At 47.0% G+C, this 265747-nt stretch overlaps 2 protein-coding genes and 2 long non-coding RNA genes across 6 annotated transcripts; 2 read left to right on the forward strand and 2 right to left on the reverse strand.

Moving 5' to 3' along the window:
• Positions 1-845: 845 nt before the first annotated feature.
• LOC137473303 (GDNF family receptor alpha-4) lies at positions 846-73247 on the forward strand. The gene is made up of 8 exons (XM_068189186.1): positions 846-898; positions 53252-53530; positions 57027-57107; positions 60440-60785; positions 64445-64554; positions 66537-66671; positions 66890-67047; positions 69227-73247. The coding sequence occupies exons 1-8, from the start codon at positions 859-861 to the stop codon at positions 69371-69373; spliced, it is 1296 nt and encodes a 431-aa protein (XP_068045287.1). The 5' UTR covers positions 846-858; the 3' UTR covers positions 69374-73247.
• LOC137473302 (uncharacterized) lies at positions 13081-20293 on the forward strand. Its single transcript, XR_010998685.1, has 3 exons — positions 13081-13573; positions 15758-15857; positions 19693-20293. It is a non-coding gene; the product is annotated as an uncharacterized lncRNA (long non-coding RNA).
• Positions 73248-81049: 7802 nt separating the features above from the next.
• Positions 81050-227702, reverse strand: ATRN (attractin). Of its 3 annotated transcripts, XM_068189187.1 has the most exons (29): positions 227349-227701; positions 192891-192974; positions 188495-188608; positions 179381-179509; positions 177265-177470; positions 175652-175820; positions 174120-174210; positions 172761-173004; positions 171111-171294; positions 168721-168875; positions 164278-164362; positions 162162-162382; positions 160893-161014; positions 160257-160395; positions 158147-158328; positions 155860-156076; positions 154544-154729; positions 153331-153564; positions 152534-152671; positions 146506-146599; positions 145157-145209; positions 143489-143583; positions 142515-142593; positions 141952-142109; positions 121364-121425; positions 111691-111769; positions 99124-99231; positions 85898-86012; positions 81050-84424 (listed from the first exon to the last, which is right to left on the reverse strand). In XM_068189187.1, exons 1-29 carry the CDS (start codon positions 227651-227653, stop codon positions 84300-84302), a joined length of 4173 nt encoding a protein of 1390 aa, XP_068045288.1. In that variant the 5' UTR covers positions 227654-227701; the 3' UTR covers positions 81050-84299. The 3 variants fall into 3 exon arrangements, with proteins under 3 accessions (XP_068045288.1, XP_068045289.1, XP_068045290.1); XM_068189188.1 differs by lacking the exons at positions 81050-84424; positions 85898-86012 and adding an exon at positions 87922-88189 and having other exon boundaries at positions 227349-227702; XM_068189189.1 differs by lacking the exons at positions 81050-84424; positions 85898-86012 and adding an exon at positions 92652-93031.
• A 22595-nt stretch (positions 227703-250297) lies between these two features.
• Positions 250298-252163, reverse strand: LOC137473306 (uncharacterized). Its single transcript, XR_010998686.1, has 2 exons — positions 251878-252163; positions 250298-250846 (listed from the first exon to the last, which is right to left on the reverse strand). It is a non-coding gene; the product is annotated as an uncharacterized lncRNA (long non-coding RNA).
• Between the last annotated feature and the right edge of the window lie 13584 nt (positions 252164-265747).

The following is a 265747-nucleotide window of genomic DNA, read 5'->3' on the forward strand; positions in this document are numbered from 1 at the left end:
TCACCTTGCAGGGGATTATGGAAGGTGCCGAGGCCGGGAGGGGGGCAGGACGTGGCCCAAGTTTTCAGTGCAGTGACACTGCCAACAACAGTCGGGAGTAGGATACATCTTCGAGGCGATGAGGCCGGTGCCTCCATCCGAATGGGAGGGTTGGGGAGGAGGGGAGAGATGCCGGGACCCTCCAGGAGGGCAGCGGGCGAGGAAGAAGCCAGCCTGGGGCTTGCAGGGTGAAAGGGGCCATGGCCAGGACACGGGAGCACGAGATGACAGAGAACCCCCGCCCCGGGGCCGGGGATGCGGAGCCGCGGAGGAGGAGGCGGGGGCCGGACCACCAAGCCCCTCCCCGAGGGCCGGGGCGGGGGCGGCCCGGGGAAGGCGGCGAGGCTGCCCCGGCGCTCGGGCACGGCGGAGCTGCGCCCGCCGCGAGTTCCGCTGCTGAGAGGGGAGGGAGAAAACAAAACATAAAAACATACCACAAGGAAAAAAAAAAAGAAAAAAAAAAAAAACCAAACACATTATAATAAGAAGAAAGGAAAATTGAATAATTAATAGGCATAAAATAATTGTAGCCAGCCCGGGAGCGGCCCCTCCGCGGAGGATGGGGCGGAGGGCGGCCGGCAGCCCGCGGTGCCCGGCGCGGCTGCGGGCATGACCCGGGCCCGGAGCGGGGCCGGGCCGGCCGGGGGAGCGCTCGGGCCGGGGGGGCCGGGCCGGGGCGCGGGGCCGCCTCCCTCCCTCCGCCCTGCCCAGCCCTCCGCGCATCCTCCGGCACCGCCGAGCCGCGCCGAGCCGCGCCGGGCCGGGCCGGGGGTCCGAGCCGAGCCCAGTCGGTGGGGCCGAGCCGTGCCGAGCGGGAGGATGAGGGGCGTCCTCTGCTTCTGCACCCTGATCCTCCTGGGTGAGTAGCGCGGCGCGGGGGGAGCGGGGGCACAACTTTCTGCCGGGCTCGCTTGCGGGGGTATTTCGGGCACCCCCGGGCAGGGGGGGTCTCCGCTCCCCAGCGCTTCGGGAGCGGCGGTGAGCCCGGGTGGCATCACCGAGGCCGGGCTGGACGGGCTTGGAGCCGCCCGGGCTCGTGGAAGGTGTCGCTGCCCGTGGCAGGGGGGTCGGAACGAGATGCTCGTGAAGGTCCTTTACAGCCCAAACCATTCCACGACTCCGTGCTCCTCAGCTTTCTGTTGCCTCCTCTGCTCTGCAGCCGAGCGCTGGGCTCTGCTGCTGTCATTTCGGGTCGTCCTGCTGGCCGCGGGGATGCCCAGATGTGCCCCGGAATTCAGGCACTTCTCGGGGCAGAGGGGCTCGGACGGGCAGTGCTGGGAGCGGGGAGGCAGATTAGCACAGTGCCGGGAATGCCCGGTGCCGAGGCCGGGAGATGCCGGGGTTCGGGGCAGGTGTGTGCGGGGTGGCAGCCCCCAGCTCTGTCACCGCTCTGTCACCGCTCTGTCGCCGCTCTGTCACAGCCCCGAGCGAGCCGCGCGTGTGGCGGGGTGCGCTCGGGGGACCCTGCTGCGGGTTCCCTCACACCCCCCGAACCCAGCTGTCCTCAGGGCTTTGTTCTTGCACCGAGAGCAGGGAGTGAGGACCCCAGACGTTCCCCCCATCCCTGTGGAGCGCTAAAGGCAGCCCTCGTCCCCTGGCGTGGCTGGGAGCCGCTGTCCCCGTGTCCGCGGGGATGTGTCTGCAGCTCCCGTGCTTTGAGCATCCCGCTCGCATCCTCCCTCTGCTCAGCTCGGAGCGGCCGCTTCTCCTGCGCGATTCCCGGGGCTCCCGCTTCCCCGGGAAGAGGGAAACGCGGGTGAAGGGGCTACAGCCCCCGGCAGCGGCTGGGGACGGCCTGGGTGCCACCCCGGCTCCTCCCCTTGGGGCATTTTGTCCCCTCCCTGTGCTCCGTTGAGGCAACAAACCCAACATTGAGCCTGTGCTTAAATGGACCTGGAAGGGTTGTGGGGAGGCTGAGAATAGGATGTGCCTGTTCTCTTCGGGTGCCACTGCAGGAGGAAAAGGTCTTGGGGTGACTGCAAGTGGCTGGGACATCGTGGGGCGCCCGGCACTCGCTCCCTGCACGGCTCTCCTCCCGCTGGAGCCCCGCTCCTGGGGAGAACCGAGCCCCTGGCAGGACCGAGCCCCGGGCAGGACCAAGCCCTTGGCAGGACCGAGCTCCGGGCAGGATCGAGCCCTTGGCAGGATCGAGATTTGGGCAGGACCGAGCCCCTGAGCAGGACCGAGCCCTTGGCAGGACCGAGCTCCTGGGCAGGACCGAGCCCCTGAGCAGGACCGAGCTCCTGGGCAGGACCGAGCTCCGGGCAGGACCGAGCCCTTGGCAGGACCGAGCCCTTGGCAGGACCGAGATCTGGGCAGGACCGAGCCCCTGAGCAGGACCGAGCTCCTGGGCAGGACCGAGCTCCGGGCAGGACCCGAGCCCCTGAGCAGGACCGAGCTCCTGGGCAGGACCGAGCTCCGGGCAGGACCGAGCCCTTGGCAGGACCGAGCTCCTGGGCAGGACCGAGCTCCTTGGCAGGACCGAGCTCTTGGGCAGGACCGAGTTCCGGGCAGGACCGAGCCCTTGGCAGGACCGAGATCTGGGCAGGACCGAGCTCCGGGCAGGACCGAGCCCTTGGCAGGACCGAGATCTGGGCAGGACCGAGCCCCTGGTCAGGACCGAGCCCTTGGCAGGACCGAGCTCCTGGGCAGGACGGAGCACCGGGCAGGACCGAGCGGGTTCTCCCGCGGTGGGGAGGCTCTGCCGGAGCTCCAGGTGACTCCCCGTGCCGGCTCTCCCTGTCACTAGATGTCAGCAGCAGCAACTCTTCCAAATCCCAAAGGCGGGGGGGAGGGCAAATTCGACCCCCCAGGAGGGACCGGCCATGCTCAGCCAGGGCCCGCTTTGCTCCGGGGGCTCGGAGCGCCCCGGAGCTGGGCACGGCCGGGCGGGGATGGCCGCTCCTCCGGTGGCAGGGGCTGTGCCCCGGGCTGGGCTGGGCTGGGCTCAGCCTCCCGCAGAGCTGCAGTTTTCCCCTAAGGCTCTCGGGGCTCGGGGCGCGAGTCCCGGTCCCTGCAGGATCCGTTTTCCAAGCGGTTCGGATTGGCTGGCTCATTGATTGACTGCTTGATTGACTGGTGGCCTCATCGATTTCTCTAGAGAAAGTGGACTAAGAGAAAAGAGCAAATGGCCAGTCCCATTGTCGGCAGTGCCATTGGGAATAGGGGACAGGTGTTAGGGCTACACTTGTCACCTCTGCTCCAAGCCAGAGCAAAGCCATCAGCTGCTATTCACCCTTTGCCCTTCGGGTCCTGGGGTCTCCAGAGGGACCTTTTCACCCCTGGACTGGCATTTGACCCCTGCAGGCACAGCACCACCCCAGCAGATGCTCCTGGACACCCTCAGCCTTTTCCCTAGGTATTTTTGGGATGTTTGTGTTATGGATGGACACAGAGATGTCCCTGCAGGGATCCAGGGTGCAGGGATGGAGAGGGCAGGCACGAGCCTGACGATTCCCAGCCTCATCCCCACTGGCTGTGCACCCTGGGGGCTGCAGTGCGAGCTCCTTGCTTTTGGTGTGTCCCTCTCTGGCATTTTTGGGATGATCTTGGCTGGGGGAGGCAGTTCTTGGTGAGATTAGGGCTCTCCTGATGGCAGTGTCACCATCAGCCAGGCTGGATGGAGATCCCAGGTTCCTGCTGGCACAAGCACACAGGGTGGCCCAGAGCAGGCAGCTTGCAGAACGGAACAATGTTTTTATTTTCCTCAGCTGCTGTTCAGCCAGATGAGCTCCCAGCGCTGTCTCCCCAGCAGCCACCCTGGTGGCAGTGCGAGGACAGGGAGGGAGCACAGCTCCACCCCTGAGGACGGGGGACATGGCTTTGGGAAGCTGGTGGCTGCTGTAGTGTCCCCTGATACTTACTTGAATTCGTGGCACTGGCTAGAAATCCCACTCACGGCGCACTGGTGAGGCTTTCAGGAAGACTTTATGGAAAATCAGGGCTGCAGGAAGCACTGATACAGTTAAATATAGAGTTAATTAATGTGACAAGGACACTGGGCTACACCCGGAAGCAGCTCCCAAGGAGCTGCCCAGATCCCAGAGGACACATCGGTCCCTGCACTACCAGAACTGCAGTGTGAGGTGAGGATGGAACGCTGGGCACAGCTGGAAGCAGCAGTTTGCTCCTGAACCCCCTGGCACCAGGAGTCAGCTCTGGCCCTGCTGGAGGGCAGGACCCCCAGGTGGCTGGTTCCTGCTGCAGCTTTTCCTGTGCTGGTCGCCTGCAGAATCCCTGGCCTTTGTTTGCCTCAGGCTCCTCACAGATGCAATCAAACACGAGATCGTCTGGTGGACTTTCACCTGGTTTGGGAACTCAGATCCCAGGGGAAAAGCAGAACAAAATCTCTTGAAAAATGCATCTGTGTGTGTGAGAGAGGGAAACTCTTTAAATTAGTGGCTTTGTCGGTTCTGACAGGAGCAATCCACTATTTGCATCATCAGGAATGTGACATTTATGTCTGTCCGTGTTGATGCAGAGGAGAAATAAAACTTCTCCCTCAACAGGCTGCCCACAAATGATGTGCAGATTCCTCTGCAAGGACCTTACCACACCCAGAAAATATTTTTTCCAGAGCTCTGGAGCCTTTAATAGTAATTATTGCTGGGTAAAAATTAGTACTCCTTAAGGCTAATAATTAGTATGAATTACTGTGAATAGCATTTTATTTTGCTTTTGGAGACAGAAATGTCTTCCCTGCTCTCCTGGCAATTTTCACAGATGATTTCTATTGTGCCTGAAATTCCCTTCATCATTTTCACACAAGACTTGTTCATTTTTATAACTTTCCACTTGGTCATTTTAAAACATGACTTCTAATGTCTCTAAAGTTTGCCACCTTTTGATAAAAATACCTTGCTTCCAAGATAGTCATGATTTCTTTTTCCCTCTAGTGGACTTTATATTCCTTTTGCTTCCTTAAAAAATATATAAATGACCTCTTTCTTCTCAACCCAAAAGTGAGAGAGGACAAATTGAAAGGTAGTTCTCCTGCTGGAAGAATTTTTTCAGAAGAGCACATTTCACTGAAAAAATAAAAAGCAACAAAACTATGAAAGGCTTGTTCCTGTCAATCTTCAGTTCAGTACAGCTCCCCAGTTTGAAAAAGCACCTGTGAGAATCCCCCGTGGTAGCCCCTCCTGGCAGAGACCTCCGTGCCTGCTGGGCTGAGGGAGGAGGGCAGGGCAGACCTCACCCACCGAGTCCCTGCCTTCACCCCTGTGCTCCAGCCCAGCTGGGGCTGTGGGGCTGCGCTCCTGGCAAAGCACACTGGAGCCTCTGGCTGAGAGGGTCTGACGAGGTGGATGGGGAGTGGAGCCACGGATGGATGATTCCTCCTGCAGACGGAGAGGGAGGAAAGCCAAGTCTGTGTGGCTGGGCAGGGCGGGTGTCCAGGAGGGGCTGTGTGGTGGAGGACAAGGACACAGGACTGCCCCACACAGGGCAAGGAGGGTTTCCAGAGGTGAAGCCACCATTTATCCTGGGCAAGGAGAACCTGGGAGTGCCCCAGGGAAGGAAAATGAGTCTGCAGGAAGGATCCCTCACATTTAAATCACCCGTGAGTCATCCAGGACCTGGGACTGATACCAGGGGATGCCACAGCTGGCTCTGGCTGAGCTGGGTGAGCTTGGTGGGTGTTGGGAGAGGTTGTGGTCCTCATGGACGTTGCCAGGCATCTCCCTGCATCTTACCAGAGAGGTGGTGGAGGCCCCACCTCTGGAAGCATTCAAGCTGAGGCTGGATGGGGCTGTGAGCAGCCTGGACTAGTGGGAGATGTCTCTGCTCTTGAAAAGTTCCTTCAACTCAAACCAGTCTGTGACTGGGATTTTTGATTAAATGAACTTTAAAGGGTCCCTTCCAAGCCAAACTCTTCTGTGGCTCTGTGGTGAGAAGTCCTGCCCCAGCTGCAGGTGTGCCTTGGGGCCCTTTAGTCCCTCAGCAATGACACATCTCTCCCTGCCCTTGGGGACTGGGGACGGGACCCTTGCTCAGCACCCAGCCGTGCTGTGCTCAGAGCCTGCTCATCCCCTGTGTCTCTGCCCCATGGGGGTTTAGCTGCCCGCTGCAGGTGGCTGGAAGGGATGGGTGACCCCAGAGAGACAAAATAAACCTCACTGTGCCCTGCCTCAGTGTCCTCATGGGGAAAAGCTCTTCCCTGTGTCCTGCAGTATTAGACAAATATTCTCCAGCTCAAAACTGCTCTGGCCGTATCCTGTCACTTCCCTTCGTGTCAATCCATCTCCTTCCTCCACAGGTGTCCCCTCCAAGCACAGGGGGACCTTGTGGCTCTGCACAGCTCCTGCCAGGAGGGGACAGCCGGGGGGGTCGGGCTGTGCTCCAGGGAACAGGGACAGGAGGAGAGGGAACGGCCTCAGGGGAGCCTCGGGGTGGGCACTGGGGACATTCCTCATGGGAAGGGCTGCCCAGCCCTGGCACAGCTGCCCAGGGCAGGGCTGGAGTCCCCAGCCCTGGGGGGATTTCAAGGCTGTGTTGATGTGGCACTCGGGGATATGGGCAGTGCTGGGGAATGGTGGGACTCTGGTCTTTTCCAATTTAGAGGGCTTTTCCAATTTAAATTACTCTGTGACTCACTGTTTCTCTTTCTATGCAAATCCATCGGGAAAGCAGTTTGCATGAAAGATGCAGTAAGAGCAGTTGTGCTGCGGCTCTGATTTATAGAATCCAAGTGGCAAAGCCTGTGTGTGATACCTGTCCCCAGCGAGGGCTCTGGCAGAGTTATTGCAGCACTCCCCCTCTGCTGATGACATATGGCTCAGAGGGCTGCTTTGACACACAAGAGCAGGCAGCTGGGCTTCGAGGGAAGAGGAATGGGACAGATTTCTTGGTGCTTCTTCCAAAAGGAGGATCAAATTGCTCATCTTTCAAACACCTCCAAACTCAGGCATCTCTTTGTTATCCCCAAGGGGTGGCAGTGCACTTTGGGATGGGAGTTTAAACAGCTCCAGATGCTAAAGGGCTTGAGAAACTGGAGGGTTTTCCCTCCTCACCTCCTGTCACTTGTGCAGTGAAAAGGAAGGCCAGGCACATAATTTGGGTTAGACCCCACCTGCAGTGCTGCTGCCCATGCTGCTCAGGGGGCCCAGCTCTCCTCTGCCTCCAGGGACCTGGGCCGCCCGTGGCTGCAAGCCCGGGAGGAGTGGAAGTGCCCAAGGAAGAGCTCAGCTCCAGACAGTCAGCAAGGAGGAGCTCGGAGAGCCCTGCGTGATCTGAGGTTTCTGGAGCCTCAGAGCTGAATTGGACCCAGCAAGTGCTCAGGACAGGTCCTGAGAGCTCCAGGGTGCCTTAAGAGGTGCTGAATTGAAGTCCATCTCTGCAAAATAATCAGGCTTTGCTTCGAGCTTTGCATCAAATGAGGCTGGCTGGTGCCTCCTGGGAAATCCCATCCTCCTCAATTAATCAGAGCAAAGGAAATACAGGGCAGCTACAGCCTCATGGGAAGGGAGCCTTCACTTGGAACATGGCTGTGAATTCTTGTTTTGAGCAAACACTGTGTCTGGACCACCACTCTGCAGAGTTCATGTGGTCCTGTCCGTGAGAATTTTACATAAACAGTCAAATCAATCATAAAGGGGATTGAATTTCTCCATTCATCTTCTTTTACTGTTGCGGTCTTTATTGAACACTTCGCTCTCTTTTTTTCCTTCCTGCTGCCCAAACTGGACCCCCCTAAGTGCCACCTCCACCTTACTTAACTGCTGCAGCCTTTATTGAACACTGTTTTATTTTTTCCTCCTGCTGCTCTAATTGGATCCCCCAAAGGCATCACCTTCACCGTGGTTACAACTCGAATGTCTTTCTGTGCCTTTCTCAGTCTGGGGAAGGTGTCCCTGCCCCTGGCAGGGGTGGAAGGGGATGAGCTGTAAGGTCCCTTCCAGACCAAACCGTCCCACGGTTCCATGGCTGTGTGCTCTGCGGCCCCATAGCTGCTGTCTGGAACCTGCACTCCAGCTCCAAAGTGCTGGCTGTAGAGGCAATGATTTGTCTTGCAGCCAACCCACCACCCCTCAAGGCTGCTCCAGTAAGGAAATGCGGGAGGAAGCTGACAGTTCCTCCTCAGTCACCTGTGTCTGGCTCTGGATAAACAGCTCTTGGAGTCAGAGCACCTGTTTCCCCCGGTGCTGTCGCTTCCCTGCGTGTGCAGAGCGATAAGCTGCCCGTGCCAGCCTGCCCAGGGAGCTCAGCTCTCCTGCCTCAGTCCTGCAGCCTGCAGGGAGGCAGCAGCTGGCTCCTGCAGCGCTTTGGTGTTGGTGTGAGCAGCACAGGCACCTTAAAGAGCTGTCACAGGGCTGGAGGTGACAGAAGCCCCTGGAACCTTCTGCAAGGAAGGCTGGAGGTGAGGATATCGTGTTAGTGCCTGTGAGTGGAGGGGAGAGCAGACCTGCATGCTGCATTCCCAGGGCTGGGAAGAACCAGAGGTGTCTGAGCTGTTTGTGTGAGCCCGGCCAAGGCTGAGCGTTCCCTGCCTGCTGAGGAGCTCACTCCTCCCTGCAAGGTTAGCTGATCTGACACGAGTCACAGCAATTTCACGGCACATTCTTCCCCCCTTCCAAGACATTTGTCTTGTTTCTTCCTCTTGGTGAGAGAACATAACCCAGCGAGGCTGCTTGGGAGACAAACTGCTCACCTTGGGTCGTGTCACAGCCGTGTCGTCCCTGGGGGAGCACAGGGCTTTCCTGCAGTGTGGGAAACATGCTCAGGGGGTGGTGGTGCTCAGAGCCCGGAAAAACCTTCAAAGTAACGTGACAGAGGTGTCTCCACAAGGAGCTGGAATGAGTAGGAGCTCGAGCTGTGTGTGAGGAATGTAATAGCTTCAGAACAGACGATGCTGTGGCTCTGACACCTCCTCCTGAGCACCCCAAATTTGGGCAAGACTGTGGGCTCGCACCTTTTGTCTGCTGCCTGGCAGGGAATTGCTGCAGGAGAACTGAAATGGTTGCACTCTGTGATCTCAGAGGTATTTTCTAGCCTGAAAGATTCCATGGTTCTATTAATAAAAGCTTCGAAGGGAGAAGAGGCAGTTTCCCCTTAGAGGGTTGATGGGATCACTGGAGGATTTGTCAGGCTTTGGAGAATTAGCAAACCTTAAAACAAAAGTGCTGCCCTGTGAAACTCCCCAAAAGTGCCTGGGTGCTCCATTCCCTGGGAATATGCTGATTTTCCCTATCCAGAGAGAAATCTTGTCTCCTTTTTGCGATCACTTGGAATGCTGAAAGGAAATGTCCTGAGATGAGAAACCTCCTGTACGACGGAGCTTTAGAGGCTCTCCTGCTGTTTTGGGAACTTTGCTGAACTTGCACTGCAGGAGTTCCCTGTCAGGGCCAGAGGTTTTGGGAAGGGCACAGTGGAGAAGGTTCTGAGCAGATTCTGCTCTGGAGGTGGGACGTGGAAGAGAAGAGGCTCCTGAGGTGTCATGCAGGAGATGCAGATGGAGCTTCCCACGGTAACGGAGTTCAGGAGCTGGGAGGAGGAGCGTGCAGGGCTGGGAAGGTCTGAGAGCCATTCGGGGTCCAGGGAGGCCCCAGGGGCTGGATTTTGCTTCTGCAGGAGGTGATGTGATTCCCTGCAGGTGAAGTGACAGCTCGGGAGCCTCTGTCAGTGTGGAGTGTGGACACATCCCGGGAAAGGCAGTGGCAGAGTTACCCCCTCCTGGGACTAGTGCAGGGAAATTTCTCTCCCTCTCCTGGTATTGCTTCGTGCCTCCTCCCGACAGAGCAGCCAGGGCAGCCCTTAATGTGTGCTGGAAAGCCTGTTAGTAATTAAGTACCTGACTCCAGGGGTCCAGCTCTCTAATTGAGTTCATTAGATGCTATTGCATTACCAGTAAGTTTTGATCATAATGGAAGGGCTGGAGCAAAAAATAAACTAACAAACAGGAATTAAGAAAAAAAAAAAAAAACCCAAATAGCAAGAAGAAATCCAGTGAGCTCCCCCAGAAGTGTTTAATCTGCAGGGATGAGGAATTGCAGCATCTCTGGGGCTCTCAGGTTTTGGATAATGATGCAAATTCACTGCATCACGGGATATTTTTAAAGTAGGGAAATTCCTGTGGGGCAGAACCAGGAGTGTTTGACCCAGGATATTTGTGTTTGTGGTCAGCAGCAAACTCCAAGCTGGGATCAGGAACAATGTGCCTTTCAGCAGCACCTGCCTGAGCACAGAACCCACTGAGCTCTTCCTCTGTGCTCAGGCAGGACCAAAGTCAAGAGAAGTGCTCTGAGAACCAGGGGGAGCAGGGATCCTGCCTTGCACTGGGATTGGGTGTGCTCTGCTGAGGGCTGCACTCAGCCACACAGGGAGAGCAGCCTCTGGCAGAAGGGCAAGCTGGAAAACACAAGCTCATTTCCCAGAAAAATATTGGGCTTTTGGTACAGTCTGACTTTGGAACAACAGTGACAGATCAGGAACAGTAAAATTTGAAATAAAAGCTAGCAAGTGGAAAATAAAATGCTTATTAAGTATAATTCCAGGGGAAGAAAAATGAGGACTAAAATGAAGCCGCAGATGTTTCTCTTCTGTTTTATCTGCTTTTATTAAGACAACAGAAAATGGTCTTCCCGGAGGGACCTTGGACAGGAAGAGAAATGGAGTCTGTCTCTCACTTGTCCCCTGCCCACACACCAGACAGGGATGGTCCCAGAGGCTGCAGGAAATGGGTTTCATCCCACCTGGTTTTCACCTGGTCTTCTGAGCTTCTCCTTTCAGTTGAGAGGAGAAGTTGGCAGGCCTGGAGGGACACTGCTCCTCCCTGCAGATTGCTGTTACCTCCAAGGACTACCAAGCCAATCCCAGTGACACTTTTGGCTCTTTCCTTGACCTGTGAGATGAACCCAGCTGAAGCCACCAAGTTCTCATGCCTTCCAGGGAGCAGCTGATGCTGGAGGGAGAAGTCAAGGACCCATCTTTTCAACCTATACAACTGAAAAAATGAAAGGTAAAGAATATGAGATTAAAACATTATTTAGCGTTTTGTTTTTCTACTTGCAAAGCCCAGATTTCCCCAGGGAACATATTTTTCCATGGTTAAAAGAGAAAGAAAGAAATAAATCCAATGAGAAATTTCTGTTTCACAGACCTGATGGCTCTAGTCCTAATGGTGGTTGGAACTACGTGGAGTTGGTGACTTCAGTTGGTCACAGAGGCCACCCAGAGCCCAGGAGCATTTGGAGCCATGGGAGTTTGCTTGTCCCTCCTGTCAAATCCCTGAAGAAGTTTTGGCCATGGCCAACCAGTCCTGTCCTGGGCACTGCTCCCAAGCCAAGGACCATTCCCAGCTGGCGTGCGAGGGCTTGCTCTGCTTTGCAGGGCAGGGGAGTTTACAGCCTGGCTGGGGCAGTTCTGGGCCCCTGGGACCTTGACTTTCCTGGATTCAGGAGCGAGGCAGGGCACTGAGACCTCCCTTCCCCTCCCTGCCCGTTCCCCAGGCAGCTCCCAGGTACTGCTGGACAAAGGTGTTCAGTTTGGTCTCCTCCAGCCCTGCGTGCCTTCCCTTCTGCTGCCTCCAGCCCCGAGGGCAGAGCGCTGGCCCTGACAGGAGCTGACGGGACACAGATGGTGGCCCTGGCTGATGGATGTACGGGGAGCAGACCAATCTGCCCAGGGGTGGTGTGTGAGCAAACCCAGAGCACCCGGAGCCAGCCCCAGGCCAGGCTGGTGCCTGCGAGGCCACCAGGAGCTCCCTGCAGAGCTCTGTGAGCCCTGCCCTGCCCTCTCCAGCAGGAAAAGCCTTGCTTGGCTTGCACTGCCCTGAGCCCGGCCTCAAAGAGGAAGAGAAGGCACGGGAGAGATGCCTGGGGGTGCCTGGTTTATCCACAGCTGACGAGGGAAGAAAGACACGGCAGAGAACATGATCACACTCTATAAATACCTCCAAGGTAACAGTGCCAGGGGAAGAAGAGGATTAGTCACACTCCTGTAAGACAGGGAGGGGAGGAGAGACAGCAGCAGCGTGAAGCAGTGAAGGAAAAAGTTTTGAGTATTAGGAGTGAAATGTTTAGGCTATTTTTCTTTCTCATTTATAAAGGAAAAATAAATTGCAGGGTCTCAGTGTGAGTTATCCTTGAGGCTTGATGAATTTCTTCAGGGGAGTTGTGAGTCATAGGCATGAGGAATAACCAGTGCATGGCTGTGTAGGGTCTGCAGGTCCTGGGTGCACCCAGGAGTCAAACAAGGGGCCAGAGTGGCCTTTGCGTCAGCAAGTGTCACCAGGCAGAGGGTCACCCTGCTGCCTGCAGCACTTGGAGTCCAGGGCTGGCCACAGCTCCTTCCTTTTCCCCCAGTACATCCCAAATTTGTGTGGAAGGTCCCGTGGGAAGGTGGTGCTGCTCGGTCCCAGTGCCACTGGATGCTGGAGCTGGGTCTGGGCAAGCCCTGAGCTCTGCCTTGGCTCCTGGGGCTGAGCTGGCTCCTCCTCTGCACTCGAGCGTGTGGTACCCCACCCCAGTGTCCCCCTCTGCACCTCCCAGGACAGAACAGCTCCTCTGTCACACCTGGCCCTGCTCTCCCTGGGATGGAGCTGGGCCAGGCAGGAGTTTGGAGGTTCCCTCCCCAGGGGCTGGCTCCAAGTCAAGCTTGGACAATCACTCCCATTGTCACCTTCCGTTATGCTGGGACTCAAAAGTAAGTGTTTTCAAAAAAATACAGGTTGCTGCTGCCAGGATTTTTCCCCCTCTCAAGTAAGGGCTAAGAACTCTGTCTTCTCATAACAAATCAGCTGGGCAAATATAGGTGTCCCTGGAGAAAACCCTGCAGGCTGGTAAGAATTAACACGTTGATTCAACTAAAGGTAAACAATTTAATTGTGTTGTTCTTCCAACTGTGTTTTCCTGAGAAAATGAATCTTGTGTATGTCAGTCTGTCCCCCCCCCCCCCCCAGTATTTTTGGGCCAATCAGACAGAATCACACCTTCATGGAGTGGTTTGGGTTGGAAGGGATCCAAAAGCTCATCTCCTTCCACCTCCTGCCACAGGCAGGGACACCTTCACTAGCCCAGATTGCTCCAAGCCCCATCCAGCCTTGTTTGATAAGAAGTTTCAGAAGAAGTTCAGATCCCACAAGCTTTGGAAATGGGAATGAGCTCCTCGTGCTCCCCACTGTGGGAAAAGTTAGCTCAGAGCAGAAAAGGTATGTGTGGAAGGAGATGTAGAAATCCAGCTGCTTTCCTAGTGCTGCCGGGTTTGTGCCAGGTTGCAGGCACACAGTTTGTGGTGATTGGGAGTGGGATGAGCCCCATCCCCAGGGGTGCAGCTGTGAGGAGCAGGTGAGCAGCACTGACAGCGATGGCACACGGAGTGCCCAGGTGTGCTGGGCAACCTCACAGGGCACAGAGGACACACAGGGCAGGGCGGGAACGGGAGGGGATGGAAGGCTGGGCTGGAGAACAGGAGGGGCAGATGCCTGCAGCCTTCTGAGGAGGTGTGGTGTTCCTCTGTGTGGGGTGAAGCGTTCTGAAACTGTGTGGTGATGCTCTGGGTATCGTGGCCATGTCAACTGCGACATGTGCTGCGACACCAGGTGAGCGGTTTTTCTTAGGAGTGTGGGTGGCTTGTTGCAGGAACTCCCCAGGTTGTATTTTCTTGCTGTGGTGTCACCTTGGACGTGTCAGGGGTGTGGGAGAGTGGCTTGGGGGCATCAGGAGACTGCTGGTGAGGAGAGGAACTGGGGAAAGAACAGGCTCAGGTAGAAACTCCCGGAGTTTGAGTCCCTCCTGGTGACAGAGCCTGGAGAGCAGGGAGCACTTGGCTGGACCAAGGCTTTTGTCAGCTCCAGCCCCAGGTCTGTGTGCCTCCCCAGGCTGCTGGCTCGGGGGGGACACAGCCCTGTCCAGCCCACACTGTGTGGGTGGCCGAGGGCAAGGCCAGGGCAGGAGTTGTGAGGAACTGGCTCCAGCAGCTCCTATGACCTTGCACAGGGAAGGGGCAGGGATTAGGTTAGAGAAACTGCCTGGTGCTTGCACAGGGAAGGGGCAGGGATTAGGGGAGCTGCCTGGTGCTTTCTCTGCTCCTGTGTGTTGGAATGGTGTGCTCCCATCTGAACCTCGCTGCCCCTTCCCTTCGTTCCTGGTCCTGCTGGCCCACAAATCCAGGGCAGCAGAGCTTCTGATCTGCCCCTCTGTGTGTTACACAGAAATCACAGGGTGATAGATCACAAGGAAAAAAGGGTGAAAGAGAAGGAGGGAAAAAGATGTTCCTTCATGGTGCTTTTGTTTTCTAACAATGCTGACATTATGTGGAGTAACCGAGTAGAAAATCTGCCTATCGTTTGAGAGCTGGTGTGCAGGGAAGATGTTATTATCCCAGCCTTTTATGCCTCTTTACCCTGTCTGGATCAGAGGAGATAAATGTGTAGATAGGAGCCTCAGCTCCTGTCTTTATTTAAGCTGTCAGGTACTGCTGTGTTATTTTATGATGATTGTTATAGAAAGCCTCCACAAAGAGATATATGTTTCTATATCCCCCCTTGTTTCCTATTTTAATCTATAATTTAAAAACAAGAGATGTATTTCCCTTTATTATTTTTATTTGTAGCGTTAGTGTTTCTTGTTCACTCTCATTTTTCAGATAAACATTCACAGTCACAAAGCACTAAAAATATGCACATGATCAATCTTCTCTGTTCACTTTTGGGCTCCCTTTTGACTGTTATTGCAGTCGTACTTTAATTTACACATTAATGCCAAAGCATCTTTAGTGCAGAGCGCGTTCCCGGCCGGGACACGCGGACACGTGGCCATCACCTCAGCCACACCCTCGTGGCTCAGGCCAGGCATACCTGCACGTGAAATGAGGCCAGAGCCACTTCTGTGGAGCTGACACAGCCCACGGAGCTAGGAGCAGTTTGGAACAGGGTGCCCAGAGAAGCTGTGGCTGCCCCATCCTAAAAATGTTCAAGGCCGGCTTGGACGGGGCTCTGACCAGCCTGATGGCCCTGCTCATCAAAGGAGGGGAGGACTAGATGACCTTTGAAGGTCCCTTCAACTCAGAGCATTCAATAATTCTGTGTTTCTCTCGCCCCAGAGGCAGAGATGCTGTCCGGGCTGGTTTTATGTGGGCATGCAGCTCAAACCCCAGAGCCTCAGCAGCACGGGGCTGAGCTCAGCCTCCAAAGAAACGCTTCCCACCGGGAGCTGGCCATTTCTCACTCTCTGCTCCTCAGCACCACGTTTCTCACTGCTTCTCAGCACCGCGTGCACACTCTGAGGCCGAGTTCCAACGGGACAGCAGCCAGCTAATGTGAACAGGAAATACAAGAGGCACGGAGCTTTGCTGGTACACCCATGTTCACCCTCCTGCTTCTTCACAAGCGTGGACAGGGACTTTCTCTTCCTTTTTTCTGGGTGAATTTCTACTGGTTTTACCTGTTCACGCCACAGGTAGCCAATGGCTGTGTGCTGGTGAAAGGGGTTGTGCTGGAAAAGCAAGTGATTGGCATATCTAAGGACAGAATGACAGACTGACAGACCGGTTTAGGTTGGAAGGGACCTGAAATCCCACCCAGTGCCACCCCTGGCAGGGACACCTCCCACTGTCCCAGGCTGCTCCAAGCCCAGTGTCCAGCCTGGCCTTGGGCACTGCCAGGGATCCAGGGGCAGCCACAGCTGCTCTGGGCACCTGTGCCAGGGCCTCGCACCCTGCCAAGGAACAATTCCTTGCCTTGTATAGTACCTTCCAGAATATTGAGGTATTTTCATTGTATCAGGGCACTGAGCTTCCCATGGGTTCCTGGGAGAGCTGGGTACCAGAGAAGGAGGTGAATCTGTGGGCCTGAACCAGATATCTACTGTACACCTAGATTTTGGGTGAGTTCGCATGAGCTGAGCTCATCACCATGATTCCTCTGGTTCTTGTTCTCCCCAAGTCCTGTGGCCTTCCCTGCTTGAAACATCTGTGTATTCTGCAGCCATGGTCTCCAGAAAGCACCACAGGAATGACCATGGCTGAGGCCAGCGCAGGGCTTGTGAGCTGGTGGTGTCCTGGGTTAAACAAAGGTCATTGAAAACATCTCATCCCACTTCTTCCTCTGCAAATATGTCTTTCGTCCTCTGCAGATACTTAGAATCCTTTGTCTTTTGGGGGAAAGTATCTGCCTTCTGTTTTGGTTTTATTTTTGGATTTAAAATTATGTCATGATATAGCCTTTACAGAGCTAAAAATGTTCCACAGGCAGAAACACGGCAGCCTGTCCATGCCTGGGATGGATGTGAGGAGGGGCCGTGTGACTGACCCATGTCCCCATGTCCATCCCTGGGATGTGTGTAAGGAGGGGCTGTGACTGACCCCTGTCCCCATGTCCATCCCTGGGATGTGTGTAAGGAGGGGCTGTGACTGACCCCTGTCCCCATGTCCATCCCTGGGATGTGTGTAAGGAGGGGCTGTGACTGACCCCTGTCCCCATGTCCATCCCTGGGATGTGTGTAAGGAGGGGCTGTGACTGACCCCTGTCCCCATGTCCATCCCTGGGATGTGTGTAAGGAGGCTGTGTGACTGACCCCTGTCCCCATGTCCATCCCTGGGATGTGTGTAAGGAGGCTGTGTGACTGACCCCTGTCCCCATGTCCATCCCTGGGATGTGTGTAAGGAGGGGCTGTGACTGACCCCTGTCCCCATGTCCATCCCTGGGATGTGTGTAAGGAGGGGCTGTGACTGACCCCTGTCCCCATGTCCATCCCTGGGATGTGTGTAAGGAGGCTGTGTGACTGACCCCTGTCCCCATGTCCATCCCTGGGATGTGTGTAAGGAGGGGCTGTGACTGACCCATGTCCCCATGTCCATGCCTGGGATGTGTGTAAGGAGGGGCTGTGACTGACCCCTGTCCCCATGTCCATCCCTGGGATGTGTGTAAGGAGGGGCTGTGACTGACCCATGTCCCCATGTCCATCCCTGGGATGTGTGTAAGGAGGGGCTGTGACTGAGCCCTGTCCCAGGTCTCGATGACCACGTGCTGTGCAAACGTCCTCCTGGGGAGCCTGGTAACGACAGCTGCTTGAACAATTTCCAAGCAGGAACTTGGCACCACGTCAGATTTAAAATACAGACAATTAGTGGAAGTGGTTTCAGTCTCGATTATTTCCCTCTTATGGCAGAAAAAGCATCTGTGGAAAGCTGGACAGTTTCTTTCCAAGAGTGTTGCAATCATGTCCAAAGGGAGCAGGAGGGAATCCCAGAACTGGCTCAACATCTCCTATTCCTGCACATCTGAACCCTGTGCCAGGCATTACCCACCTCTGTCCAACATTTTCTCAAGTCCTGGGTCTAGAAACTGTAATAGGAGTTACAGGAGTTGTCAGCAACATTTTTGCTCTGTTTAATTTAAATGCAGTCACTAACATCCAAATTAGAAAAAAAATTAGGAAGAGTGAACAGCTATAGAAAAGATTCCTTCTGCTCCCAGGCTGAAATTTCCAAGAGGAAAAATCACATGAGGAGAACCCTGGGGCACACAGACTCTAACACAGACATGTCTCTATTCCAGTGGGGATTTTTCTGTGGGGTAAGCTGATATTTCTGTGTTGGCACTTGGCTCGTGCCCTGCTGTCAGGTCACAGGGCTGCAGGATGTTTCTCCACATCCATCCCTTCTTGCAGGGGCAGTGGGAGGGTCCTTGGAGATGTTCAGGAATTCGGATCCATGGAGGGGGCTGAGGGCATAGAGCTGCTGCCCCCACAGCCCTCAAAGCAAGGAGCAAGTTTCTCTGGGGCCGGAGAGCAGAGCTGGAGAGCTCAGCTCTGTCCTCTCCCTGCCAGTCCTTAGCTGACCTTTAAACTGGAAAGGTGCACAGGGCACCTTTTCCAGCACACTTCCCAAGACTCAGGAAAAGTCTGTGCAAACTCTAGACGTGTGCTCCCTGCATCCCTGACCCATGGTGCTGCTCCCTGGGATGTGAGCCCCCAGGCTGGCACACCTGAGCTCTGCTTCTCCAAGGACAAGCTGCAGGGCAGGCTCCAGCAGGGGCTGAGGCATTTCCTTCCCCAGGGAGCTGCTCAGCAGCCAGGTCTGCAGTGTTCTGCAGGAGGTCCCTGTCTGAGGTGCCCTGCTGCAGTCCTGGTCCCCCCAGCCCAGCGATGCCCCTGCCCCCAGAGGGCTCCGTGTGGGGCACAGCACAGGCAGTGGGTGTGAAGGACTGGACTGGTCTTAGCCCTGCCAATGGCCTGAACCTCTGAGCAATGACACCCTTATTTTTTATTCCTACACGGGCAAGGAAAGAGCAGAGCTTCTGGCTTCATGTAGGAAATTAATCAAAAGCTTGTGTGAGGGAATGACCCCTCTTGGTCCCACTGCATAGCCTTGTCCTTCTCCACCCCTGGCCACCTTTCCTGGCGGTTTGTGACAACCAAATCCTACCTGTGGCTGTGCCACAGGCCCTGAAAACCTGCCCATCTCCCCAAAGCCTGCTCCACCAAAGCTCAGAGATCTGGTCTAGTCAGAAGGTTTGCAGGGAAAATTAGGATTTTTTCCTTCCTGGCTGGCTTCCATCAGCAGCAGCTCCCACTCTCCAAGGCACATCTCAATTAATTAATACAGTCAAACCTTATTAGAGACAATTGTTGGGCAGAAATTACCCAGTCCAGAGTTCTCTTTGCTGTTCTCCTTGTTACTTCTCACTGCTGCTTTCCTCCCTGGTGCCTTTCTCTCCAGTGAAGCCTCTCCTGCAAAGCCTGCTGTGGAGTGGGAGCCTTTTAGAGTGGAGAAGAGGCTCAGCCCTCCTCCCAGCCCAAAGCCCAGCTGCAGTCGGGGATCCTGAGTGAATCCCAGCCCAGCTGAACACATGACATGCCATCACCCCCGGCTGGGCAGCAGCAGGTTGTGGCGCTCAGGTGCCAGCAGCTCTTGTGTCACCTCAAATGTGGCGCTGTGGCAAGAGCAGCGAGTTGCTTTTCTGAGAAAAGCGAGAGATGACCCCCAAGGCCCCTGTGATGGGTGGCACTGGGAATGCTGAAAATCCTCCAGGCAGGCTGAGGTTTGACTTGAGAGACTCTGAGGATCCAAGGAAGGAAGGAAGGACAAAACCCAGAGCCAGCACACTCAAAACCAAAGCGCACATCAGCAAAAAGAAACAGAATCTGATTTTGTGTCAGCAGCCCCAGCAGCTGCAGAGTCCCTCAGCTGTTGTTGTGACACTGAAGTACCAAAGTGCAGCAGGCCAGGGCATGGTCTGCAGGGCAGGATGGGATGGAGGGAGGAAGGTCCAGGACAGGGCCACGAAGGTGGAGGCAGCAAGAGCCCCTGCCACCCTCCCTGGTGAGAGATGCTGCTGCCCTGGAGCCTGTGCTGGGGCTGGACTTTGCTCTGCACGAGGACCTGGGGTGCCCCAGCTCCAGGAATGTCCCCAGGCCTCAGCCCCTGCCCTACAGCTGGGCCGTGGCCACGACCCAGGGCTGTGGGACAGCGGGCACAGAGCTGGCAGCTGCCCCCGTGCCCCAGCCTGGGACAGGGGGATGCAGGTGGCTCAGAGGGATGGAGGCCATCCTCAGCAGGGAGCAGCCGTGTCCCAGAGCAGGCGGGTTCTCTGAAAGCAGTGCAGGCACAGCAGGAGCAGAGGCTGCTTTGTGTCTGTGGGTAAATGAGAGGCATTTTCCAGCGCTGTCAGGGCAGAGCTGACAGCCTCAAATTATTGTTATTATTTTCTTTTAACAGCAATGCAAATATGTCAGCCTTGCTAGGTGGCTTCATTAAGTACCCAGCACATCACTCAGAGCCTCACAATTCTTGTCAAGTAGCAACATCCCCATCCCGTGTTCGTTGCAGAGTCTGAATTCCTCTCACTCTGTCTCGTGATGACAAGCAGGTTCAGAATAGGATTAAAAAAATATCCAAAAGATAATAACAGTTGTTTTTCTTCCTTACAGCTGCTAAATAGCAGAGAAAATACGTGGCAGGGTCAGTGCAGCTCACAGCCGGGTAACTCAGTGCTGGGTCATTGTGATACAGATGAAGAATTAGGGATTTAATGGATTTGGGCTGAAACATGGGGCAATGCCTCATCCCCTCTGTGTGCAGGAAGGAGAAACTCCTCTTTCCCATTTTGCTTCTTGACTGAACAGGAGGGAACAAGAACAGTGCTGCAGGACCATTATTAAAGCTGATCAAACTGAGACAAAAATAAATTGACTAACAACAGAAAAATCCTTTTATTACATAAAGGTCTTGATTAGTCTGTTTACTTTTATAAATGCATTGAACTGTTCTTTGACCCTCAGTACATGACATTCCATTTCCTAGGAATTTTACCCACCTCCTCCCCCGGGTATCAAACAAGGGATGTCCATCGCTTTGCCATGCCACAGACCACCATGGTCAGAGACCCCACGGGTCTCACCCGTGTTTGCTGCACCCTTTGGGCTGCCCCAGCACCTCAGAACATTCCCTCTTCTCGAGTCTACCTCGACCCTTTCAAGGTCTGTCCAGGCTGGATTTCCTCTTCCACTGCAGCTCCCTCGTGTCTTGTAAGAAGCTCCTTCTCCTCTCAGGCTCATCCCACTGAGAACTCCTTCAGAGCCCCCAAGACATGGGACAGCTCAGTAAAATTCCTGAATAAGTGAAGCTTGGAGAGGTGCTTTCTACATCTCTGAGTATGGGGACCTCAGCTGGGAGATTTTGGAGCATAGAAGAAAACACAGTTAAACTCGGGGGGGTTTTAAGAAAGACAAGTCATGGCCAGTCACCCTGGCTCTGCTGCATTTCAAGATCAGTCACAAGAATGTGTTCAGTATTTGAGCAGAAGGGACAGCACATGGATTGGCACAGAGGGGGGATTGCTCCAGATGTGTGTGGAGAAGACTGTGCTGGCTGATGTGCAGGGAGAGGCAGTCAAGTGTATTTTAGCAGCACTATGTCTTAAATGCCTGAGCCTTGACCTCCAGCTGTACGAAAAAAAAAGAAAAAAAAAAGGTATTTCAGGCTCCAAAGTCTTTCAGACACTTTATTTTAATGAAGGATAAATACTCCAAAAAGTACAGACTGAACTGGCAAAAGAAACGAAGGAATCTGGAGGCACTAATTAAACCAGCACAGGCGCTGTTCTGTCACTCACGCAGCCATGAAAGCTGTGGGGAGCTCAAACCAAGCTTTGCATTTGATGATGCAGTAATATTTGATAGCTGAGCTAACTTTGGCTGGGCTGGTTTATTATCAGCCTCTGCAGACCCACACCTGGTTTCTGGGGGTTTCTGTGCCCCCCTGCTCTCAGGGGTGCAGGTCACTGCTGGGGGCCTTTGTCACATCAAAGCGGCTGTGGCACAGACCAGGGCTCGGGGTCTGAGAGCAAAGACACCTCTACAGAGCTGGCAGTGGAATTCTGAGTGCACCTGGAGCCATCAAAGTACTCTCTGATCCCCAGGGGTTCACCCAGGGGTGTCCCAGAACCACGGAATGCTGTTTGCCTGCCTTTCCAGCCTGAGGACTGGGCTTGGACTGGAGGAGAAATGGGCACTGGGAGGGCTTGGCTGTGCTCCCAGCAGTGCTGCCACTGCTGGGGGACAGGCACAGGAGGCTTCAGTGTCCTCTGCTCTGCTGCTGTGCTTTGCTTGGCAATTGTCCACACCTCAACACACCCTGGGCTCTTTACTCATTGTCTTTGCTTTTCTCAACAAAACATTGCTCACTTCCAGAAGTAGCCAGCTGTGTGCTTCTCCTCACCCCCCACCCCAATGATCTGCATGTGAATTGTCAGCATCAAATCTGACCAAGTCATAAATCCACCTTTGAAGCACACATTCCTTCTCACCAGAGCCCCCATGGCAGAGGAGACCTTGTGCATCCCTGCCTCCCCTGGCACAAGCCCCATCTGTGGGTTTAGCTCCTCTCTCTCCTCGTGCAGCACCCCAGCCTGGAGGCCTCGGCTGTGTGGGTCTTCTTTGCTCTCTAGACCTCAAAATGCAAATGGATTATTCTTTGGGTTCGGAGAGCTTTGCAGTGTTCTTTGTGTGGCCCCAAAACACTTTGCTTGAGCAATGCTCCAGGCACAGCTCCGTGCAGGATGCTGCTGAGGGGGTTTTTATCTGCTCTGTAGGCAGAGGTGGGAGCTCTGCTGTGCAGAGGTGGGAGCTCTGCTCGAGAGCCCGGGTGCTGCATGTGCAGCCTGGGCTCCAGCAGTGTCTGAGATGTTCCAGGGCTGCAGCAGGAGCAGCCCTTCATCGTGGGAGGGTCGGGCTGGGCAGAGGAGCAAATGAGTTGAAAACAAGGATTTTTAGCTCAGCAACTAAACGAAAATGAAAATCCATCTCAAGGTGGTAGTTAATGGGTAAAAATGGGCTGTGCAGGCTCCAGTGGCTCTTGGGGGAGACCCCTCTGCCAGCCTTTCCTTAGCGTCTGGGAAAGCACTCCCCCTCAACTGAGAAAACAAACTCCTCGCATTCCTTTAAGAGCAAGTAAATGCAGGGGAGAAGCTGCTGCTTGCAAGGTCCTACCTGGGGGTCCTGTCAGGGATTTTTAGTGCAGGTTTCTCAGCATCCCAAGACTAGAAACTTGATAAACTTGGAAAGGAAAAGTAGGATGTGTGCACCCCAGCAAAAGGACTCCCTGTTCAGTGCTGCAGTCCCCGTGCAGGGGGCCTGGGGCAGGGGAGTCCTGTTCTTTGGGATTCCTGACCCTGCTGGGGGCAGTGCAGAGGGGCTGCCCCGGGAGAAAGACTCTCACAGTCCTCCCTTCAGAGTCGGGGTCACAGACACGACACTGACAGCTTCCTGGGGTCTCTGAATCCGGGGTCTGCTTCTCCAGGTTGTTTTCTTGTCCCTTTGTCCCCGTGGGAACACTCTCCTCTCAAATCCAAATGCAAGCAGCTAAAAAGCCATCATGTATTTTACATATTTGCAATGGGTTTCCTCATACTGGCACTCTCATTTTCACTCTCTTTCCCTTCAAAGGTCTGACCTTAAGGCAGAGAGAGTGATTCTGGAAATTTTACTTATGGCTGCAGTTGTCCTGTGGCTCAGGGCTGTTGTTACATGGCCACTCCAAATATCGCTTGATATTTTCCTTTCTAACTTCATTTTTTCCTAATCCAAGAAAAGATCCAGGAACCAAAGCCAAGTAGTTAAATCATCCAACTCTATTTCCCCCACACACCCCCTCCCATTCCTCTTGTTTGCCCAGGACAAGTCTGTTGGCATCACAAAAGGTTATTTCTCTTTTTTTGCAGCCTTTCCATAATTTTTTCTTTATTTAAAATCTTGTAAGGAGGCTTTTACACTCTGCACTACACAGCCTTTTTTTTGCCCATGGTATCAAGCACCCATCTGTATCATATTTTTAGTGTTTAAAACATCAGGAGAACTTTTCTCCTCCTGAACAACCTTTCAGCAGGGACAGGCCTGGGATGGATGACTTTTTTTTTCTCTATATTTTGCCTCTACCCAGGAAGAAGGTTTAGAGGCTGGTAAGGCGCTTTTTGGGTTCTGGGTGTCATAGGAGCCAGAGGAGCCCCAGGTGAAGCCCTGCTGCAACAGCAGCACCAGCAGGCGCCCAGGGAGGAAGCTCCCTGATGGGAATTCCAACATGAAATATCTGTCAGAAGTAAGGCTGAAGAGATGGAATCCCCCTCCTGTGTCTCTGCTCTGTGCAGATCCTCCCTGTCACTCCAGGAAGGACCATTTTCTGAAAGTTCTGAGGTTCTCGGGAGTGGTTCCAAGGCTCTGGAGCGATTCAAGGGGCAGATGTCAGGTACAGAACCCGTGAGCCCCTCACAGCAGGGCACCGTGGCTGTTCACGTGGGAGAAGCTGGACATGTTCCCCAAAGAGAAGCCTCTGAGGGTCACTGATCTGCACAGAAACCACGTTTGCTCAGGGAGGGTGTCCCAGGCCAGGCTGGACAGGGCTTGGAGCCACGGCAGGGGGGACTGGAACTCCTTTAAAAGCCCCTTCCAACCCAAATCATTCTGGGGCTCCACATCCACGGAGTGGGAAGAGCTGGAGGCCGGAAAGGTACCAGCCACCCTCACCATCCCCACGCACCTCCCCTGGGTGAGCACAGCCCTGCTCCCGAGAGGAGCTCAGCCTCAGGAGGGGTTTGGAGCAGCAGCCTGGACTCTGCCAGGGTCCTGCAGGCTCCTCCAGCCCCGGGCGAGGAAGGGAAAACAGACAGAGATGGGCACAGCAGAGGTGCCCAGCTAGGACCCACTCGTGAGGTGACAGAACGGGGGAGATGGAGAGGGAGAGCAGGAAGAGAAGGTGCTCTGCAAAGTAACTGGGCACAAACAAAGTAAGTAAAGCTAGTTTGTGAGTGTGGAGTTTGGGCTGGCACAAAGAGCAGCAGAGCAGGACCCGTGAATGCTTGGCAACGGTAGGAGGAAGGAGTGCTTGTGTCCTGGGATTAATTTAAATCACAGAAATGTGATCCCAAGCAAATGAGCTGATTTCCAATGCCTAGGGCAAAAGGAAGGGGGAAAAAAAGTACACAAACCAAATTAAAGAGAATGGCAGTGATATCAAAACAAAGATGGGCATATCCACACCCAGCCCCCACATTCCCAGCGAAATTCTTAGCTTTTCATCCCCGTATTTATGAGGGATCTCTGCTGATTCAGGTGTGCTGGAGTTCTGGCTCGACAATTTCAAGTGACCAGCATTCCTTTAGAAGATAATTGGTGCCTGTGAAGGCTTTTCTTCCTCCTATCCACCTTCCCACCAGAATAAAAGATTCCCCCATAGTAATTGGCCAAAATGGAAATTGCCCACGTTTTTCCCTAAGGTTTGCACAGCCAAGCAGATGTGGTGTGGTCTCAGCTGGGAAGTTCGATTTTATTCTGCCATTCAGCCCAGGTGCTCAATAAAAAATGCAAGAGCGACAACAACAGCAACAACAAAATCAAAAATCAAAGGGCAAAGGAAGGGAATATTGCTGCCAGCTAAACAGCTCCTTTTAATCTGGGCTCCGTCCTCCTCCTTTTGAGGGGAATGGTGTTGCTATTAAAGTCAGATGAGAGGGAGAGCTGGGATCCCAGGTGAGCAGAGCTGGAGTGGTTTCGGGAGATAAGATTTGATGTTGAGAGGCAGAGCTGGAGCTTTGTTGTTGCAGAAGGAGGGCTGTGAGTGCTGGGGAGGCTGTGGGGGGGCACGAGGGGTGTTTGACTTTGCTGGGGTCAGTGCAGGGCAGCGGGGGCTGGGTGTGTGTGGGTGTCCAAGGGCAGACCCAGCTGGGAAAGGAAACATCTCCTGGGGGTGATTGGGTCTGGAAGCTTCCATCCCTTGTTGGAAAAAGCTGGGAGCTCCTTGTGATACAGCCCTGCCTTTCTGAAGGGGCCCAAAGGCACCCCTGGATGGGAATGTGGGGGCTGCCAGAGCCTGCACTGCTGCAGGGGGAGCTGGGGCAGCTTCAGAGACTGTCCTGCTCCTGCATCCCCCGGTGGCACTGAGCTCCACCCTCCCTTCCCAAACTGCTCCTGCAAGTCCCTTCCTGTCTGTGGCACTGGGGTTCCCCCCTCCTGGTCCCTGGTGGTGCCTGGAAGGACCTTCTGCTGCTGCTGAAAGTGCTCGAGGACATTTGGCCAGGGATGTTTTGGAGGAGGGTTGGAGATCCCGAGTGCAGTGCAAGTCCAGTTTTTCCAGACAGAGGAGCCCAGGTGGAATCCCTGGACACCAAAAACCAGCTCCATTTGGACAGGTGCTGACTCACCCTTCTGATGCCTTGGTTTTGGAGGAGCATGGACAGGGTTTGGCACCTCTGACAGGCAGACCACTGTCATGCCAGAGCAGCAGACACAAAGCAGAGGCAGAAGGGATCCAAGGCTCAGCAGGACTTCTCAGGTCAGGAGTGAATACAGACTGGAACCACAGGACTGCTGGGGAAGCTTGGGCTGTCTCTTCTCTGCCACAGATTTTTGGTGTTCCCTGGGAAATCCTCTCCACTCTGCCAAGCCCATGCCTGCCTTGTTTCTTTGCATGAAAAACCCACAGGGAGGGATGGATGGATGGATGGATGGATGGATGGATGGATGGATGGATGGATGCTGTTTTTATTATTTTGAGAAGGCTCTAGAGTACAATAACTGCCCTCAATGCAAGATATTCCACTTTTTAGCACTGAAATGGAGCAGAAGTTCAGCAGTAATCTCAGCTTGATGAGAACTAGGTGTTTTCCCATGATCCAAAATGTCCATTTCTTTTTGTCCCAAGGTCCTTATGTCTGCTGGGAAAAGAGGGGAGAGAAAAGGGGAAGATTTTCTTGCTCTGTGAAATTGTAGTAGTCTGTGCAGTAGTCTGCTAAGGAACAAAGGGTGAAAGCATCAGTCAGACATGGGTTTTACAAATTCCAGCTGAATTTGACACTAAGCCTGCTGTTGCAGTCCCTGCTGAAAGACCCAGCAGGGTTACGTTTGTGTCTCTTGCAGCTCACCCCAAATGCAGCCTCAGAAACGCAGTGCTTTGGGTAATGGTTTGAGTTATGCCTATGTATCCTCACTAGAACCTCTCAGAGAGCTGCTCCAGGTGCCTGTTGGGCAGAGGAAAGGACCCGTGTGTGTGTCCTGGCAGGAGGGGATGGAGGGCTTGTGCAGGGGCTCAGCATCAGGGGTTGGTACAGCACACTGCTGCTTCCCGTCCCCAGCTCTGTCCTGGGCCGTGCTGCTCTGAATTGCTGCAGGATGGGCACCAGAGACGTCCTGTCATCACCTGCTGTGGGCTGAGATCCCTTTAATGGGTTCCCAGAAAAGGCACACAATGCCCTCCCAGACAAGAACTGCGTGGGGCTGGTTTGAAGCTGAGAACCGTGCCTGGGGATCCCCACATCCCAACACCAGCTTCCCAATTATCCTTTTTTGTTTGGATCAGGGCTTTCTCTTTTGTCTTGAAAACGTTCATAGCAGGGACCATCTCTCTGTGATTTGGGACAGGCAGCCCAGAGCAGCTGTGGCTGCCCCTGGACCCCTGGAGCTGTCCCAGGCCAGGCTGGACACTGGGGCTTGGTTTGGTGGAAGGTCCCTGCCCGTGGCAGAGAGTGGATCTGGGTGATATTAAAGTATCACTAAGGATGATATTTAAGGAATCATTCCATGATTCCATGCTTTAAAGAGAGGTGGTGATGTGGAGGGGAACTTCACTCAGCCCCAGAATGAGCTAACAGAGAAGGGAAGTGACTTGTCCAGGGCTGTGCCACCAGCTTGTTTCAGGAGTGGGAACAGCCCTGAGGATTCCTGGTTGTGTTTGATGCTTATTAAGAGGCTGCCAGGCTTTTCAATGACGAACTCAACCTCAGTCCTCACTATCTTGATGAGCTTTTTTGTGTGTTAACCAGCTGCCAAACACTTGATCGGGTAAGTGTCTCTGAGCTGAACAGAGTGAGAAAACAAGCACACACTTCCACAAAAAGGCAGGGACTGAGCTCCCGCAGCAGACACTGGTGTGAGACAGTGAGAGCCCTCCAGATACTGAGTGTGTAACATCCAGACATCCTCCTGCATCCATAAAATTGGGGTCAATAACACCATTATTGATGCTAACTATGGCAGCCCCATTTCCCAGAGTGTCAGCTGTAATAAAACAGCTCCCCAAATGTCAGGCTGAGCATAAAGGATATTAGAAGCCTAATGGAGCACATTCATACTTCTAATTGAGAGTAAAATATCATCAAACAACCGAGTACTTTGACGGGGTTGTTTAATAATTAGGCCAGGATGCGAGAGAGAGAGAGAGAGTTCAGCTTGCTGCTGAAAATGAGGCAGGGCTTATGATGAGGGGAATAAAGACAGTCTTTTGCAAAAGCAATTTGAGAGGAAATGTTCCTGAAGAGTGCTGTAAAAAATGTCATGGATATGGTCTCAGCCTGCATAGTCCTGGGGAGGGAGAGTCCAGTGCACAGACTGCCCAGGGAGGTGAGTGCCAGAGCTAGATGCTGGTGAATAAGCTACGTTTAAAGAGCAACTTTGTCATGTTTGCTTTCATTTGGATTTTTACATCAAAGACCTCATTTATCCTCTCCTCCAAGCAAAGGCTGCAAGAGGCAGAGCCGCCCTTCTACCTGAGCAATAAAAAAACTCCAGAGGCTTTGAGCTAAAAACATGAAACACCATCTTTGTGACCCTGCTTTGACTTTGACAGTCTCTGGAGATCCTCCGAGTCCCTTGGTGACTGAACTTCTCCAAGTGACACCATCCCTCCTGGAGCTACATTCAAGTGGTAGGGAAATGTCTGGCACTGCAGAGATGGGAAGTTTTCCTTGTCCTACCTGGGGACACAGCACTTTGAGCACCTCCTCTAGCAGCAGCTGCTGCCTCCAGGGCTGCACCCCACACCAGCTCCATCAGCACCACCCCGGTGGGCAGAGTTTGGCCACACCTGGCCCAGAGGGTCTGCGGGGACAGGGGGGTTGTGAGCACACACGGGGAGTGAGAGAGGTAACCAGGCACTGCTGTGACAGAGGCTGTGACGGAGCCTGTGACACGGACAGGAGATGGTTGAGAAGTGCAGAGTGGTTTTAGGGTGCAGGTTTCCTGCCAGCACAGTGCTGACTTGGGTTTTAGGGTGCAGGTTTCCTGCCAGCATAGTGCTGGCTGGATTTCAGGAGAGGAGGACAAAGGGATGGAGCACTGGTCCCATAGGAAAAAGCTGAGAGACTTGGGGGTGTTCAGTCTGGAGAAGAGAAGGATTGGGGGGGAGCTTTAAATGCCTTCCTGTGCCCAAAGGGACTGAAAGAAGATGGGGACAAGTGTTTTAGCTGGACCTGCTGCTATTGTATGAGGGGTGATGGTTTTAAAATAGAAGAGGTTTGATTAGATTAGATTAGATATAAATAAAATGTTTTTAGGACAAGGGTGTGAGGCCCTGGCACAGGTGCCCAGAGCAGCTGTGGCTGCTCCTGGACCCCGGCAGTGCCCAAGGCCAGGCTGGACAGGGCTGGGAGCCCTGATCTAGTGGAAGGTGTCCCTGCCCATGGCAGGGGATTGGAAATGGTTGGGCTGGAGAGGCTCCTTCCAGCCCAAGGCATTCCCTGAAGAGGTGAAATGATCTTCTCTTGCCTCCACCAGCTGTGCTCACAGAACAGCTCCCGTGCACTTCTTCCAAGACCAGCAGTGGGATCTCTGGCACCCTGGCCCTGCTCCAGCAGTAATAATTCCGTCCTGCCTCCCCAAATTCCTCCTGTTCTCTCAGTTAGAAACAATTTTCTTCTTCACTTCATGACCCAAAGTGTTGCCTCAATTAGTTGCTCAGTGTTGATTAAACAAGCCAGTTCCTATAGATGGTTGGAAAGGAGTCTGTGGGGATTCGAGCACTAATGGAATGCACAATATTAACTGAAATCAATAGAATTAATGGGTTAATTCCATGCTAATACATAGTGCTGGAGGAGAAGTTAGGCTAATGAAAATGCATGTATTCCCTAAACTATTCCATGTGCATCAGATGATTCATCCATCCCTGCTTCTTTCAAAGACTAATGAGATTAAAAGCACATTTACTGAGTGTACATGCCCAGGCACAAGCTCTGCCTCACCAAGTTCTCTGGGTAGGGTGCTGTCTCTGTAGCTGTTTCTCTGCAGGTTAGCTGGGTGCAGACAGAACTGGGGATCTGAGCAGGGGATTCTGCTCTGAGGGCAAGCAGCTCTTTGGCTGCAGGATGATTTGGCATGGACCCGTCCCTAGGTCTGCCCTGGGCTTGTAAAGTGGTGGTGAGGAGTGAGAAAGGTGAAGCTGTGGCCATTCTGATGCCCAGCTAAGCCTTGCCTTGCGTCAGCTTTTGTTTTCTTATACTGCATAGACTCACTGGAAAACAAAACTTCTGGGTTTTTCTTCTTCTTGTGCTGATTTCTAATTGGAAATGGGTCTCAAAAATTGCAAATGTCTGGGTCTTCAGGAAGAAATGTACATTTCCATCAGAGTCATGGAATTATAGAATCCTTAAGGCTATCACTGGGCTCCAGCCCTTTTCAAGGGAGAACCAGAGGGGCAGTGGGATTCATTTGGTCTGAAGGTGTAGGGGGATGCAGCTGTGAGCAGCAGAGGAGGGGATCCACCCATTGCACACTTTTATAAAGGGCAAGTAGTCAATGGCTTATCATAAGCAAAGATTAGAAGTTTCTGAGCACTGGGAGGAGAAACACTGACTTTAAGATATCATGGAAGTGTGCCAGGTGCAAGTGAAGTGCACACCTGTCGGGGATGCATGTGGAGGGCTCAGAGAAGCCCAGGTACAAAACTGCCCAGTCAGTTTCTCAACCTTTTCTTGTCCTTGAAAACTCAAAAGATCCCCAAGGTGAGTCTTGATGGCCACAAACCCAGGTTTTCCTTCATAAGAAAGGAATGATAGAAACATCAAAGAATCACTTAGGTTGGAAAAGCCCTCTAAGACCATCAAGTGCAGCCATTCTCCAGCACTGCCAAGGCCACCCACATCCCCAGGAGCCACTCGCACACAATCCAGGGATTCCATAACCCAGTGGCACCTGAGTGAGCAGGCACTGCAGGCACTGATCACCCCTGGAGCTCTGTCCCACGTGCCAGTGGCACAAGCTCTGTTGTGCTGCACGTGGTGGGTAACGCATTGCATCGTTCCATGTGCGGGGCCAAAGAGCATTTTGGCTCTGTGTGGTGGGGCTCAACAAACAGCCCTTTGTGGGCTGCATCCCCTGGCCACCTAGGAGGATGTGACTCACCCCAAAACAAGGCCAGAGCCTGCTGTGGGGCCATTCTGACATGGCCCATGGGGCAGCCCCAGCCCAAAACCAACCCCAGGGAGCAGGTGTGGGCTTTAATTGAGAGTGGGCTGCAAAACCTTCGGAGTTTGACTCTGCTCTCTGGAAAATATTGACAAAATCAGGGCCAAGAAAGATGGTCCCAGCAACCTGATGAATTTTTGGCAAAAGAGAAAATGGTTTTGGCCAAAAAAGAGGTGGTTTGGCTCCTGAGCTGCATCTGTAGAGATGAGCTCCAGCTGCAAAACTCTGAGCAGAACTGACTGGATTGGAGTACGCCTGGTAGCAGCAGTTCAGAGGCCACATTTGCCTTAGTTTGGGGACATTTGGGTTTTCTATTTATAGGCAAAAATATGTCATCTTTTTGTCTGTGCACCTCCATTTTCTCTGTGGGTGGGTAAAAAGAAATGTTTGATCCCACAGCATTTTGGGAGACCTTTCTTGGAGAGATTATTTATTGGGAGTTGGAACTAGACAACCTTTAGGATCCCGTCTGACCTTTAATCTATTATTCTGTATAATAACTCATTCTATGATTCTATAAGAAATTTTCTTTTAAAAAATTTTATTTGGGACAATTTTTCCCTGAGAATAGGCCTTGCCCAAAATAAAATGTAGGGAAGAGTTTGTTTCAGTAGGGGAAGGGAAGGATTGGTTCCATAAGTTGAAGCAAACCCTTCCTTTTGGTTTCGGTGAAGTTTCTTACCACGTCTGCTTTGTGCAGTGACTACACAGCTGAGCTTGGGTCTAACCCTCCGATTCCACCACTCTGTGGTGGGAGCAGCCAGGTAACAGAGGGTCTCTCACCCTCCCCATGGGCAGCCACGAGACAGGGCTTTACCCAGCCAGCCACATGCAAGGTCGCTGCCGTATTTTTATTCATTTACAACAAGTGACATCGATTCCCACATGAAATCTGTCATTTCTCTGGACCTGAGCCCCACTGTGTTTTTCTCATGAGGAGCTCTGTATCCAGAAGCTCTGAGGGGAGGTGGGAGCCTCATTCCCAGAAGTGCTCTCTGGTTTTAGGAGCGCGTCCCTCACAGAACACAGTACCAGGGGAATCCCTGGTTGCTGTGCCCATTGCAGGGCCTTGGCCCTGGCCAGCCCTGCACCAGGCTCAGCTCTGCCTCTGCTTTGGCCTGTGTGTGGTATCCACAGGAAGGCAGCCAGGAGGCACAGACTGGAAGGACTCGGGGAGCATGCAAGGCTCATTTCTGTCAGTCTTCCTCTCCTGTGTTGTAATTGTAAAATCCCAGAATGGTTGGGTTGGAAGGGACCTGCAGGCTCATCCAGTTCCTGTCGTGGGCAGGGACGCGTTCCCCTGGAAGAAGCACGGGTTAGTTTGCTGTGTAAAGGTGGATGAATCTCCACTGGGGCTGCCTTGAGTGGCTGCTTGGCCAAGTGGTGGATGTGAACCACCATGGCACAGAGTCCCCCTGCTGTGGGGGCACAGCCAGGCCTTGTTCACTGTCGCCCTGATTTTTTGAGGTTTTCTAAAGCCTTCTGAGTTTACATTCTTGTAGAAAACTTTCTCACACACTTTCTGTAAACAACCTATTGTTTTGCATTCCTTCATAGAGGCGGGGGAATTTGATGTACTGGCAGTTTGTCCAGTGTTGTTGGAGAGGTGGCACGTTCACCCTCCAATCCACTGGCACCTTTTGAGAACTAGAAATTATTAGAGTCAGAGGAAATAAGTTAGTCTATCCATCGTGACCATAGCTGTGGTGTGTCGTTTTTCCTTGTGTCCTCTGGTGACAGTTCACACTCCAGCAAGAGGCAGCACAGGCATGAGGTGTCTCTACATTTCACCTGCACACGACAATGCAGACCCTTCCCCTATTTCCAGGCCAAAATGGGTGATCCCACCTGCTCCCAGGTGGCCTTGGGGACTCCAGGGAAGAGTCTGGGTTGCAGAGGGTGAGTCTCTTGTAAATGGTTCAGGAAAAGTGCCACAAGGCAAGGGATGGGACAGACACATCCATCACACAATTTTCTACTGCTAAGCATGGATTGGAGGACACTTCTCTGCTCTCAGGGCAGCTGAAGTCCTGCAGTGCTCAGCAGCAGTTTGGTTGTGATGCTCCGTTTGCTACAGTCCTGTATATGGCAAATGAAAACCAGCATTTGGATTTTCATTTCCTTCACTTCTGATTTTCACCACAAAGAGGATTTCACTGAGAATTAGGAAGAATTTCTATGCAGAAAGGGTGGTCAGGCCTTGGCAGAGGCTGCCCAGGGAGGTTTGGAGTGCCCATCCCTGGAGGTGTCCAAGGAATGCCTGGATGTGGCACTCGGTGCTCTGGGCTGGGGACAAGGTGGGGATCAGTCACAGGGTGGACTCGGTGGTCTTGGAGGTCTTTTCCAGCCTGAATGATCCCGTGGTTCTGTGATTCAGAGCAGAAACTCTGCAACAACCTTGCTGACCACTGGCAGGGCCAAGGCCTCCCCAGGACACATTTGTGTGTCCAGAAGAGGAAGCAGAGCTACCCAGTCACAGCAGTTCATGAATCTTGCCTTTGATCTCACACTTCTATACACCACTGACTTCAGTGAAGAACTGACACCATCAAAAATAAGATCAAAGCCTGTTCCTTGTGCACTAGAGGCATCTGTGATGTCAGCAAACACCCAGAGTCACCAAACTGAGCTCTGTGGAATTTCTGTGGTTTGAAAGTAGTGTAACTATGATTAAAACCTTGTCCTTACATTAATTCATATTTCAGAGGCCTGTTCTGGGATCTTTCGCATTGTGAGTCTGCTGGGGAAACTCCAGCTGTGCGTTCTAGATTCATGATCTCTGATTCTGTCATCTGTTCACTCTCTTGTTCCAGTGGCCGCTCAGTCAAAGACAGGGAGAAGCAGTGTGCCTTTCCCCCAGGCCGGTGTCGATCAGCATAGCATCAGAACAGTCTGAGTCAGCCCTGTCCTCACCCGGCTGTGCCAGCTTTAATTTCATGAAATGGGGGTTTCTCTGTGGAGAATGGCATTGCAGCGAGCTGGAATATGCAGCACAAGTGTAGTACAAAATTCCCAGCTCACAAAAGCAGACCAGAGAGGGACAGCCTGGAGGGGGTGGATGGACAGGGATGGTGCTGGCCCATGGTTCAGAGCCAAAGGACAATGGAGTTTGTGAGCAGCATCTGTTTGTGATGCAATCCCAGGTGCAGTTTGTGACTGCCAGGGAGACTGTGTGCTTCTATACCTGGCCCCCAACCATCAGCCCAGACTTGTAGTAGGTGTAGGAGGCTTGAGGATGCTTGCTGAACTCAGGGGAACTTCTCAGGTCAGAGTTCAACCCACCTCCATGTGTTTCCATGAAATCTGTCTCTGAAAATGCCCCATGAGAGCTCAAAGAAAACTGGAATTGGGAGCAGGATGAAATAGGCACTTCAGAGGGGATGTGGCCATTAGTGGTACAGAGGCACCTTGAAAGAGAGGGGATTCAGCTCCAGAAAACAAAGTTAGGCTGAAATGATTAAAACCCCTCCAGGATTTAGGAACGTCTTCCTTATTTAATCACACCCTTCTGAATTGGCCTCTGGCTCAGCACTGGAGGCTCCCTGTGTCCCATGGGCACTGAGGGCCATCGGTGGCCCTGCACTTTGGGATCTGCTCCCAGGCACAGCCGTGCCAGGAGCAAATGCCCTTGGCCAGCTGAGCCAGCCATGCACAGACACCACTGTGCTGTGCCTGCTCCCAGCTCTGCAGTGCTCCAGCTCCGCTCCAAAACCTACAGAAATAAATAAACACCTTGTGACTGTCACCTACTTGGCAGAACAGCCAGGCTCTCAAAGCTGTGTGCCAGCACCTCTACACTCACTGCCCAGCTGGAGAAGCCAGGGCATGGAGTGGTTGAGCAATTCCCATTGCTAGCAGCTAGGCCAGGAGCCCTCACCTGAGGAGCATCCCAGCATGCACACGTCCCAAAGCAGGCTGAGAGTCCTCCCCTGAGAACGTGGGGCTCACTGCTGGCCCCACGTGTGCTCTGCGGGTGCTGAGGGATCAGGGAGGGAGGAGGTTCAGCAAGGCAGGATGAGGTGCTGCTCTCTAAGGCAGCTTGAGAAGTGTTTATTGTTTATTCTGTGTTTATTCTGGATTCCTGAGGACAGTGGGAGGTCAGCACAGGTACATTACACCCACTAGTATCTTGTGAGGGAGGATGGTGTGATATTATCAGAGAAGGTTGAGGCAGGAAAGCCAAGCAGTCAGGAGACAGGCGGTGACAGATCCAAGGCTGTCTGTGCCGTGTAATTCCTTTCCTCCCGTGTGTTTCCATTCTGATATGGTCTTTAACTGCATGATTAAAAATATTGATACTCTTCTAGGACAAGATAAAAATCTGCAGTGTGGAGGTATTGAATAACTGAAGACACAAATCCTCATCTTTGGCAGACAAGCGAGGCAGATGCTGTGAGTGTTTGCTTTAGCTGAGTGCAGGCTCCGGGTTTCCAGGATGGAGGAAAACACAATCCCTCATGACAGCATGGTGATATTTCAGCAGAGAGAGGAGTCAGGGGCCATGGCAGACAGGCAGTGCTGATGATTTGCTGAGATGTTGTGTGCAGTACTCAAACCCTTCAGGCACACAGATGAAAATTCCACACTGGAGAAAACCAGCAGAGCTGAGGTGGATGTCAAAAAAAGTGGGGACGGGCACCCACCCCATGCCTGGGAGGGCGGATTTTGAGCCACTGGATCAGTGGATTGAACGACTACAGAAATTGTCTAGAATTCTGCAAAGACCTCCCAGGGACAGAGGTTTTAAGGAGTGAAGTTGTGGCAGAAGGAAGATGAGTGATTGTGTTATCAAAGGGTTTCCAAGAATTTAATCCTCACAGGAAAGCAGCAAAAAGAGGTGGGGGAAGAATTTGGGCCAGTTACAACCAAAGGAGCCAAAGAAAGCACGTTTTGGCAAGAGGGGTGATTAACCTCTGGAACAAACTTCCTGGGATGATAACAGACTTCTTTCTCTCTTGTGGTTTTCTTGTCAATGAGAGCTCTTCTCTGGAAAACCAAGACAAAGACAAATTCCTGGGGCCTTGACCACCGTGAGTGGATGCAATGCTTTGGGGTGTGTGAGGGGGGTCAGCTCTGCCTCACCCCGTGCTCTGCTGCCTCAGGGCCCTGCCTGGCCCCACTGCAGACTCCACTGCATTGGATCAGCTACGCGCTGATCTCAGCAGAGCCGGTGCAGCACGTCCTGCTGCGGTGCAGGTCCTGCCAGGGGCCAGGCCAGGGCTCCAGACCTTCAGCCTCTTCCACCCACAGGTGGTTTGTGCTCCACACGACCTTACACTGACCTGCTTCCAGCCTCTGTTCTGATCAGTGAGCACATCCAGCCTCTGTTCATCCTTCATACCTATGATGCCTGTATCCACCCTAACTTGTAGCCTCTCCTTGCCCTTGTTTCCTCCGTTGCACCTGCAGTAATTCAGCAGAGACCACACGAGCCGGGGAGCTTGCACTCACAGCCCCATCTGAGCTGGCCCCCGTGCTCACATCCAGCGCTGTCCCCCTCCGGGGTCACACCAGCTCTCCACGGGTGGCTCTGGTGCAGAGACCGGCTCATCCCGTTCCCTCCTGGCTGGCGTCTCCTCCTCCTGGTTTCTGTCTTTTCAAATGGGTGTAGTAATCCTCATTGCCCAGGGACAGGACCAGGGAACGCTGCAGCTGGGCCAGGGCAGGATTAGGTTGGATCTCAGGAAAGGTTCTTCCCCCAGAGGGTGCTGGCACTGCCTAGGGAATGGGCATGGCCCCGAGGCTGCCAGAGCTCCAGGAGTCTTTGGACAGCACTGCTAGGGATGGCCGGGGTGGGATTTGGGGGGTCTGGGCAGGGACAGGGCTGGCACTGGATGATCCCTGTGGGTTCCATTCAAATACAAGTATTCTGTGATCTTCTTTTAACCAGGGCACTGCAGTCCCTACCTCGTTTGGGGATTCCCAAATGGTGATAATCACAGAATCAGATATTCTGAGTTAAAGGGGACCTTCCATCCCTCTCCTGCATCAGAACCTCTCTGCTGTTGAGCACAAAGGCCAACGTTGAGGGTGCCACGGGGAAATGCTGTAGCAGCTTAACTCTTCCTTGGGCACTGGGATCCTAAGTTCATCCACCGCTGAGATAACACTTCAGCCTTTCCACCTTCAGCCACTTTCCACCCTTCCCGTCCCAAGGTGGGAAGCAGCCAGCACAGCCCTTTGCTTGTGCCTGCACTCAGCCCGGAGCGTAGCCCTGACTGCAACTGCAAACAGAACTGTGACTGCGTGAGGTGGAAGGCACAGAGGAGCTGGACTTGACCAGTGCTGTGGTCCCTGGCCAGGCCCCAAACCTCCCAGAGTTCCTTTTCATTGTGAGCTGGAGGAAAGGGGTCCTCACAGCTGGTTGCTGGCACAGTTTTGTGTTTTCTTCAGCAGAGCAGCACAAGGCTGAGAGCAGCTCCATGCGGGGGGAAAAGGGTTATTGAAATTACCAACACCCTTCAAGGAGAGCTGTGATTAGCTGGATTTTACAGACAGTTAGGATGAAAGTTGAACTTTATTACTTCTGGCTTTTTCAGTTGCCTCTGGTCTATTCAAACTTCATGACACTTAAAATTAGATTGAACTCTAAGCTTCTCTAAATTGAGAAGCTGAAGTCAACAGGGAACAGGGAAGAGACACCAACAGCTCTTTTACCTACATTGATTAGATGATAAAAAATATGATTTCCCTTTAAAGGTTCTGTTGATTTAAGTGTCTGAAATTCACTGATGTGCAATAGAGTTTTTAATAGTACACATGTTCCTGGTAAATCTTCATAATCAATTTCCTTTATGCTCTTCTCTTGCATTTTCCATCATAATCATCTTTCCTCAACTCTCCTCAGCAAGTAATTCTGAATTTCAGGCTTGTTCGCAACCTGCTGACCTCTCCCCGCCCCCAGTATGAAACCTATGAATAATCATTGAAAGTGTGTCATAAATAATTGCGTGTGAACTGCAGCCAGTAATTAAATATTAGGATTCTGCTCCTGTTGCTGGGTGAACTCTTGTTTTACAAGGGTAAAAGAAGCCTTCGAGCAAGTTACTAGACCTTTGTATAGCTCAAGTTATCTTGGATTACAAGATAATTTCTTACAGCAAAATTCATGTTTGGTTATTTCAGCTGAGACCAAAACCAGATTTCCATGGCAGAAATAGTGAGGGCATAAGGAGAAAGTTCAGCACAAAGGTTCAAACCTTGCTTAATAACTTATTATTATTTCATTTCCTTCCATCCCCTAGGATCTCTGGGATGGAGGGAACAGGTCCTTGCTGTGACTGCAGGTCTGGTTCAGGTGCAGACACTGTGGCTTGAGGCTGCTGCTCCTGCCCTGGGGTTTGGGAATGCTGCCGTGTCCGTGGCAGGGGCACTGCTGGCTGTGTGCTGCCGTGGGGAGTGGGAAGAGCCTTTCCTACCTTCAGCAGACTCTCCATCTGTCTGGCTCCAGGTGCTTTTTTAAGCCCTGACACAGGTCAGGGCCCTTCTCTGAGGTTCATTATGGCCACATTTGACACCTGGGACTTCATTTTCACAATCACCTCTCTCTGTTTCACTGCACCTTCAGCACCTGCTGCTGTGGGACCAGGACTGGGCTCCATGGGCTGTGCTTCTCCAGTTTCATCTGTCAAGGCCACAGCTGAGGTGCTGCCCTGCCTAAAGCTCTGCCTAGCTCCAGAAACGGGCAGCATTCCCACGGGACTGTGTCGCATCTGCAGCCCCGTTCCTGTCTCAGATTCCTTGGAGCATCCCAGGTTGCACTAAACACCCACAGGTGGGCAGCTGGCTCCTCCAGTGACACAGGAACAAAGACACCCATCTCGGGGGGAAATGGATGGTTGCCAGCACAAATATCAGAGAACCATGGAATGGTTTGGGTTGGAAGGGACCTTCAAGCTCATCTTGTTCCACCCCCTGCCATGGGCAGGCACACCTTCCTCTAGACCAGGTTGCTCCAAGCAGGCCTTGACTTCTTTTCCTCTGTACCACCCTTATGTGACAGATAATTTACTATTTGCTTTATACTCTATATTTTATTTTTGAACACATTGCTTTTGTTGTTCATTATCTGCCCATTTCTGCCCAATGCCTCAACTCAGCAGCCCTAGGGGAAACCAATTTATCATCCTGGTTTTGGAGCCACCCCAAGACATGATCCATTCGTCTTCTCTCTTTCTCACCATGTTTCCAATGTTTTTCCTTATTATGTGTCCTCCACATTGGTTTTATGCTTTTTATGACTCAGTTACCCAGCTGAAATATCTCTTTTGCTCTCCCTTTTATGAGATGTATTAGGCAAGACTTACCAAGGCTGTGCAGGTCTCGCAATGCAGCCTCTCCCTGCTCAGTGCAGCACTCTAAATATTACACAGGGTACAGACACAAGGCTTGCACTGCTTCCACAGGTGCAGTTCTCACCCAGGTCTGATGATTAAAATAGTGTCTCTGGTCTGACTGTCAGCCAGCAGATGTTCTGGGCAAGGCAGATCCATGTAATGAGAATCCCTCCTATGTGTGAGGTTGTGTTAATGCACAGACTGGGGCTGTTACGTGACTGTGCCCTTGTGCTGGTGTGGGATGGGAGGATGGATTTCAGCTCCTTCTGGATTATTCATGGCATGTCTCAAACTGTTGCATTTACAACCTCACTGCCTCTCTAGTGTGGAGTCTTGTTAATTCCAGTGTAAGTTCTCATGGTTTTGTGTTTTTGCTGTTCCAACACATCCTGCCTTTTCCCTCCATGCCCTCCCACCCTCTGTTTGTAGTCTGACTCCCCCACGAGCCCCACAGGCTGTGGAAGTTGTCCCAGCTAAGTGAGGCTCCCCAGGCTCTCCTCAAGTCACTGAGGGCACAGGAGTGATTCCAGAGAGTAACTGCAAGTACTTAATTTAGGTTCCTCTTTGTATTTCCTAACTATTTTCCTATATGTGTAAATACATATGTATGGCTATATGCCTAAATTCCAGTTGTCTTGTGTCACCACTCGCTTCTCACTTCCTTTTCCCTTCCCCAGCTAAAACCTTCCCTGGTTTTTCCAACTTGGCTTCCCCTTCCAATTTCACTGTATGTCTTATTCATCCTCACTTGTGATTTGGGCTTACAAACTCCAGCCTTTGTGTCTAATATTTAGTGTCAGAGGCAAAAAAAGGTTGTGGGAGATGAAGGGATGATGGATAGATGCAGTGACCTGTGCTGGTACAGACATGTACACAATTTTGTTTTTGAACCCAGGGTTGCCTGGAGAAGTGTTGCTGGAGGACATTTATTGGAGCCCTGTGGCTTTGGAACGTCAGGGGGAGAATCTCTGCTCTTTGATTTTAATCATCATTAATCTTCATAAATCTTCAGGAGGGTTTAGCTTTTGTCTGAATGAATTTTGCAACTTCCAGAGAAAATAGAGGCGGGGGAGTGTAATTGAGTGCTTGTTTAGTGCCAAATTCATCTTAAAGCAGGGAATGCAAATCGCATGGCAAGTGTTGAATTATATATGATTAAAACTGTTTCAGCCCTTGCAAAGAAAAATAAAAAATGCCCTTTTTATTCACCGGTTAATCATGTACAAAAAAATTGGATGGAACAAAAATGAACTTAATCACAGAAAAAGGGGTCACAGTTGCTGCTTGACATATGGCTGGGATCCCCATCATAACCATGCAGCACAGAGCACGCTGGCATTTAAGTGCTTCAAAGAGGTGCATTAAGAAGAAAGTTCATTGATAAATGACCCTTTAAAAACGGGTGAGATTCTGTCCTTAGCAATGAATGCTCAAGGTCTGCACAGTTGTCTTGGCCCATCTTGGCTGCTCTTGTGTTTTGCAGGCAGAGCTGGAAGGTTTTCCGGTGCTTAGTTATATGGAATGATGTGCAGGACAGATAAGAGTGTTGAAACCGCTGAAGGCAGGATCCAAATACTGTCCATTTTTGCTAACAATTGTTGGTCTGGCAGCAGTTCAAACTCAACACCCGTCGACTTTTCTGATCCAGCAAGTGCCAGAGATCAAACGAGGAAAACGTCATTTTCTCCACACTTCTCTACAGTGAGAACAGGGACCTGAAAATGACTGCTGGACCCTGCTGAACCAAAAGCATCAGACGTTTTTAGGGCTGTTTGATGCAGTGGGCATCACAGCTCCCCCGGAGAGCTCGATGAACTCTGTGTTCCGAGAACTCCGTCTCTGAAGGCATTGCCCTTGTTTTGTTATTGGCAGCGTGGGCAGGGGATGCTCCGTGCTCTGCCTTCCAAGCTGCTCCAGGCACAGAAGAGGGTGAGGGGTGTGCAAATAGGCTCAGCTTGCCCTGGAACAGCAGTTCCCTCAGATCTCTGGCAGGGATGGCAAAGGAGGACACAGATCTCCAGCATGTGCTTTAAAAATCCAGCCACCTTTCTGCAGCGTGGTGGAAGTGTCAGCGTTTGGTGGGAGCCAGTGGAAAGAAACAGAGTGTCAGTGGCTGTGTTGGAGCCTGGGGAGGCAGGCAAGAGCTACCCAGGGAGTGCTGGCTAGGGACACCTTCCACTGTCCCAGCTTGCTCCGGCCCCAGTGTCCAGTCTGGCCGTGAGGAGGGAGATGCCTTGTTCTGGGAGGACCACACTTCACACAGACTTTATTCCCCTTCCATTTGTGCCTGTCTCCAGTGTGGTTTGTTTGGTTTGGAGGTGCCTGTCCTGGTTTTACAAGTCCCCACCTGCCACAAGGTCTCCCATGGAAGGTATCAGAGGGAAGGAGAACGGGAAGGGACCGCGTGTACGACACCTGCTGCTCCAGCAGAGAAGGGAGGATGCAAGAGCTGCTTCTGACAGGTGCTTCTGTAAATAATTCCACTGCTGGGGATTAAACAGACCCTCCGTAATCTGTTCCACTTTTTAACTTCCCATGTAACATTTTTCTTAATATTGATCTAAATCTCCCTTGCTGCACATTTACTCAGAATTACTTCTCATCTCATGTCCCAGAACCGTGGAGGGATATCTATCACTGTCCACATCTAAAATGTCTTGTTTATGTATTTGAGTGCTCTGATCTTGTTTCTTCACAGCCTTCATCCTAAACTACACTAATCCTTTTCTTTCATCCTCACCTCAGCCTGCAAACCATTTATAATTTTAATAAAATTCCTCTGGGATCTTGTCATCTTCCTTAACATGCGTTGTTGCATCAAAAGATGACCCAAACTCCAGCTAAAGCCTTAGTGGGGCTGAGAAGTGCAGAATAATTGCTTCCTGTGATAAACACATACCACTTATGCCCAGACCACATGTTTTCTGGTCTTCATCCTGTTTCTTTTCCCTGTTCCTCTCCCCACAGCCATATCTCCCTTGCTTCTATTTCCCATGTTTGCTTTTCCCTCCTGTCTTTTCACACTCACATCTCCCAGTGCCACTTTTGCTTCTGGTCAGTGTCATCCTCCTGATTTCATACACTGCCTTGAACAGACCAAGATAATTTTGAATTCCACTCTTGTCTTGCCCATTGCTTGTGACCCCCTCCTCACCTTCTGTCAGCCACAAATTACAGAAATCTGTTCTCTGTTCCATCACTGGAGCCATTATGGGAATATTGAACATTACCAGACTCAGGACAGACTCTCAAACACCTCTGAGTCTGAAAATGTGCCTTTTCTGGTTTTGGAGCTCTGTGTTCATGAGCACCCACTTGGTTGTGACTGCTCAGAGACTACTCACTCTTGGACCTGTGACAGATATCTTGGAGAGGTCAAATCACATGTCACACCTACTTTCCTGGACAGTGTTATCCATGAGATTGATCCATGATTCATCTGGTTCTTTTGCCTGCTTCTTTAAAAGGGCATTCCTTTTCCAATCCTTTGGGATCTCATTCTTCATAAGAGTTGGAAACATAAAGATGTTACTTTTCTACCATCTCTAGTACTCATATACACAGACTGTCTGACAGGTTCCAGCAACCCCTGGGAGAATGTATTTCTGTGTAAGCAATTCTGTGGCATGAGGGGAAATGGATTTTAAAGCAGAATTTGGAGGGGAAAATCTCTTACTCTATGGAGTGTGTGGTGGGACATGACAGAAGCAGCCTGGATGTCATTCCAAAGGCCTTGCCCAAAAGGGTCCATGTCCTCAAATTACTTTATCTCCTTGGAACTGTTGCCCCTCTCATCACCCATCACATGTTCTGACCTGTGCCACAGCAGAAGTTCAAGGTCTTGTTCTTGGGTGTGCCAGAGAGGGAGAAACCCATGGCATGAGTGCCAGACCCATTTCTACTCCCAGTTTATAAGTGAGCAGCTGTGCAGCAATGGATCACCAGCACAACCATCCCTCTCCTCACCCTCAGACTCGCTCCATCAGCTCTTTTTTGGTAAACAGCTCCTCCATGGGAACTGGCTGCAGCCAGAGACTACAGCAGATGGAGAGACCTTTGTGAATGTGAAAAAGGATGTGAACGACTGGATGGTATCTGGAAAGTGATACACTGCAAGGAAGTGTAGGCACGGGGGGAAAAAGAAAATAAACCAGTGTTGAGATGCCTTTAGTAACGCTGGTGAGCAAGGCATAGAAATCTGTGCTGTCACATGCTGAGCCCTCAGTGCTTCAGCCTCCAGAAATGCTGCTCTGTTCATGAGGCAGAAGTTAAGGAAGGGTTTGGACTATCTGCAAACACTGAAAACAGTTTTTCAAAGTAGAAGTCACTGCAATATGCCTGCCCCTGGGAGCAGAGGGAAAGAAGGACAAGTCCCTCAGATGGAGATTAGATCCCAAACAACTCAATAGGAATATTCAGAGAAAATTGTTTCCCCTGTGTACCAAGGGAGGTAATAGCTGGAGGTGTGGGGTTCCTTCATCCTGTGATCTGCCCCTCTTGGGTCTTTGCAAATTGTCCTGACCAAGAAGACTTTGAAAGTCTGCATTTCTAATGCCCCTGATGGGACATGTTCCTTATAAAAATTTCCCTCTCATTTTTAACTTGCTCCTAGGGTTTTTGACAGGAAAATGCAAGAATTATTTGAAGGAAATAAGGACATTGCAGTCCATATAGACTGGGGGGTAGGGGAGAGGGCAGAAAAAGGGTCAAAAATGGGACATGGCAAAAGAAATCTAATTTGAAATCAGAAATGTGGGGTATTTGGGAGAAAGTGTAAGTGAAGTGACGTAAACACAGACTCTGGCCAAAGCCATGTGAATACAGAAATGCTGCTTTGACAGCTAAGAAAGATTTGCAGGGTTTGGCTCCTGGAATTAAATGAGCTGACTGTTCTTTCTGGGCTGTTATTCAGGATTCCAAGTGAAACAGGAGTGCCAGCGTGGACAGGGAGTTTTGCCAGCCAAAGAGAGGAAAGCAAGCACCTGAGTTTGGGCAAGCTGTGCCAGAGGATTAGAGAATAGTTTGGATTTTGAAGAGGTCTTTAAAGGTCATCTGTACAGCCTCCTGCAATGAGCAGGAACATCTTCCACTAGATCACACTGCTCAGAACCCTGCCCAACCTGATCTTGAATATTTCACTTCAAGATCAACCACCTGGCCAGTAAATCCCTCTGTGAATGACTCAGGACAGAGTGACAGAACTTCTATGCACTTTGGTGGAATTGTTTTCTCAACCACTCTGCAAAAAGCACCTTCATGTACAGAGGGATGCCTTTGCTGCAGGAGCTGTTAAAGAAAAATATTCAGGTAGGGCAAATGGATATCAAAAAAAAAAAAAGTGACCCCAGTTTCACTGTTGCTAAAGAAATAGCTCATTCACTTGTGAAAAGACAGGAGGGTGTTCAGCTTTAATTTTCCAGCTGCATCTGTGGAGTTTGAGCAGTGCAAAGCAGGAAAACAAGAGCTGAGAGCAGGCACTGCTGTCCTGGGAGTGTTTGAGCATCATTCTTGAGTGCTGGTGGAGAACTGCACAGGCCATGGAAATCTGGTGGAAGAGATTTCTCTCATCTCAAACATCATTGGGAATAAACTTCTGGAAGCCATGGCAGAGGAGAAGGCACTACAGAAAGCTTTTAACATGCCAATGGGAGGAGGCTTGGGAGCTGCATATCAATGCAGATCAGAACTTTCTGTAATGAAAGCACAGTGCACAGATGCAAGAATTAGCAGTGTCAGTGCTACAGCCCCGAGGGATTCTACAGAATCTGTGAGATCATGAAAATCCATTGCAGTGGCCACCAAAGCACACAGGGATGAAGAAATAGATATGTGTGAAACGTGTCAGGAGTTTCTACCTTGGAGACAAAAACCAACGATGCTGGGTCATGTGGTGTGCCTGTGGGATCATCCATGGTACTGAGACTGCATTATTAGAGACTCTCATATTAAGTTACCCCATAGGAAACAATAAACCTTTATGTGGCACATATGGGCTTCCAGAAGTGGTCATTTTTTACATCAGTGCACAGTTAATTAATAGGACTTTGCAAGATTTTGAGGAGTTAGTGAGTGCCAGAACTCTTCAGTCAAATGATTTGAAGAAAAATGGAGCTAAGGGAGTTAAAAAAATCCCAGATATTTAATTCTATATGTGTATAAAACCATTACAGGCACCGAGAAAGATCTGGATCTCACTCTGCTGGACTTAAGCAGACTGCCTTTAAGGCATTGGGTGTTGTTAGCTGAAATTTTGCTCAGAAAGATGAGAATTAGGCTGCCTTGCTTATCCAAATCTGGGCTAGGAAGCTGAGCTGATCTTGATGCACAGATAGAGAAATAAAAATACATGTACAAAATCAAGTGATATTTGAGGAGCTCAGTTACTTCAGACTCTGTGGCTGATGACTCCTGAATGCTGCTTTAGTGGCAGACGAGCATAAACTGCAACATGAGAAGAATTTTTGCTTGTAAAGGGAGAAGAAGCAAAGGGTTTAATGAGGATGCTGTCTAGGAAAGACACCAGGAAAACATGTCACAGTGTGTTTTCCAGTATCCAACCACAATATTGGCCAATGAAATTTTCTTTTAAAGATAAATCTTGTGCCAGGTGTGGATGGTTGAGGAACCCCAAACTCCACAGTTCTGAACTCTTTGGGGATCTCAGTGACTGCAGCTAAAGGATATTGTGTTATGACTGCTCTGCCTTGAGCCCTGCAGCCATTTGGAGCACCAGGGACACGCTGCACCAGGAGCTGCAGCACATGGCACTTTCTTTCCTCTAAAGGCTGGAAAATCAGCCCCACAGCAATTACTGATCAGGAACTTGAACATGTAACCCCAGTGGGGGCAGACTGTTGTGAGTGTCCAGCATGCTGCTGATAGCACAAATACTGCCCTGCTTAAATTATTCCTTAGTTCTCCCAATTTCCCCATATACAGACCTCCTTTGTCTTGGCATGCCTCTGCACATGACCAAGCCCCTTTCCTCCTGTGCTTCTGACATCTGCAGAATGCTCCTTGCCTTACACTGATATCCTTCTGCTTGTTCCTTGTGGCAAGCACATTTCTCTCTCTCTGTGCACCTTTATAAAAATCCTGAGAGAGAGAGAAATGTGCTTGCTACAGTTCCTTACCTGAGACTTACATCTAGGACATGGAATTGTGTGACAAATCCAGCTGACGACCAAGGCCATCGGCCTCTCGGAGCTGGCACAAAGAGTCACCAACATTGCAATTGTGGTTGTTGTTTGCCCAGAGAGGTGTTGGCTGCCCCATCCATGGAAGTCCATGCTTGCCCCTCTGCAGCCATGGCCAGTTGCACTGCCTGGCTGTGCCATGGAAAACACATCAGGGATTCCTCTTTGTGACAGGGTGCTCACAGTGTCTTCTTGGGGTCAGCCTAACTGGGAGAGTAAAGATCATTTGAATATCGAGAATCCTCAATGTTCTTATTGAGTCACCTCCCTTGAGAATGTGCTTTCTGCAGCATTTTGGTCAGGCACTGGAGCAGCTGCCCAGGAGAGTGTGGAGTGCCCATTCCTGGAGGGATTTCAAAGCCCTGTGGATGTGGCACTTGGGGACATGGGGCAGTGCAGGGGGAATGGTTGAACTTGGTGATCTGAAAGGGCTTCTCCAACCTAAATGCTTCTGTGATTCTATATGCAGGTGAAATTTTAGACCTGAAGCCACAGAAAGACAAGGGAACAAACTTCCTGCTCACCATCATCTTTCAGGTGAACAGGGACTTGTCTGAGCCCTGCCCAGCACATGGGGAGATCTCCAGATGGGGAACATGACAGGTCAGAGGGGGGAAAGAAGATCACAAGGTAATGTCACTGAGCAGCCCCAGGAAGAGTTAGACCAAAAAAGAGCTGTCTTCTGGTTCTAAGCTTGTTTTGCTCTGCCTCTGCAGAGAATCTTTATGTCTTTACCATCAGCCAGGACATTTTAAAGTCAAATTTAGGCGGAACTTAAGGTCTTATATATCTACTGTAAGTACTTAAAGATCACCTCTGGCCCTTGAAACCTCAGTTGTCCTTACTGCTCTCTGCTAGATGTTGTCTCATCTCGACATAGAAGGAGCTGATACCCAGAGAGCACCAGTTATCCCACAGGATGGGGTGCTTATTTTTAGGCACCAGTGTTGAGACCCTGGTGATCACAAACCCCAGTCACCCTGTCTGTCATGACAGCCTAGCTTTGGGAGTGTGAGAAGAGCCTCTGTTCCAGGAGAAATGAGGGACTGAAGCTTCCCAATACACCAATATCATGGTGTCCCCAGATTTGAGCGAGGAATGAATGTGACATGGATCATTTTCTCTGCCAAAACTTATAGCTAGTTGTGTGATCTGTGTTTCAGATACCCAGTATTTCAGAATAACTTGTACCCGCTTTGGGACGTCATGGATCCACAAAGGTTTTAAGCCTTTTTCCTGGTCTGATGGATTAAAGTTTTCTAAAATAGATACACAGCTATTTGCAACCAGGTCATGCACTGAGTGTGATGGTCTGATTTTCATCCTCCTTTCATAAGAATATTGTTTATAGCTGATTTGGTGGTTAGTCTGGCTGAGTCAGTCCAGCAGGATGGGGCATTCCAGAGGCATCTTTAGAAAACAAAGGCTGAAGCCTTGTCAAAAAGGATGTGTTAGTGTAGGGGAGTAATGCTATCTAGGGAGACTTTACCCCAAGTCATCAAGAGGGCTTTCATGATGAATTCTGTTCTCCTTAAGGGTAATGGAGACATGATACAACTTGTCATGGTATCTGGGTGTCATGTATAAATCTATGATAAACAGCCAGAAAGATCAGAAATGTTTTCTTCTGGGTTTGAGGCCATACAGCGAGTGGTTATCTCCTACATGGATCAGCCATTAGAGGAGAAGGAAATAATCAGTGGGTGTTGCTGTGGTTGTTTGTATCTCCTCGGTGCCTGTAAAGTCCTGGATGGAGGCACAAATCAAATACAGACAAAAGATTGCTCATAATGTGGAGGGAAGAGGTGAAGGGTCAGAGCTGGAGGGACAAAGACTCAGGCAGCACATTTTTAATGCCTGATCAAGACACGCAGCACGTTATTGGTCTGAACTTTCCAGGATTGCTTTAACACCCTCAGACCTTATATTCCTGAGATGTTCTCAGCAAATTCCACCACCCCAGTGCTGGCTGGGAAGGGTCACTAGGAGCAGATGTGTTTGTAGTGTGGGATTCCATTATGTGTGTGCTATGTAGGTAAAACCATCAAAGTCCACAGAGGACTGTCAGCAAGGAGTGGTGTTGTCCTCCTCAGGTGAGCTGCTCTGAGTTAGCACAGGAAACACTGGGGCAGCCCTCAGAGAGGCGTGGTGTTGGAGCATGGAACCTGCACTAAGATCAGGGCAAGACAAGCGGAAGGGAAGGAAACTTCCCCTTGAGTGGGGAACAGCATCCCAAAGGAGGTTTCTGGGCACTACAAAATCCAGGTGACAGCTCTGAGTTCTGGACAAGGTGTGTGGGAGGGCTGTTCTCAAGCAGGCTGGGGGAAGGAGCATGAGGTATGGCAGAGGTATTCATTGGGGCTGCTCTGCAGGTATTTCAGCAGCAAATGGGAAATGAAATTTGAGCTGTGTACAAGAGTTTGTTTCTTGTGTGATCCTGAGCATTTGGCTGTAAAATCATGACATGAAAACACAGTTTAAACAAGGTTTAGCAGGGGCCACCTGCATTAGCCACCTGGGCCCATGCATGCATGACTATTGGTTTATGGATGGTTAGGAAATACTAGGAATATTTCTTCAAGACTCCCTTTCCCATCATTTTTCACTCCAGCATGACTTTTTGTAATAACTTGTTTCTGACAGCTCTGGGGAAGTTCAAATGGGCTGCATATCAGACAGTTGCCTATTAGCAAGTACCAACATTTAGTTTGTGTTTGATTTAATCTGATTTAATTTAACCTGGGCTGTGAGGATTGTCCAGCGGTGGCCATTCCTACCAGCTGAACACCAAGGGTGGTCCGGTGCCCAGTCCCTGTTTCTGCCCGTGTCTCTCACACCAGCACAGGATGCAAGTGCTCCTTGCAGTGTTCTCTTCCAGCCATTCACACGGCCTGGCTGGAAACCCAAATCTGGCACAAAGGCCAGGCTGGGTGGGACTTGGAGCAACCTGATCAAATGGAAGGAACCAGAGATGCTTTAAGGTCCCTTCCAACCCAAATGTTATGCGCTTCTGTAAAGACAACCATCCACCTTTGCAGGCAAAACAAGGCTAACCTAGAAGGGTAATAAATCACTCCTGTCACTTTCTTGGAGGTTTTGGGTGGTTATTCTCCTATTAGCTGCAAATATTGTAAAAGCAAACACCAAATGTTTTGGAGTCAACAGCTTGTCATGGAAATAAAGTGTTCATCACTCCATGCACTGTGTGTGAATCACAGAATCATGGTGGAGTCATTGAGGCTGGAAAAGACCTCCAAGACCATCGATTCCAGCCTGTGACTGATCTCCACCTTCTCACCCAGCCCAGAGCACTGAGTGCACATCCAGGCATTCCTTGGACACCTCTAGGGATGATGGAAGTCAGCCCCTTCCAAGGCCTGACCATCCTTTCCAGGAAGAAATTCCTCCTGGTGTCCAACCTGAACCTCCCCTGGCCCAGCCTGAGGCCGTTCCCTCTCCTCCTGTTCCTGTTCCCTGGAGCAGAGCCCGACCCCCCCGGCTGTCCCCTCCTGGCAGGAGCTGTGCAGAGCCACAAGGTCCCCCCTGAGCCTCCTTTGCTCCAGGCTGAGCCCCTTCCCAGCTCCCTCAGCTGCTCTTCATAGGACTTACTGTCTAGACCCTTCCCCAGCTTCATTACCTTTTTCTGGACATTCTCCAGCCCCTCAAATGAGGAGTGTAAAAAGATTCATGCTGAATAAACTGGTGGGGAGGGAAGGGGGATGTGTCCCAAGGCCCCAGTGGAACTGGTGTGGTTCCTGCTAAAACATCTAAAGTCCAAGTTGAGTAAGAAAGGGAGAGTGACAGGAATCCACATTGGTGCTCTCCAGGCATTTTATTCACTATTTCCAGCCCACAAGGAACCACCTTCACACTTCTATACCCCAGACACAGCTGCACTTCCTTGAGAAAGGAAATTATGTCCTCGGAGGAGAGTCAGACCTGCTTGGTCAGCACAATGCACTTTGAGACACCTATCTGAGAGGAGCTGAGTGTCTGTTAAAACGGGAAGAGACAGGTTTTTCTCTTGCTCCCACACTTGAGGAGTAACTCTCGGTGAATGGCACTGAGATAAGAGTGAGCAGAAACAGATGTGAAGCACAACTACAAACAGGATGTGAAAATAAACTCATTACTCCATCTGCCCACCGTAAACAGCGTGAAATTAGCAGGGAGTGAGGAATAAAACTCCAGACAAATGGCTTTTTAAAGGGAGCAGAGGGAGCTGGAAGGGCTGCTATTAGAAAAGCAGAGACACAGAAAGCCCAAGCCACGCACAGCTCCGTGCATATCCCAATTCCCTGGTCAGTCAAGGAGGAGGAAAGTCCCGTGGCACAGAGCCTGCCAGGAGCTATTTTTGAAGGCAAAACCAGAAAGGCCACTCCATCTTGGGAGAAAAGACCTAATATTGCTCTTGTCCCTGCCTGTTAGGAAGCACTATCAATTTTATAAGTCATAGAGATTTATTTTTTCCCTAAGAGGTGCTGTCTTAATGTAGCATAAAATCACTCTCTCAGGGGCAGTGTGAGGAGAAAAACGTGGTGTTATGTTGTCTCAGTTGCAAAGACACTGCTAACAATAAAAGTCCCTGAATGATTTGCTTTTTAAGTGACACAATTACGGAACGGGTCGTTCACGACACTCCAAGTGGCTTCAAGCACCTCTGTCATAAAGTCTGAATGGAGGTGTTTTATGCTGTGGGTTTGGGCTGTAAATATTCACCCCTGGCCTTTGTTCTGTGGAGCAAGGCTCGGTTTGAGGATATATTTACTTAAAATTTTGCAGGAAAATTTCTCAAATGGTCAATCTGCTTGATTTATTTAAAGTGAGATCCCAGAGTGTTTTACAGCTTTTACAGGCTGGTTGTGTTTATAACCATCCTGGGGAGTATCTTCTGCAATTCATGTAGCGGAGAAAGGGAAGGAAGGTCATAATTTCTATTTTAACCTACTTTTCTGGCAGCTGACAGGACACTGACAAAGTCATCTCTTCTGGAATACAACCTGCTGGGCTTTATCCTCATTCAGAGGAGACCCTTTGGAAAAAGCCAGAGTAAAATAAGTAAAGTATTTTTTCCTTAATTCCTGTGGATTCTTCTCAGATATGTTCTCTAGCTCATTTTATGGATCTCAGTGAATTTGCAAATTGCCCAAATGATATTTCAAGGAAACTGGTTCCCTGTGTTCGAAGTTCTTCAGTATATGACAGCCCAAGGCAGAGTTTCCCACATGTTGGAAATAATTTCTCTCTCCACGTTTGGCAGATCCAAACAAGCCTTGAGTGCTAAATAAACTAGGTCTATGAATAAATCAGAGGCAGGGGAACTCAAATTTGAGATGGTGTGAGATTTGAAATACCTGAAAGCTTGACATTGGCCATGAGGCACTTTGAAATAGTCTGCAGTTAGATGAAAGTTTTTCATTTGAGATTCCACTGGGATACTTCAGGAGGAAACCTCCTAGTGGGTTCACCCAAAGTTTGTAATAAACGTAATTGAAGTATCTGAACTCCAGCTGTTACTTTCTACTCTAATCAAGAGCAGCAGAGGCAGCTCCTTCTTAGCAAATACACTGTGACTGCTGAGGGAACAGAAATGGATCTACTGGGCTCGAGTGCTGAACTGGGAGGTGCAGAAATTAAGGAGAGGTAGCAGTTGGAAGGCACAAAAGGGGACTTTATGAAGAGATCTGTAGAGTCTTGAAGAAAGCAGAGATTTCATTAAGCCCTCAGAGATGGAGATCAGGGACTCACATTTTTCTCAGGAAGCAGGATTTTCTAATATTGTCCAAGCTGGATCTCACCAGAAGCAGACACCAGAGTCAAAAAGCAGATGGTCTTTTCTGTCCTTCCCCTTCTGGTTCCTACCCAAAGGGATGACAAGTTATGTTAGAGACAGAGAGTTCCTTTGGGAAGTATTGGAGAAGTTGTCCTTCAAGGTCATGGCATCAGTTTCTGTTTTGATAGTACAGCAGGATCCAAAATTACTGTCCAGTCACTGGAACTGACTCTCCCCTTCCATAAACCAGGTTTGCCTCTTCCTCACTCTCCCAAGCCGTGGAGCAGTCCTGCCTGACCTGTGTCAAATGCTCCAGACCATCACACCAGTCCCCTCTCTGCCACCTGCGCGCCACACAACCACATCTGAGCACGGCTGAGCCCCTGGCCCTGCCCTTTGCCGGGAGCAGCGATGCAGCCATGAGCTGGGCTGAGCACATCCCAGAAGCCAGCCTGGACGTGTCCAGCCTGCTTCAGCCAGGAAGAGCAATAAATAACACGGGATTGGCCTGCTCCCGGCACTGAGGCACAGCACCACTGAGCCCTGATGAGATAATGTATTGGTGTATGTGTAGCAATACCATCTTCCTCTCGTGCTTTGGGCTCTCCTCTCCAAGTGGAGAATACAGCATTTTGTGTTAGTAAAGGAACTCTGAAGACAATTTACAAGAGCTTGGAAAAAGCCAAGACAGAAACAGTGGGAGTCCTGGGGAGATGGTGACAGTGAACAAGGGCCAACTCCTGGGATATATGTGGGCTGACTACATGACAAAACACCCACAGAGAGCCATTTATAGCTCCAGGAAGGCACAGTTAAGCCATATTCAAGGAGCAGAGGCCAGGTTCTCTGTAACATTGGTCTACTGTTAAATTTGGAGGGTAGAAATGAGATAGCTGGGAAATAAAGAATTTGAAAATATTTTTGCTCTCCGAGAAGGAAAAATCAACCACCAGGAACTGGTCGAGTTTCTGTCACTTACAATCCTGCTACCTGGCTGATCCTGTCATAGAACCATGGGATGATTTGGGTTGGAAAGGACCTCAAAGCTCATCTGGTTCCACTCCCCTGCCATGGGCAGGGACACCTTCCACTCTCCCAGTTGCTCAGAGCTCCATCCCAAATGCTTCCAGGAACGGGGCATCCACAACTTCTTTGGTCAGCCTAGAAGAAGGGAGATTGTGGGAGACACACTCCATTTCCCAGGGCTGCTCCACGGCTCTGACCGCCTCTCCCCTTCCCTTGCAGAAGGTATGGCAGCAGCTGTGGGCTCGAGCAGGGACTGCCTGCAGGCAGGCGAGGCCTGCACCACCGACCCCGTGTGCAGCGCCAAGTTCCGCACGCTGCGCCAGTGCATCGCGGGCAACGGCGCCAACAAGCTGGGCCCCGACGCCAAGAGCCAGTGCCGCAGCACCGTGACCGCCCTGCTCTCCAGCCAGCTCTACGGCTGCAAGTGCAAGCGCGGCATGAAAAAGGAGAAGCACTGCTTGAGCGTCTACTGGAGCATCCACCACACGCTGATGGAAGGTCAGTAGAACGGGGCGCTCCTTTCTGATGATCTTCTACAACGGGATTGCTCACGGGCCGCTCGGCAGAGCGCCCCAGCTCTGAAGTTGCTGCAAAATACCCCTGTATCATCCTGTTCTGTCCTAAGACATGCTGACTGCACCCAAGGGAACAGCATGAAGCTGTGTTGGAAGGGTTTAGGTTGGATGTCAGGGAAAGGCTCTTCCCCCAGAGGGTGGTCAGACACTGCCCAGGCTCCCCAGGGAATGGGCATGGTCCAAATGCTGCCAGAGCTCCAGGAGCATTTGAATAATGCTCTCAGGCACAGGGTGGGATTGTTGAGGTGTCCTGTGTAGGGCCAGGAGTTGGATTTGAGGGTCCCCGTGGGCCCCTTCCAACTCAAGAGATTTGATGATCCTATTGATCCCCATGGTATTGACATTTTGGAAAAAGCACTACTGAAAACCTGAGATGCAGGTTTCACAATAATTTCCCAATGTGATTTGTGAAAATCACACATCTACTATTCATAACAAAATTGAGAGCCACAAAAGAACTGCTTTTTCCTCTTGTAGAGAAGTCTCCATAGCCTTAACAAGAGAGACTTCTCTCCCTCAGTAAACTAAAAAAAGACTATTTTAAAAGTAGTAAACTGACTAAAAATCTTAGGTTTAGTTTCTTTACATTGTCAATAAAAAAGAAAAGGTTGTGGGAGGGGAGGAAAAGTGTTCTGAAGAGTTTGTTTTAATTCTTACTACCTTTTTTTTCCTTCTAATGACTTTTAATAAAATTATCTTTTATACCCTTTTAAAGTTTTAAACCTACTTTACCTTTCTCCTAATCTTATCTCACAACAAGAAGTAAGTATATTAGTGATAAACCAAGACCAAACCCATCACATTCGTTAATACATCAACCAAAAACATTTCAAAATTTAAAAAATCTTAAATTAACAAACAAAAAACACTACACTCCTTCCTTTTTTTTTAACACAACCTCTCTTTTATGACATTCCCAGTTTACATTGAGATCTTTTGCTGAAAAAATGCACAGCATATTTTGTATCTAAGTATGTTAACCAAGACTATGAACACTGTAGATTTTATAGAAACACAGCAGAAAGCACAGGCATTGAGGAAAAACATAATGAACTTCAAAAAAATCACTCTCTTAGAATGTCTCAAGTGCACCAGTGTCTTTGAGTTAGTGAAGATTTGGGGCTGGTGACATCAAGTTGGAATTTAAAATGTTCCCAGAGCCAGTATTCAATAAGTTTGGATTTTGACGTTTTTTAAGAGTCACCATAAAATTGCACCTCAGTGACCATAACTCTTCCTTGTCAGGCTGGTGAGTATTTTATGCACCATGAAAATTAAAATGGGGAATAAAACAGACCCTTCCAGCCATGGGCTCTGAAGTAGATTAATAAAACACTGCTGGCTGAAACCTGAAAGGAAAAGTGCAGGGGTGAAACCAGAGACCAAAAGGCCAAGCAAAACAAAGGGGATGGACACTACAGTGCACAGGCTTGCCAGGATGGAAACTGGCTGATCAAGTTCCTGGGAAGCTTCCAGGTGCCACAGCTTGCAGGGTGCAGAGCATGGTGCTGTGAGCTGGCTGGGGAAATTCAAGACTTCAGCACCCTCCAGTATCTGGTCTTTCCCATAATTATGTGCCAGATTTGTTTCCACTGAAGCCTGGGGAGGAGGTGGCAATCCAGCTTCTCCATTAATCTCAATGGGTGGTGTCACAGCTCCTTCCCAGCTGACCTTCATGGCTCAAACTTGGAAACAGGTCACCTGTGCCATGGCTGTGTATGGCAGTGCTGTCATGAGGGTTTCCAGCTCTGGGACACAGGATGGTTTATGTTGGAAGGGACCTGAAAGACCCTGAAAGTTCCAAGCCCCTGCCATGGTCAGGGGGAGACACCTTCCACCAGAAGGAAGAGAAGAGAGGGGCTGGCAAGGAGTGCTGAGAGCAGGCAGGGGCGAGCTCTGGGTCTCCAGATGCAAAATAGCAGTTTGGTGCTGGATGGCCTCCCTGCCCAGTGGCTTGGGACTTCCACCTTGGGAAGGACTGGGAGAAGGCTATTCTTGGGGGCTGACAACAGCTCTGGTCCACTTCTCCCCTGTCATGTCCTGAGCCTCATACTTTTTCAAACAACTGACTTCATTTGCAATGCAGATTCACACACCAAACTTTTTATTTTCTTGCCTTAATTTCCCCAGGGAGATATATTTCGTAGCAGTCCCATGTTTCAGAGTCTTTACATATGTTTAATTGACTGAGAAAGGAAGCCAATCCACACAGTCCATGTAGAGCTTTGTTTCTCAATCACACATACCCAGGAGGCTGCAAAAAGCTTCCTAGAAGCCCTCTTGCAAAAACAATTGTGGAAGTGCATGCTCAGGGAATTTACAAAGCACACTATTTACTCAGCTTCTCTTGAGCACATCCGTGTTTAGCCACCTCCCCACTTAGAGACACAATAACATGATGACAACCCGATAACAACTCTCTGATAAGGTGCTTTATCATCAGGACATAGAACTGCTATGCTGGAAAATACAAATTGGCCCCTCTCTAGTCGGTAACGATGCAAGATATTTCAGTGAAGGTGTAAAGCTTCCTTGAATTGTGCCGGTGGTAATTGCACACTGGGAGCCATTTCTTGCTGCCTCTTGCTGCAGCTGGAGGTCAGCACGTGCCCAGAGCGTGAGGTTGGACAGTCCTTTTATCCCAGCCAGCACATCTGCTGCTGCTGCTGTCCACATCCATCTACATGTCTGGTAAAAAACCAACAGAAACTGAGCTGATTGCTTCAGTAATATTCCATGGTATCCATCAGGATGACGGGGCATTACAGACCATTGCACAGATGAAAGGAAAGCACCAGTTGAATAAAATCAGGCTCCCAGCGACTTAAAAACAACGAGAGGAAGTTTCTGAGGGAGCTGTGGGTCATTAGCTTTGTGCCAAGTGAGAAAAGGCTGTCGACACGGAGAAAGGGAGAGATTACAGTAAATATGGAGTGTGTCATCGCCCACATAATCCTGTGCACAGCTCTGTCTGTGTCCTAAAAAGAGGTGGGGACCTTTGACCCAGGGAGGGACATAGAAGAAACTGCAATAATGGTGATGAAACCCTGTGTGTGTGGGAGCTGGTGATCTGAGATCTGCCTGTGAGCAGGAGCCTGTGCTGCAGTCTGGTGTCCTCTCTGGCAATCCCTGCAGTGTGCCCCAGAGCTCGAGCTACAGAGAGTTGCAACTCAACAGCTCCTGACAGGCTGCCCCACTCCAAAATGGAGATACATTTTTAAAAGCCAGTTACATTCCATTCCCTTCTCCAAGGACGTGTCCACACACCTCTTCCCATGACTCTGAGTGTCCATTTACTCGTGGCCTTTAGAGCATAGTCCCCTTGGACCTGCCAAACAACACAGATGTTGAAACCTTGTGCATCTCAGCCATCCCTCAGGAGCCTCATCTGCCTTCTCACCAGCTTCTCTCTTCCCCAGGCATGAATGTCCTGGAGAGCTCCCCTTATGAGCCGTTCATCAGGGGCTTTGACTACGTCCGGCTGGCATCCATCACTGCAGGTAGGTGGGTGGGAAAGGCTCTGACACCTCCTGTGCACACAGGGAGGGCCCTAGCTGGGGGGTCAAGGGCTGCAGACAGGGAAGTCCTTTGTGCTCCTTGTGAGCATTGCATGGTTCAGGTCTAGCAGTTGTTTTTTCCAAGGAGTTGCCTCTCATTCCTTTGCTGAACTGTTACATGTTCTGGGGAAGACTGCTTGTGATTTTTGTCTTTTGGCTGTTTCATGTCCGTACTCTGAAGGACTGGGACTTAGAGCTGTGGTACAAAGACCCCTTCCAGTGACCCATCCCAGGCACACTCATTCTCCATAGCAGGTGGATGATCTGTTCTATGCAGACACCTCATCAAACAGGAGCTGCTTGGGCACTGTTACGTTTGAGAAGGTGCTTCCACATCAGGCACAGGATCAAACTCTGCAGGAAAAAAGGTCAATAACTCAACCTGTGTGTTGATCCCAGCCACAGCCTTTAACCACCTGCCCTGAGGGCAACCTCAGGACCCAGAGCCGTGTTCTGCTGTACATCAGAGCCCTGTTAATGGCTGAGCAGAGCAGCCTGACACCGTTTAACTCCTCGAGGGCTCAGCAGTTCAAAGGTTGGTGTGGCTGCCAATAACCCATCTGTCACCAATGGCACAGCTGCCACCACAACCAGCCTGTGCTCCACAGCCATGGGGAAGATTTCCAAGAGTGGGTATTTTACCAAACTACCTGTTTGGGAGCAGGTAATGTACTCCTCCTGTGTCTCTGGCAGATGTGCCCAAATAGCTTTTCCAAATGTGTGCCTTGCTGTGGGGTGACATCCACAGCTGGAGTGCACCCAAGCGAGGAGGGAGCAGCATGTCCCTGCAGCTGGAGACTGTCTGCAGTTCCCGCCATGGCCAGGCACTTGTTGGGTGAAAATGGCCTGCAGCAAATCAACCCATCAGCCCTGGACAAGGGGAGCAGAGGAGATGAGAGATGCTCCCTGACCTCACTCTTACTGACTCCACCTGGCAGACTGGTGCATGGACAGGGAAATTTTTGCTGGGTCATGGTTTTCTTTACTGGAGTTTTTCCAGTACTGAGTCCCAGAAAGCTTCAAAGCATGGGCAAATCAAGGGATGGGGATTTTTATGTATAGTTAACACAGTCTCAGGTTTTTAAAGCAAATTGAAACAGGTTGTGCAGCAAAGCAAATGGGGCAAGAGCAGCAGGGATTCCTCAGAGGACTTGGCATCCACCTAGGGACACGAAATTTCTTAGCCTTTTTGTTCTTATTCATACTAATCAATATCTTCTATTACATAATTTATGACCTGTTGCCCTCTGCCTATCCAGTGTCCAGGGTCATATGGTCAACACTGGCAAAGGACCCTCTTTCAAATCTACCAAAAAGAAATTTCAATTATGTTGAAACTTAAGACACCCCTGTAACCATAGGCCAAGTGAACAACAGGTATATTCAACTAAATTTTACATAAACAATATATGGCCACTACTAAAACTGTACAAATGGAACCATATCCCTCCGCTCTAATTGTAGCAGTGATTTAAAAAGCACATCCGCTGGTGTTGCGTGGGAAGAGGAGAAAACCTAGCGTGTTCCCTGTGATTTATTGGCTGAATGGGTAATGAAACCCTTCCAAGTAACTGTTTCCTACATGTTAGCTGGCAGTTTCCCAGCATAAAGTGATGCTCTGACAATATTCATCTCTGGGCAGTTTTAAAGGTAAGTATTTAGTGAAGAGATCACAACAAGCAAAACTTTCACCCATCATAAAATAACTGAGAAACTTGGAATTTGACTTCCAGTTCACTGTAAGCAACAGGGGCCAACAGGAAGGGTAAAATAAATGCTGGGAGAAGGAGCATCTGATAAAGTCAGGGAAATACAGGAGGGCAGCCAGCTCTGAAGGGCTCAGGGAGACTGTCAATGTTTTAACACTTGTCAGCAGTGACTGGTTGGTTCTAACTCCCAGTCAAAGATAGGGATTGACTCTGCATTGGAAATTTATGATTCTGGGGATTTTTCCTCAGTGGAAAAATCTTTCTCTGCTGGGGAGAAAATCCTTCTGGTGTGCTGCTGATCTTTAATTCAGAGAGGTGAAAACCAGCTTCAAATTATTTTTCTCTCTCAAGCTTGAGGACCCTTGTTCTGTCTGTTTGATCAGACGCAGTCTGATGTTCCCACTGACTCCTGCCAGGGACTCTAGCATTTTTCCCCTCTATAAAACAGACCTCCATCCACTTTTGAAGCACCTCTACATCCAGTTTTAGACAAATACCTTTCCCTCTTCCTTTTCCCGATTTTTACAGAGAAGACTGTTGGCATATAAACTCACGAGGTCCCTACTTTCCCACTGAAGACACTGTTTTTCTCATCCATCACTACAATTTTTGCTTTATTTTCCTGACCTTTCCCCTTACTGCAGGCTTCCACTACCTTCCCTGCATCCTGCAGCACATCTCTGCTCTCCCACCCAGACTGGGACATTCTTTCTCCTCTTGTTTAGGAGGGTGGACATGCAGAGTGATTTTGCTGATGTAAGTGAAGGGTGATGCTGCAAGGGGTGTGGGGAGCGACCCATGTGCACTCACGTGCAGGCAGCATCAGGTCCCAGGGGCACGAAGCTGGATGGTACCTCTGATCTCACCCTGTGAAGGCACTGTCACTACTGGGGACGGGGGGATACTGGCTCAGACTGGTCTGGATGGGGCACACTGCGACCCACACAGGTCTCGCTTAGCTGGGCAGATCCTGGGGGGAGCAAACAGAGCTGCTGCCAAAGCCAGACGTGACCTTTCAGAGGCAGGAGAAGCTCCCTGTCCAGGGCAGTGAGGCTGAGGTGCCAGGAATTAGTGCAGACCACCCATGCAGCAGAGACCCAGCTTTGCCACTGACTCAGCCTTTGATCTTGAGCAACTTGCAGAAACAAGAAGGTCCATTAGCGGAGGTCCCAAGACTCGATGAATCCACTCATGGCCATAAGCAGATGGACTTTCTAATGCCTGCTGTCTTCCAGGCCTCAGGCTGGTTAATCTGCATTAGTAAAGTGTTACCTGATGCCCAGATTAAAGCAAAATTCATTTTATTAAGTATACAAGCTTGGTGAAGTGAGCTCTGAGGGGTGAAGTCGGGTATGTGACTGTGGCACTTCTTGGGAAAAGACGAGGATGGAAAGGGGATTTGGTCCTCCCAGGACACGCAGAGCAAACTTGCACTTCACGCTGGCTGCGGGTGTGGTCTCACAGGGTGGCCGTGGATGGGAGCAGGGGGGATGAAGGCCTCAGGGGTGGTGCTGCTGGTGGGGAGGTCAGCACAGAGCCGCCTCAGCGTGTCCCACCACCCCACAGGGTCTGAGAACGAGGTGACACAGGTGAACCGGTGTCTGGACGCCGCCAAAGCCTGCAACGTGGATGAGATGTGCCAGCGGCTGCGGACGGAGTACGTCTCCCTCTGCATCCGCCGCCTGGCCCGGGCCGACACCTGCAACCGCTCCAAGTGCCACAGGGCCCTGCGCAAGTTCTTTGACCGCGTGCCCCCGGAGTACACCCACGAGCTGCTCTTCTGCCCCTGCGAGGACACGGCCTGCGCCGAGCGCCGGCGCCAGACCATCGTCCCCGCCTGCTCCTACGAGTCCAAGGACAAGCCCAACTGCCTGGCTCCTCTGGATTCCTGCCGGGAGAACTACGTCTGCAGGTGATGCTCGCACGCAGGGCCAGTCCCCACAGAGAGCCCTCCCTGGGACCAGGGCCTGCTGACAGCCCTGAGAGCCCTCCCTGGGACCAGGGCCTGGTGACAGCCCTGAGAGCCCTCCCTGGCACCAGGGCCTGGTGACAGCCCTGAGAGCCCTCCCTGGGACCAGGGCCTGGTGACAGCCCTGAGAGCCCTCCCTGGGACCAGGGCCTGCTGACAGCCCTGAGAGCCCTCCCTGGGACCAGGGCCTGCTGACAGCCCTGAGAGCCCTCCCTGGGACCAGGGCCTGCTGACAGCCCTGAGAGCCCTCCCTGGCACCAGGGCCTGCTGACAGCCCTGAGAGCCCTCCCTGGGACCAGGGCCTGCTGACAGCCCTGAGAGCCCTCCCTGGGACCAGGGCCTGCTGACAGCCCTGAGAGCCCTCCCTGGCACCAGGGCCTGCTGACAGCCCTGAGAGCCCTCCCTGGGACCAGGGCCTGCTGACAGCCCTGAGAGCCCTCCCTGGCACCAGGGCCTGCTGACAGCCCTGAGAGCCCTCCCTGGGACCAGGGCCTGGTGACAGCCCTGAGAGCCCTCCCTGGGACCAGGGCCTGCTGACAGCCCTGAGCTGCCGCCCTTGCCCGCGGGGGCTCCTGGGGCTCGGTCCCGCCACAGCCCGCTGACAGGCTGTGCGCGGTGGGGCCTGCCCATGGGCCTTGTCCCTGTGTCCTACAGAGCGTGTTCACAGACAGAAGGAGGTGTGACAGGATCACGCTGAAGCTTTTTAGACATTTTCTATGGATTTTTGGCTTTGATTCTAGAGAAAGACCTGTTATGGAAACAGTTCCAGGAAGGTGCAGGCTTAGCAGGAATATGGGGGAGGGTCCTTACAGCCACTTTCACCAATCCATCTCCCTCGCTGTTCCTCTTCCCCAGCCCAGAGCATCCTCAAGGAGCACCCAAGGTATCCTGACAGCCACAGGCACATGTGAAGGCCTCAAAACCATGTTTGTTTGTTTGCTTGTTTAATTAGAAAAATTAATCTACATACATAAAAATATATCCTTCTGCTGCAAGGCCGAGTGTTGGAGAGACCTTATAGCACCTTCTAATACCTAAAAGGAGCCAGCAAGAGAGCAGGAGAGAGACTTTGGACAAGAGCAAGAAGTGACAGGACAAGGGAGAATGGCTGGAAACTGAAGGACAGCAGATTTAGATGGGCTGTTGAGAAGGAATTCCTGGCTGGGAGGGAGGGCAGGCCCTGGCACAGGGTGCCCAGAGCAGCTGGGGCTGCCCCTGGATCCCTGGCAGTGCCCAAGGCCAGGCTGGACAAGGCTTGGAGCAGCTTGGGACAGGGGGAGGTGTTCCCTGCCATGGCAGGGGGTGGAATTAGATGATTTTTAGGTCTTTTCCAACCCAAACCATTTGTGATTCTGTGATTCTTTGTTTGGTGGTTACACCAGGAGTCTCAGAGTGCTGGTGTCATTCCAGATCCACCGCACAGTCTGTGGCCAGCCTGGTTTGCTCCTCTGTTTCCATCCAGCCCCAATCACACACACACAGACCCATCCCACGTGCACACTGACAGCAGAGCCCCTTCAGTGCTTTTCCTTCATCTGCACTATTTTCTCCTCCCCGTTTCTCAAAAAGTCTTTGATATTCCAGAAGGTTAATGCACACAGAGCTCTCGGGAGCAGAGCCCAGCTGGCAGTGAGAGATGTAAGGCAATAACAGCACCACGGGGCTCCAGCCCAGTGCCCTGCGTGCAGCTGGGCCCTGAGCAGACACCTGGGGAAGAGCACAAGAACAAGTGTAGGACACACCTCCCTTTATTGTCTCAGTCTCTAATTGCTGTGGGGCTTGGGACTTCCTGAGCTGAACTTCCTGCAGCCATCCCCTACCAGCACAGCATCTTTTAATTACAATAAAAACATTATGTGTTTTCACAAAGGAAAGTGAGAGCAGCAGCATCTTCTTGGAAGCATGAAAGTACACATACCCTCAGCACTCTGCACCCCAGAAACATGGAGGCAGGAGAAGGACTGAACTGTGCAGAAGTAGACTCTGAAAGATGCGAAGCCCCTGGGCTTACCAGGCCCTGCTCAGATGTTGTCCCCTGGCTACCCAGGGAATCCGAAATGGACAGGTACCGCCCTGTCCCTAATGTGAAAAGAGGGCCCAGTGGTGAGGAAGAGGTTCAAAGGGGAGAGTGTTACTCCCCAGGAGACTGGAAACTATTTCCTGCAAGCAGCACAGCTGTTAATTATCTGGTCCCTTGGTCTCTGAATATATAGTATAAAATATCCTCTAGAGACACAGAGGGAGCAAGAGGTTGACATGTGACCTGGTCAAAGCCAGCAGTGCAGAATCCACAAGGAGAGCCAGGAATAAATCATAAGGAAATGGAGTGAAACACTCCAAGTCTCACCCTGTCTGCACTGCAGCTCCTGCACAGCTCTAGCCCTTTGAACTCCCCAGCTCAGAGGGGTGGGTTCTACTAATATGGATTATATAAAATCTGCAGTCACTATCTCCTTTCTCTAAATCTCCAAACAATGCAGCAAGTTTTGGGAAAGAAGATTTTGCCTGCCCATGTTACAGGAGAAAAGGGTTGATAAGGGACAAATATGGGAACAAAGATGAGAAAAAAAGAAGGGTGTTGGGGAGAAGTGGGCTGGAAATGCAAACTGGAATGCTGACACTGACCAGGAGCAAGAGCAATGTGTCTGGAAGAGAGAGGATGTCTGGGAAGAGCAACATGCTCAGTTTTTCTGAGACTGCCCAGGCAGGGTAAGCATTTGAGGTTCTCAGTTCTCAGCCCAGTTCAGGTTGTCACCTAAAGAACCCTCCCTTCAGGTGTTGTCAGTGCTGGTGCTTGCTTGAGTTTCCAAAGCAGCTCAAATGCCATGTGAAATCCCTACCTGCCTGGCCACGGAATGAATGTTGAGGTGGATCTGGATCTCCAGCTGTTGCTGTGTCCTGCCTGAAAGCCTTGTGTTGATGCCTCAGATACCCTACAAACTCCGAACACCACCATGTGCCAAGAGCTGACTCATGCCTAAAGAGTTTGGTGGCAGATAACTGGTTGGCAGATGATTTGCCTGCTCCACAGGCTCCAGAGTGTCCTCCTGAGAATGGGCATCTGCAGCAGAGGATGGGCAGCAGCCCTGGTGATGGGTAGGACATTTCATGTCTGAACCTCTGGACATTTCCCTTAATCAGAGATGACCTCAGCTGTATTTAGAGTCTTTAGAGACAGAAACTGGACCAGAGCAATTCTCTGTTTCATCAAATCAGATTAAAAAAGAAAGCTGGGGTCTTTAGGCAAAGTTATTACCCAAAAGATAGAAAATGGCAACACGGACTGACTTCCTTCCTGGCAACACCTCTTCCCTCAAAAACCAACCTCACACAAAAGAAAGCAAACATTTCTTCCAAGACTGGACTTATCTTGCAGTCCTGGAGGAAGCCTGTAAAACATTGACTGCAGAACCCATTCAAAACCTCCTCCTGGGTTTGTTGGGGTAGGCAGGAGATTGTAAAAGGACATCTGTTTGAAGAACACCTACAGCAGCATTTTGCAAACGTGTTCCTCTCTGTGAACACCATGAGTGTGTGGTTACATCCCCTTTTGCCGCAGTTACCTGAGGTAACATGTCCCGTTTTTGCTCTGGCTCCATCAGGTCGCGCTACGCAGAGTTCCAGTTCAACTGCCAGCCGTCCCCGCAGGCCGCCAGCGGCTGCCGCAGGGACAGCTACGCCGCCTGCCTGCTGGCCTACACCGGCATCATCGGTGAGGGGCGGCCTCCTCCCCGGGCTCCTTCCCAGCCTGGCAGGGAAACCTCTCCTCTGGGTGGGAAATGTCTCCTCTGGGTGGGAAATGTCTCCTCCCAGTGGGAAACCTCTCCTCTGGATGGGAAACCTCTCGTCCGCATGGGAAACATCTCCTCTGGGTGGGAAACCTCTCCTCCAGGTGGGAAACGTCTCCTCTGGGTGGGAAACCTCTCCTCCGGGTGGGAAACCTCTCCTCTGGGTGGGAAACCTCTCCTCCGGGTGGGAAACCTCTCCTCTGGATGGGAAACATCTCCTCTGGGTGGGAAACCTCTCCTCTGGGTGGGAAACCTCTCCTCCGGGTGGGAAACATCTCCTCTGGGTGGGAAACCTCTCCTCTGCATGGGAAATATCTCCTCTGGGTGGGAAATGTCTCCTCTGGGTGGGAAACCTCTCCTCCAGGTGGGAAACGTCTCTGGGAGGGAAACCTCTCCTCCGGGTGGGAAACCTCTCCTCTGGGTGGGAAACCTCTCCTCTGCATGGGAAACATCTCCTCTGGGTGGGAAATGTCTCCTCTGGGTGGGAAATGTCTCCTCTGGGTGGGAAACCTCTCCTCCGGGTGGGAAACGTCTCCTCTGGGAGGGAAACCTCTCCTCTGGGTGGGAAACCTCTCCTCCGGGTGGGAAACCTCTCCTCTGGGTGGGAAATGTCTCCTCTTACTCTGGCTATGAGGACAGTAAGGTGGAGAGCTGAGCTCTCTGGGACATCACAGAGTCATGGAATGGTTTAGGTTGGAAGGGACCTGTAAAGCCCATCTCATTCCAACCCCCTGCCATGGGCAGGGACACTTTTCACCAGACCCAAGTTGCTTCAAGCCACATCCAACCTGGATGGTCTTTCTCCCTTCAGTGACATGACAAAGCCATGGGTATGGGGTAACTTCAGGATGGCTGCAGTGGAGGGAGAAAAGCCATGGGCTACTGCAAGATTTGAGCTTCTCTCTCTGGTGGAAATAGAGGGGCTGTCTCAGGGTGTCTGCTCTGCCAGGGATTCCCTGATGCCATCACCAGTGATGCCACTGGAAATCATCATGCACTGCCATTTTTCCAACTTCAAAGGGTGTCACATTGGGGTTTCAGATGCTGCAGAGCCCAGCTGGCAGCAGTTGGCACGGGCACAGACAAGAGTCCAGAGAGAAGTGCCAGTGGCCTTTGGACCAGGTCTGTCCTGTTAGATGAGAGAGACTGACATTCTTGGGCCAACATTTCATTCCATTTTAATCCTTCATTCTGGAGACTGAGATTGGCTTTTTCAATGACAACATGAAAACCTTTATACACATTCACATACAGTTTTTGAATGCTCAGCCTGGAGAATAAAAGGCTTCAAGAAGACCTTAGAGCCCCCCACCAGGGCCTAATGTGGCTCCAAAAGAGTTGGAGAGGGACTTCGGACAAGAGCCTGGAGTGCCAGGACGAGGAGAAATGGCTTCCCACTGCCAGAGGGCAGGATCAGATGGGATATTGGGAAGGAATTCCTGGCTGTGAGGGTGCTGAGGCTCTGGCACAGGGTGCCCATAGCAGTGTCCAAGGCCGGGCTGGATGGGGCTTGGAGCAGCCTGGGACAGTGGAAGGTGTCCCTGCCATGGCAGGGAGTGGGACTGGATGGGCTTTAAGGTGCCTTCCAATCCAAACCATTCCATTATTCTCTGAATGTTATTAGGAAACCTGAATTCCCAGAAACTGCCCATTCCTTGGACTGATAGCACTTTTTAATTGACTGAAGGCTTTGTTGATGGTGATGTGACCAAAAGGGTTGTGACTGCTCCTCTTCTCTTCCCTGGGAGCAAACCAGACCCATGACATCAGCACTTGAAGGGTTTTGCTGCTGTCATGGAGGGGCTTGGCTGAGGCAGAGTAAGCCAGGACAGCAGCACGAGGGGATGTCACTGACCCTTCCTGGAGTCCCTGCCCTGCAGTAACACTTGTCCGTCGGTCCCGGCAGGCAGCCCCATCACCCCCAACTACATCGACAACTCAACCTCCAGCATCGCCCCCTGGTGCACCTGCAACGCCAGCGGGAACCGGCAGGACGAGTGCGAGAGCTTCCTGCACCTCTTCACCAACAACGTCTGTCTCCGTAAGTGGCACTGCTGCATGCTGGGGAGGCTTCTTGTGGCTGGGGATGTGGAGATGCTGTGATGCTCTAGGGTCTGTAGCTGTCCAGCTCCATGTATTACCAACAAAGGAGCTCTGAAGAGCCTCAGGCATCCATTTGGGTGATGCAGAGAAAGAGGCTGGGAGAAGGAGGCTTCCCCCTGCCCTGACAACCCTTTTCTCCATCTTCCCCGCACCAAGAAAACGCCATTCAGGCCTTTGGCAATGGGACTCACCTGAACACAGCCGTGTCCCCGTCCGTCCCCCCCACCACACAGATGTACAAGCAGGAGAGAAATGCCAACAGAGCTGTGGCGACCCTCAGAGAGAACAGCTTTGAACACCTCCAGCCCACCAAGGTAGGAGAGGGCAGGCCTGGCCCAGAGAGATGATCGGCCATGTCTGTACCTCCTGCAGCCTCCTCACCTCAACTCCTTCTTCCACTTGTGTCATTTCAGTCACATGCAGGCATCCAACCTACCCTCCACCTCCTGGAGGCCCGATCTTCCCTTCCCTTCCCTTCCCTTCCCTTCCCTTCCCTTCCCTTCCCTTCCCTTCCCTTCCCTTCCCTTCCCTTCCCTTCCCTTCCCTTCCCTTCCCTTCCCTTCCCTTCCCTTCCCTTCCCTTCCATTATTCAGAGACATGTTTCATTTAGAAGTACTGGGATATCCTTGGGGTTTTCACCCAGGACCACTGGCTTGGCTCCTCACCATCCTTCAGAGCATCAGTTCAGCTTCAGACAAGCATTTCAACTTCCCAGGACACAAGTTACTCCCTTGTTAGATGAGGATTCTAGAGGTCATAATGCAGAGGTTTAAGGTTTGATAAGCATTGGAAAATTTGAAAGGAAAGGTTCTGTTCATCAGTAAATTATTACTATCAAAATAATACTAAATTGAAATTATTTAAAAAAAATAACATGTTCATTTACTGATGATGGCCTTGATAGGCATTAAATATTTTATTTTTAAATTTAAAAAAATGACCTTGACTTGCCATACCAGAGTAATTTTCAGATTCAATTATTTTGCTGTTGAATAATTAACAGTGACCCTGATTTGCTGAACGTTCAGGTTACAGAAGCTGTCAGTTTTAACTAGACTCCAAGGGGGCTTTGCACTGGGCTGACTGATCCCTTCAGAGCTTCCAAGTATGGGTTATTTTAAGGCTTACCACTGTTTTTTGCTGGGAGAACACCCGATTCACCTCTCTCCACCCTGTTTTCACAGAGCAGCAGGCTGGGAGGTGGAGAAAAGTGGCCTCAGGGTCCCTCACTGCTCTCCAGGGCACTGGTGGCACTGTTGCAGGGCACAGGGACACCTTCACCAGGCCATAAGCTTGGCACCCAACAGATCTGGAGGGCTTCCCTCCAGCTGGTGCTCCCCAGATCTTAGAGAAATCCAAGTAGTGGCCTCAGGTCCAGAGCTAGCACTGAGAACTTCATCCTGGAAGTGAAGGAGAAGCTGTGAACTGTCTGACCAGGACAGTATTCCCAACAGCAAGTGGGAAGCTGGAAAATGCAGCTGCAGTAGAGGCTGGCCCTGCCACATCTCCAGCCTCCTCGTGGCAGAGCACATCTCTCCTCTGAGGTGTGAGTGCTGCTGGAGCGTGGTCCCTGCTGGAAACCAGAGATTTGGGTCTTGGCTTTGGACTCAGCTTCAAATACAGATCCTGTTCAACGTTTAATGAGGCTGGCACCTCTGGACCTGAGGGGGAAAGCTGGTGAAATGTGTCCCAGCACCATGGAGGTATATTCCACACCCACCTTTAAGGTCACCAGATCAAGCCACTGGCCATCAGTGGCTCCATAAGATACATGGATGGCCACTGACCTGAGAGGGCATCCAGGCACCCACCTTACACAGACACCTCCAGCCAGTGCCCAAACAAGTGCTGTGCCCACAAATGACTCTGCTGCTGTGACCCACCTTCACCAACACCTCCTAAAGAGCTGCACTGACCTCCAGGCCGGAGTTTGGGTGCTGGAATCAGCCCTGGTCCCTCTGCACGTGCACACACTTGGGGCTGCACAGCCCCCAAACCCCAAATCCTCTGAGGCAACAAGGAGAGGCACCAGTTTGGTTAGAGAGATGGAGTCCCTCTCCTATGAGGAAAAATTGGAATTTTTCATCCTGGAGAAGAGAAGCTTCAGGGTGACCTAATGGTAGCCTTCCAATGCCTGAAGGGGCTCCAAGAGAGGTGGAGAGGGACTGGGGACAAGGGCTGGAATGCTAGGACAAGGGGAATGGCTTCCCACTGCCAGAGGGCAGGGTTAGATGGGATATTGGGACTAAATTCTTGGCTGTGAAGTTGCTGAGGTCCTAGCACAGGGTGCCCAGAGGAGCTATGGCTGCCCTGGGAAGCTGTTCCAGGCCAGCTTGGACAGGGCTTGGGGCAACCTGGGATAGTGGAAGGTGTCCCTGCCCCTGGCAGGGGGTTGGAATTGGATGGTCTTTAAGGTCCCTCCCAGCATAAACCATTTCACGATTCCATGATCAGCCACAGCTCCCACCCCACACTGTCTTCTCTCTCTTTCAGGTGGCTGGAGAGGAGAGGCTCCTGCGTGGCTCCACTCGTTTGTCCTCAGGGACCTCCAGCCCAGCAGCCCCTCCCTGCTGGGCAGCCTCTCCGCTGCAGATGTGGCTTCTCCTCGCCCCTGCTGTTCTGAGCCTCCCCGTGATGTGAGACAGGGCTGGCACACACCAGGCAGAGACTCGATTTGTGTTGGTTTCTTTACTGAACAACCAGACCAGTAACTTTTTCAGGAGGAGAGCAGGGAGAAGGGAGGGGAAGGGAAGGCAAGGTGAGTGTTTGGGCATCCCTTCCTCCTCCTCATCTGTCTGCCAGTTTATTTGATTTTATATGATCAGCATTGTTGACAACCAGCTCAATCTTGGTCCTGGCCACCTTTCCACACCACAGCTTGGTTTTTGTTTCTCCAGCTTTCTATGGATAGGGCTGAAGCCATGGACAATTCCCTTGGAAAAGATGAAGGAGAGAGTTAATCCAAGAAATGAGAGCTGCAAAGGAAATGTTTTTTCCTGCCCAGCCAAGAAGGGAAAGACTTTTGATGGATGGATGACTGGATGACCTGTCAGGAGGTTTCCTGAAGCCCACATTGAGGGCTCTTGACAGGACACGTGGAGGTCAGACTGTCTGCACGGTTGCTCAGGACCTGAAGGACAATGCACCTGCTTCCTTCAGACTGAAGAAACCAGAAAACTGGTGGGAAGGTGGTTGGTTTTGTTCACTGGAGAGGAACCTGAAGCACCTCTGGGGAAGACCAAGTAACCACACTCTGAACTGGCTGGCAGGGATTTTCCACCCTCTCAAAACCATGGACAGAGTGCAACCAGCATCCACATCCCAGCTTTCACCTCCCCTTGGACCCTCCTTCTTAGGGAAACCTGTGTCCTGGATTGATGGTGTTCAGGAAGAAACACGTGTGTTGCATTTTGTTTACAGCTGAATTTTTTGTGTCCCAACCCAAACATCTCTATCCACTGGTCCTGTTCAGTGTTTTGGGGCATTTTTGTCACATCCAAACAACCAGAGGCCAATATTGTCCCACTCCAGGCTACCCTTTCTCCATCAGGGGCCAGTGTGTGAGCCCATGGGCAGGGTTTGACGTGAGCCCAACTCATCCCACTCTCACCTGCCACCTGTTCATCCACTGGTCTCATGGGCACAGGGTCTCCAGCCAAGGTATTTTGTTCATTTTCCTGGGAAGAGATGGGATAGGAGAGGTTTACTAGAAACCACTCTGAAGACAGAAATACCCAGCCAAGAAAGGCCATGACATGAATTATATCATGGGTAGGGACTGGATTGCTACAGTTTCCCCTCCTTGAAAAACTGGCAGAGGCAACCACCTGTGTCCAGGGGAGCAGGTCAAGGGCTTTGCCTCTGGCCAGTTCCTGTTTTTTCAGTGAGGATGTCATTTAAGCGAGGGCTGCTGAAGTGACCCTTTCTTCCTAGCCACAGCCAGAGCCCAGGGGAGGAAAGTGAGGATCAATGTCTCTCTGGTGTCTGGGGGCACAGGGAGGCAGGTGTGTGACCCTGGACATCCTGAGCATTCCAGGGTCTTTCCTCAAGGAGGAGAGCTGAGGAGTCCCAGTGCCCTCTTGGGGGGCTGAACCCCTTTACTAAAGCCAGGAAGGAAGGTGGTAAGGAAGAGTGAGAAGGTTTCCCAGGATAAATGCTCACCCAGGCTGAGTGCCATGGGAGGAAGAGCAATAGCCCCAGAATCCCCCTGAGTGTATTTAGGCCTGGCCTTTGCAGGAGTCCATTTATTCCTTGGTTTGTGCTCCTCCAATAAATACCATTAATTCCTTGGCATTTGAATGCATGGAAAGGTTTAGGAAGCATCAGACACAGCAGAGTCCATTGCTTTTTATTCCTATTTCCTGCAAAACCTCTCCCATTCTTTATTGCTTCAGATTTTCTGAGAAACTGCAGCAACTTCCTTGGCTTTTGTTCCAACAAGAAAGCACTCTGGTTTTCAGCTGAGCACCTGTGCATGTGTCTGACATGAACAGAAATCCTCCTGCTGCATCCTGTCCAAAGTGCTGCTCCTTGAGGCCCTCAGGGCTGTAGCACCCGGGTTTCCTGATCCAAGCTGTGCAGAGGAACATGCTGAGTTCCAAGGCTTGTGTGCAGGGTGACGAGTCACACCCTGGGCTAAAAGCTGTATGTGAGAGCTTCGTGGCCAAGGGGCTCACTTGACCAGGCAAGCAGACCAGGAGGGAGAGCTACAGGCAGGAAAGCCCTTTCAAAGTGACCCCACACAGCACAGAGCTGCTGTGAACGTCTCCCCTTTATCCAGGACTGCAGTGTCCCTGAGAGACCGAGCGACACAAAGCTTGTGTCCTCGGAGCTGCAGGTGGAGAGGGATGAAACCCTGGCTGCTCAGCCCTTCAAAGGCAAGGAACTACCTCAACACCACGAGGTCATGCTGGGAATTGCATCCTTCTGCCCCTCTCCTTTCCAGTCCTGTAGTCATGCTCTGCTTTTCACACATCTGGCCCCATCAAAGCAGTCTCCACCAGCTGTCAGTCGTGCACAGGCTGAGTGTCTGCACAGGGTGGGGATACAAGTGTCAGCTGCTTTCCAGGAGCACCCACTCCTGTGTCTCTCATATGTCAGTGTCAGTGATGTTGAAGTGCCACTTTGCCGTTTCCTTCTCATTCAGCAGAAAAAGTGTTTTTCTGGGTGGTGAGGGTGCCTGGTGGCCCCACCTCACCTCTCCCTTCAGACTGGTATGCTGTAAAAAGAGGTGTGGAGAATCCTACTCAAGGACTGGATGGGATGGAGGAGACCTCCAGAGGTTACCTCATCCCAGCACCATGTCCCACATCAGCACCTACTTTAAAGATTTCAGTGGGACATCATCATCTCCCCTGGATTTATACCATGGGATCATGAAATGAGTCAGGTGGGACCTTACAGCTCATCTCCTTCCAGCCCCCTGCCATGAGCAGGGACATTCCCATTAGACCAGGCTTCCCAAGACCATCCAGCCTGGCCTTGGACACTTCCAGGGCTGTCTTGCTTTAAAGGCTCTGCAGATATTAGCTGTCTCACGCATCAGAGCCCAACCAGATCCTCAGTTCCCATGTCCAGTCCTGCAAGGCCTGTCCCAGGCCAGGTCCTGCCCTCCTGGGGGTTCCTTGGGTTCACGAATGCTTCAGGATGAAATGAATGAGGCACAGGGCAAGGAGCCTCTCACCCAGCAGGAAAGAGCTGGGGAGTGGGAATTAACAAAAAAAAAAAAATTATCCCCAAACTTTCACAGCTTTGTTCTGATTATTTTACTCTTTTCACCAATATTTAACATTGATTCTCCCTCCAAGCCTGTTCATGAATCAAACTTTGCAAAAAATGATGACTTTCGAACCTTTCTTTTGGAGGAAGCAAACATGATTACTCTCCTCCCACCCACCAACATGTGTGCACAGACCACCGCTTTTTCCTTGTGAAAAGTCAGTAATTTTTTTGGATGAAATTCCATCTCTGCTGAATTCTGTGAAGTGAACCATGGATCTTAATTTTTAAGTCTCTTGATTAACCACAAAAGTCATAGCAGCTGCTTGCAAAGGCAATAGACTGAGCGAGCCAAGAGACAGAAAGGGAGACAATTTTTTTTAGGAATTACTCCATTCCTGACAACTTCCATAAGCACAAAGAAGAATCATGGGAAAAAGAAAGGAAAAAAACCACAGTTAAAGAACCAGACAGATTTTCTGTAGCCACTGAACCTATTTTTTTGGCTGCACAGCACTATTCCCAGTGGCTGGCAGCCCCGAGAGCCTGTGAAATATTGTGTATGTACTTGTACCTGTCATGTCACGTCATGTCCAGCATTGTCCAGGCGGGAGCAGGAGCTGGGAGGGAGACCCGGGGCTGGGAGATGGTGCTGGAGCAGGAACCCATGTGTGCCCCTGCTTGATGGGAGGGTGGTGGGTGCCAACCCAAACTGGGGTCAAACTTGTACTTACCTTTTCTGTACATGTCAATATTCAAACATATCCATGAATAAAGCACACACGCATTTTCCTGAGCCCTCGCTCCTGCTTGCCATGCCAGCACGTCCTGGATGGCGCTGAGCTCTGCTCCTGTGTGGAAGGGCAGCTGGAAGAACTTGGGGATGTTCTCTGGGGGTTGAAGAGTGGTGGGGCTCAGATGAGCGTGCTTGGCTGGAATCATGGAATCCTAGAATATCCTCAGCTGGAAGGGACCCACAGAGATCATCAAATCCAGCCCCAGACCCTGCACAGACCCCTAAAATCCCACCCTGGGCATCCCTGGCAGCGCTGTCCAAAGACTCCTGGAGCTCTGGCAGCCTCAGGGCCGTGCCCATTCCCTGGGAGCCTGGGCAGTGCCAGCACCCTCTGGGGGAAGAACCTTTCCCTAAAATCCAAACCTAAACCTGCCCTGGCCCAGCTCCTGTTGTTCACTCAAGTCTTGTCCCTGGTCCCAGGGAGCAGAGATCGGAACTGCCCTCGGGAGAAGCTGCAGACAGCTCTGAGGGCTCCTCTCAGCTCCAAACCCAGCCCCAAACCCAGCTCCAATCCCGTGTCTCCCAGCAGGGAGGGGTGACAGGTGAAAACCGGCTCTGCTGAGATGGAGAGACACCAGTGTCATCAGGGAAGTAGACTCAAGGCCCCACACCAGTCCTGGGGCTGTTTGTGTGGCCTGTGGGGGTGAAATATGCAAAGGTTTGGGAGAAATTTGGGGCAGGTTTGGTTCAAAGCTGGTGCCAGCACAGGAGGAGGGAAGCACTGCAAGATATAGCAGGGATGGGAATAATTGCACCTGCAATTAGGGGCCTGTGGAGCCACTGGTGCCAGGATGTCACCAGTGACCCACGGAGTGGAAATAACTGGGAAGGGCTGGTGCTGCACCCTGTGCTGGGCAGGAAGGGAGATGGAGGAGAAGGGTGGGTGGTGGTTCATGCCAGCCAGGAAGGCTTCTGCTCATCCCACGAACATCCATGAGCTATTTTTGGCAACTTAAAAAGGTAAATGGAGGTAAATTAGAGGTAAATGGAATGTTTTCTTGCCAATTCTGGGTAGGGGGAAAAATTGAAAATAAATGTGCATAAAATTTATATTAAAATAATGAGTAAAATTCAAGTCAGTTCTTAAAGTGAATTCAAGGTTGAACACATAAATGCTGCACTTTTTCCTCCCAGAAATCATGTTTGCCTCCATGTGTGCATGGAGCAGCTGAGGATGCGGACGAGGAGCAGAACCTGAGGATTAGGGAAGGACTTAGGCTCTTCTCAAAGCCTTTTCCTTCCCCACAGCACCCAGGCTGGGTTTTGCTGACTCAAAGGACAATTCCTCTGAAGGTTCCAGCCAGCTGAACCTGAAACATGCCGTGGAAGCCTTGCAGGTCTGAGGGATTTTCCCTGGCTCTTGGCAAGGAGCTGCTCGACCAAGGTCAGCACCCAAAACTGGCGGGGCCAGTCCAGGGCCACACAGTGCGGGGTGAAGGAGCTGCAGGGGGCTCGGGGGTCCTGGCATTCAAGGAGCTCTCAGGACTCCCCAGGGGGACTCGCCCAAGCTGTGCACAGGGACAGCACGTGGGGCTCAGCTCAGGGGCTGGCTGCAGCAGCCCTGCTCTGGGATGGAGCAACTGGCTCCCAGAAAGCCTGCAAATCATCCTAAATTTAGGGTGAGGGGATTCTGGAGCAGGAGAAGCACTAATAGCTGGAAGAAGCTTTGGCTGACTCTCAGTTCTGCCCTGTCTCTGGGTCTGGGTATGGTTTTGGGGGTGCTGGCTGTGCCCACAACAGAACTGAGCCCCACTCCCTCCTACAGCCACAGACATTAAACACTGAGGAAAGAGCACAGGAAGTGATCTTTCCACATTCCCAGAGAAAAGGTCTTACCTTTTCTTACCTCACCTGTGTAGCCCCCAGGACAGGATGGACAGAGCTTGGAGCAGCCTGGTCTAGTGGAAGGTGTCCCTGCCCATGGCAGGGGCTTGGACCAGATGGTGTTTAAAGTCCCTTCCAGCCCAAACCATTCCATATTTCCCTTGCACACCGGAGCCTGTGGCAGCACAGCAGGTTGGAAGAAGAGACCTGCAGAGAGGATCCACAGACCCCATCAAGTTAAATCCTGCAGCTGATGTTCAACTACTGCAAGGGGATGTTGAAATCAGAAACAACAATTTACCACACGTTATCTCCAAGCAAACAGTGCTAAAATGCTGATAGGGATGGAGATGTTTTGCTCCAGTTACTAAAACACGGAATTTCTGTGAAAAGAGTGGATGTTTGCCAAAGGGAAAAGCTGCACAATTAGCTCTGACATGAAAAATGTTCAAGTCATTTCATGGGGTTTTTTTTCTGAGGGGAAGTGGAAATGATTTCTGGTGGGAGCAAGGATCCCAGGGAACATGCAATGGAAATCCTGCCAGTCACTCTGTTGGAGACACATTGTGGCTGCAGCCTGGAAAGCAGAGTTGATAGAACAGCCAGCAAGCTGCAGGTGGGATGGATGGATGGATGGATGGATGGATGGATGGATGGATGGATGGATGGATGGATGAATGGATGGACCTCTGTCCATGCTCTGCTCCAATTCCCCACCCCCATTCATGGTCAGCCACCACAATCCAGACCTACCCACTGAATTTCTGCTTCCAAACTGAATTCAGGGATCAGCATGAGGACTAGGAGAGATTAAATCCCATCCTCCCATGGCACTGCTGGTCACCATGGATGGGGGGACATCAGAAACAGCCCTGCCCTCACAGGGTCGTGGAGCTGCATCTGCGCTTCTTGTCAGCAGCAGGGAAACAGAGGGGAAAGGTGCTGTCCTTCTTGGCAGAGCCAGAGTGGCCCAGTCGGTGTTTTTTTTGGCTAAACTCCCTGCAGATGTAGTTTCTGAGTGATACATGTGGCCCAGAAACAAAGAGAAGAGGGGAAAGGAAGGGCCTGATCCTGCAGCTGATCATAGAATCATGGAATAGTTTGAGTGGGAAGGGGCTGTGAAGACTGTCTAACTCCATGCCCTGCTGTGGCAGGGACACCTCCCACTGTCCCAGGTGCTCCAAGCCCCAGTGTCCAGCCTGGCCTTGGGCACTGCCAGGGATCCAGGGGCAGCCACAGCTGCTCTGGGCACCTGTGCCAGGGTCTTACACTCTCACAGGGAAGAACTTATTCCCAAGATCCCACCCATCCCACCCTGTGGCAGTTGGAAGCCATTCTCCCTTCCCAAGTCCCAACCCTACATGCCAATGAAAAACATCCCATTTCAATGCAGTTTGAGCCCTGAGATTTTGTTCTTTGTTTGTGGGGAAGATTTATCTCTCCTGAAACACCTCTAGTGCAGATCCCAAATCCCAAGCTTGTCACTGCATCTCAGGAGTCACCAAGGAGAAGAGGTGCCTGTAGGACATCATGTTCCTTACCTCAGAGCTTCCATAGGGTGACAATGGTGTCCCAAAATCCCGTGGCCAAGGGCGTTGGGACTCTGACACAGTCTGGGGATGCATTGATGTTCCCAGCCACCCTGCAATGGGGAACGTGAGGAGCTCAGCCCACCTCCAGTGATGTTGACACCTGGATCCAGCAGCCAGAAAAATCATCAGCAGGTGCTGTCACCTCATTAGAAAATCTCCCCCCACCTCATGCCTTTGGCAAGATCTCAGTGGTACCACTCTGTACCTGCAATCTTTGCTTTGCTGCTTGATTAGTTCAGAAACCAAAACCCCAGGGAGAAATTAAAGAATCTGCTCATTCTTTTTTCCCAAATGGCAATTGGCTGTGGAACTCTGGCTCTTTTGTACGCCTCTCTTCCTCCTCTCTTCCCATCAATGGGGAAAAAAGGAAATGTTGGTGTTTCTGCCATGTTGTAGATGATTTATCACCAACCAGCCATGTGGAACTACCCAAGAGCTGCCCCAAACCCCACCTTTTCCTGGTGGAAGAAACACCACTCAGCCTCCACTCCAGGATTTCTGGGGGAGTTAAACTGGTTTTTAAAAAGACTTAAAGTCCCTTCTTGCTGTGGGTGGTTGATATGTAAGGTTTGTGGAAAGAAAAGCTGGACCTCAAATTCCTCTCTAGCTCCTTACCCAAAACTATTCATTAATGACAGCTGATAACAAAGACCATCATCTTGGGTGGACACAAAGCCCTGGAAAACCTCCATGCTCTCTTCCCTTCCAACCCCTTTTCTTTGCTACAGTACAAGAAAAATCAGAGCAGGGATGAAAAATGGCTCCAGTCCTCTGTGGTTTTTCCTGCTGTCCAAAATAAATTTAAAGCAGCTCTAAAACCACTACCCCCTGCCCATTTCATTTCAAGTCTGGACACCCCACGCTGTGCTGTCAGCCTGGCATCCTCTGCTCAGCTCTGCAGCAATTGCTGGAATTGGGCTCCTGCATCCCAGTTTAATGCCATGGAATGAAGCAGCACAACAGCCTTCGGTGGCACTGTGGCTGAAACCCTCACAGCTCATAAACGTCAGGTTCAACTCTGCTTCATCCCAGCAGTGCTTAATTCCAAAGTTGGAGAGTGACATAAAAATAAATGGAGAACAGCGGATTGCGTCCCGGCAGGACTGGAACCGTGCATGCCTGGGTGTCACAGATCAAGTGACAGCTTTAGACAAACCCTGCCCCAGGCTCAGGTTTCTGGCAGCAGCTCTGCTTAGGTGACCTGCACCTCAATCCCTCTGGCTCACAAGATCTTAAGGCTGGCTGATTAGGGCTATTATAAAATGTGTTATTTATTGAACAGACAGGAGGGAGCAGACAAAAGGCCTTGAACAGTTACTACACAGTACAAAACAAGAGAACTACTGAGAGATTACATAAAACACTGCACGACATTAAGGTTATTGTTATATATTTTATATATATTGTTATATATTATGGTTATATATATTAAAGCTAGCAAAGACACAGTAGAGAACAGGAGTCAGTGGAACTTACCACCCATAGAGTACACAGGATCCTTCCACTCTGTCCTCGAGAGAGTAACCACAAAATTGATGCCGCAACTTTGGGGAAAAGCTCCACAAATTTCTAGGGAATGTGCAGAAGACTTTTGCTTTGTGAAAGTTTGGTGTAGCTTTTATAGTTTGTAAAGTGGAGTGTCCATCAGTCAAAAACTCCAGCTAATCTTCCACAGCAAGATGTTTATTGCCAGCTAGTAGTGTCACTTCCCCAGTTCCTGAATAACCACGAGACAGGAGATCTTTGGTGAGTTATTTCACCAGATTTGAAGCTTTTGTGAAGGGCGATAAGCCTTGCACCAGCTAACAAACAAAGGTAAGTGCTGTGGTGGGAGGTGTCCTGCTGCACGGTGGGTGCTGCAGGAGGTGGGAGAGGAGAGCCCACCTCTGCCTCCCTCTCCAGCTGTTGTGTGAATCTGAAACACCAGCTGGTGCCAACATTTGATAATCATCAGCAAAACTGGTGATACAGTTTCCATGGGGAGAGCTTTTCCTCTTTGGATTTAAATAATGAAATTTACTGGAAATAAATTATTAGTGAGAATAAGAAAGGGAAGGGGCTGAGATTTTATGGTTCTGTTGGGGTTATGTCAGCAGGGGCAGCGGAGGGGCAGCTCCCATTTCTGCTCCCTGTGACAGGGACAGAGAACTGCTGGAGCAGGGCCAGGGAGGGTCAGGCTGCAGGTCAGGAAAGGTTCTTACCCCAGAGGGGCATCTGGGGGAAAGAGAACAGGGCATAGAAATGGAAACTATTTATTCTCTGCCTTTGAAATCTACGGATTTAACTCTCTGAATTACGTCCATCCATCCCCCAGCCTCAGGCAGAGGACATGCCCCTCCTTCCTCCTCACAAATTCAGCACCTGCCAGGAGCCCATTGATACCCACCACCACAACAGAAACTTACCTCACCTCAGCCAGAAGCCTTCAAAACACTTTGAATTATTTTATCCCCTATTAAAAAAAATAAATAAGGGGAAATTTTTAACCAGATCATCTACTTTTTATTTCAGAGGAAAGATTTGCATTATTTACTTTTATTTATATACATGTACTTCACATTTGTATTTAAAATGCACAGACCTCCCAAGAATTTTCTCGTTCCGGCTTTAAATTAGCTGTTATTTTACAATACAAAAAATTATACCAAAAAACTGCAATCCTAAATGTGTGTATGTATAACACCCACAACCCCAGCAATGAAATAGTTTACAATACTTGCTCCTATTTACATATGAATGCAATAAACGCTAAATTATACATATTAACAAACTAAGCTCAATTCTGAAGACAGATAAGAATCATAAATAATTACAGAACAAAGAGGGAAAAAATCCAGAATATAATTAATTCAAGGATCTTAGTTTAAAGAACATTTATTGTGCACAAATTTCAGAGTAATATAAAACTTTTTTTCTTTTTTTTTTTTTAATGGACTGACATGTGATACACTCTGCAAACAATTGTTATATTTTTTTCTTTTTTTCTACTGGTGAGGTTTGTGGAATCAATACTAAATGGAGAGGAAATGTCTAAAGAATTCTAGTACCTGGAAGACACACGCAAATAGTCTGTGTGAACAAAGAAACAGACTGAACAAAACCTGCCCTGATGCAGAAAAAATCAGCAGATACACATATTGTAGTAGTCCTGGCATGGAAACTCAGCTCGTTTCAGCAGCTACCAACAGAAAAAGCAGGAATCTGTCTAACATTGCAAGAACACACCCAAAAATGAGGAGCACACCCTAAGCCATCCCTTCCCTCCCTTCTGCAGCCCCAGCACTCGGCGAGCACCTTCCCACCACAGCCCACCCACCCCTGTCCCCTCTCCTGCAGCTGCAGGAGCTCTGCCAAGGCAGCCCCCTCCTCCCTTCCCTGGGTGTTCCCAGATGGAGAATCCCAGGAGGGGCAGGGCAGCTGCTGCTCTCTGGGGTGGGCACAGGAGCTCAGGGGCTGCCCTGGGCAGGCAGAGTCTGCTCCTTGCTTTCGCACAACGCAGCAAATCAATCCCAGTTCCCAGTGGGAAGGGGCTGAGGGCTCCAGGATGCAGCTGGTGCTGTCCCTAACTCAGGGTCTCGTGGAGAAGAAGCAGCTGGAACACCTGGAGCAGCAAAGGACGGAGGGGCAGCCCAGCTCCATGGCACTGGAACCCCGGGGGTCATGGAAAAGGCCCGAAGTTTGATTTCAGCCTCAAACCTCCTTTCAGCTCATGCAGGGCAGAGCTGCATGAGTCCAGTGCCTTTTGCAGCCACCCCACAAACCCAGTGCCTGTGGAGCCTGGCCACGGCTCCTCAGAGAACCCGAGCTCCTGAGCCCCCCTGGGACACAAACTACCCCGCAGGAGTGTGGCTGTGCCAGCAGAGGCTGCCACGTCCATGGTGCCACACCTCTGAATCTGGGACATTATATGCCATGGCTTGGTGTAAATCACAGGCATTTCCCCATCATAAATAGCTTTATTGTGGTAATTTCACTACAATGCGTTTTAAGCCCAGGGAAAGTGGTAACAACAACTGAAAAGTTGTGTCTCAAATATTCTTGTATCCAAAATTTTGAGCCAGAGCGTGGCAAGGTCATGCTACACCAGCCCAGAGAAAATTCTGGGCTAAAAACCATGGAAAATGGTGAATTTAAAAAAAAGGTGTTATTTGGAGAGTCACTGGCACCATTGTTTTCTCGAGTAAAAGGGCCCTAACAGTTCTGAAATTTCATTACTAATTTTTTTAAAGGCTCCTCTCAGAGAATGAAAATCTTCTGAGGGTTGAGATGTTGAATGCTGAATTTCAGCCAGTTATAAACACCTGAAAATAGTGATTTTGAATGGAAACACTGCCACAATTTTAGTAACAAAGGCTGTAAACTACTGATTTAATCCTCCACATGGTGACCACTTTAAGGACGTTTATTACTTGTATCCAAATGTTGCCTTTCCCCCTTTCAAATGGAAAAGCCATTATTTAACTTGGTTTCTACATTTAAGTGAAATACATTTGAACACACACAAGTCAAATTATGCCTCCCTGCTCTGCAAGATATCACTATATAATCTGGTGTTTAAAGCTCTGGAGTTATCTACTGCTGATCAGATGAAGGAGTTATTAAGACAAAACTCATACATAATTTAAAATAATCAAAAATACATTCAATATTTTTTCCTGGTTTATATACACTTTAAATCTCTCCATGTTCTGCACGTTTCTGTAGAGTTTATGTACAAGTGCAAAATCTGTGTGTCATTTGTCATTTATTTACAGATTCTCCCATGAAATAAGGTTGTTCTTTCTCCCCCAGCTCACCTCCAAATGAAATAAACCCAAAAATCCTTCACTTTTGATACTGGCCTGGTGATAAACTCCCAGCAATTCCTCCTTCCCCTATCCCTTCCCATGTTTTTCCCTGTTTACCGCTAAGCTGGGATGAAACTGCAGCAGAGCTATGTATGAGAGTTCTCTTCTCCCTCATCAGGATGGAGATCAGATGCAGGGTAGAGCTACATCCTAAAGGAGCCAGTTCCTTTTAGTTAGATAAGTAACTCTTGTTGCTCTATTTACATTTTTTTGGTTCTGATAAACCTTGACTTTGATCATTTCTGCTCATTTTTTCAGTATCTGACACCTCATTTTGGCCACACTCCTGGCACACTGTAGGCTTTGCAGACCAGACAGCCCAGCTCTCCAGAAGTGAGAAAAAGTTCCAAACTCCGTATTTATGTCTTTTAATTCATGTAAAAATCTATCAGCCCTCCAGGCCAAGAGTTCTGAAAGCTGTTTGTGATCAGGAAAACCCAACAACTTCAAGCACCTGCCCAAGAGCTGTCCTGAAGAGGGAAACTCAAGCACAGAGGCTTTCACCATCTGGGCTGGCAGCTCTCCTCCCAGAAACAGCAAGAAGAAATCCGGAAACATCAGGATGTGCATCGTGGCTGAAAATACACAGTACCAGGGGAGGGATTTTAGTCCAGTCTTATTTCTCCAGTTCAGATTAACCCTATCACTGAGCAAGTTAGAAAATATTATCAGGAGATGAATCTGTCTGAGGTAATCCGTGCATCAGGTAAAACTTAAATTGCCTAAATCCCTTCATTCTAAGACAAATCTCAACCCTTTTCCGATCATAATTCCTTCTTCCCACAGAGCACTGAAACTTCTAGTTTAGAAACAGATGCATTCATATATATTTATATATAAAATGCATTTTTTCCAATAATTTCTGCAGTCCCAATATTTTTTTTTTGCAGTCCCATTGCACTTGTTAAATGACATTAAATCAGAATTATCATCCACCACAGTCCTTAAGCCATCAGGCTCTTCCCATCACTACTGTCTGGACACACACAGCAATTCAGCTTTTTATTGCAATGCTGCCAGGCTCCAAAGAGTTTCTTCAAAATACATGGTTAGGAAAAAACCACCCCAGAAATGCATGGCTGATATGTGACTGATTACCAGAACACGCACAGAAAAGGAGCAGTTATTTGGGTTTCAGTTTGGAAAGGTGCTGCCTGGCCAGAACCAAGAGCACTTCCCTTCTACATGTCCCTTCTTCATTTATTAAATATCAGATGCCCTCAGCAGAGCCCAGCAGCTCAGGGACCTGGATGAACCACGATTACTGTGATGGAGCCATAGTTACCTCATCTGGCACCTTCACCAACACCTTCCCCCCACTGCAGCCCCACCACGGCCTGTGGCCCTGGCCCTGTGTCACATTCCCAGCTCCAGGGACACACTGGACACCACCACACACAGATGGGTGGGCTCAGCCCAACCTTGAGCCTCAAACCACAATCCCAGCTTGTCAGAGCAGTTCAGATGGTTTCATGCACCCCACAAATGCCAAACCTTCTCTTTGCTGTTTGCAAGTCTCATCCTTTCACCAACCAGCAACTTCTTCAGCCTCTAACAGAGCTCAAGCCCAACAGGAAATATCAGGATCTGATCGTGTAGAACTCAAACCTGTGGCAAAACAAAGCTGCTCTGCTTGATTTTTATTTCAAGTTCTTTTTTTACGTCATCCTCAAGTGATCTGGCACCCGAAGTGTTGCTTTTTACACCCTGTAAGAAGATGGAGCAAACCATAACCACTGAGGAGCAATGCCTCCAAGCTCAGCTCTCATCCAGAAGGATGGCGGGAGGGAAGGGGGAGGAAAGAGGCCAAAATCAGGAAAAAGTGATGTGTCTGACGTGGAACACAGACTGCTTCTATGAAAATGCTGGTGAAACCGGGAGTTTTCTTATGGGATACTGAAACTCTGCCTGCCTTCCAGATATTTGCACCTGGGTGAGTATTTGGTTGGTCAGGAAAATGTGATTTTCCACTGACTACATGGTCAGAGGACACAGAGGGCCTTGGGTGACTCTAGATGTGAGTATACATACCTTTAAAGGAATTTAATTATGTTAAGAAGCAGCGTGTGTAGCAGTCTCCTCACTCCCTAGATCTGTTCACGTCTAGGCACTTGTGTGTGGTGTACTCCAAGCAGGTTAAGACTATGTAAACACTGAGTCTTTCCAAAGCAACATCCAGCTTTCCAGTTATTTCATGTGGTCTGAGCAGCATCAACCTTTAAACCATCCCAGCTTTTGCATTCCTGGACCATGACTACAAAAAGGCTGTGCCTGGAAGAGAGTTCCACTGAAATAATGAGGGAACAATTAAATATGAAAAGAAAACAAAGAATGAAGATGCTTTGAAGATTAACAGTAGTGTTTATGTGTTGAGAGCTGACACCTGTAAACACTGGATCTTTTTCTTTTTGTACAGTTTGATAAATACATGAACTACAAAGCACTTTCCATGTAGAAACCTGAGTGTCATTCATTGGACTACTGTTGTATTTACACTGACCGGGAATGGCGGCATCGGACCTCACCACACCTGCAACAAAATCATTTTGCTTTAAACTTGAAGAAAACAAAGGAGCAATCTGAAGCCATGTGTCAGTAAAACTTAAGTGGAGCAGTTGTCAAATAAAGCCAACTAGCACGTAGATGAGAGAAAAAAACTGGGTTCAAGGAAGTTGTGGTTTTTTCCGGGTGCTTCTAGTCTCTTGGGACACAATTGGGAAATCTTCCTCCTCCTTGGTATTACATTTTCATTTTGTTTAAAACCCTAGACAGTTTCTGATGTCCATGCATCAAATACAGGTTCCTGGCTGTGCAGGGGGCTGCTGCTTCCGATTTCGGATGGCGCCAGATTTCTCTTTGTAGGCAATTGGCATCTGTTGTGAAATGTCCACCAGTGCACTGGCCACTGCGAGACCTGGGCAACAGAACCAACAGTCAGGCACCAGAACAGCCACGGCAACAAGCCCTTCAGAAAGAGCTGAGAGAACCCCTCCAGGCCACAAAATGTGTAGAATTTTTTTAATAAACTAGAAAAGTGTTGTGGCCCAAGGATTAAACTCCAGCCAATATTCTGAAAGGAGCTGAAATACTGCGTGTTTAATTAGAAGCAACAGCAGGAGGAAAAGATGCAATAAGAGTGGGTATTACTGGATGTGAAACTCTAAATGTTGAAGTCTGAACCATTAATATTGAAGGTGCCTTTCTCTGCATTAGTAGATGGACTACAATAAACCTGAAAGCAAATGTGTGTGGAGGTTTCACTGCCCTTCCCGTGGATACATCACCTCTGCAACCTCCTCATGGCAGATCAGGGAGTCTTGGAATGGTTTGGGTTGAAAGGCACCCCAAAGCCCATCCAGTTCCATCCCCTGCCATGGGCAGGGACACCTTCCACTAGCCCAGGGTGTTCCAAGCCCTCCCCAACCTGGCCTGGAAAATTCTAGAGATGGGGCAGCCACAGCTGCTCTGGGGGCCCCGTGCCAGGGCCTCCCTGCTCTGTTCGCAGACAAACCACATCTGAGACTTAGCTCAATCCAGCTCAACACCAAACCATCCAATTCAAACCCTGATACTCTCCTTCTAAAGCCTTTGCTTCACCAAGCTCCATGGGCACTGGGGAACCCCAGTTAAATCCCACACTGCCCAGGAGATGATGTCCCAGTGCCCTGAGACCAGGTTGAGGTGGGAAGGGGTTGAGAACAAGGAAACCTTAAGCTGGATGGGGAAAAGCTCTTTGCCCAGAGCTCCTAAGAGGAGGTCAGAGATGCTCTGAAGGGACTTGTAGTGATAGGACAAGGGGGAATGGTTTCAGACTGACAGTGGGCTGGGTTAGATGGGATATTCTTCCCTGTGAGGGGGGAGGCCCTGGCACACGTAGCTCTGTGGCCCATCCCTGGAAGTGTCCAAGGCCAGGCTGGACGGGGCTTGCAGCAACCTGGGATGGTGGAAGGTGTCCCTGCCCATGGCAGGTGATGGAACTGGATGGGCTTTAAGGTCCCTTCAAACTCAAATCTTTCCACTGTTCTGTGACTTGATGTTCCCCTGTAAATGGAGCTGGGAACGAAGTCAGATAGGCCAAGTGACAAGTTACCTTCACAGGTAACTACTGCAAACATGCCTGTACCAGATCCCTCTTTCCCCACCCAGCTGTTAATTAAAGCATAGCCCAATATCAAAAATTCATCCATCAATTGACCTTAGTAATTAACTCAAAACTCATGTTGGAAGCCAGCAGGGCCCAGACCAGGGAGCCTAAAATACTTTGAGCACATCCCAAGCTGAACTGTGGCTACAGCAGCTTCTGTGGGATCAGGAAAGGTGAACCTGTAAGGCTGGGGAAGGAGTACAGAGTTAATTCCAAGCCATCAGAGACAACAGTAATCCTCACCTGACTGTCCTGGTGGTGGAATACCCCCAAGTCCTCGAGGCAGCCTCACGAACACGGAGAGAACAGCTGCTTTGTTGCCAAAGCAGGGCTCCAGCGCGATCGGCTTTGGTACAGTCTGCAGCGAGGGAAGCAGTGGGAGAAAACAAATGTTAAACAGCATTACACCCTCCCTCTTCCCCCAGCATCGCTCCTTCAGCTCCTACTAGCCCCAGGGCATGAACCACCATGAACCACACTGCTGTGCTGGGCACATTTCCAGCACACAGCCAGCAAAGCTAAAACCACTGTCAGCAACAATCTGAACACGAGTCATCACAAGAAAACACATTCACTTAATAAAAATCAGGCTATTAAAAAGTCAAGCACTACACAAGGCTTGTATTTCTCCCTAAATTCAATAACAAAGGAGCAGCTTATGTAATCAACAGGATTGAGGGTTTTGTTCCATCGACCCCATCAGCAGCCTGTCACTGATATCAGCACGCACCAGCACGGTGATTCGATACTCCAAATACTATTTCCAGAATTTAAGTCCATGTACCACCTTAACAGCACTCTATGCACTAACACAGTAAAGAACATTTTCCCAAGAACAAAAATAACTGTTCAAGGCCAGGTTGGATGGGGCTTGAAGCAGCCCGGTGTAATGGAAGGTGACCTTGTCCATGGCAGGGGAATTAGATGGGCTTTAAGGGCCCTTTGAATCTGTGATTCTGATGTATAATAGGCAGTCAGCTTTCTCCCTGGAGGAGCAGAAGACTGGATTCCTTGCTGACCCTCAAGTGTCTGTGACCATCTCCCTCTCCCTGCACTCTTGTGAAGGTTTTACCTGAATGATCAACAGCCAACTCCAGCATGTCATTAGAAAGCAAAAATGCAACAGCCCAGCCCAGAAACTAAAGTATGTTCTCACCTGGGCCCCAACCCCAACACAAGTACACTGGATCAGTGCTACTGTGGGTTGCAATAACAGTCAGATTAGGATGCAAGTGTTCACCAATGAGTACAGGTTCAGGAGAGCTTCTTCTTTTGTTCCACATCAGCTAAAAAAGCCGAGAAACACTATTTTACCCAATACCTCAGTGCTTTCTGTTTTCTTGTTTGGTATGGACAAATTCCACTCGGGTGTTAATGAAATAATTAGTTCTTTTTCCATCAGGCATCAAACTACACCACAGTACTCAAATATTCAACAGAAACTCAATGCAATGTAAGCCATGAAAAAGCCCGAACAGAAGTCAAACATGCTGTTAAATTACTGCTGCTCAATAAAAAAGACAAAAGGAGACAACAGCAAGCAAAATGAAACTTAAAACTTTCCATATCTCCCATTTACTGCAATGATTGCAGCAGTGTTTGCTGGTCTGTGCCAGGCAGATAAATACGTGCTGCATAGGCTGGATGATGGAAGCTGCTGCCTGCCTGGTTTATGACAGCAGATTTCTTCATCTCCCCACCCCCAACAAAGGGACCAAACTCAGAGTAAAGCTTTTCCCAGAAGGAAACAAGCACACCCTGGTGCTGTATCCCAGAGACTCAACTGCCAGAGGTAACGGAGAGAGCACGGAGAAGGAACTGCTTTATGGGGAACCCAACACAAAGCTGATTTTCTTTTGGAGAGACTCAAGTATCTTACTTATTCTACTGTTAATAAAACAGTTCAGCTGAATTCCAGAGCTTGGAGGATGGCACTTGCGTTACAGAGAGCAACCTGGGACAGTGGAAGCTGTCCCTGCCCATGGCAGACCATGGAAAGATGACCTTTAGAGTCCCTCCCAACCCATGAGGATGCTCAGCAGCACATTCACCATCCTCCAGTCAACCTGCAGAAACAGGATGTTGGAAAACCCATCTCAGGGGTCACCAAATCCAGCCCTCCACTAACGCAGGCATGTAAAAGCACAGTTCTCTGCTTTAGGAGCAGTTACACTTTCAGCCTGTGCCATCACCTCTGTGAGACCTTTCCAGATCCCCTGGTCTGGATCTCACCACTCTGCCACCAGAAACTTTCTTTTAACCTCAAATCATTCACACTCCAATTTATTCATCTGTCTAACGTTCTTCTGTGCCTTAACCCTCCTCTCCCTGGGCTTTACCCTGCTCTACATCTCAGCCTTCTTTTGGATCAACTGGAAGAGCAACACCCTGCATTCCTTCTCTGAACACAAGCACTGCCTCCTCCAGGTCCCCAAGAGCCCCTCTCTGCACCTTGTTCTTGACCCCCAGTGACCTGAGAGGCATTTCAGGCTCTGACCATGCCTCTGTTGTGGTATCCAAACCACACTGGGTCTCCTGCACATCATAAAATAGAAAGAAACAGAAGTTGTTCATTATATAGCTCTCAGTCGCAGAGCTGAAGGGACTTGCAGAGGAATTTAGCTCATCTCTCAGCCCCAGGCAAGACCCTCTCTCCTCCTCTGCCCTTTCCAACTAATGAACCCTGAGTGTGCAGCAGAAACTCTCATTATGAGTCCCTGTGGGCACAATCTTCCCTTTCCATGGAATTTTTATTTTGGTCCTCAAGGTCACACATCTTCCTCCTCTCTGCTCTCCTGGTTCCACAGCACACATAGCTGGATGTAGCCCTGAGCCTCCTTCCTTCCATTGTCAACCTGCCCAGAAAACAATCAGAATCATGGAATGTTTTGGGATGGAGGGGACCTTAAAGTTCATCTCATGCCCTGCAGGGAGCAGGGATACCTCCCACTGTCCCTGGCTGCTCCAACCTCAATGTCCAACCTGGCCTTGGGCACTGCCAGGGATCCAGGGGCAGCCACAGCTGCTCTGGGCACCCTGTGCCAGGGCCTTACACCCTCCCAGGGAACAATTCCTAATTCCCAATATCCCATCCATCCCTGCCCTCTGGCAGTGGGAAGCCATTCCTTTTGTCCTGTCACTCCTTGCCCATGTAAAATCTCTCTCCATCTTTCCTGGTGGGCCCTTCAGGTACTGAAAAGCTACAGTTAGGTCAACCCAAAACCTTTTATTTTCCAGGCTGAACAACCCCAAAAAAGATGAGTGTTAGTAAAATATTATTAATATTCCCCTACGTGGGGAACCTTAATTCTCTCAACCATGCATAGCAAGGATAATGGTGCACCCAAAATCTGTCAGGCAGTTGCAAACTAATTTGGAAGGAATTAAGCACGACATCACTTTGCTGCAGCTAAGCTCCATCTTAAAACTAAAAGGGGAAAAATGGCCTATTGTCCATCAAATCCAGCTTTTCCTGAGACAAGCTGCAGTTAATAACAACAAAAACTCACCTAAAGAATCAAGTCCTGCACATTTATTTTTGACAGCCCCAGTTCAGGCACCTGTTTTCTGAACTGTGACTCATTGTGCATCTCATCTCTGAGCGCTGCTCGCAGGGCGGGAGACAGAGCAGGGAGGGAATGACTCAGAGCCAGTGAGGGATGAGGAATTTGGAATTGGAGCAGGGAGGTGAGAGAAATTTCACGGGATTGAAGGACGCACTGTGTCCTCTGCAAGGCAGAGCCAGCGCTGGAGCCAGGGACCAGGTTCTGCACTCGGGGAGGAAAATGTGAGATTTCAACCGGCAGCTTCATTGTGACCTGGACTGCAGACCTCGCCCAGCACCAGCCCTGCCTGCCTTGCCCTGCTTGTCACCTGATGTGACCTAGGTAGGTGCCACCAGGACATGAAGAGTCTCAGGAGAAGCTGGCTGGCTTCATATCGAGTGGAATTTTGGTGGGGAGACCTCAGAAGAGCTCAGGTCTCCTTTCTTTGCCCACTCAAGTGGCTTCTGAGTGCTCTTATCATAGAATTATGGAATCCCCTGGGTTGAATGGGACCCAGAGGGATCACCCAGCCCAACCCCAGGCCCTGCCCAGACACCCCAAAATCCCGCCCTGGGCATCCCTGGCAGCGCTGTCCAAAGGCTCCTGGAGCTCTGGCAGCCTCGGGGCCTTACCCATTCCCTGGGGAGCCTGGGCAGTGCCAGCACCCTTTCCTGATCTCCATCTAAACCTCTCCTGATACAGCTCCATATCCTCTTTTGTTGCAGATCCAAGCCATTTTCCTACAAGATTTTGAGTGGACTTGGAAAGCAGAGATCAGATGTGAGAGATGGCTCTTAAGGGTAAACTTTGAAAAGACACATAAAATAGGTGTATTCCCAAACTTTGTAATAACCTCTATCAGATGCTTAAAACCTGCCTCTACCAGCAACTTCCATTCAGAGGTTTTGATAAACCCACTGCTGAATTACAGAAGTGATTCCTTTTTACTGAAGGCTTAATGGCACAATAAAGTAGACATATCTATTCAAATCTATTCAAATAAGGTACATCTTCAGACACTCAGCACAAGAGGACTGCTTTGAGAGGTGCCTGAACAGCAGAGTCCCATCGTGGGAGCAGATACAGAGGGGAGAACAAAGCCCTGGTGCTCAAGGGGGTGGGCAAAGAGCACAGTCAATGGCCATGGACAGACAGCTGCAGCGGGCTGAGCCATCAGGCCCTGCCCTGAGGCACCTCAAACAAATATGGATGGCTGTGCCTCCAGCACACTGGAGAGACAAATTCACGGAGCTGATCTCAGAACCATGGAATGGGGTTTCAGTTGGAAGGGACCTTAAAACTCATCTTGAAGCCATGGGCAAAGACACCTTCCAGTCCCAGGCTGCTCCAAGCCCCAGTGTCCAGCCTGGCCTTGGGCACTGCCAGGGATCCAGGGGCAGCCCCAGCTGCTCTGGGCACCCTGTGCCAGGGCCTCAGCCCCTCCCAGGGAGCAATTCCCAATTCCCAATATCCTATCCAGACCTGCCCTCTGGCAGTGGGAGCCATTCCCTGGGTCCTGTCCCTCTGTCCCTTGTTCCCAGTCCCTCTCCAGCTCTCCTGGAGCCCCTCCAGGCCCTGCAAGGGGCTCTGAGCTCTGCCTGGAGCCTTCCCTTCTCCAGGGGAACATTCCCAGCTCTCCCAGCCTGGCTCCAGCCCTGGAGCAGCTCCGGGGCCTCCTCTGGGCTCTCTCCAGCAGCTCCACGTCCTCCTGCTGCTGGCCCCAGGGCTGGGGCAGCTCTGCAGGTGGGCTCTCACCTGGGGGACACGGGGACAGAGTCCCCCCTCCCCTGCACTGAATAACCTGAACCCTTCCCTGCAAGGGGCTTTCCATGCTCCTCCACAGCAAAGCAACTATCAATGGACATGATGGGAAAATCCCCAGGAACTCCCAGAATCACAGTGGTACAAATGTCCAAAAAACAGCAGAGAGCCAGTCAAGCCCTCCCAGCCCGGAACCCTGTCGGGGTGGAAAGAGGCAGTTCATGGTTCTGTGCAGTGGTGACACAGCCCCGTGTCCCCAGAGGCAGTGAAAGCTGCTGTCAGCTGCTTTCCACAGATGATTTTACTTGTCCAAGCCAGCACTAAAAGCCAAGTAATTCCTGTTGTTCCTGAGTTCTGATGTGTATTTAGCATGCAAAATGTGTAAACCATTATAGACAGTAAAGGCAGTAAGAGACAGATTAGGTGATTTCGTTAGTCCAGCTTCTCCAGCAGGATTTTCCACGTGAACAGGGCATTTCCCAGGAATTTGTCTGGGCTATTTCTAGGTGACCCAGATGTGGAATACACCAGCAGTTCCCTTGGGAGTTGATTTCACAGCCAAATACTTTCCCCAAGTAGGATGAATTGTGTGATGCCCAACCTAAACATTTTTACTTCATCTCATTATTTCTATTTATGCTGCTTTTACTTGACAAATTCAAAAAGTTAATGTGTCACATAAAACTAATGGCCAGAACAATAAATATGCTCTATAATTTCACAAACATAGCCTCAGTTTTATTTAGGTTCTGTGATACACTGCCGGCATATTGCGTTTCAAGATGTATTAAAAAAATACCATAGAGAATTTTTTTTCCTTAACAAGAAAACATGTTTCTGTGGTTTGATCGAGTAAGTCCTACATGGTTTTCAATTTCCAGGAAGGAAATTAAAATAAAGAAAATATCTTATGGTGGTGCATGAGAAAAGGAACATTACCCAAACAGTTCAGTTTTATTACTTGATTCTACTTGTTCAGGTGATTTCACTCTGTAGAAAAAGGGTCAAATTCCATTTGCAAGTTTTTAAATTGTGCCATTAAAATCTGAGTGAACATTTGCAAAACAAGTTACAAGCAATTTCCTATTAAAAATAGATTATTAAGCTTTAAAAATTATATTCTCAGGGTAGTATGTGTGTCCTGCAAGATAGAGATGAATGAACTTGTAGCAATAATTCACAGTAAATGAGTTTAGATTAAAAATTTACATTTACCTTGTCCCTGATAGCTACCTTGGAATTTTAGAGGGGCCAGGGAATGAACTGACTTGGTCCCAGAACTGGGTTGCTGCACTAACAACACTCACATTCAAAGCCTCAGCTGGATGTTAGCAGCCTGCAGTGGAGAACACAGATGTGAGCAGCCCGGATCTGGAGCCCATGTGCCACCAGCCCCACGGGGCCCCGAGGCTGCTCCCCCCTTATTTACAACTGCTCTGTGCTGGCAAGGGCTCGTGTGAGCCCAGCAGCACCCAGCCTCCAGCTCAGGCTGAAGGGAGGGATTTGTGAGGTGAATTTGGATCTCCAAGGCAGTTTCCCTGAAATGACCAAATCTCATGTCACTGTCTGAGCCTGGCCACACACGGATGCCAACACTCATCCTTCTCCTTCACCTCCCACACTCGTCCTTCTCCGTCACTTCCCAGCCACACCCCAGGGAGGGATGGATGAGGCCACGGGGAGCAAATCGGGGAGACGTGCATATAAATGGGCAGTGGTGGGTATTTATTTTGATTTTGTACAGGTGAAGGGGCAGGACCTTTACAGTGCTTTTCAAGCACTCAGCTGGTTTTCGCACAGGAAAACAGAGAAGTAAAAAAACCCAACAAAATGGGACAGCTGGATGAAGATTGCAAACACAACACACAAAACAACTACTTGGCATAAATGAATGCAAATAAGTCCTTGATAATGCTGTTGAGAAGCTCCTAGTGTTATTAGTACTTCAATCAGAGAGATGCTCGTTAGAGGGAAAAAATGAACTTAGAAAATCCTTCTCCTGTGGGAAGCTTCATGCTCCTTCCTCTCCTTCCAGCAAATTCCTCCTTATCAGCTAAAATCAGGGTCCAACCTGCGGAAATGTTTACAGTCTTCAACCCTAAAACTAGTTAAAATCATTTATCAGCCAAACGTTCCCTAAATACAAGGCAGGCTTAACAGATATGTCTGCTGATCTCTTGACAGCTCCCTTCCAAATATCTATATATGATATTATGGGAGTAGAAAAAGTTTCCCCTAGTTTTTTTTCCCTAATTTTGCAATAGGAATGAAAACAAGATAATGGGCACTTGTTTACTGGAAATAATTCATTAGGTGAAGGTTTTATCAGCTATTTTTATCGAAGTTTTGGTAGGAGGGATCACAGCCAGCCTCTGTGGAGTTCTAGTGCAGCTAATCCGCTTCACACACCTCAGCTGCCCAGGGAATGCTCCCTTCCTACCACTGGCATTCCTTCAAAGGAGATCCCACACTTTTCCATGCCCTAAAAGTGGGCCAGCATAAGAGGAAGAAACACCAAATAGAAAGTACAAACTGGGGTGTCCTCCCTGTGTATTCCTTTGTCACCTCGATGCTCCAGGAGGGAGCCTAAAGAGTGGAAGTGGTTTTGCTGAAGACAGAGACAGCTACACACAGGCAGCCTTGGAATTCCTCTGTCTTAACGTATGGAAAAGCTCCTGGAACCAGTAACTGCCAGAACGCCCAGAAATAAGACTTTAGAAATTAAACTGCCTTTCCAAAGGCAAGCTGAGAAACCCAGAGCCTACCTTAGCCAGCTCAGGCAGAACAACACTGGCCTTGCTGGTCTCATAGGCTGTATGTGATCCATCTCCAGCAACTGCCACAGCAGACCAGGATTATTCCATTTATTTCCCCCATCCCTCAATTTCATCCCCTTCCTGCAACTGTTATCCTTCTGAGGATAGGAATGACTTTCATCCTATTTGTACCATCCTTGAAAAACCCTAAGCTGCTCTGTCCTCCTCTAACACATCTTGATCAGACAAAAAGAAAGTGGTTCAAGTTGTGACTCGGGAGATTTACACTAGGTATTAGGGAAAATTTCTTCATGCAGAGAGTTGCGAAGCATTGCACAGGCTGCCCAGAGAAATGGGCATCACCATCCGTGGAAATGTTCGATAACCTTGTGGATGTGGTACTTGGAGACAGTTTAATGGTGAACACAGTTGTGGTGCTGTGTTCATGAATGCACGTGGTGATATAAAGGCCTTTTCCAGCCTTACCAATTCTATGATTTGACACAGCCTGGTCATTTCTGCTTGACGAGGCTTTTCTGCATCACACCTCATGCCTGGCCTCCTTCCAAATCCTCCTCTTGCACAGGACCCCCAGGCTCAGCTCACTGGGGCTGTCCTTGCCGTGCTTACACTAACCCAGCTCACTGAAGGTGAGTAGGCTGGGAGACGTCACAAAAGCTGGTCCACCAGCAAATTTGACGGACCAAAAGCAGGTCAGCAACATGTGAAGTAAAGGGGAAAGTGAGTCATCAGGAGTGACAACCAGAACAGGATAAAAGCTGTAAAAAACATCAGTTCCTTGGCCTTTAGTTCTTCCCTGAACTTCAACTGCATGAAACAGCCCAAAATCAAGCTCCATGTCAAAATCAACATGAATTCACCCTGTAGAAGTGCTGGAGCTGGCAGATGCTTCATTTCAAATCATTCTTCACCCTGCAGCTTCCCCAAACCCTGCACCCTGTGCCACAGGACTTACTACTCATTTCTCTGCTCCTTTACTGCTGGTTGCAACTTCATTGCAATATAAAAGGAATTTAACAAGGGTATCATTCAGATGCAAAATACAAAGAGACTGAAAATATATTAATTAATCTGTGGTACCCCCTACCCACTCCCAAATCAGCTCATCACTTTAGCTCTGCACTTCACGAACAGATGGGATCTTCTGGCAGCCTTTAAACCACTCAAAAGCACTTTTTCCCATAACAAAGCAAACTAATTACTAGAATAAGATGCTATTTCCCATCTATTTATCTGCTATTTTTAAGGAATCAACTCGCTGTCTGATTCGGGATTTGCAGTGAAGCCCTCAAACAGCAGAATTAAATGCAAATTGGTACAGTGGTACAGAACACACTAAATGAACTTCATAAGGATTTTGCTCACCAAATGCTTCTCCCTTTCCCTTTAGGAAACTAAGGATCATGGATGCAAAGATAATCAACACTTAGCACTGGCTTCATGTGCTGGATCCCTGAACACAGCACAGCAAAGACTGCTCCAGCTCTGCTCTAAAAGATTCCGAAATAATATTTTTCCAACTTGAGGAGCATTCTTTCCCAATGCAACCATTTTCTTGTTGACCCTGCAAGTGCTTTGCTCAACCTCAGCACTTGCTTGCTAGGCTGTGCATGTTTTTTCCAAGGTAACTTCTTGCCTTTAGCAACTTCAAGATAGGTGGAAATCAATGTCAAAATTATAAACTTCCCAAATTCTTTCAGGAAAGCTTCTAGGCATGGCTGCAGAGGATTACAAGACTTAGATTACTCCGATAACAAGCCCTAAAAAAGCCTGAGCTACAGCAATACCAGTTCAGACACTTGGATGAGTCCCAGGCACCCAAGGAAGTTAAGCACACTTAGAAAAATAATTGCAATATTCAGCACCTCTGAACGCACAAAGAGCTGCAGAGAGAAGCCAACAAATTTTGTAATAACTAAGCAAATTTAGTGGTAGATTTGTGATTCAGTGGGTATTTGCTGAGTGGCAAATAAACCAAAGCAGCTAGTTACGTGTTGCCTAGCTGCAGCCTCTAATAGGAATTGCTTCCCTGCAGGTAAATCACTTTCTATTACTCCTAAGTACCCCAGGAAAACTACTAATTGAAAACGCAGTTCTAATACTGTCCAGCTGGAAAACATTAGCTTAGGATGGAACTAGCTTGACACTGGCTGCCAACTGGCTATGGACAATAGAATAGGAAATTAATCTTTTGCAGACAAGACATACCATTTTCCACTTCTCCTTTGTAACCTTCAAATCAACTCGTCATTAACCAACAGCTTTGATTCCCATGGGGAAAGAAAAGCATCACTAAATTCATGATAATGCAAGTCTGGCTTTCTTGCATTAAAATGAAGACTCCAATTTGGACATAGTGGATGGCAGAGGAACTGGAGGGCAGATACAACATCCAGCACCACAGTAACATTTCCCTCTTTTCTTGGCTAAGAGTAAAGAACAGCCAGACCACAAAGCAACCACAAAGAGAAGCGCACTTGTCCGGTTCTGTATTGCCCCAGCCCATCTTCCTGCAGCTCCCTCCTGCCAAGAGCTTTTTCCCATGCAGGTGCAAAAGGGATGAGGAGAAAAACCCAAGCCGCTGGCTAGTGTTAAACCATAACACCCCATACATATTCAGACTGGTTTTTCATTTCTATTTAAATTCATTTCCCTGCAGGGACCAACAGGTCAGACTATCTCAGAAACATCATTCCCCAAGTTGCTTCCAACCCACAACCTTCCCGAGCCTCCTCTCTGGCCTTTCATGACTACTTTTATTCCTTAGCCAAGTTCTCCAAGACAAGAAAAAACGACATAAATCCCATCAAATCTAGTAACTCTCCTTGTCATGTAGAGGCACCCTTGTTCTGCAGCCACACCTGCCAGCAGATGATGGCAGGGGTCACTGCCCATGGCAGGTAGTTGGGATGGGATGATCTTTAAGCTCTCCCCCAACCCAAAACACTGACTCGATGATTTTATGAAGTTACCCATTGGCACAACATTTCAGGTGCACAGTCATCTCCTCAGCTCCAGATTACTGTACAGGGTTTGTGCCATTGCATGAATCAGACCACCTTGTTTGTGCCCAAAATTGATTAAGAAACATGTATCTGAGTTATCAGCACAGAGGCGATTACCAGTTCCTAATGATTTCTGTGTCTAAAATAGGATATTTCTCCACAGTCTGTCTTATTATGCTTCAAACCAGCTTCTCCATCCATTCCAGAGGAATCCAAGGAGACCAGACAAGATGAGGGCAGGAGAACAAGAGGCGAAATAACACACTCATCAGAACTGAAGAGATCCAGAGTTTGTCCTCTCTGTAGTTTGAGTGCAGACAACTTGTCAGAGATCAAAAAGTTTAGAACAGCTTTGTTCTGGCCTGATCCCACAGGAGAGGTGTTTTTAGCTAGTTTACTTCCAGACAACAGAAGAAGATGAAGGAAAGGGCCCCAGACAGGCAGACTGCAAGCCAAAACCATCAGCAACCAGGCTACATCCTCCCAGATCTGCCTCCAGCCCCATGCAACATCCATATGCATCCCACGGCCTTTTTGGTGAGCAGTGAAATAAAGGTTCAGTTTCATTTGGTGAGTGACAATCCGATTTTGCAAGGGTGGATTCCCAAGTCTTGGTGAGCTGTTAGAGGTAATGACTCCCAGTACCCACCTCATGACAGAAGCAGGGAAATTATAAAAAAATCAGAAAATCCGATGATCTGGAGTCAAAAGAAAGTCAACGGGGAGGAGAACCAGTCAGACCATCCAAGGAGAGGTCCAGATACTCAGTCACCTGAATTACTGAGGACCTTTGCAAATTTTATTTTACTTCTATTATGCTCCCAACCAGGCAGAAGACAGGATGAGAGGAAACAGCCTAATGCTGCACCTGGAGAGGTTTAGACTGGAAATTAGGGAAAATGCCTTCCCAGAAAGGGCTGCCCAGCCCTGGCACAGCTGTCCAGGGCAGGGGTGGAGTCCCCATCCCTGGAGGGATCTGAACACCCTGTGGTTGTGGCACTTGTGTGGGCATGGGGCAGTGCTGGCCCTGGCAGGGCTGGGGGAGTAGTTGGACTCAATGGTCTTAGAGGGATTTTCCAACCTTAACTATTCTGTGATTCAATATATTGAAAAGCTGCTTCTACACAGTGTCCACCCAGAACATGTTGCAGGACACCAATCACAAGGAAAAGTATTAAAACTTGTCACGACAGGCCATATTGTCACACAATAAGGAAGAGCTAAAGGTAAACAGGCAACCTTAATGGTGGCATTTCCTGTACTTGGGCCAAGATTAAAAATTATTACTCACCAAATAGAAGTTTTGGGGTCAGACTGCTTTCATGTGCTTTACAATGATTAAAATAGAGGTTAGTTTTGTCTCTTCTTTTTTAATAATTAGCTCTCTTGTTATAGTAAGAGTATGAGAAACTTAGTACCTGGACTAATCATAGAATCTCAGAATGGTTCGGGTGGCAAGGAATTTCAGAGCCCACCCAGTGCCACCCCTGTCCATGGCAGGGACACCTCCCACTGTCCCAGGCTGCTCCAAGCCCCAGTGTCCAGCCTGGCCTGGGACACTGCCAGGGATCCAGGGGCAGCCACAGCTGCTCTGGGCACCTGTGCCAGGGCCTCACACCCTCACAGGCAAGGATTTATTCCCAACATCTAATCTACATCTGCCCTTCTTAACCCTAAAGCCTAATGAGAAAAACTTGCAAAAAACTTCAGTCTAAATAAAACAAAACAATCCAGCTGCCTTAGATGAGAAAGAAAAATAATCAGTGTTTTCTGGTTCTTAATTTTTTCTTTTTTGTAGAAAAGTCTGTGCTGGTCAAAGCATCATATCAAAAAGACCTTTGAATTAATTCATCACCTCTTAAATATGCTTTCACTAAAAATTCAACATGTTGTGTGTAAGAATGTGCCAGCCAGGTGTATGACCATGATTTCTTCATGCCCCTATTTGCTAATCACAAGATATATTGGAATATATATTTGTTATCAGCAATATGTTAACATTATACAGTACACAAACATGATTATATTCACGTTTGTCTTGAGATATCATGGGAAAGGGTTTCTATTTGCAGCACCTACTACTCTTTCCAGCCCAGTATTCTCTGGTATAAACCTGAAATTCTTCTCTATTTCAAAGCATACAAACTAACAAGGCAAACCCAACACTTCAAACCCAGCATCAGTATAACATTAATATAAACCAGCCCAAGAGTTATAAGTGAATATCTAAAGGGATAAAAGCAAATTAAAATGGTACCTGTTGCACCTCCTGGACTTACAGTTTCTTGCAGGTATATACAGAAATGAGAGGATTTGGAATTACTGTGTAAAACATCCCTGGTTAACCGTGGTGAGGACCATCCCAAAGCCCCAGCTCTCACCTTTATGCTTCCCCCGATGAGATCTGGTGGCTCTTCATCTGTTTCTAAGGCAACGTTGATGGAGGCGAAGGGGCGACTTGCCATCTGTTGCATCTCACGCAGTAGTTGCTAATTTATTAAACAGAAAAATATTATCATCATATTGTTCCAACACAAAGATGAAAGACAAATGTATCTAAAAGGTTTTGCCCAATACAATGGGACATCAATGAATATGGAAAAATAACCTCCAGGGCTTTAATGGCCTTAAGAATACAGATAATGGTAAATATTCACATTACTACAATTTAAGAAGTTATTGGAAGTAAAGCTGAATGCACAATGTGAGCCTGACACATATGGGAGGGAAAATTATCTGACTGAGTTTCCATAAAGCAGTTATTTACTTTTTAAGCTGTTGTTTGTCATCACCGGTCTGATTCCCACTCCATAGGATTCGTGGGAATCATTTTAAAATTAAACTAGCAGCTGTACGTAACTTCTGTAAGAATGAAGTTGCTGTTTTTTATAACAGCACCAGCAAAACACTGTCAGGTTTCTATTGAATAATCCCCTTTTTTTATTGTTTCCTTGCTGAACACAGAAAATGGCAAACATATCATTACTGCAAAATGTTTTATTAAAATAAAAAACCTTTTCCTGGGCAAATCCCCACAAGCCCTCATGACACAAGACATCTCTTTATTGTGCTCTTAAGCAATTCTAAGCATTTCAATACAGCTTACCCCTTTTTAACACACAAAAACCAGATATTTTCTACACAGCTGGGCTGGAAATAGCATTTCAGTTTTAGCTGAGCTGTGGACACACTTCTTTTTGGCTCCAGTGACTAATCTCTGATAGTGACAACACAGCCTGACAGGGGAGGCAGAAGCCAGAATTCCATAAGGCAAGGGTTCCAATGGGACTCTGTGTCTCTGTTTAATAAGGGAGGAGGCAAACACTTTGTGCAGCATGAGCAAATCCAGTGCTCTTAACCTTAAATGCAGAAACTGCCCAATGCTTTCACACAGATTTACACATTTACCATCACTGCTTATTACAGCAACACCAGTTATCCTCTATTTTTAAGCTGGACTGAGGCACCACCAAATGCTCTCTAGAACTCCCACTATTGCCACCTGCATTTTCCCATTAATTCTGGGCAATCTGACACTCCAAGCCCGAACTGATCATTTACAGCACTCAAAAAGCACCACAGAAAACCCCACAAAATACATCGTGCCCCAATATCCCCCTGCATCACAGAAGAGAGTGAAAGGAAGGTGCTGCTATCCAGCAACATTGTTTGGAACTAATGCACAGAATCACCCGGTCCCAGAATGGTTTGGATTGCGAGGGACCTTAGGGACCATCCAGTGCCACCCCCTTCCTGGGCTCAGGCCCTGCCCGTGGCTCTGGGGCCATTGCTGGGCTTGCTCTGCCCTCCTGCACACAGGGACACCCGGGGACAGACTGGGACACACAAGGACACACAGGGACAGACTGGGACACACAGGGACACCTGGGGACAGCCAGGGACACCTGGGGACAGACTGGGACACACAGGGACACCTGGGGACAGCCAGGGACACCTGGGGACAGACTGGGACACACAGGGACAGACTGGGACACACAGGGACACCTGGGGACAGACTGGGACACACAGGGACACCTGGGGACAGCCAGGGACACCTGGGGACAGCCAGGGACACACAGGGACAGACTGGGACACACAGGGACAGACTGGGACACACAGGGACACCTGGGGACAGACTGGGACACACAGGGACACCTGGGGACAGCCAGGGACACCTGGGGACAGCCAGGGACACACAGGGACAGACTGGGACACACAGGGACAGACTGGGACACACAGGGACACCTGGGGACAGACTGGGACACACAGGGACAGACTGGGACACACAGGGACAGACTGGGACACACAGGGACACCTGGGGACAGCCAGGGACACCTGGGGACAGACTGGGACACACAGGGACACCTGGGGACAGCCAGGGACACCTGGGGACAGCCAGGGACACACAGGGACACCTGGGGACAGCCAGGGACACCTGGGGACAGCCAGGGACACACAGGGACAGACTGGGACACACAGGGACACCTGGGGACAGACTGGGACACACAGGGACACCTGGGGACAGACTGGGACACACAGGGACAGACTGGGACACACAGGGACACCTGGGGACAGACTGGGACACACAGGGACAGACTGGGACACACAGGGACAGACTGGGACAGGCTGGGACACACAGGGACAGACTGGGACACACAGGCACACCTGGGGACAGCCAGGGACACCTGGGGACAGCCAGGGACACACAGGGACACCTGGGGACAGCCAGGGACACCTGGGGACAGACTGGGACACACAGGGACACCTGGGGACAGCCAGGGACACCTGGGCCTGCTCCAGGATATCCATGTCCTCCCTCCCATGCTGAGGACCCAGAGCTGGACACAGCACTCCAGAGGTGTCTCCAGGGCTGGGCACAGGGGCAGGATCCCCCCTGCCCTGCTGGCACTGCTCTTCCTGCTGCCCCCAGGGCAGTGCTGGCTCGGGACAGCTGGCTGTCCACCAGGACCTGCTGGCTGCTCCTCCCCAGGTGCAGGACCCTGCATTTGTCCCTGTGGAATTGCAGCAGGTTCTCTGCCCATCTCTCCCCGCTGTCGAGCTCCATCTGAAGGGCAGCACAGATTCCCCGGGGCTCCTGCCACCTCTGTGCCACCGGGAGCTGCCCAGGAGCCACCCACCCCTCACCCAAATCACTGATGAACCAAACAACACTGGGCCCAGTACAGAACCTAGGGGGACACCACTGGAGACAGGCCTCCAAGCAGACCCTATGCCACTCACTACCACCCTCTGGGAGCCTTCTGTGGTCTTTGCTTTGCCAAATCACCTATGATTTTGAGACTTTTTCACTGCAGAGGACTGTCTCTGTAACTTGGGGGGTGCAGGCAAGGCGTGATGAGGTCACTGTAGATAAGCCTGGGGCGTGTATGAGCTTCTATGGTTCTCAGTCTAGCTAAAAAAAACTAAACTTTTACTGCCGTAAAAGGCATGTGGTAAAGTTTTCCTTAATTTTTGAAAGAAAAAAAGAAAGGGGGAAAAAAAGGCATTTTGAGCAGATTGTAGATACTGTCACGAAGCAAAAACCCAACAAATCCACACAAATGGAGTGCTTGTAAGCAAACTTGTGTGTAACTCACACTTGGGAAAAAGGACACGAGGAGTGTTCGGGTATTTAAAGCACACCAGCAGATTGCAGACGAAAGCAAGTGTGAAACAGATTGCTGGGTTGTTGTTCCTGTAATTGTCCCCTTCAGCTATTGCAAAGTGCTTTGTTTAATGGCTATAAAATCAATGAACAAGCTGTCCTGATGAAGATGTCCAAGAGACTGACGAACTAAAAGCTATTAGTTCTTCAAAGGAAGTTATTTTACTAAAGAAAATGTGCAATTTGGCAACGCGACTCCTACTGAAGTCAAAAGTAGCTTTGAGAATATGGAATCACAGGATGGTTTGGAGCCTTCCCTTCTCCAGGGGAACATTCCCAGCTCTCCCAGCCTGGCTCCAGCCCTGGAGCAGCTCCGGGGCCTCCTCTGGGCTCTCTCCAGCAGCTCCACGTCCTCCTGCTGCTGGCCCCAGGGCTGGGGCAGCTCTGCAGGTGGGCTCTCACCTGAACATAAAAATGCCCAAACCAGATGAAATCAGAGGTCCTGGATGCAACCAAAGCAGCAAATGCCTAAGGGAACATCCTTTTCCTAACACCAGCTTCTGGTGTAGCACAAGTCATGTTACAAAGTTCCCCCTAAAAATTAAACACTAATTTTAGAAATAATTGTTCTATAACTTCAATGTCTCTTTTCACCCCAAGGCTTGCACCATGCCTGTTTAATCCAGACACATATCTATCCTTCAGTACTTGTTTCGTGTGTCAAAATTTTAATTAAAAGATTTTATGATGCTGTAAGCGAGAAAATGTGACTTTTCCCCAGTCAAGAGGCTGAGCATGGCTTTACAGGTCAGCAGCTGTTATCTAGATACTCCAGAACCTGCCTTTCCCTCATTCCTAATGATGGGCTTTCTGAGATTTGAAGTAATGAATCTCAATACTCTTTTAAATGAACTCTGGTTTTCCAGACGACACGATTAATAGGACAACATGGGAATATTTCAAGTCACTTAGTCCCAAAGAGGATTTTAAAGGCAAGGTGTTTGACAGCCTTAGAAAGAAATCACATCAAAAAGCCTGTCCTGGAATACACCTCTGGCCTTCAATATGTATATAAATGGAAACTGTGAGAATGTGCACGCCTTTCATTTGCCCTGAGTGAGACTTTTTTCCATATCGCAGAACTATGGAATGGTTTGGGTTGGAAGACACCTTGAAGACCATCTTGTTCCATCCCCTACTATGCTCTACCTTTCTCCTGGGGAGACTTTATGGTGCTCGTATCCCCATTTGTCCGTTTAGCCCAGAAATAAGTTTTGCACCTTTAAGGCTGGTTCTGAGAGCGAAGGGGGAGAGAAGAAGCGCGCAGTTTGTTTCCAGACACTGCCCTCACCGCTCCACATTCCTGCTCCTGGACTGTGCTGTCTGCAGCACAGACAGACAGCAGGACAGAGCTGCCCTTTGCTGTTAGTTAGTTTTAGCTCGCTGAGGCAGAGAAGGTCCCTGGACTGGGTTTTTCTCTTCCCTTGGAGCTGTTCACACCTGCTCTGGCAGCTCCACCTGAGGCCCAGCGGGAGGGACTGATCAGAGACTGAGGGGGCCGAGCTGCAGCCCGCGGAGGGGCGGCTGAGTTTGTCTCTCTTTGGGAGCGCCAGGAGGCTTTATTGTTTGACATTATTCATTCTTTGTGCGGGTGAATGCTTTGCCTGTTAAATAAACAGTTTTTCCCACTTTTCTCCGAGGAAATCTTTTCCCAAGCCAGGTGAGGGAGGGACGCTTGAATTTCCTTTCTAGAGGAACCCCTTTGGAGGTTTTCTCCTGTGGTAAGCACATCTACAACATTCTCCCAAATTTACCCTAAACCAGGACAACCTTCCACTAGACCAAGCTGCTCCAAGCCCAGTCCAACCCAGCCTGAAACCCTTCAAATGAAGTGATTCCTACCAGGAATATTTTTAATTCACACACATGGAGTAATGGACAATCTAAAATGAAGAGTGTGTTACTGATGGGAGAAAAACCTGCCGAGGAAGTGAGGAAAGCCTTGGCAGGCAGTAGTGCAGGCTCTCTCAGAGAAGACAAACAGCTATTCAGGTTACCAGGTTAATTGACTAATATAACCTATGGCGTGTTTCCTGACAGGAAAAGCCTGGACATTTTATTTCCACCATAAAGCAGCCACGAGGCTCCATATAACCATCCTGCTTACATCCGTCTCAGCAGGTGCCCTGCAGAGACTGCTCCATGAGCACAGGGCCCCGGCAGCTTTGGGGATGGGGCTCTGGTGTTTTCAGAGATGAAGTAACGGTGATTTTTCCAGAATAAAGTCACAGATTCTGGATTTTATTTGCCCCTTATGAAGAATGGCCTTAAAAACAAGCTTATCAAAACAGTGATCTAGGACTTGTAAGGAACTCCAGTATCTATATGAGCAATTTGTCACAATTTTTGGGTTTTTTTTGAAGAAGGAAAACACACCAGGAAGGAAAACAGTAGGAACTCCAGGAGGACAGTAGTGAAGTAGTGGCACAGGGTGCAGAGCAGCTGGGGCTGTCCCTGGATCCCTGGCAGTGCCCAAGGCCAGGCTGGACACTGGGGCTCGGAGCAGCCTGGGACAGTGGGAGGTGTCCCTGCCATGGCAGGTGGGGAACAAAATGAGCTTCCTGGCTCCATAGGAGAATCACTGCACATTACTTGGAAGTAACATATAGATCCTGCTGTAGGAACATTTGCTTTATGTCATCATAACTTGGCGACCTTGGGGGAAAGGGAGTTACCTTCCAAAATAAAAGTTGGCATCAGCAAAAAATAAACATGCAAGCCATAAATATTCCATGAAGATGAGCCACAAATGTCTCAACTAAGTGATTTAAAGTATTTAACTACAATTACACTAACTACCATATAAGTCAACAAACAAACAATTTTCTCCGACGCTTTCATCATCACTGAAAATTAAGTTTTCAAGCCCCTAGAGCAGTGCACATATTAATGTTAGCTAATTAGTTTTGTAACTGACTTTGCAGGCTATGTTGAAAGAGAGAGGAGGAGAGAATTAATGTTCAAATCCTTCTCAACAGGCATTTCCACACTTCAAAACTATAACAAACCAGAAAGCAAAGCTGCTGGGAAGTTGCCTCACGCTGAAATGACAGAAGATATTTAATTCAGGGATGATTAAGATAAGCAAGTTATTCATCATAATCATGCCCAGTAGGAGGGCATAGAAATCCTGACCTTTAATAAGAAGAATGAGATCATTTTTAAAAGACCAGAAGGATCTAGTCCATGCAGACTAAAATATACACCAATACCTGATAATTACACAATTGCACAATGAAGCTTTGACTGAGTAGAGCTCCTCTGGAAAAATTACACAATCTCTCCCTGATTTTTCCAAATAACTAAATTAGATACCTGTATAGCTGATGCCTACCATCAGAAAGAGACCTTGGAGTCTGAAACAAGAACAGCTTCCATACACCAGTCGTGGCCTTTTTTTAAATAAGGCTGAACTCTCCTAGATCTGGGCTTGATAGAATCACAAGATCGTGGAGTGGTTGGGGTTGAAGGGACCTAACAGCCCATCCAGTTCCACCCCCTGCCAAACAGAAGGTTTGATCCAATGGGTTGGTATCCTAAGCATGATACTCCAGCTTCATCTAATTTGATACTCCAGCTTCATCTTTGCTCAAGCTCCCACCAGTTCTTCTATGGGATATAAAACCAAGTTAATTCTCTAGCACCAACTCCCCAGAAGACCCTGTCACAGGAGCTCCATGGTCTGCCAACGCCATGTCTGTGGCTTCCAGCCCCATCTGACGTGTCCTACACAGAGAGGTGAGTGATCCAACTGGTCAGCTGGAACTGGCCATCTGCAAGTTCCCCCAGAGGAGCTGCACTGGGCACAGAAGTGACAGGAGCATGTTCAAACAAAACCAGACCATCAATTTCCCCCCTAAGCAGAAATCTCTTGTCAGCACTAATATTTTGGGATGTTTCTCCTCTTCAGGGCATCTCTTATTTCTGCTGCGATTTCCTTCAGCTGGTGACCAAAGCCACATGGATCACTGCAGAGCACAGAGTGTTTGTATTTCGGAAAAAGCCTCCTGGCACTACGAGCTGGTTCCCATCCATGGATTTTAAATTTAGGGAGAGCGGACAGTTACGATTTTTTGATCTGACCTCCTGCCTAGCAAGAGTCACTGAATTGCACTATGTCATTGACCTAGAAAAGGTCCTTCCAAAAGCACTGATTCTGAGAGCCATGTTCTAAAAATATAAATTACTGGCATTGCCACTCTCACCATTAAAAACAGGAGAAAAACAGAACAGTTTTTGACTTTTTTACCCCCAGTTGCAGACATTGGGTGTTACAGACTGGTTTGGTTTGGAAAGGACCTAAAATTCATCTCGCTCCTATCCCCTGCCATGGACAGGGATATACTGTTTAAACTTTTGGCTGATCCTTTAGAAGATCCTCATCGCATCATGAATCTTCTATGATTCTATATAAACCTTCTACCAAACTTTAAAAATTCTCCACAAATCCATTTCCCATATGATTCCTTTCTGCAGCCACTGATTTGCATCACCAAACCTCAATATGTTCTTCCTTGGAGAAAATGAGGAATTTGTGATGCTTTAAACACTTGCTTATCTTCCAGATAACAAAATAATCTTGCAGTGTTGCTCTCCACCATCTGCAACACCCAAAACATTGCTGAGAGTAGCGCAGACACAGTACTCCAAGAACTGGTTACACCTGATAGTAACACTGAGTTCTTATTTTACTACTCATAAATGCAGGAAATGGAAATTTACATACAGCTTTTAAAACACCACAGCCACCATCACTTCAGTCTATTGTCCTGGGAACAGCTATTCTGGGAAGTAAATCCACCTTCACTGCATAAAAAAAAGATACTCAGGTTCACGTTTCCCACTGTAATGAGAGAAATTATTGTGCTCACCACGTGACTTGACCTCTTCAGTCACCTGCTGGCTGTGATTTCTCACTCCTCCAATTCTTGTTTTCCCTACAAACCACCCCAAAGCCAAGCTTAATATTTTCTTTTTGCTGACAGACACCAAATATTGCTGTCAGTGCTACGGAACAAGAAGATCTATGTGGCAAATGACTGCTGGGAGCTTGGAGAGTACACAAATAAACCCTCCAAAGCACCTGGGACTGCCCAAATCTAGAGAAATTTCTTGCCAGACCGTTTAATATTTCTGCATAAGTTTGATACAAAATCCTTTGGAGCAGATTCTGGTCCAAAACACCAGACTGAAGACTCCAAACAAAGACTAAGATCCTGAATTACAGTTAGTTGAAAATATTCCAAATCTAAAGCTTTTACTTTGACCAAGGATGCCCTTAATCACAGTCTAAGAGAGAAGATCTAAGAGATGAATGAAATACTAAGGGATGAGAGCAGGAAGGGAAAGAAAAGGAAGGCAGGGCAATAAATAACACACAGCACAGATCCCTTGGAACATCTTTGCTGTAAAAAACACAGGAATCTGCTTGCCTACGTGGTATTCTGTGTGCATGGATGCTAGAGCACAGGATGCCAGTGGAAACAGAAGCACAACTAAGTTCTGAATACATTTGGGAGGGAAAAAGGTTTCAGCAATGAGGTCGAGACAGAGTAGGATAATTCCTGCAGTAAATCAATACACAAACCCCCTCCTGAATAACTGGGTGGCTTGAAGAGTAAAAATATTCAGTCTTATATAGCCTTGGCAAGAAAGGAGGCAAAATACAGATCATTTTGTTAAGGGTGAAATGGAGCTCTAGACACCCAAATTTAGTTATATCTGTAGGTGCTTGTTATTGATACTCCCCCGACATTCCAAAGAGGCACAGGGAGTGATCCAGCTGACCCTCCCCACCCCAGATCAGCCACACTCCCTTTGCTGGGAGGGAGCTATTCCTTGCTCCCAGTGAAGGAAACAAAGAAGGGTAAGGGTGAAGAGGATTTGGATGCAAAAACAGAACAATAGGACAGAAAATTCCTGACAGCAGATGAGCATATTGAAATTCTAACATCATGCTCATACTCTGTGCATTATTCTCTATTACCACTGTGATTCCTTTAACATGTCATTTTCTACAGACAAGACAGAGAGGTTTCCTATCCCTATTTCCTAATGCCATTCACCTCATTCTAAGCCTCCTATAAAAGCTGCCTTTTTATTTCTATTTTCCCTTTTTAAGATGTCTGAAGACAATCAAACATGGGGCTCAATGGCAAGGGAATAAACACACAGTTTACAATTCCATCTCCTGAATGCCTGATGCGACACAAATTCCCATTTTTACTGCAGGTCGAGTTTTACACTCTGCGAGGCCTGAACTTCAGCTCAGTGATCCAAACCCATTTTCCTACACGCCCACACTGGCCACGCCATGTCTGCATACCCCACAGACCCTTCAGCCTGGAGGCTGAGAAGCACTGACACAGACACCTGCAAGCAGCTGGGCAGAGAGGTTTAGCTGAAATACAGAAAAGGAAAGTCAGGAGAATCTTGTGTGTTCTGCAAGATCCTGATGGAGACTTTGGATTTGTAGCATGCTGCCTTCTCTGTAAGGAGCAAAGCAAACTTGGTTTCAACCAAATGATGCTGCTGCGTTCCATTACCAGCCACACCAAGCACAGCTGTCTGCCTCCTCCCAGCACATTTCCCAAGCAATCCTGGCTGTGTAATTTTGACCATTAAACCTGGCAGCACACTCCTTTCCTGCCCTACACGTATGGCACAATAAGCCTCAGCCACCAGCTTGTCACTTGTCATTGCCATAAGGATTTGGGCACCTGCAGTGCTCCTGCTGGAAGCAGAAGGGAGGGACAGCTGGGAATTACCTGCACATCGCATCATATCTTACTGGCCTCTGGGCTAAAATCAAACAAGCACAGAGTTACTACACACACGGGAAGTTACTACAGAGTTACTACAGACGTGAGAAACAGGTGATTGTAACTTGACTACTGCTAAAAACACAGCCCAAACCAGAGAAAAGATCTTCCTTCAGGGCTGCAGCATTTTGTAGAATCATGGAACACTTTGGGTTGGAAGGGAACTCAAAGATCTTCTAGTTCCAACCCCTGCCATGGGCAGGGACACCTTCCACTATCCCAGGCTGCTCCAAGCCCTGTCCAGCCTGGCCTGGGGCACTGCCAGGGATGGGGCATTGATCATTATTTAAAACTGCTAAAGAGACCTTTGCTTGGATTTATCGAGAATCAGTAAAAAAACCTCCACCTTCAAGCTGCAAAATCATCTTAGATAACAAATTATTGGGTGGACTTTTACTTCTGGAGAAAGTATATTAATACATGTAATTATGGCACAATGATTTTAAACTGTTTCCTCAAGATTTACAATATTTTTTACAGAAGATGAATGGAACAGCAGAAATCCATTCATTACACTAGATAAAAAGAGAGAGCAAGATAAGTAACAGCAAAAGACAGGGATGTGCCTGGAAAACACCACCCTGATGAACTGCCTGTCAAACAGCCACACATGTAGATTGAATTTAGACTGAAACATGCCAATATGTTGCCAGTACTCCAGGGTTTGCTTTTTTTTTCCCTTAAAACATGTATCAGACTGTAACTTAATTTATAGAGACATTTCTCACTTAGGCCACCACTCAAATACTTTAACTCCAAAGCACAGTATTTACTTCTTGGTCTATATTCCTTATACATTCCTAGATAACATTTAACCCCAGGAGCCACAGGGGATGTTATGCTGACTCCAGCTTAGTTTCTTGCCAAGAAAGCAAGCAGGATAAAAACAGCTGCCCTAGTAAAAAATTATCTACCTTCAGAGAATACAGAAAGCCTCAAAGACTTCCAAGATTAAGGGTTATCTGTTTGAAAAGCAATGATTATATTCTGCAGTGAGTTCACCAGTAAGAGCAGAAACATCTGAAGCAGAAAGAGGAAGAAGAGGAGAAGAGTTATCAGACATCATCCTGCTTTATTACCAGAGAGGAGCTCCTCACATGGAATAAATTCATATTATTCACACCACTGCACTGCAAAGTACAACCAGCAACAGATTTCTGAAGGTATGCAGGAAACAGGGACTTGCAAAGAATTCCAACACCATAAAGATTAATCCCCCAAATCCTCTTGATCAACTCCTGTGTGGGAGCAAACCACTCTTGAAAACAACAGTGACATGGGTGGGTGTCTGCAGCTGCCAAGAGCTTCAGCCCAGCAGGACAGTTGGGAGGAAAACCTAGAGGAATGGGCAGATCTCACCTGAAAATCCCAAAGCAGGGGAGAAACACACCCCATTCCTCAGGGAATCTGGCCTCAGGTGATGACATATAGATAGCTATATACAAAAAGGGCACATGAACTCGCTCAAATGATGCCTGGCTTCTCTCATTTGGCATAGAAATAAACAGCTTAACACAAGACCAAGCTCCTAAAAATAATTCCAGGTGCAGCCCAGCCCAGCCTCTGATAGCTGCACGCTCCGTGCTCCTAGCACACCAAGGAAACCCAAGGAGTGTGTGGGTGGGGGCCCGTGGCACCCAGGACTTCTCTAAAACACAGCTTGTGTATGTGGGCATCTGTGCTGAAAACTGGGGACTGAGGACACGTCCTCTGTGCCACAGCAACTGCCCACCTCACCTGGGCCACCCTGAGTGCTTCGGGTGGAACAGGAAATCAGGTTCCACTGAGAAGCAAGAAAAAAAGGTAGTGAACAAAAAAAAAAAATCAGGGATAAACAAGAAGGAGCCAGATTTTGGGGGTGTAAAGCACTAAGTTATTTACATGATGCAAACACAAAAAGTTGTAAAGCTCATTTGGACCATGGGTAGGTGAAGAGGAAAAAACTTTGGCTCAAAAATTCACATTTTTAAGGGGTAAGCCACTGGGTGGCTTCCCCACCTTTTTCTTATGCTCCTAATGTTCCAGGGGAAAAAAAAATCAACCACCCAAAATATCTGAGTAAGATTTAATTTGAAAATGTGTATTTGACTTCTTTTTTTTAATGTATTACACGAGAGCTAATGTTTCTATTTTCTATTTCCTATTTTGAAACAGATATAAAGAATCTCCTAATTTATGTGGTTTGGTACTTATGCTGTCTAGAAATAGAAGTTCTGGGAATCCAGGATATTCACCCCTATTTTTTTGGTGCTTCACAGAAACTGCAGTAACAGGATATTAAAATAACATAATTTGTCACTGAAACTGTAATCAAAAATACGCTAAAGGCCTAAACAGCAGCATTAACTGAATTAGCTTAGCCTTCAATTTAAGGTTAATGTGATGCATATGTAAATAAATATGCATCTAGAGAGAACAACTATTAAAAAGTAATATAAGGACAAACACTTTATCCCTCTCACCTCTCTCCGTCGTGATGCCCAGCAACTTTGTTTAATCTTCCAAACCACAGCTGCCACCAGGAGCAATGACAGGAAACAACTGGAAAGGAAAGGAAAAAAATAGAAAATAATATTTTATTGCTCTTGCTCATAACACACTGGCAGCTGAAAAACTCTAGGAAATGCAAAGTTAAATGAAATTTTCATGTATTAGAGATGCACTGAAGACAGTTGATCCAGCACAGTTCAGTGCTTCTGATACCCAGTGAGGAATGACACACTTATTTTTCATTATTTATATTGTTGTTTCAAAGTTCCTTATCTGACTTCCTTCAATGACAGTAAGGCTGAAAGATTTAATCAGATTTAAAAAGCTGCTATTGCCTATCTCTGGTACTATTTTAAGTGAGAGGATAACCACCAAAAAGGAAAGCCTTGAAAGAAGTAGAGAAATTTGATTATTATTTCCTTTCCGAATTACAAAACTAAGATATGGTGGAGAGCAGGCAGGCTGTTGCAGAGCTACAGGCATTTCTTGATTTCCCCAAATCTGTATTGGTTTTCTTCATCAGAAGAGGGGGTGAAAAGGATGAATGGATATATTAATTTCTGGGGAAAATGCAGGGAAGCAGATATAATTAAAAAAAAAGAGTAATAATAACAATAATTATAATAATTACAATAATAAGTGACTGCATTGACAGATATGATCTTATCACACTGAATACCTAATGAGCAACTTCAAGGCATGCAAGCTAAGATTAAAATCTGAGCCCCAGTGGAAGCCTCCCTCCTCAAGGACTGCACTGATGGGTTACAGAAAACATCTCCAAAGCCTCCTCATGTTCCAGCATGTATTGAAAGACAGGTTCCATGGAAAGAAGATTAATCAGAACAGGTGACTGATATCTCAGCTGCAGCAGTCACAGTAACCACGGGCTCTGGGTGCTCCCATAGGGCTGTCTCTCCAAGAGAGAACTTGCCCAGAACTGTAGGGATGTTCTCACACTGCACCCTGCCAGGAGGGGACAGCCGGGGTCAGGCTCTGCTCCCAGGGAATGGGGACAGGAGGAGAGGCTCAGGGTGGACATTGGGGAAATTCCTACATGGGAAGGGGGGTCAGGCCTTGGAACTGCCCAGGGCAGGGCTGGAGTCCCCATCCCTGGGGGGATTTCAGAGCCCTGTGGATGTGGCACTTGGGGACATGGGGCAGTGCTGGGGGAGGGCTTGAACTTGCTGATCTCAGAGAGCTTTTCCATCCTAAATGATTCTGTGATACTACGACTGGGAAATGCCTACAGTTAAACACCAGGATAGACAGCAGGAAAAATGCAAAAGGTGAGGAGACAGTTGAATGCCAAAATTGCCATTCATCTCAAGCACCTCTGATAAATTGCCCATTTCAGAGTAGTTTCTCAGGAGGAGTTTCTCAGGAGGTCAGGCATATAGATGAACTTGCATCGTGCCACCCTCAGCCCCAAAGTCAGTGAGGTCTCCACCTTTACACAACAACACGCTCCAGTCTCGTGTATCCATCAGACAGCTCCAGAAATACACACAGCAATGGAAGATACACATCAAAACATGCTTAACTGCTGTAAGGATGGCCCCTTTTTAGGAAAAAAGTGACCTCAGCAATGAAAACTGTTTGACCTCTTATTTTGGGTCGATTTCATAGAATCACAGAACCTATGTTGGAAAAGACCTTGAAGATCATGGAGTCCAACCATTAACCAGCACTGCCAAGGCCACCACTAAACCATGTCCCCAGATGCCACATTTTTGGTGGCACTGTAAAAATGTCTCCCTACATATTATTTACTCCCTTGGAGAAGAAAGCTAGAGTGGAGAACTAAGAGGATCACCTTTACTACTAAATCCCCTTTCCAAAATGCAAGTGCGCAAGTCTGCATGTTCCGGAGTCTTTCATTGGCTTCTCTTTCCTGACCATTTCTGGCACCACAGCCAAGACTTTCTTGAGAAAATACAGAGAGGAATTATCAATTAAAGACTAATAAAAACTTCTCCTAAAACGCTCACCACAGTACCATTTTATTTCAAAGGAAGGGCACCATACATCTTTGTATTGTCACAAGGAGGCAGCAAATACCCACAAAAGCTATAAAATCACTAAGGAAATCTATTTCCCCCCTTGAACTAACATCTCTTGGAAGCACTCAGGGAGAAATAAAAGGCAGAGCCTGCTGCAGTCCATCACCTGCTGGAAGAGCCCCGGGGTAGAGCAAAGTCAAGATCTATTGTTGCGCTTACTCAGCCTAAACGATCCTGAAATAAGTTAAAAGACCTGATGTGAGGATCAGTAGCTTTAAAGAAGGGTTTTGTCCAAGTTTCTCTGGGAAAGCAACTTTGTAGATATGGAAGCAGGCTGGCAGAGTCCTGGGTACAGCTGTGCTATGCCCTGCTCTCTCAACAGCTTCAGACACATCTCTGCCATGAATATGCACCTGCTTACAAATGACTTCCAAAACAAACATTTTCTGCAGGATTTGCTTTGCCCTCTCCTTCTCCTTTTTTTTTTTGTCTGAAAATAACAGCCTACCAAGAGCACCTTTCACCCCAGAAATCCACTCTTCACCCAAGTCTTCTCTTTGCAGCTTCCCCCATCTCAAATGGCTCCAGGCAGAGCTCAGAGCCCCTTGCAGGGCCTGAAGGGGCTCCAGAAGAGCTGGAGAGGGACTGGGGACAAGGGATGGAGGGACAGGACACAGGGAACGACTCCTGCTGCCAGAGGCCAGGAATGGATGGGACACTGGGAATTAGGAATTGTTCCCTGGCAGGGTGGGCAGGCCCTGGCACAGGTGCCCAGAGCAGCTGGGGCTGCCCCTGGATCCCTGGCAGTGCCCAAGGCCAGGCTGGACACTGGGGCTGGGAGCACCTGGGACAGTGGGAGGTGTCCCTGCCATGGCAAAGGGGTACAACAAGGTGATCTTTAGGTTTCCTTCCAACACAAACTATTCTGTATTTCTGTCAACTGTCGGATTTCCATTTTCCTATAGCCTGTGACACGTCCAGTTTGAGACCAGTTAAATTTTTCCAACAGAAAAAAAGGAAACCAGCAAACTCAGGTGTGGAACCAGACTGGAAGGAAGAAGAACCATCAAGAGGCACCTAACACCCTGGAGAGTTTTTCATCCCAGGGAAATTTGAACATGACTCCATTTCAGCCAGGTTCTACCAAGCAGAGCTTCCATTGGCTCACACAGTTATAAAACTTTGTGCTTATGCAACATAAATATTGCAAAGCAGGGAGGAGATACATTTAAAATTTATGGACAATAGTCTATTTGGCAAATAGCTTTATTAATTCATTCTTAATTATTCATTATATTATTTAAGTACAATAAATGAGCAATGTGGTTATAAATAATCTCTCTTCAGTTGGCCTCAACACACACATGAAATCTCAGCTGAGCAGCCTTCAGGATACCACAGGGTATTCCTACAGTGACATAAAAAGCTGAACTTAAACACACTGTCTGGCTTTTTTCTGGCCTTTAATCTCCTTTTCACCACAAAGAGAATATTCTCTCCACTCCTGGTATCCTTAAAGCTTTTCAAACAAGTACACTTTCATTTTTAGATGTCTGGAAAACTCCTTCAGCACTTTACTGTGATGCATTCTCAGGAGGGGAGAAGAAAATCCATCTGGTGTATTAGGGCCCAATTATTAAACCCTCGTGAAATGTTTATTCACATCAGAATTGCTTGTAAAAAATGGCAGCTTTAAACACCAAAATGTACAGCAGCCTCACTGCTAATGTGCTTTAACATATACAGGTCACTTAATAATTTCAGAAAGTACTGCCATGATTACTAGAAACACAGCCCAAGTTATTTTGATGAATTAGAAGCTATTTAAGTGCTATTTACAAGTAAATTTTAATATGCTGGAGAGCTACAGGATACATTTTAAAGTACTGGATGCATTAATCCTTGAAATAATTGGAACAAGTATATAACCATGTGGTTGGTTGGGCTCTGCGAAACAGCTGCCTGCAGCTCACCAAGCCAGATTCCTGACCTCATCCTTCTGCTGAAGATGGCACAAGGCTCAACAAGCCACAGCTCACCTTAGCTATGGCAGAGGAGGCAGGGAAGGGGCTGGGGCACAGGGGCAGGGGTTAAACCCAGGTGGAAATGAAGCACTGCAAAGCCACTCAACCCCCTTCTCTTCTCCCCCACCCTGGTGGCGTGGGAGGAGAATCAGACAAAGTTTGTAGGCTGAGAGAAGAACAGTTTAGTAAGGGAAAACAAAAGAAATACAATAAATAGCTAATAATAATAATGATATTAAAAACAGAAATGAAAGAAACCAACCAAACAGCTGATGCAGTATAACACTGCTGAGCACCTGCTGACCAGTGCCACCTCCCTTCCCAGATCAGACCCTTGCAGGTAACTCCCTCAGTTTATACAGTGGGCATGATGCTCTGGGCTGTGGAATATCCATTTGGCCAGTTGGGGTCACCTGTCCCAGCTATGATCCCTCCCAGTTTGAGTAACTCCTCACTGGCAGAGCAAGAGGAAAAAAAAAACCCAACAAACTTCTGAGAAACTCAACTTAGCAAAACCCAAGGCATCAGTGTATTATCAACAATATTCTAACTGTGAACCCAAAACACAGCACTAGGACAGCTCCTGAGAAGAAATTAACTATCCCAGCCAAAACCAGGACAGCAAGTCTGATGAGAAGCAGCTGAGGGAGCTGGGAAGGGGCTGGAGAGTTCCTGAGGGAGCTGGGAAGGGGCTGGAGAGTTCCTGAGGGAGCTGGGAAGGGGCTGGAGAGTTCCTGAGGGAGCTGGGAAGGGGCTGGAGAGTTCCTGAGGGAGCTGGGAAGGGGCTCAGCCTGGAGCAAAGGAGGCTCAGGGGGGACCTTGTGGCTCTGTACAGCTCCTGCCAGGAGGGGACAGCCGGGGGGGTCGGGCTGTGCTCCAGGGAACAGGGACAGGAGGAGAGGGAACGGCCTCAGGGGAGCCTCGGGGTGGGCACTGGGGACATTCCTCATGGGAAGGGCAGGGCTGGAGTCCCCATCCCTGGAGGGATTTCTAACCCTGTGGATGTGGCCCTTGGGGACATGGGCAGTGGGGGCAGTGCTGGGGGAGTGCTTGAACTCGCTGATCTGAGGGCTTTTCCAACCTAAATTATATTATGATTCTGTTCTATGATTATGGAGGATGAAGTAAAGAGTGCTGAGAACATGGAAAGAAGGAAGTTATGGATGCTGTACTGTTAATCTTCTTCATTTTGTTGGAAATAACATGAAGATATTCCCAAGCTCTTCCTTTTTCTAAGAGAAAAAATAAAGGACTCAGACTGTATTTTAAGCACATATTTAGTAATGCCATTTGTGCTGGAGTAAAAAATTATTTAATAAGCAACAAGAATAAATAAAATATCTGCAGCATAACTACAGATATGAATTACTGCAGGAGGACATTCCCACTTAATGAAAACACTGGGAAAATACATATAGGCATGGAAAACAATATACAACACATAAAACCATCTGCCTGAGTCTTGTACTGAGCAAACAGTGCTCCTGCTCAAGTTTTTCTGAGGAACAAGTCCAATTATTTGTATCAAACCAAAACTACACCATTTCCATTCGATATTCAGACCCTAATAGGAGCACATGAGATTTGATGTGCCACCACGAAAACACTAAACTGGCAGCTTTTGTTCCATTTGTGAAATAACACCAATGTCTCTAACAATCACTGTAAGGCTTCGGTGGGACACTTGGATCACGGAATCACACACTGCTTTGGGCTGGGAGTGACCTTATATCCAGCTTCAAGCACCCTGCCACGGGCAGCTACAGCTCCCACTGGACTGGAGCAGACACTGGACTCTCTTAGAAGGATGTTTCAAGGACAGATCATGAAGACAAGACAAACAGCAGGCAAGAAACAAAATGAGCTGTGCATGTGAGAACCAGCAGAGAAGTGCAGTAGAAGACACCTGAGGTACATGGTAAATCCATGTAGTAAAGCTCAGGATGAGGTCACAGAATAGAATCATGGAATGGTGTGGCTTGGAGAGACCTTAAAAGGCCATCTAGTCCAACCCCTCTGCCATGAGCAGGAACATCTTCACCCAGGTCAGACTGCTCAGAGCCCTGACCAGCCTGGAGTGGAATGTTTCAGTGATGGGGTATCCACCCCTTCTCTGGGAACCCTACTCCAGTGTCTCACCACCCTCACCATAAAAAAATTTCTTCCCTGATCTACTCTTAATAGACCCTCTTTCAATTGAAGTCATCACCCTTTGTTCTATCACTACAGGTCCCACTTAAACGCCCATACCCATTTCCTTTGAACCCCTTTTAGGGATGTAGAGATCCCAATAAGGTCTTTCAAGTGCTCTCTAGGCTGAAGGCTGAAGGGAAGAAAAGGAAAAGGGAAGAATGGAAGAAGGGAAGAGAAAGAAAAAGGGGGAAGGATTACTGGGCAGTAATATGTGCTTTCAAGGCCACAAATATTTTTACATCTTCTGTACATTAAGGTACGCTGGTGATTAATACCTGTGATAGGTGTGCTGGCTGACAGATTTTTTGGAAGTTAAGGAAGCACAGACACTAATAAAAAATGCTCACTAGAAATTGTCAAAATAGCTCAAACTATGTGCTGAAAGACAGTTGCACAATATGTAAATTGAAGAGCTGTGCTATGAAAAGCAGAGAGGAGGAAAGGGAAAACCCAGTTTACTTGCAATTCATTAGCTTTGCAAAGGTTAACAATGGTTGGAATATAATTTCTCCTCTGGGTCTGATTATAATCAGAACTTCACAGTTCTACCCAACCTTTATCCACTGACATTTTCTTAGCTTAAAGTAGCACATTCATGTGTACAAATTAAGGGTCATACACAGCCCCCTGCCTGGCTTGATGCTGAACTCCAGGAATCCAACAGCCCCTCTAAATGTGAGGCACAGCCCTCTGATCACAGTAGCCAGCTCCTAAATGAAATGAAAACCAGTCCTGTGTCCTGCTCCACACTGCCTGGTGCTGTTTGAAGGCATGACCAGGCTCCTGCTTTTCCATGCCCCTGTGTACCCCACAGGCAGCCCAGCCAGTGCCTGGGATTCAAAACTCAGCGGTGCTAGGGTTTGGCAAGCCCACAGCTCTCTGCGAGGACGGCACTGACCTAATTCATCTCCAAAGTCAGCAGTGAAACTGAAAATCCCCCGGTTCCCTCCCAGGTGCTCCACACAGCTGGAGATGATGCCTCCAGCTGCACGGCAGAAAAGCACAGTTAGGATGGGCTTACAACCAAGTGGGGGAAGTGGCTTCCAGAATACAGAAATGTGCCACAGCATCTCCAGCTCAGAAAGATTTCCCAAATTCATAGAGTCACAGAATGGTTCGGGTTGGAAGTGATCTTAAAAATCACTTTGTTCCAGCCCCCCTGCCATGGGCAGGGACACCTTCCACTGTGCCAGGCTGCTCCAAACCCCGTCCAACCTGGCCTTGGACACTTCCAGGGATGGGGCAGCCACAGCTGCTCTGGAAAACTCCTGCATTTCCTGCAGAACAGCAAAATGAAGCAACACCCTTAAATGTGCAAACAGAAAGCCTCTAAACATCTAATTTCCAGAACAGCATCTCTTTAGGTCTCCATTACACCTAAGAAATTGATACATATCCCAGTTTTTGATTTTGGTGTTAATGATACCAACTGGTTTTAGGTTTTCACAAAGCATTTTCCTTGCGTCTATTTTAGGGAGCAAATTCTCAGTCAACTGTTGCTCATTAACAGCACAGGGGGCTCTCAGGTATTAGTTATTTATGGTCTGCCTTGGATCCCACAGTAATTATGAAATATGCCCTAGAGCATTAAAAATGCAAATGTTCAATAGTTTCCCCTACAGCCAGTGAGATGAATCACACTGTTCTAATCCACTGGTTAATTAGGGAGTTATAGTGACTGTAAAATAAAACACCTGGAGAGAAGCTTAGGAGTAGTGAAAGAATCAAAGAATTTCAAGCACATTATAAATGCTTAACTGGAAAACACCAGTAGACTGCCTTCTCCCAAATCCATGTGTTCTTATTCCTCTGGCTTGTCAGATGTTAAATAATATTGCTACATTATTTCTCAAGGAGATCCATGTGATAGTAGTGATGGAGGAAAGGAAACTTGCAGCCTTGGACATGTATGCTCAGCTGCATGTGCTCACTGAGACACTTAGCGCACTTATCTTCTGCTTTAACCTGGGAATGGAATCATGGAAGGATTTGGGTTGGAAGGAACCTTGAAGATCATCGAGTTCCACGCCCCTGCCATGGCAGGGACACCTCCCACTGCCCCAGGCTGCTCCCATCCCCAGTGTCCAACTGGGCACTGCCAGGGACCCAGGGGTAGCCACAGCCACTCTGGGAATCTCTCCAAATGATGAATCTGGAGCTCCTCAACCTGAGGAGTTTAAACCCTCATGTGCAGAGGTAGTTGGGTCTGTAAAGCACTAATAGACAGGTTTTGTAGTGCAGATTTATCTTACACAATTAGAAAAGAACTAAGGAACCAACTGCTTCCCTCTTCATTTTCCTAATAAGCAATTACCCTGCCACAAAGATTTTTAGGAAGGATGTTGACTGTGATTAATTCAGCAAAACAAATGATTAAGCCTGAGCCAGGAGTAACTACCTACTCTGCTCCAATGGCAGGAAGGTGGTGGTTCAAACCCAGTGTTTCCCAGGGACTGCACTAAAGCAGATTCTACTCTCTAAAAGCTCCATGAAAAAAAATTGATATAAACCACTTGTCCGAAGGATCTGTCTGGAGCTTCTTGTTTTAATTAAATTTAGCATGAAATCTAAAGCAAGATATTATTCCCACTGCTCATTTTATACCAGGCATAATATTGCCTATTTTAGAACAGGCTGTAAGACCTGGAGTAGTGTTTACTCCATGTATATCCCTCCTGTAGGACCCCTTATCGATCAGGTATCGGTTTACACTTCTGGAGTATTAGCAGTCCCTAAAACAGAGGCCAATACACTGGATTTTGAAGCTTTGAAGAGAGGTCCTGCTGTGCTTTGGAAGTGTTTAACCTCTTTGTTAGGTCTGTATTTTTTGGAGGAATGAAGAGGAGACAAGAATTGAAATGGCTTCTGTTGGTTCCCACTCTGAGGGAATCACCAGTTCACTTAACACTAAGAAATGAACTTGGAGCTGGGTATGAAAACCAGAAGTATTTGGCTTCTATTAACTGCAACATATGTTTGCATTTAACTCAACATAGTTTCAGAATTCAGTTTAAAATCAAAAGGTGGTACCTAAAGAGCTGGAAATTACTCCAGATTAACTCTTTGCAAAATAACTCCTCTAGTTTATGGCTGGTGTGAAAACCTGCAGTAAGTCACAACATCTGTGGCAAGTCAATGTTTTCTACACCTTCTCCAAAGGAACTTCTCCTTTCCCAAAAGCCTCTCCCAGCCCCATCCTCCCTTTCCCTGCATGCACTGGAATCATGCATTGGCAAAGATGCACAGGCAATTCATTTTCTTAACATAGCTCCTAAATAAATACTTAAATCAGAGTGAAGATTTCCATTTTCTAGGCTGTGCTGTAAGCAGAATGTATACGTTAAAAAAAACAGACCAAGAAGAACCCAAACTCTGAAGCCCAGAACCTAAAGAAGTAACATTTAGCTGTCTTAAATGAGAAGTACCTGAAAAATGTCACAAAGAACTGCACCAGGTCCATAAAGTTGCTGTGCTGTGAGAATGCAATCTGCAAAAGAAAAGCAAATGCTTTCTGTTACTTACTGGAAAGAAAATTCATATTTCAAGATATGTAAAAGGAATAAAAATTACAATGAAAAGCACCTTTACTCAGATCAATTCATATTTTTCAACACTGTTTTTGAAAAAGAACAGAAATGTTCTGAGGGAAAAGAAAATAAATTACAACTTCATGTTTTGAAAACATATATCCCAGAAATGAAGCTGAACAAGTAACTCTGTCTCCCAGCCATGTTCCAAGGAATATTCTTCAGTGCACATTGAAGAAAACACTACTTCAAAAACTTAGAACAGAGGTTTCACAGAGCTGCAAATAATCTTTAATTAAAAGTGAAAATCTTTAATTATTGTTTACACAGCAACCCAAAATTTAGTATTTACATTTCAAACAATATCCAGACAACAAAATCTCCTTGAAAAAGGAACTTACACCAAGAGCTGCACAGAGGCACGAAACACAGAAGATGATAGACACTGTGAAAACAGCTATGGCATTCATCTCAGCTTACTGCCCTGCAGTCCCACAGCAGAGCAGGGAAAAACACCAGAACATTTGGGACAAAACCAGAGGGAAGAGGCCAACAGGAAACTGGGAGGTGGTTAGAGGCAAAAGGGAAGATTAGGGAGCCTGGGTAAAAATAACAACGTGGAGGGGAGGCGAGCCAAGAGAAAAGCAACTTGTGCAATATTAGGGATCAGAAGTTCTTTCCAGGTACCTCCTATTTCCTCTGCCTATCAATCTCTCAGCACCACAACAGCATATTAACTCTTTCATGAAGTATCAGAGTTTATTCAGAATTAAAGTGAGATCTGCACTGACAAAAGCTTGTCATGGATACTAAATCCATTTCTGGTGTCGTTTGTTGTTTTTCTCCCTTAATAAACAGTACTTATGGCAACATTAGCATAAACATAAATCCCTCCTCCCAGCTATAGCCACATCCCAGAATTCATTAATATGTGTGAAGTGAGTCATTGCATGGGTTTCTGCTGCTCTGGAACATTTTCTATGATCATATTTGCTTTAAATATCCATTGTAACTTGGTACAGAAGCTGCCCCAAATAGTTTTCTTATCAATAAATTGAAATATTTTGAAGTTGAAAGTTCCGTTGCAGTTCACAACCACTGTGTGGCTGGAAAGTGAACTCCAAACCTGCATACCAGATGCTGCAACCTCAACAGTCCTGCCTACACGAGACAAGAAAACACAGAGTTACTTACTGAGTTTTGCTTCTGAAGTGCTTCCCAATATTCTTCTGATTATTAAAAGACAGCAAGATTTCACTTTTTGTGTAAAAAAAACAGTGCCTAGTAACTAAAGTGCTACAGTATTTGCATAAATGGATATTCTGAAATAAACATAATATTCTGGAATGTACTTAAGGCAAAGATAATCCTTACTGAAATATCTCATCCCAAAATACAAACAAGTGAAGTAACACAGCCAGTATTAAAAAAAACAACTTTTCTTATCATTTCTGAGAACAACCGTGATGCTGAGTGACTTTAAGAGATGCATTTCAAAATAAAGCCCTTGTTATGTATCAACAATTCTTAAGTAGAAAAAGAAAATTAAAAGCACAAGGGAATCATTGACAGGCCAGTCTCCTGTAGATGACCATCAGGATGAGTTTCTGTGATGGAAACCAGAACTTGCTGCCATTACAAGAAAAAATAAACTGTTATTTTTAAAATAAGAGAGATTTTATGAAAGATTAATGAGACTGTTACCAGAGAAGGGCTTCTTATTTTTTGATAACAACTGCAGGAAACAAATAAAACCAAAAACAAACAAACAAAAAATAATGTAGGTTTATTTCACACAGAAGCCTTACAAATGCTTTACCAGTGGTGATTATTTTCTCTACCTGTTGGAGTTCTTCTCCTATAAGGCCCAATTGAGGACCTGAACCTCATACATGGATTAAAAAAGAACCCAGGTTGTTTCTACAATTTATTCCTCACAAGCTGAAAATACTTTGTGCCATCAAACCTAACCAATCTGTGTCACAGGCAATTTGGTCTCATAATCGTTAATGGTTTGCTTACTTAGAGCTTAATTTCCCCTAATATAATCTGTTCCCAGGACTTAATTAATTCAGTTACATTGAAGGTTTGGTTGGAAATAGCTGTTGAAAGTAGGCTGTTCATTCTGGATCCATGAAAAATATGGCACCAATTTCTTAGCAGGCTGGGTTTTTAATTAAGTTTAGCTGACAGTAGAAGATTCATTTATCCATTCTCAAAAAATGAATTCTGTACCAAGGGCTGAAGCAGTTTAACTGCAGGAAAGCTCCATGGGGCTCGTGCTGGGGACCTGGAAAGGCTCCCTGAGGTACCGGGCAGAACGTGAGCTCAGCTGCACCATCAAATCCCCACTTTCACATCAAAGAATCCCAGAACTGTTGAGGTTTAGGCTCTGGGCCCATCCAGTCCAGCCATCCCCCAGCACTGCCACCACTGCCCCATGTCCCCAAGTGCCACAGCCACAGGGCTGTGAAATCCCTGCAGGGGGAGGACTGCACGGGGGACTCCAGCCCTGCCCTGGGCAGCCAGGGCTGGACAGCCCTTTCTGGGAAGACATTTCCCCTACCATCCACCTTAAACCTCTCCCTGGGCACACCTGGAGTCACCCTCAGCCACTGGGGAGCAGCACCCCCAGGTCCTCTCCCTGACCCTTCCCAAGCCACACAAGGAGGTTTCACACCCCATTCTTAGGAATAACACAGCACCCTCAGATACTGAATTATGTTAATTCCAAAGAACATTACAAAGCTTGTGTTTATCTTATCTGGAAAGGTCCCCTGGAGAGCACAACCGCCTGTCCTGCTTTTCCTATTGCCACATCATTTGAAGTACCAAAATAATCCACCTGCTTTCCAGAGAACCAGAAGTAGCTGGCTGCATGGACTAACAAAACTTTATAATCAAGAGCTTTACATTTTTTATCATTTGATTAGCATAAAATATGAAGCCAAGAAGAAAATTTGGCTTCCTCTAACTAGCCAACATCTAAAAATTGCACTGATTTTGAAATCAGTACACGCAAATTTCAAAGGAGTTAATGGCAAATGACTTGGCCACAAAATAATATAAGCAAAGGAAAAGTATGTTTGAACCCAACAGACATTTCAGTAACAGTTGGTGTTTCAAACTCAAAATATTGCTGGAGCTAAACTACAGCCCGTGGCTGATAGAAATTTTGAAAATCCAATTAGAACAATTACATACCAGGACTTGGTTTGCATAAGCACCAGTTTGTTCTTCAAGAGAAAAGAAAACTGAAAATAATTTTGAGATAACAATTTTGTAATAAAGTAGGCCAACTAAGACCTATGTTCACCTTAAACCTGTACATGCAGCAATACCTAAAATTATTTAAACCTCTCTTCTTGTGATCGACAAGTGTTCTGAACTCTTTAAAAACAAACTGAGTTTCACGTACCACGAAGAAAAATCAGTTCACAACCAAATAGGAAATTATGAAGAATTTTTTTTGTTAAATCCAGCAAGAATTAAATTTGAGTAACTCCTCCCATTTAACTGTAATAAACAGATATACAAGTTATCCAGCACAGCATAACTCTTTCCACTTATGCTGGAAGTTACTGATATTTTACAGGAAGCTAAACTATTCACCACAATGGGATTAGGACAACAACTTCTACAAACTCAAATAATTTCCAATATTATACATAATATTAGCACCCCTAATCTAAAATTAACTAAAGAACTGAAAACGTAAGAGTTGGGGTTGTTGCAGAAGGCTCTGGGGAGACCATGCAGGGCCTGAAGGGGCTCCAGGAGAGCTGGAGAGGGACTGGGGACAAGGTCTGCAGGGACAGGACCCAGGGAATGGCTTCCGCTGCCAGAGGGCAGGGATGGATGGGATCTTGGGAATTAGGAATTCCTGGCTGGGAGGGTGAGGAGGGGCTGGATGGACTTCCCAGAGCAGCTGGGGCTGCCCCTGGATCCTTGGCAGTGCCCAAGGCCAGGTTGGACACTGGGGCTGGGAGCAGTCTGGGACAGTGGGAGGTGTCCCTGCCCAGGGATGGGCTTTGAGGTCATTTCCCACCCAAACTATTCTGGGATTCTGTGAATGCATGGAGGAATATTTCAAGTATGCCAATTTCATACCATAATTTGTTACATTTTAGGCCTCTAAACACTTGAGAAAACATGAACAACCACAGAAAATAGTGTTTTCGCAACTTTTTTACCTTTGTAACAACTCACACATTATATTTCTATTTTTCTTCACAAATATATGAAGTGACTAAATTCCCACCAGTAGTGCCTTCCTTTTCATCCCTATTTCATATCAGGGATGAGAAAAAGAGAAACTGAAAATTATATTTTGCACAGGACATGCTCCTAGAATTGAACTGTGTAAGAAAGAAAAATAAAATTCTAATTAACTTCTGAAACCAGAGTGACCCAACAGAGACAGCACAATGTGAACCTGGCTCCCAGAGCTTGGGGCTTGCTGTGAACTCAGAAGATATCAAAAGGTCCAACTGCTATATCCATTAACCTCACCTGGCAGGTAGGAGAATGCTACAGCACTACTGTTTTGAGAGTCTACAGGACCACACAAAAATTTAGAGGTTTTTGGGCTGCTTTCTGCTTTTTATTTCAATCTAGCCCCAGCACCAAAGTTAACGAACAAAAAGCAGCAGGGGAAAGTGGAAAGCTGGGAGTTCCACAGGCTTCCAGTGAGAGAAAGCCACAAGCCAAACAAGCTGCAGGTGACATTTATGCACATCCTCCTCTGTTTCTTCCCCAAAACTCTACTGTTTTGTCTCTTTTCTCCTATGGTTAGAGGCAAGGATTCAATCTGACCTTGGCGAATACAGACAACACTTACAGGATGCCATGGTCTGAATGCTGAGTGCCTGTGCCTTTGTCAAAGGACCTGCTGTAAAACAAAGGGGCTTTAAGTATTCTCGAGTGATGCCAAAGTCATCAAAACATTCATTTTGCCCTCTAGAATAATGCTGGGGGAAACTTCTCTTCTGCTCAGGAGTATTGTCATTGCCTGTTCCAGTTCTCCTTCAGACACAAACACAGTGTGCTCTGACGGAACTCCTGGCCAAGGCCCAGGCTGCTCCTGGTGCTCTCCACTCCAGAGGAGCACTGAGCCAGCTCCAAGGGCCCTGGCTGGGAGCTTTTGGGAAAGAATGTGCCAACACAGCAATCCAGCTCCCCCACCTGAACACGGTCTCAGTCCTGCCATGTGCTGCTGCTTCCTGTGTTCTATGAACGTCTTTAATGAGCCATGGAAGTCATTGAGGCAGCAGAGAGCTAATCACAGGAATGAAGGGCAAAAAGCCTTTCGAAAACACCCTTCAGAAGCTGGGCTTCGGGAGCTGACCCTGCTCACTGAGATATGAGCAAACACAGCAGCAGCCTGAGAGGAGCCTTTTTCAGGCAGGTGGCTCTTAAACAATCTCAGCAATGTCAGCACCAGGGGACACTTTCCAGAAGGAAGCGTTTGTTCATCTCTGCGGGTGGTCTGTGGGATTCAGACACAGATTATGACATCCAAATCCAGGGTCACAGGGGCATTCCTATCAGCCCTTTACACTCAATGGAAACCTCATCTGAGGTTCAGCTGACCAAGGCACGTGCCTAATAATAAATAACAAAAAATTATTACCTGACCAATTCCATAACAGAATCATAGACACTGAGGCACACAAAGACATCTAATTGTAGACCCCTAAATTTAGTTAGTTTAAATTTCCATGGTGCATCCTTGCCCTTGGTTTCATGGATGCACTGGAAACTCCATTTGTTGACTAAAGAGGGGTAAAAGCTATTGCAACTGCCCTGGGACACCTCACCTGGCATCCAGCTGCTGCTCCAGGATCACAGAATAGGCTGGGTTGGAAGGGACCTTAAAGCCCATCTCATTCCACTCCCTGCCATGGGCAGGGACACCTCCCACTTGACCAGGGTGCTCCAAGCCCCATCCAACAGCTTTTGAGTGAATCCCTACCCCAATCACACCACGGAAGCAGAAGAACATTCTCTTGCAGAGGCACCATAGATCTCTGTTCTAAATGAACAGCAAAACTGCACCCAAATTTGGAGGTTAGGTAGAAAATTTAACCTAATCCACAGGCAAAGATTCTCTAGATGCAAGTTAAACCTTAGGTTTCAGAGAAGAAAGGATCTTAACAGGAGTTAATTGTAACTTGAAAAACTCTGACACACAACAAGTTGAAGTGGAGCATGATTAGGAGGTGGGAAACCCCAGAGAGTTTGTAATGCATCCGATGCTTTGGTGTGGACACCAGAAGCAGCACTGGAAGGGGCTCTTAGGTTTCCCTTGAGCCTTCTCTTCCCCAGGCTGAACACCCCCAGCTCTCATTCCATCTCCAGAGCAGAGAGGCTCCAGCACTTGAAGCACCTCCACGGCCTCCTCTGAGGCCCAGTTCCTCATCTACTGAACAGTTCACCCATCAAATCCACCTTTCTCCAAATCAGAGAGAACTTGGTGCAGCTAAAGAGGTTCCCATGCTCACGTTTGCATTCTACAACAAGCAAAAATTTAATCCTCACTCAAATTTGATTTTCACACCTACTACTCCAAGTCACTCTACTCCTGCGTGAAGGATGAAAGAGATTAATGACTTACTCCTCACCTGCTGCAATATTAACTGAGCCATTGAGCTTTATGACACAAATACTCACTACCGTGCAAATATAAAACCTGCTTCACTTCTGAACTTATTCTGAGATGAAAATCGATTTACATTCCAATACTGTGTTGCTTTCCTGCAGTAGTCACAAATTGTCACTTCTCAGCTAATTGGCTGCAGTCAGCAGTTGGCTCAGAAATGCCAATTATACGTGTTTTGTCTTCCCATGTGAACTCTCTCACGTTGTGCAGAGCGAACACAGGCACGACTGTCTCTAAATTAAAAATAGTGCTTAAGATGTGGTCCCAAATTTCACAGCATCCCAGAAATTATCACACAAATCTGACAAATGAGAAGTATTTGTTTAATAAACAGCCAACAGCTGAACTGTGATGCACATCTAAATTTAAAGTGCACTAGGAAATAAAATTCTGGAAAGTCTCGGAATTGAAACAGCAAACTCAGCTCAGACCATGCACACCTCCACATGACAGAAACATGGGGCCAGAAAAACTCAATTCTTCTGAATCCTCAGTGAATTCTTCTGAATTCTCTGAACTTCTCAGTTCTTCTTTCAGGCCACTTACAAGAAGAAAGACCCTGAGGGGCTGGAGCGTGGCCAGGGCAGGGAACGGAGCTGGGAAGGGGCTGGAGAGTTCCTGAGGGAGCTGGAACTGAGCTCAGCCTGGAGCAAAGGAGGACCCAGAAGGACCCTGTGGCTCTGCACAACTCCTGCCAGGAGGTGACAGCTGGGAGGATCGGGCTCTGCTCCCAGGGAACAGGGACAGGAGGAGAGGGAACGGCCTCAGGCTGGGCCAGGGGAGCCTCAGGCTGGGCATTGGGGAAATTAGGGAAAGGGCTGCCCAGCCCTGGCAGAGCTACCCAGGGCGGTGATGGAGCACCCCTCCCTGGAGGGATTTAACAGCCACGTAATTTGACACTTGGGGACATGGGTTAGTGCCGGCCTTGGCAGTGCTGGGGAACAGCTGGACTCAATGGTCTTAGAGGGTTTTACAACATAAATGATTCTGTGATCCCGCAATTGCAACAATTATTCCAGAGACAAGGAAGCTCTGAGGTACTTGGAAAAAGTGGTTAAAAATAAAGATCCTAAACCTTGAGACAGAAGACACGTCACCAGTAGGAAAGCACTCCCATCGTCTGAGTTCCAGTTCCTCAAGCACCTCCCTCCAGTCCCAGCTGCTGTGGTGCAGATGCATTTGGGAGGGACCCCGTTGTACTTGGGATAGGATCCCACTGCACTTGGGAGAGGATCCCACTGCACTTGGGAGGGAAGGATCCCATTGCACTTGGGATAGGATCCCACTGCACTTGGGAGGGAAGGATCCCGTTTGTCCTGGCTTGTAAGATAAGCGTGTATTCTATTTGCCATCTGTTGGAGGTGGGCAGTTTTCTTACCTCTTCCAAGAACAATGCCTCCCTCTTAATGGGCCATTGAATGACTCACTGCGTGACTGATGGAGTTGCATCATCCCATTGTGAGATGCTCCACCCAGAGGGAAGAGCCAAGCATCCCTACCTGCATAAAATCAGCATTTTTGGGACAGCAGAACAGCCACTTCGCTGGATTCCCAAAGGAGCAGCTTCTTGTCCACTGGATTCCCAGAGGAAGACCAGGCCCATCTACTCTATCACCAGACCTTCAGAGAAAACTACACCCTTCTACAGGACCACCGCTTCAGCAGCATTTCATCTGCCACTCCAGGAGGAGCAGCCACCACTTAACTGGACTATCACCAACACCCTGACTCCACAGGGTGTCAGGCTGCTGACTCCATAAGTAGTTTTGTTTGTACTAATTACTTTTTTTTTTTAAATTATTATTATTATTATTATTATTTAGGTTTTTTTTTTTCTTTTCCTAGTAAAGAACTGTTATTCCCATTCCCATATCTTTGCCTGAGAGCCTTTTTATTTTGACATTGTGGTAATTCGGAGGGAGGGGAGTTTACCTTTTCCATTTCACGGGACACTCTAGCCTTCCTCCACAGACTCCTGTCTTTTCAAACCAAGACACCGTTGCACTTGGGAAGGAAGGATCCCGCTGCACTTGGGAAGGAAGGATCCTGTTCCTGGCTCCATGCCCAGCAGAGCTCTGACACCATCTGCGTGCAGGCTCCGTTACATTCGGCAGCATGCCAGCTATTGCTGGAGAGTTTCAGCATGGAGAAAATTAAAACTTTAGCACATAACAGCTCAAACTCTCACTCAGACCCTTGAAGTCCAGTAAAAAATGAGCTTCATAGCCTACTGAGCTTAAAAGGAATAAAAGTTGTTTTCCTAAAGAGCAGGTGATGTAAGTACACAAGAGGGAATCAAGAATAAACAGTATAAAACAGCCAAAGCAATATTTGCAAGTTTCTTTTTTAAGGGTTCAATATAGCTGACAGATGGAAACAGGCAAAACCTTCTGTCTTGCATCATTTCTGACCAGACAAAACAGGGGGGAAAATGCAAGACAGAGTTGAGGGTTGCAGTAGTGTTAATGGAGAAAACAAGCTCTGTCTCCTTCCCGAGGAGGCTGTGAGTTCCAAGGATCATATTGGATGAGAAATTTAACATGTTTATCAAAACATCCTGTAATATGCCAGCTGCAGGAATCTCTAATAAAATAAAGTACTGAACTAAGTGTATATATATTTATACATATTACATATAGAATCATATAATGGTTTGGGTTGGAAGGGACCTTAAAGATTATCTAGTTCCATCCCCAAACTAAATATGTATTTATATAAATAATCAAATTAAAATACCTATGAATGACAACATTGTCACATTATTACACAACACTGAAGCCACAAGTCATCTCAAACGTCACATCACGGCCTGAAGTGGCAGTAATTAAAACCCCCCAAATTTACTTTAAACAAACCACATAGCATCAGGATCAGTTTTAAAGAGTCATGAAATCAGAACCACAGGGCTGGGCTGTTTTATTCATCACAGGTTTTCCTGTTGAGAGCCTTGGCTATGATTTGGTGTTCAAGAAATCTTAATGTGAAAAAAATAACCATGCTGGGTAGGGCAGAATGAACAACTTCTCTACAAGCTCTCAGATTTGCATTAAGAAGGCCAGGTAGTCACTGCCTATCACTAGAAGACTACTACAACATGTAAGTCTCCCTTTTGTTGTGAAGAATTTCCCAGTAAAATACTGAAGTAACAAATCAATTGATGGAATTTACTTCAATCCTCAGTCAAGATATTAATGTAATTTATTGATACTTTTGGTCCAGGTGTGGGAAGCTGGATGGTGCTAATCTTGCATGCAAAACAGACTGGTTAAAGAAGTAACCATACAGGACACTTATAACTCAAAAAATAATTTAAGAGACAACCAATTTAAGAAAAAAATCCCTATGAAATCCCCAATCATGCCAGAAATTTATTCCTATACAGGACTATGACAGTACTATCCTGCCCTGACCCAAGCTCTTGCTTGCCAACATTGCTGGGAGCAACATTTGCCAATACAGTAAAAACAGTCAAAATCTTAATAATACAAAGTCTGGAAGATAAGTGAGAAAAAAAAAGTAGTTTTCAGGTCATTCCAGGGATTATTTTTTTCCCCCAAAAGAAGCCCCGCAGTCAGCTGAGAGCTGTCAGTGGAGTGCTGGCATCTCTGGCTCCATGTTTGGGAGCTAAACCAGCCACAAGCATTGGGTTTGTCACCCTGTCCTGGGGAGACTTTATGGTGCTCGTATCCCCATTTGTCCGTTTAGCCCAGAAATAAGTTTTGCACCTTTAAGGCTGGTTCTGAGAGCGAAGGGGGAGAGAAGAAGCGCGCAGTTTGTTTCCAGACACTGCCCTCACCGCTCCACATTCCTGCTCCTGGACTGTGCTGTCTGCAGCACAGACAGACAGCAGGACAGAGCTGCCCTTTGCTGTTAGTTAGTTTTAGCTCGCTGAGGCAGAGAAGGTCCCTGGACTGGGTTTTTCTCTTCCCTTGGAGCTGTTCACACCTGCTCTGGCAGCTCCACCTGAGGCCCAGCGGGAGGGACTGATCAGAGACTGAGGGGGCCGAGCTGCAGCCCGCGGAGGGGCGGCTGAGTTTGTCTCTCTTTGGGAGCGCCAGGAGGCTTTATTGTTTGATATTATTCATTCTTTGTGCGGGTGAATGCTTTGCCTATTAAATAAACAGTTTTTCCCACTTTTCTCCGAGGAAATCTTTTCCCAAGCCAGGTGAGGGAGGGACGCTTGAATTTCCTTTCTAGAGGAACCCCTTTGGAGGTTTTCTCCCAAATTTACCTTAAACCAGGACATACCCTCTCTTAGTTCTGGATATACTTTCCTTTGTGGTGTAGCCAGGCTGAATCCACTGTCGCATTTCAGTGGGTGGCTTCTTCTATTTTACTGCCAATACGCTTTTCTCTCCTTCATTAACTCTGCTCACTATTCTGACTCTTTAAATAAGCTTTTGTATAAAGATAAGTATCTCACTCTTTCAGCTTCCCAGCAATGGCCCACAGCACTCATTTTCTGAAATATATTTGAATTTGGGGTCTATATTTACATTCTCTGATGTGTTATGGTATTTTCAAGAGTTATTCATCACAGAAGTACAGCAACTTCAAGCAACCAACACTGGCCTCAACCAGAAGAAATTAATGCCCGATTTAGACTTAGCTTCCATAGAAAATTAATTCTGCAATTTTGTATATGTTTTCCAGCCCTGCATTCAAAAAGAGAGAAAAAAATCAGCTTCCTTAAAATTAAGGCAATCAATACATATGTCACTGTCAGATCTCAATAAAACACAACTCAAGAAATGTTCCTGGTATTATTAAATCTGAATTGCAGACTATCTCTCTCTGTTATCCTATAACTTTTCTTATTTATGCAGCAGAAGTTCAGCAACAGACATTCAAAAAGACTTCCAGTGCTGTAGAAAGGTATTACTATAAACCTCACAAAGTTATGCGAGTCACTGCAGTTCATCCCAGGAAATCTCAAGCTGCAGATGTAAAACCCCAACACTTCATTGGTTGCCCTTGGAGAGCTGGAGAGGGACTGGGGACAAGGGACAGAGGGACAGGACCCAGGGAATGGCTCCCACTGCCAGAGGGCAGGGATGGGTGGGATATTGGGAATTAGGAATTGTTCCCTGGGAGGGTGTAAGGCCCTGGCACAGGGTGCCCAGAGCAGCTGTGGCTGCCCCTGGATCCCTGGCAGTGCCCAAGGCCAGGCTGGACACTGGGGCTGGGAGCAGCCTGGGACAGTGGGAGGTGTCCCTGCCATGGCAAGGGTGGGATGGGATGATCCTTCATCTCCCTTCCAACTCAAACCATTCCATGAATCTCTGATAAAAATCCACCCCCTCCCCCCCATCAACACAGCACCTGGGAAAAATTTGGCATGAACAATTTTCAGGATTGTTGACGCTACAACCTCCTGCAAAAAGGACCGAAGTGGCACCACATCCTGCCAAGGGTTAACTGCCTGTGAGAGAAATCCTCCTTCCTCCTTTTAAAGGATTTAAGAAGGTGCTAACAAAAATATTACTTAATCGAAAAGGGAACAGCTTCTAAAAGGAGAAAAATGTCATCAGCTGATGCCAAAAATAAGGTGGCAGGAGCAGATAAAACACAAGCAGCTGTTTCATGTTTTAAAGGACCATTTAACTGTTCTGTTTTAAATCTTTCCATCCCACAGTAGATGTCAGTTTGCCTATTCTGAAAAATCAGCATGTAATTGCATGTCTCCAAAAGTAATTACATTCAACAGCAAATTTCATCAGATTAACAAATTGATTTACATTACACTGTTGCGTTTCAAGAAAACCTCTCACATGGCAAGAGAGATGCAGGGAGAGAGGCTCAAAAGCACCTGCAGTTACAGCTAAGGAAAGGCAAGGGACATCATTAGCAAACAACTTTGGCATTACAATGCTTTCAGAAGCAACAGAAAAAAAGAACATTTTTGGAATAAAGGGTCCCAGAGAGTTGAGGATGATTTTATCTCTGCACTTACATCTCTTTCTTGTTAAATATGCATGAGGCACATGAGGACCTGGCAGGAAAGCTGTCCAGATCAGCAACCTCACTGTGATTTCAAGCCTACATAATTATTTTATCAAAGCAATCCCTACCTATCTGAATGTGTTTTATTCTCTTTGGCCAACAACAAAGACACTCCTTCTTTGCCCTCACTGGGAGCTCTCTTTCGATGAACCTGTTGGTTTTGGTTTGAGAATGACACTAATTTAGAAAAAGACTGGAAACCTCCACGGGCCATGACCAGTCCTCAGGGGCTATTTATGCTGCACCAAATACTTAATGCTCCTTCCAGAGAGGAATCAAGGCATTAGAGACAGTTCAGGCCCTGCTTTTTAACTGTGGATGGTTTCTTCACTCGCTCTTTTTCCATGGATTATCAAAGCCTTTTAGTCAGGCTGTAAACCTCAGAGAGGGAAAGGCAGAGGGCATCACTGCTGGCAATGATCACGCCACCTGAAAGAGGCTGAAAGCCTAAAAGAAAAGGAACATGTGAGACCTGCTGCTCCTCCAGCTCTGTTTTGGGCCCCTCCTCACCTGGCAGGAGCTAAGGGTACCCCAAAGCTTTCCCTGTCTGTAGCAAAGTGTCATCCATCATTTAGCTCTGGAGGAAAACAAATGCTTCCTGAACTTACTAAACATGAATGGCAAATAAAATCAAAGCTTAATTGAAAGTGTTACTAAGATTCTTGCTAATGCAGACCACCTGTTTTAGGGGTAATGTTGCAAATAAAACTAGGAGGTTGATTGGGAAAAGCATTAGAAGAAGAATTGCAAATCAAAACTGCTTTAATGAAGGAGCCTTACTTTGAACAATGAGAATTTCAGAAGGTTTCAGTATTTGCATACTGGAGGACACAATAGCAATGAAACACTGAAATAAACAATGATAAAGATCAGAGCAAGTGCTTTGAGGACTGTGGACTCTTCTTATAAATGTAATTCCTGGCAGTTTGCAAAATATTGGCTAATATTTCCAACTTGAACAGCCACATTCAGCATAAGAAAAAACAAGAGCCATTCCTCAGCAGAATCTCAGCCTAGTGTAAAATTCATCTGACTCTGACACGCAGCTGACACCACGTGGCTCCACCTGAACTTTGCCTATAAACAAGACAGGAAATACCTCCAGGCTAAGGAAAAGACCCATTTCCAACATCACTGCCAGCTCTGCTGAGCCAACGAGATGTGAAGGCAGTTTGCTCTCCTACATCCCTACAGACATTTTCAGCGTATCACTGGAAACCAGTGGGAACTGTTCCCAGGTCAAAGGAGGCAATTAGTAACTATAACACAATCCTATGGGAAACCCTTGGGCTGCAGAGGGAGGCAAAGAAGTCTTTTGATGCCTGTGAAAGAACAGAGCTTCAGCTATTCCCTTAAAACAGCTCAGATAGAAGAAAAGGTCTTTAAAAAGAATCAGTAGTTCCAGGTCTAATATACAAGGCACCTGAATCCAAGAAAGTGCCAGTTCCGAAAGGTTTAAAGGGAGCACAGTTGTCCTCCCACATCTATCAGAAATCTCACTTCATGCAGCACTGCAGCTCTTCACTGGAGCACTAAAATGAGCGTTTTCCTTCCAAGGTTGGATGCAGTCATCCTGGCAATGGGAATTTAAGAAAAGCAACAGAAGGCAGAGAGGGAGGGCCCCAAAGGAAGGGGTTCATTAAAGAGCACCTCAGCTAATGGCTGACATCTCATTCCTGGGGATGGCACCTGCAGTGGATCTGTACAGAGCAGCTGGAGCTGTGACACCCGAATTTCTCCTGTAGAACCAGGCTGGGAGAGCTGGGAATGTTCAGCCTGGGAAGAGAAGGCTCTGGGATGACCTTATAGCCCCTCCCAGGGCCTAGAGGGGCTCCAGGAGAGCTGGAGAGTGACTGCGGACAAGGGCCTGGAGTTCTAGGACAAGGGGGAATGGCTTGCTACTGCCAGAGTCAAGGGTTAGATGGGATTTGAAATTCTTCCCTGTGAGGCCATGGCACAGGTTGCCCCGAGAAGTTATGACTGCCCCATCCCTGGAATTGTTCCAGGCAAGGTGGTATGGGGTTTGGAGCACCCAGGGATAGCAGGTGTCCCTGCCAATGACAGGGGTTTGAATGAGATGGTCTTTAAGGTCCCTTCCAATCCAAACCCATCTGTGATTCCAGGATTCCATGTGCCAGTCCAAACACAGTCACCTGTGACAGTCACCTGGATCACTACCAAAAGAAAGCACCATAGACCAAATTCTGGTTTAATTACAGCACATTTGAGCCTGTCCCCAGTTTCCAGGTCTCCTATGAGTGACAGTTTGTGCACTTGCCCTCCTGACACCTCCTGTGCCAGCTGCCATCCACTGAAGGGCCATGAATTGTTTCACCGTGCAGTTCACCGCTCACCCTTTCAGCAGAGGAACCAGAGAGCAATGCAACATTTGGAGTGGGCTCACCAGGACCTTCCTGTCAGGGTAAACAGCATCTTTGGAGACAGAATAACTATGACAACACAGATGTGACTGAGCTAAACAATCCACAGATTGTCTCTCAGGTCCCTCCAAACCTGTTTGTTCCATGAACTATCTGAGTAAAAAGGGATAAAGATATAAAGGAGACTGTATAGACAGACCATCCTGAAATAAATCAAGTAGAGGAAACCTGAGGAAAGTTTGAGAAACCAAAATTGAAGACAGCAGAGGCAATTTTAGCTATTTTTCCATTATGGCCTTTATGAAACCTGAGTGGAAGGCAACAATTTCAGTGAGTTGAATGTTTCCCACTGGTTCTCAAATGCACTTCAAACAGTGGGAGCTATGCAATGCTGCTGCAGCCTCCACCATGCTGCACATGCAGCGATGCTGCATAGTCACAGTGGCACTTTTTGAAGCCCAACACGACAATGAATTGCCAAGAAAATGATATATAGTGAATAACTTAATGAGATTTTGCAAATGGTACATTTAGTATGCAAGGGCTGCAAAATTCCTTCGCCTCTTTTTGTTTCTTGAAGCATTTGGTTCATAATTAACATTTAAGCGTGTTCAAATCAAAATCCTTCAACCAACACGAAGGAAAGACAGGAGGCAATTGCCAGTTAATGATACAATTACAAACTGGTTTTGCCTTAATCAGCTTCTAAACGTCTTACACATGCTCAGAACATAAGGATCAATACAAGATGCTTGGAATCTGAGAGAAAAAAATCAAATATCAAATGGGACAGAATGTTATTGAATATAAACAATACTTTGGGTATGAAACAAGACTAAACCACCAATTTCTATTTAGTGAGTGGTAGCAAACACCATCAGCAGTAAATTGTGATGAAGCAGAAATCTTACAGCCAGGGGAAAGTTTCCTGTATTAGCAGATCGAATTTTCACCCTCCTGTACACTCTGGAGAGGAATTCCCTCACTGGACTCGGCCCCAGGTAAATGCATACAAGTTTAAACAGGGTTAAAACCTGCTGACATTTACACAGGTATCTAAGAGAGTTTCAAATTCTCACCTCTAACTACTTGTCAGCTCCAGAACTGCAGTTTCACCTCAGAGTGAGCTGACTTTGCACGGATTGAAACCCATGAAGAGAACTCCTCTGAAAGTTTCTGCACTGAATTCCTTTGCTTCTTACTGTGCTATTGTACAGCAGGTTATTTACAGTCGGTGTCTCTCTTCTACTCTGAGCTAACTTTGGAAAGAATAACAAAGCAAACTCACAATGAAGATTAAGCAATGAGGAAGAACAGTGGGGAAAAGATTACTATTACATTTACATAAGTGAAAACCCACTAATGTCCAACACCCACTGATGTCCTTTCCTAAAGGAAAGGAAAGATAGGGAATGTTTAGAGCCAAGCTGATGAGAGGAAGGTGAACACCTGGGGTTTGCTAAATGCTTCAAAATTCCACGTGTCCAACATTTGCAGCAAAGATGAGCTCACAGAGCAGAGAGAATGGAAATATCCAGACACTGTTGACAAGACCTTACCAGGACTTTCAGGAAAGCTTGGCAAAGTAAGGCTTTAAGTGAACTCCTTTATGCTTGGAACTGCCCAGAGAGGAGGAATTAGGAAGAAGATTGCTGTATTTTGAAGGTTTTTGCATTTTGCTGCTTTAGTTCTTTTACTGAATAATCATTTTAAGTCATTAGCCAGGCAGGGAAAGACATCCTAAACTAATATACTTTAAAAAAAGAAATTAACTGAAGTTGTTTGAAAAAGAGGTGGAGCAAGACAGGGAAAGAAGAGCCAGAAGTGAGCATTGGCCATCTCTTCTGTGGGACAGAGCCATCTCTTACACACAGGAGCACTTATACTTTCCAAGGGCAGATTTTAACAGGCAAGGAGAGAGAATGAATAAGAGACAGATTTCAATCAAGGACTTCAAGATAAAGTTTGCAATACTTAGAAAAACAAAGTAAGGTGGATTGTAGAATTGCTTTGCAGTAAAAACTACATTTATAAAGTTTTCCATTGCAAGATTTTGTATAGACATAAACACTCATGTTTAAATACATCTGTGGTATTGAAATTGAAAACAAGCCAGGACAAGTGAGTGTATGCACAATGACAGTTTACTAAGGTAGTCAAACAAAGAATAAACCCCTAAAAATATGATTTGGACATGCTGCACTGCCCAGGAGCAGCCCAAACACACGCATGAGCTGCCAGGTGATGCACATACATGAGGACAAAATAATTTCCAGCAGCTTGGCAGTAGCAGAGTTTTCCTGACTTCGACATACTCTATTAAAATCAGTGTAACTTCCAAAGGAAGGAAATTGAAACATGTTCTGTCGCTGCATGACAGTTTAATAGTGGAGGTGCAATGAGGGATACTGTAGGAGACGAGCTAGGAGATAAGAGAACAGTTTGCATCCTGCCCATACTGCAACATGGAGTTTTAATTAACAAGCCAGTTTGCCCTGCAGGACTGATCCCAACAGCACAGGAACTTTTCTGCAGGGGAATCAGGGATGAACTCCTTGGAAAAACAAATGAGAGGGAAAGCTCTGAATAAAAACTATTCCTGAGAAGAATGTAGCATGGGATGAGTCAAGGACTGATGGCCAGGAAGGCTAAAAATCACAGAATCAGAGAATGAGGTGGGTTGGAAGGGATCTTAAAGCTCATCTCAATCCATCCCCCTGACATGGGCAGGGACATCTTCCACTAGACCAGGGTGGTCCAAGCTCCATCCAACCTGGCCTGAAACACTTCCAAGAATGGAGCAGCCACAGCTTTTCTGGGCATTTGTCCAAAAAACTCTTTGTTCCAAAAACCTGTACTATGTTTTAGCTTCTATTTTATCATATCAAACACAAACTACAGAGAGCTACAACTTCACAAAAATGAGGAAAATTAGGGCATGGAAAGGACAGGTAGGGACACAGATTGCAACTGAGGGAAGGCCAGTCCCTCACAGCAGATTGCACAAGACCTGAAAGGACACAGGGAGTCCTGGATTTTAGCTATGCACTAAAGAGGAAACTAACAGAAATTCTGTGGACCACAGATTGCTGGTCGCTGCCAGACTTCTTCATAAAAACTGTGCCTCAATGAATAAGAGCTGATGTTATTTTAGACTTTGTTTTGGCAAGTAATAACGACATTCAGAAGAGCTGGTGATAAAACATTAACTTGGATTGAGTGCATACAAGCACATTCACATTAAATTAAGGATAAAGAGAGGTTAAGTGTTGTAAGAGAATCAAAGTTCACTCTTTAACTATGAGAAATGAAATCAAAAGGTAAAATCAAGTGGACTAAGAGATCAGGAATGGGAAAGCTGCCATCTAAATATTTCTCTCAGGTCAAAGATGCAAAACTATTTGAAAGCTGCATCCTCAGAGCTAACCTCAAAAGGGACATGAGGATCAATCAAAGAGACTTTGTATTAAGGAGAGGAAAGGATTCATTAGCAATGTGTTTAAAGCCAGAAAGAAGTAGAGAGATAAAATAAGAACTGCCAGAAGTCAAGCTGTGCCATTGCTCAGCAAATGAAAACAAAGCAGCAAGAGATGTTTCAACCATACAAGTAAAGGAAACCAGGAGGGGAAGGGAAGAGGGGATGCTGAAAGGAAAGGTAAGAGAAAAACCTATCAGCTGTATCCCTAACACACAGTTCTGCAGCAATAAATAACAAAGAAATAAATCAGGGTAAGGTACAGTCCAGCACTGACTACAGAAAATCAAATATCAATCAAAATAACCCATAAGGTTAAAAAAAAATTAATTACTTTTTTCCTGACTCCTGTGATTGTGAATTTGATGAAAGCTCAAATATTAAATAAATGTAATAAATATTTAAATCATTGCACAAGTGCTCACCTTTGTACACAGATGCTACCTCCCCTATGACAAGCAGTACTTACAGGAAAATGAGGAGGTTTGGGACTTGCTACTTGAATATCCAATGACAAAGATTTTACATTGCAGATCATCAACTCCTCCATATTTAAAAATCAGGACTTGAAAATAAACTAAGACTTTACCAGTTTATGAAGTAAAAACTCTCCAGCTGCAAACTGATTACCAAAACTCTAAGTGGTATTAAAAAGAGTCCAAAGCCAACCTGCCAAATCTTCAGTCTGCAATCAACAAGACAAAGTTTCCCAAGTAATTAAAACCCAGTATCATTAGGAAAAGGTGATAAGAACATTTCACAAGTATTCCTAATACTTTTTTTAAAATTCAGGAAAAATATCACTATAGCTTAAGGACCTCTTTTCCAGGTGGATCTCATTTTCTTGCTCAATATTATCCCGTGCATTGTTTTTGTTGAAGGAATGAGTTTGGCTGACCAATATTTTGAAACACCGAGTGCATTAATGTGAAGTGTCAGCTTTCACAAAACAACCACATGAACAAGGGTGAAGATGGAAAGATTTGGGTTCCCATATTTGACCGAGTTTCTTCAATAAGGCAGAATTCAAATATGCCAAGCTTTATTTGAGATCTGTGGCTGCCCCATCCCTGTAACTGTTCGAGGTTGGACGGGGCTGGATCAAGCTGGGCTAGCCATAGCTGTCCCTGCCCATGGCAGCAGGTGGGACAGGATCACCTTAAAAGTCCCTTCCAACCCAAACCATTCCATGATCTCTGCTCCAGACCTCCAAGGATTTTGTCCTTCAAACACCCACATCACTCTGAGCACACAGGGAGCTGATACTTGACCAGCCCACTGCAAGAAGGTGGCTGAGGCTGCACTGAATTGTGAGCTGCCTCAGCAGCTGAAGGATCTGTGACTGCAATCACAGAGTGATTCTGTCTGATTTTATCACCACCAGTCACAGAGTGATTCTGTCTGATTTTATCACCACCAAGCTTCATCCACTGCTCCTCCTGCACCACTTCATCACCATGGCCAGCCTCGTGGCCCAGGCACTGCCTGCCAACTGACTACCCCGAATAAAGGAGAAGGATGAGCTGCTCGTCCTGCACGTGCCACCAGCCTGAGGCAGCAGCAGGAGAAAGGGGATGGCCCTTGGGCTGGGCCTTTTGAGTACCAGGCACTAAAGAGCTACTAAAGCATTTCCTCTGCTCCTTCCAGGCTTCCTCTTTAGCTTTATCAGTCTTTTTCTACAACATCAAGATCTGCACATTTGAAGTCAGACACCTCATCAAACACAGCCCTGTTAATAAAGGGGTGTCTCTATTTCACAGCACATCTTCAGATCCACGGAGCTGAGGCAACATCAGAAGATGCTCACGCCCTCTTCCTCTTATCCAGGAACATCAAACTCTGTCTGCTCCGGGATTATGCCAGGCTGGTTCAGCTCGGACTACTCCAAGCACAGCAAACTGCCACAGTTTTGAGAGAAATAGAAAAAGCACCTTTAAACAATGTGACCTATATTAGCAGCTCTTACCTGTATTTTTATGGGCCAGGTGAAATTGCTGACGTAAACAAAGAATGTGATGTTCGGGTTGTTGCGGAAATCAAATTTCTCATTGGAGAAACTGTCCTTGTATTCTTTTATATTGGTTCTGGAAACAACTGGAATTTCCTCCCCAGCCTGTGTGCCAGCTGTCATAAGGAATAGCAAGAAAAGATATTTCAAGGTGTATTTAAGAAAACAAACAAAAGGGCAAACCATCCTAAATTCTGATTTTAAAAAATTAACTATTCATTCAAAAACAACTATGTTAAGCTGCACCGCTTTATCAAAACCACTGTGTGCCAAGATGTTGCATTGTAAAAAATCAAATTTGCACTTTCAGTGTTTACAAAATACACTATTAAAGTTGAAATCATAGGTTTTTTTAAACAATTTATCCCCCCCTCAGGCTGACAATTTACAATCACTGTGCAAAAAGCACATAGGTCAAAACCCCCCCAAGTTTTCCCACTTAAATTTGCATTTTTCAGAAACTGCTAAATTAAAGAAGCTCCTGAGTTTAGATCATTCTCCTTACATCATCCTCAATTTACCTGCAAAACTTGTGGACCAAGTAATGTTGAGGTTGAAGTTTTTAGATGCATTGATGAACATGTCCAAGTCTCTGTTTTGCTAAAGGAAGAAATAAAAAAGAAACCCCATTTTAAGGATAAGCAGTTTTACTGTACTGTTTCCTAGGAAATCATTGCTACAAAAAATTATCTTGAAATTTGTTACATACATAAAGAAAATACATCAAGCTAAAAACTACATACAATATTTTCTCAAGAACTACTCTCCTCAAGGAAAACATAACAAAGGAGTCGTGTACAGAATATCAAAGGAAAAAATGAGACACAAGATATGGGGTGAAAACAAGCAAAACATCTCTGCCCTGTAGACAGGTCGAGAGAGATGGGATTGTTCAGCCTGCAGAAGAGAAGTGCCTAAGGAGTGCCTAAAGGAGCTCCAGGAGAGCTGGAGAGAGCCTGGGGGACAGGACACAGGGAATGGCTTCCCACTACCAGAGGGCAGGGATGGATGGGATCTTGGGAATTAGGAATTGTTCCCTGGGAGGGTGGGCAGGCCCTGGCACAGGGTGCCCAGAGCAGCTGGGGCTGCCCCTGGATCCCTGGCAGTGTCCCAGGCCAGGATGGACACTGGGGCTGGGAGCAGCCTGGGACAGTGGGAGGTGTCCCTGCCATGGCAGGGGGCTCTGGAGCAGGATGAGCTTTAAGGTCCCTTCAAACCCAAACTGGCATGTGATTTAAAAAAAAAAAATGAATGGCTCAGAGGTTGTTCCAGCAACTGGAAAGAATCAGCTGTGATTCTTTATGAAATCTTCCTGGGATGATTTGGGACTGCACAGCCAAGCCAAGGTCAAAAAGCTCTGGTTGCTCCATGAAGCAGGACACACCTTCCATATCACAAGACTACACATAAAGACCCACAGAACTGTAACAACTCGTTGCCTCCAGGGCCAAGAGAAGACAAAGGACAAAGTTAAAAGGGAAAATAGAAAATGCACCTCTTCAGGTGTTGCTACGAAGTTGATTGCTGTGTAATAGCGATCGTCCTCCTGGGAAAGGCTGAAGGTGAACTGATAGTCGATGAGGAGAGTATCTGTAAGGAATGCAAGGAGACAGTTATCCCATCTCCTGGAATAAAGTAACTTCTGTAAAGGAAGGCATGATGTCACTGAAGGGTTTCTTGGACAACCAGGACATGACACTGCTATAAATTACCCCAACCTACATGTGATCCCACATAAGGAACAAAATCTCCCAAGAGCTGAGCCTAGAGAGGGAAGAGAGGTGGCTTATACTTGCCAGGCAACAGCCTCCAACCTTGATCTAAATCAATATTCCTACCTATACACTGTAAAAAACATGCCCAAAGATTTACTTTTCCAGTGTGCAATACCTCTGTGATAAAGGGAATAGCAGAAAAGTTCAGTAGCTGTGTAATTCCCACGTGGAAGGGGACAATGGCCCCCCATTCCAGGTTTCTGTACATCAGCAGATTTTCCTGGGAGAGGTTCTACAGAGCAGCTGATGAACCCAGTTGCCATCCTGCTCTGGGACACATCCCACTCAGGCATGCCAGCAGCAGCTTCTGGTCTGTCTGTCTGTCCTTCCCTGCTCCCATCTGGTGTAAGCCACAGCCGCATGTGGGGATGCACTCACCCACCTCAGTACCCTTCCACTACAGCACACTATTGTGACTAGTGCATCTTCCTGAAGCCACGCAGAGATCTTCCCAGCAATAATAACCAGGAACTGACACACCAGGTGCTGTTTTTCTCTCACTGCCTCCCAGTGACCCCTGGTTGGAGTGACACAAGTCAGACAAGCTGCTGGCGTCCATCCAGACACAGCACGAAGAAACAGGGAATGAAACCAAGCAAGACTGGATCTGGACAGCACAAAGTTCTTCCTGGAAGAGCTGCAAAGTTTTGTCTTTCCCCACTTTTTGCCCATTTAACCATCCCTGCCATTTCAGCAAGGAATTTGGTCATTCTTACACACAGATGCCATGAGGAGCCAGCAGTACCCTTGTTTGGCCACACAAGCAGAATTCAAATAAGCCAAAACCAGCCAGTTGATAATTTCTGTGCTGGACAAAACCACTACTGGAGACTTTATGTAATTTAAGATTCCATCTCTCCATGCCTGCCAGGCTGCTGATTGCTACTATTTGCAAATAGAAGCTGGAAAGTTTCCATTAGGTAATCTGAATCTTGGCAAAGGATCTTCTGTAACTGCTTGGGAATCCAGCTGCTCATTTCAGAGGAAACGTGGCAATTTTGAAATCCATTCTAACCTGGACCAGAATTTTAAATAAACACTCTTTTGTATTTCTAAAAATTCTAAGGACACTCTTTTTTTTTTTACCTATTAGGAATATAGTTTAGAGTGCTCTCCAAAAGACCAGATTTCATCTCAGTCACATGAAAAACATTCAAAACATTGTTCAAAAGATCCAATCATCACATGGACCTTATCAAGAAGAGTATTTTCATTCTCTTTAAACAACGTATTTGAGAAAAGTGACTGTTTTACAGCTATTTTTTAGTCCTTTCCTTAATCCCTCGTATTTTAAACACATGCTGAGACAACTGAAACAAGTTTTAAATAATTTATTTTAAACTTCAAGCACATTTTTTATCTCAAAACAAAATCCCAAGGGTACTCACAGTAACACGTTCCTTTAAGTGGATTTCCCTGATATCTGTTTTCAACTTCACACCTAAAAAGAATATACATTTTTTAATAAATAGATTTTTTTTGCAGTTCTATTTATTCCCAGCCACTAAATACCAGAAAACACAACCTGTGCTAATAGCAGTACACAATTAAAGATGAATGTCTGAGCTAGACCGGGCTGATGAAGAAACTCCATGTTCCCTGCAAGTCCAACTCATATGCAGTAAAAATGCAATATAAAATTCTGGATATTAACGTTTGCATCCACTTGGAAGGTATTTATTAGCTCTTCACAATGCAAGGAATAGTCATTTATGGCTATTCCAGGTTCTATCCTATAAATGTTTACTCATGTGAGCAATGCTTTAAAAATAAACCTGGCAATGAAATTATTTGGAATTAAATTATTTCCCCTAACATTACACTAAAAGCATTTCTGTTATGTTACAGAGAAACCTCCAGCAAATTTGTTGCTCTAAAACTGCTCCATTAAACTGCTTGAATGTCAAAGGCTCATTTCAGATATATTTACACTCCCACTGAACATCAGAGAGCACGGACGGTGAAATCTACCAATTAAAATGAAGCTATTGAGGGATAAAGCAAAGCAGAGAGAGCCCAGAGGAGACCCCCAAAAGCTGCTCTAGGGCTGGAGCCCCTCTGCTCTGGAGCCAGGCTGGGAGAGCTGGGAATGTTCCCCTGGAGAAGGGAAGGCTCCAGGCAGAGCTCAGAGCCCCTGGCAGGGCCTGGAGGGGCTCCAGGAGAGCTGGAGAGGGACTGGGGACAAGGGACAGAGGGACAGGACCCAGGGAATGGCTCCCACTGCCAGAGGGCAGGGCTGGGTGGGAGATTGGGAATTAGGAACTGTTCCCTGGGAGGGTGTAAGGCCCTGGCACAGGGTGCCCAGAGCAGCTGGGGCTGCCCCTGGATCCCTGGCAGTGCCCAAGGCCAGGCTGGACACTGGGGCTGGGAGCACCTGGGACAGTGGGAGGTGTCCCTGCCATGGCAGGGGATGAGCCCGGAGGTCTCTCCCAACCCAAACCATTCTGTGATTCTATGTATAGTTTGGGGGGTGGGGATTTTTTCACCCATCCCTTCTGCATGGCATTCTCAGTTGAAATGTTTTTAAAATTGGAATTCTTCAGGAAATCATCCTGTTCATGATATTCCCCAGGGGACCCATGGCTGGCTGCACCCTCAGTGCAGTCAGTCAACTGTCAGGAGGAAGAAATGAGCAGAGACATCATAAACACAGCCATTAGAAAATGGAGGGGGGAAGGTGTCTAAGGTGGTACGTGCACAATTTTTTATTGCAAATAAGAAAGGGAAATGAACTCACAGCTGACACTCATCTCCTTTGATTCCCTTGGTTGTGCAGAAACATTTCCCTGTGTTTGTGTTGCAGATGGACGCGTGGCCATTGCACTTGCAAGCTGTTGAGCAGAGGGGGAGAAGATGCAACGTTGAGTGAAGAAGAGAAACAAATTCAATAGCAATAAAGTCCTTTAGTTGTCAAACTGAGATACATCAACAATTAACGTGCAGATGAAAACCCATTTGGTGCTCTTTGCTTTCTTTGTGCTACAGAAGGCAGATGAAAATAGAACCGTGCATCAAAACAGAGCAAGCACAGGCTACCCAGGACTGTGTTTTGTATGAAATCATCATCAGACTCTGCTTTTTAGCCTCAAAAATTCATTTAACTTCCTCTCCTATTGTTAGACAGCAGGGGTGATATCATAACTAGGAAGGAAAAGACAATATTTGAAATAATTTTGGGCTTGTTAACACATTTAATCCAAACTCAAAACTCTTGAGAGAAGAATTGGGAAAATAAAACAAAGCCCGTAGGACTTCAGGGTCTTTTTCCAGAAATAAATAAACAGGCTTTGAGAAAAATAATGTTTCATCAGTCCTACTGAGGAAATAATGTCATTATCAACAGCATCAGCAGAGAACATCTGGTGCTAAGATGAGGATGTCTATGCTGGGACTAGTTGGGGTGCATTCCCCAATATATTTTAGGATAATTTTGTGCTGAATGTCATTGAGCTGTGGTTGAAGCAAACCTGCACAGCACTGAACTACTTCAGGTTTGGGGCATGCCCAAAACAGACCACCTCATACACCTGAGTCTGCTCAAGATCCAACCCAAGGTAGCATGGTGAGGACATACAGGAGATTTTCTTCACAAAAAATGCTCCTAATTTAAGCTAAATGCTCATATTAACACAGTTTGAGACCTTTATTTACAAAGATGTAGAGGAGAAACATTCACAAAAACCCCCAAACCAAACCAACAAGTAAGAACAAAGCCTACACAGCCAGTTGACTTTGACATCTTGTTCACTATCACTGCAAGAACAGATTTAACAACTTCTGGCATGTAGGTGCCATTTAGGAGTCGTTCTGCCAATGCAGGTGCATCCATCTGGAGCTGTGCACAGCAGAGTGTACAATATAAGGAAAAAACTACACAAAGCAAAGATCCCTTGTTTATGGTCCTTGAGCTTGCTGGGAACAAGATGCTTTAAAGGCTGGAGCCTACTTGTTAAGAAGACATATTCCTCCTCATTAAGCAGCCATGCCAATCTATGTACCAGCAGATTCTTAGACATCAAGTCCCCATCCTGAATATCTCTGCCAGCCTTGGACCTTATTTTAGGAATCCTTTTGATATCTTCTTTCTGTTGGCACATAATGGAAGCTATACTGTATCAGGGACACTTAATTGTGCTTCTCAGATGTGGATGAGTGGTTTCCTAGCAGCAACACAGAGCAAAATAGGAAGAAGCAAAAAGGCCTATTGTGGGAACAAAGAGACTGAATGAAAATTCAACAAAATAATTGTATTCTGTGAAGGAAACACTCTTTTCATTAGTGCCACTTAAAGAAAAATAAGTCTTAGTACTATTGAGAATGTCTTGTACTTCTTTCCTTCTGCTTTGCACAAAGGAAGCAAAGTGAAGTTGGATCAATATTCAATACGAACATACATGAAATTTCTCCTGATTTTTTAACCTCGGGTTGTTTAAAAGCAGATTGCAGCATCTTGAGTAATAACATTAATTTTTCCTTCCTCTCCGCTCTTTACCATATCAAGAAGACTGAACACTCAAATATCTCTATTTAAAACAACAGAATCTATTCATTTATCCACTTTCCTACAAGCCTGTAACTGGAGATCATTCACTAAATAACTGGAATATGCACAGAGACCTCTTCTCATGGCTTTTCAGAGAACTTTAAACTTTGGAAACAAACTGTTGACAGAATGTTCTAGACAAGCTCACTGGAGTCTACAAAGGACAATTTCCCACCGGAGTCAGAGGACAGAGCAGAAACCCAAAAGCTCTGGAAATGGCTTTTTGACTGTGAATTGTGGTAACAGCCTGATGATGAACCACCCTCCACCTGCTCGTGTTCCTTCTACCTTCTCCACAAACCACAGGTCACAGGCTCACTCAGAGGTGGTCATGGGGATCGTGACTCCTCTTTGTGTTTGTGATGGCCAGCTTCCCAATGGCAACACCATCACCCACCTGCCCAACACTGTCCTTCCATGCCACAGGCTTTAGCTGCCCTGCAGGTCCCCCCTGGGCCCTGGGAGAGGGAATCAGGCAGCTCCATGGCACCAGCAACTCACATGCCACCAGTGAAGGCTGCGTGGGTGTGTTCAGAAGCGCTGCCACAGCTGCAATCTGATTTCAGGCACAATAGTGCCTTCCCCTCACTTGCAAATAACTTCCTTATCTCCCACCAGCATATTTTCATGGGAAACCTTAACCAGAAAATTCAGAAAAATTCTGAATGCAGAGAAAGCACCTTGCAGCTATTTTTACATTTGATGTGCTGCATTTCCTGCCCTTCCTGATTAATACTTCTCTACTTGGACACTTCCTAAAAGCAACCTCTGAGGAGTGATTTACCTGCCATTTAGTTATTATCTGCCTAGCTCTGCCAACACCAGGGTGTATGACGTGATGCAAACAATTTTTTCAGGGAAATAACTGCAGTTTGACAAAATATTTTCAACACAAGTAATATAATCTTGTGTTGGGACTTTTTACAGGGATATGCAGGACTGAAGGCGTTGAAATAAGAGAGCAGGGTTAGACAGGATATGGGGAAGGAATTGTTCCCTGGCAGGGTGGGGAGGCCCTGGCACAGAATTCCCAGAGCAGCTGGGGCTGCCCCTGGATCCCTGGCAGTGCCCAAGGCCAGGTTGGACACTGGGGCTGGGAGCATCTGGGACAGTGGAAGGTGTCCCTGCCATGGCAGGGGGTGGAACAGGATGGTCTATTAGAACCCTTCCAACCCAAACCATTCCATGATCCCAGGACTCACACTAAGCAGTGAGTGTGCAAGCACAGAGATGTTTGTGTGTCAGGCTGGAGTGTACAACAATAATCTGCAGCAGGGCTGTGACCATGGGCTCTAAAAACAGAGCAGCACTAAGTATTGCTCACAAATGCACAAAAAGAGTGAAATCAGCACATTATTAATGGGAAAGGATGGAGGGACCACAGCTAGGAGAAGGGAGAAAACAGGAGCTAGCTCTGCTACCCATCAGCCAATCCTTATCTGAAGAATTCCCCTCTGGAAAGGTTTCACCAAGCAAAAATGACTAATAGGCAGAAGTCAGCCTGGCTGCATCAGATAGGGTGATTGGCTCTTGCTTTCCCTTTCCCAATCCACCTCAGTCTTTCTGCCCAGGTTCCTGCTACTCTCATTCTTTCCCCTTCCCAGTAAACAGTGTTAAATCACAGCAAATTAAAAACCTGGGTCCAAAGCACTTGAGAGCACAGCACTTCTGACATGAGCTACTGGTTCCATCAGATAAGGAATGAACACTGTTCCACAATCTCCCTACACATTTTCTAATTTCTTTTTCAGGCATCTGGATGATTTCAGTCTGTCATTCATTATCTCAACAACAAACTATACTGGGACAATCCTCATGCACAAGAGTCCAAAGGAACTTACTCTCCATTTCCACATGCATGGAAAAACGACACCTACCAACAGGCACGTTGTGATCCAGTGATTAAAACTGAAAGCTCAGGATAGAATTCTGTATTTTCTCAGGCAACTCAGCCTCAATTTATTCATTACTTTCAAGTAAACTTTAGAGCATTTCAAAGTATCTTCACCTGAAATGAATTTATGAGTATCAGCAGTATTTTATCTGGCAGATAATGTTGTGAAATCAACCATCAGGGATGCACCTTCTCCTCTGAACCCTTGTCGCTGTGCTGTCTGTTGGAATTCCATATCCCTCTGCTCTAAGGGAGGCAGCTGTATCCCTGTGAGTTTTTCATCCCCTTCTTCTAATCTAATCTGTCCATTGGGAAGTCCTTCATAGCCTCAATCATCACCACCTCCCTCCTCTTGAGGAAACAGGACTCCATGCTCCAGGTAGTGATTCTCATGTTCATCCAAAAGGTCAGCACTACACCCAATAAACATCCTAAATTAATATCCACGTATTTTCTACTGGATTGTCGCCACATTTGGAAAAAGCAATAAAAAGTCTTCAATGTCCACTCATTAATCACCTCCACTTCATTCTTCCAAGCTGGCCACAAACCACCCACACTCATTTCACAGAAGTACTGACACTGCTCTGAGCAATGTTATTTTTATTCTACATTTTCCATCACCGTATCTAATTGTCCCATTCTACCTCACTATATTCCATTAACATAATCCCCTGGGGGCAGTGCTGTTTAACATCTGTGTTGGTGACAGGGGCAGTGGGACAGAGGACCCAAGGGAAGTTTGCTGGTGACAACAAACTGGTAAGGTCAGCATGCTGGAGGGGAGGGGAGATGTCCAGATGGACCTAGATGGCCTCCAACAGTACCTGGATAGCACCAAAGGGGACCTGGCCAGACCAGGGACATGGGACTGTGTGAACCTGATGAAGTTACACAAGGCCAGGGGTTGGAGCAAGCCAGAGCACAAACACAGGATGGGTGGGGAATGGCTGGAGAGCAGACCTGGCGAGAAGGACCTGGGGGTGCTGCTGGGTGAGAGCTGGACATGACCCAGCCCAGAGCCCCCCAGCCCTGAGCTGGTCCCAGCGTGGGCAGCAGGGGAGGGGGGACCCTGTCCCTGTGCCCCCCAGGTGAGAGCCCACCTGCAGAGCTGCCCCAGCCCTGGGGCCAGCAGCAGGAGGACGTGGAGCTGCTGGAGAGAGCCCAGAGGAGGCCCCGGAGCTGCTCCAGGGCTGGAGCCAGGCTGGGAGAGCTGGGAATGTTCCCCTGGAGAAGGGAAGGCTCCAGGCAGAGCTCAGAGCCCCGTGCAGGACCTGGCGGGGCTCCAGGAGTGCTGGAGAGGGACTGGGGACAAGGGACAGAGGGACAGGACACAGGGAATGGCTCCCACTGCCAGAGGGCAGGGATGGGTGGGAGATTGGGAATTAGGAACTGTTCCCTGGGAGGGTGTAAGGCCCTGGCACAGGGTGCCCAGAGCAGCTGGGGCTGCCCCTGGATCCCTGGCAGTGCCCAAGGCCAGGCTGGACACTGGGGCTGGGAGCAGCCTGGGACAGTGGGAGATGTTCCTGCCCATGGCAGGGAATTAGAATGAGACGAGTTTTAAGGTCTGTTCCAACCCAAACAACTCCATGATTCTATGATTAAATCTCTTAGGAGCAAGAAGCACCTCCCCTCACATCTGCACCTCTCACAGCTGGTCTCTGGTTTACTGTTGGTCTCCTCATGCCACAGCACTGAAAAATTCACTGCAGTTCAAAACTATGCCACAAGGTTGCAGTTCAAAACTCCAAGTCTTCCATGTTTATTTATCAATATTAAATGCACTGGTCTTTCAAGGAAGACATTTTCCTAGTTTGTTAACTGCATCTTGCACAGCTGAAAATGGTTCTTTGTGCCAGAGTCCCAAAGCACTTTACAAACTGAAATGCAATTTTAACAGGGTTCTCCTAATCCTCAACTGAAATCCAGCCAAGTCCTCAGTGAAACATGGCAAGCCTTTATGAAGCAGACAATTTTAACTATAAACACAGAACCAAATGGAATTGAAGGTGAAACTTAGATAAGCAGAAATTTGTTCAAGACATTTGGATCGACACTGTTTCTTTTAAAAACAGGATTATCAAACACTGAAATACAGACCTTTTTCACTGTGGTCATTCCAATTTTAGAAAGGAGGCTATAAAATCATCTTTACATGCAGTGAAAGTAATTCCACTCAGTAGTTTGATTTGAAGCAACAAGAACTGAGCCTCACCCGCAGGAAAGAAAACATGAATTATCAGGATATAATTTGTGTTCAGACAGCAGAGGAATGAGCAGACAGTGAAACGGAGGAGCCCAGTGCAGGAGCTCTGGGGGAGCACTTACGCTGGCACATGCCCCCGTTGGTGGGGTCCCCGTAGTAGCCCGAGATGCAGGTCTCACAGTGCCTGCCCGTGGTCAGGTTCTCACACTTCTCACAAACGCTCTCGTTCACACACCTGCTGTGCCCGTTACACTGACAGGCTGTGCAAAACAGGAAAACAGGAAAACTGTGAGTACTGCTGCTCAAACACAGCTCACAGAGACCCTCAGGAGGCTGTGCAGAGGACAAATGAAACCATTTCATGCACCTTCCTGAGAGGTTCTCGTCTCTTGATAGTGATACGTGGGCCCAAAGACAGGTGTATATCAAAAAATGGAATTTAGAGCAACACACGGAAAACTGAACTGCAAAACATTACATGCACATTGGACTAGAAGCTGCTGGTGGGATGGATTTACAAGGCATGGGGAGGGGAGTGTTGGTTTTGTGTCAAAAACATTAGTTAAAAATCATCCTAAGCATTATTAACACTTAAAACAACCTGCAAAGGAAGATCTGCCTTTCTTTCAAACAGCCTTAAAATAAATAAACAAACAAAAGTTAAAATCTCAGTAAAGGTTTGTAGGGAAAGGAAAACTTTCTCCCAAGTAATAAATAATAATGTCTTCATGCAGCAAACCTGTGCAGCTCAGCTGCTTCACAGCTCCTTCCATCTCCAAGTGTGTAATTCCTACTTATATTCCATGCTCTTCTCCTCCCTCCATTAACAGGAGGGAACACAAGACACCACAATAGTCTTAAAAACTCTCTCCCCTTGCACTCAATCGAAACGTTGGACAATTAAACGCTGCTCGTTTACCTGGACACTGGATGAAGGACCAGTTGTAGCTGTTCTGCACAGGACACATGCTGACATTGAGAACAGGCTCCAAGCTGTGCTTCCCTGGCGTGGCTGGGGTCGGCATCTTCACAGGCCCCCGGTAGGAGCCCTCGATGCACTTGCCCTTGCCGGTGTTGCTAGGATCCGTGCACCACCCGCAGCCTGGCTGCTCCAGGCACTGAGCACACGTGCAGTAGCCTGAGCAGTTTTCAGCTACAAAAAACCAAACCAAGATAAAAATTTGTGGAATAAATCACTATCTCAAACACAGGCAACAAAAAATGCAGAATGTAATCCATAACTGTATTTTTATCTCACCAAAATATTTATCTCAAAAAATCTAGAAATATTTATTCTGATATTCACAGCAACATGTTCATTCCTATCAGCATATTTATTCCAGAATCTAAGATAACTATTAACAAAGGTTCCAGCAGTCAATGAGTTACAAAACAGCAAAACACACACAGAGGTTTTTTGAACCATTACACGCCACCCTCTAACACCAGAGGTTAATGTTCCCTCTACAAAACATCTCTGATTTATTTTAAATAGATCGGATGATCAAATGAGCCATCTGGAAGCAAAGGCTAAAAACCAGCCAGTTTAGTCACTCGGAGCCTCTTCCTACCACATTTGTACATCACATGCTATTATTTCAAGTATTTATCTGAGGCAAAAAGCATAGAATACAAATAGGAGAATAAAATTCCACTCTTGAGCTCCTCCTTTCTCTAATGGGATTGGATTTTAGGGGTGACAACCTCTTTAAATATGAAAACTTTTTCTATTTCTTTCCCCAGACCATCCTGAAAAATATTTTATGGCTTCTTGGTGTTGAAAGATAAACAGACTTTCTATTTTGATGTTTAAATAGACAATATTTGCCTTCAAAAAGAAAAAAAAAAGTTTGTTTTCCTTTATTTTAGCTTACTCATCTCCTGCCTGATGCTTCCTCCAACTTTTGACCTCTGCCAATATGGGAAGTTCATACTTTCATGTTCCTTAAATTCATTTTCTTCATCCCTTGTTCTGCAACATTTTGAGCTACTTGTGATGCCCCTGCTCACACCCGGCTCCTCAAGAATTCAACGTAAATAAAATAATTTCTACATCTTCACTTGTTTTACGTTTTTAGGCCCTTTTACCGCAGTTTGAAAGGAAAGCACACGAGGCAGGCGCGGTGACTCACGGGGACAGCTGCTCATGGTGTACCACTCCATGCACTGCCCGTAGGGGAAGGAGGCCACGTAGGCATTGGAGTCCACGCACTGCTGCATGTTGCTGCACCACATGCACTCGGAGCTGCCGCTGGTGCACTCGGCGCAGGCGGCGCGCAGCGCGCAGGGCGTGCGGCACTGCTTGGCGCTGTGGTTGGCTGCGGGGAGGACGACAGCGGTTCACTTCCAGAAACAACCGTGCCAGCTCCCGCGGGGAAGGGACCCTCAGGACCATCCCATCCCAGCCCTGCCATGGCAGGGACACCTCCCACTGCCCCGGCTGCTCCAGCCCCAGTGCCCCGCCTGGCCCTGGGCACTGCCAGGGATCCAGGGCAGCGCCAGCTGCTCTGGGCACGGAGCAGTGGTCTCTTTTCCTCTGCAGTTCTGCGGATGCGTTCCTTAGTTACCCTCCCCAGCAAAGAGCAGGGCAGAGCCCTGTTTTAGGTGAGCACCCAGGCACACGCTTTAAGATTTGATCAGTTCCAGACATCAAACAAGCACTGAACTAACTCAGCAGTTTGTAGTCTGAGCCAATGCTTTGAGTTTTGCTTCAAGTGACTGTTCTCAGACCATAAAAACCAGCATAAAGCTTAAATCCAAGTGCTGCAAGTGAAAACACACGGAATTTTGAGTTCAGGTTCCACATGCAGGATTCGCATCCTGCACTTCCACAAAGAATGACTTCAGCTGGTGCAGTGTACTGAATTTTTTTTTTTAATCGACCAACTTCCCTAATACTTAAAGAGGCACTAATTGGTATTCAGAAATGATCAGCTACAATGGAGAATTAACAGACCAAGCCATCTGAAAAGATATGCAGTTTCAACAAAGCTGGAAGACTTTTCCCAAAAGCAAATAGCTTGTTTTTTTCAAAGTTCTCGTATCTCCAAAGTGTCTTGGCCAATTAATTTCAAACTTTGATAAAATCCTCCTCTGGCTACATAGCAGGGGTGGGGGAAAAGGGGAATTCAATCAGAAAGTTACTATTAATTTTTTATTTCTTTGAAACAGGAGAATGCTCCATACCATAATTACCCTAAATGTCACATGTAGGTATGCAATTAAGAAAAAAATAATTAAAATCATGTACTTCAAATATTTTACAGTTAACAACGTAAATGTTGAGCTATTTTTAAAACTTCTATTTCCTGCATGAAATACGCACACAAGACACTTGTTCAGAAGTATTTTTCTTTGGCAAAGTCATGATGCAGCTGGTTTAAAATGTAATAAATTGCATTCTCTTTACCCTCTAGGAAATATAAATCCACCAGACAGCTGCTGTTACCTGGCCTTTCACAGACAGTGCCGTTGACCTCGTTGATACATGTTGCTGCCTTCAATCCCTGTTGGGAAGGCTCAGCTAAATATCCACAAAATCCAGCATCACTGGGTTCATGAGGAAGCCACTGCACGAGGGTGTTGGTGAAGGGAGACATGTCTTCCCAGCACCAATAGGACACATTGATTTTCCTCAGTCCAACCCATGGAGTCAAAGTTTTGGGCTAGAAATAAAGGAGCAGGTCAAATATAAATTAGTGTTGCTGGCCATAAACTTCATAATATAAAGATCATATAAGACAACTATTTCTACTGGCAATTTATTTTTTGGCACACTTTCATTTTGGGGAGGAGCATCTGAGCTCTGTTGGTATGATATGTGGTTTTAATGTTAAAATAAGTAAACATCACCTACTTCAAAATGATTTTATGCACTTTTATACCCTCGAGCTGCAGTTTCCAACAGCAACAGGGTTAGAAAACATATCATGCTAACACCAACATATTTTCTTGTTATTACTAAACATCTACATGCAGTTTACTTGAAAAAGGAGCAACTGCAAAGCAGAGCCTCCCCCAGCACAGCCACCAGTGCTCCCAGCCCCAGTGTCCAGCCTGGCCTTGGGCACTGCCAGGGATCCAGGGGCAGCCCCAGCTGCTCTGGGCACCCTGTGCCAGGGCCTCAGCCCCTCACAGGGAACAATTCCTAATTCCCAATATCCCACCCATCCCTGCCCTCTGGCAGTGGAAGCCATTCCCTGGGTCCTGTCCCTCTCTCCCCAGTCCCTCTCCAGCTCTCCTGGAGCCCCTCCAGGCCCTGCCAGGGGCTCTGAGCTCTGCCTGGAGCCTTCCCTTCTCCAGGGGAACATTCCCAGCTCTCCCAGCCTGGCTCCAGCCCTGGAGCAGCTCCGGGGCCTCCTCTGGGCTCTCTCCAGCAGCTCCACGTCCTCCTGCTGCTGGCCCCAGGGCTGGGGCAGCTCTGCAGGTGGGCTCTCACCTGGGGGACACAGGGACAGAGTCCCCCCTCCCCTGCTGCCCACGCTGGGATCAGCCCAGGTACACTTTCCCAACTTATAAGCATTCTATCCTAATATCCATTAAAATGGCTCTTAGTGTCTTTTGGCTCACTTTTCAAAGGACTCTGTAGGTGGAAAAAGAACCCTGTAAATTAACAATTCTTGTTTACACAGTGTAAATATTTAAACACTATGAGGGAAGGGTTACCGTGTGTCTTTAGGAATTTACTCTACACTCATCTCCTGGAATATGCAGAAACACCTGGAGCTGTCAGAATCATGTATTTTTTACAGTATCCCAGGCTTGGCTTCCTTATTTAACAAAAGATTTAGTGAACAATCTTGCTTTAACTGCACCCTACCTTTCCTTGGCTAAATTGACTCCCCTCTAAAACACTGTAATTGTTGAAACTCCCCTTTAAAATTACAAAGGGAATCAAGGCAGGGAATGTTATTCTTTTAACAGAGGAATATTTCTCTTAAGTACGGAAGCATGTTCTCCCTTGAAAAAAAGCAATCTATTGCCTCCAGCCTCATTTTTCCTAGAGAAAATGCTTCCCACAGTGGCCTCTGGGACCCAGGAGTTGTTATTCTGATGTGCCATCAGGCCACAGCAGCTTTCCAGGCTAATCCAACATTTTAGAAGAGATGCACAGCATGTTTCTTTGTCAGGGCTGTAGCACCACCTACACAACCTGCCCATGACATCTCCCTTCTTCTCCCAGGGACAGGAAAAAGTATGTATTTATTTCATTGATGCATGAAGAGGGAAGAATTCCAATTCACTTCTCCCTGGGCCTGACAGAAAAGCACCTGCCACTAAATGACACCCAAACAATGCCCAATAAGCCAAGCAGCTCTCTGGAATAAGAAGGTGACATTTGAAACAGCTGCTTTTCTGCGTGGAGTAAATAACTCAACACTTTACAATAAACACCTCCAGTGCCCCAAAAGGGCTTTTATTTATAAAATATTGTGCACAGGTCACCAGAGGGCTCCTGCTGCAGTCCGGTATTCCACCCGGAAAACACGGGTGTGATTCCAGCACAGAATGTGATCTCTCTAAGGCACTGTGTATGTTTATATTTATCCTTTCCATTTACATTCTCTACAATTTCAGCTCAGAAGCACCCAGAGGGTACACTGAATTTGAAAAGAAAATCAGTTGGTTTTGATTAAGAGGCATTTCCATTGTGCACAGAGCACACAATACTCCAGCAAGGACTTCTCCACAGCCACAGCTTTATTACACAAGGGACGGACAAGAGAAGCACTCACTGAAGACTGAATCTTCTGCAGCTCCTTCAGAACAAATTCCACCTTCTTCTGGGTGGTGAGAGAAGCCAGTAAAGCACCGTTGGACCTACAGGACAGTTTGGCATGATCGTAGGTCTCCTTGGCGCTGGTGATCTTCAGGCAGGAGTTGCCAACCAAATGCCAGTTTGTTCCGCAGATATTTTCTGGGGGACAAGGAGGGGAAAGAAACTAAACCCAGAGATGCACATGACCTTCCCAACAATCAAGGTAGTGAAAGAACCATTGAAAAACATGAGCCCAGGTGGGAAAGGGGCCAGTGGCCTCTGGGCTGTGCCAGCTCTGGGGTGGCAGCAGGGCCAGGGCAGTGCCCGTCCCTGTGCCGGCACTGCTGGGGCACCTCCAGTGCTGGGGCAGCTCTGGAGAGCCCTGGAGGGGCTGGAGCGTGGCCAGGGCAGGAACGGAGCTGGGAAGGGGCTGGAGAATTCCTGAAGGAGCTGGGAAGGGGCTCAGCCTGGAGCAAAGGAGGCTCAGGGGGGACCTTGTGGCTCTGCACAGCTCCTGCCAGGAGGGGACAGCCGGGGGGGTCGGGCTGTGCTCCAGGGAGGAGGGGAAACATCCCTCAAGTTGTGCCAGGAGAGGTTTAGGTTGCGTATTAGGGAAAATTTCTTCCCTGAAGGTGTTGCCAAGCACTGGAAGGGGCTGCCCAGGTCAGTGGTGGAGTCCCCAACCCTGGAAGAGTTCAGAAAATGAGCAGACATGGCCCTTAGTGCTGTGGCTTAGGGCCATGGTGAGGATGGGACAGAGGTTGATGACGATCTTGGAGGTATTTTCCAGCTTTAATGATTCTATGAACTCCACCACTAAGAAATACCCACAGCCCCATCCCAAACCAGCATGACTTAGAGGTGTACCTCTAAGAGAAGTGTTGATACATAACAATATTGGAGGAGAAGGAAATCTGTTCAGGGGAGCTGAAGTCTGACATCAGCATTTGTACGTAATCAAAGCACTTATTACAATGTTGAATAGCAAAATTGTTGTAGGAGAAAGAGGCAAAAACCCCCAAATTTGTATTTTGTTGATGTCTTGAAGACACCTACTCACTCACAGTTGTCAGGGGACCTTTTGGCAGGAGAGGGTTGTTGTGCTAATTCTGTCCACAGCACTAACTTCCAGGATTAATCCCTGCTTCAACTGGAGCACAACCCCACTACTGAAGAACTCCTTACACTTTGTGATTAATTATTTCCCTTACAGAAAAAACCTTGATGGGCATTTCCAATGTGAATTCAGACTTAACAGATGGAAAAGCTCTCAGGTGTCAATTTTTCAGATGAGCTTTTTACACATATGATCAGATCATCCCCTTTTCTACATCAAATGAAACAGACCAACCTCTTTATCTATCTCACTAAAAGATTTTTTTCTCACTTTCGTTGCTCTTCTTCAAAGTCTCCTCAATTTTAAACTGTTGCAGACTGGCAAACACCAGACCTGGACATGTCCAGACCTACCCATTCCTAGGGGATGGCTTTCCATGTCCACTAAAATCCATTAATGGGTTTTCTCCTCTTTCTCTATATTTTATTACTTAGAAATGTTAATCACTGAAGATCCTGTATTTCTCTCCCAGTCACTGGGATAAAAAAAAAAAGTTACTGCAAGGGAACTAATAACCAACTCCCGTGAGCTCCACTGGAAACACTCTAATAGGAGAATTTTCCTTAAACACTTCAGGTCTTACTTGCCTCATTTGTCCAGTATGTGCCATTATGCTTTCGCACAATTTTATTTCCTAAATTAAATAGCATGCATTATTAAATCTAATATCTTGCAGAAGCCTATTATCAACAGCTTTCATCAAATGAAAAGGGAGCAATGACATACAGCCTAATAATTATATGAGTGAGCATAGTCCTCTTCAGACAACTGGGAATGAAAAATATTCCAGCAGACTTGCTGGATTTACTACAAATTAAATTTCATACCAAAGCTATTATGATTAAACAACACTATTTGCTCCATCTTAACACTAAAAATTACAGATTTGGGGTTAAAACCAACAAAAATTTTTAAAAACTCGCAACAACTTTTGGAGTGGGTGAATTTGGTTTATGCCACCAGTACCTACCTGGCAAAGCAATGCACTCCTGGTTCCTAGGTTCCCACTGACAGTTTTGATCCATGGCACAGCTTTTACAACTTGTCTTTTTGTTACAGTAATAGGCAGGATTATCCTTAGGACAATTGTCATAGAGAGTAACAGGAACCTAAAATAAATAGCACAGGTGAGACTTTTTCTGATATCCAGCCAAGTGGGTTTATAACAGCCATGATTACAACACTAAATATCACAGTCCAGCTCTACAATGCAATTTATATATCCAAAAGCTGTGGAACTGGGCACAGCCTGGACTGGTTGTCCAAGATATTCCCCCAAAATACTGCCTGCCATGTTTTCTGTACGTAAGCTTTTACAAGAGAGCTATTTTGTTTTTTTCTAGGGAAAGTCCTATTGATACCAAACCCAAAATGCGATTATTGAATAATCATGCCTCCACCTCTTGCCCTGCCCACAGCCATCCTCCTAAATTCATTGTAAAATACCATGCATGGATCAAATTGAAAAAATCCAAATACGTAGCACTTTTGAGCTAGATATGCACTGGGAAAACAAAACAGGGACCATAACACTGACAGATGGAAACATGGACATTTGCTATTCCAAAGGGTAAATTTAAACTAGGGAAGTGTTAAGAGCCATTACCTGTTCCTCTGTGCAGTTGTTGTGCGCTGGGACACACTGGTCAGAACACCACTGACAGCTGTTTGTGTTGGCTGTGCAGCTGTAGCAGTCTGTAATCTGATCACATTTTTCATTGTCTACAACTATTAAAGAAAAAAACCTGCATGACCAAAAACAGGCATTTCCTGACAGAGCTCTAAGAACTTGATTATTTACAGCAAAAGATACAACCAAATAGCAGTGCCTGTAAATTTTCTGTTAGCAATTAAAATCAGGTACTTTCATGTGTTTGAACTGACAGAAAATTGCTTTTATTTACAGCAACAATCATTTTTAGTGCCCAAGGAGCCCTAAAACACACCACCAGAAAATAATGCACCAAGACATGAACATGCACATGAACTAAGACGCGTTAATGCCCAGGGAAATGATGCCAGAGGATATCCACAGGGACAGCGGCCATCCCCCAGCACAGGCCCATCTTCCTGTAAGCCTGGCTTTCAAGTGGAGCATTTTCATGTGAAGCTTGAACTTTTCATTCATCTTTCCAATTATTTATTGCCTGTGTTTTGTGAAAATTTACTGTGCATTGGGAGCCCAGCAAGGCAAAGTCCCCTTACATCAGTTTCTATTAAATTATTAAAGGCTGCACATCTGTTACAGAACCAAGGGTTGTATAATGAATGTATCAGGATAAAGTTGTTTAAAATTATCCTAAGGGGAAACACAGGAATCAGACCTTAAAACACTAATTCATTTTATCTGCCTCTACACAGAATCACAGAATCCCAGAATGGTTTGGGTTGGAAGGGACCTTAAAGATTATCTGGCAGCAACCCCCTGCCAAAAAAAAAAAAAAAACTTTTCCTAAAGCAGTACTCCTGCTGTCTCTTTTGAAGAGTACAGGATAACTCCATCAGATCCACATGTCCTTCCTTGCCCCATGGTGCTCTTCAGCCAATTCTTGGCTCTCACATGGCCAATTCTGGGAGCAAACATTTACAGGACCAAGCCTGGTCCCTGGCTGGTGATGCTTGCTAGGGATTGAAAAGCAAGTTCAAGAAGCAGGGTAGGAAAAAGATCTCATGAACAAGCAGCTTCAGGAGCAGGAGACAGAAACACTTCCACACCTCTATAACCCTTGGCCAGAGGAAGGGCTCCCAGGACACAGGGAAGCCCAACCACAGCCCCCTGTGTAAAACCTGACCTTGGAATGGCACACAATTAACACAGGAGGAATTTGGAAGGAGAAAAAGAGCCTGCACGCCTTTCAGGACAGGGAACACATACCTGGCTTGGGAGGACAGTCTTCAAAGACCTTTTGCTGCTGCTCCAGTGTTGCATTTTCCCAGGGGATGCAGCGGGGAGGGCGGGGAGCCCACACACATCTGACACCAGGGCCAGCCCCCAGGCAGGATGTCTCGTTGCCAAAAGCCTCACATCTCTCAGGTGTGAACTTCAGGATGTCACTCAGGAGGAGGCTGTTGAAGCCTCCAAACACATACATGGTGCTGGACAACATGGAAGCAAAGAGAGAAAAACTGGCAGCTGTTTTCATGGACAGAGCACTGCTCCAGTAAATGGGATTTAAGATCTGAGGGAAGTGTTTTATTACATGCCAGCATATATAAATCCAAATAAATAGCTCTTGGTTAAGGGAGGCACTAAAGAAAAGGTCAGACAAATTTCACTGTTTCAGAGAAGCCAGCGAGACTCCATACAGAGTCAAAGCCATTCAAGGTCATCAGCCAATCTTCCCCTCCAGCCAAAACTTTGAGGGGACCTATCAACATGATTATACATAAAATGCTGCAAAAATGTGGGATCCTCCTGTAATCTACACTGTCAAGACACAGAGGAAGGCTAAAAACTGGGGAGATGGTACCACAGCATTAAACCAGAGTTTAGAAACTGTAACAAAACAATTTGTTGCTGTCACTCTCTCTGCTCCTCTGTAAGAAAACCACACTTTGCATGGCTGGTAACAACTGAGCAGAATCATTGTGTCAACTAAAAACCCGAAACAATCCCCAAACCAATCATATTTTGTACCGGTAGGAGTGGGGGATTTCAAATCTCTTTCAGTACCCCAGCTGCACCAGACAAAACATTAAATTTTAATAGTTACACAAAAATGTCACACAAAAATTCTCTGTGCATCTGTGTCTGTCAATGCACCTTTAAAAAGATGGTAAGAAGGGCCAAGGTAGCTGAAAAGAGAAGTTCTGGTTGAATAATAAGTATTTTTATTATGATTTTCATTCTATTTTAGAACTCCTATGAAATAAATTTCTCAAACTTGGTTGCACTGATTCAGTAATAGCTGTTCATCTGGAAGCAGGGATATCACTACAGTCTGTAAGGCTTAACAGCCAAAATCTCACCTAAGATTTCACCCAAATACTGAACATCATGTGCCTGGGGAAGAGCAGTCCCACAGCATAAGGTGTGTAAAGTGAAACATGGACAAATTTTAAAAAGCATGAGTGAAATTCAGATTTGGAAATAAATGTTGTCAGTGCAGCTAAGAGAGAAATGTGAAATACATTGAAATGCACAATTATTAAATAACTAAAAAATAGAAATATATATATAAATAATGACAAAAAACCAAATTATTGAAAAAACTAAGTGAGCTGAGACAGTTTAGCCCAGTAAAGAAGGGCTGATGGGAACAGGTGAATACTGAAGACATTACAAGAGTGAAGATCTGAAAACTTTCAGAGGTTCACAGAATGGTTTGGGTGGGAAGGAACCTTAAATCCCACCTCACTGCACTCCCTGCCATGGGCAGGGACACCTTCCACTAGACCAGGCTGCTCCAAACCCCATCCAACCTGGTCTGGGACCCTTCCAGGGATGGGGCAGCTCAAAGCTCCATGGACAAGGAGGTTTGTGCCAGACCCTCAGCCCCGTGCTGCAGTTCCTCATCCACTCGTGCCCATTCCCTACAGAACACCTGTGCCCAAAGCCCCAGAACACCTGTGCCCTTACCTGTTGTACAGCACAGCAGAGTGCCCAAAGCCCCAGAACACCTGTGCCCTCACCTGTTGTACAGCACAGCAGTGCCCAAAGCCCCAGAACACCTGTGCCCTTACCTGTTGTACAGCACAGCAGTGCCCAACGCCCCAGAACACCTGTGCCCTCACCTGTTGTACAGCACAGCAGTGCCCAAAGCCCCAGAACACCTGTGCCCTCACCTGTTGTACAGCACAGCAGTGCCCAAAGCCCCAGAACACCTGTGCCCTTACCTGTTGTACAGCACAGCAGAGTGCCCAAAGCCCCAGAACACCTGTGCCCTCACCTGTTGTACAGCACAGCAGTGCCCAAAGCCCCAGAACACCTGTGCCCTTACCTGTTGTACAGCACAGCAGTGCCCAAAGCCCCAGAACACCTGTGCCCTTACCTGTTGTACAGCACAGCAGAGTGCCCAAACCTGTTGACATCGTGGTGCAGAGCCGGGCGAGGCAGCACAGACCATCGATCACAGGCTGCAAGGGACAAAAATCGTTTCAGAAATGTTTCTCTGGACAATGAACGAGACAAGCCACAGACAGTTTCTTCCTGAGACATCCCCAGGTACCTGAGATCCTCCAGCAAAGGCCCTGGAGGGGCTGGAGCGTGGCCAGGGCAGGGAACGGAGCTGGGAAGGGGCTGGAGAGTTCCTGAGGGAGCTGGGAAGGGGCTGGAGAGTTCCTGAGGGAGCTGGGAAGGGGCTGGAGAGTTCCTGAGGGAGCTGGGAAGGGGCTGGAGAGCTCCTGAGGGAGCTGGGAAGGGGCTGGAGAGTTCCTGAGGGAGCTGGGAAGGGGCTCAGCCTGGAGCAAAGGAGGCTCAGGGGGGACCTTGTGGCTCTGCACAGCTCCTGCCAGGAGGGGACACCCGGGGGGGTCGGGCTGTGCTCCAGGGAACAGGACAAGAAGAAACTGTTTTTTCTCCTTTACCAGCAGGATTTCTCACCATGTAACAAGTTCTGGTTTTATCTGTTTATACATTAATTATTTGCAGTTTTGCCCCAAACCAGTATCACTGAGAACAGAGGCTTATCTTCTTTTTTTACTTTTTCCATTGCCATTATGTTCCTAGAGGGCAGATATCCATGTTTTTAAAAATATTTTTCACTCATCACAGCTTAAAGATTTGTGGCTGTTTTTCTCTTTTAACACAATGTTAGATTATTCCATCTTTTTCTATTAGCATAAAATTTGTAAGTTCTGCTTCATTTTTACTTGGTTTCTCAGGTATTTTTTTTCTTTGGGCAGCATGGGAGAAAAAAACAAATTAAGAAACATCCAACCCACTGAGCAAAGGAACAGAAGTAGAAAAAGTCAGTCCAATTCATAACACTTAAACTTTGTGAAGGGAATGGATCACCTTGGGGGCCAATATCCCAGAGGCACTTGGATGCAATTGATGCAATTAAGACAGAAAAGTCAATCTTCTGTAAATATCTACAGGGCCCTCAAATATTCCTAAGACTCTTTAATATGAGATAAAACCATTGTGTTGTGGACTGACCCTCTGGAAAAAAAAAGCCTACAAACCAAACTAGTCCATGGATAAACTGAAAGGGCAAAGAAAAACAAAGTTTTAATTTTTTACTAAATTTAATTGGAGAATTTTTGGATAAAACAATAGATGCAGAGCAATTTTGTTCAAGAGCACTGATAAAGAAAAGACAGAAGACACAGATTTAGTACTTTGATCAATTGTGATTTTGGAATTTATTTCTACATGCCATTTGCTCCATTTTCAAAGAATTTAACCTAGCCCAGCACCACTCTCAAGCCAAGCATGACAGTTCCAATTTTAAATAGAAGACTTCAGAAAAATTGGACAGCAATTTACAATTTTTTAGCCATGAAGTTGTGTGTTATGTGAGGCCAAGAAACATGTTTTTCTAGATTAATAGAAGGCCTGGAATATTTTGTTTTCTAAGCTTCTTTGCCATTTTTAACCAGAGATCAAATACTGGAGAAACCAAGTAATTCTGAGACTACAAGAATCTTCTCCTTCCTGACTTAACCTATAACTTACAATGCTGGGATTTATTAAATGCATTGTTCAAACAGAACATATCAGCTGCAAAAGCATCCAGCATCTCCTTATGCTTGCCATCAGAATCAGAATTTTCATGGGGTAAATAGAAGAGTTTTAGTTTCTCTTCTGTGGGGAGAAAAGATCCATTTAAATGCAGCACCTTTACATAAGTAGCAGGTGGAGTATTAAGTGATGCATTTTTCCACACAAAGCTGCTGCAGAGCAGGAAACTTTGACAAAGGCCAGAGAGACCAATTTTGGGATAGGAAGAGCTAATTGGCCATTTCAGTGTGCAGAAAATAGGGAAAATACAGAGAGACAGCTCTGCCCAAGTGCTCACCCAACCCAAATGTCAACCGTCCAAAGGCTTGTCCTGAGAATGGAGAATAACACATGCACACAGCTGGATTGTTATCCCAAAACTTTCCCAAACTAGGCAGTACCTGGACAATTTGGATTGAATATGCCCCAGGCTGGTCAAGTAGAGGATAAAGGACAAGAAGCATTCAATAATTTTTGTTGCTCACCCCCAGCACACATCTCAGTGCAAGCTGTTAGCATTGCCCCACACAGAAAAAAGGTTTTATGTCCTCCCAATACTCAGTGCATGTGCTCTGATTACTTGGAAATTTGAGGAGGAAAACCAGAAAAAAATGATTAAATAAATAAAATTAGTTACTATCAAAATAAGTTTTAATGACAAAGGTTAAGGAGAAGACCGGGGTTTGAAGCATTTGTTTCAGACTGGATTTAACTCCAGTTCTCCCCACTCTTCCAACCATCACTGTGATCATTAATCAATCATGATGGCTAATCAACAAGATGTAAAAATCTTGTTGACAGACAGACAGCATACTATAAAAGTAGGGAATAAAGACAATTATTAAGCCTCTTCACTGAAGGCTCTCAGTATCAACTGACCTTGCTTGGTTTTCTCGTGCCTTGGGAACACCAAGGGATAGATAACAGCGGGGTTATATGGGCTTATTCCCATGGAGACCAACAGAACCATGATCAGGGTAATCAATTACTGCAGAGATCATGCATGAAGAACCACTGAAAAGGTGTTTCTGCTGTGACACAAATGATGAGCCACCACCCTAATGCATTCCTAGTCACATGGGATAAGGGAAATCATGCACAGTGGCTCCTGCAATGAAGAGAACAGAAGTGGTCTCATTTCTGAAAAAAAAGCTGCTCTTTTCAGGCTGAGAATCTCTTCTCTAAGGAATGAGGGACTCAAGAACACCTCTCACCCACCATGAGAGGTAAAACCAATGTAAGCTCCACACGTCAGTGTATATCTGGTAAGAACTGGAGATGCTGACTACATCACTCATGTCATGTAACATGTTACCTAAACTGAATCAAAATGAACATCATTACTGGCATATTCTGTCAAATTAATGCAATTTGTGTTTTACACCTAACAGAGAGTTCAATAGGTCAGGGCAGATAGCAGAATGCAGAAAGAAAAATCTATCACTGTTGCTACCAAAGTTTAAAAAAATCAAACTGTTTATGTTTATGACTGCCACAGAATGATAAAATACTCTGGGCTGGATGGCACCTTAAAACAATCTCATTTCAGCTCTGAGCCATGGGTAGGAATACCTTCCACGAGACCAGGCTGCTCCAAGTCCCATCCAACCTGGTCAAATACCTCATTTTAACTCCCCAATAAAAAAAAAAAAATCAAAACAAAGCTAGCTAGGAGCACACAAAGATTCCAGAGGGATGTAACTAGAAATCACAGGAGGCAGAATGGAATGCTCTAACAGAGAGCAAAAGGGCCCAAGGATACCAAACCCTGATGGCCCAAGTATTCACTTGCATTTTCTTCTTACAAGCCAGGAGTGAGATCTTGGTGGACAGTCACTTACAGACTTCAGGGAAGCCACATTTAGGGCATTCTGAGAGCAAAAGGTGAATGTCAGAGTACAGAGTGGCATTTTTCCCCAGTGTGAATTATCTGCATGTGTATGTACCTTCTTTTATGTAATTTCACCTCATCTTTCCTTCTTGTTCTTAAACTCAGTCTCTGGAATCCAAATCCACAAATAAATGCTGCCCTCTCCTGGCTACTGAAACTCAGCAAGTCCAACCTAATAATTTGGCTTTATGATTGAATAAAGGAGTACACTGTACAGGTTGAGTTTCAGCAGGGTATAGTGCTTGTAATTGTCCTAAGAACTTGAATTTTTGATCAATCATAGATTAAAACACACTCAAAATATAAGAATAGATTTATGGTTGAGAAAGCAGGACAGGAAACAGCCTCAAGTTGGGCCAAGGAAGATGTAGATTAGATATTAAGAAGTATTTTTTCATGCCAGGGGTTGTAAAACACTGAAACAAGCTGCTTAGGGCAGTGATGGAGTCACCATCTCTGGAAGTGTTCAAAAAACATGTGGATGGGGCACTTGAGGACACGGTTTAGTGGTGAAAATGGTGGTGGTGCCGGGTTGCCAATTGGACTTGGTGATCTTAAAGGATTTTTCCAACCTTAATGATTCCATGGTTTTATGATTCCGTAAAAATACGCAGTCTAAAACCAAATTTATAATGCCCAAGATTGTGTATAAACTGTTGACAAAGGAACTGCTGCTGTCTGTAACTGGAAATCACTGCACCTCATGTGCTTGGAATTCCGCAGTAAGGTTATGAGTCTCTCCTGACTGCAGATCCCTGTGCCCAGCAGCATTTGGGATAACACACCCACCATAAACCAGCATTCTGGAGACAAACTGAGGACAGCTCCCTGGGAACAGCCAAGTATTTGGGGTTTGTTATTATTTCTGCAAGAACTTACCAATATCATAGGCCATGAAATCCGAAGAAAAGCACTTGGCTCCGTGGCTCATGGAGGTGTCATTGTGAGTGTTTCCTCCAAACACCAGCATGGTCCCACTCACTATCACAGCTGTGTGCAAGTAGCGGAAAAATCGGCTGTCTTTGAGAATAGTCCTTCAGAAATAAAAATGCATCTGTTAATGAGACTGCTAAGTACCTGGCAAAGGCAAAACACTCCATAACTCCAAGCTGAAGAACACTTTGAGGGTGAGGATAGTATCTAACTACTTTTCCTAATGAGCTGCTTAACAATTACATTCCACATTGTTCAATTCCACCTGTAATTTCATTCTCATCTTTCCATTTGCTTTGCCAATTTATAGGAGAAATATACCTATGAGAGCCTCTTTCCAAAGCTGTGGATCTTCAAATCATCAATTCTTCCCCTAGGGATTCTCAAGTTTTCACACTTGTCTTTTGAACACAGTCAGCCTGGGAAGACTCCAATATTTTGTAGTAACTCTGCTTTTATAGCAAACCAAAGAAGTCTTTCACACTGGACTCACTCTGCTCACAACCAAAAATTCTATTTTAAGGAAATCTATATAGTTCCTGAAAATGGAGCCCGACAGGTTAATATCTGCACAACACGCTGGCTCATTGGTGACTAAATCATGGAAGCACTAATGAAACTCACCACTGATCTCAACTTCAATCAGCAGGACTGACAGCACCGAACACAAATGGCCATCTTTTGGAGGATTTTCCTACCTTTCTGCGAAGATTTGTGTTCAAGGAGGACTCTATCCCTGTGCCCCTCAGGTGAGAGCCCACCTGCAGAGCTGCCCCAGCCCTGGGGCCAGCAGCAGGAGGATGTGGAGCTGCTGCAGAGAGCCCAGAGGAGGCCCCGGAGCTGCTCCAGGGCTGGAGCCAGCCTGGGAGAGCTGGGAATGTTCCCCTGGAGAAGGGAAGGCTCCAGGCAGAGCTCAGAGCCCCTGGCAGGGCCTGGAGGGGCTCCAGGAGAGCTGGAGAGGGACTGGGGACAGAAGGACAGGACCCAGGGAATGGCTTCCACTGCCAGAGGGCAGGGATGGGTGGGATATTGGGATTTAGGAATTGTTCCCTGGGAGGGTGTAAGGCCCTGGCACAGGTGCCCAGAGCAGCTGGGGCTGCCCCTGGATCCCTGGCAGTGCCCAAGGACAGACTGGACATTGGTGCTGGGAGCAGCCTGGGATAGCAGAAGGTGTCCCTGCCATGGCAGGGGTGGAATGGGTTGAGTTTTAAGGTCCCTTCCAATAGAGGACATCATGTTGAGTGTGTGGTTGACATGCCTGAGGGACAGGATTTGTTCCATGGGGACCTGGAGGAGCTCAAGAAGAGGGCCCATGGGAAGCTCTTAAGATTTAACAAGGGAGGGCCTAAATCACTCAAGAATAAAAGAAAGAGTCAATGACACAAAAAAAAAAAGCAGAGGTAGAGATGAACAGACAGTCCTACACTTCTCCACATGTTCAACAGGGCTTGCCAGACTGACAAAATAAATGTGACAAAAGAAAATTGGTGCTGCAGGAGTTTGGAAGAACGACGTCACATTTGTTAAGTTTCTGCCTAATCGGCTAGATTTGTCCACTCCATGGCTGGAGTGGAAGATCAAATTAATCCAGAGAGGAAGTGGGGTTATTTCTGTGTATACAACTGAGTGGGAAGGAAGGGGGCTGGAAATTAGTCACTCATTACCTTCCTCATCAGTACAGACTCACAAACAGATGTTGCAGAAACACAAGCTATTTTAACACTCAATAAGAGATGTAGTGACTCAAATTTACATGCGTTAACCCAAAAGACAGTCAGGAGCCTTTAGAATCAACATTAAGAAAGACACAGAATTAAGGAAAATGTATTTCACCTCTGTTGCTCCAGGCAGTGAAGTGTGACTATAGCTTTTTAATAAAACTCACCTTTGGGCAGCAACAAATCACAGAAGATTTCAGCTTAAGAAATGAACATTTCAAGCAGTTACAGAGCCAGAAGAAAATAGGGTTATAACAGAAATTCTTTTACAGTCTTAACTGCAGAATGGATTATCACTCGCTTGACTGCAGTAACTGCACTAATATGCACAGGCTGTATGGCTAGCAAGAAAAAAAAATCAAATATTTTTCTTTTCAGCTCAAATCAAACAATAGATTAAAATGGATTTCTTGGCTTGTTCACAGCTTTGATTATATTGATTATATCATTCTCTATTCATAAGGGGACATAAAAACAAGAGATCCAAGACTACGGCATCTTTCCTGAATTCAGGTAGATATAAACCACTGTACCCTCATCAAATACCCATCCTCTTGTTCACTACAAACAAAACTGACAGGGCAGTAAACAGGAAAAAGACAGAGCAGAACCACTTACCACATGCGGGAATCAACTTCATATTTGTACAAATCATCTGCCAGCCTGTACTTGTTGGCACTGAAGGCTTTGTAACCCCCGTGGATATAAATTGATCTTGTGTTTGGATCATAAACACTGCTGTGACCATATCCTCCTTGCACCAGAGCTCCACTCGTCTGCAAGATGCTCCAGGTGTTTGTCACTGAAAAATATGAATGGCAAAACATGGTTCATTTCTGTCCATTAGTAACTCATCAACAACATGGTGAAATAAATTGGGATTCCCCTGATTCACATCTAGACACTGTCTCTATCACTTCATATCCAAAAATATTCCCCTTCAAAAAGTCTGTTGTCAAGAAGCATTGCCAGGTATTTTTAACTGGAGCAGAAATAGCTCTTTCACAGTCATTTTTTACATTTTGCAGACAAGCTAAGTAAATGAGAAATAAAAAGTAGACAAATAATAGATTGCATTTGAATGACATGAAAATACCAGCACTGTGACTTGATTTGGAATGGGACTCAGGAGCACTTTTACTTTTTATATATATATAAATATATATATAAATCCAGACAGCACTGAAGCCAAGTCTGACTGTGAAGAACACTGCAGTTAAAAACTAATATGTGATTCATGATCCTATATCTCACTCACTAAAATAACATTGGTCTGAAGCACTTTAGACATATTATAATGGCAACTGAAATGAAAATGCCACATTACGCACCAAATCTCTGTAGTAAGTGCTGAATGAAACCCTATACAAGCTTCCCAACTCAGGCAGAGCAGGCACACCAAAGGCAAAGGAAGTGAACAGTCTGCAAGATCACACATGGCAGAAACAAATCACTGCCCCACAGGCCCTGGTTCTCTCTGGATTTCTCCGAGAGGAAGAAATCTCGCTCACATGGACTCCAGAGAACCAGGCTCCAGTAGGTCCTCTGGATCAGCATGACTGGAAGACAAGGACAGCAGGTCCAAAGTGCAGACAGGACCACTATTCCTGAATAACCAGCACACTCCTGTTGTGAACCTGCTGTGCCTAACTGCGATCCCAACGTGGTCCACGGAGCCAGGAATGTGCCTCCATTTCTGAGCTAGGTACAAGTTCAGTTTGCCTGGAAAGCTTCCTGTGCTTCTCCACTGGTTATACTAGAAACCTCTGGATCCTAAAATCAGAGCCTGGAGTATTCCAGGATATGGGGGTCAGATCCTACCAGGAATATGGGAATCCAGAAATTCAGCACCTGGTTCCCACAGCATCTGCTGCTGCGGACATGGGTGTCAGGTTAAGCAGATATTTGGTCTGAAGTGTTACAGCCATTATTATATTTGCAGAATTAAAAAATCATTTCAGAAGTACTTGTTTTGTCAGAAGGAGAGAGGAAAACTAATCTAAATTGTTCCAGAGTTGCCCTGCTTTACCTCTCAATTAAAGCTTGATATCTTTGGGACCTAACACTGAGTATAAAGCTGGAGGCACGTGGCTGCCTGCTCATTGGGTTATACAAATCCGTTAGGTTCCACTTCTTGTACATGCAAACTGGAGGAGGAGAACACATTTGCCAGTGTTTCCTGTCTGAACACGAGTCGTTTAAATAACCTCCAAAGCAGCTGCTCAGTGCCAGGGCCGGGCAGGGGGCTGCACTCCCTCCCTCACTCACCCAGGTTGTACTCCTGGACGTTGCTGATGTAGCCGTAGAGGGGGCAGTGCCCGAAGAGGACCAGCATGACGGTGCTGTTGTCCCGCAGGGTGACCACGTGGGCCGAGTGCCCCACCACGGCGTACTGCTCCTTGGCCCGGGGTGCCAGCACGGCCCAGCTCTGCCTGGGGATGTGGAACACCCACAGCTGGCTGCTGACGTTCCCCGTGGCATCCAGCTTACCGCCGTACATGTAGATGTTATCCTGAAAGAAGGCACACAAGGGCACGGAGTGCAGCATTTAGGAAACAGCTGTTTGGTAAGCAACGAAGCTACTGCTCTGAAGTTACTTCATAAAGTCCCCTGGAGAGGGACTGGGAACAAGGCCTGGAGGGACAGGACACAGGGAATGGCTTCCCACTGCCAGAGGCCAGGGCTGGATGGGATCTTGGGAATTAGGAATTGTTCCCTGGGAGGGTGTGAGGCCCTGGCACAGGCTGCCCAGAGCAGCTGTGGCTGCCCCTGGATCCCTGGCAATGCCCAAGGCCAGGATGGACACTGGGGCTTGGAGCAGCCTGGGACAGTGGAAGGTCTCTGCCTGCAGCAGGGGACTGGGACTAGATGATCTTTAAGCTCCCTTCCAACCCAAACCATTCTGGGATTCCATAATGAATTTCCATGCTTTGAGGTTCTTCAAGTCCTGTTTGTGAATGACGGTGTGTGGAGTTTTTTGAGTATCATTAAGTTTTGCCCAGGCCTGCACTGTTTGAGCTAAACAACATTCCAAAACCCAAAGGACAATAACAGATCAGCTAATTTCCTTTCCACAGACTTTGCCATCCTGCTCTCACATGGTCTGCACTCACAGCAAGGCACTCAGGTGAGAAGGGAGGTAAGAACAGCCAAAAGCCACTTGCTGTGTCAGATGCTGGAAGATTAGATTCACAACTTACTTGCAGAGCAAGTAACAAAAATCCCTAATCCCCCAACTCTGCTCTGGTGTGTTGGACAACAGAGCTCATAAAAATATTCATGTGATCTACATAAAAGACAGCTGGGGAGCTCCAGCAAACTCAGCCTCAGGCATTCTTGTCAGCACAGACAGCAAGAAGGAAATAATGGACTCACTGGCCTCAAATGTCATCCTCAAAATCTCTGGAAAAAGGGCAAAGGAGCACACAGGCAGAGACACCACAGACTTCCTAGGACAGCCACCCAAGGATTCCCTGGAGCACAAGGGTGCAGCCTGGGCTAAGCACGGACAAGCCCCTGAATGAGGAACACTTCTCTCAAAGCAAGGCTGATCTGGGACAAGGAGTGGGAAGCAGGAGAGAAGAAGGGGAAATCAGCTGGGAAGTGAGTCTGGAACACTGAACTTACCTTGTGCAATGCCAAGGAATGACCATATCTCATCTCTACTGAGTTCACAGAGCTGTTCAGTGGAAGCCACTCTTCAGAAATGAGATCATACCTGTATAATTAAAACTGAATTACTTTCCAAGGAATAGGTATTAAATCTGAGAATATGATTGCTTGTCCCTTCTAAGATTTGGCGGAAATTATTTACCAATATAGTGTATTATTTATATACAATTATTTACTGAATTATTTACTTATTAGTTAGATATAATTATTATATTATATAATAATAGATTGTTATTATATTATTATATTATTATTATATTATATAATACTGAAATAATAAATCCTGTCATGATTTCAGCATGCACAAAGTTCAAACAAACTTCTTATGGGTTAAAAAAAACCAGTTGAGCCTGCTCTGTTACTCAACATCCATATATTGATGTCCTTTGCCCTGTTTTCTTTTCCATATAAACCCAAGAGCTAGTGCATTGCCTACTAAGCTGTGACAACCTACACCACTTCTCCCTCAAAAAAGTAGGAAAACCTTACAGTAAACTTAGGTGATTTCCAATTACTTGATTAAAAAAACTCTGCCAGTGCTTAAAAAACACTTTTTAATTATATCTTTGCCATTCATGTTTAAATTAACATAAACCCTCTGGCCTGAAAATGGCTTGTGGCTTTTCATTTAAAACAAGGCACTATATTTGCCAGGCTTAGGACCTTGTGAGATAAAATCATTTCTGAGAAAGCATTCAACAAAGCCATAGGGTATCCTGTTAAAAAACAAGGTGCGACTTTGGAGGAGTAAATTGTGGGTGCAACTAGCAACCGTTCTACATTTAAATGTGTGTTTTCAGCTCCTCTTCCCCTATAAGAACTATTACTTCGGGATGTGACTGCAGAATACACAGCTCTCACTTGGGTCCATCAAAGTGAGGTATGTGAGTATCTCTGGAAAAAAATCCAGCTTCTGCCTAGATCTGCACTAAAACAATACAAAAGCTGGGGTTTTTTTTAAATGGAGTATTTCCATGAAGCACATGATTATTACTTTATATTTTAGTGACTGTTAAATCTCCTCAAACATTTGCATAAATGCCCTCATCCTAATGCCATTCCCTGTTTGGTGTCCCATCCACTGTGGATAACCATCCAGAGCAATCAGTAGGTGTTAATTAAGGAGCCAAAAACTCAAGTCACACAGACACAACATAGGGAAGGGCTAAAAACACTGTAGCAAAATAACCCTCTTTGAATATGAGGCTAGATGTAATTTAGGAGCTGGCCCAGAAATATACAGAGAATAGTTAAATGCTGTCAGACACAGATGAATCAAAAGCTCACTGAACATCAAGAACCTCACGCTGTTCTTTTCCAAAATTAGCATCCCCCATCTCAAACGTGAGCCTGAGTTTTTATTATGGTTGTTTTCCCTTGGAGATGAAGCAAAGACCAAAGCAAAGCACGTCCGATGGCATTTCCTAAAAATAACTCCCAAATCTAAGTTCCTATTTTTAGTTTTTGTTATCTGGGTTTTTACTCACGCCAAAACCTTCTGAGAGTCAGAATGATTGAAGACATAGCCTCCAACAATCCACATTTTATTGTCATGGATGACGGCTTTGTGAGATGCTCTAGCAAGTTTTGGAAGAGTGTATTCTTCCCGGGTCCAAAACGACTGGTTTGCAGGAAGACGAATTGAACAGCCAGGACCTGGGAAAAGAAAGTTTAAAAACGGGTTTTTTCCAAAGCCTGTATTTCAGCTAGAGGTCACTCTCCTGCTAGTGCTGTAGTTCATTGCATTTAATATGAGACTAATTCTTACATGTCAGTAGGTCTGTGCAAAGGAAACATGTATGTTCAGGCCAGATCACTGCCAAGTTGGATGTGGTGGATCAGCTCAGCTGGACACGAGAACCAGGTATTTCACATGTTCAAACAGGTCAACTATGGCAACCAGGCTCAAATTTGCTTCAGGTGCATAGGAATGAGGCTTGAAGGGATGCCTGTACACCACAGGTTAGTCCCACTTTGGATGGTGACAAAGTTGCTTTTAAAAGCAGAATCACACACTGGGATGGGTTGAAAAGATCCCCTTTCCACCCCCCTGCCATAGCAGGGACACCTTCCACTATCCCTGAGTGCTCCAAGCCCCAGTGTCCAACCTGGCCTTGGACACGGCCAGTGTGAGGCCACACCTCGAGGGCTGTGCCCAGTGCTGTGCCCTCAGTTTGGGAAGGACTTTGAGATGTTTGAGCTCATCCAGAGGGGACAACGAGGCTGGAGAGGGGCTGGGAACACAAACCCTGTGAGGAACGGCTGGGGGAGCTGGGGGTGCTCAGCCGGGAGAGAAGGAGACTCGGGGGTGACCTCAGCACTCTCCAGAGCTCCTGAAAGGTGGCTGTGGCCAGCTGGGGCTGGGCTCTGTCTCCAGGAACTGACAGAACCAGAGGGCACAGCCTCGAGCTGCACCAAGGGAAATAGAGGCTGGGAATTAGGAAAAAGTTCTTTACAGAAAGGTGATAAAGTTCTGGAATGGCTGCCCGGGGAGGTGGTGGAGTCCCCATCCCTGGGTGTGTTTAACAAAGCCTGGATGTGGCACTGGGTGCCAGGGTTTAGTTGAGGTGTTTAGGGAAGAGGTTGGACTTGATCTTGAAGGTCTCTTCCAGCCTTGTGATTCTGTGATCCAGGGGCAGCCACATCTGCTCTAGGCACCCTGTGCCAGGGTGTCATCACGCTCATGGTAAAAAACTTCTTCCTTGTATCTAATCTAAACCAGCCCAGTTTCAATTTAAAGCCATTCCCCTTTGTCCTGGCATTCCAGGCCCTTGTCCAGCCCTCATGGCGGCCCTTTGGGCACTGGAAGTAGCTCTGAAGTCTCCCTGGTGCTTTTTCTTCTCCAGACCCCCAGCTGTCCCAAACTATCTCCAGAGCTGAGAGGCTCCAGCCCTTGGAGCTTCTCTGTGTCCTTCTCTCCAGCATATCCATCCTTCCAAATGAAGTGTGATCTTTTGAATTTAAAAAGCAGATACTCTGTTCCTAGTCAAAATGCTAATACTTGTCAGGCAGAGTATTCCCACGTACTCCCGGTTAAACTGCCAGCTCCATACATAGAAAATGCATCCCCAAAGCTCTGTGTATCCAGCAGGAGACTCACCTTGCCAGCCTGCGGAGCACACACACGCTTTGGAGCCGTTGAGGCTGCAGTGGCCCCTCTCAGGAGCCCCGCAGTTCCCCGGGCAGTAGGGAATGTCACACGCCTCTCCCTTCCAGCGCTCGGCGCACTCGCACTGCGGGGCCATGGTGCTGCTGTTGAGCCTGCACTCCCCTTGGCCAGAGCAGTTATTGGGACACACATTGAAGCTGGGGACAGAGCACAAAGCAGCTCGTCAGAAAGGAAAGAGATTCCCAAGAATTATTAACAAAGGCAAGAGTGATGATGAACAAAGTGAATACAAATCGTTACAAACCAAGAGAGAGTCATCTGCTACCTGGTGTGATGCACCTGTAGAGATTTGTGCCCTATTCCTAAAAAACTGCCTCACTGCACAAGTTAAACTAGCAGCTCTTCTGAGAAAATTATCAATATTCATTTTAGCCATTTGTATGGCAAACTACTTGCCTTAAAACAGTAAGTGAGGACTTCAATCAGAGTATAAGGCTGCTTGTGGTGTCTGTGCAATTTATACTTAACTGCTCACAATTAGGTGCTATTCTGGGATCTGTTTACCAAGAGAACAACTGGAGATTAAACCCAAGCCAAAGACACGTCTGGTTTGAATAATTTCTGATTTTATAATATCTGCAATGTAGCTGAGGCAAAACCAGATACAACCTTGGTAAAGGTCCAAATTTTGAGATCATAATAATTTCCAGACTCCATTTTTTGCTGGTGTATCAACCAGAATAATTCACAGATGAGAATCAGTACCCATATTCTCACTGTCACCAGCTCCAAGACATAATTTCACAAGTGTTGAGTGAACTACTCCCTACACTCAGTAGTAACTATGAAGACTGTTATGTACCATTCCATCTGCTTCCTGGAAAAATGTTATGAGGAAACCTAAGAACCGTAACACAAAACAGCACTTGAATATTGTTTGAAATTATGAAGAAAACAAAGAATTAAAAGAATATTGTTCTTGAAGACAGTATTTTATGGCAATGGTGCAAATCCAACAGCTAACAGTAGGTGGAGTCCTGGTTTATGCAATCAGCCAGACTTGGAAAACACTGCCTCTTCAGCTCCTCTGATCCCAGTAACTTTGCATAGGCTCCTCATCTTCTTCTGGAGCTTTCAAGGGATGCCCTCTATTTTTAAAAAAATCACTATTATGTGGGTTATAAAGCACATATTTGTGCTCTTACTAAGGATGAAAGCACTCAGACTTGATATTCAAAAACTAAGCTCCTCATTTTAAGAGAAAGTCAATTTTTGCAAGAAGTCAGTTATGACTGAAGTTTTTCCAGCTACTTTTTCTGAAAGAGGTGAGACCATCTGCAGGTTACTCCCAAATTAAATCTCCCAATGTGGCACAAACATAACTTGCATCTGTAGGAGCAAAAAAAATCCAAAGCTCATGATCCCTACAGAAGCAAAACCTTCCATCTCTGTGACTATGTCCACACATTTACCTATGTCCACATTTACTGCTTTCTAAAAGCAGTTGATGAATTAGGGAGCATACCAGAATTACTTTTAAAAAGCTCATCAATGAGGACTACATACATGTCAGTGAACAGAAAGCACCCATCTGTTTAGAATATGAATGAAAGAATATAAAACCAGTCCAGAATAAAAAGAAGCCAGATGAAGGGATTAAATCCAGGGATTGAATAAGAAAGCAAATCCCAAGGATGAGGACCCTCAAGAGCACGTACAGCCCAGTGTCTTAAGTGAAATGTGTGGCTGATGGAAAAGTGTGTTTGTGCTAAAGTATCACTGCAGAGCACTCAGGAGCACAGACGTGCACAAAACATATCAATTCTTGTTGATTAGATAGAATCAAATTGATCTAATAACATAAAATAAATAATAAGATGTCTTTTGGAGCAAACATTCGTCCACACTTAAAACTGACAAGCTGCAACATTGAGCACATGCCACTTATTAGCTGTTGCAAGGATGTAATAAAGATAAAAATCTAATTTCAGTTGTCTGCTCATAATTACACACTTCAATGGCAATTGCTTATTTCAAGACAAAAGTAAGAAAAGGGAAAACTCCTTTTGCTCAACCTGCAGCATCACTGTGGAGTGGTGCCACTTACTTATAGGTGATGTTAAACCCTGTGAGATTATAGGCAGCATCACTGAAGAAATGTAGAAGAGCATATCCAGAAGTAGCTACAACTTCAGGTACTGTTTCATTGCTGTCTTTCTCAGGAACAATAAGACCACTGGAAAAGTAAAAGAACATTATTAGAAATTAAATAAAAGGGAGCAAAGCAACAAGAGTAAATGCACCCGTACTTTCAATAAAATAATTGAATTCCAATAATATAATTGAAACTCAACGTCTTTCCATTATTTGAAATATAATGAATTTGTGGAATCATAAATAAATGTATGTTGGAAGTATTTAACTTGAAGCTGTCTAGAATGTTAGTTATCCGTATCAAAAACCTTTCCCTCCCTTGTAACTCCGCAAAGAATTAAGCAGGTTGCATTCCTAAAATAAGGGGGCACGTTTGGAAACGGAAATTAATGTGTCCCAAAAGAATAAAATCGGTATTACCAAGTTAAACTAAAGGTCTGCTGAGCCCAGATCTCCTCCTGACTGTGGGCTACAAAAATGACTGGGAAAGGCTGTGACAAACCAAGCAAGCACAGAGCATTGTGTGATGTGTAATCCACCTTCCAGACACCCGGTTCAGATGCTTAGACCTGGAGAATGCACCCAAGCCAGCACAGTTAAATAAACCATTTATCCATGCTTCTATTCAATTAATTTCTTAATCATTTATATCCTTTTCACCTGAAAAATCTGCAGTAGCGAGGTTAACAATCTAACTCCACAACAGCAGAAAAAGGATTATTCTACTCATTTTTGACTTGCTGCCTCTTGGGTTCCTTTTCTATGAGAAATACAGTCAGCCATGGAATCACAGACTGGCTTGCATTAGAGGCTTAAACCAGAGACTCCTCTCCCTCCAGCCCCTGCCATGGCAGGGACACCTCCCACTGTCCCTGGCTGCTCCAAGCCCCACTGTCCATTCTGGCCTCGGGCACTGCCAGGGATTCTGGCCTTGGGCACTGCCCAGCTGCTCTGGGCACCCTGTGCCAGGGCCTGCCCACCCTGCCAGGGAACAATTCCTAATTCCCAAGATCCCATCCAGCCCTGGCCTCTGGCAGTGGAAGCTATTCCCTGGGTCCTGTCCCTCTCTCCCCAGTCCCTCTCCAGCTCTCCTGGAGCCCCTCCAGGCCCTGCAAGGGGCTCTGAGCTCTGCCTGGAGCCTTCCCTTCTCCAGGGGAACATTCCCAGCTCTCCCAGGCTGGCTCCAGCCCTGGAGCAGCTCCGGGGCCTCCTCTGGGCTCTCTCCAGCAGCTCCACGTCCTCCTGCTGTTGGCCCCAGGGTGGGGCAGCTCTGCAGGTGGGCTCTCACCTGAGGGGGCACAGGTGCCCTCCCCTGCTGCCCAAGCTGAGATCAGCCCAGGGCATGGGGATGTTCTGGCTCCCAGCTCACAAGGCCAGGGAATGTCCAGTTTCTTACCCACCAGCATCACCAAGTCCTCCTCCCCAGGGCTGCTCTCAATCCCTCCATCCCCCAGCCAGTTCTCATACTCAGGATTGCTCCAATCTAATGCAGAACCTTGCACTTGACCTTGTTGAATCTCATGAGGTTCCTACAGTGCCAGTCCTTGGGCATGCCCAGGTCCCTCTGGATGCCATCTTATCCCTCTGGCATTTCAACTGCCCCACATCTTCTCATCATCCCTTCTTTTATAAGCTCCACTTGACTGATCACATCCATGTTTGTTGTCTTTTCTATCATAGCAGCCTGTCACATTCTCAACTCCCACCTCATTCTTTGCTTCACACTTCTGGATGCCTTTGGCTGTTTCTCTCACCCTTCCAGATTCTCTGAGATCCTCCAGCCTTTTAGTTTTCCAGGACTGGCAGAGTGAAGCAAAGATGGCAGGCAAGACTATCTACAGTATTCCAGACACACTACAGATTTATATAATGGTTTGTCAAAATAATTGTAGTAAACCGACAAACTAAGATGAGCTTTGAAAAAAGTAACTATTAACTATTTACCTATTGCACTAAAGACTTTGCATCCGAGAGGGAATGTTTATTTTTCAATTAACAGAAGCCTGACAAAACCAAAAAAAGTAAAAGTTGATTCCTCCCTTATACAAAAGGCATCAAAGTGGGCACAAATTCAAAGTCTATTGAATTGATGTTTTAAAAAGCCTTTTTCCATGTACAGCACATTGTCTACCACCCCCTGTTCACAGCCAGCTGCTATTTTCCTGTACAGATCCACCTTTCCCCAGCCTCACTCCCATTTTCCCAGGCAAAGCTTTGTGACAAGCAGGGACTCGAGTGGCAGAGCAGAGCGTGTGGGGCAGGAAGCCAAGGGAAGCAGCCCGGCCTCGCCCCGTGCCCGGCCACTCCCCGGTGCCCAAGGCCACCAGCAAGCAAAAAGCAATGATGAGAAGAATTTCCACTTTTCCTCTTTTACATCTATTTAGAATAGAAAGCAAATGCAGCTGAAGACAATTTCCAAGGACAGAGTAAATGACTTTATCTGCTCAAGGAAATCACTCCCAGCTATCCACAGCACCCACTAATACCACCTGGGAAGCACTTTTTTGTGACCTGAACTTTTCTGTCCCCATGATACAATACAGTGGTGTGCTCCAAGAACAGAACAGACACCCAGCAATCCTTTTTGATACAGATTTGGGGGTATTTGCACCAAAACCAGCAGATGAACAATCTACCTACAGCAGGATCACACTGAAAACTGCACAACAGCCCTTTCTGCACAACAAATCTTATGGTGGACAAAAAGATATCCTTCATTTTACCAACACACCACAAAAATTACTGGAACCTGATCCCATGTTTTGGCTAAGCAACTCCAGCACATCTGCTGATAGACATTTTAAGAAATATTTCCTTATGAGAAAGCCAGATTTCCCCCGCTGCTCATTCACTTCTCAATGATATGGGATTAAACAGCAAAATTAATTACCCTTTCACCTCTCTGGAAGAGGTGCCTTGTTTCAATCTCAACGTTTCAGACTTCTGAAGTTTATCTCTCCCAAAAGACCATCTCCCACAAAACCAAAGAACAAAAAGCCTAACAAACTTCTTGTTTGGTTCATAATATTCCTTTGTAATGGACACTGTAGGACAGTACATCTTCACCACAGGAAAACAAACATTTGAAAATAATTTGGGTGAGGCAAACTGCAGCTCAGGGACAAGAAAAAAATTGCTTTGTTCTGGTTTCTCCTTCAGCACTTATCACTGATATTACAGGGCAAAATAGGTGGAAGGTAAGACAAAAACTCCCCTCAATAATATTTCCTAATAAAAGGACTATCACTAGACAATTCTTTATTTTCTCATAGAAATCTCAAATTTGGGACTTTTTTGACCAAAACATAGGTACCTCCATAACAATGCTTACATCCCAGATACTCCCTGTTTCCATCTTTTTCTGGTGATTCATGTGTAAATAACTAAAGAGGATGTTATCCCACCTACACAAATTTAAAACGCTTTAAGGAAACTTAATCACAGAATTGTCTGGGTTGGAAGGGACCTTAAAGGTCATCTAGTCCAAGCCCCTGCCATGGGCAGGGACACCTTCCACCAGACCAGGTTGCTCCAAGTCCCATCCAACCTGGCCTTGAACATTTCCAGGGATGGGGCATTTTAATTTCTTACAGAGAAAGCCATGAAGAGAACACAACACAGTGGGAACAATCAGATGCCTGAAAGGTTAAACCTCAAAAACAGTCAATGAATCAACCTGCTCCCAGCATCATATAGAATAAACAGAAGCACATCAGAATTTACATCTACCATGAAAAAGAATCCAATAGGCAGAATCAGAATGATAAAAGATTATGTAAAACTTCCTTTAAATTACGATCCAGAATCTCTGAGCAACTCAACTCTGGCCAAGATTAGCATATTTCACAACACACTGCTTTTATTTCCTTTCATAAGGTTTCAAAACATTTTGCAACCATCTCTACTCCAAAGCAAATAAACACTCCTACTCAGCTCAGCTGCCCAGTGGCACCCAGGGAAAGGCAAACCTCTGCTTTGGACTGAAGTAACATCTATTTCCTGTAGGCTGAAGTCAATGGTAGAAAGTAAAAGAGTATCAGGCCATAGAATAGCCTGAGTTGGAAGAAACTTTAAAGATCATCCTGTTCCACCTGCTGCCATGGGCAGGGGTACCTTCCACTATCCCAGGGTGCTCCAAGCCCCAGTGTCCAACCTGACCTTGGACACCTCCCAGGGAACAATTCCTGCCCAGTATCCCATCTAGACCTACTCTCTGATAGCAGGAAGCCATTCCTCCTTGTCCTGTCACTCCATCCTCTTGTCCAAAAAGTCTCTCAAACTCATCAGGGAGGCTCACTTCAAGTACTGCAAGTCCACAATCCAGGAGACCCAACTTCTCCACTGCCCTGCACACACTGCCCTGTTCCTTCCCCTAGAGCATTGAAAAATCAGAATAATTCAAAACAAAGGGCACCTCCTCTATTATTTTTCCTGGATTTGCTATGTGAGTATCATGGTACAGGCATATTCCTCATTTCCTCCAGGGACACAACCTGTTAGAGATCAAAGCATGAGAAGCTCTACTAAGCAGAAAAAGGGCAAAATTGGGAGTCACAAAAGGAAAGGGTGAAAATACAGAGTAGAGCTCACGGAGGAGCAAAAGAATAAAGATGATACTGAAAAATCAGCTTTGCAATCCATCAAAATCCAATGCAAACAAATTGTCCTAATTTTACAATACTTTGATCCATCTGAACACACACATACACAAAATGGCAATATTTCTGTTAGTAAACACCAGTCCATGCACCTCATTCATACTCAGAACTACAAAAGTAAAACTAAACAAACTAAAAATAGAAGTTACAGAAGACTAAAAATAAAACATCAGCAAAAAATAAAAAAGGAGGGAAGAGAATATAAGGAGACATCTCAAATGTATTGCCTTAAATGAAGCAAGATGACTCCCAAACATGGACTTTTAAGGAAATAAAGCCATTGCAACAACACGTACTAAAAAAACCCTAGACAATAGATTCACTACAGAGCTGGCAGCCCCTCAAATTACAGTCTTCCTTGAAATCTTCTCCCCTTGGTGCAGTACAGGCAGACCCAGCTGCTGCAGCACCACCACAGGGAAGCCTGTCTGCAGAAGCCTCCAGATCAGGGGCTTTGCCCAAAAACATCCTCAGTTCTTACATGACTGTTGTTATCGAAGAATCATGGAACAGTTTAAACTGGAAGGGACCTTAAGGATCATCCCATTTCACCCCTGCCATGGCAGGGACACCTCCCACTGTCCCAGGTGCTCCCAGCCCCAGTGTCCATCCTGGCCTTGGGCACTGCCAGGGATGCAGGGGCAGCCCCAGCTGCTCTGGGCACCTGTGCCAGGGCCTGCCCACCCTGCCAGGGAACAATTCCTGCCCAACACTCCATCCATCCCTGCCCTCTGGCAGTGGGAGCCATTCCCTGGGTCCTGTCCCTCTGTTCCTTGCCCCCAGTCCCTCTCCAGCTCTCCTGGAGCCCCTCCAGGCCCTGCACGGGGCTCTGAGCTCTGCCTGGAGCCTTCCCTTCCCTAGGGGAACATTCCCAGCTCTCCCAGGCTGCCTCCTCAGTGGCAGGGAAGCTCCAGCCCTTGGAGCATCTCTGTGGCCTCCTCTGGACTTGCTCTGGCAGCTCCAGGTCCTTCTGCTGTTGGAAGCCCCTGAGACAGATACACAATCCCATGGCAGCAAGGTCAGTTACAATTTCTGGCAAAGAATTTAGGGAATAGAGGGAAAAAATAGAGGAGGGTCAACCACTGATCTCTGTACGAGGAGAGGTAGAAGGAGTGAGGTTTCTTTAACTTCAAGAAGAGACCGCTGAAGAAGGGTGAAACCTAATTTTTGACCTCAGCTACCTCAGGAGACATTATAGAGAAGGGAATACCAGAGGTTCACAAGAAAAGGACAGGAGGCAACACACACCAGCTGCAGCAAGAGATTGTGGCTAGACATTAGTGTTTGATTCATTTTTTATCATTATTTTAACACCAATCTCTGGACCGCTGACCCAGATGATCAATGAGATCTCCATCCTAAAGAAAAATTCACACCTTGACTGGTCAAAGGGCTCTGATGGTCGTCCTGCTTTGAGAGAGGCATCAGACCCTTCCAACCCAACTCAGCCCTACACCCAAGTCTGAGTGCTCAAGTGCCATATTGGCCAACAAGTACCGCAAGGCTGGTGAGCTGCTCCCGAGGGAACACGGGCTCACATGATCCTCCATCTGGCACCTGAGAGCAACCACAGCAGCTGCTGGGCCACTGCCAGACGTCCTGCAGAACAACAACTGGGTTTCACCAGGAAAGCCCCCACTGCCAACCAGAGCAAAATGAAATAAAGGTGCAAAACCAGCTCTGGTAAATGTTTAATGCAGAATAAAGTTAACAAAACCAACAAAGTTCACAGATGCTGAGTGCAGTTTGTCTAATTCAGATTTCTTCATCAGTGCTGACAAACATGCTGCATTTGTTTCCATGTTCTTTTACTGCATTTTTGAAGCAGCACATTTACACAGTCTCATTGTGCCTGTGGTCACAAATATAAACCAGCAAAGATATTTTTAACACTGTTTAATAAAAAAAAGCTTAATGTGCAGGACCAGACAGCTCTAGGGGCTCTGAAAATACAATGAGTTTAGTCTATGCACATACTTGAACTGTGTAAATGTTGGCATTAAGCAAATATTTATTGCCGTTAAAAACTGATAAAACAAATTTAAAGCTTCCCTACAGTCCAGTGCTGAGGATTCCCAAGATCATCTTATACATATATACAAGATTTTATATATATATGTATATGTGTGCATATATATATATATATTTCAATATATCCTCAATATCATCATATTTCAAAATATCATCTTGTGAACAAATATAAATGAGCATCAAATGGTCAAGAAAACAAAATGAGAGCAGTGAAGGAAGTGAAAGTTCAGGGAACTGCTGTAAAAAGTCAGGGAGGGAACAAAAACTGAGTTAAGAGAGAAAGGAATTTCTAGTGTTTATCAACAAACTCTGAAAGCTTACAGGGCCCAATTGTACAAAGCTCAGTCTTGCAAATCTCCCGGCAGAGTGCAAAAATAATGAACAAGGATATATGGTTATGGTAACAATAAATTTAACATACCCTGAGTAAATTGAGAAAATATGAACACTGCTCTTAAAAAATTCCAAGGCATTTATTTTGCATTAGAGAAAGGTGTTTTTCAACAGATGCTTTCTGGTACTTCACCAAAATGAGAAGCATTTGCCATTTCCTGAACTTGGATTACTGAACACCACAGCTCACTGCTAATGAAGTTAAATTCAAATGCCATCTAAAGAAGCAATTTTTAAAAATTGGTGTTTTCTTCCTACCTCAAAAACATTATTGTACTAAGTTCACGTTTGCTTGTCCTCAGGCCCAGGCTTCCTGATTTACAGATTTCCCAGTCTGAACCATAGCTGTTAATGCTGTGAACTACTTATAACTTCAATTTTAAAAGCCGATTAATTTTTGGAAAACACACAAAAAATGGCAGGCACAAATCATCATTTCACCTTTTCATCAGTGTATTAAAAAATATCTTGATTAGAACAAAATTACATTGGGTCAAGATGACATTTCCTCCTCTTCCTGCACATCAATCAGAGCACGATACCAGGAGAGCACTTCCAGGTGGCAATGCCACGTTTTTGGAGGTTTTTAGAAGAGAAAGCTTGCTCCTTCTTAAAATGAGGTGTCCTGTTTTGACCTCACGTTAGTCTTAAGCTTTACAGGAGACATTCTTTCACTCCAAAACAACTCTACATTTGCAGCTGAAGACCAAAAAACCACATGTGGTGGTTTAAATTTTTATCAACTTTTGTCCCTCTGCAGATCTTCTCTCGCAGACATTATAAAGATTTTCTAGAGCAAACACAAAGTATTTTTAGACCTTCATTTCACAAATGAGAGGAAGCCCAACAGAAGGTTAATTCTGGAAATAGTTACGCAGCCACTTGGAACAAGCAGAGTCCCAGGGGAACCATTAGTTTTTTCCGTAGATAACTTGGGATTATTTTCCTAATTTCAGTTTAAAGAATAAAAAGCATAAGGTGGTGGTGTCACTGCAAGACTGAAACACAGAAAAGCACAAGTTATGTTTAGGTCTCAGGATGAAATGTGGATTGCTCACCAGCAGCCACACTGATGTCTCATCACATGAATGAGCCAAATACCAATAATCTATTGGCAGAAGGGGAACTTTTACACATCAGGAACTGGAGAGGGACATTTGCCATGGGATGGAGACGCAGGGAATGGCTTCCCACTGCCAGAGGGCAGGAGAGACAGGATATGGGGAAGGAATCCTTCCTTGTGACAGCAGTGAGGCCCTGGCACAGGGTGCCCAGAGCAGCTGGGGCTGCCCCTGGATCCCTGGCAGTGCCCAAGGCCAGGCTGGACACTGGGGCTGGGAGCACCTGGGACAGTGGAAGGTGTCCCTGCCATGGACAGGGGTGGCACTGGGTGGGCTTTAAGATCCCTCCCAAGCCAAACCATCCTGTGATTCTATGTTTTTACAAGGCTGATCCACCACTGCTGTTCCTGAACATGTTCCAAGTAACTAAAAAATGTGAAGTTTAAGGTACATAAGAGATAGACATAATTCTATAAGGCCTCCATGTCTACAACATTAGCTGGCTTTTACCCTTCTGTCTGTATTAACACACTACAAGTTTAAGTCATAAATCATGTCCAAACCCATAAATGGGGCAGTTTTCTCCTCTCAAAGGAGCCTGCACACCAAATCATCTCCAGTCCAGACAAATGACAATAATTATTTTGTCTCTCAAAGAATCAGGATTTGAAAATGAAAAGATAATACTTAATGCTAGAGTGCAGTGACATGACTTGTTCATTGTAAAAGCTAAGAACAACTCCTTAATTGTTTATGCTGACAAACAGTGCACAAAAGGACACTGGCTATATGTGCTGCACTTGCAGTGTTATACATTTGGACTACTGGATCATATTTACAGTGTCAGAAGCCAAATGTAAGTCAGGCTCTGAGTTAAGAAAATACCACAGGCTACAGTTAAGAGTTTCACCAAGGGGAACTCACCTAAAAGCTGCCAGTAAGGGAGCATAAATTGAGTCTCCATCATACACATACAAGTGGTCCCAGCTGCACTCTGTGGCAAAGTGATTGAATCGAAGCCTGAGGATTGTGTTTGGCCTGTAAAGAAAAAAAAAATGTAATTAGCCACTCAACACACAGGGCAAAATCCCTTCAACACACTCCTCTGGTGTGAAGCTCTGGTCTAGACAAGACTAAAACTGAGTCACTCGGAGTAACTAAGTCACTTGGTGTAATGCACTTGAAGTGCATTAAACATGCTGTGGTCCAGGGTGGTTTTTTGTTTTGTTTTGTTTTTTCTTTTGTTTTTTTATGCAGCTCCCCTAGTATTAAGCAAAAATTTCTTTATGGTCAGACAACTGTGTCCTGTTGTGCAGAACAGATAAGAGAATATGTTGAGTTGGAAGGGACTGACAAGGATCATCGAGTCCAACTGCTGGCTCTGCACAGGACACCCCAAAAATCCCACCCTGTGCCTGAGCGCATTGCCCAAATGCTCCTGGAGCTCTGGCAGCCCTGGGACCATTCCCTGGGGAGCCTGGGCAGCGTCTGACCATCCTCTGGGGGAAGAGCCTTCCCTGAGATCTAAACTAAGCCTCCCTGACACAACTTCAAGCCATTCCCTTGGGTCCTGTCCCTGGTCACACAGAGATCAGCGTCTGCCCCTTCTCTGCCTCAGAAGGAAGTTGCAGGCTGTGATGAGGTTTCGCCTCTGTTTCCTCTTCTCCAGGCTGAACAAACCAAGGGGCCTCAGCCACTGCTCAAACAAGCCAAATGTCCCTCTCCAGCTCTCCTGGAGCCCCTCCAGGCCCTGCCAGGGGCTCTGAGCTCTGCCTGGAGCCTTCCCTTCTCCAGGGGAACATTCCCAGCTCTCCCAGGCTGGCTCAAGCCCTGGAGCAGCTCCAGGGCCTCCTCTGGGCTCTCTCCAGCAGCTCCACGTCCTCCTGCTGCTGGCCCCAGGGCTGGGGCAGCTCTGCAGGTGGGCTCTCACCTGAGGGGCACAGGGACACAATTCCCACCTTTCCTTTGGGATCAGCCCAGGCCTGGGGGGCTCTGGGGGCCAGCACACATGGCTGGGGCAGGTCCAGGTTTTCAGCATGGCAAGATACCCTTTGTTTCATGAACAATATAAAAAAGATACACCTAAATACAATTACAGAGAAAGCACAGCAGATATTTAATTTACGCCCAGCTCCAGGAGGGTGCAAACACCACTACCATTGTGCTTAGACCTGAAACAAATGGAAAACTAATGTGTATCAGCAGTGCTTGTTCCCACCCACAGCTGGAGCTGTTGAAAGGACAGACACAAGTGTCTAGGATCTCCCCAACAGCATCACCCTTGAATTCAGATGAAGTCCGTGTTAATCCTAATCAAATAAATTTTTAAAATGTCAGCTTGCCATAGTCCTTCCTTCCCACAGGAGGGGGAGTCTTTAGGGAGTTATTCTGCAAATGACTATTTTTTGATAGGTACAACAATCTACTCTAGGCCTTTGGAAAAGAGCAGCAGGTTGAACTCAAGGATAATGTCCTGCTTAAAGTAAAGGTACAAAGAGTTCCTATGACTTCAGAACTGAGCAGCCCATGGAGTCATAGGAGATTGCTTCTACTTGAATAGCCTGACAGCTGGAGAGCAGAAAGAAATTGTCAATCAATAAAGGTTCAGACCACAAACAAAAAGGAAGAGTCTCTTTGCAACAGCCAACAACTGTTAGCAAACAGCCCTCATCTCCACAATCACATGGTCCTCAGGATCCATGGTCGCATCTGCCTCATTCACACTCCTGGGAAAAATAAAAGGACTCCCCTGGGATAAGAACAGAGCACAGACACCAGCCAAGAAAAATCAGGAACAGTGCAGAAAGGAAATGAGAACACTAAGGAACACAGGGCTGCATATTTCAGCTGGTTTAATCAGCATGATTATCTCTTTTCTGTTTACCACCATGCCCTGACAGCAGGGTATAAACACTCACAGGCAGGAACAGAACTCCAACCTATGCCTTGCTATGGAATAGGGAGGAACATTTCTGTCTTTCCAGCAAGAAAGATCTCACTTCAAAATCCACAAAGTGGTGGTTCCCTAGGAAGCTTCTCAGTAGTAATTATAGGCTGGAGGAGCAGCTTTGGTAACATTATTGAGGACTCCCGAGAAGCACTTTGCTTCTGATAAAAATGAGTCACAATATATTTTAAAAACAGAAGTTATGAGGGTTAAGCTGGCCATGCTGGGATTGCTGAGGCTGGTTTGTCTGCAATAATGCTCTTGTGAAATGTTTTTTAATTATATGTAATTGCAAACTGTCAGCAGCCGTATTCCTATTACCGACACAAATTAAAAGGAGTAGCCACTTGGACCATCCAACTTTTGCTCTTAACCACTTCAGACAACTGGGCTCCTAATAAAGTTAATAGTAAGTGGTGGCCTCTCAATTTCATTGCTCTGAATGGTTCTATGGAGCAGCTTAGCCCTCAGTTTTGAGTACCTTAGCAGCTTAGGAATTAAACTCCCTCACTCAAATAAAGGTCTGAAGCAGATACAATGAATACTTCCTCCCAACTCATCAGAACCTCCTAAACAAAGAACCATAGAGTGGTTTGGGTTGCATGGGACCTTCACAACCATCTCATTCCACCCACTGCTATGGACAGGTTGGTCCAAGTCCCAGTGTCCCGTCTGTCCTTGGGCACCGCCAGGGATGCAGGGGCAGCCCCAGCTGCTCTGGGCACCCTGTGCCAGGGCCTCAGCCCCTCCCAGGGAACAATTCCTAATTCCCAATATCCCATCCATCCCTGCCCTCTGGCAGTGGAAGCCATTCCCTGGGTCCTGTCCCTCTGTCCCTTGTCCCCAGTCCCTCTCCAGCTCTCCTGGAGCCCCTCCAGGCCCTGCCAGGGGCTCTGAGCTCTGCCTGGAGCCTTCCCTTCTCCAGGGGAACATTCCCAGCTCTCCCAGCCTGGCTCCAGCCCTGGAGCAGCTCCGGGGCCTCCTCTGGGCTCTCTCCAGCAGCTCCACGTCCTCCTGCTGCTGGCCCCAGGGCTGGGGCAGCTCTGCAGGTGGGCTCTCACCTGGGGGGCACAGGGACAGGGTCCCCCCTCCCCTGCTGCCCACGCTGGGACCAGCTCCGGGCTGGGGGGCTCTGGGCTGGGTCATGTCCAGCTCTCACCCAGCAGCACCCCCAGGTCCTTCTCGCCAGGGCTGCTCTCCAGCCATTCCCCACCCATCCTGTGTTTGTGCTCTGGCTTGCTCCAACCCCTGGCCTTGTGTAACTTCATCAGGCTCACGCAGTCCCATGTCCCTGGTCTGGCCAGGTCCCCTTTGATGCCATTTCTTCCCTTCAGCACCTTGCCCACACCACATGGCCCAGTATCCACTGGCAAATTTGCTAGGGGTGCCTTGATCCCCTAGCATGTCCCCTAGTATCTGTGCATGTCAGCAACAGATACATTAAACACAGGGAGAAGACTGAGGAAATGTGCCCTCTGGGACTGTAGTAAATTCTGATCTCCCAAGATGCCAAGAGGCCTCAGTTTGCAGTGTCCAGTACAAGCTCACACTCTCACGTGACTCCTGCCAATTCACAGCCTTCTCCACCTGCAGATTCAGGGAACAACACAGAATGTGACTGAACACACAGATGTTATCACACAGCATCATATCTGACTACAGAAAAGCTTTAGAGACTAAACAAATGGATCTTACAGTCCTGGCACCAGCTTGGTACTATCAAAAATATATTTCAACATGTGAGATGCTCTGAACTCCTGCACCATCAATCAGGTGACAGAGGATAGACATTAAATATGCTACTCCTAAATACCTGTGCAAGAAATTGCTGTAAGCAATATAAGGATCAAATACAAGAAGGGCAGCAAAGTGAGGGGAGAGATCTGAGAGACTTCTCCCAGTTTAGAAAACCTTTGCAATTAAAGGTCAATGGTTCCTCTGAAGTCCTCATGGCTCAATGAGTAAAGAAACATCTGAATTTCATCACTTCAGAAACGGATTCTTCATGAATAAAAGCTTTCAGAGCTTTCTCTTGTTTCTCATACTACTGAAAAATCCTGTGTGCAGTGAATCCCATCATCTAAAGGGCCCACTATGATGTCAGTTAAGTAATTCATAATCCTTCATTATTTACAGAAGTGCGCTGATTTTTGTTCACCACATGCTGTTTCAACACAAACCTCTTAATCAGAAGTCAGTTTGAAGGGCTCAGTTGCACAAAAACTTATTTACCAAGAACAATTAAGTGTTGCCCTATCTAGCTTTTAGAAAAACCAGAAAGAATCGTGAGACCTAACAATATTCAGTGCAGATAAAACTCACCTAAAAGTCCCAATAAGCAACACAAAATCCCAAGCTGCTTCCAACACTCACCTTCCTTCAATGAGCCAGGTGCATTTTGTCTTGTATTTGTAATTTCCAGGCCCATCTGTGACATACCCTGAAGGTTCAGTGAGTCTGCAAACAAAAACACAAACATTAGTGTGTTAAACATTCAGAAAGGATTCTCTAAATTTTGAAGATCCATCATTAGATTATTATTTACTTAAGAGCCACTATAAACAAACCAACTACAACACAACAAAACCCAGCTGGGGGTCTCCTGTTGAACTCTCTGTGCAGGCCTTCTGATGATTGTTCCTCAGGAATGACATCTCGAAGGACATCACTTCAAGAGTGATGGTTTCTCTATCATATTGATGCCATGGTTCCAAAGCTGTATGTATGGATATACCACCTAACCAGGAAAAGGAATTCCCCAACAGAAGCTAAAATTATTCCTAAACTATTTATTTACACAAACTGTGCCATTCTTGCATGTAGTTCAGATGAAGGCCATGGCGCAAGCTCTCACTCATTCTGTATTTGACTCCACAAACTCCTTGACAATCTCCTGAATGGAGAGCTGCACTGACCCCCAAGCCCCTGTATCCCTGGCAGTGCCCCAGGCCAGGCTGGACTGGGCTTGGAGCACCCTGGAATAGTGGAAGGTGTCCCTGCCCATGGATGGGGTGGAATGAGACAGGCTTTAAGGTCCCTTCCACCTCAACCATTCTGTGATTCTGTATTGTTATCAACATCTGCAAATGCTGCACAGTGCAAATTCTACTCCAGCAAAAGAAAACCAAGAGCCAAACCATTAGGATATGCATTCCTCTCTCATATGAATTAGACAAAATATTCCAGATGAGTTCTAACAAATGGCTGAAGTATTGCAGAAACTGATGAAAATAAATGACAGGGAAGAATGGCAGCAGAAGGCAGCAGCACCTGAAGGTGCCCAAACACCCCATTCTGGTAGAGTACACACTGGCACCCAAACCAGGATTCCTTTCTAGGCAAGTTATAAACTCCATGGTCGGCACACTGCTGGAGCAAATCACAGCCCTCTGGCAAAATTCAACTGTCCTACTTACAACACAGCTCTAAAACAAAAACACTCTAAATTTAAACTTGGCAAAAAGAGAGGAAAGCAAGACCAGAAATTCTTCAAACCAGTATCTTGGAACCTTTTCTCTGCCCTTCCCCAGTGATCTGCTAATGCTAACGTCTCACTTTTTAACACATTTTGGCTGAGTCAAAAATTATTTTCTGAACTCTTTTCCACGAAGCATTTTTAAGGTTGACCTCCGATTCAAATTAAAAAGGCAAAACTCACAGGTTTTTAAAAACCACCTTCCTCTGTCTATAAATGAAGTTATTACAATACTTTTCAAGCTGAGAAACTGAGGTGAAGATTTTTAAAAGCCAATTACTGAAGTTCTGCAGGAAATGGACACTCAAGCAAATGAAGAAAAAACTCAGACTTTTGGAAGCACAAAAAGCATCTGGGCCCTCTATGGAGACACAGATGTCAGTGTAAACAGAGATTAGATTTAAAAAATACACATACAGAAGGTATAGATTTAGGCTGGATCTTGGGCAGAAATTATTCCCTGTGAGGGTGTGAGGCCCTGGCACAGGTGCCCAGAGCAGCTGGGGCTGTCCCTGGATCCCTGGCAGTGCCCAAGGCCAGGCTGGACACTGGGGCTGGGAGCACCTGGGACAGTGGAAGGTGTCCCTGCCATGGCAGGGTGGCACTGGGTGGGCTTTATGGTCCCTTCCAACCCAAACCATTCCATGATTCTGGTTGATTTATACTTCTTTTAAAATTTCAACATCTTTGAAAATTCAAACTATTTATCCACCAACTAGGAATTCACAAAACCAAATGAAACTTCCAAGTTGGAGGCAGTAAGATCTAGTATTTTTGTCTAAAAAAATCATCCTTTTGAATGTAATATCCATGGAAAAGCCATGAATCAAACAGTATCAACACTGACAGAACTTTGCCTGCAACCAAGAGCAGAGATTCTGAAAACCTGAGCAAGTCTCTCAAGCTAAAAACAATCTCATGCCATGTGGTAAGCTCTCAGGGAACCTCTGCTCATAGAACTCCTGCAACACTTTTATCTGGAAGCAATTACTAATTCATTCACAACAGAAATGCTACCAAGAGTAATATAAAAAATAAAATAAAATAATCCTGTTAGTACTGTAGCCCCAGGCATGTCACATCTCAGGAGAGAAAAAACCACAGCATTTCAACATCAATGTAATTCAATGAAGTTTCACCAAAACATTGGACTTAGTTTTAAAAATGTAAGTCAAACTTCTTTGATACCCTATCAGTAAAAACTTATCTGTAAGTTTCTCAGATTGCTTACTAAACTTCCTGCCATTATGGAGAAATGAGGGATATTAAAGATCTATAACCTATTATTAAAATCTATTAATACCATTAAAATCTATTAATAAAAATAAAAGTATAGAATTGATCAGAGTTGACATCTCTGAAAGGAAAACAAATAGCCTGCACTGCCTGGCTAGAGCAGGCAGTAGCATGCATGTTCTTCTATAAGCACTCTCCCAGACAGAAATAAATCTTCAGCACAAAAGCAAACTGAAATTAGAATGTCATCTCTCCATCCAATACAGAAAGCTCAAGTGATCGCCAGGCTGCAGTAAGAAGCGAACAGGCCCCTGTTCCCCATGCTCAGTGCTCTGTGCCACAGTGCCACAGGGCTGGGGGTTGGGATAGCCGGGACACGTCCCACACAGCGCTCTGGCTTTGCCTGCGAGCAAAGCCTTGGGAAGGGAGCACGGGAGTACCTCCAGAAGTAAAAACACCCCAGGAATGAGGGACTTGCATGTGGAAAGCTCTCCTGACATACATCCGGCCACTCTCGTAGAAGGTCCTACCCCACGTAACCTGTCACCACCACCAGCAGGCTCAGAGGCCTCTGGCCCCACAACGCTTTGGCCGTGTTTGTGGCGTGGCGTTCGGGTTAGGCCCTGCGCTGGCTCACAGCAAGCCCTGCAGCTCCGGCCCGGGCCAGAGGGCTGGCAAAGGCCCTGGGGGTGCTGTGACAGCAGCTGGACACGAGCCCAGGCGGGCAAGAGGCCACTGGGGGCCACCGGCCCCGGGGCTGTGCCAGCTCTGGGGTGGCGGCAGGGCCGGGGCAGTGCCCGTCCCTGTGCCGGCACTGCTGGGACACCTCCAGGGCTGGGGCAGCTCTGGAGAGCCCTGGAGGGGCTGGAGCATGGCCAGGGCAGGGAACGGAGCTGGGAAGGGGCTGGAGAATTCCTGAAGGAGCTGGGAAGGGGCTGGAGAGCTCCTGAGGGAGCTGGGAAGGGGCTGGAGAGTTCCTGAGGGAGCTGGGAAGGGGCTGGAGAGTTCCTGAGGGAGCTGGGAAGGGGCTGGAGAGTTCCTGAGGGAGCTGGGAAGGGGCAGGAGAGTTCCTGAGGGAGCTGGGAAGGGGCTGGAGTGTTCCTGAGGGAGCTGGGAAGGGGCTGGAGAGCTCCTGAGGGAGCTGGGAAGGGGCTGGAGTGTTCCTGAGGGAGCTGGGAAGGGGCTGGAAAGTTCCTGAGGGAGCTGGGAAGGGGCTGGAGAATTCCTGAGGGAGCTGGGAAGGGGCTGGAGAGTTCCTGAGGGAGCTGGGAAGGGGCTGGAGAGTTCCTGAGGGAGCTGGGAAGGGGCAGGAGAGTTCCTGAGGGAGCTGGGAAGGGGCTCAGCCTGGAGCAAAGGAGGCTCAGGGGGACCTTGTGGCTCTGCACAGCTCCTGCCAGGAGGGGACAGCCGGGGGGGTCGGGCTGTGCTCCAGGGAACAGGGACAGGAGGAGAGGGAACGGCCTCAGGGGAGCCTCGGGGTGGGCACTGGGGACATTCCTCATGGGAAGGGCTGCCCAGCCCTGGCACAGCTGCCCAGGGCAGGGCTGGAGTCCCCAGCCCTGGGGTGATTTCACAGCCCTATGAATGTGGCACGTGGGGACATGGAGCAATAATAGTGGCCTTGGCTGTGCTGGGGAACAACTGGACTTAATGGTCTTCGAGGACTTCTCTAACTAAACAATTCTGTGATTCTATGATAATTTTATGACTCAGATGCAGAAATCGGACACCAGAAAATATGGAAAGACATCAAATACCACTTGTCTTTGCTAACTTGGTGAAACGAGTGGCTGCTACACAGGAAGTGCTTCCCTACTACCTGAACATTACATCTCCTGCTCTGCAAGGAGCAGCTGCTACACCCTAGGAAAACAGTAACTCAGGTCCTGTACTACAGTACTTACAAGGCTCTAAACTACAATATCAACTTTAAAACCTCCAGGGTAAAAAAAACCAACTGCAAGGATCTATTCACAAAACTCAGATTAAAAACATACATAAGTGTACTGCATAAATACATAAGTGTACATGCATATACACACAATACTTAAGGCTTGTTTCAAGCTTCACTGTTCACAAGTGTTGTGTACACTAAATTTTTCACTGATTTCAAGTGGACTGCCATATATACGAACCAAAGGGAAAGAAGAGTTTAAGGGAGAAGAACCTACAACACACACATTGAAAGAGCTCCAACATTGAGTGCTGCCTATTCCAGCTTTTTTTAAGGAAAAGACAAAAGGGAAGCAATGACAAGTATGAAGATTTAACAAAAAAGAACTTCAAAAAGAACTATTTTATGCAAAAATATTCTGCACATTTAATTGCTTCCCACTCATTCTGGGAGCCCCTGAAAAGCATAAAACCAACACAAGAAAATCAGGCAGCAATCAATGGTATCTCCTGGGTAAACAGCCAAATCTGATATTGGAAATCACCAGACAAATCCATAGTTTCTTTAATAATAACCTGAGTAATACTAGCAATGCATATTTTTCAAATACAAATTAGTATGCACTGAGAAAATTCCTCCATGGGCAGGAACTGCACAAGAAGACAAAGCCTCAAAGCTGTTGACTAATTACTATCTAATAAATCTAAAGCAGGCCTGTTGCTAGTGAGTACAAAAACTCACAAGAAGTACCTCAGAATTTAGGATTAAATAACTTTGCAGAACTTACTTCAAAGCATTGTGACATTAAAGGTACATTACAGGCTGGCAACAGGGTTTTGAATATATTTATTTTCATCAGAAGTATTAATAAAGAGAAACTGCAGCTTGCCTTTTCTTCATTATTCACCAGAAAAGGTAAGTAGGCTGGGTTTGTTTATAAAACACATTAGAATTTAGCCTCTTAAGTGTCATCACTGGATCTCAAAATGGGTTTGTATTACTTTCAGTTAGACTGCAGTGACACTGACAGTGAAGACTTATCAGCATCTTGTGTCTGGAGAAGTTTCACAGCCTTTTCATTAAAAAGAAACCCCAAGCAAATAATCAAAAGCCAAACAACAAACCAAAACAAACAAAACAAACAAAATCTAAACAAACAACCAAAACCACGAAACAAACCCAAAAGCCCCTTGTCCATCCTAATTTTGAAGTTGTTAAATCTAGAGACAGATGCAAGCAATGAGATTTCCTCCTCCTTCCCAAGTGCTCAAGCACTTCACAATTAAAAGTCACTGGTTTGGGTATATTTGGAATTGAAGGCACAAAGAAAGGGCTGTTACAGCCTCTTACCAGAGCAAATGCTTTCTATCCTAAATTGATTAATAATTTGACTTTGCTCATGTTCTCACTAAAAGCACTGAGGTTAAAGGACGTTTATTATAAAAAAATGCTTTAATTTATAGGCATGGAATAGTGATCAGGCACACTGGGGATGAGAGAAGCAGTTGAACAATCTACACAACTATTTCCTGAATTTCTAATGAAGAACAACTAAATCCCTTCTTCTGCCACCTGGGTTCCACACCACAGGTAAAGCTAGGAAGATGTACTTAATTACAGGCCAGGTCTCACAGATGAAGGTAATGACATTACTGCAAAATCCACTTTGATAAAGATTTTACCTACACAGCAACAGGTACCTCAAACAAAGACAATCAACTACTCCAGGTGCCCAGAGAATTCTCTCCTCTTCTCTCTTCCACATACACAGTCTCCTGAGATACAAGTCCTCAATATGAGCAAACTCATGTAAAAGTCACTGCTGTAGCATAATAATGGAAAACCAAATGTTTTAGGTTGGGAAAGACCTTAAAGTTCATCTCGTTCCACCCCCCTTCCGCTGTCCCAGGGTGCCCCAAGCATTGTTCTATTATCTCTATATTATCTTTGATCTCTGCTTTCACACTGCAAGAACTCCAGTCTTGGCACTCTTACTTCTTTGAACACCTTCCCCAGTGCCTGTATTTTATGCAGAAACATTACCATGACAAAAGGCCAATTCACGAGGTCCCCTTGAAGGCCACCCATACCCACCACTCAAAACTGAGACACTGGCCATGCAGATGGTGGACACTACAACAGCTGTCTGCTCATCTAACCCGACAGCTGCATTCTGCTTTCCCCATCTGTTCCCAAATCCACTTACTGGATCTTGGCCTAATTCTTAGAAATAAGGATAATTTAGCTGAAAGTGTCTGTAATGCCCAGAAGAATGTGAGTCTCATCCTTCCCTGGTGGTCCTAAAATGCTCCTGGGGTTTGTGGTAGGGAGTTGTCTTACATCAGGCAGGAGGAGACAACAGAGCACAGTGGAAGCAAATGCATCTCACACATCATAAACCATGTCACTACAGCAGGAAAAGAATATGTCAATGTCACAGCACATTGCACAGTCGAGACAGCCACAATACCCAGAGTATCACCATACCACATTAGAAAGCTTCACCCCACACACAGTAATACCACGTCACTCCAGGCGGCTTCAAGCATCTGCCCTTCTTGTTCTTTACCCACCCTTTTATCCCCTCCCGTTCCCGCCCTGCCCCTGTGTGCCCTCTGTGCCCTGTGAGGTTGCCCAGCACACCTGGGCACTCCGTGTGCCATCGCTGTCAGTGCTGCTCACCTGCTCCTCACAGCTGCACCACTGGGGATGGGGCTCATCCCACTCCCAATCACCACAAACTGTGCACCTAAATATCAATCCCTCTCTTTCCCTGGCACACAATGACCCCTAAAACCATGGGGCAAGAACTCTTGCAGATGTCTTACTGCAAAACTTAAACCCCTGCAAAACAAGAGGACAAAGAAACCACATTATTGCAATGGTCAAAGAGAATCATCAAAGGCTCATGCACACAAGGTCTGTAAGAAGAATTTTCATCCCTTTCCCAAAATTAGGAATATTCAGTTACTCAATGGATCTCAAGCACCTGTACAATAATTTAAGTTGCAGTACAGCACACCTGTGACCCTTGTAAATAAAGCCTCATAATTCAAATTCTTTAAAGCCCACATGCTCAGAATTGACAGACATCAATCGTCTCCTCCAGCTGGAGAGCCCTTCACTTTGATAAGCTTTCAAGTTGTCAGGCCTACATTTAAGACCAGGAAAAGCATTCATTGGCAGAACATGTGCTGTATTGTGAACAAAAAGAGGTTAAGCAGCTGACTTAACCTTCAGGCCAGCAGAATCAGAGCAAGTGCAGTTTCAGGCCATCCCTGTGGAGCAGAGGACCATCGTCCTACTGCACGTCCTCAGACAAATGCAAACCCACCCAAATTTCTAGGAGAAATGTAAAAGCAGTAGCAGCAATCACTTCTGCTTTCCAATGCCGTATATGAAAGTGCTGCCCTATTCTTCCTAAGCACTAAACCCCAAAATAATCCATTGAACTCTCAATAAGCCCATTTAGACTCTGATTTAGCTCCGAACTTGCCACCCTCCGTCACTGCTGATTCTTAGGCCAAATGCAGAGCTCAGAACTTGGTAGTCGCACTTACAGAAAAGCACAAGCCGAAGATCAGTCAGTCTTGCAACTGAAGTGAAAATATTGAGACAATCTATAAATAAACATCACAGCCTGACCCACTTTCTTAATGGGGATAGAAATAATTCCTTTTATTTCCTTCCTGACATTCAAAAATTTTAAGCTACTACACAGCAGTGCTACCTGCTGGGGAAAACTGATCTCTATAAAAATAAAAGTAGTTAGGAAAAAGATTGCTGTTAACTTCTGTTTGGTTCAGGCCTCAAAACCAGAATTTGACACAGATCCTCAGATACAATTCCCTAAAATAGTCATAGTGCATCCTGAAATCAAGAGGGGCATTTGTGAACCTACAGAATGACAAATCCTTGACTTTTTAAAGAAGGACTTTGGCTGAAAAAACACCCTAAGAACAAGCAAAGATCAGGAAATTGATAATGAAAATACTGAATTTTATAATGAAACAAATTCTCAGCCAATATCAAAATTTAATGACACCTTGATCAACTAATAAGGAAGATGTTCTCAAGGATGCCACAAGTAGTAAAAATAATATAACAGAAAATTAGCCTTTTAAGCATAAAATATTAAACCTCAGAGAACAAGGGAAGTGTGGTCCCCCAGAAAAAAAAGTCTGTATGTTTATATGATACAAAGATATTCTACCTGTCCCAGAAAAGTCCTTCTCCTCACGTGTATTACTATAAAGAATGAAAGGCATGTAAATATTTGTCTCGAAGGAGGGGGCAGAGAAGAATTTAATTGAGGGGAGGAGAAGTCCACAGAGCACCAATAATAAACCAAAAATTTATCACTACAGTCTCCTAAAATCTATTTAGATTTTAACATTTTCCACCTCATTTCAGTGAATCTACTCCCAGACATAATCCCTTGAGCCACATGGCCTCTCTCCCCTGAGAGTCCCTCAGCACACACCTGGAGGGTTTCGGACAGGCCCTCAAGCAGGATTGTGATCGCTGGCCCGGGAAACAGAGCCCAGGTCAGCGCTGGTCCAAGAACACACCTGAGATTCCAGCTCTGCTCCCTCCCACCAGCAGCTGCTGACAGCAAGCTGAGCGGTGAGGGTGGCACACCTGAGGGAAGAAATGGCACCCAGTGGGACCTGGACAGGCTGGAGAGCTGGGACAGGGCAAAACTCATGAGGTCCAACACGGCCAAGTGCAAGATCCTGCACCGGGTTGGAGCAAGCCAGAGCACAAACACAGGATGGGTGGGGAATGGCTGGAGAGCAGCCCTGGCAAGAAGGACCTGGGGGTGCTGCTGGGTGAGAGCTGGACATGACCCAGCCCAGAGCCCCCCAGCCCGGAGCTGGTCCCAGCGTGGGCAGCAGGGGAGGGGGGACCCTGTCCCTGTGCCCCCCAGGTGAGAGCCCACCTGCAGAGCTGCCCCAGCCCTGGGGCCAGCAGCAGGAGGACGTGGAGCTGCTGGAGAGAGCCCAGAGGAGGCCCCGGAGCTGCTCCAGGGCTGGAGCCAGGCTGGGAGAGCTGGGAATGTTCCCCTGGAGAAGGGAAGGCTCCAGGCAGAGCTCAGAGCCCCTGGCAGGGCCTGGAGGGGCTCCAGGAGAGCTGGAGAGGGACTGGGGACAAGGAACAGAGGGACAGGACACAGGGAATGGCTTCCCACTGCCAGAGGTCAGGGATGGATGGGATATTGAGAATTAGGAATTGTTCCCTGGGAGGGTGTAAGGCCCTGGCACAGGTGCCCAGAGCAGCTGTGGCTGCCCCTGCATCCCTGGCAGTGCCCAAGGACAGACTGGATGGGGCTTGGAGCATCCTGGGATAGTGGACTCCCTGCCCATGGCAGGGAGTTTGGAACTAGCTGTCTTTAAGGTCACTTCTACCCAAAATATTCCAGGATTCTATCTTTCAGCACCTGCAGAAACAATTGGAAATAACCTCCCAACTTCACAACACAAACAAGCAACACTCATGTTTGCCAATATCCAGGAGAAAGAAAGAAAGAACAAAAAAGCTGTCTCCTAATTTTTGGTTTTACAGGAACTTCTCATTTCCACATACATATTGGTACAGAATCGTAAATACTTCCACAAACACTTCATCAGTTCTTCTCCCTTCCCTTTTCCAGTTCAAGCCAGCTGCTTCTCCCTCCCACAGATTGTTGTGCTAAATTCATTATCACAGCAACAAAAAGAATGATTTGCAACCCCTTGCAGAAAAGCATGAGTGGCATTTTCCCCAAACGATTCATGTTAATGAAAGCAATTCCACACAACATAGAAAAAAAGGAGCTAAATACCAAACACTTGGAGTATCTAATGAAGACAGGTGTACACAGGTGGTTTCCTTGAGAAGTTCCCCTTCGTTAAGTAGAACAAAACTCAAAAATAAAGAATAATCCAGATGACTTGAATTTAGGCAGGACTAGATGGACAGAAGAAAAACGTGAATACCAAGCACATGTCCAGCAGCGTGTTCTCCCTCACCTATGGGATGGGAAGTCAGCTGCAGCACTTTAGACTCAAACATGCAACCAAAATCCTGGCTTAGCACATGGAGAAAAGGCCAGACTTCATGTAGCTTTGATTAAATCATCTTAATCCCTTCAATGAAAACTTTCTACTGCTGGCATAGGTCACTTTAACCACACAGATTACTCCACCAGCCAGACTAAGCTTTTCCACCAGCTCCTGGGAAGAATGAAATAAACCCATGGTACTCAAACCATCCCAGTGTTTATTTAAGAGCCTGAGCAAATAAACCAAATGTGAAAGTCATCCAGTAACTCAACAGCTCCAGACTCCAGGAGGCGAGGAGTTGGAGGGATTTTCGTATGCCAGAGTGAGTTTGTCAGCCTTACTGGGACTGGACTAAATCCCTTCGGGAATGGGGTGGGTTTAGGCACTACAGACTTATGCCTTTATTAAATGCATTTGCACAATAAATTCTACAATCCAGATCAGGTATTTCCTAATGCACCAACAGATATTATTGGCTATTAAAACACCAATCCTTGATTCCTTACCAGGGCAGAAGATGCAGCAAGAAAAGCTGAGTTTGGAAAAAAAAAATCCTTCTACAAAATAAAACAGGCTGGAAGAGCTGAGAATGTTCCCCTGGAGAAGGGAAGGCTCCAGGGAGACTCTGGAGCTCCTTCAAGAGCCTAAAGGGGTTCCAGGAGAGCTGGAGAGGGACTGGGGACAAGGGATGGAGTAACAGGACACAGGGAATGGCTCCCACTGCCATGGGCCAGGGCTGGATGGGATCTTGGGAATTAGGAATTGCTCCCTGGCAGGGTGGGCAGGCCCTGGCACAGGTGCCCAGGGCAGCTGGGGCTGCCCCTGGATCCCTGGCAGTGCCCAAGGCCAGGATGGACACTGGGGCTGGGAGCACCTGGGACACTGGGAGGTGTCCCTGCCTCGGCAGGGGTGAAATGGGATCGGCTTTTATAAGGACCCTTCCAGCCTAAAACATCCTGTGATTCTATGACTTTTTAAGCACACTTTAATCAAGCAAAGACTACATGCAACAATTTTATTTTTGGAACAAACTTTGAAAATATAGAAACAATGCACTCATTGACACATAACACAGAATTTGTGGTTTGTGTGAATGCTGCCTTAGCAACAGTCTCACTACAGTATCTTTATAATCCAAGCCCTGTTAGCATTTCTTTCTAGGGTAAGTAGCTCTGGAGTGTTTGTCTGTGAATCACTCCTGGTTCAAGGAAGGTCACACCGCAGCCTCCTGATTCCTCAGCTGCAGAAACAGATGTTCCTGCATGGTGGGGGGAAAGATGGGGACATTATCTTTTCTTCTAGTAAGGCAGTATCTGACATGCAGATCTCTTGATAACCACTACAAAGAAACTCTTCCTTCAGAAAAATCAGGAACACAAAACAAATGCAACAGACAAACAGACCAATCAAAAAAATACCACAATTGTGGACATCCAACCCAGCCAGCAGAGAACTAAACTCCCTGAGGGAAGGTGTAGCTGTGAAAATCATTGCTTACATCCCTAGCCCAGCCATATGCACCTCTTCCATTGCCTCCAAAATGACTTTGAAAGGAGTTATTCTGGGATGGTAGTGGGGAAAAAATGAAATTCCATCTGCTCACAACAGATTTGTGACAACAAAAACAAAGACAGTAGCTCAACACTAGTTATGCAAAGTTTTGAAATAACCCCTCACTTCACCAAGCTGAACATGACTGAGAGGCCACCTCTCCATTATTAAACAACTAAAAAAGTCCCAACTTCTTATTTAGGATTCAGTCATCACCAATCTTTCCTCGCTCTGGTAATGTCCATAGGAAATGGCCCTAAGATGAAGGAGGGTTTAGATTAGATATTATGAAGAAATTATTCTCTACAGGAGAGATGAGGCCCTGGTACAGGGTGCCCAGAGCAGCAGTGGCTGCCCCATCCCTGGCAGTGTCCAAGGCCAGGCTGGATGGGGCTTGGAGCAGCCTGGGACAGTGGAAGGTGTTCCCACTAATGGCAGTGGAATGGAATAATATGCAAGGGATTTTAAGGTCCCTTCTAACCCAAGCTATTCCATGATTCTGAAATTCTGTTTGCACTAACAAGGAATTGTGCACAAAATACTGCTGTGCTTGCCTTAGTTTGTTAAGAAAAACAGGAAAGGAAAAGGTTTTGCCTTGTTCCACTTTCCCATTCAGCTTCCTACATTTTCACTTCATTATCTCTACTCACAACCAAGATGGCTTAAAACATTATTTATAAGAGAAACACCCCCAGTCCCCACCCTTAAACCTGTAAAGAAAAGTTCATTCCTGCTTAAAATTGCTCAAACAAAGAAATTATACTTCACTGCGCCCTATGACGGAGCACTAGGAGAACCACTTAAGTGGAGTCCTGCAGAGGAGAAACCCCATAAGCCACGTCACATGAAGTGCTGCCCTGCAGCACGCTCCACCACCGCTGCACTGTCCGTGCCAGGATGCATTTCAAGGTGCTGATATGACTTGGGTGTCCACCAGGCTCCTTTCCTCTTGGATATATTTTTGTTCCAGGCCCAAAGCTATTCTTTGCCCTGCTATGGGGCTGAGGAACACACACAGGCGTAGCAGAGGTACAACACCAAGGGCAGTCTTGGTGTCAGCCCTCATTTCAGATATTTAACACAATAAATACCAAACTTCAGGTCAAAGGAGGAAATCCCAGCTGAATGTTTCTCAGGCCTAACCACAGATGCATCAATGCATCATAAGGTCAGTACTTCTTCTCATCTCCTGTGCTTCAAATTAATCTGTCAGAGGTAATTTATAGCACAAGGAGTAAGAAGTGAAGCAATCATGGAGATAAATTCCTCTTAGACATATGAAAAATCCAAAGGTACCAGGCACTGGACAACAGCTTTCAGGAACCATTTTGTTCTTACGCTAAAATTATCTATGCAAATGTACAAATAAGAATCCATGGTTTCATGACAAAAATTATTTAAAATATGTCTGCACAATGTTTCCTAGGAAATTTTAAAACTCCCACACCCAATTACAAAGCCCCTCCGAGTATCCCAAGTACCTGGACCGGGAGTGCTTAACCAGGTGAGGTTCCCATAGCCCAGGTCATGTCAAACCCCTGTTACACCTGAACACACAGAGCTGAAACCTCAGAAAGGAAACATGATTCCCAAAGCAGAGGGCAAAGTGGTGCCCAGCTCTCAGGAGTGGCACTGGCTGAGATGAGCTCTGGGAAGAAGGTGAGCTGTCACAGTAGTCTGTGACAGGGACAAGCAAGGGCAGGTTGGGGACCTAACTTGTTTTTTTCCCCTTCATCCCACCCGCAGGAACAGCTGCTTTCCTGCCTGCCAAGAGCTCTGCAGTACTATTCTGAGCTTTTTGCATCTCATTATTTAATTTATTTATTAAAGCCTGATAGGGGAAAAGGGAGGCAAAACTTGCTCAAAGCATTTGAGTCTTATTTAGACTAAGACAGGCTGTTCAAACTGGCTCAGAGTCAAATGGTTCCACTAATTACAATCCCTACTTTAGAAAGAGTGAAAGCAGTTCTTGGTTAGGTGCTACAGCTGCAGAGCTCTTCACTTAGGGGTGAGTTTCTCATCTCAGCAAGTTTAACAAGCAGAGTTTAAAGCACATGGCAATTCCCAAACCGTGAAATGGCATTTCCCAGGAAATTAGCCGATTTAAAATTGAGCTGTAAAATTAAAGCCCCTTTACTGCTCCCCATTAGTTAAATATTACAGGTGAGGAAGCAGCAGCTGGCACAGATACAACACGAGCACTGCCCCAGTTGAAGGAGTAATGGGACTAACAGGATCAGAATCACTGGGGTAAGAAAAGCCCTCCAGGATCACCCAGTCCAGCCTATGACACCCCCCACACCTTGTCAAACAGCCCCGAGCACCCAGTGCCGCATCCAGGCATTCCTTGGACACCTCCAGGGATGATGGAGGCTCCGCCACCTCCCTGGGCAGCCCCTTCCAAGGCCTGACCACCCTTTCCAGGAAGAAATTCCTCCTGCTGTCCAAGCTGAGCATCCCCAGGCCCAGCCTGAGGCCGTTCCCTCTCCTCCTGTTCCTGTTCCCTGGAGCAGAGCCCGACCCCCCCGGCTGTCCCCTCCTGGCAGGAGCTGTGCAGAGCCACAAGGTCCCCCCTGAGCCTCCTTTGCTCCAGGCTGAGCCCCTTCCCAGCTCCCTCAGGAACTCTCCAGCCCCTTCCCAGCTCCCTCAGGAATTCTCCAGCCCCTTCCCAGCTCCCTCAGGAATTCTCCAGCCCCTTCCCAGCTCTGTTCCCTGCCCTGGCCACGCTCCAGCCCCTCCAGGGCTCTCCAGAGCTGCCCCAGCCCTGGAGGTGCCCCAGCAGTGCCAGCACAGGGACGGGCACTGCCCTGGCCCTGCTGCCACAGCCCAGGGGCCAACATCCCCCTGTCCACCTGTGCACACCTGGGCTCGTGTCCAGCAGCTGTCACAGCACCCCCAGGGCCTTTGCCAGCCCCTCTGTCACCTGGAATGCTCCGTGAGTTTGCTGCACTCAGGAGCAGGACTCAGCACTCTGCCTTGCTGACCCTCAGCTTGGTGATCTCAGCCCATCAGTCCAGCTGCCCTGACCCCTCAGCAGAACTTCCTGCCCTCCAGCAGACTGACACTTCCACAGAATTTCATGTCATCTGCAAACATGCTAAGGGTGCACTCGATCCCCTCATCCAGACCATCAATAAAATATTAAATAGGACTCGCCAAGATTGAGCTAATACGTGTTGGTGTCAGCTCAGCTAACCCTGACCCAAACCCTCCAAAGCAAGGAGGACAAGCAGCATTTAGACCTTTACCATCAACTCCATCACAAATTACAAGATTTTTTTTTTCTTTCTCCCTCTTGCTAAATAACTGTCTGGTATTTCAGAGACAGAGAAGGCAAGAAGTGATAAATACTCAATGTTCATTTTTAAGATTTGGACCATTAATTTCAATGTTTAACTAAAGTCACCATTTTCTATGTGTGGGCAACAGCTTTAAAGCTGAATCCAAAAGTGTTTCATGGACAGCAAACACAGAAAACCCTTGAAAGCCATCAGGGCTTTACAGGCAATGACAATTATTAAACTCACCCACAGGACCTTTACACCAACCCCTTAAACATCAGAGGGAAACAGGAGTCTTGCACAGTTCATACTCAATTTGCTGCTGCTTTGGAACTCAAATAAATTTAGTTACTATTTGCATGACACATTTGCTATCTCAGTGAGACACAGGATTTCATTGTGTCAATGCTGGTTTCACAATGATCTATAAATAATTCCCTCATGGACAAAAGCCGTGGCTGATGCATTTATTAGGAGTATGGTCCGAGCTGTCTTTTACCTGTGATCCTCACTGCCCCACACTGAGCCCAAAAGCAGACACTTTCCCAGGGCTCTCCATCCTCTTTTCTCTGGAGACAAAATTATTTCTACATGAGCAGTGCTGTGACTTGTCAATAAGCAGAGGCTGCTCTGCCAGACGAACGACCTCACCCAGCCACTAATTTGCTGCAGAGCACTTTGCATCCTGCCTATCCCCGTCACATTCCCACAACTCCCTAACACAGAGGCATTGGCAGGAGGAGGACTGTATGAAAGACTCAGTGTAGTGAAGCATTACATAAAAATTAAATGTTAATGCAAAATTTTTGCAAGGTTACTAACAGTATCACTTCAGCACTGCATTAAAAACAACCACTTTTTAATCCCATAAACAAATCAAAAATCATTTATGTAAATAAATGTAGGGGAGGAAAAAAGAGTAATTTGCAAACATGCCTTACTGACATTTCACATAAAAACTTTAACATCACTTTTACACAGGTTCCATCATTCCACACCAAAAATACAACATTCCCATGAGGTTTTATCTGAATTTTTGAAATAATTGAAAGATAACAACGGTTGAAATTAGTGTTTCAATCCTCTAAGCGCAAACTTCATCACAGAAACAGTGACTACACATCACACAAGGCACCAAAGCTGAGAGAACAGAATTCACAGCAGAAAGCTGGAAACATAAAACCTTCAAAAAAAAACCCAAAACACACCAAACAAAAAACAAACATCACAACATTGGAAAGAATGGAAAAAAATATTACTTCCTGCAAGTTAATTTTATATATAGAACAACACCTGAGAAGCCTTGTGAAGCTCCCAAAGAGTCATGATTGTCACGATTCCTCAACCAGTGGCTTTGGGGTGAACTTCAGCTCCAGAGAGAAAGCAGAGGGGCCCCCAGCCTGCTCTGCTGTCTGCAGTTCTCCATAAGAAGTGATAACATACACACATTGTTTTGCTCTAATTTATTCCATTTGAGGCTGCTGTTAACAGTGTGACAAGCCTTTATATGTCTAGTTAAATTTCAATATGAAAGTATTTTTTATATTTGAGAAAAAGCTGACAGGGTGACAATTAAGAAATAAAGTATCCACCTGCTCCCAGTGAGCTGAAGAGCAATGTGTAACAAAAAACAATAAAAAATATTTCTAAAACAACTTAATAATTTTTTAAAGGGAAGATGGCATGACAAAATGTTCTACAGCTACTGACTTCCAGTTTCTAATCTGAGTAGATGTCACTAGGCTGTAGAGGGAAAGATGCAAAGGATCGTGGAATGACTGGTGCTGGAGTGAATCATCAACGTCTCTGGATTAAACATGAGGACTTGTTCCATTTAAAAATTACCTTCAGTAATTGAAATAGTAATTTCAGTTTAGCACCCATGAAGCACTGTGGAATGAACACCACCCGGTTCTTAGACTGGTAAGAAACAGCTGCAGGCCAAGAACATTTGCTGATCAACCGACATAAAAAACTTAAAGAGAAATGACAGCCAGAGCCCCTAAAAACAAAACCAGAAAAATCCTCTTTGCAAATACATGATTAAAAAGAAACCAACTGATCAGAGAGTGATGATACTACCCAGGAGATACTCCTACCAGGGCTTTGAACCATAGTTATCATTTTTCCTCCTTCTCCTCGCTGCCTTTTTCCTTTGTCTTCCTAAATGCATCATGCTGACAGGTAACAACCATTCAAAGAACCAATTATTGTTTCTGGGTCTTTTTTTTTTTATGTAACTCCATCTTAACAGGCTTTTTCTGTAAATCCCCGTGAGTGGGATGCCACCTCAGCCCCTTTCTGTCACTCCATTTCCCCTGCTCTGCCCAGAGGATGGTGTGATCTCTGCACCCAGGCTGCACAGTGACATCATCAGTGATGTAAGAAGTGCACATCTCTTCACTTTACCCAGGCTGTGAATGAAAATACTACATCAAGTTCCAGTTCCAATTTTCTACCCTCTCCCTTTCTTTCACAGTGTGAGAAACACTCATTCACCAATAAAGCTGAAAGAGAACAAAGTCATCGAAGCAAAACTATTTATTAATATAAACACGGCAGCTGTGACAGGTGCATCTCACTGAGGAGGCACACCTCCCCCTAACATGTACAAACCTTTATGTCCTTCCACGGCCGGGGGTGTTCCTGTCCCCTCTCCCACTGCCTGGGTACTCAGGAACTTACATTCTTCCTGGCCCTACCGTACTCAAACCAACGGCTCCTCCGCTCTGCCCTTCCCTGCCCCTGGAACAAACATCAGTTAACTCCCCTTTTCCTCCCTGCCACACTCCTTCCCGAAGCCTAGCCCTAGCCTCCTGCTAGCTACATCTTTGCCTATGTGACATTAAGTATACATTCTTATGGCTGAAGCAAAACATTATTTTACCCCTCACAATCCACCCCCTTTTTATTTATCACCTTTTTGCTGAGGCCCTTGGTTTGGTTATCTGTCTGGCCGGTGCGGGCTGGGCCCTGTTTGCAAAATGGTTCTATTCAAACATAACATTTACACTCAAGAACTGTTATTTTGCAAACTCATGTTTGTGCTGAACTAGGCTTATTCCAAAGTTTTAGGTCTTTGTCTCCTGCTGAGGTGCATAGCTTTGCTCTAGCTTGTGTAAAGTAAGATGTAGGTCATCTTCTGGTTTCGCTTTTTTCTGATCTCGCCTCCTTAGGACCATGATCTTCTGGGCTCCTATTCTTTGACTAGCAGCTGCTAGGTTTGGTTTCACTGGCATTCTGATCACCTGCATTTCTTCTACTACACTAGCAATTAACCTGATAAAACAGGGAATAAGACAAGGTATAAGCAATAATCTAGCAAAGGCACATAATAGAAAGAAGCCCATCTTTCTCCATCAGGTTTTCCCAAATAGGTTATCCCACCACTGATAATCCCACACTGTGTTCCATTTCTGTACTGGCATATAGGCAAGCTTTCTGATGCTTGAGCCTATGTTCCTAAATTTTGGACAATCAAATAGGTTTGTGTTCCACCAGGGATCCTTTCCTGAGATTTTGCAGGTTTATCAGAACAGCATGCCATATTGAGCCAGAGATGATGGGTGAAACCCCATTAATTTTTTTCCAGCAACTTTCCAGGTTCTATGACATTCAATGCAACAGCCAGCTAAAATTGGGTTTACTAGGACTAAAATTATAATCCAGTCCGTAAAATTTAAATTATTCATTTTTGAGACAGATAATATTTTAAGAGTTAATTTTAGAGGGTTACTTCTCTGTATCACAGTCCAGTCCCTGAGAGGTGACTCCACTAGTCCTTTAATTCAGGTTGCATGTGCCCACCCTCTCTCTGCAGTGTGCACTGCTGTCACAATTGCCAAGGGACCTTCCCATGTCAGTGTCAAGTTTCCAAGATTTTTACCAACATCCAATCTCCCAGTTTTACCTGATGTATGTCAATGTCCAGGGCTGATGTTTGGGGCAACAACCCCTTCCTTCTAAGATCTGCAAAAGAGAGCATTATCGCCTGCAAATAATTCTTGAGATACAGGTCATTTGTTTCAGGAACTGGCAGCCTTTCCTCCCTTCTCAGGTAAGGTAATCCAAACAACATTTCACAAGAAGATATTCCATATCAGGGGCTGCTAGAATCAGCAGGGTGTGCCTTCCCCTGTTCCCGTTGTCACACTCTGCAGAGTCAGAGGTCAAGTCTCCCAGACAATTCCCCAGATTGTGAGAAACACTCACTTACCAATAAAGTTGAAAGAGAACAAAGTCATCAAAGTAAAAACTATTTATTAATATAAACATGGCAGCTGAGTCAGGTGCTAGCTACACCTTTGCCTCACAACAGAATCATGAAATGGTTTGGGTTGGAAGGTGTAATATAACACCACAGGAAGGGACCTTAAAGCCCATGCAATTCCAAACCCCCACCATGGGCAGGGACACCTTCCACTAGACCAAGGTGCTCCAAGCTCCATCCAAACTGATCTTGGACACCTTCAGAGATGGGGCAGCCACAGCTTCTCTGGGCAACCTGTGCCACCTCACCACCTTCCCCATAAAAAGTTTCTTCCTTATATCTGATCTAAATCAACATTGTCTCTGTTTGAAGCCATTTCCCCCTCGTTCTGTCTCACCAAGACCTTGTCCAAAGTCTCTTTATATTTCTTGTCAGCTCCTTCCAGTTACTAGAAGGCCACAATTAGTTCATCCTAGAGCCTTGTCTTCTCCAGACTGAACAATTCCAATTCTCTCAGCCTTTACTCATAGCAGAGCTGCTTCATCCCTTTGATCATCTTGGTGCCTCCTCTGGACTCACTCCAAAAGCTCCAGGTCTTTCCTGTGCTGGGAGCAGCTCTGCAGGTGAGGTCTCACCGCAGCAGGGCAGAATCCCCTCCCTTGGCCCCTCTTTTAACCCTTATCCTCCTGTTCAACACCTCACCAACTGCTCCCCTTCCATACCTGCAATACGAGAAGGAGCCTGATTAATTCTATGTCAATAGAAATAGCAGAATGGAAGATAAAACTCTCCAGATTTCCTGACTACCACACACAGGTGAAAAGTTCTTCATAGGTCATGCAATGCAGTCCTGCTCTGGGTGGTGCCATTGAATCAAAGAGGCTTCCAAAGCCCAGATTGCAGTTATTTATCTCTTACAGGTGCCTTCATCCTAAATAATGCTTATAAAACATCCAACACACATATATACTGTATTTTAAACAGTATCACTTACAAATGGAAAATCTACCTAGCAATTTCTGTCTGTGTACTATCATTCTTTCCTTTAACACATTCTTAAATTTTGATCTCAAGGTCAGCCTGATAGGTCTAAAGATAGCAGATCATCTTTCCCTCCATTTTTTTTAATCACTACTGCACAAACCAAAGACTCAACTGATGTTACTTTCTATGATTAGCTCTTCACTTTCTTCACCCTAATTTTAAAACTGCTCTTGAAAGATTATCCATACACCTGCTCAAGGGCAAAATCCAATCATAATTATATGAAGAAAAGGTTTTAAAAGTGAATTAAGGATACAGAGGATACAATAAAACTTCTGAAAATCTAATCAAAGTATTAAGATTAAAAGAGTAGCAATGAAAAAGGCAGAAAATCTCATTTGAACCAGTGAACGTGAATGCCATCAATATACAAATAATCAGGACAAAGTACAACATGGACTATTTTAGGGGCAACACAATGCAAATGTTATAACTAGGAGTCCTACAAACTCCCTCTGTGTGTGTAAGTAACACGACCTGTAAACACAGGTCCCATGCTCTCACCTCCAGTGCTCGGGATGGGCTCTGCAGTTCAACAGCCAGCTTGGGAAAGGACTGGCCATTCTCCAAAAGCTTGGTGTGGAAACAGCTCTCTAAAAATATGTTCAGATTGGCAGGTAAGACTCTGATGGCATCAGTCTGAAAACACCCAGCCTGTCTGCAGGGGATGCAAGGCACCTCCTTGTGCCAATCAATTCAGCATCACGGTGGTTATCCACTTCATAAATCAGTCCTGTAATTCTATCCTGTATTAATGCACTTGGAGAGGGAAGTGTGCTATAAGCCTTCTGAACTGAAACTTCAACAAAAACACAGAAAACAACTCAAGGTACAAACCATGACTGTGGAAAAAAACAAAACCCAAGAAAACCCCCAAACCAGACCGAGTGATGCACAGCAATTTCCCTTTCCCATTTTCAATCCTGTTGCAGTTTGCTGCCACTAGTTTGCTATGGGTATCATCGGGAAGTAAGGACAGCAGGGAAGACAGCTGTACTGGGTTTGGCTTTATTTCCACATGGAATCACACAATGTCTTGAGTTGGAAGGGACTGACACGGATCACTGAGTCCAGCTCCTGGCTCTGCACAGGACACCCCAACAATCCCACCCTGTGCCTGAGCGCATTGCCCAAATGCTCCTGGAGATCTTGCAGCCCTGGGACCATTCCCTGGGGAGTGTCTGACCACCCTCTGGGGGAAGAGCTGATCTCCACCTCAACCTGCCCTAACACAGCTCCAGGCATTCCCTCGGGTCCTGTCGCTGGTCACAGAGAACAGAGACCAGAGCTGCCCCTCAGGAGGAACTGCAGTTCATGGTGAGCTCTGACCTCAGTTTCCCCTTCTCTCCTGCAGGAATATTTCTGAAGATGCCCTGGAATAAGACTGCAGGTGACATACTGCCACCATCTACCTTTAGTTCAGTGCCCATTTAGAACAAGCATGTCCTGTGCAGTCTGTGGATAGGGTTCCTCAAAAGGCAGCTCATAACAACATTTTATTTACATTTTTAGATCCTAAGCAGGGCTTAATTTCAAAATCCTGCACCTGAAAAGTGCAGGGTTTGGGTTCAGTTTACTCTATGTGTCCGGGAATATCTCAAACAGTATTCAGTGCCGGCAACGTTTTAAGGTATTTTACTGTATAATCAGTAAGACCTTTGCTACCAAGATCAGGATGAGATGATACATAGTATACTTCATATTACATATATCAAAATTACTTTGTACAACTATTTTACTCTGCTGACCTGTTCTCTTTTCTCCTTAGCTCCATTACTTAAATAGAATACCATAGATTAAGGAACATAAGTGACATGCACAATACTTTGACTCCACATCTCAGAAATCGTAGAGCTTTACCAATATTACATACATTTTACACATACTATGTACAGAAGTAGCTGTCAAAAGAAAACACAAAAATAAAATTTCTAAACTTACCATTCCTACTATTTTCACTCCTCACAGAAGTTACAGCAACACACAACTCACCAGGGCCAAACTTTTTCAGAGTTTGTTTTTAAAGACCTAATAATGAACATGTACAACTTTTAAAAAAAAAGTTTATAAAAGGACTCAAAGTCATTAGAGGAGAATCTCTGCTGAAATGTGAGTCAGTCATGAGAAAGGGGGAAATGTGTGTGTGTGTGTATATATTTTACCCCATTAAAATTATAGCTATCTGGCACCTTTTTAATTTAACTGGAGATTAAAGGGAAAGCATCTTGTGCCAAGTCACAGTCCTGACCTGCTGTTAATCTTCAGGAGATCAACAGCCCAGCCTGTCAAAGGGCTTCCAACACTCACTATGGCCATCAGGCACGGCACCTTTTAACTGCTCTTATCACATGTTTAATTTAGGAGAATTTAAAAACTTTCCACGATGCTTTCTGACCTCAAAATGGGTGCTTTTTCTTCTTTCCAGGTTCAACTGTCAGATATGACAGTTACTACAGAGATCATCCATAGCGGTTTATCTCCTCCAGCATCGATGGGTAGTGGCCTTCATCCAGGTACTTTCATATTTTCAGTGTGTTACAAGACACTAAGGAAACATCAATTTCAGTAGTGTCTGTAGAATCCTGTTAATCTCCCTAAACCTGAACAGAAAGATTTCCTTCAGTGAATGACAGAAATTGATTTATTATTTATTGAACTTACCACAGAAACGCAAAACAGCCTTGATGCCCACAGAGCCCCACAAAGCCTAGCCACGAAGGGCTCAGACTTCTGCAAATTTATACCTTTAAATCAATACAAAATGTATGAAAAATTCAAGTGCAAACAAAAATCAATAGACACACATGATTGTCTCCTACAGAATTTCTTCTTCAAATCCACAGGTAAAAAGCAAGGGACCCTATGGACACAAGCTGAGAGAGCTGTGTTTGTTCAGCCTGGAGAAAGCTCCAGAAAGGAATTCCAGCATCTTGCAGTACCTAAAACAGTTCCAAGAGTGCTGGAGAGAGACTTTGGACAAGGACATGGAATGACAGTACAAGGGGGAATGGTGACCCACTGACTGCAGGCAGGGTTAGATGGGATACTGGGGAGAAATTCTTCCCTGTGAGAGGGTGTAAGGCCCTGGCACAGGGTGCCCAGAGAAGCTCTGGCTGCCCCATCCCTGGAAGCGTCCAAGGCCGGGTTGGACGGGGCTTGGAACAACCTGGGATACTGGAAGGTGCCTCTGCCCTTGGCAAAGTGTAGAACAGATGTATGAAGTTACATCAACCTAACAAGGAAATGGGAAAGCGTTCCCTCCATGTTCCCTGGGAGAACCTCCAGCCCAGCCAATCTCACTGGTACTGGTGAAACTCACGTAGAACCTGTCTTACCACAGGGTACTGCTTGAGGAGCCCAGGTCTACAACTCCATAGTGTGAGTCACCATACCTTCATGTCTGCACTCATGCTTCAATCCTACCTGCCTTGGGAGTGGGATTTAGACAGTGGCAATATAGCAGAGGACGTCTCCTCCAGCACCACGTCCTAGCTAATGCACACACATCTTGCACTGCAAACAAGCAAAGCTCAGGCACAGAAGCCACTCTGATGCCTCAACCAGCTTCGATCTGGTAACACAATTTCCACATTGTGATTTCTTGTCTTTCCATATCACATGACAAATTCCCCTAAGTGCTGAATAGAGAAATTAAGATCACATTTAAACTCCGTCACTTTTAACACACAATATCCTTTTTCATCAACCTCAGTGAAGATGATTTAGGTATATTTATAGTAACATTAACCACATTTCTTCTGCAGGGCAGTATTATTCTCAGAATAGACAACTGAATACCAGTTGCCATGCCAAACTGTCATTAAGTATGTTTCCAAACCTCCAAATTCCTATGTAAGTAGAGTCATCATCAGAACATCTTTAGACCATATAAATAATTTGTCGTAATTAATTGATAGGGAAACTGAACCAAGGGGATTAGATGATGAACTGTATTGATTCCTGAAGTCTGTGATCATCTGTTCTCAAGGGAACAGTAGTTAGAGGCTATAAAGTCATTTCAGCTTTTCCAGCCAGACCACACATTCCTGTTTCTACCAGAAATCCAAATCTCCATTCTATCACATTCAAACATCAAACTTGCATATAAATTGTTATTGTACCATTCACATAAGGGAATTCTGCTGGTACTGACATTTGCCTGCTGTCCCAGAAATTCTCATCAGCTCAGGTACTGAGAAAAGCTGAAAATGATACACAAATTACTGGTTTAACATGCTTTCAGCAGCTCTAGAGTTTTCTTTGGGCTCATCACATAAATTCAGATAAAACAAGTTAACAGACTATCAGCAGTATCCACAAGAAAATTTAAAATTCCAGTAATATTAGTATGGATGTTTCAGAAGAAGTCTGCATAGGCGGGAAGTCAAATCCTGGTTTTGACTTTGAACCACATCAACACCTCCTCAAAATGATTCACCCTCCAGAAGTTGAACAAGGGCATACTTAAACACCCATTACTATTCCCAAAATGAAAACCAGTAACTTTAAAGAGTCACTGCAACCTGTGCTTGTGAGAAAGACACCGACTGACCCAAATTTATAGAGCTGCCTGTTATGTGTTTCAATGTAATAAATCAATCCCTTAACTAAAATGCACTGGCAGACTGTCTAACAAGGAGGCAGCACCTATATATAAATGTAGATGCAAACAGAGTGTATCTTGAACAACAATAAATTTCATCTTTTTAAACAAAACTAAAAGCAATTCACCCAACAATTCTGCCTGTTCCTGATCTCCCCTTGAAAAAAATTAAGATCACCAGTGACCTCAAAACTAATTATTTCTCACTATATTATTTGGAATTCAATATTTTGCTTCCAGCAAGCCAGCAACTTCAATGTATGCTCACAATTTGGATACAGTAGTATACTTTTTTCTAGCAGCACTAAAATCCTTAATAGGAAACAATCCTGGAGTGTTCCCTGTTTGGTTTTTTCTTTTTTTTTTTTTTTCTTTTTTTTTTTCTTTTTTTTTTTTTTCTTGTAGCACTGGCCTGCCCAGTCAGCACTTCAGTTCCACACTACTCTGAAACTCAGGTCTTGTAAAGGCTGGAAATCTTCGCAGCATCACCTTTGATGATTTCACACAAGATCAATGCAGCAAGCAGACAATAGAGATCTAAGCTCTGAAATCACTATAAAATTCAAGTAACACTCTCCACTCTGGATTAATGGGAGATTGACTGTGTAAATTAATCATTAAACAGACAGGTGCACAACTCTGGCAGGAAACATGCTGCACCTTGCTGCAAAAAACCTTCACAAAACCACCCTGGCCTGGAAAGCTTATTTTAGAGGAACTCAAACATGTTCTTGATCGTAACAAGCAATGAAATCTAAAAGTTGTGCTCAGGGTAAACCTGAATCAGATTTTCTCTAGATAGTGCAATTACATTCAAAATATCTGGGAGCAGTGACGTGACACCAACATGTGAAAAATGACCAAACTGTGCCAGGAAAGAGATAATGACACAAGCACAAAGAAATGGAGAGGAAAAAAAAAAAAAAAAAGCCACTCAATACACAACTGATCCACTGCAGGAGTATTTTTTTTCATTGCAATGACTGAACACTAAACAGCTTTTAATCACAAAGAAGTTGAAGACATTCCTTCCCTTTGCCATGAAAAAATATTAAACCCAACCTAAATTTCCTGAATGGAAAAATACCTCTCACTTTCTGTATTTGAGTTTATAAAAGGAGTTTACAAAAAATGCTAATTCATCTCTGCCAAGCTTCTTATCCTTTGAGTAGACAAGCACCACCTTGGAGATAAATATTAAATTTTCAAGCAATACAAACACTAATAAGAAAGTCTTCCAAAGAGTGTTTTCCTAGCACAACTGTCCCTATTTTTTTCTTTCAGCTTACAGAAAGTAGCAAAGAAAAGAAAAAAAAGAAGGTTTCTGAAAATCACAAAACAGAGAGCAAAGGCAAATAATAGAAAATATGGGATTTTCACAGCTGTATTTGTAGATCCTGCATAAAGCTGAGCAGCACTGTCTCGTGGTAAAGGCCATTATGGATAATTTTCACCCCAAAGATGATGTGCAACACCCTGTACCTACACGAAGCAACAACCCCCATTTAAATTTTTGCAACACACACTGAGCACACCCAAGCTAAGTTTGTGTACAACAGCGCTTTCACTTCTGCAGCTGTGAGCCCAGCAGGCACGGCAGGGAATAAAAGGTCGTTTACACACTGGAAAACCCTTGGCTGGAATGCCCAGACCACCCCTGTCAGCATGGTTTCCCCTAAAACAGCTTAATTCCACTACTGCATTTTCAGGGTACTGAAAATTCTGAAGTGGTGATACTGCAGGAAACTTGTTTTAGCAAGTGAAGCCACAACCAGGACTAGGAATATTTTCCAGATCCTGGGGTGTCCAAGAAATACTTCTCACAATCTGTTCTGATCAGCTGCCCCTCTTTAGCAGGAATATTGCTCAGTTTGTCAGTAAAACATTTAAATTCTTCTTCATCATGCAAGATGCACTAAGACACTTATTATCAGCCCAAAATAGAGTCCATTTTCTTTCAATTATTCTCCATATACCCCACTATGCCAATGTCCCAAATTTAGGTTATCAGATTGCTACATAAAGCTTGTTCTGTGTACAATTAAGGGCTCTTAACAACCCTAATGATGTCACAACTCTGCAATAAGGACAAAGCCCTTACGTTCTGAATATCCCAAGCATTTCCCATTCAAGCCCAAACCATGCCTGGAATCATCTGTATGCAGCACACATCCACCAAAAGCCTGGCAAGCAACCTGTCTCTCCATCAAATAAATATTTATTTTAAGCAAAAGGAGGAAAAGTGATAGTCTCAAGTAGATCTAAAGGAACTTCTGCGAGGATCAGCCATAAACAAAGCAAGGAAACAAAAGCAGGAAACAAAAAGCAAACATCGTTACTGCTCCAGTGTTTTGGTGACTAAATGAGTATTTCATTCAAAACCATGCACAAAAGCAAATTATCTTCTCTGTTCACTGCTGTAAAATTGATTACCAAATATTCCAGCCCAGTTTCCAAGATGCTGCAGTGGTTTAATGGGCAGATGGGAGCATGTGGCTGTGCAAGAACAAGCACTGGCATAAACCTGCTGTGGTCCTTCTTACAGTGAATTCCAGTTTGGAGCAGCTCCCTCCTCCCCCAAAACTACTTTACTTACAAAATCATATCATTCTCAACCTCATCTTCGGCCTGTTTTACTCTGTTTTTTCACTATGCTTTAGAAGATGTGATTTAAAAGCTCCTACTTGCAGGGAATATTTTGAGTGCAGGAAAAAAAAAAAGCAAAGCTCTGTCTGGTTAAGAAGGTAATTCCAAGTGCTGTGCTTAGAACTTCAAATCGGAATAAAATTCTTCAAGGAAACCGTTCAAGAAAAGAGGACCCAAGGGTATCCTAAATTAATACAGTAAGACAACAGCTTGGTCAGCAGCAGCATTACCTAAATACAGGATTTTCAGCATGGATTTCATAAACATCTTAGGTGCAGGTAGCTCAGGGTTTGAAATTTGATCGCTCACAAAAGCTTCAGAGGAACAAGCCAGAAAAGTCAGATCCATCACATATACTTCAAATAGTATTTAAATTTATCAGGACATGGGATAAAAGGATTGCTGGTTCTAGATTTTTTTTTTTTTTTAATTAAAGAAAGCAATTATTTTCTGTGAAAACAGTGCTAATCTCAGTCATTTTTTTTTGTATTTCAATTTAAGTTATGTTAAATGTAAACTGATGAAGATGGTAACAAACACCTGGTTGGACTTGAGGTTTTTTTATTAGTTTCCAAGGGAGGCTGTGGCTGCCTCATTCCTGGAAGTGGTCAAGATCAGATTGGACAGGGTTTGGAGCAACCGGGTCTAGTGGAAGGTGTCCCTGCCCATGGCAGGGGGGTAGAATGAGAAGAGCTTTAAGGTACCTTCCAACCCAAACCATTCTGTAATTATTTTGCATCCAAAATAAAAGGAACAACTGAGACTGAAATGCTGGAAAAATCTAGAGCAGTGTCAGACAACTGCTAAGGGACTCAGGCAGGTGTTCCCTGATACTTACAGAAACAGAGAAATGAGACAAATGGTGACTGCTGCAGATAAGGAGTTTGTAAGTCCAAGTCAGTGATATGTTCCTGGATTTGGCAGGCACAGGAATGTTATCCTTTATCTGCTCTGCTCCAGGAGGTCTCATGTGCAGATGTGTTCAGCAGGAAGACAGGAACAGGACAGGACTTACTCCTCTCTCTCTCTCACATGGAGTGTTCAGTAATTCCAACAACTAAAGCTCCAACAGGCAAGGCACTGGATGTGTGTGAGGCAGAGATGATGGGAAGGATCCAGCAAGAGCTGTTTTGTCTGACTGCTCTAAATTTTCCACTACTGCCTCCTTACTATAAAGCAGACTGAAAATAAGCAGCGAGCTTATTGCAAACATTAACAAAACCTCCCGCAAATCAAATATTTATGCTGCTCATTTAGTGCACGGCAGAAACTGCAGAACAACTCAGATATTTCAAAAATACTGAATTATTTCACAGGTGAAATTTTGTTCTTAAAACAGCCCTAGTAAAATATCAGATTGTCCAATAAAACAGTGAGAGGAGCAACGACACAGAATTCAGATTAAATATTACGCATGAGTTTCTGAATGAACAGATCATCTAAATAGACTCATGGAATGGTTTGGGTGGGAAAGGACCTTGAAGACCTCCTTCACCTTCCACTAGTCCCACCGTCCACTAGACCAGGTTGCTCCAAGCCACAGAACAGATAATATTTATATATTATATACATGTATGGATAGACAGAAATATAGACGTGTGGTGTTACAAGTGCACTGCAACAGACATGCATGCATAAGGATATCCACACATACTTCCAAGAACTAAATAAAAACATATAATTGTTCATTTTTTTCTCAGTGTATTCATTAAAATTGATGATGTTTAAGTATTTCCTACTTGAATAGCTTATTCTTTTTTACCAGTGCACAGTGTTTGAGCAAGCCTTTCATTAAGCAGCATGGAAGAGAAAATAACTTTAAAGCACAATAATATCTTAATGAATCGGGAGGAACAGAATAGGGATCAGGCACAAATGCAGCCCCCAGATCTAATTTGAGCACTTAAACTGATTTGACTCAAATTGCCAACATCCTTGGATCTATCAAGCATCTTCCTGAGCTTCCAAAACCTACAAACTGCCTCAGGTAGCTTCTTAAAGACAACAGTTTATACTTAAGCTTTTGATCAAAAGTTCCTATTTATTTAACAAAGAGAATTGTGATAGTTATTTTCCAGCTCACAACTCTCTCAGGTAGTGATTTACACAAAGCTACAGATAAAATTCCTCTTCACTGTAATATTCTTTGGCCAAGCACACTCTACTATCACCAAGTCCTTCATAACATCTAATCAGCAACACGTAACTGCTCCCATTATATTACTAAAAAGGGAGTTTAAAGGATACACTCTAATCTGATTTTTACTCCCTAGCTGTCAGGTTGTATGGTTAAGTCCTGCTTAGCATTTGCCATCTCCCACCACAAAAAGAGTATTACCATGAAAGGAGCACTAGTGCCTTTACACACAAAATCCATATTCCTGGAATGATCTGGTATTTAATTATACTGTCAAAATATTATTTTCAGCTACCATCACACATCAAACTGCCCATCAGTGAGTCTACACACACAATTCCCATACAGTGACTTTTCAAGAAGTCAATCATTATCCTGAATTTGTTAATCCAACCCTTTACAATCTCAGGACAATAAATGTAAGTGAACCAGAGGTCATTTCTTGCTCTGTGCTTCACCTGCCTTGTCTGGTGAGGAGTGGCTGGGGGAGCTGGGAGGGCTCAGCCTGGAAAAACTCTGGTTAGAATGAGAAGAGCTCATTCTCATTCACTCCCTAAAACTCCCTGACAGAAGGGGGCAGCCAGGGGCAGTCGGGCTGTACTCCCAGGGAACAAGAGAGAGGACCAAGAGGAAATGGCCTCAAGTTGTACTTCTGGAGGGGGGATAGACTGTATACTGGGGAAAATGTCTTCATGGAAAGGTTGGTCAGGCACTGGGACAGACTGCCCAAGAAAGTGGCTGAGTTCCCATCCCTGGAAGTGCTCAAAAACATGTGGATATGGTTAGTAGTGGTCTTGGCAGTGCTGGGGGGCGGCTGCACTCGATGATCTTAGAGGGCTTTTCCACCTTTAATTCCATCTGCTAATTAGGCAGCTGGCTAACAACTCAGTTTAGGCAGGATGAGAGGTTGTGTCACTGAGCTGCAGACAGTGCTTTGAAGAGTCTGTTAACCAAGTGTGCAGCATCTTTTTGATTGTACAATAATCAATGCTGCCAATTTCACTCTCAGGTTTGGAGCTCCCAAGCTCACACTGTTCCAAATGTTATCTCAGGATGCTACTGCAGCTCTGTGACTAGGGAATTTCTCATCCCTCCCAGCAGCAGCTCCTCTCCTGCCCATATCATGGCAGCTCGGAGCCCACAGCAGCCTCCAGCCAGCCCAGAGCCCTCTGGAGGTTTGTACTGAAATAGAAGATACAAGCACATCAGGCATATTCTGTGTTTTCTGTTTCAGCTTCCATCAACACCAAGATGTTTATCTTTGAACAACCAAAGTGGCTGGTTCCACATCTTAATAAAAAGTCACCTGAAGTCCTTCCTAAATCAGCCTTCCACCTCTAAAAAGCACCACTGCTCTGGGGTGTGTTACTCCTACATCTAACTGCGGTCTAAAAAAAAAGTTTTCCCAGGGAAAAAGGGAAACGGAATATCAGAAGACTGCAACTCAATGCTGCAATGTTCATCCTTCACTGTGAATGCAAGAAGATGTGAGAGATTAGTAGGTTAGTGAAGCACAAATTGTATCTTTACAATGTAAATGAAAACAGTCAAGGCCACAAATACAGTCATCATATACATCTAGATAAGATAGGATGATTAACATGCCAAATTTAATTACATCTCTCAGTCCAGCAGATAAGCACACGGAACACACTGAAGTTAGAAAATAATTTTCACCTGCTCTTCTACTTCCCATTTGTACCTACAGCATCTAGTAACACATTAAGTCCTTTAAAGCCAAACTCTTGACAACAGTGAACTAAACAAAAACCTCCTGCAGAGCCAATTCTGACAGGAGACAGAGCAAACTCGAGGCATGTGAAAGAAGACACATGACTGCAAAACTATGAACACCACTTCTTTGCATTTCTCAGAGCTCCAAGTTTAAAGACATTAATAGAAATTTGAACTCCTTAATAAACTAATAAACAGACAAATAAACCATCTACAGAGAAAAACATGTATTATATTTTCAAGCAAAATTTTAGACTAGAATTATATGCCAGAAAGAACAAAGTTTTATCAAAACAGGCAAGAGGATAAAAAATTTAGGTTCTATTAGCAGTGACTTTACACCAATTCTTTTTACTTGGCATTACCATTCAGAAAAGAAGCCTCTCAAATCCAGTCCCCTTAAAACAACAAATATCCTAAGTTTCTTCAAGAAAGTAACAGGTATGAGGCTATTCCTTAAAGCACTCTCCCAGCTAAAAGAAAATGCTTATCATGACAGTGGCAAAAAGACATTTAAAAGCTAGGTTTGGACTTCCAGGGCTTGCCTAGCCTGGAATAGTTTCTATACAAAACCCCTTTCAAACTGTTTACAATACATACTCATCTACAGACTGTCAATAAATATAAATTTAAAAATTTAAGTATTTTTCTTCCATGAGTTCAGGTTATATAGACAGTTACCCTCCTCCCAAATCCATACGGAGCATCACCAAAGGGTGCTTGGTACTTTCAGCAGCTCCCCAATAAAGCAGTCACTGCCTAGGATAATCATCCTTTTCTCATTTCCTTCTTTCCCAGGAATCAGCCCTGCCAGGGAATTCACCTAATGCATGCAGACACACACACTGGCTCTCTCACTGCCACAGCTGACGAATCTAAGGCAGGTAACCATCTTACAGAAATCTTTGCCATAATACAGAAGTCAGGGAGCATGTTCAGCCTTTTCCCATGAAGATTTCCATTTTCTCATCCAGTGGGATACACCTCAGGCACACAACCCAACGAAGTAACCCAACACTAAAAGAACTGCCCCTAGCACTGCAGAAACGCACTTTCCATCAGCATATAGCCCAAAAATCACTGTCCTGTGCAGACACCCCTCATTCCCACACACAGTCGTGTGCACATGGCCTGGACCAGTGCAGAGCCAGGGCACTCCATCCCCCTGCCCAGAGCCCTCCTTGAGCCTTTTTTTCCTCCAAAAAAATTACTCTAAAGCACCAGGACTCTCCCAATACCCTCTGTCCTGTTCAATCCCCTCCCGCTGCCCAGTCTTGTCTCCCTGCAAGCCCAGGAGCTTTTTCCCACCAGGCTGCTATTGCCACTGCCCCTCCCTAAGAGCCAGCAGCATTACAGCTTCAGAAGATGAGCCTTCCAAATGCCAGCTACTCCCATAAGGATACTGCTTCTCTCTCCTGCACATACCTCTCCTGAAATAACCTTTAACCAAAACCAGTACCTGCTGATCTGCCAAGAGGAGCTTCCTTAACCCCCCCTCCAAACACCTCTAGAGTCTCCACACAGCCCTAACGCCCACTTGCACATCCTTCTCCTCCAACCTGTTCTACGTGTGATCTAGTCCCATCCACACACTAGTCCTTCTCCCCGCCCAGGAACTGGCCCCACACCCACGCTGTCCTCCTCTGTCCACCTGCTCCTCACTGCTCCCATCAGCTTCCAGCTCCAGCCACATCCACGCACAAAGCCACCCCCATTCACCCACCAACCTTCCACTTCTATTTGTAAGTTCTCAAACCTAACTCTGCTGCCAAAAAATATCCCCCCACCCACTCCCCTCCAGCCTTACTTTTTGTCTGGACCTACTAAAACTTAAACCCACCATTTTCCTGGCTCTACACCCGGATCCCCACTGATCCAGCGTCCTACAACCACATCTCTGCTCCTACACAGCCCCTCAGAATCACAACTGATCGCCAGTTATGCCTGTGCAACCCCAGCCAACTAACACCAAAAATTCAGCCCCCTTAGAGGTGCCTCTGCATAACAAACATCCTGTACTCACCAACTGGGGCACTAAACATCCATATCCCATTGCTCTGAGAGCTCCCCAGGAAGCCCAAGTACTCACCTGCTCTGAGGACCTCCAGACCAAACCTTCCACACTGTCACCCCATCACACCCGTGCTGCCATCAGCCCTCAAGCCTGTTCTCGCACACCCACCTCTCCCTCTGCATCCAAATCCCTTTTGACCCCCTGCATGACTCCTGCCCATCCCTTTACACCCCCATTCCCCTGAATCAGCCCCACGCTCACACCCTCACTGCCCAGAGACCCATCCCCTATTGTCCCCTCAACGCGCTCCTATCCTGCCCTAACATGTGCATCCTTACCGTCACCTGCACCTGTCCCTCGCCTTTATCATCACCCGGACCTGCCGCTCGCCTTTATCATCACCTGAGTGCCGTTCTCTTGACCTGCCACTCACCTTTAGTGTCTCTTCCATCTGCCGCTCACCTTTCAACTCACCTGGTCCCGCCCCTCACCTTTAGTGTCACCCGGCCCTTCTCCTTGTACCACGACCCTGCTGCCCTCACTCACCCCTGGACCCTCCTCAGCCTCCCACCCCGTTTGAGTGCCCAAACCTGCTTCTCGTACCCACCTCCCTATTTCCCCTAAGTGCTCCTTTGGGCAACCTGACCCGGGCCACCGAGCCACTCCTTTCGCCCTTACCCTGCCCCTCATGCCCATCCCTGATGTGGCTGCCACACGCTCCCCTCCGTACCCCGATCAGCCCGGTCCGATCGCCACGGTCCAAACGAACTCCTCACTCAACCCAGCCCCCCAGCCCCGAACCAGCCTTTCATCCCCGTACCCAAACGGAACCCCTCACTCCCGAACCAGCCCCGAACCAGCCGCTCACGCCCGTCCACACCGACCCCACGCGTCCCCGCGCCCCGTGCCCCTCCGCGGGCAGGTCCCCGCGCCGCGCCGCGCCCCGCCCCGCGGGGGCTCACCTGAAGCGCCCCCCGCAGTGCTGGCACTGGTCGCCCACCCAGCCAGGCTGGCACTCGCACTGCCCGGTGCCCGGCTGGCACCGCCCGCCGTTGGCGCACGGCTTGTCGCATTCCTTGGACACCGCCACCTCCTCGCCGGCGGCGGCGGCGGGGCCCAGCACCAACAGCAGCAGCAGCGCCAGCAGCGGCGGCGGCGGAGGTGCCGGTGACCTCCCGCCCCGCCTGCCCGGTCCCCGCCGCGCCATCTGCGGCCGCTGCCGGGTCGGAGCGGGGCGGGCGGGGGGCGGCGGCACAACGCGGACCATCGGCCGCCGCGGGGCCTCCGCCGAGCCCGCTACGGTGGCCGCGAGTGGGGGGGGAACCGGGAGGGCGGGGCCAGTGACGTCACGGCGCGGCCATGGCGGCGGGGAGGGGACAGACGAGGGAATCACAGTCACAGGATCGCTTCCGCTGATTACAGTCTCCAGTGCCACAGTGCCAGCCGTTCTTGGTTAGGTGCTACAGCTGCAGAGCTCTTCACTTAGGGGTGAGTTTCTCATCTCAGCAAGTTTAACAAGCAGAGTTTAAAGCACATGGCAATTCCCAAACCGTGAAATGGCATTTCCCAGGAAATTAGCCGATTTAAAATTGAGCTGTAAAATTAAAGCCCCTTTACTGCTCCCCATTAGTTAAATATTACAGGTGAGGAAGCAGCAGCTGGCACAGATACAACACGAGCACTGCCCCAGTTGAAGGAGTAATGGGACTAACAGGATCAGAATCACTGGGGTCAGAAAAGCCCTCCAGGATCACCCAGTCCAGCCTATGACACCCCCCACACCTTGTCAAACAGCCCCGAGCACCCAGTGCCGCATCCAGGCATTCCTTGGACACCTCCAGGGATGATGGAGGCTCCACCACCTCCCTGGGCAGCCCCTTCCAAGGCCTGACCACCCTTTCCAGGAAGAAATTCCTCCTGCTGTCCAAGCTGAGCATCCCCAGGCCCAGCCTGAGGCCGTTCCCTCTCCTCCTGTCCCTGTTCCCTGGAGCACAGCCCGACCCCCCCGGCTGTCCCCTCCTGGCAGGAGCTGTGCAGAGCCACAAGGTCCCCCCTGAGCCTCCTTTGCTCCAGGCTGAGCCCCTTCCCAGCTCCCTCAGGAACTCTCCAGCCCCTTCCCAGCTCCCTCAGGAACTCTCCAGCCCCTTCCCAGCTCCCTCAGGAACTCTCCAGCCCCTTCCCAGCTCCCTCAGGAGCTCTCCAGCCCCTTCCCAGCTCCCTCAGGAACTCTCCAGCCCCTTCCCAGCTCCCTCAGGAATTCTCCAGCCCCTTCCCAGCTCCGTAGTGTCCGTCCTGAACCGGGGGCTCGGGGCTGCCCCAGCAGTGCCACACAGGGCACGGGCACTGCCCTGGGACGGAGCAACCCCGTGCTGGGCTCCACTGCTCCCATGGATGATGGACACGGTGCTGGCTGGGGGGCTGTCCCACCAGCATCCCGGGGTGGCACTGTACCCCAGGTGAGCCCGAAAAGGTCCCCTCAGAGGTGAGGATTTGTCCCCCTTAGGTCAGGGATGCCCCCAGCCACCCCACACACTGTGAGTGTGGGCCTGAGGCACGGGGAGACCTCGAGGCTGTTCGAGACGAGGCTGAATGGGGCTCTGAGCAACCTAGGAAGCAAAATGGAAAGAAATTGTTCCCTGTGAGGGTGTGAGGCCCTGGCACAGGTGCCCAGAGCAGCTGGGGCTGCCCCTGGATCCCTGGCAGTGTCCCAGGCCAGGCTGGACGGGGCTTGGAGTGAGATGAGATTTAAGATCTCTTCCAACCCAAACCACTCTGTGATTTTATTATTCCAGTTGTGTAAAAAAAAAAAAAAACCAAAAAAAAAAAAACAACAGGATACCCTCCTACCCTGGAAAACAAGCTAGTGGTCTCCAAGGATTTCTGGGCCTTAATTTGTAACCGCTAAGGCCTGAGGAAGGAAGAATAAAGAAGTTAAATGTCATTCTCTTCTGAATTTGTGGCAAAGTAGCAAACTCTTTTGGACACACAGCAAGGATATCTTTTGCAGCAGGAAGGATGAAAATTTCAGACCTTTCATTTTTAACAGAGTGAAAAAGACATAAGAAACCTGACAGTGTTTGGAGTTCTTGGGTAACTGTTACTGTTGGTCTGTCTCCAGCAATATGATTGTGTCTGGACTTACACAAATTGTTCTGAGTGCAGAAAGATGTCAACAGCTGAGAATTTATTATTGAAAGAAAAAAAAAGGGAAAAAGATACTATTCACATTTTTCCCTCCAAAAGGGTGACCAGGGTTTAGGTGCAGCAGTGCAAAGATGCACAGCAGACTGGGTGGAAATAGCCCACTCACCATATTTAAACAGTTAATTTGCATTTAGAAATTCAAATGTTATTTACCTGTCTGAGAGAGGTTCTCAGTAGGAGCCTTACTGGTTTCTATGTAGGAGCCTTAGTGGTTTCTATGTGATTTGCTGGGATAACAAAGGGTGTTGAGCAGATAGGAAAGAAAATATTCTAAAGAGTGGTTGGTTTTTTCTTGTCAATTATCTCTAGCAAAACCATTGCTCAGAGATTTTGCCTTTTCTGCTTGAGGCCTCAAGAAGGAGGATGAAATCTTGGGTTTAATTTAAAACTGCTGGGCTGGGCTGACCTGGTATTCAAAGGCAACCAAAACCGAAAACGTGTGAGTGATGAGAAATAGGTTGCAAATCCCTTGTAGGCTATACAGAAATGGAGGCACAGAGAGGCTATTTCTACATACATCTATATTCCTGGGACACAGACAACTGCCAGCATGCCCTGAATCTGTGGATTCAGATACCCAGTGATTTCCCAAGGTGCTGCCAGAAAAGCCAGTCTGGCTCTGAGAGTCAGCCAGCTCAGGATACAGGCAGTGCATGACACTGCTCTCTGGATTGTCACTGTGGTGGGGTGACCCGTCTGGACACCGCGTGCCTCCTAAAACTGCTCTTACTCCCCTCCTCAGCTGGGCAGAGAAAGAAAATACAATTAAATGTTTATAGTTGGGATAAGGGCAAGGAGAGATCAGTCACCAGTTACTGTCATGGGGAAAAGAGATGGAGGAAATTGGTTTAATTAATTACCAATCCAATCAGAGCAGGACAATGAGAAATAAACTCCAGTCTTAAATCACTTTTCCCCCCACCCCTCCTTCTTTCCCAGGCTCAGTTTCCTTCATGCTTCTCTCCCTCCGCCTTCCAAGAGGTGCAGGGGCCAGGGAATGGGGCTGTGCTCAGTCCCTCAGACATTGTCACTGCGCTCCTTCCTCCTCAGGGGTTGGTCTTCTCACACTCTGCCCCTCCTCCAGCATGGGCTTCCCATGGGGGCACAGTCTCCTTCAGGCATCCCCATGCTCTGCCATGGGGTGTTCATGAGCTGCACGTGGATCTTTGCACCCCCACACCCTCCACGGCTCCATCAGACATGGAGGGAAGCTCCAGCACCTCCTCACAGGAGCCACCCCGGGATCAAAGCCTGGTCACCCAAACCCTGCACAGTCACACAGGTGCTGCCAGCACAAGTTGCTCCCACCAAGTGATGCTAAAAGGTTCCAAACAGTGGAAGTGTTGCTGGCATGGCTCTAAAGCACTGCATGGATTAGCCAGATAAAGCCAGCTCAGGGCTGGGGTTGGCATCTGCTGTCAAATCTTACCCCCATCCTCTACTTTTGTCTCCTTGCATCTGTTTGTGTTCACTCGCAGTTATCAGTCGTAACAGTATTTATATTTTCACATCTGCTCCCTCCTTTCTTGCCAAACATAGCTCTCTGTTGCACAAAAGACAGAAAGTAAAAACATTGGGTAAGGGTGCAAATAAACTTGGAGAAATTGTTTCCATCCTAGATATCAGCTGAATTTCTCTTCACTGGTGTCAGATTTAGCAAACTGCTTCTATGCTCAACAGTTTATGTGGGTTTTTATCCAGCTGGGCAAGTAAAGCACAAGATGCCATCCGTCCTTGGATCTCTCCCCACCCTTTTCCCCACAGTAGTTCCTTAAAAGTCATAGAATCAAAGAATCACAAAATGGTTTGGGCTGGAAGGGACCTCAAAGCTCATCTCGTTCTAACCCCCTGCCATGGGCAGGGATATCACCCCATAGAGCAGATTCCTCCAAGTCTTGAATGCTTCCAGGGATAAGGCAGCCCCAACTTTCCTGGGAAATTAGCAATTCAAAAGGTTTTTACAGTTGGGGAATCAAAAGGTTTTCTACCAGATAGCTGGAATTGTTAGATCTCTGCAGTGGTTGATGGTTGTTTTTTATCAAGCAAACTTTAAATCACTTAAAAAAAGAGTTAAGAAGGGTCACTCAGTGAATGAGAACAGGAAGAGAGAGTTCTGCCTGTGGCAAATCTCAAATACTTGGGAGAAGAGTAACATCTGTGAGTGTTTCACAAGAGAGAAGTCCTTTCCTAGCCTTGTTAGCGATCACCCTGTCCTCCCTGTCACTGTCTGTATCAAATATTAGCTGCAGGAGATAATTATTGTTATATTAACTTTAATCTGTCTCATTTTAACATGCAAAACATGTTCAAAAATGTTTCTGGGTTGTTGGTGGTGGTGGTGGTTTGGTTTGGTTTTTTGTTTTGGTTTTGGTTTTGTTTGGGTTTTTGTTTTGTTTTGGTGGTTTTTTTTTTTTTTTTTTTGTTCTGTTTTTTAAATATAAATATTCACAGGCAACTTGCTGACATGATATATCATTTGGAAGGAGAGGAGTTAGGTTAGCCCAGAGTTCTGACTGGGCTGTTTTTATTTCAAAAGACAAAAATATTTCATAATAGATATACTAGAATGGTTAAAACACCCTTTCCTGGCAACAGGCACAGCAGGACAATAGTGTTTTTGCAAACTACACATAGGGAGGGGATTGCCTTGAGGGATGGAAGAGCCCTGTGTATCACAGCTGAAAACAGACCATCAGAGCAACACTTCAGTGTCTGATCTCTGATCTCTGCTCTCTGGTGACCAGGGACAGGACCAAGGGGAACAGCTGAAGCTGTGATATGGAAGGTTTAGGTGAATATTAGGAAAAGATTCTTCCCCCAGAGGGTGGTCAGATACTGAACAGGCTCCCCAGGGTTTGTGGAGGCCCCAGGGTTGCTAGGGCTCCAGAAGCATTTGGACAATGCTCTCAGGCACGATGTGGGGTTGGTGGGCTGTCCTGTGCAGAGCCAGGAGCTGGACTTGATGATCCTTGTGGATCCTTTCCCACTCAGGCTACTCTATCCACGATACTCTACGACTCACACAACTTTATGTGAAATAAGCAACCGTTTCCATGGACATTGATTTTAGACAACTATAAACAAGCAAGTACAACATGCAAGTACCACCAGCACTGAATTAGGTCTGGAATGAGGAGTTACACTCACCTCTATTCACTCTTGCTGCCAAACATTTATGGCCCCATCTGTTGTTGTTATGTGTGCAGCTGAATCCATATTTACTCAGCACATATTTGCTCCGTATATAAGCCAAGTTACTACCCACTTCATAAGCCCAATGACAGGATAGCAGGACATGCTAATTAATGAATTGGCCTCTGGGGTGAAATTATGTCTGCATTAAGAAGATTTACATTGATACTAATAAGGTCAGAACATCATTGCTGATGTCTGAGTCATGGCTGAGCTGGGTATCAGAGACATGTAAACAGTGAATCTGCCCTAGGAGCCTGGGTCAATGGTATGTTTTATCAACATGGATCAAGTAATGGTGATATCAGAGGTCAAAAATCACATGAAACCATAAGCATAATGCTGCATTGTACAAGCTTTTTATCTGCTGCTGAGATGAGCTCACAGGAGTCCTGACCTTCAGAAATAACTCCCTAGCTAAGGGCCTGGAATTAACTCCTTCCAATTATCTTGTAATCCAGCAGTGCCATTTTTTCTACTCCTCACCCAACCTGCTATTTCCACCCATTACAACCTCTGCCCGCATACCCAAATCCTCAGCACCTTGCACCCCTGTCTCTTCTGTTGAAGGTCCTTCCATTTTCCCCAAAACTCCTCTTTCCTTCACCTCTGAGTGTTTCGCTTCCGCAGCACCAGTGAAGTCTGAATCCAAACATGATCATGCCCAGACCAAAATGTATTCACTCAAGATGATTGTTTGCTGCCTGTGGACGTTTTTGAGGCAACTTTACACGTAAAAGCTGCCTCGTGGTCTTATGGTAAAATCCCAGAATGGTTTCGGTTGAAAGGAACCTTAAAGACCATCTTGCTCCACCCCTTGCCATGGGTGGGGCCACTGTCCCAGATTGCTCCAAGCCCTCTCCAACCTGGCCTTGAGCACTCCCAGGAATGGGGCAAACAGCTTCTTTGGGCAACGTGTGCCAGGGCCTCACCACCCTCACAGGGAAGAATTTTTGCTAATATCTACTCTAACCTGCCCTCTGGCAGTGGAAGTCATTCCAGTGGCTGTCATTCCAGGCCCTTGTTTAAGATTTCTCTCCAGCTCTCTGGTGACCCCTTTGGACACTGGAAGGTGCTCAAAGGTTTCCCTGAAGCCTTCTCTTCTCCAGGCTGAACAGCCCCAATTCTTCCTTCAAAACATACACTGGGTCATTTGAAGGGCTTGTTTAATACTTTTTTTTACTCTCCACATTTCCTGCAAACAACTCACCTTTATTTTGTTTTGATTCCCTTGATCCTGTCCCAGACCTCATACTGGCACAAGTCCCCCTCATACCAAAGAGCTTTTCCACCCAAGTTTCCGACCTGATACAAACGTCAGAATGGCAGGAGTAAGCTCAGAAACCCTATATTTTCTACCCACCCAACTGGAAATCCTGCTAGGAGCATGTTTGACTATACAAATCCAATTATTAAGCACATTTAGGTATAAATTCAGAGTTTGCTAGAGGTCTAGTTTGATCTCTCTTTTTCCTTTATTTAGATGTAGATGGCCAAAGGTCCTTTGTAAAAGTGCTTAATAAGGGCAGAAATATAGTAACTCAAGTGCTGCCGGGAACAAAGGTCTAGAGATTTGCAGGCACATTAATGATGAGTAACAGAACAATAACTACATCTGCACAGTTGCTTTAGATTTTTAGGATGGGGGAAAACTAGTATTAAAACTTAAGCACAGAAATTGGGAGAGAAAATGAAGAACAGCGCACTCTTCCAAAGATGTTGAGGACACAGTGGTTAGTGAGACTGTGAAAACGTCATGTGGACTTGGGTTATGTGCAGGGCCCTGGAAGAACTTGAATGATTACAAAAGTCTGGGGTTTGGTTTTCCATGTAATTCAAAATAAACAGTATTTCATAGGATCATAGAATGTTTTAACTTGGAAGGGATATTAAAGATCATATATAGAATCAGGAAGAGACATTAAAGATCATATGTAGAATCAGGAAGGCTGCTGGATCCATCCAGGTTCAGCAAAAAGCATCTCAGTGGCCAAGTTACTTGCAGTGTATCTGCTCTGTTTCTTTCTTGTAGATTTTCTATTTTGTGGTCATGTCTTGACAGAGATTCATGGAATTCATTTATCTCCATCTGATTTTAGGGGGAAGATGTGTAGGCTCTGAAGAGCAGCATTTGATGGCCTCAGGTTGGGTAACTATGAAACCAAGGTGTCTGTTTGGGAAAATGTTGATTTATATAGACCAGGTACTAAAGTGAGGGCCAGACCTGGGAAGTGTGGCTCCCAGCCCAGAGCCATAATCTCTCTAAAACCACTCCTCCAAAGTCCTGGCATATTTTGAGATAACCTCCACCTTAAGAATGAAAATCAAAGTATTGTATAAAGAACAAAGAGTGAAAAAGAAAAAAAAAAAGTCAAAATACTTGTGTGCCTTGGGAACAGAAAAATCATTTCAGCGAGCCATCTCTGACAGATATTTTTTTGAAAACTAATATTGAATAGTAAATTTGCTGCAAGGAGAAAGCCAACTACATGCTCAAACTACAATATCTATAAAAAGAAAGGCTGTGTTTGCAAGCAACTCTTCTGCTCAGAGGAATTATCCAGGTCCAGCCTGCTCTCTGGAAGGAACATGTTAACTACATCAGTCTTTTATTCAAGCATGGAGCAAAGTCTCAAGTGTAGCAAGTAATTGAAAGATCGTTTACCAACAATAGCAAGTTAGATGCCGTCAGGGAGAGTCTGAATGCTGTACAAACAGCCCTGTCTCCCTCCTTCCTTCCAACACAGAGCCCAGCAAGAGGATATCAAAAGGCATTCAGAGTCACAATGTGACCCTCTGCACATTCAGCTCAGGGAAGGGGCTGAAAAGAAAGGAGGTGCCAGCATTATTCTTGGGAGGAAGAAAGGGAGGCAAGACAGTTTTGTATATTCAAAACCAAACCCAGAAAAAATAGCAAAGACAGGCTGCACATTGTTCAGGGCTGCTAGACATTCTGCGTTTCTCACGGAGAAGCATCTCTGCTGTGTCTGATCTCAGTGACCCCTGCTCTGATGTCGGCGCTGGCGGGGCAGCTGGTGCCTGTGGTGGTTTGCTAGAGCAAGAGCCCTGGCAGCCCCACAACGGGTGCAAGACTTACCCTGCTAACACCATCCCAAGGGTGCAGACAGGCAGGCAGATGGTGCCACATATGTCTGAGGAGGTCTCACCTCCCCTAGAGTTACTGATGAGGAAGAGGAGGAAGGGAAGGACATGCTATTGGATTAGTGCTTCCCCATCCTCTCCTCTTCCCCAACTCATTTGCAGAGGCTCCAGAAGTGCAACACTTCCTTGCCTCAGCCCTTTCTGTTGGGAGCTGAGCAGTGCTGCCCAACCCTCTCTGACACAGCTACAAGGAAACATGAACACTGCCCTTGACTTGCAGCCTAGCACTGGCTGACTCACATATCTGGGGTGGAAACACCTTCCCCAGTCAGCCCCTGGTACCGCCATTCCCTTGGCATTTTTTACTTCCTGGGAACAGGCATGGCCCCATCAGAGGGACTATAGGGAGGTCAGGCACTGCTCCAGGGATGCAGGTGTGTTTCCAGCTGCAGCACAGACAGACCCTGTACAATACCCAGCCTCTGCTGGGTGCAATTCCACCACCAATTCTCTCTCTCTCCCCTCTGGCTCACTACCAAGTTGCTTCCTTCCAGCTCTTGGCACAGATGTCGGAATGGTATTCACTCTCTGGGAGAAGATACTGAGCCCCATTTCCCCAGCTGCTTGAAGCTTTAACCACCCTCCCTGGCTACAGCCAAGGAAACAGCAGTGGCAGGAGACATCAACCTTGGGCTCCAGGGCTGTTTTGGTGACTCTCTCTGTCAAAAATCTCTGCTTCTTGCATGAAGGGAGCTCCAGCTTCATACCAGTCAAATACCATCAGCTATAGGAGAGCTCCTCCTTTTTCCTGGTATGGTACTTCACCTCTGCTCTGGTGACAGGCTATGAGAGTTGAGATTGTTCAGCCTGGAGATGAGAAAGATCCAGGCAGACCTTTGAGGCACCCCCAGTGCCTGGAGATACTGAAGAACCATCTGGATGCAATCCCGTGCCATGTACTCTAGGATGACCCTTTTTGGGCAGGGAAGTTGGACCAGATGACCCACTGTAGTTGCTTCCAACCCGACCAATTCCAAATATTCTGTGAATAAAGGGGCTCCAAGAGAGCTGGAGTGGGACTTTGAAAAATAGCCTGGAGTGACAGAAAAGGGAGAACAGATTCCCACTATCATAGAACAGGTTAGATGGGATATTAGGAAGAAATTGTCCACAGAAGCTTTCGCTGCTTCATCCCTGAAAGTGTGCAAGGCCAGGTTGGATGGGGCTTGCAGCAACCTGGTCTAGTGGAAGGTGTCCCTGGCCATGGGAGGAGGTGGAATGAGATGGTCTTTAAGGGCCCTTCTAATCCAAACCATTCTGTGATTCTATGATCCTTTAAGTAAAAGTAGTACTGGAGCAAGAGCATTCAGCAGTAAGTGACCTGGGTGGGCTGCTTGCTTCCCTGGGTGAAGTTATGCTGGTTTAAATCAACTTAATAACTGGCTGGGGACTGTGTTGGTAGAACATATGCAAACCCTGTCATTCAGCCACCTCGGGCTAAATTAGTTCCTTTAGCCATGGAATCTCTGGGATACAGAGGCTTGCATTTATAGAAAGTTTATGAAACTACACTTTATCCAAACTTTTATACATGGACTCATCGTTAAGAGAATGACTGGTCTGGCTGACTTCCATGGGAGGGGATGGATGTGTAGTTAAACTGGTGCCTGCAGCTGAAGAAGAGAGGAACTTCCCCATGGGCCGGTCTGTGGCCTGTTGAAACAGTACACAAGGAACTTGGGTTTTAGATTATATAAACACATTTTGCTTCCTCCTATTGTGACAGGCCAAACCAGTAAAGAGTTCTGATTTTACACTGAAACCAGTTCTCCAAACACCTCTCCAAAATAGTTGAGCAAAGTATAATTGGGATAATAGAGTCCAGGATAATAACAGCATTGAAGCAGGCATTTTGCTAGAGGTTGCATGAATAGTACTGAAGAGTAGGAAATGCCTAAAAGAGAGGGATGGATATACAGAGAACACACAAAATACAGGGGTGAATTCTTATGGATGAAGTAAGCAGAACTGTGGAATCGCAGAAAATTTGAAGTTGGAATCAATCTCTCCTTCCACCAAGTAGTTCAATCCAACTTGGAGAAATATTTGGAGCTTGAAGATATATGACTAATCAGCACCTCTGAGCACTAAATCAAGATTAATAGTTTCATGCAACTTAACTGGAGTATGGCTGCAGATGCCTACATATTAACAGGGCTTAACAGGGGATTAAACCCATTTTAGAAGTAAAGAACCTTGCAAGCATGTTTGTTCCTCCCTTGGGAGAGACAGTGTAACTCCATCAGGAGGAGTACCACCAGGGCATGGGTTTTGGGTGGCACAGAATGGACAAATAAACTGCTTGGAGCAGACCTGCAGCAGGCTTTGCCCCACTGGGTGAGCCATTGCAAAATCTGGTGCCAGGGCAGAGGGGTCAAGAGGAAAGGGAGAGAGAAGTGAACAGAGTAGGAAGCAGATGTTACCATACAACTGTTTTGTGTAGGATTTATGATAGTTCATGGAGTCAGAGGCAAGAAGGGACCATCAGCTCATGGAGGCTGACTTCCTGTATTTTGGTTCCATCCTGTTGCCTTGGGTGCAGACTGTACTCCTACCCCATTCACAGTCCCAGAGGGTCTCACATCTCTGGGCTTCCAGGTTGTGCTGTAAAAGCTCAGCTCTGAGGCACAATTTGGGGTGATGGCTACTGCAATTTGAGCCCTGTGCGGCTGTTCAAGGAAGCAGAATATTTGGCTCAAGAAGGAGATTTCTATGGAATCCCTTGGGAGGAAACAGTTTTTCATTATAATCCAGAAAGGTCTGGAGCACTGGATTTTTTTTTTCTAGTTTAAATAAATGTGGCTTAAATATAAAATGTTGTGATCTATGAAATAAATACAGAAAAGATTTTTGACATTTCTTGCACTGCTTTGAGCTCTCCTCAACATAATCATGTGAGTGTCCAGTCTGAGCAAAGACAGATGAGGAGGAAAGGTGGGAGGCAAAGGAATGGGAAAAAAACACCCCCAATTCAGCACAGCTGCAAGTGCAGGTTCACAACTATTGGGAGATGATGAGACACCTGCCAAAACAAGAAATGCTGGTTTAGAAAGAGCAGAACTGTCTTGTGCAGACTCTGCTGAAAGGATCTACCCTGAGCACACAAAACTGGCTGCTGCTGTGTTTGAGAATGCAGACTGAAAACAGTGGGCTCTTCCGCAATGAGGCACGCCCCAGGGGTGTCTTTATAACAGGATTGTGTGTTTTAGAAACAACGTTGGATAGAAGCATTATCTGGGAATCTGTGAGTCAGCTTGTGTTTGGTACTGGCAGATAAATATACAAATAAGCACATGCAATAATAATAGCCACCTTGAAGGAACAGCCTCAGCTGCTGATATGGCCAACAGGTTTGCTAACGATGTGCAGAGATTGGCATTAGGAAATCATTGTGGTTGAGTCCTGAACAGTCACTTCAGGAGAGGCAGGAGAATGCATTCCTTGGCTGAACTGTGCTCCAGCAATGAGTGAGAGGTGAGAGCATTTCTGGAGCCTCAAATGGCATCCTTGCTCCAGGCCAGAAGTGTTGCATGGGCTACCGGTTACTTGATATTTTATGGATAGCATTGCCTCTGTCCCAAAGGGTGGGACTCACCTCAGCAGGCCTGTGAAACTGGCAGCAACTGGAAGATGCTTAGATGAGATTTCAGGAAAAAAATCTTCCCTGTGAGGGAGGTAAGGCACTAGTACAGGCTGCCCAGAGAAGCTCTGTCTGCCCCATCCGTGGGAGTGTTCAAGGCCAGGTTGAAGCAAGCTGGTGTAGCAGAAGGTGTCCCTGCCCATAGCAGGGGGTTGGAATGAGGTTTGTCTTTTAGTGCCCTTTCACTCCAACCCATCCTGTGATTATGTCTTCTTCAGAGGTTTTTTCTGTAGTCAGTAGAGAACTGATCACACGTCTGGGGTACCTCTCCTATGTGGAAAGGCTGAGGAACTTGCAGTTGTTCAGTCTGGAGAAGAGAAGGCTCCAAGGAGACCTTATTGCAACCTGTCAGTACTTCTAAGGGAGCCTGAAAGAAGGATGTACAAAACAAACATTCAAAGCAAATTTTGTCTTTGAAACAGAAAATCAAAACTGTTCCATGCTTTGGTCTGCAGATGAATGTGAGTGAGATCCAATTATCTGTTGTGTTTGGAAAGCCTTTAAAGACTGAGGAGAGAGTACACACCATAGGGCTGCAGACACCCATGTACAGCAGCTCAAAAATCTGTAGATTTATGCAGTTCATAGAATCCCAGAATCATCTCGTTCCAATCCCCTGCCATGGCAGGGACACCTTCCACTAGAACAGGCTGACCCAAGCCCTGTACAGCCTGGCCTTGGACACTGCCAGGGATCCAGGGACACTATCTGTGCAACCTGTGCCAGGGCCTCACCATCCTTACAGGGATCAATTTCTTCCCAATTCCTTCCCAATAACTCATCTAACCCTGCCTTCTGTCAGTGTGAAGCCATTCCCCCTTGTCCAAGGCCCCTCTCCAGTTCTCCTGGAGCCCCTTTAGGTGCTGAAACATGCTGAAAGGTCTCCCCAGAGCCTTCTCTTTTCCAGGCTGGACACCCCCAGCTCTCCCAGTCTGTCTCCAGAGTAGAGGGGCCCCAGCCTGTAACATGCATGTTAGATATCCTCATACACGTAACAGATGTGCTTTCAGGGCCTCAGCTGAGATCAGAGTTTTGGTGCGTGCAGGATGTCAAGCAAAGCAAAAGATGTTTTCTGCAGGAACCTCAGAAGTGAGCAGCAGGAAGGACTTGGCCAATGGAGGAGCCAAGCAAAGAAGGTGAGAGGAATGGTGAGCATAGGACTGAAGAGCTGTGATTTTTGCAGACTTGAGCAAGAGGTGACCTTCTAGGCACTGGCAAGATTGAGGAACAACTTAGAGAAAAAGCATGCAAAAACGTCAGGTTCTGGGGGCTGCAAAAGGCTGCTCTATGGAGAGCAGAGTGACAGTTGCAAAGAAGGTTCTTTGTTTGGTGCAGGCTCAGACTGTGAGGCAGGGGAAGGATGGAGTCACAAGAGCAATGCGTTTGAGAGATGAGCTGGGAAGGTGATCCCAGCAGCAATGGGGGAGTACAAACATGCTCTCAGAGAGTGTCATAGGTAACCCAACTCCTCAGACCACCTTTCAACCCTTTGGCTCACACAGAAACGTCATGACCACATAAAAGTGTCTCTTTTTCACAATGAGCCCCATTTTACTTTTATTAATCTTTCACTCTCCCTTTGCTTAGAAATGAATGGATTACCTTTGGAGGTAATCCATTTACCTTTGAGGCAGAATTTACCTTTGCGGCAAAACAGCAAGAAAGAGGTGATTCACCTGCACACAGAACTCGAGGTAAAGAGTGAGGCGCATGAGGGGAAAATAACTGACCTTGTGATGAGAGGAATTATGAGTGGGAACCAGAGGGTAAAGAATGGGAATTTTTGTGCTGTAATAATTTTAACAACACACAACAAGCACCTTGCCATAATTAAGTGCTAAGAAATAACAACTTGCCATTAAGTGATCACATTATAGTCTCAGCAGTGATCGTGTAGAAGCCTCAATATCCATGGTGTCAAACCAGGATGTTCACAGGAAGACTAATGAGCAGTTAAAACATGAAAACTCCTCACCAGAAGGCTTTCTCCAGGAAGTACCTGCAAGCTCAATTGTTGTTACTTAAATAAACAGAACAGCATTGTTGAATATGAACATTTCAACATTGTCTTACAAAAATGTCTGAATAAAGGTGAAGAGGAAGTATTTTACAGCAAATATCCAGAGGCAAACCTCTTTTCTGCATAATTTGCCACTGCTTTAACACCCCAATTTGCCTACAGGGACCATGCTGCAATCTGTGCTTTCTGACAACATTTTAGGGATTCACCTGCCCTGGAGAAGGGTTATTTGATACAATCACGGAATGGGCCTTTAAGATCACCTAGTTCCAAACCCCTGTCCTGGGCAGGTATGCTGCTCACCTTGATTTCTTCTAAACCTGTTTTGTGAGGGATGATAATATATAATTTTGTTCTGGTTTAGGGCAAGAAATTCTCATTTTTATATTCTTTTTCCTGGTGTGAAAATATCTCCACCTTCTCCTGACCAATCTCACAGAGCATGACAAACTCCTGGCTGATGGCTAGAAAAGTTGCAGAAACTTCTGAGGAACACTTCATCCAAGAATTGGGACTGCTGGTGTTACTTTCCTCAGCCTGGTAGCTCATATGAGAGGAAAAGGATTAAAAAGGCTTAGAGGGGGTAACTGGTCTTGTGTTTGGATGGGAATCGCTGTGAAGATGGTGATTAAATGCTCTGCTGTCTATTTTTAGAGGATTTGCCTTGTGGGAGGTGATCCTATAAAAGTCACCTGTCTATCTAGGAAGTGCTGATAGCTGATAAACAGGCAAGGCAGGAGGGTGGATGAGGGTGACTCAGGAGCAAGGCACTCTCAGGGAAATGAACTCTCTTTGTAGACACTGAAATCATTAACTTGTTCTAGCCTTTGTCATCCAGGACTGAGATCTGTTACATGAGCTCAAACTCCCCTTAGGAGACATTTTGACACTTCACATGGAGTGAAGCCATGGGGTTTCATGGATCATTGGCCACCTCTTGTCTCCAGAAGGAAACTAACATCAGATGGTGGAAAACCATGGAACCAGCATCAGTGGAGATGACCAGGTGCAGGACTGACAACCACTTAGAATCACAGAATCACAGGATCGTTTGCGTTGGAAGGGAGTTAGAGAATATGTGCTTTAACCCCTCCCATGGGCAGGGATACCACTCACTAGATCGGGTTACTAAGGGCCACATCCAGTCTACCCTTGAACACTGCAAGGATGGGGCCATGCAAAACCTTGTTGAGAAGGCTCAAGATATTAACTGGAAAATCTCTTCACAGTGCCTGGTGTTCCTCAGTAGGTCTGCAAATCAGAGGACCTGATTAAATTATATGAGTCTTGAGAACCTCACCCCTGGGGTGCTCTGACCTGCATGTATGCTGCCCTAAGACACTGTACCAGGCCACCAAGTTGGGATAGTTCATCCCAGACAGTTCAGGTCACCTTCGCTTTAGCCTGTCTCCAATACAGGGTGACAGAATCAGGACTAAGCACCTACAGATGGATAGAAATTGGCCTGTCAAGTCCTCTGCTTTCCAGCTTCTTCACTGCTGAGTTAAACTAAGCTACATGAGAGCAAATTCACAGAGATCATCCCCAGAGCTCCGTCAGCACCCATAAATCACAGACGCTCCGACATCTCTGTCCCTCACATCTTCTGTAATTATGCAGAGGACTTGTCCATCCCACTGGCATCGCTAGTTTCTACACCAAATTCCTGGATCAAACCCACAAGTAGCTTTTCCAGGTTACATATTAGGAAGAAGTTCTTTACTATAAGGACAGTGAGGCCCTCCTCTAGACAGGATGTCTAGAGAAGCTGTGGCTACCCCACTCCTGGGACTGTCCAAGGCCAGGCTGGATGGAGCTTGGAGCAGCCTGTTCTAGTGGAAGATGTCCCTGCCCATGGCAGGGCATCAGGACTGGATGGTCTTTAAGGTCTTTTCCAACCCAAATAATTCCATGATTTTATGAAGGCTGCAGCTCAATTGCCCTTGGCACAATGCATCACAGTCACGTTACTTATATTATAAATTATACTTTTGGCATCCAACTCTCAGATGACAAAGATCTTGCAGACACAGGATAAAGTCCTGAACTTTCCCATCTCCTCCTGATTACCCCTGATATATCCCACCTCCCTGTTGCTAGCAGGAACACACTGCAGTCCACTCCAGCTAGCACCAGCTGCCTACAGCCCCAGCAACCTTCTTTCCTTTCCAGCTTGCAAAAGCCAGACTACAGCACCCCAGGTATCCAGAAACCCCACATTTTGCACACAGGAGAGTGTCCCCTCTGTGCCATGCACTTACCCTTCCCCAGCTGCTCCCAGCCACAGACAAGTTCCAGGAGTTTCTCTTTGCAGGATTTTTGTGCAACTTTTAAACCATGTGCATGAGCTACTGGGAACAAAGCCTTTTCCTCGAAGAAACGCCCTTGAGAAGGCACCAGCTCTTACCACATTCACAGCCTCACAGCTTCTGGCAGCCCTTGGCTTCCCCAAAATGCACCCCAGCTGCTTCTGAATGGGAACTGCTATAGGGAGGCAAGGTAAAAATTCATTGCATATGATTTGGTTTCTTTCTGGCATAGTCAGAAGAGAAGAAGGGAATGAAAAGGAAAAGCTTAGTGACATCAGACTTGGCTTTCCAGAGCAGAGCATCTGAGTACCTCACTTCTGCATCCAAGTGCCTCACTTCCCTGCCCCACTCCCAGCATTCAGCCAGCTCAACTCTTGGCTCAGCTCTAGCTGAATGCAGACAGATTATTTCCTGTGAGGGTGCTGAGGCCCTGGCACAGGGTGCCTAGAGAAGCTCTGGCTGCCCCATCCCTGGAAATGTCCAAGGCCAGGTTGGATGGGGCTTGGAACAACCTGGGATAGTGGAAGGTGTCCCTGCCCCTGGCAGGGGGTGGAACTGAATGATTTTTAAGGTCCCTTCTAACCCAAACCATCCTGTGTCTGTATTATTCTACAATCTGACACATAAACACTGTCAGGACAACAAATAAGAAACTTCAGGCTTTGAGATCTGGCTTTGCAGCTTTGTCATTCTTCAGTCCCCAGTGCAGGATTTTTGGTGCGGTGTCTTCTGCTCCAAGCAATTTCCCACTCCAGCAAACAGGCTGGCTGCTGCAAGGCAGGAGCACAATATATCTGCCCATAGCAGCTGAATTGGCCTGAGCTCTGCAGAGCTAATCAGCCATGAAAATGCCCCTCCTTGCCATCCTGGAAGAATTGACTCTAATGATGACAGACATTCTGTTTTGAGTCTGGTCAAAAGGGTAGGATGCCTTTCAGGGAGATTTCAGCTCATCTTTGGGAGCATCCTGCGCAGTCAGAGAGCTCAGAGCTTTCTCTTAACCCTCTCCTAACCTGGAGTCAGGAATTTCAGAAGTTCAATGCAGGATTAATACAAGACTTGGAATTATAATATATATAATTAATACAAGGCTTGGCATTTTCATTTTTAAAATTATTTTTCTTGGAGATCTTCCTAATGTGTTTCTCACAGCCCTGACTGTCTGCAAGTGCTGGTGATCCATCATTCTCCACATCTCCAGCTCCCATATCACCCTTGACATTCTTGACCACCAGAATCATAGAATGATCAGGCAATCACAGAATGGGTTGAGATTGAAAGGACCATCTTGTTTCACCCCCCCTGCCACAGGCAGGGGCACCTCCCACTATCCCAGGTTGCTCCAAGCCCCGTCCAACCTGGCCTTGAACACTTCCAGGGAGGATATCAAGGATTATCATAGAATCACAGAATAAATTAGGTTGGAAAAAACCTTTGAGACAATCCAGACCAACCTGTGACCTAACATTACCTTATCAGCTGAACCATGGCACTGAGTGTTCCTCATCAAGCCTTTTTTTAAATACCTCCAGGGATGGTGACTCCACCACCTCCCTGGGCAGCCCAATCCAATGCCAAACCACTCTTTCTGTGAAGAATTTTTATCATCTAATACCTAGCCTAAACTTCCCCTGGCACAGCTTGAGGCTGTGACCTCTCATCCTGTCACTGTTCCCCAGGAGAAGATACCAACCCCTACCAGGCTACAACTTCCTTTCGGGCAGTTGCAGAGAGTGATGAGGTCTCCCCTGAGCATCCTCTTCTCCAGGCTAAATACTCCCAACTCCCTCAGCTGCTCTTCACAGGCCTTTCTCCAGCCTTGTTGACCTTCTCTGGATACATTCAAGCATCTCAAGATCCTTCCTAAACCGAGGGGCCCAGAAGTGGACACAGCACTCAAGGTGTGGCCATACCAGTGCCAAGTACAGGGGAAGAATGACCTCCTTGGTTCTGCTGGCCACACTATTCCTGGTACATGCTGGGAAACCTCCGATAGCATCTCGCTGGAAATGTTCCTGCACATTGTGTTTAGCCCAATGTCCTAGCACAGCTAAAAGGATACAATTCCTGTCTCCTGTCCTTACATCCGTGTTCTACTTCCCGTCTCACATTCAGGCAGCCACAGATGGGATTTATCTCCCGCATGCATTGGGCTGTTATCTGTGCCTATGTTCAGGCTGGCAATGCCAGCAGGACCCGGTGCTGCTATTTTCCCTCATTATTCCCTGTATCTCCCTAAGGCAGCAATTTTTCCTCATGATTCCCCTCTCTGAGCAGCATCTCCTAATAGCCCAGTCTCAGCCGTGGGAGCTATGAAATGTAATAGAAATGATGGGATATTTATCCTATCTCCCAGCTGGGCTGCACTGACTGTCAGGGCTTTTTGTCCAGATTTAGGACACAGCTGCAAAGAATAATTTGTGAGTCAGGGGCTGAGATTTCTAGGGGGTTAATAAAGACCCACCCCATTAGTGAGTTGGGTGGAGGAGATGGTCATCTTGAAAGGAAGTGGTTGTAAGGTTCCCTGGGGGAGAATACTTCCTGTGGAAGAAGGCATTTCTCTCTGTGAGAACAGCCTGATCTCTCTTACTAGTTATTAGTAAGTAACTATAATAACTAAGTTATTATTAGCAGGCTGAGAGCTGGGGGTGTTCAGCATGGAGAAGAGAAGGCTTCAAGGAGACCTTACTACCCCTTCTAGTGCCTAAAGTGGCTTCAAGAGAGCTGGAGAGGGACTTTGGACAAGGGAATGGCTTCACACTGGCAGGGGACAGGGTCACATGGGATATTGGAAAGAAATTCTTCCCTGTGAGGTTGGTGAGGTCTTAAACAGGCTGCCTGGAGAGGCTGTGGCTGCCACATCCCTGGAACTGTCCCAGGCCAGGATGGACAGGGCTTGGAGCACCCTGGTCCAGTGGAAGGTGTCCTTGCCCATGGCAAGGGTTGGAATTAGATGGTCTTTAAGGTCCTTTCCAAACATTCAATGATTAATAATAATGTTATCTGGTTTTGCAGCAGCAGCTGAAGTTACAAATGCAAAGGATGTACTGGTCATACCACTCTGAAGAGGACATCCCTACCATGGGGCTGATAAGGCTAGCTGCATTTTTTGGGTCACTGTGATCAGCTATGACCTCCCAGGCTGGGTCTGAGGTGGCTCAAAATTTACACCCAGGAGTCATATCACCCTAGTCCCTCCCCTGCTGACTATCCATCAAAGGCGTATCTTGAATCCTGAGCAAAATATTCCTATCTCAATAATTCTGGAGAAAAGAAAGTCCTACAAGTAAGGCTGGAATGTAAATCCACTGATTATCCTTTTTATTCCACAATCCTCAGGTACTACAACTAACAAAGTAATGGAGTAAAATTATGGATTCAGCACGATCTGAAGACACATTTTTCCAATTTCTCTTTGAGTTCTCTGTGCCAGATTGCCCCAAGGCAGATGGTTACAGATTGATGGCACATCTGAGCTCAGTGAGCCAGGGGCTGCTGTGCCTCAGTGCTTTTCTCCATGCCAAAACCCGGTCACCCCTTGCTGTGAGTCAGGAGGGAATATTCCCAATGTAAATGACTTTATAGTATATATAAATTAAGCCCTGGAGGACTTGCCAGCCGAACAAATCTCTGTCTAAGCAGTTCATCTCACACCCAGCCTTCCTACCATGCACTTCATAGGGAGGGAGGGGTTTGGTCCCCATCTCCAAATCCTCCTGATATTATCAGGGAAAGAGGCAATTACTCCCAACAGCTTTGCTGAAGTAGCTTGTCTAGCCTAGGGAGGCCACTGAACTCATCAGAGCAAGCTGATGAACACATGTAGGAACAATGCTCAGTCACCATACAGCCATTGTGGATTCTGGTCTGTTCTCAGCCCTGATGATTTTTTGCAGTGATTTATTTAGGCCCATATCAGGGTTGCTCAAGAGCTGAGTCTGCAAGCCAAGTCCGTCACTCCTGGGACTGATTTTTTTATTGTAGGACAATCCATCCTGCCATGACAGTGTCTCTTTATCATCAAACAGTGTTGCTCAGAGCATGTCACCACCTTATTTTTCATTCATGGGTCATCTGGTTTTGTTTGTCGTTCACTAGGAGACAAGCATGTGTTCGGCCATTTAGGATCATTAATAGATGATGTTGCTCTTCAGGGAGTGAGACAGGGAAAACACATACTGGGCTGGGAAGTGTTGGTCAGAGGAGTGTGCAGCAATATTTTATCATGAATTTTACATCTCTCTGCCCTCAGAGTGGAGTTCTCCACTCTCCCAGGCTTTAGCAAGTAAACTTAGTTTTAGTTTCCTTCGCTGATCACAAATCCACCACACGAGTTCATGTGCTGGCAGAAAGTTGATCCAGAAAGCTGGACATTTTCTAGCTCCAGGCGATGCCTTTTCCATGTCTGAGCAGCCTCAATGCTGTTCCCTCAAAGCCCAAGGGTGAAACTCTTCCCTTTTCCCAGGAAAACCATTCTCACGATTCATCTGTCGGGGCTGGGGGACTGTCTGTTGTCTCCACATTTCCCCATGCACCAGAAGTTGTGGTCACGTCCTCTGGAATAGCCTCTGACAGACCATGGGGCAAAGGCAGCATGGAGGAGAGGCTCTGATGGGAAGGTCCTCTGCAACCAGGGAGGAAATTATCTAGAGATGTTGTTAATTTAGCAAATGAACATAAAGTGTTGCTCCAGCTGTAGGTGGCTTCAAGAAGCTGCAAAGCTTCTTGGTCAGGCTTTTTTTCTGCTGATTTGGTGATCAGATATGTTATAATATGGTCAGATTCAGAATCATAGAATCATTTAGATTGGAAAAGAGATCTAAGATCATTGAGTCCAACCATTAACCAAACACTTCTACCTATGCAGTACAAATAGCAATTCAAGACAGCGTGTTGATGAGGGCTGGTCAAGCCTTCATACACCTGTCTTGAAACCACTGATCAGTGGTTTCACCTCATTACACAGATTCCTAAAATACCTGTTCCTCTTCCTCTGTTCAGTTACCCTCATGGTGCATTTTTCCTTCCTTATAACCAGTTGGATTTCTTTTTCCTGCAAATTGCACCTCATCCCTTCACTGTGAATCTGTAGGAAGTCTTGTCTCTCTTCTGTCTGTCCTCTCTGTCATCCTCCCACTGTCGAGATAGTAGAAGGCTTTACAGGACTACTTTAAAATTTATTTGTATACAACCAGTTCTTGACAAGTTCTCTTAAATATTCCTAGCTTCCTAAACCCACCTACAATCTGGAGAGCTGAAAATATTGAATTGTTGCACTGGCCATGTAGGAATGCCTGGGGAAATAGAAGAGCTCAGCGGGATCCTGGGAAGGAGCACAATATAGGACCAGATTTGTCCAGAAGAACTATCCATCTATACAACCTTTGATGGGGCTTTGTTCTATAGCAACCATCTTGCCACTCTTTTCTTTAAATTCTTTTTGAGTATTTATTTCTCCACTCTGTTGCCACATCCCAGGCTGTGGGGTTTATTTGGAGTCCTGGAAGTCTGGGAAGCCACAGCATGCTTTGTGTGCATGAGCTGCTTACTCTCTGCCTGGACTGCTCTGTGTTCTCCTCCCTCCATCCTGAGGATGCCTGAGAGTGGTTGCACTCATCAGGCATTATCTTAGCCTTGACACCAAGTTAAGTCACACAAACTGTTCCCATGTCCTTCAGCTTCTCAATGGAGCCATATATCCTTCAATATTCTGCCTGCTCCTGCCCCAGACCACTTGTATCACTACCTTGGTGGACACATGTGACCTTTGCTTCCAAGGGACACATGCCTGGGTGCTTTGAGCTCAGTTCTCAGCTACCTGCCTCTGTGAAGGCTTTTAATATTTTTTAACAACCACCTTCAATACAGGGCAGTGATTTGGGACGGAAGGAAGTCTCTAAGCAGGCCAGGGTTAGAGAAGAATCTGAGGCTGGGCAGGCTCTGCCCTGGCTCTCTGTGCTACTAAGCTGGCCTGACTGTGATAGGAGGGTTTTTAAGTATAGTTCAATATCCCCTCCTGTGCCACCCCAAAAGTGTCTTTGGGCTTAAAAAATTAAATAATGCTGAGCTTTCCAAATTTGCCACACATACAACTGCTTAAGTTGGAAGGATAAATGTGACTTTCATAAGACCTTTTTTCTTCTGGCTTCTGGGAGGCTGAGCCCAGGAAATAACAGAATCACAGAATGGTTTGTGTTGGAAGAGAATTTAAAGGTTATCCAGTTTCAATTCCCCTGCCATGGGCAGGGACACCTTCCACTAGCTGAGGGTGCTCCAAACCCTGTCCAACCTGGCCCTGGACAATTCCAGGGATGGGGCAGCCACAGCTTCTCTGGGCAGCCTGTGTGAGGGCCTCATCACCTTCACAGGAAATAATTTAATTGTTAATATTTCATTCATTTTATATAATTAAAATTAATTTGCATTGTAAATCCACTCCTTGCAAGGCCCTTTTGACACCTCCCAGTACTGCAGAACCTTGGGCACCCCAAATCCTTTGGGTGGCACTTCTTTTGCACAGCTCAGTGAGTTAATGATTTTTGGAGCAGAAATGAAGTGTGCCACATACCTGTGCAGCTCTGGCCTCTTCTGGGAAGTGTATTCAAACACCCTCTGAGATCTTTTCACTGGGATGTCTCCTGGCACTAAGAGCCTGGTTTGTTGGCATGGTTAGGGAAGACCCACATCCCAAGGAGTCCAGCAGGATATCCATCCAGCTGTCTGAATTACTTGACAAAATTATATCATGAAGACCATTTCCAGGTGATGCCAAATGCTCTTTGAGCCTCTTGGACTGCACAAGCAAGAAAAAGCTCATGACAGGACTCAGATGGAAGGATGTCAGCAAAAGGAGAGAGCTTGCTCCCCCCAGCAGCCCCATGGCTGCCACACTACTCCAGCCCTCAGAGGTGACTTGAAGACACAGCAGAAGATCTGCTGGGAAAGAAGGAGCTATTTTCACTTGCAGGTCACAAAAAAGGCATTTGTGACTGCAGCCGCCTTACAAACACAGCCCCTTATTGTTTGCGAAGACACCCTTGGCAACCTTTCGGAGCAGCCTGGAGATGAACCAAGAAGGCCTTTGTGAAGCCTTATAAAGGGGCATTATGAGCAGGGGGCCCCACGGGCGGGTGGGATGTGCTGGGGCGATCCTCCCCAGAGGGAGCTGTGGGAAGCACAAATCTCTAGGAGATGTTTTGTACTGGAGCTGGTGGACAAGGCTCTCATGTGCTGGGGATAGGCCCATTGCTCCCATCTTCCTGTACAGAACATCCTCACAGTGAAGAGAGAAGCTCTTTGGGAAGCTGAGCAAGATATGTGGATGATCTGACTTGAAAATCTTCACTGACGCCCATCATAGTTACGGCTGGAACGGGCGTTGAGGAGTTCAGGTCTTGGTCCTGCTGCTGTGCTGCAGAGCATCTGATTGCACAGGGCAGATGTCCCAGACCAAGAAAATCCTGTTTTCTTGTGAAAATGTAAAATAACAACTGCTGAAATCCAGTCCTTTTTGCTTAATGGGATATTAGTGCTCAGACCACAGCCCAAGACAGGCTCTTGGGTTCTGGAAAGGATTTTCCTTGCCTTTGGTCACTTGGCATCATGAGGAAGACCCAAGAGCCAAGAAAAAGTGCTCTCTGGAAGGAGGCATGAATGTGTTATGGATGATAAAACAAAGATGACTTCATCTTGAGCTTATAAGCATGGTCTCACACTTGTAGGGGGGGTCTCCCTTTTATAGGTTCTGTGGCCCAAGGATCACCTGCCTTGAGATGCTGAGACAAGGCAGCTGAGTACCCAGCCGTGGCAAGAGGTACCTACAGCCTTCCTCAGGAAGGGTGATCTAAAAGTCAGGGATGATTTTCTGTTTCTGTATCTCAGGGTGTCTCGTTGAGCCAGGAGGTAATGATATGGAAGCTCCCATATTCTTCCTGTGTGCTTGTCACAGCAGAAGGACACATCACCTTGTCTGTGGTGTTAGCAAACCTGCCTTTCAGGAAGAGGAGGAAATTGGTTTGTGTGAAAGCCCCAGCCAGAACTGTACTTCTGCAAACAGAGCAGAGGCACAGAAGAATCAGGCAAACACAATTCTGGGTGTATTTTATGGTGGTGGCAATAGCAAGGAACATTCCAGCCGTGCTGGACCACAAACTTTGCAGGCTGAGCCCGCAAACCACATGTGGACTCTGGGGAATGGTGCTCTTCCTCCGTTTTCCACTGGTTTTGTGACACGGTCTGTCCCAAAGCCAGCCCTCTTGTCACAACTGGGGGATGTGACCACACAGCAGAGGATGCTCTATGTAGTCACAAGAGCTGCACATGTGTCTCTTTACTCAGGACAGATGTGTGAGCTGAGCCCACCCACAACCCAGCATGTGCCCCCTGTGCAAGGGGGCTGCATTTGGGTCATTGGATGCGTGTGACAGTCAGGGGTCTTGAGACCAAAAGAAAAGGCCATCAGGGCTCTTTGCCCTTGAGAAGATGGAAAGGTGGGATAAGCCATCCTGCAAACCCCCTAACGTGGTGATGCCCAGAGCTGACCCTCACCAGAGCACCCCCACACCAGCCTGAAAGTCTGCATTCAACATGGACCAGCAGAGATGAGATCAGGCTGCATGCCTAAAAGAGGGCTTACAAGAAAGTTGGAGAGAGACTTGAGACAAGGGATGGAGGGACAGGACACAGGGAATGGCTTCCCACTGCAGGGTTAGATGGGATATTGGGAAGGAATTGTTCCCTGTGAAGGTGGGGAGGCCGTGGCACAGGTTGCCAAGAGAAAAGCTGTGACTGTTCCATCCCTGGCAGTATTCAAGGCCAGGCTTGGAGCTTGGGAGCTTGGGGCTTGGAGCACCCTGGGATAGTGGAAGGTGTCCCTGCCCATGGCAGGAGGCTGGAATCTGTGGTGTCTTGTATGTGGGCTCCATCTCCTGGCTGCTCTACAAACCCCGCTGCCACCACCCTGCTGCTGTGCAGGCACTGCTACCAACACCACCTCTGCTCCCTCCCAGAGACCTCTCCATGCAGCAAGTCCTTTTCCTAAAGAGCTGTGAAATCACATCCCAAATGCCAGGGGTCTCCCCAGGATGTGCTCCTATCCCAAACTCCAGAACAACATTTAGACTCATTTAGGTCAGAAAACTGCTCCTCAGGACTGCCAGGACCACCACTGTCCCATGTCCCCACGTGTCACATCCACAGGGCTTTGAAATCCCCCTCAGGGATGGGGACCACTGCTCTGGGCAGCTGTGCCAGGGCTGGACAGCCCTTTCCCTAATTTCCCCAGTGCCCACCCTGAGGCTTCCCTGGCCCAACCTGAGGCCGTTCCCTCTCCTCCTGTCCCTGTTCCCTGGAGCACAGCCTGACCTCCCTGGCTGTCCCCTCCTGGCAGGAGTTGTGCAGAGCCACAAGGTCCACCCTGAGCCTCCTTTTCTCCAGGCTGAGCCCCTTCCCAGCTCCCTCAGGAGCTCTCCAGCCCCTTCCCAGCTCCCTCAGGAGCTCTCCAGCCCCTTCCCAGCTCCGTTCCCTGCCCTGGCCATGCTCCAGCCCCTCCAGGGCTCTCCAGAGCTGCCCCAGCACTGGAGGTGCCCCAGCAGTGCCAGCACAGGGACAGGCACTGCCCTGGCCCTGCTGCCACCCCAGAGCTGGCACAGCCCAGGGGCCAGTAGCCTTCTCAGCAGCTCCACATCATCCCCTTCTGAGCTTTCTTTCAGAGCTAGATGTAATCACCCTGCATATCACTCATAAGATTGGATCTGTAGCACCTTCCAGCTGAGCAGATCTTCAGCACTCGAAGTGATTTGGCTCCCCCGTGGTGAGAAGCCCCATCCGAGCCACGGGGCTCTCCTTTCCACACTACTCAGAGGAGGCTTTGCAACTCCCCATGACAGCATTTGGAGCAGCCCAGCTTCCACAAGCTGTACTGGAGCCAGGAGAAGCTTTCTCAGCAAGGATAAGTTTGCCAGAATCAAGATCCCAGACTATTTACAAATTCAAGCCAAATTATTTTTACCAGGCAAATGTCCTGCAGAATCTGGGCAGAGGGATTGCTGGAGGAACTGGCGAAGCCCTGTTTTCCTGGAAATGTCAGTGGCTGCACCATTCTGCCCCTGTGGACCCACAGGATACCTTCAACCCCAAGCTGTAGCCCATTGGGACAATATGAGGGTCCTTAAAATCCATGCACCACTGCTTCAACTTGAACCACTTCTTCCCTGCCATAGCAACAAGGCTGGCTGGTATCTTGACATGGTTCAGGGCTCTGTGGTGTCCTGATCAAGCTGTTCAGCTGAGTGTGAAGCACTTAAGTAATCACTAAGGTGACGCTAGGAACAGCTCAAGCTGATAGTGCAGAACATTCACTCAGAACAGAGAAAAAAATGAAGAACCCTTCTCTTTTTTTCTTTCATTACTCATACAAAATTGCCCTGATGTAGGCAGAGAGATGGAGAAGAGCATTCCCCCCAGTTCCAGCCTCTGTCTGTGAGTCTGGGATCCCCCTGGACAGGCCTCAAAGGCAGCATCCTGGTCCATGTCTCCTACTGGGAGACATAAAAGTGGGAGGGCAATGAAGACCTGAACTCTAGTTATGATTTCTAGGGGCCCAAATAGTTTCATATTATGTGAAACATTGCTGTGAAGCCTAGAAGTAAATGAAGATTTTGATTTTTAGAGTACTTTGACAAAAAAAAAAAAAAAAAAGAGTAGCACAATTTTCTTTTTGACACTTAGGAAGTAGACTAGGGCTGCAAGCAAGAACTAAGTGATTCAGGGGTGGCATAGATGAGAGACCTGAGAGTAATGGGATTAATATAAGGAAGAACAGACTGACATGGAAAATGCATTTTCTAACAGCCAGGAGCAACTCTCCAAGAAAGGGATGAAAGCCCCAGCATGGGAACTCGCAATTTCCAATAAAATACCCCAGAAAACATCCCACTGAGGATGATCCCATCCTGCAAGCCCCCACTAGTGAGAAGTGTGAATCCTCAGCTCCTCTGCCACTGGAGAAACTGCCAGTTTCTCCAATTTTCACACATTCTCCAGAGTTGTAAGACTGACTCTGAAAATGATGAGCAGTTGCAAGATTAATTGCTTTAAAAGCAGAAAAGGAACAGAAAATGCCTAAAGGCACATGGACAGATAATATGCTGTATTCATAAAGGTTTTAATAATTTATTGCTAGCAGCTGTATAAAGTTATTCTGTTCCCTTCCACCATGCCTCTTCAAGGACAACTCAGGGAACTCAAATCAAAGGATGTCTTGCATCCTTCTAGGTGGAGTCATATTTTACCAACCACAGAAACTTGTTTTCTGGTAAGAAATTAGAAGTACTGTTATTGAGTTCAAGGCTTGTGAAAAAATCCAGATGAATACCCTGGAAATAAAAGACAGTGTTTGCCTTGGATCTGTCTGGGGAAAGAAAACTTGCTCAGGGGAAGGAGTTAAAATTAAAATTAGCTTAAAATTAGCTATGTACTTCAGGGATTCCCTGAAATAAAGCCCAAAATGCGGCATTTCAGGACTCTCCTTTGCTAGACAGCTGCACCTCCTGTGTCTCTTAGGTTACAATGTAAGATGTAGCCAAAAGTATGTATTCTGTTACCGTCTTCATTAGCTGTTAAGATAGGAGCGACAGTGTTCTTTATCCTCTCCACGACTTATCCCCCATAGCTCCCTCCTGGAGATATCTTCTGCTAATGGGCCATCAAGGGCTCCCTGCATGACTCAAAATTACATCACCCCACTGTGAGATGCTCCACCTAGGGGGAGGAACCAAGCATTCATACCTGGATATCAGCTGAGGTCTGGCACACCATCAGCAGCACTACCCACTGGATTCCCAGAGGACAAGACTCCATGAACACCACTGGACCTTCAGAGAAGGACCAGACCCTTCTACAGGATCACCACTTCGACAGAAACACATCCATCACTCCAGTGGGACTGCAGCCACCATTTAATGGGACTGCTACCAGCACCCTGACCCACAGGGTGTCAGGTCATGTTTTGCATTCACCCTAGAGAGCTCGGGTGGCTCAGCCTGGAGAAAAGAAAACTTTGGGGAGACCTTTGAGAAGCCTCCAGTGCCTAAAGAGGCTCCAAGGGAGCTGGAGAAGGACTTTGGACAAAGGCATTGATTGCCTTGCAGGACAAGGGGGAATGGCTTCCCATTGCCAGAGGGCAGGGTTAGATGGGATATTGGGAAGGAATTCCTGGCTGTGAGGGTGGTGAGCCTCTGGCACAGGTTGCCAACAGAAGCTTTGGCTGCCCCATCCCTGGAAGTGTTCCAGGCCAGGCTGGATGGAGTTTGGAGAAAGCTGGGATAGTAGAGGGTGTCCCTGCACATGGCAGAAGGTGGAATTAGATGGTCTTTGAGGTCTCTTCTAGTCCAAACAATTCCATGATTCTGTGATTTTCAGCACATCCTCCTGGCCCAGCAAGGCAAGTACCTGCCACTTCAGCCAGGCTATGAAACTGTTCCCCGTTCCACTGCACCGCCTGTTTTCCATGGAAATAGCATGTTCATCACAAATGTTTTGCTGTTGCTACTCCTGGGCTCCACCAGAGGCTGTTCTCTGACCTCTACAAGCCTTTCCTTTCTCCTGCAGTAATTAATTCCCTCATTCACACCCCTGTGGTCTTGGCAAGTTGGCAGGTGGCATAAAGACCTTGGCATTAAATATTTCATTACCAGGCAGTCCAAGATATTAACAGGGACAGTAAATAGTAAGTGTTCTCTTTCTGAAGGAAAATTAACTAATTTATGATACACTGCCTTGCTTGTTTCCACAAGAGAAGGCAAAATCATGGTGCCAGCTCTCATTCAAATGCCCATTAAAAATACTGCTTAAATTCTAAAGAAGGGTTTGCCTGAAGAGCTTGTGTATTACAGGAATTCCTGGGTAAATAAAGACAGGCTCCTGTGTCTGTACAATAACAAGGATTTATAAGCAGCTAAAACCTGCCTGGCTGCATCTGCAGGACAAACAAAATTCAGCATATTTCTAGAAAGAGAGCAAAGAATTTCTAGTCTCTTCTCTTTTTCTTAATTTCACTGAGCCATGCTACTAGTGTATCTCAGAGTCGTTTAATTAGTTTGATTAACTAGTCTGATTCTGCAGCATCTCTGAAGCCTTTTCATTAAAATTGAGGTTATTCCTCCTCAGTCTAAACCTCCCCTTTTTTTGTCCAGATCTGTAAATTTCCTTAGTATTAACTGTGCTGGTATAGGAAGGGTAAAAATATTTTTCTTAGCTTATTTTCATGGTGGATTTTTTTGGTAATTTCCTGATATTCCTCTTTTGAAAACCTCTAATGCAGGCTGCAAGCTGAATGCCCATCCAGCTGGGACATGAGGAGGATGCTAGAACATCTCAGGGCCACTGGCCAAGATGGAAGCTCTTCTGGCCCAAGGAGGGGGAAGATGGATGTTGTAGATGTAGAGGGGACAGGGAGACAGAATGAGGTCCCCATGGCCTCCTTACTTCTCTGGCCCCAAGCATGCCAGCAGGGATGCACCCCCTGGATGTGGCCAAGGAGCCATGTGCCACTGACAATGTGTGGGGTGGCTTCCTCTCTGTGTAGCACCGTTATTGGCTTTTAACAGATATAAGCATCTATATGTTATTGTACTCAACCCTCTCTTGCACAGGAGACGAAATAGCTGGTAAAGAGCTGTAGGAGAAAAAGGAATTTCATTTTAATGGATTTGGGAAGGCAAAGTATTTTGCATGATAAGACAAAAGAGGTTATTATTGCTTTTTGGTCCTTTTTTTAATGAATAAGAATGAAAAGAGGAGATAAAACATGCAATTCCTTGGTTCAGATTCCATTTCAGCCTGTTTTTTTCTCACCTAGAAAGTGTCTGATAGACAGGGATTGTTGTTGTGGTTTTCATCCAAATATTGCACCCAGATCTCAGCTTTTTGCTGCTTTGTTTATCTGATATTTCTTTCTTATCTGCTTGTTTCTTTGTTATCAAATATTTCTTTTGCATCTTGCACAATCAAAACTTTCAGCACTCATTCTTTGCCACCTGTCTCTCCTCAGATCATTCCTTTCCCAGTCTTCATTGATGTGAATATTGTTTGTGCTATCCAAGGGCTCTCCTCCACATTAAACCTAATCCAAGCCATCATGTCCATGGCTGAAATCCTCCTGGTAGTGCTGATGAAGAGGCAAGAGACTTAAAGATTCTCATGTCTTTTTGCTGTCCCTGCTGAATGCTGTGCCCATCAAAGTAACTGAGTCTTAATTCACATTGGCTGTAACCAGCTCCATAGGCAACTTCCACATGTAGATTTCAATCCAGCTTTTCTTTATTGGGGGATCAAGAAGAGGAGGTTGGAAAAATGCTCATTTGCTGTCCTTCAGCTTTTTCTTTCCCTGCCCTCCTGTACTTCACACCCCCCAGGTTTGTGGATTCTTTGTGCCACCCCACATTTTGGAAAGACCATTTTCCTGGAGAGCAGGAGGCACAAAGCTGGAGCAGGAGTGTCAAAGGTGCCTACTTTCATCCGCAGGTATTTGTCCCTACAAGTGTGAACCACAATCCTTCACTATCTCTTTTATCCACTCTGGAGGAAACAGCCTCAAGTTGCTCCAGAGAAGGTCCAGGTTGGATATTAGGGAAAATGTCTTCCTGGAAAGGCTGGAAAGGCCCTGGCACAGCTGCCCAGGGCAGTGGTGGAGTCCCCATCCCTGGAGAGATTTAAAAGCTGTGTGGGTGTGGCACTTGGAGATGTGGGTTACTGGTGGCCTTGGCAATTGCCGGGGTAGCAATTGGACTTGGTGATCTCAGAGGGCTTTTCCAAGCTAAAAAATTACGTTACTCTGTGATCCTCTCCAACGTTACTTTGATATCCCTGTTTTCTTCTCCTACTGCTGCCTTCTCTGCCTCTTTTCCTCGTTAACAGCAACACAGAGGTGCCAACTGCCTTTCTTGTGACCTTCATGTATTTTATATTCACTTATCAAATACTTCAGGAGGGAGGGAGGTAAAGGTGTTTTGTGGTTTATATCTTATTGATGGGATTCTCTCCAGTGCTTTTGATACACAGACTTGACTCAATTGATTTCTGGCTGTGTTTCCCCCCTGAGCCTCCCTCCTGTCTGCACTGAATTGGTTTTCATGTGCAGATTGCAATCATAGCGGTTCTGTGTGTGCACAAGCATCCATGAGATTAACTTGCAGAACTGCACTGCAGGTAGCATCGAGATTGTTCAAAAGGAAAAAAAAAAATCAGGGCTGTTGAATTGCTTTTCTTTTTTGCTCAGTCTTACAGGAAGAAAATACATGAGGACCACATCCCAAGAAGTAGGTGAGCGAAACAAAGAGGGGAGGAAGTTCATTGCCCCATGAACCAAGTTTGGGACACCAGATTTTTTTAAACTGTGTCCCCTGAGCTTGTACAGGTCCATTGCTCCAGCATTTTCTTAGGCAACATTGTGGGCTGCACTGCTTCTGCCTGCAGCAGAGGGCTCAGTTTAAACTTTCAGTTTAAAGCTGGGTTTAAAGTGAGAGAGGGCAAGATTTGATTGAATATTGAGAAGAGATTATTCCCTGTGAGGTTGGTGAGGCCTTGGCACAAGTTGCCCAGAGCAGCTGTAGCTGCCCTATCCCTGAAACTGTCCAAGGCCAGGTTGGACACTGGGGCTTGGAGAAACTTGGCCTAGTGGAAGGTGTCTCTGCCCATGGCAGGGGGTGTAATATGATGATCTTTAAGGTCTGTTCCAACCTAAAACATTCCTTGATTTTATAATTATTGTAGGCCTTGACAGTGTTGACAGCTCTCTACATTGTTTCTGAAAGCTGGAGGTGAGAAGCCAAATGTTCCAGTCTATTATTGTCTTGATTAGATAAAATCAATCATAGAAGCACAGAATGTCCTGAGCTGGAAGGAATCCATCAGGATCACTGAGTCCAGCTCCTGGCTCTGCACAGGACACCCCAACAATCCCACCCTGTGCCTGAGTGCATTGCCCAAATGCTCCAGGAGATCTTGCAGCCCTGGGACCATTCCCTGGGGAGTGTCTGACCACCCTCTGGGGGAAGAGCTGATCTCCACCTCAACCTGCCCTAACACAGCTCCAGGCATTCTCTCGGGTCCTGTCACTGGTCACAGAGAGATGAGATAAAATACCCTATTTCCTGCCTTAAATGACTGCATGTTGTTCCTCACCATGCTTCACTCAAACCCAGTATGTAAATCATCTCTAATCACTAGTGGGTTACAGAGACAAGCCACTTCATCATGAAAATATGCCACAATTCCAAAGCAGGTTCTTGTTCTGAGTCAGAGAAAACATTACAACTTCTGCTGGAGAGAAACACTGAAAATCCCTCAAAACTTCTGGTCAAAGTGTTCTATTTTGACTGTTTTCTTTTCCAGTACATAAGAGACTGATGTAAGAAGCACTTTCAACATGAAAAATGATTAGGCCTCACTCTTAAACTTAAAATGTTAAAATATTTTGGTTTGATACCTTTAGAATACTGGTGAGCCCTTTCGATTTTTTTTTTCAAATTGTGCTTTAATTATATCTTCAGTCTCAGGGAAGCTCAACTCTTTGATCTGCCTCAGCAAATAGAATTATAGAATCACAGAATGATTTGTGTTGAAAGGGACCTTAAAGATCACCCCTGTTGTAAAGCCATTCCCCTTTGTCCTGTCAACTCCCTCCCTTGTCCAAAGTCCCTCTCCAGTTCTCCTGCAGCCCCTTTAGGCACTGACAGGTGTTTAAAGGTCTCCCCAGAGCCTTTTCTTCTCCAGGTTGAATATCCCCAACTCTCTCAGCCTCTACAGGCACTGCAGTAGATGACTGGGGTGCACTTTTCTGCCTCTTGTCTTGGAGGCCCTTGGAGGTCCCAGTGAAGGGCTCACCAGTGCAGTCTGCTAGGACCAGTCCTCTCTCCCCTGGGCTTCAGCACCCTCCAGGAAGCCAAAGGTAAATGTGGCAGACCTCCAGCAACAAATGAGTCAGAGACTCAGCCAAAACTGAGAAGCCTGAAGAAAAACTCATCCCATCAACTGAATATCCCAGACATTTAATTGAAAGTTCAGAGACTTCTCATTTGTTTTAAATTTCCTGTCGCTCCCATCGATGTGTTTGGAAGTCAAATTACATTGGGTAATTTCTAGCCCTAGCTTTACTCAAGAGCCACTTGATTGTCCTGAAGACACACCCCATGATTTCCCAGGAGGGGAAAGAGGAGCTGTGGGTTTATCCCTGTACCTCCCCGCCCACCCAAATCCACCTTGTAACCAAATCTGCCTGGGATGATCACCAAGCTTGGCATCTTCTGGACCACAAGCCAGTGACTCCACCAGGCAGACCTGTTTGTTTCCCGGGGTGTCTGGTTCGATTCATGCTGACAGGGCAGGTACCCGCTCTGCACTCCCCATGGGTGTAGGGAAGCTGGGCTTCCAGAGGATTATTTATAGGGCACAGCATTATTTATGTTCCCGTGTTCTTGCTGTCTTGCTGTCATGCCCTGAACTGCATTTCAAAATCACAATTTAGTAGTAGATCTGTGATTTAATTTAATTTCATGAAATGAAATGAAACTTTCTGGAATGAAGTGAAATGAAAAGAAAATAAAATCTATAGAATTAAATTAAATTATATTTTAAAATTTAATTAAGTGAAATTTAGTGAAATTAAAAGAGATTCTAAAAAATGAGATGAAATGAAATTAAATTTCATGGAATGAAATTAAATGAAACAAAATGAAATTAAATAAAACAAAATGAAATTGTGCAACTGGCAGATTTTTTGTTCATTTCCTTCAAGATATTTAGAACTCTCAATAGCTGATTTGCTGATATTAACATCTGCAATGCTACTTCTCTGAAAAATTTAATTAATCTTATTCCACATAGAATTAAATGTCTCTCAAATTATTTATGACCTGATGAACTCTTTTCTTAACCACTACTCACTCTCAAGGGTCATGATGCACAACTTGCATTAGGTTGGCAATTCCAGTGGGCACGCAGACTCCTTGTAGTTGTGCATTTGTGGTTGTAGAAAGTGTTTGGTAAGTCAAATCCCTGTAAATCTCTGTGGCATTTGCTCATATAACTAAATGCATTAATGGGCAATACATTGTGAGATCAGCTGTGGTACTGCTCATTTAAAACAATTAAGTATTTCACTATCAAATAAAGCTTTCCTTTCTCTTCTGTCTCTACTTTACAGAGTTTTCAATAAGTATTCATATTTATTTCTGTAAACTCAAACTGACCCTAAAATGCACAGAAAAAAATCAGTGCATTGTCAAAGCACCTAAGCACTTAAGAGAGACAAATCGGGGGCTTCTTTCAAAAGCTCTCCAAGGAAAATGTTCATTGAAATGTTGGAAGCCTCAGAATTAGTTAAACTTGTTCCCGTAACGAATGGGCATGTGCTGCCGCCGCGCCGCCGCTCGGGCGGGAGGGCTCGGGGCTGCGGGAGAGCTCCGGGGCTGCGGGGCTGCGGGAGAGCTCCGGGGCTGCGGGAGAGCTCCGGGGCTGCGGGAGGGCTCCGGGGCTGCGGGGCTGCGGGAGAGCTCCGGGGCTGCGGGAGAGCTCCGGTGCTGCAGGAGAGCTCCGGGGCTGCGGGAGAGCTCCGGGGCTGCGGGAGAGCTCCGGGGCTGCGGGGCTGCGGGAGAGCTCCGGGGCTGCGGGAGAGCTCCGGGGCTGCGGGAGAGCTCCGGGGCTGCGGGGCTGCGGGAGAGCTCCGGGGCTGCGGGAGAGCTCCGGGGCTGCGGGAGGGCTCCGGGGCTGCGGGGCTGCGGGAGAGCTCCGGGGCTGCGGGAGAGCTCCGGGGCTGCGGGAGAGCTCCGGGGCTGCGGGGCTGCGGGAGAGCTCCGGGGCTGCGGGAGAGCTCCGGGGGGGCTCCGGGGCTGCGGGAGAGCTCCGGGGCTGCGGGAGGGCTCCGGGGCTGCGGGGCTGCGGGAGAGCTCCGGTGCTGCAGGAGAGCTCCGGGGCTGCGGGAGAGCTCCGGTGCTGCAGGAGAGCTCCGGGGCTGCAGGAGAGCTCCGGGGCTGCGGGAGAGCTCCGGGGCTGCGGGCGGGAGGGGCTGCGGGAGAGCTCCGGTGCTGCAGGAGAGCTCCGGGGCTGCGGGAGAGCTCCGGGGCTGCGGGAGAGCTCCGGGGCTGCGGGCGGGAGGGGCTGCGGGAGAGCTCCGGGGCTGCGGGAGAGCTCCGGGGCTGCGGGAGAGCTCCGGGGCTGCGGGCGGGAGGGGCTGCGGGAGAGCTCCGGGGCTGCGGGAGAGCTCCGGGGCTGCGGGAGAGCTCCGGGGCTGCGGGAGGGCTCCGGGGCTGTGGGGCTCGGGTCTCGGGGCTGCGGGAGGGCTCCGGCGCTGGGGGCTCGGGTCTCGGGGCTGCGGGAGGGCTCCGGGGCTGTGGGGCTCGGGTCTCGGGGCTGCGGGTTGGCTCCGGCGCTGGGGGCTCGGCTCCCGGGCGTGGCCGGGCTCGCTGTGGGGCGCTCGGTGCCCGTGCCGTGCGGGGCTGGGCGGTACCTCCCCCCTTCTCGGGGAGCTCCGCCTGAGGAGGGGCACGGAGAGCCCGGGCAGGGCGGGGGTCGCTCAGGAGCGGGCGGCCGCGCAGCGCCAGGGGCGCCGGGCGGGGCTGGCCGTGTCGCGGCGGGCACCAGCAGCGCCGCCCGCGGGCTCGGCCGGAGCCGGGGGCGGCTGCCCCGCCAGCCTGCCCCTGCGCAGCTCTGCCCTTCGGCGTGTTTGCTGCTGATGCTCTGCGCAGACAGACAAAGTCCGGCACAAACACCTGTCTGGAGGTGAGAGGTGAGCTGACAGCGGACAAAGGCAGCCTTTTGCTGCTCCTGGCCGCTTTTCAGCCAAAAACGGGAAGGAGATACCGTGCAGTGCTTACAGAGCACGATCCCACTGTGATGAGGGAAAAAAAAAATGGACCTTCTGTTATTCATGGGAAACCTTCTGTTATTCCTTGTGCAGACTTTTAATTCTGTTGTCTGATTTACTGTTCAGTATCTTTCTAACAGAACCTGTTAGACATTTAGATTTGGGATGAGGAGTTGGGCCCGTTCATTACAAAATCTTGCAACGCCTGAAGGACTGGGATGGTGACTGCTCTCAGCAAAGTTTATTTATTAACATTATGTCAGATTTCCCTCAGCCCTGGGCAGGAAACCTCTGGGATCGTGTTGGAGGTGAGACTGATCCAGGTCAGGTCAGTGTTTACCTGTAGGTGTGGGGTTTGGCCCCAGACGCTGAGATTAAACAGGATCAGGGTAACAGACGCTGCATTTTGTGGCATCACGAGAGTTTATATCCCTGCCCCTGCTGGGATGTGGCAGCACAGGGAGCAGAATTAATTAAGCCTGCATGTCCCGTGGGCATTGCTGGCCTCTGTCTCTCTGTTGTGCCTTCAGACCGTGGCAGTTTGCTGCTGCCACTGCCACCCCACCTGGGGGCTGCGCCCTCCTGGCAGCCCTTGCCAGCCCCACACACGAGCTCCAGTGGTGCCTCTGTGCTGTGTTGGGAGCGTTTGCTGGGAATGTTCCTCATCCCTGGGAGTATCCTTTTGTTCCTGGGCAGCCGGACAGAGCTTTTGGGCTTGTCAGCTTCAGACTTTGATTGCAGAAGTCACTGAAAGGGAGAATGACAAAGAGGTTTGTCAGAGTGGTGCTTTCAGACCCCAGCTGACAGTCTGTGCTGTGTGTTGGAGGTGGTTGTGTATTTGCAATGCAGGGAATGAATGTCCCCTTCCCAATTCAGCCCAGAAGGTCCCAAAGACTCTCACAGGGAATATTTCTTGTTTCTTTCATGTGTGATAACAATCTCCAAAGTGCCATGAAAATTTCCTTAATTCCTCCTGGAGAAAACCACATGGCAGAGGCAGTTTCCAAAGGGGCCCAGAATTGCGTTTGGAGAAGGGAGCGCTGTGAGTGCTGACAAGCTGCATCTGCCTGTGCTCTTACTTCAGAAAAAAATGCACTATGCCAAGCCTTTTTCAGTTCTTTCACCTAGAAAAGGTCTTGCTGGCACACAGGCAGCAGATGTTTATTCCTCAAGTGCTCGGACTGGACTGGGACTACTCCATAGCTGAGGAATAATTTCATTTTTCCAGAAGGAGGTGGGAAAATCATGGACTTCTGCGAAAAATGCATATTTTATGATTGGCTTTTGACAAATATTAAAATGAATATTATATGTGTAATGTTAGAAAGTTATGCTGTATTAATTCTCTTAAGTAGTGTGTTAAATATAGTTTTAGGTTACAACATGTTAAAATAGAAACTCTGCGATGTGGGATTTTTTTACTAGCTCAAGCAAGGGATAAGATAATCAGGAAACTGTTTGCACAGAGATAACAGCAACAAGACAAAGAGTTACAGCCTCCTTATCGGAAAAGACAAACATTCTTCTATCATCTCTCCGTCTTTATGGAACCACCAGGATTAAGGGGAAGGGGTTGACAAAAATCAGAGAAATTCTTCATTTGCAAGGAATTTATGCATCATGTATAAGATATATGAATATGCAACAGGCTACTGCTTTTAAGGGTTACTCTTTTGTTCACAAGGCATGTTTTGGCAGCTTAGTGTCCAAAAACATCCGGACGTCCGTAATTCTTTGCTTTTTATTGTCTTGTAATTGTCCTAACTCTAAATTTTCATTACTCTGATTGTATTACTATTTTTATAACCATTTTATAATTATTAAACTTTTTAAATTTTAAAAACCAAATGATTAAAGTTCTTCACAGCTTCCATGTAAGAATGGCCGGAGAGAAACTTGGAAGCCTTCCCTGCACCTCGTTCCTGGTTTGTCCGGACCTGGATTTGCCCCCGTCGGCCCCAGGCCTCGGCGGG

The sequence above is a fragment of the Anomalospiza imberbis genome, chromosome 4 (assembly GCF_031753505.1).
Source record: "Anomalospiza imberbis isolate Cuckoo-Finch-1a 21T00152 chromosome 4, ASM3175350v1, whole genome shotgun sequence".
In the NCBI taxonomy this organism is placed as follows: Eukaryota; Metazoa; Chordata; class Aves; order Passeriformes; family Viduidae; genus Anomalospiza; species Anomalospiza imberbis.

Excerpts from the sequence above, each read along its gene's own strand:
- LOC137473303 (XM_068189186.1), top strand. The coding sequence starts at position 859 with ATGAGGGGCGTCCTCTGCTTCTGCACCCTGATCCTCCTGG. Across the intron at positions 57,108-60,439 it reads GCTGGCATCCATCACTGCAG|GGTCTGAGAACGAGGTGACA; the intron begins GTAGGTGGGTGG and ends ACCACCCCACAG. Across the intron at positions 66,672-66,889 it reads CACCAACAACGTCTGTCTCC|AAAACGCCATTCAGGCCTTT; the intron begins GTAAGTGGCACT and ends CCCCGCACCAAG.
- ATRN (XM_068189187.1), bottom strand. The coding sequence starts at position 227,653 with ATGGTCCGCGTTGTGCCGCCGCCCCCCGCCCGCCCCGCTCCGACCCGG. Across the intron at positions 146,600-152,533 it reads CAACGGGGGCATGTGCCAGC|CTTGCAAGTGCAATGGCCAC; the intron begins GTAAGTGCTCCC and ends TCTGCTCAACAG. Across the intron at positions 142,594-143,488 it reads TCGTAGCAACACCTGAAGAG|CAAAACAGAGACTTGGACAT; the intron begins GTGCATTTTCTA and ends TTCTTCCTTTAG.